The 246,300-nt window shown below is 33.5% G+C and overlaps 1 protein-coding gene and 1 pseudogene across 1 annotated transcript; both read right to left on the bottom strand.

The window, feature by feature from the left end:
• Positions 1-13,399: 13,399 nt before the first annotated feature.
• LOC145276658 (protein CFDP2-like) lies at positions 13,400-187,701 on the bottom strand. The gene is made up of 3 exons (XM_080127848.1): positions 187,668-187,701; positions 185,577-185,594; positions 13,400-14,103 (listed from the first exon to the last, which is right to left on the bottom strand). Exons 1-3 carry the CDS (start codon positions 187,699-187,701, stop codon positions 13,400-13,402), a joined length of 756 nt encoding a protein of 251 aa, XP_079983974.1.
• A 20,277-nt stretch (positions 187,702-207,978) lies between these two features.
• LOC145277352 (5S ribosomal RNA) lies at positions 207,979-208,095 on the bottom strand (annotated as a pseudogene).
• Positions 208,096-246,300: the final 38,205 nt, after the last annotated feature.

Below are 246,300 nucleotides of genomic sequence, written 5' to 3'. Positions count from 1 at the left end.
CCTTTTCTTTTTATCCTAAATTTAACTCGTTAATAAGAAAAAAAATAAAATAAAATGGTGAGGCACACCCAGGCTTGAACACGGAATCATTCGTTCTGTATTCAAATGCTCTACAACTGAGCCACATCTCCAGATGACAATAAATCTGGGTTTTTTTAAAGAAATGATTTGCTGAGATTTTATTATTCCCCTTGGCTGGTGTAACATGAACTATTTCCAAGTAAAAAATTTTTTTATATCTATAAGAAAGAAAGATTATTTTTAACATTTTTTTTTCGATTTTCGATACATAAAAGAATTTCTGTACAAAACATATCTAAGATCACTACCAGACATATAGATTAGCTTTGTGTGAAATTTGGAAAAAGATAGGTTCAGCCATTTCAGAACCGATGAGAAAGGAACTCATACACTTACGCACACACACACACATGTACACACATACACACAAAGTGAATTTTATGTAAGAGTAGCGACATATAGATATAATGCTTGCTTTTTTTCCTCCTTTGACGAAAAGCATTTGGCTTCGAAATATCATAGCCTCAAGCGGTTTCTCTCTTATTCCCTTTTCTGTAACTGTTATTGACTTTATAATGTAATAAAGTTTCTATGTAACTTTACTCTTTATCTTTTAAACTATTCTATTGTTTGCTCCTCCTAACTAGGTAGAGCTGTTTTTATCTAGATACGATTGCCTTAGTGAAAATTTATTTTTCAGCTTAATTTTATTACTATATATACTAGCAGGGAGACTCGATGTTGTCCTGGATTGAATGATGATCAATGAATATTCCATACTCCTATATTTTTATTGTCATTGAAATGCATGAAATCGCCCGGGAAGAAACTTCACATGCCTCCATGCAGTAACAGTTTAAAATATATGTTATCCTAGGTTGCACTCGAGAGGACCTACTGTTTCTTTTATAAAATTATTTTATATAAATTTCTTTCCAGTTAACAAAAAAAAAATTAAGAAATTTATGTGCGGTCTTTGAGACTATAGACCACGTAACACGTAAATTTTTAAGTCTAATAAAATTCTTTGCAGTTAGTGAAAAATGATTAAAAAATTTACATACAGAGTTTGAACCTACAGACCACATCATGCAAAAGAAAAGCATGCTATCAACTTACCCACAGTAGAATTTACACAGCCTGTGGTTCTATCATTGTTGCTAAGCAACGACATGGAAAAAATGGCTTTACCGATGAGAGATAAATTAAAATAACGGTTTTGATTATTAATTATTGGTAATTATCGAGGGTATTCTGAGACAAAAGTTAACATGTTTCTCAGACCAGCAAAATCAACATGCCTCACTTCTAGATCTATTTCTGACTACAGTTCCTGCTGATTGCATAACAAATTCCTACAGCCAAATCGGGAATGCTGATCACACTGTGATAATGGCAAAAATCGCCCTAAATTATCAACCCAAAACTAAAGACCCACTGCTCAAAACAACAAGGTATTACAAAAAGGCTGACGGGGAAGTCATCAGGGATCTCATTAGAGATGCCCCATGGGGAAATATCTTTTCTCTTCCAGATGAACAGTGCACAAATGAGACCACTGAATGGGTCAGAGCTGCAGTTGAAGCACATGTTCCCACACAGAAATTCTATAGCAAGCCACACTCTCCCCAATGGTTTACTTCTACTTGTGTAGCTGCCATTGCTCAAAGGCAGCATGCGTACTGCAGATTCAACCGACATAAGTCCAGTTCAAACAAACAGAAGTATATAGAAGCTAGAAGTAATTGTACAAGAGAAATAGCGACAACTAAGAAACCACCACAAAACACATCAAAGTACAGAAATTAGGAACCCATGATTTTTGTAAAATCTACAGCAGTGTAGTAAATAATGGACAGTGAATGATTCTGCCACTATCAAACAATCATGAAGTTGTTTGCACGGCAACCAAGAACATGCTTGCCTGTCAGTTTGCCTCAAACTCCACATTGGACCCGACAGGCCACTCTCTCCCTGACTTTCCTTTGTGAACAGACGCCACACTAGATGAGCTGAAAATCATCCCTTCTCAGGTACATAGTATCATAAAAAACCTAGACACCTCAAAAGCATGTGGATCTGATCTCATCCCGACTGTGCTATTAACAAAATGCTCCACTGAGGTTGCTCCAGTTCTCTCCAAACTTTACAACAAATGCCTTAACGAATCTTCCGTCCTGACTGCTGGAAAACAGTTTCTGTAGCATCAGTTTTCAAGAATTCTGGCGAAAGAACTGACCAATTAAATTATCGTCCCATTAGCCTCCATCCACTTTTTGCCAAAATATTTGAGTCCATAATTAATCAAGCTCTAGTCCATCACCTTACAGCTGCTAAACTCTTGACCGACAATCAATATGGATTTAGGTAAGCCCATTCCACAGCAGATATCCTAACCGTAATCTTTGAACATATATACCGTTCACTGGATAAAACAGGGGAGGGTAGAGTGGTAGCCCTCGATATATCTTAAGCTTTTGATAGGGTATGGCATGATGGTCTTCTAAGGAAAATTAGATCATATGGTATCACTGGAAGAATACACAATATAATTAAATCCTTCTTAAGTAAGAAAAAATCCAGGTTGTCCTCGACAGTCGTACATCTAAACAATATAATACAAATGTGGGAGTACCTCAGGGGTCTATCCTTGGACCTTTATTATTCCTGTTATTCATAAATGACCTCCCTGATAAAATTGTTTCTGAGATGGGTATATTTGCTGATGACACCACTCTCTATAGCAGACACGAAGGGAGAAAACCGAATGAACACATATCTAAGGAAGACCTCGAATCTGAAGTGGAATGGGGTCACATTCAATGCTGCCAAGACTAAGCTTGTTTCCTTCAATAACTACAAGAAACCTTCTCTACTACCAATACCAATGGCCAAAGACACATTACCTGAAAGCTCTTCCTTTAAACTCCTCGGCCTAGCGTTTACAAGGAACATGAACTGGAATAGATACATTGAAAGCATTGCCAAGGCTGCTGCAAAGAAGATGGGCTCTCTAGAAAATTACTTACCCTTGAAAGTATCTTATACCTCTATAAGGCCACCATTCGCCCATGTACGGAGTACTGTTGTCACATTTGGGCTGGTGCATTTGCTACTGGTTTTTCACTCCTGGACAGGGTTCAAAAGAGAGTCGCCAACCTGATAGATCTTGAACTGTCATCTAGGCTTCAGCCTCTGTCCCATTGACGAAATGTTACATCTCTCTGCCTGTTCTACAAGTACTTTAATGATGAATGCTCAGACGAACTACAAGCACTTGTACCCCCTCGACATGAATATTCCTGACAAACCCAACAAGCAGCTAAATCCCACCCCTTCACAGTGAGATCCCTAGGTGTAAGATGTACTGACATGCAGAAGTTTAAGTGTAATGTGGACAAACATCTTGCTACTCATCTCCCTTCATAATATCCCTGCAACTTATAGTCCCCTACTTCAAAGTGGCACTGTGCCTTGCTTGGATGAAAATTGAATAAAAAAAAAATTATGATCACTCCCAGACTTACACACTAAAGTTATGTGAATTTTAAAGAAAATCTGTTCAGCCGTTTCAGAGTCTATAAGGAACGAACTCATACAAACAAAGTTGCATTTATATATATATATATATATATATATATATATATATATATATATATATATATATATATATACTCAGAATTTTTAATTATCTATAAATATTAATCGTATTAAACTGAAACATTCTAAGGAGACAGATTATCCCATTTCTGCTTGACTCTCCCTTCGTATCCATTCTTGTTACACATATTCTTCTCTGGCACAAACTCAACAATGCACAACCAATACTCTCACCTCCCTTTCAGAATATTATTTGTTACCTCTAAAATGTACAACCCGTTATATTTCCTTAAATTTGGATACATGACCACCCTTTTCTCTCTTTTTTTGCCACCGAGACGTTAAACGGTAAAATGTGAATTATGGGCCATACCTGAATGGGGATTTGTGTAGTGAAGTCTTGGTTAACTTCTGCAGTTTAGGGATCGTACTGAATCAATGAGGTTCAGAAACTTATTCTTAACATAGGGAGGGGCTCTGCTAACTACTATGCACTTTTTCCTAACAATTCAAGAAACAAAAGATTACATAAAACTTGAATTTTATTTGAAAATTCCAAATGTAGATAATAAACCCTGAGATGTACATCTCGGCTGTATTATATATCGATACTCTACGGTTGATTGGGATAACTTCTGAACATTTATACCAGATATACCTCTACACCATGTTCAAAAAGAACGTGGCGTCTATAGTATCAGTTCTGGCTGAATTGTTAATTGTCGGTATAGATCGCTTCATACCTTCCAAGATATACCAACAAAAGTCCAACAGCCCTCAGAATGTGCCGCTGCCATTGCACACAGAAATCACTATTTCTATTGCTTTTACTCTGATAGATGTTGTGAAACTAAAGCCACTCTTAGGTCTCCCAGAAATCATTGTAAAAAAGTAATAAAGAATGCAAGTAATTCTATGCTCTGTACATTAAGTTTCAAGTAGCTGAGATGCAGTTAGGCTCCCACCAGTTTTGGCAAATAACAAACAGTCATGAACAGAATTGTGTCCTTTATGCCAATGAACCCGAGGTAATTTTGTGAGCATCTGACAAGAGGAAACTCTTTATCCCAACCAATGAACCCGAGGTAATTTTGTGAGCATCTGACAAGAGAAAACTCTTTATCCCAACCAATGAACCCGAGGTAATTTTGTGAGCATCTGACAAGAGGAAACTCTTTATCCCAACCAATGAACCCGAGGTAATTTTGTGAGCATCTGACAAGAGGAAACTCTTTATCCCAACCAATGAACCCGAGGTAATTTTGTGAGCATCTGACAAGAGGAAACTCTTTATCCCAACCAATGAACCCGAGGTAATTTTGTGAGCATCTGACAAGAGGAAACTCTTTATCCCAACCAATGAACCCGAGGTAATTTTGTGAGCATCTGACAAGAGGAAACTCTTTATCCCAACCAATGAACCCGAGGTAATTTTGTGAGCATCTGACAAGAGGAAACTCTTTATCCCAACCAATGAACCCGAGGTAATTTTGTGGGCATCTGACAAGAGGAAACTCTTTATCCCAACCAATGAACCCGAGGTAATTTTGTGAGCATCTGACAAGAGGAAACTCTTTATCCCAACCAATGAACCCGAGGTAATTTTGTGAGCATCTGACAAGAGGAAACTCTTTATCCTAACCAATGAACCCGAGGTAATTTTGTGAGCATCTGACAAGAGGAAACTCTTTATCCCAACCAATGAACCCGAGGTAATTTTGTGAGCATCTGACAAGAGGAAACTCTTTATCCCAACCAATGAACCCGAGGTAATTTTGTGAGCATCTGACAAGAGGAAACTCTTTATCCCAACCAATGAACCCGAGGTAATTTTGTGAGCATCTGACAAGAGGAAACTCTTTATCCCAACCAATGAACCCGAGGTAATTTTGTGAGCATCTGACAAGAGGAAACTCTTTATCCCAACCAATGAACCCGAGGTAATTTTGTGAGCATCTGACAAGAGGAAACTCTTTATCCCAACCAATGAACCCGAGGTAATTTTGTGAGCATCTGACAAGAGGAAACTCTTTATCCCAACCAATGAACCCGAGGTAATTTTGTGAGCATCTGACAAGAGGAAACTCTTTATCCCAACCAATGAACCCGAGGTAATTTTGTGAGCATCTGACAAGAGGAAACTCTTTATCCCAACCAATGAACCCGAGGTAATTTTGTGAGCATCTGACAAGAGGAAACTCTTTATCCCAACCAATGAACCCGAGGTAATTTTGTGAGCATCTGACAAGAGGAAACTCTTTATCCCAACCAATGAACCCGAGGTAATTTTGTGAGCATCTGACAAGAGGAAACTCTTTATCCCAACCAATGAACCCGAGGTAATTTTGTGAGCATCTGACAAGAGGAAACTCTTTATCCCAACCAATGAACCCGAGGTAATTTTGTGAGCATCTGACAAGAGGAAACTCTTTATCCCAACCAATGAACCCGAGGTAATTTTGTGAGCATCTGACAAGAGGAAACTCTTTATCCCAACCAATGAACCCGAGGTAATTTTGTGAGCATCTGACAAGAGGAAACTCTTTATCCCAACCAATGAACCCGAGGTAATTTTGTGAGCATCTGACAAGAGGAAACTCTTTATCCCAACCAATGAACCCGAGGTAATTTTGTGAGCATCTGACAAGAGGAAACTCTTTATCCCAACCAATGAACCCGAGGTAATTTTGTGAGCATCTGACAAGAGGAAACTCTTTATCCCAACCAATGAACCCGAGGTAATTTTGTGAGCATCTGACAAGAGGAAACTCTTTATCCCAACCAATGAACCCGAGGTAATTTTGTGAGCATCTGACAATAGGAAACTCTTTATCCCAACCAATGAACCCGAGGTAATTTTGTGAGCATCTGACAAGAGGAAACTCTTTATCCCAACCAATGAACTCGAGGTAATTTTGTGAGCATCTGACAAGAGGAAACTCTTTATCCCAACCAATGGACCCGAGGCAATTTTGTGAGCATCTGACAATAGTAAACTCTTTATCCCAACCAATGGACCCGAGATAATTTTGTGAGCATCTGACAAGAGGAAACTCTTTGACAAAAACTTTGCATCAAATTCTTTTTGCTATCAGACCCCCCTCCATATTTCCTCCTGTGACTAAAAACCCACTATGCGACTTATAAATATCTGTATGTCATGTTGCCAAGCTTATAAATAAACTTGGATTCCAGTAAAGCAATTGGCCAGTCATAGTGTTCAAAAAGCTTCAACCTCCCATACTTACAAAACTGTTTAAACCTTACCTTATGGAGAAATACTTCCCAACACTTTGAAAACTTCATCAGACTGCCCGGTATTTAACAATTCTGGAGATCAGTCATCTCTCAGTAGAGACCAATCAGTATGTCATGAATAAATTGCTGGAATTTGTGATAAACAGAGAATTGGTTAAACACCTCAGCAAAAATAACATGTTCAGTGACATGCAATATGGTTTCGGTTCTGCTAAATCTACACCTGATATACCAACTGTTATATCACACAGGATTAGTGAATCTCGACGGCTTTTGATAGAGTATGGTATAAAGGTCTACTTCACAAGATCGCCAGCTATGGAATAGCTGGAAATGTCTTCTTAATTAAATCCTTTCTCTCTGATCGGATTATAAGAGTAGTCGTTGATGGACAGAAATCAGAAACTCATTGTATTAATGCTAGCGTCCCTCAGGGTTCCATCCTTGGCTCAACTCTCTTCCTGATCTTCATAAATGATCTCCCAAATCACATTCTTAGATCATTTGTAAACATTTGTAAACATTTATGCAGACGACACCACAATCTATGGCAATACTTTCAAAGCCAGCAATGATCAAAACCTTTCTGATTCCTTTTCTTCTGGTCTTGAGAACGTGGTGCACTAGGAAACAAGTAGTTGGTTTATTTTGATGCATAGAAAACAAAGCTTCTCTTTTTTTCATCATAAACGCTCTGACCTCCATCACGTCCCAATTGAAATGAATGGCTCTCATCTTGGGGAAGTTCCATGTCTTGACAAGCTTCTGGAACTGACCTTCACTTTTGATCTGAAATGGAACACATATATCAAATCTGTTGTCAAGATCGATGGAAAAATCATTGGATCACTGTACCACTCCAGTAGGTATCTCACTGCCGATGCAATCCTCTACCTGCATAAGACCCAGGTACATCCTAAAATAGAGTACTGTTGCCACATTTGACCTTCGAAACTTAGTAGGTGATACCATTTTCAGTTCCCTGCACCTCTTTCCCACAGAAGAGACGTTGTGAACCTGTCTCTGTTCTATTATTATTTTCATGGCATATGCTCGACTGAACTCCAATCTATGGTTTCCCTTTGCCAAACTTTCACAGAAGGCATTCGACTGGCTACAATCACTATTAATGATTTCCCCTCTCAATATATGCCTAAATCTAAATGCAAATTCCATGAACAAAGCTTCTTTCTCAGAACTGCCCACCTCTGGAATTGTTCCACTGGCCCGCTTCCCAGTTGAATACAGTACGGTAGCTTTCAAGTCCAATATAAACAAGTTCTTGTTGAGCTGTCTTCATGAATAATCGAATTCTACCCTATTTATACTATTAATGATTACTACACTACCACCTTACATTCATTAACACTTATCCTCTAGTGGCCTTCGGGCTTTGATAAGTAAAAAAAGAAATCCAAAATCATCACGTTTCATAAACTTCACAAGTACTTAATTAACTAAATGTTCTATTAATTATTGCTTTATTTTAATATCTTCATTTTTCCTTGCTCTTGACATATCAAATGCCACAAGATTTCCAGCTACGGTATAGCTGGAAATGTCTTCTCAATTATTAAATCATTTCTCTCAGATAGGTTCATAAGAGTAGTGGTCGATGGGCAGAAATCAGCTCACAGTATTAATGCTGGATTCTCTCAGGGGTCAATCCTAAGCCCAACTCTCTTCCTGATCTGCATCAATGATCTTCTAAATCACATCCTAAGATCATTTGTAGACATTTATGCTGACGACACTTCCATCTATGGCAACATTTCAAAGGTCGGAAATGACCAAGATCCCTCTGATTCTTTCTACTCCGATCTGGAGCATATGGTACAATAGGAGAAAGAGGTGGCTGGTTAGTTTTAATGGATCTAAAACCAAGCTTCTATCTTTACATCATCAACACTCTGATCCTAGTCTGACATTAGTTGAAATGAATGGCTCTCGTCTTGGGGAGGCTCCATGTTTTGACATGTTCCTGATCTGAAATAGAACACGTATATCAAATCTCCTGCCAAGGTCAATGGAAAATGGTGGGATCATTCTACTGCTTCAGTAGATATTTCACTGCTGATGCAATTCTCTTCCTATATAAGAGCCAAGTACTTTCAAGGATAGAGTACTTTTGCCACATCTGGGTAGGAGCTGACAGAGTTCAAAACAGACTTTGTAACCTAGTGGGGATGCTTTTTCTCTTCCCGTCAATCACTTTCCCATAGAAGAGACGTTGTGAGCCTATCTCTGCTTTATCATTATTTTCATGGCAAGTGCTCGTCTGAGCTTCAATCTATGGTCCTCCCTGGCCTGACTTTCACGAAAAACACTTGTCTAGTTGAAACCACTATCAATAATTTCCCCCACTCTTTATCTGTGCCTAAACCTAGACGTAGGTTCCATGAACAAAGCTTCTTTCTTAGAACTGCACGCCTGTGGAACTCTGTTCCATTTGCTTGCTTTCCAACTGACTACAATATGGTCGTCTTCAAGTCCAACATAAACAAGTTCTTTATGAGCCGTCCCCTTAAGTAATCCAATTTACCAAATTTCCACTACTAACGATTTCTACAATATTTTTCCATTGATGACTGTATACTCATTAACCCTTATCCTTGAGTGGCTTCCGGGCTTTGATAAGTCGTGACTCCATTGTAAAAAAACAAACAAAAAAAAAACATTATACTGTTTACCAGGGATGTTAAAATGCAGAAGTACCAAAAAAATATTTGTCTTATATATAATTAATTTAATTAGCAGTACCCGTGGAAATTCCAAGGTAGTTGAAAATTTTTAAAAACACATTATGAATAAAATGAATAAAAAATAAAATAAACGAATAATGATGAATTTAAAACAATTTGGATTCACCAAATGATCTCATAACGTCTCCATTTAAAATTTGTATATGTTGGTACAGTCAGGAAAACAGTGAGCAGGAAGGGGGTTTCAAAAGGCGAACAGTATTAGGAAGAAAACTATTCAAATAGAAATCCTTCCAGCATCTAGGTACCTCTATATTGAGAAGGTATAATTTTGCTCCATTGTATGAGGTTAGTTGGAAGTATTTACATTGAGGGGGGCACTGGTGCAGCAAGTTCGTCAGAACACATTCCATGAAAATACTTATAAAACAAACACAAGGAAGGAACATTGTGACGATGGGACAGATGTTGGAGCTTTGTATATAGTAGGAACCAATTAGATTAAGTATTCTTTTTATGGATACTGTCTAAGAGGAAGTGTGCTGTAGCCCAGGTATGGCAACATTATTCCCTGCATGGGCGAATAGCATCTTTTAATTCGTTTGTATGAATGAATATGAAGATTTTTTTCCACTTAACAGATTCAGTATCAAAATGTGTAAAACTGCTGATAACATGAAAAGCAATGCTCCTTGTGTAAACAAATAGAGCTTAGGCGTTTGGACAATGTTTAAACTTTGTAATTTCGCATACCATCTCAGCAGCAGCCAAATAAGGTAACAGTGAAAAGTGCTGACTGTTGCCTACGCAGTTGAGTTTCAATCCTGGCTTGAGGTAGTTGCTAGTCTAGCCACACTGATAAGTTGCACCGTATGTAGATAACACACACACACGCACACACACACACACACATATATATATATTTGCACAGCTTTTACCAAATAAACAAATAGAGCATTGTGGGAGTGGCAGTCAATGTTAATGTAAAGCATTGTTAGATATCATTGTCAGCAGTGCCTGTCCCAGTGGCCTGATGAATAGAGCTATTGGCTATCAACTTGATGGTTGTTAGTTCTGTCCTAAGCTTGGAATGAGTGCTGGTCAAGCAACTCTAAAGAGCTGTGATACAATGAATCATTCTGTCTGTGGATAACTATATATATAGGAGTGATTCTGTGAGCGTCTGTGTGTGTGTGTGTGTGAAAAATTGGCTCTATCAAATTACTGTGCCAATTTTTCATCTACAGATTTAAAACTTGATATATAAGGGATTTGGAATTGTAACAAATTCGAATTCGTTTTCAGCCGGTAAAAATAGCTGCTAAGGGGTCAAAATTAAAAAATGGAACTTGCCATGCGTTAAACGACTTAAAGTGATTACAACTTAAAGAGGACTCGTCGTCGTGTTCGTCCTTCAAAATCGAAGATGACCATGACATCAGTGAGTAGAAATATTGTTTTTGTGCTTCCGGAGATAACATGTAAGGTCGATCCGGGCATGGAAGGCTCTCCCACAAGTTGGACAGTGATGAGCAGGTGTTGTGGGGAAAGAGCTTGTTGCTCTGGCTTTGCGGGTTGCACGCTTCTATTCTGTTTTGAGGTTTCTTCTCTCTTCAGCTGTTTCAGCTCCTTTGTTGATGAGGTGACGCCAGTGAGGTCTGTCTGATGCAAGCGATTCCCAGGACTCGGTACTGATGCTAAAGTATTTAAGGGAGGCTTTAAGGTTGTCCTTAAGGCGTTTTCTTGGTGCTCCAACTGAATGCTTGCCTTGGCACAGCTCGCCATACAGGAGTTGTTTTGGGATTCTTTCATCTGGCATGCGGGAGACGTGACCTGCCCATCTCAGTTGGGTCTTTTGAATGGTAGATGTTATGCTAGGAAGGGTAACACTTTTCAGGACTTCTGTATCAGGGACTTTGTCTTGCCATCTGATATTGAAAAGATTTCGAAGACATCTCAGGTGGAAGTGGTTCAACGTTTTTTCGTGCCTTCTGTAGGTAGTTCAGGTTTCTGAGCCATAGAGCAATGTGGTGGGGACAACTGCTCTGTAAACCTTCAGCTTGGTGTCAATGCTGATTCCCCTCCTTTCCCAGACTTTGCTTCTGAGTCTCCCGAATGCACTGCTTACCTTGGCGATTCTGTTGTTGATTTTGAGATTGATTGTGGCTGTCCGAGATAGAGTGCTGCCCAAATAGGTGAAGGTCTCAACCGCTTGAAGGTTTTGTCCCTTGACTGAGATACTTGGCTCATGATAGATTTCTGGGAGCTGGTTGGAACATAACTTCGGTCTTCTTGGTGCTAATTGTGAAACCAAAGTTGTCACAGGCTGCGGAGAATTTGTTCATCTGCTCTTGCATTTCTCGCTCGTTGCTGGCATTGAGGGCACAGTCATCAGCAAAAAGAAAGTCACTCAGCACTGCTTCCTTCACCTTTGTCAAAGCCTGCAGTCTCCTTGGGTTAAACAGCTTTCCATCTGTTCTGAATTTAATGTTGCTGCCTGGTGATTGGTTGCTGAAAGCGTCAAATAGTATTGCAGAGAACATCAAGCTGAACAGTGTAGGGGCAAGGACATAGCCCTGTTTAACTCCATTTGTTACCAAAAAGCCTCCGAGGGTTCACCGTCATCAAGGCCGCGCCTCATCATGCCTTCATGGAATTGATGAACTACTGTGATGAAAGTACTTGGACAACCGAATTTCTTCATTATTTTCAACAGACTATCCCGACTGTGTCAAATGCCTTGGTCAAGTCGATAAAGGTTGTGTAAAGGTCTCAGTGGTGTTCGAAGCATTTCTGTTGAAGCTGACGGGTGGCAAAGATCATATCAGTGGTTCCCCGACCGGCACGGAAACCACATTGACTCTCCGGCAGGAGTCCCTGTTCCAGGTGACCAAGTAAGTGGTTAAGGAGGATGCGAGCCAAGATCTTTCCTGCTATGGACAGGAGAGAGATACCTCGGTGGTTATCGCAGGATTGGCGATTTCCTTTTCGCTTATAGATGTGAACGATTGTGGCATCTTTAAACTCTAGTGGTAGTTGTCCCTTCTTCCACATGATCTGATACAAGCAGGTCAGCTGCTCCCACAAGGCTGAACCACCGGACTTGTAAACCTCAGCTGGGATAGCATCTTGACCTGGAGCTTTTCCACTGGTTGACTGCTGAATGGCTTTGCTGACCTCTTCAATTGATGGGGAGGGGGATGTCGATGGGGATTTGGGGGAGACGTTCAATTGCTATATCATTGATGGCTCCAGGGCGATTGAGCACTTTGTTGAAATGGTCAGCCCATTTGTTGAGGATCTCCTTCTTTCTCGTGAGTAGAGTTGAGCCGTCGGCACTGAGCAGAGGAGAGGATGCCAAAGACTGTGGTCTGTAAACTGCCTTTAGTGCATCGTAAAATTTCTTTGTATCGTGTTTGTCTGCATAGCCTTGGATTTCATCTGCCTTGGCACTGAGCCAGGAATCCTGCATTGAACGCAGCTTGGATTGGACTTTGTTGCGCATGTTAGAGAAGGCAGTTTTCTTCGTCATACAAACTGGGTCATTTTGATGCGCTCTTAGCAGGCGGTGTTTTTCCTGCAACAAGTTGTGGATCTCAGGATCATTCTCGTCAAACCAGTCCTGGCGGTGTTTGGTGGCGGGACCTAGAACGCCAAGAACAGCAGAGTGAACAACATCTCTGAAGGATGTCCAGCTCTCTTCAACGCTGTTGTGATTGAGATTGAAGTTAGCAAGTTTACTATGTATGCTGCTCTGGAATTCCTCTGCTGTTTTAGGACATTTCAATTTGGCTGTGTTGAGCCTCTTGGCTGTTTTTTTACCCTGAGGCCTTCTCTTTGGTTGGATGAAGAAGTTGAATTTGGAGATGATGAGGCGGTGGTCGGTCCAACGCTTTGGTCAGTCTCATGTCCTGTCTGCCCTTGACTTTGGTAATGACATAGTCAATTTGATGCCAGTGCCGAGAGCGTAGATGCGTCCATATGGTTTTATTGCGATTTGGGAGGCAGAACATAGTGTTTGTGATGTTGAGATCATGTGATGCACAGGTTCTAAGGAGGAGTCTGTTGCTATTGCATTTACCTACTCCATGCTTTCCAGTGATGTTGTGCCAGGCTTGATGATCTGTACAGACACATGCATTGAAGTCGCCAAGAATTATAAGCTTCTCTGACTGAGGGACTGAGGAAATGAGAGAGTCCAGCTCTTCATAAAACTTGTCTTTGACCTCATCAGGATTAGTCATCATTGGGGCATAGGCGCTGACCAGCATAACACAAGTATAGCGTCCAAGAGGTAACTGCATTTTCATTAGTCTGTTGTTGATATCTTCAGGAATGCTTGCTAGTTTTGGTATGTGAGTTGTTTTGATAGCAAAACCCACACCAGCTTCACGCCGCTCCTCAGCACTGCGCCCATACCAGAAGAAGGTGTAGCCTCCACCAGTTTTGGTCAGTTGGCCGTTGTCTCCAAAACGAGTCTCACTTAGGGCAATGTCAATATTGTAGCGAGCAAGCTCACGAGCTACAAGCGCTGTTCGTCTTTCAGGTCGATTTGCTTTTGCATTGTCGAGCAGGGTTCAGACATTCCACGATGCTAGAGTAAGCACCTTTGTTTTCTTTTTTCTTTTGTTTCGACCGCTTAAGGGGGATCCCCGCCAGCTGTGGTATGCTGGCCAGGGTTTGGTGAAGCAGGCTATTTTTAGGGCACCTTTTCTAGCCTCATCCTCATTCTACAGAGGCGAGCAGAGCGATCCTAAAGAGGGCTGTTCTGTCAATCAGGAGGCTGCCGGACCCACTACTGCCTCAGTCCAGTGAGGAACGATCACATGTCCTGAGTCGCCTATGTGTAGGTTCACAGCTACAGCTTCCAGTGTATCCACACCTACTGCTTCGCCGTTTCCCTGTCGCCCCAGGACTTGAGGTCAACAAAAAGTTGATGTCATGACTTGCGCTTGACTTGGATTAAAGTGAGGGAGACTTATGCAAGATCAGCCTCACTCTCTCTTCCTGAGACGCCGGTTCCAGTGGCAGGACTGTGTCAAGACAGCTGAGAACGAATCGGGATGCAGGAGTTGTCAGAAGGAGACTGGTCTGTCTTCCTACTGCCTTAGGGGCTCCACTTTCCCAAGACAACCACAAGATAGTGGAACTATTTGACCCATAGCTGAGGGTTGGTTCATGAGTCACCAGGGCATATCAATACGACAGTGGGCCTGCATGTCACATGTCTGGAGGCCAACCTCCTCCGAGTCCTTATAGTTTCGCCTGAGGCCGCAGCGTGCTCAGTTTCCATGTTTCGGTGCGTTTCCATGTTTCGGTGCGTGGAACTATGTAGTGACATAGGGCTTGCAGATAGAGAGGCTGTATACTGGCAGAGAGAGACTTCTGCATTCGGCTCCTTTTTCACATAAATGCTAACCAGCGGTGTTAGCTGAGAGCGAGAGATGATAAGCACATCTACTACTACGACTACAACTACACACTAGACGCATCACACCGCCATTTGAAACACAAGAGGACTACACATGCGCAAATACACATTTAAACATCTAACTGCATTAATTTTTAAAGTGTTGATATTCTTCTGTCCTTAGCTTATATGGTAGCAAATACTGCTGGAGAGTTAAATATTTTGGTTTCGATTCTAGTTGATGGCACCTAAGTCATATTTTTTTAACTTTGAAAATCACTATATATTGAATTGGCTCTATAATAATAAATACGAAATCTGCATGAATCAAAATATTTTACGACTGGGCAACGCCGGGTGGCATGTTAGCATATATGGTCTAAAAAGAACTTTGTACTTTATTAAAGAAAAATGCAGTATAAATTTCTGGGAATACTAAGTTCAATATATTACAAACTTAGCAATTGCATAAGACGAGGTAATGCTGGAAAATTCATTATCATAAAAGTGATTTTACTATATAACAATGACAAATAAACGAAACGTTAACTTCAATATTGAAATAGAAAACGGAAATCGTCAACTGTTTACTATGTAGCTGTTTCAGAAATTTAAAAACAAAGCAGCTGTTAAAATTTATTGCTCTCTAGTGGAAAATATGACTTCTCCAATAAAAAATGTAGGCAGAATCCAGTTACTATTTCACACACACACACACACACACACACACACACACACACACACACACACACACACACACACACACACCGGCGTTGTCCACTCGTAAAATACACATAAATATTGTATATTAATACAACTGATATATGTGCATGCGAGTATTATGCTTTTTCTAAACAAACCCCTTCTTATAAGTAAAAAAAACTACTGTGAGTCAAGTACGATAACTATTAGACCAGCTTGACACGATCTTTACAAACTGTTTTCAAACTCACTTAGTCTTAATATAAAGAAACTGTCATGTTTCATGGCAGCGCATGCGCATTCCTAAAACAATTGACAAACAGATAAAAATCCGATAACTCCCAAGCAATAATTTTTCAATTCTAACCCATTAGCAGCATATTTTTCCGGATGAAAACAGATTTTAAAAAATTTCCACATGTCTGAATACCCTATATACCAAATTTCAAGTTTGTAGATTAAAAATTCGTTGAGTATGGTTGAGAAGTGTCCTCACACACACACATTCTCACTTTTATAATTCCAGGTTAAGAATATTCAAAGATAAAAACAAATCAATTTTAACGTGGTTTATATAATAGTGCTCAATAATATATAAAGCAAAGGTATACTTTAAAAAATATTTGTTTTAGTATAAATAAAAGTATATATAAATAAAAGTATATATAAATAAAAGTATATATGCTAAAGGGAAACTAAACTGCATAAGGCAATGAATGAGATAGACCATGGACAATGAAGGTAGAAGTAATTTGGGTTTTTAACAAAAAACTGCATGAAAAAAAATTGAAAATATGAATCAGAAAATTATCGAACCTTTGTGAAATGTTCAGTATTTATGAAATTGCTGGTTAACTTCACACTATTTGTTACTTGAATACTTGAAACCAAACTTTTAAATAATAAACATTTCATTCGTTAGTGTCTTGTAAACAGGAAAGAAAAACTGTCACATTTATTCATATTAATAATCATAAAACATTAATATTTTGATAATTTCGATACAAATTTATTTATCTTTTAAATAAGACCGTGATGAAATCAATTCGCCTAAGCGATGGTACGTTTGATCTTTTTTAACTCTTTTTTTTTACAAGGTAGTCACCACTTATCAAGGCCTGGAAGCCACTCGGGGATAAGGGTTATTGTGTGTACAGTACGTTAGTGTTGGAGATTTGATAAAGTGGCTTACTTAAGGAGCGGTTCATCAGTAATTTGTTCACATTGGACTTGAAGATATCCAGGTTGTAGTCAGGTGGGAAACAGGCAACCGGAACAGAGTTCCACAGGCGTGCACTTATAAGAATGAAGCTTTGTTCATATAAACTTATTGAAAATCAAGTCAGTTCCCCCAAGATTGGAAAGGAACATTTGAATACAAATGCAAAACGTTTGTCCACAAGATCCACAGTCATTGAATTAAAAAACAATAAAAAAGAAAATGTTGGCATTGCTAACGGAAGGAAAGAAGGGAGGGGAAAAGAGAGTAAGCAAGCTGTCACATTCTCTGCTTTATCTATGAACTCTTCTGGCTTATACCTCATCGGTATATTTTTCTTTCTAGTTAATGATGTTAATTTAATTTAGATTATCTCCCCTCAACATTAATGAACAAATTGTTTCTCATGTTTTACTAATTTACCGTTTTTATTAAATCAATTTAATCAATTTCGGTAAAACTTGCGAAGAACGCTCTGTTTTACGGTTGTTTTAAAAATGGAGCGGAAATTTAAATTTGGTTTCGTTTTAATCTTTTTTTTTTTCTTTTTTTTTTTCAAATTGCGCATGCGCCCAACGTCACATTCGACATGTCAACTTTTATAGGTTTTCGGGTATGCTGACAAGGTTGGGGGTGTCTATTCCAAAAGCCGTTCTTAACATGGGGAGGTTGGGGGTGTCTATTCCGAAAGTCAATTAAAAAAAAAAAAAAAAACAGATTAAAACGGTAGGAAATTTCCGTTCCATTTTTAAAACAACCGTAAAACAGATCGTTCTCTGCAAATTTTACCCGAATTTCTATTAAGATCAGACAAATATCTGATTTTTGCATTTCTGCATTTTAGCATACCCGGCAAAACAATACGATGGCTTGAACGCCATTACTTGTTTTCATTTTAGGAGAGTTCCTTACACAACAAGAGAGAACGAATATTTTAAAACAACATAAAATACCTGATTAATAATTAATAGAACTTTAATCAATTAGGTATTTGTGCAGCTTACGGACCGTGGCATATTTTAGATAGGATATTCAAGTTAAGTTCAATTTTGATGTTTTCATGATTATTAAATTGTGAGGTTACTGTACAGGAGAGTTAATGAAGCTCCCTTTCCCATGTTAAGAGTGGTTTCTAAATAATAACTGTGTTATTTCAGCACAGTCTGTAAACTGCAGAAGTACCTAATTTACTAAATGTGTAGCAGTGTCTACTGAACTTCGGGGTTATATGGGATGTGATTCCTGCACTTGTTGGGCCATTTTGGGCATTGCCAAGACCTATGCCGACAATTAATATAAATTGTTTATACGTGTTACGTTATAACGAAGGAAGAAACATCAAATATATTTAACAAACGGTGTTGAGCATGTGCGTTCTTGGATCGTTTGAGTACACCGGCTGGAGAAATCTGGAGTAATCTGATTTAGAAAACCAGGTCACTATTTATATAAGTTTGGGAAATTTGATATAGTCTTATTAAATTTTGGGTTTAAAACGATTTTCATTGATTGGAAAATATTTGACTAAGTCGTTCCTGTGAAAACTTCACTTGCTTTGAAAGTGAAGATGAGAGCGTATCCCAAACAAAGTGAGAAAAAGTAAGAGGGTGGCTATTCAATCCAGTCGTATTTTGGCATTCATTCGAATCACATTTTAAATCTTTGCAAATGTTCTATTCCATTTGTTTCTTCAATGGATTAAAAAATAACAAATTTTCAAATAATTATTGTTTTAAAATTTTTATTAAAGAAACTGCCATCACTTGTCACGTATAGAACTCTTCTAAAATAAGGTAATTTCCGGTCCTTAACGATGTTTAATACAGTTTAAGATTTTGACCAAACTCTTAGTTAACTATCTGCAACTTGTTTTGCATCGCCCCATAAGTCTCAAACAGACTTGTGCTGTTAAAGGCTAGACAGAATAATTTGCACATTACTTTGCCAGGTGGTTGCCTATGCCGTGCTTGTAATGAGTAGTACCCAGATTAGAATTGTCGACATCGAAATAAGACAGTGTGAACATGTGGCAAAGGCCATAACCAACTGGCACAAGTCAGTTGTCTTATTTTGAAGTCAGTTCTCTTATTTTCGGGTACTTGAAGAGGAATACTTCTTCAGGGTCCTGTTGATTGGACAGATGGGCCATGCAAAATACTTAGCGTCTTGTTTGGTCCTGATCCCCAGTTGGAGAAAAATTGGTCGGTAGTGGTGAAAGCGGTCAAGACCGTAGCTCATCTGTGGTCTTTTAGAAATTTTCCTTTGAAGGGAAGGGCGGAGGTGTGTAATTCACACATTTTTCCGCTCTTTCTTTACCGATTTTCAGTACTTCCACTCCCAAGGACCATGTTGCTTGAGTTAGTGCGGGCATTAATTTAGTTCCCGTGGCAAGATAAACATAATCCGTGATTTCTCAGGGGGTCTGTTATCTACATCCGTTTTAACGTGGTCTTGGTACGCCAATGTTATATAATAACACGAGCGTATGGAAGCAAGGAGAACAAACGAAGTAATTCAGTTCAAACCTTTATTGAGGGTCAAGATGAATTGGTATACACGGTCTACTAGGCGTCAGGAAGGCCGGAATAGGGATCCAAGAGTTGTGGTAGGTTGGAGTCCTCTGGTGGTAGGCCTCAGTGAACAAACAGTGATAGGTGACTAAGCACTTTTGAATTAACTGCTGTCGCCGAGAGGGGAGCTGCTGAAGAGAGGTGGAGTCATCTGGTGGTAGGCCTCAGGGAACAAACAGTGATAGGTGACCAAGCACTTTTGAATCAACTGCTGTCGCCGAGAGGGGAGCTGCCGCTGCTGCTGGAAAGAGTTGAGGGGAACGGCTGTGGCTGCTGCTGCTGGAAAGAGCTGAGGGGAACGACTGTGGCTGCTGCTGCTGCAAAGAGTTGAGGGGATCGGCTGTGGCTGCTGCTGCTGGAAAGAGCTGAGAGGAACGGCTGTGGCTCCTGCTGCTGCTGGAAAGAGCTGAGGGGAACGGCTGTGGCTGCTGCTAGAAAGAGCTGAGGGGAACGGCTGTGCTGCTGCTGGAAAGAGCTGAGGGGAACGGCTGTGGCTGCTGCTGCTGGAAAGGGCTGAAGAGAACTGGCGTGGCTGCTGCTGCTGATACCGTCAGCGTGGCGATCCGCTCTGGTTGGCAATCTGCCGGTAACTGACTTTTTTCTCTGACGGTCGGCTTATTTATACAGCGAGCGCGGACGTAGTAGGGGACATAGCGGCTCCGAGGCAAAAATGGCTGTCGTATTTTTTATTTGTGTTAGTTTTCCGTAATTAACCACACATCAGGGATTCGCATATTTGGAGGTATATTCAGTTGTATATATCCCATCAAAGCTGTAAACATTGCGAATCAGCTTATGTAGGAATTACGTCGCGACCGTACTCCGTGACCTAAGTATTTATGTTTGAAGTGCATGTGAGATGGGTTGTCAGGTGTATTATTAATATTTCTACTCCTAATTTAGTTGATGCCGTTAATGTTTTCCACCCGGATGATTTTCGGGTTATGTTGTGGATGTGGGTGTGGGAGTGGATGTGTTTTGACACCCCGATGTGTGTTTAATACGGCTCTGAACATTTTGCCGACAAACAACATTTGTCTTTGCGCCGCCATTGTTGTTCCATAGTTCCTCCTCGTCCCGTGCTTCGTTTATGTAACTGTGTGGGGATCTTGCGATATAACAGCCAAGCATTAACATCCATCGGCATACGCTTCGTCTAATCTACATAGACCGAATCTTGTGAGAGAAACGGTGGCCTCTATAAAGTAGACATTAAGAAAGCCTTTCCGGTTTTAAAAAGTGTGAGGGGAATCACAAACGTCGATTAGTCTTGAAGTTCTTGCTACGGGTGAAAGAAAGCCTTTCTGATATCCGAGTGGGAGAAAGTTATCGGTCGCACTTTCTTTTACTGTACCATCGTGCACTTATTGTGTGAGTTAATTGGAGGCTACACAGTTCGTACGTTGAACGGACAGTTCTTTGTTCTGAAGCCTTTTTCAGCCTGCTGCAATCGGGCACCGAGCATGAAAAAGGAGACGCTATGTGTTTCGTTGCTTACTAGAGGTTATGAGATATGATGTGATGTGGTCTATGTGAAATAATGAAGTTTATGGGGATGATATCTTCACTGCCCCTCAGCTGGTTTCCATTTTCAAACAGCATCTTAAAATGCATATCAATTTGGAGAAGGTGAAACTCTCCCCGGCAAGTTTCAGCGACAGATGGGTGAAAGTTTTGCGTTTGTGTCGTGTGAATGGAACTGATTTTGAGTGGTACTTGAATGTTCGTTAGACAGAGGATATTGGGTAGATGAAACGAACACTGACCGATTTTTGATCTAGTCAGGACTAGAGTACGTTATTTCCTTGTTTTTATTTTCATTTTTAACTTAGCTGGTATATGTATGATGCCATAGTGGTAGGTGCTCCGACAAACTACAAGCCACTGTACCCCTTTGACGTAAAAAAAAACCTCGACAAGCAGCAAAATCCCACCCCCATAAAGTAGAGATCCGCAGATATAAGAAAGCCTTTTACTCTAATAGTTTTTTCCCAGGACTGCTAGACTTTGGAATTCCCTTCAGGATTCCTGCTTTCTTTACCGTACTGACATGCAGAAGTTCAAGTGTGATGTAAACAGGCATCTTGCTGCTCAACTCCCTACATAGTACTCCTGCAAATTATGTCCCAGATATTAGCTCCCTTCATCAAAGTGGCACTGTCCCCTAATTGAGGACGGGAATGGTAATTATAATTCGCATTCCCGTCCCCAATTAGGGGACAGATTTGCTCTTTTATAAGAGATGTGGGCCTATTTACTTACTTTCAAAGCGGTCATTTGAAATAAAGTTTTTTGCGGAGTGCCTGCATCCATTTATTGAACTGACAAAACTATTTATCTGTCACATTCTCTAGTTCTTATATCAATAACCATTTTTGTCATTGTAAATATTTCATTTTTGTTGTATATAAACTTTTTTTTTTCTCACACTCTCCACATTGTCATTTTGGATTTTCAGTAGGTTATTTTGGTGATTGTGACTAGTTAAGTTAAGAATACGTTAGTTAATTCCAGCGTCCCTCCCACTCTTTATTTGGCTTTGTGCCACATTTCATGTGTGTAAAATAATTTTATGAAAAAATATTGGAACTCTTCTAAAAAGAAAACAAGTAATGGCGTTTGAATCATGTTAACGCTTCGCCGGGAATACTAAAATGTAAAAGTGCTCTGAATTTTTAATGGATATTTTTTCAATCAGAACTATTAATTTTTCTTTCTTTTTTTTTTCTTTTTTTGTTAAGAAAACACATTTTCATTTTCATTGCCCGTCCCTACAATTATTATGATTACAACAAAATACACACTAAGTAAATTCACACATGAAAAGAATCAGAGGAAACAATCAAAGAAATTTACAATTTGGCGCCTTTCGGTATGTGCGTTTATCATTTGTTTGTGTGCTGATAACAAAAAAAAAGTGTTTTATGAATGACGTCACAACAGTTTATGCATAATTTGTTCACGGTTTCTTTGACTTTTACGAAACGGTATAACTTATTCTTCAAATAATTCTTTAAACACTGTTTTCAACACAGAACCTTTGAAATGGTAAGTTTAATTCACAGATTCCTTTTTATTTGAATATATCAGTCGTAACGTTTGGTACTAGTGCAAGTGCACTTATTAATCCGTGCATAAATAATAACCTTATTATTTAGAAAGCCATTCTTAATATGGAGAAGGGAGGGTGTTTTGTACCTATTCTGTACTTTAACCTTACAATTTAATAAAAACAGATATCATAAAACTTTAAACTTGAAAATACTATTTATAAAATAGCGTGGGTCAATAAGTTCACTAGCACCTAATCTTTTAATAGATTCTGTGTATGCTTGTATATACACTCGTCCAAGAAAAACAATAAAAAATAATAAAACAAAATTTAAAAAATTGATGTACATACTCGTGACGGAAAGAAATATTGTACACCAAAAATCAAGTAAATTGATCGATATATTATTTAACTGGAATTCATTATTGAGATGAGTATTATTTATGACTTTATTGCGAACTATTATCCTTATCTTTCTTAGTAGTTGTTTCACGACGTTTCGCGGTTAACCACCTGATGAAGGCCAGAGGAATAGTTGGCCGAAACGTCGTAAAATTAAAAGATGAGGATAATAACCTGATGAAGTAGATATAAAGAAGTTATAAAGAAAACAATTTGGGTACTTGTACAGTAAACTGACATTAAAAAAATGAAAATATCGAAAAAAGGTTATATTGTACGTATCCGTTTTGGACTGAATATCTTCGAAAAGAATTTCACTTAATTTGATCGAGTAGTTTTTTTACAACGTTTTTATGAGAGCGCGTTGAAGTCAGCCATTATGGAAATTTTTAAGACGCCACGGGAAGATAACTCAATGTAAAGCGCCAAGACTCCCTCCCCATCTTTATTACTAGCTTTTCTTCCTAAAAATCGAACCTTTTGCTCGGTATCATAACAAATTGTTTTTTCGCTGTAAAAAAAAAAAAAAAAAAAATACCTGATGAAATTAAGTGAATTTTTTTTTTTTTTTTTTCGAACTTCGTTCCATAACGGATACGTACTAGATAACCTTTTTTCGATTTTTCATTTTTTAATGTCTTGATTAAACTGTACAAATACTTAATTTTCTACTTGATGAATTTTTGTAATTTTTGGATATATTAGTAAGTGAAACTTGTCGAGAGCGCTTTGTTCTGGGCTTGTTTTGAAAATGGAACGGAAATTTAGATCTCGTTCTGTTTTAATTTTTTTTAATTGCGCATGCGCCAATACAATCGAAAGAATAAAATTCAACAATCGTACTTTTCATTAGTGTTGGGACGATTAATCGGAATCGGAAAAATCAACAAATTTGGGAGAATCGCTATCGGAATCTGCAAAATTGGTGCCTATTTTCCGATGCCAAAACGATTCTTTTGGCTTTTTAAAAATTTTATTTTGTTTAAATCAAAATCTTCCATTGTTGGCAGTAATAATAAAATGATATATAGTTATTGATTTTAAAATACCAGTAAAGCTAAAATCGATAGATTATCCTCCACAAGTGTAATTTTACGTTTAGAAAAAGATCATTTTTTTTGTTTGTTTGTTTTTTTTTTTATAGAAATCGAGGAAAATAAAACTCTACAGTTAAATATTTAGAGATTTATAATGAATCGGAATCGGGAATTTAAGTACGGAATCGGTAATTGTATCGGAATCGGGAAAAATGTTAGAATCGTCCCATCACTACTTTTTATATATAAAAAACGAAAATAAAATTTTATTAACAAAAACGGTGCTAGTGCACTTACTGATCCGGGCTATTTTTTAAATCGTATTTCTAAGTTTAATCAAAGTTTTATATGTTTTTTAGGTCGACCTAGACGAGAGTACCCAAAATGGCCGACCAGGACTGAGATATGACACGTGACCGGATGTAATGGAAGAAATATCTCATGTATTTAATTTAAGCCGTCGTTTCGTATCTTACAACATCGTATCTTACAACATATACAACAAATACTTTATTGTAACTTTTTCTTTAATAATCTATATTTAATAAATATTTATATAAAATTATCAGAATTGAAAAAAAAGCCAAGCTGGCAACCCTGATAGGCACTTGAATGTACTTTGGCAACACGGCTCTAGTAAATTCAAGTGCCTATCAGGGTTGACAGCTTGGTTTCTTTTTCAATTTTGGCTTCAAATTTGGCTTTTTTCTGATAATTTTATATAAATATTTATAAATTATTAAAGATTAAAGAAAAAGTTACAATAAAGTATTTGTTGTATATGTTGTAAGATACGATGTTGTAAGATACGAAACGACGGCTTAAATTAAATACATGAGATATTTCTTCCATTACATCCGGTCAAGTGTCATATCTCAGTCCTGGTCGGCCATTTTGGGTACTCTCGTCTAGGTCGACCGTTTTTTATTCAATTATAGGGTTAAAGTATAGAATAGGCACAAAACACCCGCCCCTCTCCATGTTAAGAATGCCTTTTTTAAATAATAACGTTATTATTTCAGCACGGATCAATAAATGCACTAGTACCACAAAAACAAAATAAGGTACTCACGCAGAGAGTGATCCGTGCTAAAATAATAACGTTATTATTTTAAAAGCCATTCTTAACATGGGGGGGGAGGGTGTTTTGTAACTATTCTATACTTTAACCTTACAATGTAATAAAAAAATCATAAAACTTTAATTAAACTTGGAAATACGATTTAAAAAATAGCGCGGATCACTCTCTGCATTAGCACCCAAAATAATTTAATTGTTAAACGAAAACAGTCAATTTGATAATTTTTTTTTTACATTATTTTCTTACATGAAGTTCAACTCGCCATTCGCATTCGAAATGTCCATGTCGACGTATATAGGTTTTCGAGTATGCTGACTACTAAGAACGGCTTTAGGAATAAACACTCCCAACCTTGTCAGCATTCCCGAACACCTATAAAAGTTGACATTTCAAATGTGAACGGAGAGTTTGCGATTTTGTTGGCGTATGCGCAATTAAAAAAAAAAAAAAAAAAAAGATTAAAACGAAACGAAATTTAAATTTCCGTTCCATTTTCTAAACAACCCCAAAACAGATCGCTCTCGACAAGTTTTACCTTTTCGGTATTTTTGTTTTTTTCATGGGATTATGAACTTTTTGTCTTCTTTATTGTTACAGCTTTAATGATTAGTAGTCTTTACTTAAAAATCGGTACTCATACACTTATTGATCCGTGCTGAAATAATAAGGTTATTATTTAAAAAGCCATTCTTAACATGGGGAGGGGAGGGTGTTTTGTACCTACCTTACAATTGAATAAAAAAAAAACATATAATAAAACTTTAATTAAACTTGGAAATACGATTTAAAATATAGCGCGGGTCACTCTCTACATTAGCACCAATTTTTGTGTGTGTGCGTGTTACATACGAAGTTTTTAATGCTTTTAATTGATCTAAAAACTTAAGTTTTCATGAGCGGTTTACAAAAATGTTTTTATGTTTCTCGTTCTTTTTTTCGTTCTTCTTTCGTTCAATTATAGAACTGATGTTGTTTAACAGATGCTTCTGCAGTTTACTTAACCGTTTTTCTGTAAGTAAGGCACCGACATTTACCGAGTAGAATACCGTTTAACATTTCACAAAAAATATGTTTACATTAGGGAGAGGGCGGGGTGTTGTAGCGTAAGGTAATATTTATCATAATTTAATATCTTATGCGGATAATGTTATGTTTGGTTAACATTAGAAAGCATTATTGACATTGTATCAAACTAAAAGTATGGCGTTTAGAATATTTATTTTAGAAAGAACAAAACTGCTTACCATTGTCTTAATATCCAAATAAAAAATATACAACTTACATTCATAAGCAGCATATTTAAAGGCTCTTTTTTTTTTAAATAATTGTTTTAAAATAATAAAAGGTACTTATGCACTTATGTTACCCTTCTGAAATAATAACTTTATTTAGAAAACCATTCTTAACATGGGAAGGAGGTAAGAGTGTTTTGTAATTTTCCTGTACTATAAAAAAATTAGAGTTGCCTCCCTTTTCATCTTATCTCCTTTCCTTACACTTTAAATAAGGCTCTGTCTCCTTGGCCAATCACGGCAACATATTACACTTTAAATAAGGCCCTGTCTCCTTGGCCAATCACGGCAACATATTACACTTTAAATAAGGCCCTGTCTCATTGGCCAATCACGGCAACATATTACACTTTAAATAAGGCCCTGTCTCATTGGCCAATCACGGCAACATATTACACTTTAAATAAGGCCCTGTCTCATTGGCCGAAGGTGCTGTCATCGACCAATCACGGCAACATATTAATTAAGCGGAACTAGAGTTCCCTTTAAACTCTCTCTTTCGTTCGAACCTCAGTGGAGAAAAGAAGTTTTATTCCATCACTCTTCTTCCTAACTTGAATGGAGCCGTCAAACTGAAGACGTTAAAATAAGAACTTTTTGGACTTCTTAAAAAGTCGCAAACGCAATTGTTTTGCAACCTGCTTATTTTATATTTGTAGTTATTTGAAGTTAAATACACTTTTATTGTTCTCCGACTAGTATATTCGTATTTCTTTTTCGTCTGAGTCTTAAGTGTCTGGTCGAAACACAACAGTACTTTCACCTGTGTCGGGTTTTTAGCCGACCAAATGGAGTGGGGCGGTTTAGACGATTCGATGTACCAAAACCCCAACTCGACGTGAAAGGGAAAAATAATGACATCGTCTTTTGGGTAAACATCTGAGAGTTGCAACGAATTGCTTCGTTGTTTACAACCACAACTTGTAATTGTAACAAAAAATAAAACCGTCAGTGATCGAACGAACAAACTAAAACTGAAAAACTCATTAACTATGGATCGTAAACCATGGCCAAATAGGTACTTCTGCATTTATCAACCCGCGATTTCCACGAAGTTACTCGGGTGTGTCCGGCAGATGACGAGAAGAACGGGAAACGGTCGACAAGTTGTTTTCTGGATATTAAGACATTTTTCCAATGTATGAATTTAAGTATTCGTTGCCATTCTTAACATGGGGAGGGAGGGTGGTACCAATTTGTGTTTTTTTTGGGGGGGGGGGTAATAAGGCTCGCCCGGATGTTCCCCGTTATTCCTGTCATCTGCCGAGCAGCACACCCCAGTAACTTTGTTAAATTCGCAGGTCGATAAATGCAGAAGCGCTGGAACTTCTACACTATCAGAACGAAATTTTGTAGTCGATAAATGGAGTTTTCAGATTACAAACAAACAAACAAACAAACAATGGTTTCTACTGACTTTTTTTTTATCAATTCTAATATATTACACAATGTTAGCTTCTAAATTATGCGGTCGAAATTACCTGAATATTATTGAATTATTAAAAAAAAAAACTTTAATCGTGTAAGCGGGTGAAAAATTGCGGTCATCTAGTTTTTTTACAAAATAAATCGAAACGGAAAATTACCTCCCCTTTAAAATTACCTCCCCTTTAAAATTACCTCCCCTTTAAAATTACTTCCCTGTGTCTTACATAAGAAACTACAATCGTTTTCTTCAAATTCTATTTTTTATTTTTTTAATAAATATTTTTCTATGCTATCGATTTTCGTAATTTTGGGATCAGCCAATCAAAATGTGACAACAAATGCGATAGGCGTATAAGAAGCCGAGCAGACGGCTTTTGATAAATTGGAAGAAAAGGAAAAAATAACAACTTTTTCAGTTATTAATCTGGAATCATGGAGCAGAACACGGCAATTAATCTAACTTTGCTAGACAAGTTAGTACAGACGCGAGAGCAAGTCGTAGAATACTGTCAAAAGAACAAATTGATAACATCTGGAATGAACATAAAAAAAACTAGAGAGAATGTGAGGTGGACCCGGAACATATCGTTAGTAATTGAACGAACTAACCCTAACCCTCCCAAACCCCCTTTAGTTTTTAATCACGCGAGAATATATATATATATATATATATATATATATATATATATATATATATATATATATACTAGCAAAAGTACCTGTCATTGACTGGGTTCAAAAACAGCCTACAGAAAATGGACTCTGATTTATGAAAGTATGATAGGTTATGAAAAGGAAGGGTTGTAAAAAGATAGCTTCGAATTTGGGGGGTATCAAAACAAAAGCAAAATATGATAGTAAAAATAAAATAGATAAACCCCATAATTTATTATACCATACCTGTTCACAGTGAAACACTTATCACAATATTCTGTGGATCTATATTAAAAAACCTTGTTAAACTTTGTGACATATTTCCATTCTATGGAGGTCAGGCGCGAACGAACACCCCATGATTTTATTATACCATATTTCTTCAAACTGAAACATAATTATCAAAGTATACTTACGCAGATAGATATGAAAAGTCTTTATTACAGTGTGTGCCTATTTCCATTCTATGGAGGCCAGGCGCAAACGCAGACACCACAATTTTATTATACCATCCCTATTTAAGTTAAAACATACTTATTAAAGTATTATTATGTACATCTATATCAAAAACACTTGTAAACGTTTTTTTTTAATTTTTAATTTTTTTTATTTCTATACTTTGTGGACCAGGCGCGTACGCAGACCCCATAATTTTAATGAATCATCATTATGCCAGATCAAACATACCCATTCCTGTGTCTCGATACATCTTCTATCATTATATGTGATCAGTTTTCTATAATAGTCAACCATATAAGAGCCTATTCATGACCAGACACACATACAGACGTTCAGCTTATATATATATATATATATATATATATATATATATATATATATATATGATTACTTTATTTAATCACATAAATTAATATACGAATATATAATTTTATGCGTTGATCTTTCCGTATTTACTTCAACAGTGCTCAACATAGGTAGAGCTAGGTAGTAAGTTATGAAAATATATATGACAATTAAGCTACACAGAATACTTCGCGTTTCATTCTCGTGAAAATTCGTCATAAGCCTGACGAATTCTCACCAGAATTAAACGCGAAATATTCTGTGTAGCTTAATTGCCATATATATTTTCATAACTTATACATACACACACACACACAAAAGTAACCCATGAAACTTACATTAGGTCTTTTTATATTTTCTTTCATTGTTTTTCCATTTTTTATGGTAATTCGTATCCGATGAATGTCGTTATTTTCTCTTTCCTAGCGTTTTTAAGATTTTCTCTGTGGTGCTCGGTGTATTCCGGTGGTTTACCTCAAATCCGAGCAAACACTTACAGAAACCGGTTTGTAAGATGCAATACAACTTTAACTGAATTTTTATTTATTTACAATTAATCGAATTGTTATTCAAAGAAAAAAAAGTTTATGCTATTAAATAAAAAAAAACTTGCAATACATAATTTAGTACATATTTTGTTAGCTTCTAGGGTGATATTGCTTAATAGACGCCCAAACATTTGCATGCGTGACGTAAGCATGACGTAAGCAGTTGCGACTACAAAAAGAACGCCGATTAAAAACACGTGACGTATCTCATCGGATATTTCACAAAGCTCCTTCCAATATTAAGAATGGCTTTCTAACAAAGCGTCCCTACTAATGTTAAGAATAGCTTTCTAAATAATGACGTTATTATTTCAGCACGATTCGTAAACTATACAAGTACAACCAAAACATCAATCATGGATTCAGATCGTTCGGCAAAACTCATGACTGTTTTGTCGTAAGTGTTCATTGAAATTCGTCGTTGATGACTTAACTACTGACATTTTCTAGATTGTCGATTAAGCAATTGTATCGCATACAGTTTTTGTAAGAAAAGAACAAAAAAAACTGCTATATCAACGTATCTATAATATCTGTTTTGATAAATCCATGGGATTCCTAGAGTTTGAAAACATTTAAATATTATTTGAATCGAATGTTTGTTCTTGAAGTAAAAGCAGTTTATGCAAAATTGCATTGTTGCAACAATGAGTTCCGCACAAATGAAGCCGCATATTTTGATGGCTGAAAAGGGAAAAGGTTAGGGTGGTGTATGGTACAGAACAGGAGGATTACTTGGGGTGTTTAAGGTGGTGTGGGTTCTTGGGAAGAGAAAGAATATTTTTATGTCTTATTTTTTGGTTGGATGAAATCGAGTAGTGGTAGGAAAGGTGGGATACATCGTGAACCCAAACAAATGAGAAATATTGAATTTGAACTTGAATTCAGACTGCGTACAGATTGGAAGCCATACATGAGATAGATATAGATTTGCACCTATAGCAAAAATGTGGTTAACAAGTTACGGATTTGTAAGTGCAAGGCAAATACACATATATCTGTATGGAAGGAAGAGCTATACGTGCGTGCGTATGTGTCAAACGTGTGCTAGCATGTAAAACATATTAAAAACCGAATATGATTTTATACACAATATTTATTGCATATATTTTTACATGGGTGAGTTCGTATCGTTATACAGTGTGTCCGTAAAGTTACTATACAGTCTTATTGTTTTATTGTATTATATTTGTATTAATAATTAATATATTACAGGGTGTCTGTATAGTAACTTGTAAGACTGTATAGTAACTTTACGGACACCCTGTATATCTATACTCCTATAAATTTGTCTTTGTGTGTGTGTATTGATATTCATATTAAAATCTCTTTTTTCTATTTATTTAAAAAGAAAATGCAACTTTGTTATATATGGGTCGTGGAACTGCATTCATCTGCAAAAGATCTAGCTAATTTGTATAGTCTTTTAAACATTCATTTTAATTAATTCCCTATTAGTTTTTTCGGTTTTCTCATGGGATGATCATTTTTAGTTTACTAATACATGTAATTATATTCATGCAGATATTCTATATGATATATGCTTGCGTAATATTTGCGTAAAAAATTTAGAACTAACACAAACCTCTTCTATATACATTTATTTATGCGTATATATGTTTGTTTAAAAAAGAATTCGGCTACCAAACTCCTGTCAGTTTTTGGTCTAAACATGAAACTTCATATATAGGGTATGATAACCCATGCAAAACTTTATATTTGTGTTTTAGCCGGAGAAAATCAGTGCAAACGTGTGAAAATTAAAAAAAATGGAATTTACCAGGTGGAGGTCGAACGACGGCGTTACGAACATGCATGCGTAACGTAATAGCTATTGGTTAATGTTTTCACTTTTAGCTTTGCAGCAAGCATGTTTTCATAGCTCAGACATTGACATCAAAGGAAAAAGTAGATTTTAAGCTAAACGCTTTGGTTTCGATTCTCGGTGGTGGTGGTGGTGGTGGTGGTGGTGGTGCACAAGTCATTCTTTTTGAACTTTTAAAATCATTAGTATATACTGTGTCCAATGTAATATAGATATCTGCATTAGATACGAAATCTGCATTAATCAAAATATCATATTTAAGCGTATTTTACGACTGGGCAATGCCGGGCGGCCTGCTAGCATATATATATATATATATATATATATATATATATATATATATATATACTTACTAGCAGTTCACCCGCCGTTGCCTAGTCGTAAAATACGAATAAATATATTTTGGTGCATGCAGATTTCTTATTATAGACAATTTTCTATTGATTTTTATCCAATATATTACCATGACTTTTCAAAAATATACGACTAGGGTACCAAGTGCTCGTATCGAAACCAGAACGCTCGGCGCTCCAGCCGTAGTCGTTATGCATCTCTCCAGCTTCGTTACTGGCTGAGCAATCAACGGATGGATACGATAGGTTAAAAATTAAACTCTTGCGACATGAATATTTAATTGTGCACATGCGCAAGAGTAACGGTATATTAGTAAATATTTAGAGAGAAGTTTGGCAGAAACTTTTTGCACACACATACGCACACACACTAATAAGGGCGCATTTATATATATATATATATATTAATTTATGTGATTAAATGAAGTAATCGTATATATATATATATATATATATATATATATATATATATATATATATAATTTTATGCGTAAATTTGTCAGTATTTACTTCCACATTGCTCAATACATAGATAGAGCTAAGTAGTAAATTATGAAAATATATATGGCAATTACCATATATAACACATTTCCGTGTACTATGAACGTGTACGTCTTCATCTTAAATTCTACGCAATGGTGCAGAATGTAGAAACTATGCACAAATAGAAGTAAGCATAATAGTTAAATGAAACTAATCATCTATAATATACTATAAAAAAAATTCATTGACATTTCTGAATTTTTGAGATGAGGATTGATTATTTGGATTATTTGGACTCATCGGACTACTGTTCTCATCTTAAGTGTATTTTCACAAGGTTTCGGTCGATCTACCCTCCGACCTTCTTCAGGTGTATCTTGTCGAACTCGGGGAATGTTTCTGTCGAACTCGGGAATTTGGACGGAATGTTAGGTGAAACCTTTTACTTACTTCACGGGGGTAGCATGCTCTTGCTCTAGGTGTCCTAAGTAATTCACGATAGTATGTTTCGGTTGCCCACACTGAAGATTGAACCTTCAACCTTCAGGAGAATATCACTTTTTACAATGATTTTCCCAAGAACTCTAACCACTGCACCACGCGTTCAACCACTGCATATTTGACTATGCTTTCATTCGACAATTTATAAACCGTGACATATCTTGCTATCTAATTTAGAATCGTACATGTTTAGACTATGCAAGTAATTTTATCCGTTACATTGAATAGTGTGAATGCTTTTTCGATGTTTCTATTGTTTGTCTTTCATAACCTATATATCTGTAAAAGTGAGAATGTGTGTGTGAGGACACTTCTCAACCTATATACTCAACGAATTTTTTATGCACAGACTTGAAATTTGGTATATAGGATATTCAGACATATGGAAAACTTTTTAAGCGATTTTCATCCGGAAAAAAGGGTGCTTAGGGGTAAAAATTGAAAAAAATTGGTACGAGTCATCTGATTTTTATCTGTGTGTTAACTTTTTCTGCATGAATCTTTCACATGATAGATTATGTTAAGAATAAGTAGGTTTGAAAACACTTATTAAAGATCATATCTAGCTGGCTTAATGGTTATTGTACTTGACTCTCAGCTCGAGTATTTTTTTCTTTTTTACTTAAAAGAAGTGAACTTTTTTTTTTACATAGGCATCACCACTTATCAAGGCCTAGAGGCCACTCAAGGATAAGGGTTGAAGAGTGTACAGTAGACATTGGACAATATAGTAATCATTAGTAATGAAAATTTGGTAAATTTGATAACTTATATAGAACGGCTCATCAAGAACTTATTTACGTTAGACTTGAACACAACCATATTGTAGTCAGCCGGAAAGCAGGAAAACGGAAGACAATTCCACAGGCGTGCAGTTCTCAGAAAAAAGCTTTGTTCATGGAATCTACATAATACTCGTATGCACATGACCCAGTTTCTTTCCGTCTTATTTTTTTTTAACTATATTAGGTACAATATAACAATCAGTAGAGTATTGGCTCTAATAATAATAAATATAAATGCGAAATTTGCATAAATTAAATATCATTTTTATGCATTTTTTCACGACCAGGCTACGTCGGAGGCATGTGCTTTTGGTTTTTACATCTTGTTTCTTCTTTTTACTCTTATTTACTACGAATAAGCCACTTTTCCACTTGGGTGTAATGTAAGTTTCTGCCTACAGGGGTACTATGTGGGGAGTTTAGCAGCGAGGTATCTGTTTGCATTACATTTAAATTATTCACGGTAGACACATGAAAAAAAAACAGGGAGGAAATCACAAATCTAGCATTAAAGAATTTTCTATCATCTAGGGGCATCTGTAGTGAAGGGGTAAGATTTTGCTGCTTGTCAGGTTATCTGGGTTTACGTTCATGCTGTACAAGTGCTATGCATTCGTTAGAGCACATTACTTGTAAAACATGCACAGGGATGCAACACTGTACATGTTCAATATGTGAGCCGGGATATAAAATATTCTATTCTATATTCTGTCGTTATTATGCATACAATTTGAGCCGCATTACAAATAAGAAGTTTGTGTTTCTGTCCGTCAGTACTGAAAGTAGGTCCCATTTTTATTATTTTCAACACAGAAGAGTATTAAGAGTTCATCGCTGTCAGATTTCTTCTCTAGGGTTCCCGCAAAATAAATCTATGTTCTCTCAGTAATCTGTTCATATCCTAAATATAGAACAAGAATTAAAATCTGTTATTAGTATAATATACGTTGCTTATCCTTTATAATTTTCAACTGTACTAAAATGTGTTAGTCATACTTTTTATCTTGGCCTTTCGTTCTCATGATGCATACGTTTGGAATAAGTGATAATAAATGAGCTGGGAATTAAAATAATGTTTATTCTAGCAATGTTATCTGCTATTATGCATAGAATTTGAGCTGTATTAAAATAATATATTTGTATGTTACATTTATGTAACGCATGCTATGCTGTTTAGTATATATTATGTAGTACATTTTATATCATGCAATGCATGTTACGTTGTGTTATGTAATGCATGTTATGTAGTATGTTGTGTTATAGTATGTTGTGTTATAGTATGTTGTGTTATGTAATGCATGTTATGTAGTATGTTGTGTTATAGTATGTTGTGTTATGTAATGCATGTTATGTAGTATGTTGTGTTATAGTATGTTGTGTTATGTAATGCATGTTATGTAGTATGTTGTGTTATAGTATGTTGTGTTATAGTATGTTGTGTTATGTAATGTATGTTGTGTTAGGTTATAGTATGTTGTGTTTTATGTTTTTGTGTGTCAGTATTGAAAGTAGGTCATTTTTTTTAATTGTTTTCCACACTTTTCTGAAAGAGAGGGAGGATTAAATAAAAAAGTGGGCATGGAACTGCATAATGACACTTTACTACCTTATTTTCTTAATGGAAAATTATCAAACATTTTTAAATATATATTTTTTAATTAAACATTCGTTTTAGTGAATAATTCAAGAAATGTTATTTTAAAGATTATAGTTGTAGATATTTTTTTCTTATCATACGCATTACATTTTATACATATAAGTATGTGTATCTGTATGTGTCCGTATTCTGCAATTTTTCACTTTGCTTTTTTTTTTCACATATTCTTTTCATGAAATGCGTGACAACCTCTTACAAATTTTCCCAGGTGGTTTTCTAAAAGACATTAAAAATTGAATGAAATATACGAATAAAGAAAATAAAAAAATGAATCAATTAATTCATTTTTATTTCACATTCAGAAAAAAAAAGTTTTTAAAAAAATAAAAGCAAAAACTTCATATTTCATTACTGGATTTTTTTTAGTTATTTTTTTTCCGCCACCTTCCATACCAACTCCGTGGCTAACAATTTTTCGCATTCAGCAAAAAGAAAATATTGTATAAATTTGAGGTAATTGCAAAGATATGATTTTGGGTGCATCTTCTATTAAAATTTATAATTGATTCTTAAGAGAAGAAATAAATAAAAAAGTGTTTTTTTTTTAATCGAAAAGTTGTCTGTTTTATATTGTTGCCATGGTAACGTCATATTTCTCCTCACTTCAACGCTCCCCACCTTACATCTTTGCCCTAAAATCAAAAAGTTTTATGAATTTTAGCCGCGATTATCAAGAATTATTAAAATAAATTATTTTACTTTTTTACCATCAGGTATTTTTTCTTCATTTTATACTGCAACCGAACACAAAACATAACAAACTGAATATAATCTCATAGGGATGATTGTATATGAGCGTCGGCACTTATACAGAGAGGCCAAATGGGCCATGGCCTACACAGAATTGTGTCTCGCCTTTAGATTGGCATCACAGTTATATGCAATAACATGTTTTTTTACAAAAGGATTATGTTGGGTCTGTATCAATAACAACACGAACGCAGAAAGTAAAGGTAAAACAAATATATTAAGACGAAAATAAAATACATATTTACAAAGGTGCAGTTGTACTGCAGTTGGAAGATTGACTGGCAGAGGGCGTGTTAAAGTATTTCATGGAGCAACCGGAACATGTGTTTTGCCTATCCGGCGTTCGAACACAGCTCTCCGGTCTTGCTGACTTGATACCTTTATCTATATCTTTTCACTCACGTATGCTAATTAGTGGGCGTCTCCACAACAGATTATCACATATCAAGGCCCGAAGGGCACTAGAGGATAAGAGTTAATGCGTGTATTGTAGTGTAGTAATCGTTTGTTTGGTATAATCAGATTATTTACGATGCCGGTTCAATAAGAACTTGTTTACAAGAATATTGTAGTCAGCTGGAAAGCACACAAGCGGAACAGAGTTCCACAGACAGGCAGTTCTAGGAAAGAAGCTTTGTTGATGGAATCCACGTTTAGGTTTAGACACAGATAGATAGTAGGGGGAAATTCATTGATAAGTTTTAGTCTAGACGAGTGTGTTTTGGCAAGGGGGGGGAAGCATGGATTGAAGCTCAGTCGAACACTTGTCATACAGTTGTAATGTAACTTCCTTAAAACTTGAATGAAAAACGAGTTCAAATTTTAGTTTATATTTTTATCTACACAGTGGTGTGACGACTGCGATTTATTTCATTTATTTTGTTTTCTGTTTGTTTTATTAATTTATTCATTTTATTTATTTATCTTTTCCTTACATACGTCACCACTTATCAATGTCCGGAGGTCACTTAAGGATAAAGGTCAAAGAGTGTACAGTAGTCAATGGGACAATATCGTAGTACTTGTTAGTAGTGGAAACTTGGTAAATTGGATTACTTAAGGGGACAGCTCATCAAGAACTTGTTCACATTGGACTTGAAGACGACCATATTGTAGTCAGCTGGAAAGCAGGCAAACGGAAGAGAATTTCACAGGCGGGCAGTTCTAAGAGAGAAGCTTTGTTCATGGAATCTTTGTTTAGGATTATTCACAAATAAAGAGTGTGGGAATTTATTGGTAATGTTTTCAGCTAGACGGGTGTTTCTTGTGAAAGTTTGGCGAGGGGAGAACCATAAATTGGAGCTCAGACGAGCACTTACCATGAAAATAACGATACAGCAGAGACAGCCCCCTAACATCTCTTCTATGAGAAAGAGCTAGCAGAGAAGAGAAAAGGGCATCAACTACTAGGCTATGAAGTCTATTTTGAACTCTGTCAAGGCAGGATAATGTCTTTCTAGCAGCTCCTGCCCAGATGTGGACATCCTTCGACGTACCTAGCTCTTACATAGGTAGAGAACTGCATCAGCAGTGAGATATCTACTGAATCGATAGAAGGATCCCACCATTTTTCCAGCGACCTTGGCAACAGATTTGATGTATATGTTCCATTTCATATCAGGAGTAAACGTCAAGCCCAGAAGCTTGTCAAAACATGGAGCATTCCGAAGATGAGTCATTCATTTCAATTGATGCCAGATGGGGATTAGAGCGTTGGTGATGTAAAAATAGAAGCTTGGTTTTAGATGCATTAAAAGTAACAAGCCACCTCTTTCCCCATTGTACCACGTGCTCAAGTTCAGGAATCAGAATCAGAGAGAACATGGTCATTTACAGCCTTTGATGTGCTGCCATAGATAGTAGTGTCTGTAGCATAAATGTCTACGAATGATCTAAGGATGTGATTTGGAAGATCATTTATGTAGATTAGGAAGAGAGTCGAGCACAGGATAGACTCTTGAGGAACCCTAGCAGTAATACTGTGAGCTTCTGATTTCTGCCCATCAACCACTACTCTTATGAACCTATCAGAGAGAAATAATTTAATAATTAAAAAGACATTTCCAGCTATACCGTAGCTGGAGATCTTGTGAAGTAGACCTTTATGCCATACCCTATCAAAGGCTTTTGATATGTTAAGAGCAACTGCCCTAGAAAGGAAGCCTCCATCAAGAGATTCGCTAATCCTATGAGATATAACCGTAAGCTCATCTGCTGTAAATCTAGCAGAACAGTAACCATATTGCATGTCACTAAGAAGGTTATTTTTGCTGAGGTAGTTGACTACTACTCTATTTAACAGATTCCAGCAACTTACTCATGACACACGGGAGACATTGGTCTGTACTGAGAGGGAGAGACCGATCACCTGAATTCCTTAATACAGGGTATACTGATGAGATTTTTTAGGGTGTTGGGAAGAAGTTCTCTTTAAGATAACGCTTAAACAGTTTTGTAAATATGGGAGCCAGTTCTGGTTGAAGCTTTTTCAGCACTATAATAGGAATACCGTCAGGGCCAGTTACTTTACTGAAATCAAGGTTTTGATTAGCTTGCCAACATCACTCACAGATATTTATATGTTGCATAGCGTGTTTTCTGACACGGGAAGAAATGCTGAGGGTTGGCGGCCTTGAGCACATAGAGTAGAATTAGCTGCAAAGTTCTTGGCAAATAGTTTGGCTTTGATGCTGACAAGATTACCTCAGGTCCATTGATGATAGTTGGAATAGAGCTCAGGATCGTGTTTGTTATTTGCCAAAACAGGTTGGCACCAAGCCACTGTTCAGGTACTTTTAACTTGATGGACTGAGCATCCAACTCTCTTGCATTCTTTATTACTCTTTTACAGTGGTCACTGGCAGTCCTGAAAGCGGCTTTATTTTCAGTACATCTATTACATTGGAAGCAATGGAAAAAGTGATTTTCTGTGTGCAATGGCAGCAACACATTCTGGAGAGAACCACGGCTGGTTGTTACTTTTGCTGAAATTTTTTTGAGGGTATGAAACGGTCTATACCTACAATTAACAATTTCGTCAGGTCTGATACTATAGAGCACAGATCCTTTTTAAACATGGAATGCAGAGGTAGATCTGATATAGATGTATGGAAGCTATCCCAGTCGCCATAGAGTAGCGATATACTGTACAATGGAGAGATACATCTGAGGACATTACATTTGGTTTTTATCTTAACTGATACAACAGAGTGGTCAGAAGATCCTAGTAGAGACAGGACGGAAGGTGAACATAGCTCAGCGCAAGTTGTGAGAAAAAGGTCTAGGATACTTGCACGCTGGCCATCAGTGTCGGGCACATGGGTGGGCTCGTGAACAATCTGCATGAGGTCATAAGAAATGAGAAAATCGTGACAGAACCTTCCATCGCCTTCGGTCTTGTTTGAGTGAATTAACCATTTCACATTGTGAACATTGAAGTCTCCACAAACATGAATTTTAGCTGAAGGATGAGCATACAGGATGGTGTCAATTTTCTCAGATATGCTTTTAAAGATAGTAACTTCGCTGTTGTGGAGGTGATAGAGAGTAAATATAAACGCAGTAGTGTAAGCAAATGCAACCTGGAAGCACATATAGGGTCATTTAGGATCTGCTCTGGAGATGTCCCTACTACATGGAAAGCCATCTTTAATGTAGGCACATATTCCATTCCCATGGTGATCTTGGGGGCCAGATTTGGAAGTTAAGTTAGAGTATCCCTTAATTACGAACATATCCAGAGGAATGGTCGGCCAATGCCAGTTTTGCTTAGGAATAATAGATCTGGTTTAGTCTCCTGCAATTGTTTGGTTGGTTGTTTTTGTTTTACGGCATATCAAACCTTTTCAGGTTATTTAATGCTGAATCCAGTGATTTTGAAGAACAATTTTTTAATAGAGTATATTTGTTGTTTTTTTATGTCGGTTTCTATTGAACCCATAGTTGGGACCCTAACCAGTACTACCACTCCGGGTCAGAGTGGACCTGGATGCAATGGCAATTAAAGTGTGGCTCCACACTCCCCAAAGCCTGCAAGCTGGGGCCTCACTATCGGATATAGTTTAAGGTCATATCCAGGACCGTCCTGCAATTGGGTTTCAACCTCTGGAAAGTTGGAATGTAGACCCCTGATGTTGGAGAAGGAGACATGGTAGTAGGTCTCTACGTTGGAAGTTATAGATCTGGGTTTAATCATGTATTTTTCATGGAAACTTTTCATGATGAAGTTTTGGGATTTGTTGAATAGGTTGACAGACTTGCTTAGAGCAGGGAAGAGAGGGAAAGTAAGAGAAAACAAGAAACGAAGAAATATATTTTTTTTTGTAGCACATGATGAGGTAAAGCCGCAACAATTACCCACTAATATGGCATCTAGAAGCTCCACCAAACACTAATGTATGGTCCAGAATCCATTCACCAAATGGCAATACAGCAGCGCCAGTACTTTGCACCTTGTGGGAATTGAAACTCCCAGCCTAACTCGATTGTTGCCCTTTAACACTGATAACCAGAGAGCGACACAGCCACGTCACTTCCTGTTTCTTATATCTCTCCCTCTTTTCCTGGTCTAGGATATGACCTTAAACTATATCCAGTGGTGAGGCCCCAGCTTGTGGGCTTTGGGGAGTGTGGAGCCACCCTTTAATTATCATTGCTCCCAGGTCCACTCTGACCCGGAGTGGTAGTACCTGTTAGGGTCCCAACTATGGGTTAAATAGAAACTGATTTGAAAACAACAAATATATTCTATTAAAAAGTTTTTCTTCAAAATCGTTGGATTCAGCATTAAATAACCTGGAAAGGGTTGATATGCCGTAAAACAAAAACAACCAACCAACCCTGTTTTCTGCTGAACTCTCGACCAGTCAAGATGTGACAGAGCCTACTCCTGACTAACCCATCAGCTTCAACCGCAAGAAACGTTACTTCTTTCTCAACAAACTCTTATTCAGAACGAACTCTTATTCTTACTATCTATATCCTCATTAGTCTCATTTCTCTGTCAACAACAACCTGCTGATAGGACAGTCTCCTTAGTAATTAATCCAAGGTGCGGGTCCCTGACTATCAAGCGGATAACCTCAGCTCAGATAAAACGTTTACCTCCAGCACCCTTACTAGTGACATGGCCACAAGGATAGACATAGAAATAGAAATTTTCCGACATCTTTGGCGGCTGTTCACGCAAAATACTGCCAACCTAGAATACAGCTTTTTCTTTTCTCTTTGTCAGAAAAATCACTCATTAAAAATGAAGACTGAGGAACAAATAAGAAGTGAGAGTAACGGTAGCTGCCAATAATGCATCCACAATGCATTGTCTACTCTCATTAAAAAAAAGAATTATGATAATATTAAGTATTGTACTTATATTAGTTCAATTGACGTCTTAAAGTGAAAATATGGTGATAGGTTCCCTCTCACTAACTGCAAATAAATAGAATTGTCGAATCTATGCTATATTTAAAATCAACTTGGTAGATATACTTAGTACATTCATGGGTCAGAAAATCTATTATGATATAAAATATAAACAAAAAAATATATAAATTAAAAACTGAAATAGTAGTTAATATTAATATTTGCATTTAATAAAAAATAAATAAAATAAATATCGCAACAACTTCCATCTTCAATGCAAACTATTAATCAACATGATCATCTAAATGTATAATTCTTATTTCTAGCCTTTCCACGAATGCAGAGTTAGACATGAACTCTGTTTGTAACGTAGGGAAATCCAACCCCCAAACGAGTTATACTGGATTGAAACAAAAATTTAAATTTCCTCAGTCTAAAAGGATTTCTCATTCCATGATCGAGGACAGAAAATAAATGTAGGAACTAGAAACTTGACCTTGAGTTTTATTTTTTGCTGTCTCGTAACTCTCACTTCTCTTATTTTTTCCTTTAGTTCTCATGTTCCATGAATAATGTTTTTGACAAAGGAGAAAGAATTGCTGTTTTTTTAAGTCAGAATCTATCCACCAAACACTTATCATGGCTACTTTTTGAATTTATATATACATTTACCTATCAGGTGGGTTCATGCCTTATCTGGAGCAGTTCCATAAAAAGGTGTAGTCTCAGAACAAAAACTAAACTTTCCTCTAAGCCAAAAGGCCAAGAAACTATAAATGTGAGTGTGGACTATTTTAACATCATTAATTAACTAGTGAAACTTATGGATATTTAACGGTTGCTTTCTTTTTCTGTCTACTGCTAAAATTATATGTGTGTGTAAGATCTGATAATATTTAACTTGTTTTTTTTTTCTTTCTTTTGTAAAAATAGGTTTCATTGTCAGTTAAAAATTATTTAAATAAACGAATATAAATTTTAAATTATTTATTGAAACTTACACATATTTAAATATTAAAAAAATCTTTTGTCTTGCTGTAAAATTAATTGTGAATGACAAAATTAAATTTTGGAACAATTCATTTTAAAATGTTGGGTTTTTTTTTTTTTTCACTTTAGCAGTTTAATTTTTATTTACTTTTTTTCATCATTGGGGATCAGACGATCTTATATTTTTAAAGGGGTGTGAATGGCACTAATCTTTATACAAACGTAATTAATTTTACTATTTATGGCCGACAAATAACAGCACGACAAAAGCACAGCACTTGCTCTTGCTGATTTGCTATCCATGAAATATTTAGGCACAACAAATGGCTGCTGTTTTATTTTATTTATTTCGTTAAAAATTTTTGTAAAAAAAAAAATAAACAAGATTTTTGTTTTTTTTTCAAACTTGGGAGGGATATCTTTTGTAAATACGAGTCAAACATGAAAAGAAATGTTCCCTTAAGAAAAAATATTTAAGTTTTTTAAATCGTAACTTTGGGTTTCTTTTTATATTAACCTAGCGTTGCCCGGATGTTTGGAGGTGTGTGTTGAGCAAAAAAAAAAAAAAAAGAAAGAAAGAAAAAGTGGTAATAGGCAGGCAGGTTCGAATCTGTACTGTGAAGGAGGAAAAGAATGTGAAAAAAAAACGTGCCGTCTTTGCTGTTGTGTTCCTCGCCAAATCGGAAGTGGCGAAGGTTTAAATTAAGGCTAGTCAATCGAAAAGAGGGGATGACGTCCGAAACTATCAGCAAAAAAAGCGACCTCTCCTTGTAGAAAAGTGCCCAGTTGAGTGTGACGGAATTAATCTTTTTAGTCAATTTTTCGATATTTGTCATCCGAGGATTCGCGTTTAAAAACGATACTGATCTCGTGAAAATCCGTTGCCTCTGTTGAAAGTTTTAGGCAGACATACAAACATACATACATGCATTTAAACAGACAGGTGAAATTTATATTATATATGTTTACCAACAAATTATAAAGAAAAGTAAATATATCAACAAATTATGTAAATCCCACAAATCTCATCTTGTCAGTCTGATAAAAAAAACACACCGGTCTGTCCAAAATTAAAATCAGCTGCTTCTTGTTCTGGACATAAGACTCCCATGTTGCTTGAATGACGTGCTTAAATATCATGCGAATAAATAATCAGCAAGAACAGTTGTCTTATCTTGTCATATATTTGTGGTGCCTTAATTTGCCGTACATAATTATTAAAGTCCTTTTTTTCTATAAAATAAAATAACGAACTACCTTGCACATAATTTTATAGAGATTATTGTATATTGCAAATTATATGTAGGGGAGGGTCAAATGGGGATTATGAATTCCACAAAATTGTCTACCCTACAACCCACACTTATGTGCGCTATGCCATGGTGCATGATAATACAGAATCATAGTCGATATATACTTTAAGAATCTTAAATTAAAAAGTTGATAATATTATTAGTTAATATATGTTTCTCTGGTCAGGTCTTTCTTTCAAATCTTTCCTTATCACTTGCTCGCATGATTTTCTTAGCTCTTTCCTGCCAACTGATCCTAATGCTTCCATAGTAGATGTAGAATAGTTGTGGTAGCAGGGTTAGTTGACCGAAAATGAAAAATTGACAGGCGGTGATTAGGAAAGATTTGAGAGAAAGAGTTGTAGAGAACTGTCCAGGGATAGATTAGTTTGGAAATCAGTTCCTAAAAGTCGTCCAACATATGCCAACATGTAAAAAGGACGTTGAACAGAATATAATGATGTGAAATTTTGAGGCACATGAGTTTTTTTTACTTAACGTTCAGATATGGAGTTGTTTCCAGATAGTAAACAACAAATTCAAATATAATTCTTCTGAGTTATCTATTAAAATTTACAAATTTTTTTTCTCGTTTCTGATGAAGCAAATAGGGGGCGTTTAAATGAGCTGAAAAATAATTTCCATAAAATTTTATTATAAAATATTCTATTCTATTTGCAAACCAAATTTGAGCGTAATGGATATTGGGCATTGTCAAGTCGAGAGAGTTAGTACTTTATAAAGTATTAACTCTGCGGACCTGACAATGCCCAATATCCATTATGTTCAAATTTGGTTTGCAAATTTGAATATAATGGATATTTTCTATAATCATACTGTCTAGATTTCATATCTGAAAGTAAATAAGGACTGATATATACTAGTAGGATAACCCGGCGTTGTCCAGGATCAATGAATGTTTCCATATTTTCCTATATTTCCCATATTTTTATTGTCCTTGAAATCAATGAAATAGCCCATTTTCAATCAAATTGATTGATTGCCTGCTCTAATTGGGGACACATCGTGATTCACCTGGAGAAAGCTTCACATGTCGTCTGTCAGAGTGATACTGTCCAATATACGTTGCATTTCATTAAATATGTTGCCTTGAAGTAATTGTATTTATTTATTATTTGTCCTTTGGGATTATTATTGTTATATGTGTCAGTATTGTTACACATAGATATATAATAACATGTCAAAATATATATTTATTATATTTTTATAATCAAATCTCGAGGGTATTATTCTTGTGATTTCGATAGAAAAAATTGACCTGGGAGAAATTTTAGCTTAGAAAATTAGATCAGGAAGATAATAGAAGTTATTTGTGGATCAACATTAATATTATAAATAGCAACTTCATGGATGGATGTGTGTGTGTGTGTGTGTATATATATATATATATATATATATATATATATAGATGTATATATATATATATAGAGAGAGAGAGAGAGAGATCATTCTGGAAACCATTTATACAGAAGCTTTTAACTCTAGGCTCCACTCGCTTGAAAGAACATGTGTTGAATATGAGCCATTCATTTCTCCAAAATAATTGTTGAAAGACTGGACAAACTAATCAGAAATCATCTGTCCATAGTTTTAGGCTATAAAATTTCAACACAGAAAAATCATATTAGAACTTAAATGTCTAGCCGCAATACACAAATTAACAAATAAGCATATTGTATACTTGAGAAATGTGTGAATCCGATAAGCAAAATAAAAGCTTTTTTTTTTTTCAGATTTGTTTTTATAGTTCACTGTTCAGATAATGTCATTATCAGATGTGATTTTTAACAATGGATTGTGTGTTTAAGTTTCTCAAGGGTTCGAGAATGAAACTGAATTTCATATTTATTCATAATCTAATGAAGTCTTCCTTGATCGTTGTGGCAATTTAATGAGCTTATTCTTACGTACATAATATATTGTTATCTATGTAATATAAAGAATTTCACATGATAAATTGTAAGCAGTAGCTTCGAGGGGGCCATTGTTCTTTGTTATATAAAAGTCAATTGGCAATATGAATAGTGGCCAACTTAAACTTAATTTAATCAATTAATGCTTATTTCCAGCACTTGTATGGAAAAGAATTGGTTCTATAATTAAATTAGTTTTAAAAACAGAATTATAATCCTGGGCTACGCTGGTTGACCATTTATCATATTTTATATTTATTTTCTCAAACAAAATCAAACATCTTTTTATGTTTCGGAAGATTGATAATTCATATTATTTGGATTTTTCGAACTATTGTTCTCATCTTGAATTTTATTTCATAACGTTTCGGTCGATGTAACTTTCGACCTTCTTCAGGTGTATTGCAAGAAGCCATGGTGTTGTAGACAAAGTATTTGGTAAAATTCAGTTGTAAAAGTTACACTCTTTTGGGGGTTGAAGGTTCAATCTTCAATGCAGGCAACACTCAAAATACTAGTGTTGGGATGATTTATCGGAATCGGAAAAATTTGTGCACATTTTCCAATGTCAAAACAATTCCTATTAGTGTCTTTTTTTTTAATTTGATTTTGTTTAAAAAAAACACCTTTTACTGCTGGTAATAATAAAATACTAAACACTTATTGATTTTCAACTACCAATAAAATTAACATTTATCGATCTTCTTCCACAAGTGTATTTTTACGTTTGATTTAGATATTTATAAGAAATCAGAATCGGGAATTGTGTTAAAATCGTCCCATCATTACAAAATACAACTGCAAGTTACTACCCAGTTATGGCTAACAGAATGGAAGCACACTACTTTTTAATTTTTTTTTTTTTTTTACATGGGTGTCACCACTTATCAAGGCCACTCGAGGATACGGATTAAAGAGTGTACAGTAGTCAATTGAACAATATAATAATCGATAGTAATGGAAATTCGGTCAATTTTTTAACAAGTGGAACGACTCATCAAAAACTTGTTTATGTTGGACTTGAAGACAACCATATTATAGTCAGTTGGAAAGCAGGAAAATGGAAGACAGTACCATAGGCATGCAGTTCTAAGAAAGAAGCTTTGTTCATGGAATCTACGTTTAGGTTTAGGCACAGGTAAAGAGTGCAGGGGAATTATTGATAGTGTTTTCAGCAAGACAAGTGTTTCTTGTGAAAGTTTGGCGATGGGGGGACCATACATTGAAGCTCAGTCGAGCACTTGCCATGAAAATAACGATAAAACAAACTCGCAACATCTCTTCTGTGAGAAGAGGTTGTAGGGAAATGAAAAGGACTTCTCCTACGAGGCTACAAAGTCTATTTTGAACTCTATCAAGACAGGATAAGTCCTTTCTGGCAGCTTCTGCCTAGATTTGGCAACAGTACTCCATCCTTATACGTACCTGGCTTTTATATAGATAGAGAATAGCATCAGCAGTGAGATATCTACTGGATCGATAGAGGGATCCCATCATTTTTCCAGCGTCCTTGGCAACAGATTTGATGTATGTATTCCATTTCAGATCAGGAGTAAGGGTCAAGCCCAGAAGCTTGTCAAAACATGAGGCCTCTTCAAGACAAGAGCCATTCATTTCAGTTGATGCCAGATGAGGATCAGCGTGTTGATGATGTAAAGATAAAACCTTGATTTTAGATGCATTAAAAGTAACCAGCCACTTCTTTCCCCATTGTACCACGTGCTCAAGATCAGAGGACAGAGAATGTTTATGGTCTTAGATGTGCTACCATAGATAGTAGTGTCATCAGCATAAATGTCTACGAATGATGTAAGGATGTGATTTGGAAGATCATTAATGTAAATCAGGAAGAGAGTTGGGCCTAGGATGGACCCTAGAGGAACCCTAGCATTAATACTGTGAGCTTCTGATTTCTGCCCATCAACCACTACTCTTATTAACCTATCAGAGAGAAATAATTTAATAATTAAAAAGACATTTCCAGTTATTCCATAGCTGGAGATCTTGTGAAGTAAACCTTTATGCCATAACCTATTAAAGGCCTTTGATATGTTGAGCAGTTGCCCTAGAAAGGTTGCCTCTGTTGAGAGATTCGCTAATCCTATGAGATATAACTGTAAGCACATCTGCTGTAGATCTAGCAGAACGAAATCATATTGTGTCACTAAGAAGGTTGTTTTCGCTGAGATGGTTGATTATTTCTCTATTTAATGCAGATTCCAACAACTTACTCATGATGCAGAGGAGATTTATTGGTCTGTACTGAGAGGGAGATGACCAATCACCTGAATTCTTAAGTACAGGGCATACTGATGAGATTTTCCAGGATGATGGGAAAGCAATTCTCCTTAAGATAACGTTTAAACAATTTTGTAAGTATGGGTGCTAGTTCTGGTTGAAGTTTTTTGAGTACTATAATTGGAATACCGTCAGGGCCAGTTGCTTTACTGGAATCAAGGCTTTTGATTAGCTTGGCAACATCACATACAGATAGTTGTATATCACATAGCATGTTTTCTTATACAGGAGGAAATATTGGGGGTTGGTAGCCTTGGTCGCAAAGGGTAAAAATTGCTGCAAAGTTATTGGCAAAGAGTTTGGCTTTGTCAGATGCTGATGAGTCAGGTCCATTGATGACAGGTGGGATAGAGCATATTGCTATTTGCCAAAACTGGTGGGAACCAAGCCGCTGTTCAGCTACTTTGGATTTAACAGACTGAGCATATAGCTCTCTTGCATTCTTTATTTCTTTTTTACAGTAGTTGCTGGCAGTCCTAAAAGTGGCTTTAGTTTCAATACATCTATTACGTTGGAAGCAATGGAAAAAGTGATTTCTGTGCACAATGGTAGCAGCATATTCTGGAGAGAATCACAGCTGGCTGTTAGGTTTTTGCTGGAACTTCTGTGGATTAAATAACGGGTTTTGTTTGAAATTCTGTGCAGTTCAGTTTCAATTCGACAAAAAAGGCTTTCAAGTTTGACAAAATACAGGGAGGTGAAAAAGGAAGCCTCTACCAAGAGATTTGCTAATCCTATGAGATATAACCGTAAGCACATCTACTGTGGATCTAGCAGAACGAAAACCATATTGCATGCCACTAAGAAGGTTATTTTTGCTGAGATGATTATTTCTCTATTTAACACAGATTCCAACAACTTATGACACACAGAAGACTGATTGGTTTGTTTTGAGATGAAGATGAGCGATCAACTGAATTCTTAAATATAGGGCATACTGATGAGGTTTTACCAATGTGTTGGGAAGCAATTCTCCTTAAGACAACGCTTAAACAGCTTATAAGTATGGAAGCTAATTTTGATTGAATTTTTTTCAACACTTCTGATTGGTTCGTTCTTACTACTCCTGGTTATATAATCGGCCAATCTTTGGAATCTTACACAATCTTACACCATCAGTGTGCATCATTCATTTGGTGTTCTGGTGCCATTGGTGTTGCAGGTTAGTCGCATTTCCAAGCTCGACAATCAGTCTAACAGAAACTGGGTTATTTTGTGACCTTTCAGCTGTCTGGCTGAGGCAAATGTTCTTGGTAGCCCTAGGAGGTCCACCCTCCCAGGTGTTGCCACTCAGCTTTCAGGTAGAATAAGTTTATCGTTTACTGCCAGAGGCGCTCCTACCTAGAAATACCGACGGGGCTGTTTAGGCAATTTTTGCTAAACCAAAGTGCTTCTACTTTAGGGGTGCTGGCTTGAACACTCCACCTACCATGCTGTGATGGGAAGCACGTTGAACACCTACCTTAATATTATGGCAAAATAGTGTAACAGTCAGATTTCAAGTTAATTCAACTTCACACAAGACAGTGGTTATTCACTTATGTACATGTGGTATCAATCACAAGGTTAATCTTTTACATATTGGTTTTGAAAAAAATGGTTTATTAATCTCGACTCTTATATCCAAAGAAACTCTGTGTGCTTGGGAGTTTGTTTCCTATGGATTTTAAAACAGTTGGGCTGATATTTTTTTTAAATTTTACATGAAGGTACTTGATGTGTCTGGGAATGTTTTTACATAGATTTTGTATCTGAATGCACCTGATAAGTCTCGAAAATCAATAATCAAAAAAAATCTGACTAAAGTAAAAAGTCCGATTTTAATCAAAGTTAACAATTTTATGCAATTTGACATCACATTTGAGAAGTTTTTTCACCGCACAAGTAGAAAGGCCCAGCCTATAAAATCAAGTATTGGTTCTTTGAGAAGACAGGAACCTTTGTACGTTTAACTTTAATTCAAGTGATTATGTAAAAATAATTTAATAAAATGAACAGTTGGTTCTTTGATAAGACAGGGGCGCGTTCGAAATAATTGTTTTTGTTTAATGCATAATTGAACCATGATACTTGACTTTTGTACTTTAAACTTTAATTAAAGCCATTATTTACAGATAATTTTATATAATGAACAGTAGATTCTCTTCAGTCCAATATAGACTACAATGTCCTGTGGACTAAGTCCTTGCACTGAGGCATGTGAAACTTCTTCCTGGTACACTGCAGGAGGGGGGGGGTCCTTAACTAGAGCAGGCAATCAATCGATTTGATTAAAAAATGCGTGCTTTCACAGATTAAGATGATAATAAATATATGAGAGAGTAAAACATGTGTTGATCTTTATTCAATCCGGACAACGTCAGGTCTCCCTAATAATTTTAATTTCATCTGTGTTCAAATACTTCTTGCTTAAAAAGAATCGACTTGATTTTCGACAAATTGCAATTTCACATTTAATGGTAAATATATTTATAGCAAAATTACCGAAATGTTTATCTGATATAAATAACATAAAGAATGTGTTTTGTGTTTGATAAAATGTTAAATTAATCTATCAAGTATGAAGGTCGTTCCAAAAGTAAGTCCTCCTATTTTTAACTCAACAAATCAAAACGCTGACGTGCTGTGAAGATGGGATCAGTACCATTAAAATGAGCGACCTATTGCACTCCAGAATTTATTTTTCTACATAGTCACCACCATTCTCAGTGCACTTTTGCATGAATGATGTTGTAAAAGTCTGGAGCGCACTTTATCACTCACATCCCTGTTGCCACTCTGAAATTGACAAACCCATCTCCTGTGTTAAAATCAACTACATCAGCTTTGTAAATGTTTAGCAGGTGCTGATGAATGTTGATTGGTTCAATTTTTTCTGCATGGAAATTCAATTATGCATCTCTGCTTCTGACACACGTTCCTAACAGGGATTGTTTTCTTAGTCTCACAGTAATAAGAAATAATAATTGTAATAATAGAAAACTACTACTACTGCTAATAATTATAATATAACTAAAAAAAGCTGAAGAATGGTAGAAAAAATACTGTTAGTGAAAATATTAGGCGGTTAAAGACCTATAAAAGAACGGTCCATAAAAAGAATCCCATCATTTGAGACCCCTAGCGCCACTCTGCGAATTTTAGTTTTGGAAGAAATAGTTTGAAAATATGGAGACAGACAGACAGACATAGTGAGTTTTATGAATTAGATATGTATTTAAAGACAAAATGTGGGATCTGCATCACAACTAGTAATTGATTGAGGAAATAGGTTCAAATATTGACTGATTATGGAAAAGTACACATTTGCAGAGTATAAGAAGTAAAAAAAAAAAAAAAAATTTTAAACATACAATTTAGTACAGGTGAATATTTATTTATTAGCCCAAATATTATCTATATATATAAGTGAAAGTGTCTGTGTGTGTCTGTGTACATTTCTCTACGCAATAACTCCGTCAATTTTAAGCCTACAGATTCGAAATTTGATATACAGGGTACTGAGATTTGGAAAAATCGATCTGATTGGTTTTCGGGCAGAAATCTGGCTGTTAAGGGATCAAAGTTCAATGATTTGATCTTTGAGAACTCTACCAAACTCCTCCGACAATTTTGGGTCTACACACTTGGAATTTTAGATATAGATTCCTTGGACATCGATCTAACTTAATAACTTCATTTGAGCCCAAAACAATAAATTTTAAGGGGTCATAATAGGGGCCAAAGTTAAAAAAAATTGACCTCTGCGGTCTCTTCCAAATTACTCAGACAATTTCTGGTCTAAATATTTGAAATTTTACATAAATAATATTCAGAGATAGGGCAAGATTTTTCATCAGTTTGGGTCAAAAATTTTTAGTTACCAATATATTAATGTATGTATGTATGTCTGTTTGAATGTCTACCTTAAACTTTCAATAGAGGCGACGGATTTTACCAAGATCAGTATCGTTTTAAAGTTTGACCTTTCATACGACAAATATCGAAAAATTGGCTAAAAACATTAATATCTTCCCCTTCAACTAGGCACTTTTCTACAGGGGGGGGCACTTTTTTCGCTGATATTTTTTAAAGTTATCCTCTCCTTTAGATTGTCTAGCCTTAATTTTAAAAAAATGTTGCTTCCGGTTTGGCGGTGGGCGTAACAGCATAAACATTAGGTTTTACCCCGTTCTTTTCCTCCTTTGCAGTACGGGTTCGAGTCTGCCTTCCTACTACCACTTTTTTTTTTTTTTTTTTTTTTGCTCAACATACACATCCAAACACCCGGGCAAGGCCGGGCTGAAATGCTAGCATATTGACTCGTTTTTTTTGTTTTTTTTTTTTTTGTTTTTTTCTTGTGTGTGTGTGTCGGTAAAATTTGGCTCAGTAGCAAGAATGTAGAAAGAATGTTCTGTAAAGAATTTCAGTTTTGCTTTTTCTAAAGAGAATGAAAAACAGAAGTGAAGCAATAAAAAAGAGGGAAGAAGATACGTTTGAGGCAACAATCACAAAGAAAATAACCAAAAAGTAATCTGTTTACTTAAACACTTATCAGCACACACGGTAGAAAGGGACGAGTGATTAGCTGTAGGTGTCACAGAACCCTTTTTTATGTGTCCTTTGCTTTTATGGTGCCTAGAATCTGATCATAGACATTAGTAGAAGAGTGATAAGATATGAAGTATTTTGAGTTCATGCCTGAAGATTGTTACGAATACAAGATAAAATAATTTTCTGATGTTTTCTTTGAAGCAGACTGGCTTGTGGAAAGTCCAAGATCAAAAGGGATCATGGGACACTTGAGGGCAAGGAAGCAGTTTGTGCCGTATGCTGCCTGAGTAAAGAAAGAAAAAAGGTAGCGAGTTGGACAATGTTTTTCTGACAAACGGTCAAGATCACATAATGAAACGCGAGTGAAATTGATAAAATGAACGCAAAAGATTTTGGATTTTAAGAATCAAAGAATCCAAAACTGGACAAAGATTTCAAGTTGGGGATTCAGAATTGTTATTTGTCTTTTGGCAGAAATATTTTGTTTCGTTTAAGCATTTCTATCAGTGAATTTATCCGTCGGTGCTGAACGTGAAAGAGTATTTCTTTATTCATATTATTTGGATTCTTTGGACTACTGTTCTCATCTTAACGTTTCGCTGGATGCAACCCCCTGATCTTCTTCAGGTGTATCTTGTCAAACTTAGGAATGTTTCTGTTGAACTCTGGAGTATGCATGGAATTTCAAACAGATCTCTTTATTTACTTCACGGGTGTAGCATGCTCTTGTTCCGTCAGCCATGACTGGATAGATGTCCTAAGTAATTCGAAGGGACCCGTGGTACAGTGGTTAAAGTACTTGGAAAAATTTAATTTAGTTATATTCTACTAAAGGTTGAAGGTTCAATCCTCAGTGTGGACGACTGAAAAATACAATTGTGAATTACTTAGGACCAGTATCCAGTTATGGCTGACGGAACGAGAACATGCTAACCAGTGAAGTAAATAAAGGGGTCTGTTCGAAATTCTGTGTAGATTCCGTAGTTCAGCAGAAACATTCCAGAGTTCAACAAGATACACATGAAGAAGGTCGGTGGTTTCATCGACCAAAACGTTATGAAAATGAGCTTCAAGATGAGATCAGTAGTCCAAAGAATCAAAATAATACAAATTACTAATCCTCATCTTAAAAATTCAGAAACGTAGCATTTCTTTAGTTTGATATTGCTTTAGCATTCTTCAGATGAAGGGTGATAATTTTTAATATTTGGATTATTCGGACTACTTTTCTAATCTTGCACACTATTCTCGCAGCAGTTTGGTGAGGTAACCGGCAACATTCTTCAGATGTCTTTTTCAAATTCTGGCAATGTTTTTGTCGAATTCTGGCAATCTTTTTCATCGACCTCTGGCAATCCTTTTGTCAAACTCTGGTAATCTTTTCATCGAACTCTGGCAATGTTCATGTAATTTCGAATGAAACTTTTCATTTAATTCACCGAGGTAGCATGTTCTTGTTCCGTGAGCCATGACCAGTTCACATTTGTGTTCACATATCTATCCGTCAGCCTATTACACTTAAGTAAATCACAGTTGTATTCTTAGTATTCTTGTTACCTATAAGATTAGCGGATCTTTCACATGCATGTATCCTGTTTTAGTTTTTCAGATGAGGATAATTTTTATTATGGTTATTCAAACTGCTGTTCTAATCTGGGATGTTATTCTCACAATGTTTCAGGCGATGTAACATCCAACCATTTTCAGCTGCATCTTGTCAAACTCTGAAACTTTGTAAAACTGAACCATTTCTTTAAACCACAGGGTCGATTGTTGTTGTTCCATCAACCATGACCTGGTAAAAGTCTTAAACAAATATAATAAAAATCAGCTTAAAATTATATTCGGTTATGACCAATGGAACAAAAACAATTTACTTCTATGAATTTAACCAGGAATTTCGTCTGATAAGACAGAAGGTCAGAGGTTACATCCGCAAAAACATGATTGTAGATGTGGCCACACATCTACCCGTCATCTGATTACACTAAAGATAAAAACAGCATTTCATCAGAAAACATGAACATAAATATATATTCATATTCCAAATATCAATTTTCTATCTTAAATATAATTTTTTACACGACGCAAAGTTCTGTTAATAGCTCAATAATGTACAACTAGAGCTATAAACACTTTTAATTTTCTAATCGCTTTTAAGCACAGGAAATAAAAACCCGTTATGTCACTTGAAAGATTCTTTTATCGTTGAATAAAAGGTATTTAGTTATTTCCCACTACAAGAACTGTGACACCAGGGTCGGGAAGTGGGATTGAGAAGTCAGCGCCCCCTCCCCACCCCAAGCAGAAGCACTCTAATCTGCAAAAAGTGCCTGGGCAGCTCTGTCGGCATTCCTAAGTAGGGGTACCTCAGGCGATTAGCAATAAACTATCCCTTTCTCAAAGAGAGAAGGCAAAGCCTGGGAGTGTGGACCTCCTAGAACTGCACAGAACCAGTATTATACCGCAATCAACAGGGACCTGGTCATTACGGGAATGGTCTAATCTCTGTTGATTTTAAGGGCTAAGGATAAAAATACTCCCTAGCTATTGTTGAATAAGAGCAAATAACTGCTTCCATCAAAACTGATATACATACGGTTCACCATACATATAGTTCTTATTTTCTTATTTGGCCCATCATCAATGTTCAGATGTGCATAAAAATAAGAACATAAACAAAAGGCAGCTTCCCCTTAGAATAATCTTGTTGCAATCTGTCCTTTCATATTTACAATTAGTATTAGATTTTTTTTAACCCATAATTTTTTCTTGTTATTTGATTCGATGTGAGTGTACATACGAGGTGCATTCAATAAGTTTTCAGTCTTTTTTGTAAAGGCACTTCGAATTGTTGTAGACTCTTGAAAATTCAGTGTGTTATTGCTATACTACTTATGAGATGACTGACCAATTTTTATGCTTTCAGATTCAAAGGAAAAACTACAACAGGAATTGGAATACACCCTACTAAAGCTTAATTGTCACAGGTGGTGAATTTCAAAAATGCAATCTGGACGTGAGGAGACTTTAGAAGAACGATATGCAATAAAATTCTGTTTTAAAATTGGCAAAAATGCTACAGAAATGCATGAAACTGCTTTTGGGCCATCTTGCATGGATCAAACATCAGGTCTTGAGTGGCATAAGAGATTCAAGGAAGGCAGGGAGTCCATGAAGGATGATGAGAAGGGTGGTAGGAGTAAGGAAGTCAGAACACCAGAGTTGATTGGCCAAATAAAGAATTTCATTGATAAAGATTGTCGTGCGTATATAGAAACAAAAGTGCACAGTTTGATGTCAGTGTAGAACCTGTACACAGTTATTCACAAGAAACTTCAGATTTGTGCGAAGGTTGTCCCAAGTATGCTCAGAGAAGATCAGAAAGAAAGACGTTGTCATGAGACAAATGGGCATCAAGACGGTTCTTCACTCTCTCTATAGTCCAGACCTTGCTCCCTATGACTTTTGGTTATTCTCTAAGCTCAATGAAAACCTCTAAGGTTTTCATTGAGATAATTGAGGAGATGAAAGAGGCTGTGACGAAGGTCCTTAACAAGTTTACACAAGAAGAGTTCCATCAGGCTTCCAGAAGTTGTTGAAATGATACAACAAATGCATTGCAGCCTGAAGAGATTACTTTGAAGGGGACTAGAGTTTCATGTGTGTGCTATCAATAAAATGCCTGTACAAAAAAAAGTCTGGAAACTTATTGAAAGCACCTTTGCCATTTATGTTCTGATGTTGGCTCGACTAAGAAAAATAGAAACTACTGTAGCAAAATGTAGTAGGCCAAAATCAGGAACAAAGATAAGAAATAGTCAGTTTCGTCCTGCACCGCCCACCTCTAGAAGAGAGGGATTTCTTGGCTGTAATGATTGTAGAGAAAGAAGGAGACAGAAAAAAAAAAAAGGCAGAAGAAAACTCGCTTCTTGCAGATTTGTGATTCGTCATAAAGAACAATCCAACTGCCAGAACTACCTACGCACAATCTGCAAAACACTCCCTGACTGCTTCCCAGCGTCCTGTCTTTATATATTTGCATAATCGTGCGAGAGCACATTCTGCGAGAATTGCATCGGGGTCAAAGCCAATAAAAACCCATGGATGCCATCTTGGAACTCTCTTCCGCTTGGCCCGCAACACAACAACAGACATATCCGAGGTAAGCTCTTTATTTCCCCTCATTTAGGTGATTGCCAATTCCGCTACAACTACATATTTTTTATGCATCTATACTAAACTTAAAACAAAATATCTCCAAAAGATTAAAAAGTCTCACTTGAAATATCTCGTTTATTTCATGTGGCTTGTAAACAGAATGTAATCTATCAAATATTCAAAAACATTAAGAATTTAGTGCACAATGATTTTTACCAAAACTTCCATCTACATCCATCCCCCCCACCTTGCTAAACTTTCACAAAAAAAAACGCTCATCTAGCTACAACCACTATCAACAATTTCCCCCACTCTCTATCTGTGTCTAAATCTAAATGCAAATTCCATAAACAAAACTTCTTTCCTAGAACTGCCCGCCTGTAGAACTCTGTTCCACTGACCTGCTTTGAAACTGACTGCAATATGGTCGTCTTCAAGTTCAATGTAAACAAGTTCTTCTTGAACCGCCCACCCCCTAAATAATCCATTTCCATCACTTACTATTAATACACTGTTGTGTTAGTGACTACCATACACTCATTAACCATTATCCTCGAGTGGCTTTCAGGCCTTGAAAAGTGGTGACTCAAATGTAAAAAAAACAAAAAAAAACAGATTCGGCATTAAATAGGTAGATTAGAGTTGGTATGCTGTTAAACAAAACAAGAAAAATTATTACTAATTTGAATCATTCGAATTACTAGTCTCGTCTTGGATATTATTCTCACTACGCTTCGGCTGATGTAACCTCCAATCTTCTTCAGGTGTATCTTGTCGACAAGATACACCTGAAGAAGGTCGGAAATTATATTGGCCGAAACGTTGTGAGAATAGCATCCAAGATGAGAACAATTGTTTGAATAATTTAAATAATTGATCTTCCTCTCCAAAATTCCGAAATAAAATCCAAACTTATTTTGCAATGCCATTAATGGTTAATATGCGGTAAAACAATCAAGACTTGCAATATTGTCGGGAAACGTATGAATAAATCCTCTCCAGTAAATGCTCAAATAGCAAAGTGTGTGTAAATCATCACATACAATGAACTATTTAAAAATTGCTATTATATGTCAGCATTAAATCGCACACATATCAAAGTAAACAGTAGATACACAGAGCTGTTCGAATCATTTAATATGGAAAAGCTTAAATTGTTTGAATAAATCTAAATTAACGGATGGATCTAAACAATGAAAGTCACTCTCTTCATCTTATTGAGCTTTTTTTGTATTTGTCTTTTAACAGATAATTTAATTAGGCGAATTAGGCGGACTTGCCTTATTCTTTTTTAAAAAAATTAATTTTACACACACACACACACACACACACACACACACACACACACACACACACATATATATAATATATATATATATATAATAGCAGGCTACCCTAGCTTAAATATGTTATTTCAATTCATACAGATTACGTATTTATTATTATAGAGACAATTCTCTACTGATTATTATATTGAACCTAATATATAGTAGTGAGACCAAAGCTAAAAATATAGATATATGAGCTGGGTGCCATCAGCTTAGAATCGAAACCAAAGCATGCAACTATATATATATATATATATATATATATATATATATATATATAGTGTTATAATGGAATAATTCCAGGAGGAAATCTGGGTATGAGAGCTCAATGTGGTAAACAGAGCAATAACATAAAAATATAACACGGAAATTACATAATTGTCGATGTAATAATTTATTTCAACCTTATGGTATTTTCAAGCATCTAAACTAGACAATTACATTTTGGATACTCTACCATACACTCATTAACCATTAAGAGTATCAAAAATGTAATTGTCTAGTTTAGATGCTTGAAAATACCATAAGGTTGAAATAAATTATTGCATCGACAATCATGTAATTTCCGTGTTATATTTATATATATATATATATATATATATATATATATATATATATACTCATCCACATACAGTACTGTTTTGCTGTTTCACAGCTTATATATATTATGTAAAGGTTGCCTTTAGAGGCGGCTATATTTAACTTAAAATAAATTGCAGAGAAATATTTTTATTATACAAATATGTGGTTTATTCCAAAGATTAAATTTTAGCATTCATAATTTAAACTAGCAGGGATACCCGACGTTTCCTAGGATAAAATGGGGATCAACCAATGCTCCATAATTCCATTACTTTTATTGTCATCGAAATCGGTGAAAGTACTCATTTTTTAAAAATCAAATCAATTAGTTACTCGCTCTAATCCAGGACACACTGCGATACCACCAGGATGAAACTCTACATGCCTCTTCACAGTGACCTAGTCCACAATAAATTATAGTCGACATTGCACTTGTAGAGAATCTGTTAATTTTATAAAATAATTTATATTTAATAGCTGGAAATAAAGTTTAAAATGCAAAATTTAAGTATCATGGTGCAATTGTGCTCTAAACAGAAACATTTATTTCAAATGCGCCCCTGTTTTATCAAAGAACCTACTGTTGTTTATATTTCCTTGTGATTTTAGGCTGTATAAGGATGTTAACTTTCGTCAAGATCAGATTGTTCCTACTTTGATCGGATTTTGTCGATTATCGATACTTATTGGAGGCATTCCAATACAAAACCTAAAAACACTCCCAGATATATAAAGTACATTTGTGTAAAATTTAACAAAATCGGCTCAGTCCAAAAGAAACGAACAACAAATAGTCAATTTCGGGCATATGACTCGCGTGTATAAGGCATAATCTAGACGTTCAATTTTCACAAACTTAACGCTGTAATTTTGCAATAATGCATCAGGTATTGTTTTTCGAGAGTCTATTGTGTCTGGTTGATTAACGTAGATATGGGACTTCATGCCACAGATGAATCCATGACTGATGGAAACTTAAGCGCAAAACATTGAACTAAGCAGACACACACATATGTGTGAAGTCAATAAATGTTCCATTCAGTGGTCCATTTTTCAGAGCTCAAAATTGGAAGTAGTATCATAGCATAAGATGGACTTGCACCATTGATGCTAATGCCATTACATGTAGTTGTAATAGACCAATAGATGAGTCATAAACTCGCTCATAGGCACTAAAATGTATACATTCGTGTCATATATGTACATGAGCAGATATATTTTATTAGTCTTTTATTTTCTTATGTTTATTAAGGTTTTATTTTTATAGTTTTAACCAAAAGAAAAGGAACTTTGAGAATTTTTTTACTCCGTCTATAGAACTTATTAGGGATGCTTTTCAGCATTCCACAAAATAATGCTCATCCTATGTGTTCTTCTCCTCATCACAACCAATCATTTATTGATGAGTAAATAAACGAGGAACCTTAGTTTCTAATATTCGTTTAGTTGTTTGATTATTTTTTTTTTTTTTAAATATTATTTTGGTTTTAAAACCACACCCATCCCAAAGTATCTCAAAGTATTAAACGTTATTTCCCATGCTTAGGATGCTTTCCTTTTTCATGTTTTATTTATTTTATTTTTATTTATTTATTTTTTGCTGACCTAAAATTCTTCATTGTTTTATTTATAACAAGCACCTGCTTCCTTAGTTTGATCACTTTTTAATCGTGCATTCTTAAACATATTTTTTAGACAATTTCCTCATCAGTTTTAACAAGCAGGTGTCTATTATATTTATCCAATTTATTTAGACTCGATGGAAATCCCATGTGTGACATTATGTGGGTTTTTCAACAAGAAAGAAGGGATTTGATGAACCTATATTTTAATGCTTGAACGATTAATCGGGATCAGAAAAATGTGTGTCTAATTTCCGATGCTCGAAACGATTCTTTTTAATTGTTTGTTTTTATTTAAAACTTAATTTTCCATGGATCGTACTCTTAATAAAATGACGACTATTTCGTTTTATTTTAAACTACCAGTAATGACTAAAATCTATAGATCACACCCATTAACCGACTATCCAAGTGTATTTTAAAAAATTATATGGTTCTGAATATTATAGATGAGCATTGATTATTTGAGTTCGACAAGATACATGTGAAAAAGGTCGGAGATTACATCGACCAAACCGTTGTGCAAATAGCATTCAAGATGAGAATGGTAGTCCGACAAATTCAAATAATTACATGAGCTTTTATTGTTATCCAAAAGTAGACATGAAAAGCAATAACTCAATAACTAGTAGCTTTAAAAGAATCCGATTCTGTAATTATAATCAGAATCGGGAATTTTGAACAGAATCGGTAATTGTATCGGAATCGGAAAAAAAATATTGAAATCATCTTTAGTATATCTATTATTATATAAAAGGAACTTTGTATGTGTGTAAGTTCGTTCCCTATGGACTCGGAAACGGCTGAATCTATTCTTTAAAAATTTCTCATGGAGGTACTTGATGTGTCTAGTAGTGTTCTTCCGTGGGTTTTGTATCGGAATGCATCTGATAAGTATCGAAAATCGATAATCGAAAAATTAAATTAAAGAAGGAAATCCTATTTTGACCAAAGTTAACACTTTGATACAATCTAACATCACAAGTGAATCTGAGAAGTTTTATCACCGCACAAGCAGAAAGGTTGAGCCTATAAAATCGACTGTAGATTCTTTTGTATGATAGAGGCTCGTTCGAAAGGAATATTTCTTTTTAGAGCACAATTGGACCATGATACTTGACGTTCGCATTTTAAACTTTAAGTGAAGCCATTATTTACAGATAATTTTATAAAATCAACAGTAGGTTCTCTACAGTGCAATGTAAACTACAATTTATTGTGAATTAAGTCACTGTGGGGAGGCATGTGAAGCTTCCTCTTAGTACTCCTGGGTCCTAACTAGAGAAAGTAAATTGATTTAATAAAAAAAATTGGCAATTTCACTGATTTCGATGACAATAAAAATATAGGACGGTGGAACATTTGTTGATCCTCATGGTCACTTTTTAATTGTGCATTCGTTTAAAATAGTTTTTAGACAATTTCCTCGTCAATTTTAATAAGCAGGTGTCTATTATATTTATCCAAGACTTGATGGAAATTTTAGATGCAAAATTATGTGGGTTTTTAACGGAAGAAGGGATTTGACAGACACATGTATTTATGCTGAAACGATTAATCAGAATCATAAAAATGTGTGTCTAATTACCGATGCCCAAAACGATTCTTTTAATTATTTGTTATTATTCAAAACTTAATTTTCCATGCATGGTACTTATGATAAAATGATGAATATCGTTTCGTTTAATTTTATTGCATGATTCCAAGTTATAGATCAGTCTCCTCAAAGTGTATTGTTTTTATGTTTGCAAAAATACATGCCCACATATGATAGGGTTATGAATTTTTCAGATGTGGATTGATTATTTGAGTTCGATAAGATACACCTAAAGAAGGAGCAAGGTTACATCGACCGAAACGTGCAAATAACACTCAAGATGAGAACAACAGTCTGAAGAATCCAAATAGTACACATTGTACATGGATTTTTATTGTTAATCTGAAAATTGAAAAAAAAAAGCAACAACTTTATAACTATTTAGAGATTTTAAAAGAATCAGAATCTGTAATTGTATCAGAATCTGGAATTTAAAAGAGAAGCTTTTATGTGAGGGTTTCTCGTTTGTAGATCACCTTACTGCTTCTCTTCAGACTACACCATGGTCGTCTTTAAATCTAATGTCATCAGATTCTTAAGTCTTCAAGCTTGATCCATCCCTTGTATTATTGGATCTACTGTTTTTATCTTGAGTATTATTTTCACAACGTTTCGTCCGATGTAACTTCCAACCTTTTTTGTATCTATCTCGGTGTGGATAATACTCAGTGATACTCAGACTATAATTGCAAATTACTTAGGACTTTTATTCAGTCATGGCGGCAGAACGAGAGCATGCTACTCCCATGGATTAAATAAAGGGTTCCATTTGAAATTCCATGCAGATGCCCGATTTTGACGGAAAGATTTCAGATTTCAACAAAATGCACCTGAAGAAGGTCGAAGGTTACAGATGATAGTAAAACAGGGATCAACTTACTATGAAGGTCCTAATGGACAACTGTGTACAAAATCAACTAAATGCATTAGAGAATGATCTCTTTTTTTTTTTTTTCAGAAAGTAAACTCTCCACTCTATCGAAGATGTTCAACTGAGCTCCAATCTTTGATTGTTCTCTGTAAGATATTCTTTGCAAGAACTCTGCTTACTATCTCAATGGCATCTCCTTTTCTTCCATGTGTCTAGTGTCTAAAAGAACTTCTGTGAACAGAGCTTTTTTGCTCCCTATCCAGAATTGGAGTTCAAACCTGGCTTCGAAACCAATTTTTACCCCTTAGCAACCTTTTATTTCTAGATGAAAACCGATTAAAAAGTTTTCCACATTTCTAAATATCCTATATACCAAATTTCAATTCTGTAGAACAAAAATTTGTTGAGTATATAGGTTGAGAAGTGTCCTCACACACACATTCTCACTTTTATAGATATAAAATCTTAGTAACTATCAATTGTTTTAGGCCCTGTCGGTGGGGCATTAGAATACGCCGACTGCCCCCCTGCAGAGGGTAAAAGTCCCTCAATGGGGGTCCTTAATATGACCTTAAACTATATCCGATGGTTAGGCCCCAGCTTGTGGGCTTTGGGGAGTGTGGAACCGCCCTTTAATTACCATTGCTCCCAGGTCCACTCTGACCTGGAGTGGTAGTACCTGCTAGGGTCCCAACTATGGGTTAAATAGAAACCGACGTGAAAACAACAAATATATTCTATTAAAAAAATTTTGTTCAAAATCTTTGGATTCGGCATTAAATAACCCGAAAAAGGTTGATATGCTGTAAAACAAAAACAACCAACCAACCAAATCATTCACCCGTTCATTTGTTTGCACTTTTCGCAATAACCATGCCTTGGATTTTTTTTTTTTTTTTGTTTATTTTGGACAAACATTTATACTAGTGAAAGTCAATTTTTCACTCATGGAGGAGGACCTCACATGCTCGGCTTGTTTGTAATTTTATTTTCCTCTTAGACATCAATTCAGTTATTAATTTTCCTTATTGATGTAATGAATATGAATAAATTCGAGTTCCTTCACACAAGAATATGATTGGTTGGTGTAAGCCATGAATATGGACGAGTATAGCAGCCTGGGAGATATATTCAAAGATAGACTGAAAGCCTAAAACTTGAGCATATTACCAGCTATGACTATGAGCAACTAATCATTAAGGCGACTTTTTAGATTGTATTATTTGATTAGTTAGCCAACACCACTCATCTACTTCAACCAAATATATTCCTTTCCTGTACTGGTCCTGGACATGACCTTAAACTATATCCAGTGGTGAGGCCCCAGCTTGCGGGCTCTGGGGAGTGTGGAGCCACCCTTTAATTACCATTGCTCCCAGGTCCACTCTGACCCGGAGTGGTAGTACCTGTTAGGGTCCCAACTATGGGTTAAATAGAAACCGACTTGAAAACAACAAATATATTCTATTAAAAAAATTTTTCTTCAAAATCTTTGGATTCGGCATTAAATAACCTGAAAAGGGTTGATATGCCGTAAAACAAAAACAACCAATAACCAATCAATTGTTTTAAAACTGTTTAATAGGAAGCTTTATTCTTCAAATCGTTGAAATCTTGTTTTTCTTGGCAGCATTTAGCCAACAGAACTTTGAATTGATTTCCTTCTAAAGTTAAAGATTTCAATTAATGACAAAAACAGATGGAACGGAACTGACCCTTGTAAATAACACGCTCATATTAGATGCCAAACTTACATATTTGAAACTCTTTTCCAATATGCCATTCTACCGAGTGTGTTGTTTCTAAATTCTCTTAAAATGTCAATTCTTACGAAAAACATTGGACCAATTCTTATGGAATTTACAACTTTGCGGAGTTTCATTTGATAAGAGGTAACAATTCACTGGAGGAACCTTTTGCAGAACTTTTGCAGAACTTTTGCAGAACTATTAGAATTTATTATTAATAAAAAAATGTACTTAAAAATGGGCAGAAAGAATTGTATGAATGAAGATTTAAAAAAATAAATAAATTCAGAACATTTATTGAATTACTAGCCGGCCGCCTGGCGTTGCCCGGTCTTAAAATACGCATAAATATTATATTTTAATCAATGCAGAATTCTTATTTATTTTGAACAGAAATACCGTAGGGTAGTAAACGTAACTTCAAATTCCTAAAAAAAAAAATGAAATAAAAAAGAAAGAAACTGAGACATGTACATGCGAGTATCATGTTTTTTTCTAAATAGTTCACTTCTTGTCAGTAAAAAAATACTCAAGCTGAGATCGAAACCAAAACCTAAAGACAGTGAGTCAAGTACGATAACCATTAGGCCAGTTTGCCACGTCTTTAAAATTGTTTTCAAACCTACTTTTTCTTAACATAAGAAATCTGTCATGTGAACGATTCACATATGTGCTTTCGTAAAACAGTTAACAGATAAAAATTCGCTGACCCCCCCCCACGTACCAATTTTTCAATTTTGAGCCCTTAGCAGCCCTTTAGTCTGGATAAAAACCAATGAAAAAGTTTTACAAATGTCTGAATACTCTATATACCAAATTTCAATTCTGTAGATCAAAAATTCGTTGAGTACATAGATTGATAATTGTCCTCACACACAGACATATTCACTTATATATATACTAGCAGTTAAGCCTGGCTTTGCTCGGGCCTTATGTACTGTTCATAACTTTATGTGCATATATGTATGTATATATATATATATATATATATATATATATATTAAAAAGTTTGACTCATGTTCAGGTAACCTATATTTAAAATTTCAAGTGTTTAGGTCCAAAACTGCCGGAGGAGTTTCGTAGAGTCTGCAAAGGTCAAATCTTTTGAGCTTTGACCCCTTGGCAGCCAAATTGTTGGCCCAAAACCGATTGCCCTATGTTTGAATATACGTTATGTAAAATTTCAAATGTTTAGACCAAAAATTGTCTGAGTGATTTGGTCGAGACCGCAGAGGTAAAATATTTTAAAAAATTGATCCCAATTTTGACGCCTTAACATTTATTGTTTTGGGCTCAAATCAAATTAAGAAGTTTGATCCATGTCCAAGTAACCTACATCTAAACTTTCACGTGTTTAGATCCAAAATTGGCGGAGAAGTTTGGTAGATTTTTGGAAGGTCAAATCATTGAACTTTGCCCCCTTGACAGCCAAATTTCTGGCTGAAAACTGATTAAAAAGATTTTTCCAAATATCAATACTCTTTATGTCAAATCTCGAGTCTGTAGATTGAAAATTGACAAAGTAGTTTGGTAGAGAAATGTGCACATACACAGACAGACAATTTCACTTTCATATATATATATATATATATATATATATATATATATATATATATATATATAGGTTGTGGTCTAAGTAATGCTGTTTGTTTAATTATTGATTTTCGGTTATTCTTCATTTTTCCTAATTAAATATTAATTCAAAAGTAAAAAAATATGTTGCATTATAAGTTAAATGTTGGATGTTTGACAGATCGATTTCATAGGTGTAGTCAAATCAAAGTCAGGTCAATTCATGGAAACAACTATCGCTGAATAAAACTCCCTTGAGTGTGGCTACAGTGCACTGCATTTGACGTGATCACAACTGGTTATATAATAAAAACCCGAAATCGATATTTGAATTGATTGATCATTTGGCCTTCAAGAAGAATCAACCGATCAAATTCCTGTGCATGTATTTCCCCCTTAACAATCAACTTGCCTGACAAGAAAGATATATTTTCATATTTCAGTGTGTCATCCATTTTTAAGTACATAAGAAATTCAACACTCCTGCTTTTTTCACTCCTATTCTATCTCGTTTGACGTCATTTCTTCTAGCTAATATTCCTAATGAAACAATGCCCCCCAAAGGCTAGCTATCTTGCCCCTCCCCATCTGACCGCATATTCTTTTTGCATTACTATTTCTATACTTGTTCTCTTGAAATTCGTCTTTGTTTACATAGTACCATCTTTCTTTATACTCTATTTCATCCCAAACAATGTGTACTGACACTTGGACGTAATCGGAGTACTATGTGATACCATGTCTAACAGGAGACTGTGGGGAGTTGCGCAATGAGGTGTCTGCTTACATTGCATTTAAACTTCTGCATATAAGTACAGTCAGAGAAGCAGGAAACGGGAAGGAAATTTCAAAGTCTAGCAATCCGAGGGAAGAAACTATTAGAGTAGGCTTTCCAGCATCTAGAGACATTAATCGTGAAGGGATGGGATTTTGCTGCATGGCAGATTAGTTTGGAGTATTTACGTCAGGGAGGCACAAGTGTTATGAGTTTATCAGAGACTATTTTATTAAAATGCTTGTAAAACAGGCATAGGGATGAAACAGTGTGGCGATGGGACAGAGTTTGGAGCTTGTTTAATAGTGTGTGATCTATTAGACTTGACATTTTTTTATTGTTGTTTTTTTAGATCTTGTCTTAGAGTTAGTCTAGTGAATGTGGTAACAATACTTCATGCTTGGGTGAATTGTGGCTTTGTAAAAATATTAGTATGCTCTCTTGTGCAAGTAATTTTCTAGCATTTTATTTTTTTGCGATAACCTTGGAAATATCCTCAATGGATTTGTTCCAATTCATGTTGTCTGTGAATGTTAAGTTGAAGAATTTGAAGGATAAGGATAAGCTTTCAGATAGGATGTTATTTGTGATGCTAATCAGTGGTTGAAAATAGTTTTTGTAGTGCAAACATTTTCTGTACAAATTTAAACCATATATTCAGCTGATGTAGGCTTAATATTTAGCAGGTTAATGTTTTAAAACAAATAAAGTAATCTGAAAGCAATTGACCAATGACATGGCGCGACAACATTGGATGTAAATTCATCTCCGGTTTCATGGCACCATCTTATCGAAGAAATTATTTATTATTTATCTGTCTGTCGATCTATCAATATATCTATGTGTATTATCGATATATCGATCTGTCTATTTATCTTTCTATCCAGTGATGTTGTTAAAATAGTTTATCTTGGAAGTTATTTATTGTTTAGAGATGTTTAATAAACTTTTCAAAACTATAAATTGGACAAGTTGCACCGGAAGAGTGTCTGATAGCTGACCTGGAAGGGCATGGTTTTCACGTGATCAGGTTAGCTGGACATTAGAGTGAAGTTGGAATTTGGATATAAAGAAGAGCGGATGGGTTAATGGTTGTCTCCCCACCCTTGGGAGGGAGATGACGTGTCTCCAAATTGGAGGTTAGAATAAACCACAAGTAAAGATCCTTACTGTCCATTCTTCTGCGTTCAACACCTGGAAAGTGAATAAAAACTAATATAAAACCAATCATCGCGTTGGAGTGAAATGCATTCGCTCAAACAAGTTTCCAGCTTTCATCTAAGAAAAGATGAAACCCAGATGGACTACAAGATCAAAGACGCAGTTGAAAAAGGTATGTCGAATACATGTATGCCACACACACACACACACACACACACACACACACACACACACACACACACACATATATGAACATTTAGATTATCACGGAAAGAACTCAAATGGTCACAAATATAACTAGGGTTCAGATAGTGAAGAGCCACTATAGACATTAGTAAACATGACACGTACTCAGACTCAACCCCACTATATAACAATAGAACCTATTCTTTATGAAGCCTTTGTTTACAAAATATACGTCTAAAAAAGAGCTTGGTAAATCAACCGTAAACAAAACATACGTTTTTGCTATGTGAATTTTTAAGAATTTTGAAGAATACGATCTTTAACCGAAATGGTTAGATCCAATGGTAAATGGGTCAAAACGGGTTGATATGCTGCAAAGACAAAGCAAGCAGCTTGAATCCAATTGACCAATGAAATGCAGACACGTCATTGGATTTATGTTCTCTCCATCTTGAAATTCAACTCTGGGTTGATTCATGCAAAAGTCGATGTTTCTGGGTAGGGCTTCCCATCATAGCTAGACTGTACAGAGTTCAATGATTATTGCATTTCAGTTCTTAACAGTTTGTTATTATTGTCATTTATAGATAATTGTTAATATCCAATCGTTGAAGGATAAGTCTGGAACTGCAGCATATTATCTTTCGTAAATTGATTCCCTCGTTTCTCAAAGGCAACCAGTTAGATGAAGACATCGGAAGAGTGCATTGTTTACACTGGCCAATGAATGCAAAGTATACAAAAACCAATCATATACATATTGAGCAGAAAGAGAGGCTGTACCAATAAAACAGTAATCATTATTTCTTTTTTTTTCTTTCTAGCCAAAGTATAACCAGAATGTTCCGAATCTATGATCAATTGTCTCTTCATCCTCACCTCCCCTCCCCTCTTGCTCACAAATACCCTGACATGATCGGGCAAATAGATATTGATGACTTGAGATCTATGGGAATCCAACTTGTTGATCTGTTCGACCTTGTGTCACATTAAACACTATCAATACACGTCAAATGGACATTTATCGGACTTTGACTGCTCCTCGTTCCTTTATATTACCTTTTTCATTTTATTTTTCCTTCATTGTCCATTCCGTCTGTGAACCGTCACCAAACATGTTATTCTATTTGACTCTGGTTAGTCAGTAGAGTGCTAGTCCATTGGTTGGCTTAGCATGACATTTGAGCTCTTTGCTTCTTCCTTAAAAATCACTGAACGTAGAACTCGGCTCAAAACGATGAACCTTAGTCATTTTTTGTAATTTCTGATTCACGGATTGCTTCTTTTTCTTTTATTCGTGTTTTAATCTCAAGTTCTTGGTTCCAAAACTTTTCTGGAGTTTTCAGGTAAGCGATTTAGTTTTATTTTGATTTTAGATTTGTAATTAATAGATTTAACTACGCTTTTTTCTTTTGTAAACATTTATTTTTATATTTAATGGATTTCATAAATCGTACTTTTACGTTTTAATCAATTTATTTTCTAATTGATAAATTTTAAAAGAAGAACTTTTTTGCAATTAAGAGCAAGCAAATGTTTCTTTTGAAGCAGTTTATTTCTTTTATTTAATGAAGTAAACAATTAGTTAAGTTTGAAGCAGTTCATTTTTTTTACTTGATAGACTTAACAAATCCTTTTTTAACCAATGTAAATATATTTAGTTCTTAGCAAACGCAATCTTTAAGAAATACAATGCATTACTTTTGAATGTTGAGATGAATATTTCATAGATAATTTTCAAATTTGAGCTTGAGAAAGTGATTTCTTTTGTTACTTGCACTGAACTTTTGTAAAAAAAAAAATTTTTTACACGTTTTTAAAATGACTTATATTTAATATGATTGTATGCCCCAATAATGCTTGACATTTGTAGTATATAAGTGGAATTATTGAAATAAATTGTAACATCTGACTGATTTGCATATTGTGATGGCGGCCATCTTGAATTGATAATCGGGTTAACAATCCGCTAATGGAAAACTCATTTTCTCATTTCACTTTCTTAGTCCTAACTATCTTTTTGTTAATTAACTTTATCCTTGCTATAGCCTTATGTCGGAAAATACCGTTTTTAACATAAATTTTTATACACTTGATTCTAATCCTCCTACATTTTCTGGAAAGTTCTATCATTAGTTTTTCTGAGACCGGGGTTGGTTTATATTTTACTTATTCGAATAATTTAACAAAATGTAATATTTTTTTAATTGACTTCTAATATTTCTGTGTTCATTTACGAATAATTTGTATTTAGAAATCATAAGGTTGGGATCTGAATCGAAACTAATGTTATCATCCTATTAAAAAATTCCCTACAAAAATCGATCGGAATTTATTGTCTTTATAATAGTTACTTAATATTTATTTAAAAAACGTTTTTATGTATTCATTTAGTAAGCAAATGTATGAACGGAGAAATTCTCTTATTAAAAATAAATATTGTTTTATCTAAATGTGAATATATACTTCGCAAGTCATTGATATAAATAAAGCGAATTTAGAATTAAATTATCAAAATTTAACTTAGCTTAAAAAATCTTTTTCGTAAAAACATAGTCTTGGAAGTTTATTAAAACTTTTAAAACTATAAAAAAAAATGTCCTTCGTTGTAAAATTTTGTCAATAAGTCAATTAATTTCCTGCAGCGCTGAATCATTTTACTTACCGTAACAAACAATAGTACCAATGTTCTTAAAGAGATCATCTGTTGTTTTCCATGAATGAGTGTTTCGAGAATTTAAAAACAAAACAGTATATTAAATCATAAATTATATATATATATAATATATTTGTAGTCATCGACATACAGTCCTTTTTCGTTGTATCACAACTCATCAGTGCCGCTAGACTAGTATCTCTCCCAAGCCAAGGATTGATCCTAGAACCATCGTGTTGACTCTCAGCAGTTCTCCCACTCGACCATGGAAGCGACGCCCGTAAATAACTCGTCGGAATGTCTATTTAAATATTAAATATATATATATATATATATATATATATATATATATATATATATATATATATATATATATATTAAATACATATATATATATGCATATATATATATATATATATATATATATAATTAAAAAATAATACAGCAAAAATAGAAATAAAATCTAATAAAATTGAAGTATTGAAGAATATCAGAAACATTCGTACTATGAGTTTCTACTTCAACAAAGAGGAACAGCACGTGGCAGTTTTTATATAATCTCCGTTGCAGTCTATTACGAGAAGCTGAGGAGAGTCCACAAAGGACAGTCACATGCTATTCCTCCTCATCGGATTCAAAATCAACGACATCAATGTTATTCTATAAATATTTTGAAGTTTTCTTTATAATGGAGAACACTATCGGAGTTTTCCTTCGGTCATAGTACAAAGAACAAAATCTCATATCAAAGTGACCTTGTTTTTCTGAAGAACGGCAACTACCAAACTACTCCGTCAATTATTGTTCTTCAGACTTGAAATTTGACATATAGGAGATTTGAACCCGTGAAAAAAAGAGTTCGATTTGGTTTTTAGTCAGTAAAAATAGTTGCTAAGAAGTCAAAATTAAAAAATATATAAAATATGCATATATAAAATATAAAAGTGTACCTTCTATGCATGCACAAATATACATTTATACATTAATGTCGGTGGATTTTTAGTTTTAATATCCATCTGACGGTGGGTCAGATTTTAAAGAATAAAACTAAGGAACTACATATTTTGGTTTCGATTCTAGTTGATGGGACCTAAGTGAATTTTTTTTTTTTTTTTACCTTTTGAAATCACAACAATATATTGGGTACAATATAATAACAAATAGAGTATTGCCGCTATAATAATAAATACGAAATGTGTATAAATTACAATATAATATTTAAGCATATTTTACAACAAAGTCACGCCGGGCGAGTCCAATATTGGGTACAATATAATAATCAATAGAAAATTGGCTCTATTAATAATAATAAATATGAAATCCATATTAATTAAAATATCATATTTAAGCATATTTTACGACCGGGCAACGCCGGGCGGCCTACTAGTATGCGATGGAAATTATACATCACATCATCTGTGGTAGCATCAATATCAGGGCATGCTTAGGTGAACTCAAAAACAAAACATTTCTCTTCATCATATTTAAGTGTAGACATTAAAGCATTTTCTTCATAATCTTTATCTACAAAAAATAACATTTCTATGTAGCACAACAATGAAATCTTTCTAACATTCACGAGCAATATGAACTGGAACAAATACATAGAGGATATTGCAAAGACTGCTGCAAAGAAGGGGATTCCCTCTATCAGGCTAGAAGACTACTCACACCTGAGGCTATCCTGTACCTCTACAAAGTCGCTATTCGCATTCGCTCATACATGGAGTATTGTTGCCACATCTGGTCTACCACTAGTCTCTCCCTCTTGAATAGCATCCAAAACAATCTCTAATCTAAATGGTCCCACTTTGCCATCGCTGCAATGTTGCATTTTTGTGCCTGTTTTACAAATATTTTAATGGAATGTGATCTCATGAACTTGTTGCACTCGACGTACATATCCCCAACAAACCCGCTTAGCAACAAAATCACACCCCTTCACTCTTGAGTTCTCTGAATGCCAGAAAGCTTTCTACTCTAATAGTTTTTCCCCCTCAAACAGGTAGACCTTGGAATTCCCTTCCTACTACCTGCTTCCCCAACTGTAATGATATGCAGAAGTTTAAATGTAATGTAAACCAACATCTTATTAATAGCCCCTTACATCCAAGTAGCGATATGCCTTGTTTGGGGGGTGAACATGAGTAAAAAAAAAAAAAAAAGTGAGATTGTCCTCACACTCAACTAATTTTTTTTATCTATAGACTTGAAATTTGGTATATAGAATATTCACAAACGTGGAAAACTTTCTAATCTGTTTTCATCCATAAAAATGGCAGCTAAGAGGCCAAAATTGAAAAGTTGCTACGTGCGCTGTGATCGGATTTTTTTTTTTTTTTTTTTTTCAACTGTTTTACAAATATGCATGCGCGGCCGTTAAACATGACAGCTTTTTTTTCTGTTAGAAATTAGTACATTGGAAAACATTTCAAGATCGTGTCAAGCAGGTCTAATGGTCATCGTACCTGATTCACTGTCATTAAGTTTTGGTTTCAATCTCAACCCGAGTATTTTTTTTTATTTATTTACAAGAGGCGAACAGTTTAGAAAAAACATAATACTCGCATACACATGTCTAAGTTTCTGTATTAAAATATAATATTTTTGCATATTTTACGATTGGGCAACACCAGGCGGTCTGCTATTAGTTTGATGCAAAATGTCGTTTTTGACGTTCAGTTTAATGTCAAAGAACGACTTTATTTTTGCAGCAACCTAATAGTACTAAATAAATGAATAAATAATTGTTATAGGATATAATAACCGAACAGTTTATATTGATTTAGTTGTTTTTTTAAAGATAGCAACTAACTTCTTTGCCAACTGTTATCATTAATCTTTAAGGATAAACTTGAAATGGCGGTGAGGGAATTCGTTTTACTTGGTTTCTTCAAACCATTGTTCTAATCTTGAGTGTTATTTTCACAATGTTCGGTCGATGTAAACCCCGACTTTTTTTTAAAACGTATTTTCTCAAACTCGAGAATCTGAACAGAATTCCAAACGGAATCCTTTATTTAATCCATGATTGGATAGAAGTACTAAGTAATTCATAATTGTATTTTGATTGGATTAAGTCTAACATCCAACCTTCAGAAGAGTGTAACATAAAACTGAATTTTACCAAGTACTTTATCCACTACGCCACGGGTCCTTGCAATTAATTTTGGGAGTCTCAAAGCTGCTTTTGTTTTTAGAAGTACAGCCTTGCTACATGTCACTATTTATTATTAAAGATTTTTAAGATACATACAATTTATTTTTGAAATATAATTCCAACAACTAATGAATATGAAAAGAAAGTATGATGCATATAACTTTATTTAAGATTCAACATAAGCACTTTCGTTCTTCACTAGCTTTTCAAGTCAACCAGGAATCGTGTCAACTGATTTCACTTTTGTGGAATGGTAGCCATAACTTCACGTATTCGCCCTTCAAGTTCTTATAATTTTTTGGGTTTTGTTGAGTAAAGTTGCTCTTTTAGCGAACCCCCAGAGAAAAGTCACAGGACGTTATGTAAGGACTTCTAGCGGGCTATTTGTACAAATTGCAACGACCCATCCATCTTTCAGGGAACTGGGCATTCAGCCATTCACGAACTACAATAGCAAAGTGTGAAGGTACCTCACTATGTTAAGAGATGAAATTTGGCCAGTTATTAGCGCTTGGGACAACATTGAAGTTTTGATTTTTATGCAAGATGGAGTTCCTCCACAAGAGTGAATACGTAAAGTTATGATTGCTAGTCCGCAAGAGTTTTTTGTGAAATCAGTTGATGCGATTCTTGGTCGACCTGAAAAGCTGGTGGCGAAGGAAGGCGCCTATATTGAATATTAAATAAGAGTCCATGCAGTATACATTTTTCTCGTATTCCTTAACTATAAATTATATTTCAAACATAAATTGCATGTATTTTAAAATAGAGAGTTACTTTTCAATCACTATATATATATATATATATATATATATATACAGTGCCCCGCAAAAGTTTACAGTACAAATTTGAAACTGTCAGTTTTTTGTATTTCTAGCTTCTTAATGGTAATAAACCTTTTTATAAACATAGAAAATGTATTGAAAGTAAAATAGGGACAGTGGGGAAAATAAAAAAATAATTTAACACAACGCGAAAAGAAAACTCTATAATTTGCAATGCAAAAGTTTACAACACATTTACAAAATAATATCTAGTATTTTGTAGCATAATCATTATTGTTGATTACAGCATGCAAACGTTTTGAGTTATCTCCTACGAACTTCTTACATGTGTCTTGTATTATTTTATTCCATTCTTCCACATAAATTCTCTCCAATTCTCGCAGATTTGAAGGTTCTCTTCTGTGAACCCGTAATTCTTTATAGGGTTGAGATCGAGAGAGTGACTAAACCACTTTAAAACATTCACTTTATTTGAATTAAACCAATTTTGTATGAGTTTCGCAGTGTGTTTGGGATCGTTATCATGTTGAAAGATCCAGTCTGATTTCAATTTGAGCAACTTCACACTTTCTTTGTTTTTGTCCCAGATACTCCTATAACGTGCGCCATTCATTTTTCCTTTTATTATTTCCACGTTTACCACACTTCCTGCACTAAAACAACCCCAGATCATAATGGATCCTCGTCCAAATTGTACTGTTGGAATGGTGTTTTTTTGTTGCTATTCAGTACCTTTTTTTCTCCAAACTTTTTTTTTTTGTTTTTGGAATGCCAAACAAGTCAATTTTTCAAGTCGTTATGCCAAAACTCTAGAGGCTTGCTTGCATACTCATTTGTAAAATCAAGCCTAGCACGAACATGCTTTGGCTTAAGAAGGAGAATTTTCCTTGCTGATCTAGAAATTCTAGAGATGTCTTTAAGATGAAGGGTTTTACTGATTGTATCCTTGCTAACTTTAATTTCAGTTTTCTAAGTCCTTCTGCAGCTCTCCAAGAGTAATTCTAGGCGAATTCATAACCTTCCTTGTTAATAACCTTTCAGCACGTTTGGTTATTTTTCGAGGACGACCTGATCTGGTCAAAGGAAGGGTTGATTTGTGAGACTTCCAGTGCCGAATTATTGTTCCAACAGAATTCAATGGAACCATCAACTGTTTGGATATTGTTCTATATCCCAATCCACTTTGATGAAGACGTACAATTCGTTTTCTGAGCTCTTGACCAATCTGTTTATTCTTTCCCATGATGTGGTTGCTTACAATACGGTTATTAGATAAAGAATGACGAAATACTTTTACTAATTGCTTACTTCGATGTCTATTTGTTGTGGGGCTCAGTTGGGTCCACAAGAACGACACGAGAAAACATGTAGTAGGTGGTTTACAAGTGTATTAAGGAAAGGTACAAGGATATAGAGAAAGATAAAGAGAATAGTAGTAGTTGCAGGTATCAGTAAGATCTCGCTCCCCAAAGTACAATAATCGTTGAGATCTCGCTCCACCGTACCAGCCTTAGGAGCTGATTATATAGGATCTGGATGAGTCCATTATGGGGTAAGATCCGGTCTCACAATACTAATGCATATTCCTGAACATTTTAGAAGCTTCTAAGCATTTTACCATGATAAACCGTCATAAAATTATTGAGAAATCTAATGAATTTGATATGTTTTGCAAACTTTTGCTTTGAGTTTTCTCTTCGCGTTGTGTTAAATTATTATTTTTTATTTTTCCCACTGTTCTTACTTTCAATACATTTTCCATGTTTAGTTTCATTACCATTTGGAAGCTAGAAATACAAAAACTGACGGTTTCAAATGTGTATTGTAAACTTTTGCGAGGCACTTTATATATATTGGTTTTCTGTTGTGTTAAATTCTATACTAGGCTGGTTTAGAAGGTAATCGTTGCCCAGCATATGCGCTGCTTCTTTGAGTCGTCTTACTCAACACTGAAGATGAGAAAAGTAGTTTGAATAATCCAAATAATGTAAATTATCAATCCTCATCTCAAAAATGCAGAAACATAATATCATGGAAGTTTTATCTTGAATACTATAATCACAGACTCTGTAAACCTTCTTATCTCACTTAATTCAGACATTTCAAATGTTTTTTTTTATTAGTTTGATGAACTGTTTTGAGCAACGGTTTTATTGATAAAAAATGTTGGTATCTGTGTTTTACAGCATATCAACTCTTTTGTGCTAGCTTCATACCGAAATCCATTGTCTATATCCATAACCGAAATAATTTCTAGATTCATGCATTTCCATACATCATGAATAGATAACTGAATGCAATAGATTCAACATAGTTGATCCCATATTTAGCTACAATATGTATTCATCTAATCACATCTCTGTCTCTCTCTCTCTCATATATTTATACAAAAGTAGGTTTATAATATCAATGTCAGGAAGAGAAAAAATACTTTATAGGTTCGTATATCTTATATATATATATATATATATATATATATATATATATATATATATCCACTTATCTTGTGCTTCGTTTTTTAAAATTAAATATGTTTTTAACTCTTTTTCAAGATGTCTTTTAACATGTTTTATTAATCATTTGTTCATATTATAAGCTCTATTTCCTTTTCGGTTTTATTGAGCTTTTACATCTGGTTGAGATTACTTTACTTGTAAATATTAACTCTTTAATATTTATAATATATTTTAAGTTTACCATTTTGATTACCTTGGTAAACTTATTGTAATTTTTTTATTTTTATTTTTTTATTTTATATATATATATATATATATATATATATATATATTAAGAACCTACTTTTTTAATTTAAAACGTACTTAATATACTCGGTTATGAATATGCGAGCAACTTCATGAAGGTTAACTAATTTGCATATTCCTTTAAAAAACAATCGTTCATTGATTAAGTATTCATTATTCACGGTTTTTCTTATTAGATGATTGGTTTCATTTAACTATTACACTTACTTCTTTTTATGCATATATCGTGCACAATTGCATAGAATTTCTACCAAACTCCTTTCTGAATATTTGGTCTACAGATTTGAAACTTAATATATAGAGTATTCGGACCTCGAGAACACTTTCGATTTTTTTAGCCTGTAAAATTAACTGTTAAGAGATCAAAATTGAAAAAAACAGTTTACCTTGGTAGGAGTCGATCTACTATCTTTTGAGCATGTATGCATATCCATTTTTAGCTTTAGTCGCTTCACTTTTAGCCTTTTTTATTCATCTGGCGATAGCTTAAACAGTAACAATGAAAGCTAAAGCACTAAATAACGACTATGGCTGCAATACTGAATGTTTTGGTTTCGATTCCAGTTGATGGCATTGAAATCCCTTTTTTTTTTTACTTTTGAAATCTGTACTGTATATATATATGTATATATATTGGGTACAATATAATGATCGATTGAAAACTAACTCTATAATAATAAACACGAAATCTGCATAAAGTAAAATATATTTAAGTGTATTTTACAACCGAGCAACGCCAGGCGGCCTGTAGTTTAATATATAAAAGGCACAATGTTTGTCTGTCGCTCTCCATATTTTTCAACTTTATCTCTTCGAAACTAGTGGCGCTAGGGGTCTCAAATGATTGGATTTTTATGGACCGTTCTTTTTATGGGTCTTTAGCTGGTTAAGATAGTTTTAAGGGGTCGAAAATGGGTCAATATTGAAAAAATCGTTATGCATTTTAGTTTATTTTTAATTTTTAAACGGTTCCTATGCGTGTCACGTTAGTACAGTGGTAACGTCACCAGCTTTGAATGCTACAGATTTGCTTTTGGTTTCGATTCTAGCTGATAACACCCAAATACTTTTTTTTTTACTTTTGAAATCACGACTCTGTAATAGTATATACGAAATCTGAACAAATTAAAATATCATATTAAGTATATTTTACGATTGGCCAAAATCAGGTGCCCCCACCACTAGTATATCTATATATCTATAAAAGTGATAATGTGTGCGTTTGTGTGTATATACTCAACGAATTTTAGATCTACAGAATTGAAATTTGGTATATAGGATATTCAGACATGTGGAAAACTTTTTAATCAGTTTTCATCCAGTAAAAAAGGCTGCTAAGAGGTCAAAATTGAAAAATTGGTACTTGCAGGTCATCAGATTTTTATTTGTCAACTGTTTCAAGACTGCGCATGGGAGGATCATTCACATTATGTTATGAATAAATAGGTTTAAAAACACTTCTAAACGCTTATGTCAAGCTGGCCTAATGGTTATCATACTTTATTCACTGTCTTTAGGTTATAATTTCGATCTCAGCTCGATTAAATTTTTTTACTTACAAAAAGTGAACTACAATACTCACATGCACAGGTCTCAATTTCATTCCATTTTTTTTTTACTTCATTTTATTTAAAGGAATTTAATTTTACGTTTAAAATCTGGCAACGCCGGGTACATCTGCTAGTATATCTGTAAAAGTGAGAATCTGTGTGTGAGAAGACAACTCTCAACCTATATACTCAACAAATTTTTGATCTACAGACTTGTAATTTGGTATAAAGAACATTCAGACATGTAGAAAATTTTTTAATCGGTTTCATCCAGAAAAAAAGGCTACTAAGAGGTAAAAATTGAAAAATTGGTACCTTGGGGATCATTGGATTTTTATCTGTTCGTTGTTTCACGACTACGCATGGGCAATTCGTTCACATGACAGTTTCCTTATGTTAATAATAAGTAGGTTTGAAAACACTTTAATGAATGTTGCAAGGTTTCGATTTCAACTCGAGTATCTTTTTTTACTAACAAGGAGTGAACTCTTTAGAAAAAAAACAATACTCGCATGCACGTGTCTCAGTTTTATTCTATTTTTGTTTTTACTTCATTTTTTTTTTTTTTTTAAGGAATTTAATGTTACGTTTAATACCGGGTAACGCCGGGTACGTCTGCTAGTATATATATATAATTGGATCATAAACATCAGAAACACCCTACGTGGATTGATGTATGTTTCGACGATGTTAATCGTCTCGTCAAGAGTTCAATAATGGCCTGACGAAACGATTAATATGATAGAAACGTCAATTAATTTGAATAGAATTTTTCTGATAATTATGTAATTTCACTTATAATAGCTCTACGTATGTATTAAGCCCTTCTGAAAAATACTTGTTTTTATTTTAGTTCAATATATTTAAACTTATTTAATTCAAATTATATGTAAACATTTTTATTATTATTGCATGACAATAATAAAAATATGGTTCATGTGATGAAAAGACACACAATTTTGATGCATTTTATTTGTTATACATATTAGAATATCATTCCAAGACGATTAAAATTCTCCGAAATGAACAATTTTGCATGACTTTTATATCGCTTTACAAAGATAAAAATCAAGATGCAATGCACCTAAACATTGTGTTTCGAATCCTTATTCTAATTTTTATGATTTAGATTCTAAAAAATGTCTTGCGTTTAAAGTTGACGCTTAGAGGGGGTCTTTAAAATAAATTTAACAAAATCTTGCTTCAAATCTATATATAATAAAGTAGCACTGGACCGATCATGAATAAACCTGGCATAATGATAGTCTTCGACATTTTCAAGGTCAAGGTCAAAGATTACGTCATATTTAGTGTGACTCTTCATAAACTCCTCCACCTACGTCATCATCCTGGGGGCCTGCCATCATGGTGCTGGTCAATTTCTTTGTGAATTTGAGTCAGATCACCCTCCTCCACCCCCATCCCTCAACCAATGAAACAAATGTTAACCATTTTGATTCTTTGTAATTGTTTAAATTTTTATGTGTACCAATATGTGTAAACTTTGATATAATTTATTTGCTTTAAAGTTCATAATTGGATTTCAGTCACTTCACAGGGTTGTTAAAAATTTTTAACATCTTAAGCAATAGTTACTCTTACAACATTCACTTACTGCAATGATGCCCGCGAAGTGGGTACCTGAGCGTACAGCAAAGTCCCGCACGAAGTGCAAGTATCTTTAGTAGTTATTGGATAAAATTCAATGCAAATCTGAAATATTTTAATGTTTAAGCAAAAACCCTTTAAAATACTCAAAAGAAGTTGATATTTTAAAAAAATTATTAATTGATGTTTAATACTTATTGTTAAATTTCACAAATATATGACGTGTAAATTTTCACAAAGGATTTCCGTCCCCTTTTTACCTGTTTAGCATGAAACTAAAACTAAATATGGCCCAGATTTTGACCCCCTTTCACCTATCAGCTGTGTTCTGAAATTCATAATGATCAGTTAATTAGTTTAAGAACGAGTCCTGTACACACACACACACACACACACACACACACATATATATAAATTCAATATGGCGTAATGGAAAAATATAAAGGTAACCAGACTCTCTTCCAATTTTCGGATTTTTACCATGTCAAATCACATTTTAATTCCTTTTGACGGACTGATTTTTGCTATTTCTTCCAATGAGTTAAGGGCAAAATAGATTCACTAATTGATATAATAATTAAGTGATTGATTTTGCGCTACGAAACCGATACTGTCAAGAATTGCATAAATCAACTGATTTAAAGGAATAAACTATAAGATGGTCAACATCATGAATTTTGGAATATAAATTTTTGTTATTTATTCTATATATTGCTCTGTAATCACATTGAGCTTCTTATATAAGGATTGATATATAATAAGAAAATATATTTCTACAGAAATATATATATATATATATAATCATCGTGACCAGCAGTAATTATCATTTCCTACACTGATGATTGTGTCAGCATGAACACCAGTGCCTGTAAGTACAAAAAACATATTTATTGAAAAAATATTATAGTATAGACCTTTTCAAGAAAATCCAAATTGAGCCCTATTCGGTGAAATGAGAAGAAAACATGCATCATTTCAAATATCCTGTTTGCTTGAATACTCTTCTCACCATTTAGTTGGCTTTATTGTCTGTGTTCGAGTCTCACGGCCAGCAGTAATTATCATTTCTTACACTGATGATTGTGTAAACATGAAACAAGTGTCTGTAAGGATAAAAAATTATTAATATTTATTGAAAAAATATTCACTATGTTTTTTTCTGTGCATGATTATTTAAAGGGCAACTTGGTGAACACTTACAAATTAAATAAAAATGATCTTTTATAAAGATATATTAATTAGTTAAACTTCAAAAATGCTTATTAATAAAACATGAAATGGTATCATTGTTGTGTATGCTGGTAATCTCAACTAATATCATAGATAATTGTGTACGCTCCGGAATAGTTCATTGTAAGAGAGGTGTTAGACACGTTTGTCTCTCAAATGTTTTTTTTTTTCACTGGAAATTAATATCCTTTTCTTTTCTTCTTTTCTCAGGATTTTGATACTTTTTTAAACGTCTTCGTCCGTCCATAGCCAAATACGTAGAAATTCTTATGAAATTACATAAGAGACATTCCCATATAAACATAATCTTCAAAAAAAAAATCCTTTAAGTGTTTATTTTCTTCAGGTATATTTTGGCAATTTCAGAAATCAGCAATGGAACCCTTTATTTAATTCACGGGGTAGCAAGCTCTTGCTCTGCCAGCCATGATCGGGTACACGTACTATTGTATTTTAGTGTCGCCTGTGCTGAGGATTAAACCTTCAACCTCCAGTAATGGCGTGGTGGATAAAGTACTTGGTAAATTTCAGTTGCAAGCTACACACTTCTGGAGGTTGAAGGTTCAGTTCTCAGTGTGAGCGATACTCGCAATACAATTGCAAATTAATTAGAAGTTCTAGTCAGTCATGGCGGACGGAACAAGATGTTGCTAACCTCCTGAATTAAATAAACGAATTCAACAGAAAGATTCCCTTAGAACTGAATTTCACTTGGAACTTCATCCGTTATTCCATGTGTCCTACATCTAAAGAATGGCAGAAGTTACATCAGTAGTCTGAATAATACAAATTTAAAATTCGAAAAAAATTACTTGAAAAATGCATTTTATGTACAAGGTGGATCGACAAAGTTGTCCCCCTAAAGAAAACAACACTGTAGCTTTATTTTAACACTTTTATTGCAAAAATCAATTCTGGTAACTTATGTAGTAGAGCTGATATCTATTCAATGTAGCTGCCTTCAGCCTCAATCACCACCTCGATACAGGTCCAGAACTGGGAGCGTGCCTTCTTTACAAGCGCTGGCGGGAGCTCAGAAAATACTCAGCAGATGGCAGGGATCAGGCTGGTTTTGGTGTTGTGGGAGGTTATGCTGGTGATGTTTTTGATATATGGCCAAACGAAGTAATCTAATGGATTCAGGAGGGGACCAGTGAGAGAAGGATACAAAGTCGTTCCATTTCTTCTGAAGTCAAGCCTGAGTCTCTTTGAACGTGAGCTGGTGCCGAGTCTTACTGCCACACCCAGGATCTGCCAGCAGCCACCTGATTGAACCAGTGGATCGCCACACCCTTCAGCACATCCAGGTACACTTTGGTGTTGACTTTCAAGCTAACTTCGACGATGTAAGATCGCATGATGTGACTCTCACTTCAAACCACACCAAAAACATGGCCGGAAATTTTATTGAGCTGTGCCCTCAAGCGAACCATCCGGATTTGCATTTTGAGGGTGCTGGCAATGGTCCTGTTATAATATGAATCGGGAGAGAGCATGAGTGTACAGCATCGTATCTCCAATATCTCTGAACATTGTGTCACTTTCAAACCTGATAGAAGGCTCCTATCGCTCTTGGGATTTGTACACAACTGGCCAACTAGTGGATGGGCTGCAACAGAAAAAGAAAACCGGTTTTCATCAAACGGAACTGGACCAGATCGTCTTTTCTAGGGCGACAATTCTATCGTTCCCCCTTGTATAATTATATGTAAATATTTATTATGCAACATGCTAAATAAGCGTTTTATTACTAAACCACTTTTCGGTTATCAATACACACACACACACACACACATACATACATATATATATATAATGTAAGGATTAATAGTTATAACCATTCTCCGTGGATAAAAGCACTTCCCAAGGCTCAAATATAGTATTAAGGATCTATTCTTTCTTTGTGTTTCTTGATGCCCATGCCTTGATAGCCCAATTTTTCTTCTTTAGAAAATCTTAAATGTTCCAACCGTCGGCATTCTTTGGCAAAAGTGGATTAAGGGTCAACTCTATTTCTCTTTTCATGCGCTGAATGTAGCTCCTTCGCATTTTATCTATAGCGTTCGTGCCTTTTGAAGTCGACTTTCAAATGAAAGTGAAGCTTTACTAAACTCTTGTAAGTTGGATGAATTAGAACCGAGGCCTACCAGAAATACAGTACATTTATATTAAACTAAACCAGTATTTCTCTTACTGTCCCTGTATGCATGCATATATATATATATATATATATATATATATATATATATATATGTGTGTGTGTGTGTGTTTTGATCTATCTGAAGAACGGTCTTTACAAAACTCCTCTGTCAATTACTTTGGTTTACAGACTTGAAACTTGATATGTAGTGGATTTTAACCAGTGGAACAAATTCGATGTGATTTTTTAGCTTGTAAAAATAGTTGCTAAGGGAGCAAAATTGAAAAACATGTAACTTGGCAGGTGTAAGTCGACTAAACGTGTTATTTCTATCTATTACAGTAGAACCCCAGGATACGGCATTTAAAATTAGTAATAAAATACAGTAAATTATATAATACACAACTATATAATCAAATAAGATCATAAATAACACTATAAGACAGGGCAAATACCATAACCACGGTTTGGGAAAACATTGTATTCCATATCGTAATCTGGAAAAACCGTATACTAGGACCAGTATATTTCAGGGTTCTATAATATATATATATATATATATATATATATATATATATATATATATATATAACATCCAGACAGATTGGGTACAGTATAATAATCAACAGAGATTTACCTCCATAATAATAAATAATAAATTCAAAATCATATCATATTTAAGTGTATTTTATGATCGGGTAATGCCAGGCAGCCTGCTACAATATATATATATATATATACTAGCAGGGAGACCCGATGTTACCTAGGATTTAATGATGATTAACAAATTTTTCATAATCTTATATTTTTGTTTTCACTGGTATAAATGAAATCGCCCATTTTTCAATCGATTGATTGCCTGCCCTTGTTGGGGATCAATCATGGTGCACCAACAGGTGACTTATCCACAATACATTGTATTTCACCTTGCACTGTAGAGAACCTACTCTTGATTTTATAAAACTATTTTTATATATAATGGCTTGAATTAAGCTTTAAAATGCAAAAGTCAAGTATCATGATTCAATTGTGCTCTAAACAGAAACATTCGTTTCAAACACGCTCTGTCATATCAAAGAGCATATTGTTGATTTTATATGCCGAAATTTTCTGCTTATGTTGTAATAAAACTATTCAAATGCACTTGTCGTGTTAGGCTGTGTAAGGTATTAACCTTATTCCAAATCGCCTGTTCTTTCTTTCATCGGATTTTTTCGATTATCAATAGTAATCAAAAACATTACGATACGAAACCTATCTAACAACACTGTCAGATACATAAAGTATATTTGTGTGAAATTTCATTAAAAACTGCCCAGACGTTTCAAAATCCATAGGGAACGAACTCACAAACACAAATACAAAGTTCCTTTTATATAATAGTAGAATATAGATAGATTAGTTTTGAAAAAAATATATATGGCAATTAAGCTGAACTGAAGTTTTTGCATTTCATCCTTCGTCAGGCTATCACATGGAAACAAAATTATTGCCTGTTTCTATGCAATAGCCTGACGAATTCTCACAAGGATAAAATATGCAAAACGCTGTGTAGTTTAATTAATGTATATACTTCCATATCTTATTACGTAGCTCTACTTACATATTGAACACTGTTGAAGTAAATGTACAATCAGATCAGGCTGGCTTCCTGACTAAAAATGCACCAAACATTGATGTTATTGTTGAGATAATTCCTGGGAGGATGGGATCATAACAACATTACAGTTACTACATTACCATCCGTCTTAAATTTTGCATCAACAGATAGTACAGTCGTTTCTAATAGTTAACTGGATTGAGCATTAAATGATATTAATGATACAGTTTCGATTTCAAACACACACCAAATCTTCATTAGTAATAGCATAGTTTCCATTTCAAACACATACCACATCTCCATTAGTAATAGCATAGTTTCGATTTCAAACACATACCAAATCTCAATTAGTAATAGCATAGTTTTGATTTCAAACACATACCAAATCTTCATTATTAATAGCATAGTTTCGATTTCAAACACATACAAAATTTCCATTAGTAATAGCATAGTTTCGATTTCAAACACATACCACATCTCCATTAGTAATAGCATAGTTTCGATTTCAAACACATACCACATCTCCATTAGTAATAGCATAGTTTCGATTTCAAACACATACCAAATCTTCATTATTAATAGCATAGTTTCGATTTAAAACACATACCAAATCTTCATTATTAATAGCATAGTTTCGATTTCAAACACATACAAAATTTCCATTAGTAATAGCATAGTTTCGATTTAAAACACATACCAAATCTCCATTAGTAATAGCATAGTTTCGATTTCAAACACATACCACATCTCCATTAGTAATAGCATAGTTTCGATTTCAAACACATACCACATCTCCATTAGTAATAGCATAGTTTCGATTTCAAACACATACCACATCTTCATTAGTAATAGCATAGTTTCGATTTCAAACACATACCAAATCTCTATTAGTAATAGCATACTTTCGATTTCAAACACATACAAAGTCTTTATCAATAATGAATTTTCCCAAAGTGCAGCCTCCATACTTTCTGTAATCTGGCGCTGCCACTGCTTTTAGCTGATGATGATGATTGTCTCCAACTCTGCGATAGTAAACAACTCATTTATTATGGTTAAGGCTCTCAAAATTCATACTAGAATTGTCTGCAAGGAAACATCAGTTGTAAATAAGACTCTTCTGGAGGTCGAAGGTTCAATTTCCAGTGTGGGTGATATTACGAATAGAATTGTGAATTAAGACTTCTGCCCGATCATGGCTAACGGAATAAAAGTGTAGATTAAATAAAATGTTCTGTTCGAAATTGAAATTCTGTGTAGATCCTTGATTTTGACAATACCCCTGAAGAAGGTCGAATGTTACATTGGCTGAAACGTTGTGCTAATAAAAGTCCAGATGAGAAGTGTAGTTCAACTAATCCAAATAATGCAAACATTTATTTTTAATGAAATGTAATGAAATGAAAGTTTGGTTTTCTTGCCTAATTTGTGTAATGCCATTTTTGGCAAGTGCCCTCACACAATGCTTTGGAAACGGTAGGATTAGTTCCAGTGAGTTTGGTAATTGTGCCACTCGAACAACGCGATTCAAGTCAAGAGAGTATACAATCTGGCCATGTTTGGTATTCCAAGAGACCGAACTTTTTTCTGCTATTTTTTTTTTCTTTCCTTATTTTTATTGCTTTCCAGAATTCATAAAACGCACGCAAAGAAATTACTTTTTCGGACCTAAAAATAGACGTTGTCGAACATATGACAATCTCCAGAGCAGATGAGTGTTGTTAAAGAAATCTTTTCTTTTCTCTCACTTTTTTTATATGATAAAATGAGTTAAGCAGAAAAAAATATTCTTGTCTAATATTTTTATAGAAGTCTCCTAGATTTTATAGGATATGAATTTGGAATTGAATGATTTTTATTGGAAAAGTTTTGAGTTGCGTAGAACATGTAAATGTAATTTATAGCAAATGGGTTGTTGATTTAGTAGACTACTTCAAAAACAAAATACATTTATTCACTCGTGTGTGTGTGTGTGTGTGTGTGTGTGCTACAGGACATCGGTACCGTCGGTTTCACGTCCAAATGAAGGGTACTTATAGTTGGTCGCCTATTTCGGACTCTTTTCAGTGTTTCTGTTTATATCTGTCTCTGATGTCGATGGAGATTGAAGAGAGGTCGACATAAGCGACCAGATATTGATTTGATTTGAAACCGACAATACCAATGTTGTTCTGATTTTTTGTAACACATATATAAATAAATAACACGCCCTTATTTAAAAAAATTTCTAAATAATCGCGCACTCCATCGGAGTTCTTTCCCACTATATATATATATATATATATATATATATATATATATATATATATATATATATATATATAATTCTTGGTTCGTTAGTTATTCATAAAACGATATTTATACATTGCCAATTTAATTGAAATTTTCAGACAGTCTATCATTAGAGTCGAGAAATAATTTTATGTTATTAAAATAAATTAAAATTGCAAATTATAAAATTAAATGTAATAAAAATATTTTTCGTAAGTTGATTCTGCGAGACTCTTCTCGGTTTTACTTCCGGCAAGTATAAAAAAAACATCCCCTATTTTAAAAATTTTAATTCATTTGTTTATCTTAAGGCTTTTCATCCACCAAGTATTACGTTTTAATTGTTTAGTTTCTTTCACGGCATCTAACAACATCTCGAATTCCAAGAATCACTCTTTTTTTAATTTAAATACATTTTGTTTGTTATTTACATAAATACTTGCAAAAAAAATACACAAAAATGTTTGTTTCACCTTTCCTAAACTATAAAAAAATAAGAAAGTTGCTGCTTCATTTTTACGACTTTCCCCAGCGTATTATAAACATCCTAACCTCTCCATATTAAAAACGGTTTTCGGATTAACCGCCCCTCCCAATCTCAAAAGTCGTTCTTAACATGGGGAGGTTGGGAGGGGGTGTTTATTCCGAAAGCCGTTTTTAACATGGGGAGGTTGGGGTGTTTATAATAGGCTGAGGCAAGTCATAAAAATTAACGAAGTCCCTATTATTTATTGCAAAAAACTGCTTAAAATTTATTTATTTGACAAAAAATTGCATTTTCCACAAACATTTAATAAGAAATACAAATGAACGGTAGGTTCTAGATTTTTTTTTTTTCGGTTGATGTTTCTACGTTTAAAATTTTACTTTACTTTTCCTAGCGTTAAGCCGAGCCGAACGCTGAGAAAATATTACACAATACTTTAATTTAATTCATTGTGGATTTATTCAAACAGTCCTTTGGAAAATAAATATTTAAAATAAAGTGGCGCTTATGCACTTATGTTACCGTGCCATTTTTTAAAATAGTATTTTCACGTTAAATTAATGTTTTACAATATCTTTTTGTTTATTAAATTTTTAGGTGAAAGTACAGATAACCCGGCCGGTTTCTAATGTGTGGAACATCTAGCTCCCGAAAAAAAGGATACTCTGGATAGTAACAAAAACAAAAATTGCTTCAGTCTCGAAGGATTTCTCCTCTACTGATCGATCAATAAACTGTTTTTCTCCTTCACTCTTTCTTCCTCTCTAAATATCTCTCTCCATCCATCTCTCCCTCTCCCTTTCAATCTATCTTTCTCTCTATATCACCCTCTCTATCTCTCTTTGAGCCCCTTTCTCTCTCCAACTCCCTCTATCTCTCTCTCCCTTCTCTCCTTTCCTCTGTCCTGCTCCCTCTCTGCTTCTACCTCTCCCCCTCTCTCTGTCTATCTCTCAATCCCTTTATCTCTGTCTATCTCCTTCTTTATTTCACTCTCACTTTCTCTTTTCTATCTATATATCTTCCTCTCTATCTGTCCATCTCTAATCCCTCATCCTATTTTAGTCTCCTAACTAAATTACAGTGAATAAGGCATTGTCAAAACCTGGATAAATCCTATTTTAGTCACCTAATTTACTTACTGTGAGAATAGAAGTTGTTTGGAAATTACTGCTACTTTGAACAGCACCAGGAGTAACTGGTAAAACCTTTCGAATAAAATTGATTTTGGCAGCCATTCGGTGACAAAATGACATAGCCTTAGACCTTGCTGCATACAGAATACCTGCAACCTTGCTACTAAGTAGAAGAATTATTTATTCTACTTTGAAACATTCAATTTTTCAAAAATCTCATGTTCGACATCTCCAAAACATTCAGTTTGGGGAAAAATATTGCAGAAATACAAACTTATTGTTTGGGATGAATGCACAATGGTATGCAAAAAATCACTTGAGGCTTTTGGTCGATCCTTGCAGGATTTGCATGGTAATGTCAGACCATTTGGGCAAGCAGTAATATTGCTTGCAGGAGATTTCAGACAAATGTTACCTGCAATTCCCCAATCAACACCAGCAGATGAAATAAATGCTTGCTTCAAATACTCTACTTTTGGGTGCCATGTGAAGACATTAAACTATGCGTGTCCAGTTGCAGACTGCTCGATCCGCTCAGAAATTTTTGCATCACTTGTGGGAAATTGGGCATGGAAAAGTGCCGGCTGATCCGAGTTAAGGGCGAAATTCTTTGACTCTTAACTTCTGTAATTTTATAACATCAAAAGAAGAGTTGGTTAAAAAGGTTTTGCAGATATTCAAATTAATTATACGAATTCCACTTGACTGAGTGAATGAGCTATTCTTGCAGCTCAATGCAAAGACCTCCATGAACTTAACAACGTAAAATTCCAAGTGAGGTAGTCAAATATAAATCTATCAACACTGTTGTGGAAGCAGATAAAATGGTTAATTATCCAACAGCTATATTTGCCAGGGATGCCACCGTATGTACTGCAACTGAAAATTGGTGTACTAATTATCATGTTGTGAAATATAAACCAATCCAAGATTTGCAATGGCACATGGCGTGCAGTAAAAAAATTAACAAATAATATCATAGAAATAACAATTTTGTATATGTCCTTTTACAGGTGAATATATCTTCATTCCACACATTCCTATAATTCCACCAGATAAACCATTACACTTTAGGAAATTGCACTTTCAAATTTTATTGTCGTTTGCAATAACCATCAACAAAGCTCAGGGAACAATCTTTACAATTATGTGACTTACAGGTACACACTGACTGTTTTTTCACATGGACAATTTATGTTACGTATTCAAGAGTCACCAAACTAGAAAATCTCTACATCAGCTAAGGAAATGGAACAACAAAAACTGTGTACCCATACGAAATGGGAAATTAAACCTATAAGAAACATGCATTTTATCATTTTGGAACTTTTTCCATTGCATCAATTTGAGTCATAGCAACGCATGGCAGGGTACAGCGAGTATATATATATATATATATATATATATCACAAACACCGTCTCTTACAATTCATTTCTGAGTATTTATTAGAACTTATTAATTTCTCATTTGTGTCAGTTCTAAATTTAAAATAAAATAGGCACTATTTTCATAGAAATGTTAATCTCATGTTATTCTGTCCAAAAAACAAATTCTTTTGTGCTATCCAAAAAAAAAAAAAAAAAATCATTATCAAAACAAATTTGTTGGATTATATTTCTAATTCCGTTGAATTTTCATAGGTCCTGTTAGTTTGGATTATTTCGTCTGGAGTGTCACTCTGATAACGTTTCAGCCGATGTAAGCTCTGATCTTCTTCAGATGTATCTTGTCGAACTCTTAAATCAGTATAGAATTTCAAACGAAACCATTTATCTAATCCACAGGGTAGCATGTTCTCGTTCTTTCAGCTATGATTGGGTAGAAATTAGTTTTGGGACGATTAATCGGAATCGGGAATTTGAACTTTTGGGGGAATCGGTATCGGAATCAGAAAAATTATAGTCTTATTTTCGATTCCAAACCAATTCTTTAAAATTTTAAAATAAGAAATGAAACAAGCACATTTTTTTTTTTGTTAGAAGTTGTTCCTTTACAACATAAGACTGGGTTATAAATCTCATTTACAGATTTAACATTTATTAGCACAGTTTAATTTATTTCATTTATTGATCATTTATAACTTTCCCATTGCCTTTGTAATCGTTTAGCATCTATTCATTACAATGTCTACGTGCCCTCATCTGAAGGAGTACATATGATTATTAACAAGTTTTAAATGCTCTGGGCGTGGAGGGGGCTAAATTTCGTTGGAGCCAGCTGTACATTGAGGTGATTGTCATAGGGTTCTTGTGAAATAATTAAAGTTTTATGACACCTTTTATGACACAAGTAAATGGTCAGACTCTCCAAACTCAATTTAATTTGTTTTTATTAGTTTTTATTGTAAGCAAAGTAAATATTTTAGAGTTCACATGTCTATTCAATATCACAGATTTTAAAAGCTTTTTCCACCTATTTGATTAATGGCCATATGGTGTCTATTAGAGACTTCGCACTTTATTATCAAAGATTTAACATGCTTGGCATTTCTTTTCTAGTGCTGATTTTGTGTGATTGCTACATCCTTTGAAATATTTCATGTTTCCTTATATTTTGTTTGGTTTTGGCACAAGTGAAAATATAAATGAAAATCTCACAAGTTTACCAAAACTTTGAAAGAGCAAACATTGAGAAGTTTGTTAACTTAAAAAAAACTTTCATTTACATTTAAATACCCAAAACATATGAGATTCTACTTTTTAGACGATAATGTGTGAACACACAGAAACATTATTTTAGAATTTAGAATGGGGGTTCAGTTGTGCATACAAATATAATGTAAACTCATCCCATTTCGGTACATTATAATTTTTTAAGCAGTTAAATAATTTTTACCACTAATTCTAAGGCCAATCAGCAAAATCATAAAATCACATGCAATTTCTATATTTCTCGTATTGCCATTCGTACTTAGGGTTAGTAGTAGGAAAGGAGCGTGGGTTTTATGACTTTTAACAGTACTATATATTAATACGATAGCGTGTGTTATTTATTTTGTGTGTTCGATTACATTCGAGTGACTATTGTTTAATTATGGATTCCCATTTCTTATAATAAATAATTTTACCAAGAATTCTTCTCAAGTTTTGATTTCGATTATAGCTGATGGCACTGAAGTCATTTATTTTCTTATAAATAATTTTACCAAGTATTCTTCATAAGTTTTGATTTCGGTTTAAATTATAGCTGATGATACTGAAGTCATCTATTTTTTCTTTTTTTTTTTGGTGCCCGGAAAACTCGTTCATTTTTATTCTAGGTAGGAAAACTGGTCCTTTATTTAATAAATATCGATTGAAAACACATTTTATGATTTGTCTTGAAGGAGATATTGTTTTTAAAGACGACTATATTTTTTTAATATTAAAAAAAAATTTTTTAACTCTTGTTTTAAAAAAATAAACTTGATCACGGAGTCAGGACACGAACAACGAAACCATATATTTATTTTAAAAATACTTTAGTTTTAACACTTTTTGTGTTATTATTACGAAACAAAAATAAAAGAAAGAAAAAAAATTACGTATTATCAAACAAAGCAATTATTTTATTTAGAAGAATTAATTTAGTTTAAACAATTTTTGCTGCATATATATATATATATATATATATATATATATATATATATATATATATATGTGTGTGTGTATGTGTGTGTGTGTGGGCGCGGAGGAAACTAGGACGCTGATTAGCTTACTAAAAATTCAATAGCATGTGCGTATATAAAAACGCGCGATAACCACAACTGACGAATTCTCACGAGAATTAAACGCGGAATATTTTGTGGAGCTTAATTGCCATATATATATATATATATATATATATATATATATATATATATATATATTGTTCCGTTTGTGGCTCAAGTTATTCTTATTATTTGAATTCTTCGAACTACTGTTCTCATTTTAAGAGTTATTTTCATAAAGTTTCGGTCTATGTAAACGACCTTCTTCAGGTGTATCTTGTTGAGCTCTGGAATTTTTCTGTCTAACTCAGTAATTTGCACGGAATTCCGGACAGAACTCTTTATTTAATCCACAAAGGTAGCATACTATCCCTATATTCCAAATAATTTACGATTGTATTTTGAGTATACTAGCACTGACGATTGAACCTTCAGCCTCCAGAAGAGTGTAACTTTACAACTGAATTTTATACATGTACTTTATCACAAGTCATTGCAGACAATTCTAGTATTAATTTTTGTAGCCTTAAACCTATTTTGTTTCTACAATCTTTTTGCTTACTTTCTAGTTGAGAACAAAAATCTGAAAATTCCAAATAATACGAATAATCAATCCTCATCTCAAAAGTTCAGAACCGTGTGTCTCAGGTTATATGAATATTATATGCGTACATAAGAATGCACTTTAGGCATAATGCTATTTTCTTACCTTTCGAGAGCGTGTACTTTTAACTGCCCTTATTTCCCCATGCTCGTCTCTCGGGTTTTAAAAAAAAATCGCTTTCCTGACCCAATCATACAATTATTCTTCTGTTTGTGAGCGACGTGTTTCAAATCTTTGGGGGACTCGTCGATATTTTGTTTTGCAAATTCGAACAAGTAAAATTTTCACAACAAACTAACGTTGTCAATCAGTCGGCGGATTAAGTTAATGAATAAGTCACAAGGAAAATAATTCGCCTCCATTTTGTTTTTTTATCTGCCATTTTACCTTCATTGCCAGATTGAGTCTCTTGGAAGTAAATACTTTGTTTTGTTTCGTCAACATTCTTTTACTTAAATTTATGTCTTTCTTTCTTTCACAATTACTTATAAAAACTTATCAATATAAATATTTTATATATATATATATATATATATATATATATATATATATATATATATATATATATACTAGCAAAAGTACCCGTCGTTGACTGGGTTCAAAAACAGCCAACAGAAAATGGACTCTGATTTATGAAAGTACTAGCGAGGGGTACCCGGCGTTGCCCGGGTATTTTTCGGGGTATGTGAAAAAACCCCGAAAATGTGAAAAAAAAAGCAAAAAAAAAAACAGGTGCCCATGAAAAAAAAACAAAGCCTTCACGACGCGCAGTTGGAAAATAGTAAAGTGTTTAAAAAAAAACAGGTGCGCGTTTTTGATTGACGTGACGGCGATAGGTATTCAGCAGTAAGCATTTTGTGCGGGACAGTTTTGAATGAGGTGAATAAATCGGTTTGTTTGTTTTTAAAAACCCGCTTCCTGTTTATTAGGAGGAGCGAATCTGATATGACAAAGTCGACATTGAACAAACGTTACTTAGCTCTCTTGAGACCACTGGCTCTCGATCTGTGATATTAGAGTCGAGTTTCGCTTTTTTTATATACCGAAAACCGAATGTAACGCGTGCCGATGCGGGAAATGTGGAATAATTAACGTTTGAAAGTCAATAAAATTAAATAGACAGGCGAGCTCCGTGAGTAACTCTAAGATATTACAATTTATAGATGATATAAAAAGTTTTAAGAAGTTGTGAACCGAGCAAGCGCTTCTCTGAAAGAAGCCTTTTGTGGACATCGAGGAAAAGCGTACATACATACATACATACATTTTCGATTTTATATATATAGATGATAGGTTATGAAAAGGAAGGGTTATAAATTTGGGTTGAATTTAGGGGTATCAAAACCAAAGCAAAATATGATGAAAGTAAAAATAGATAAACCCCATAATTTATTATACCATACCTGTTCACACTGAAACACTATTACAAGATTCTGTGGATCTATATGAAAAAACCTTGTTAAACTTATTGACATATTTCCATTCTATGGAGGTCAGGTACGAACGAACACCCCATAATTTTATTATACCATATTTCTTTAAACTGAAACATAATTGTCAAAGTATACTTACGCAGATAGATGTGAAAAGTCTTTATTAAAGTTTGTGCCTATTCCCATTCTATGGAGGCCAGGCGCGAACGCAAACCCCACAATTTTATTAGACCATCCCTATTTAAGTTAAAACATACTTATCAAAGTATTCTTATGTACATCTATATCAAAAACACTTATAAACGTTTTTTTTTTAATTTTTAAATTTTTTGTTTCCATACTTTGTGGACCAGGCGCGAATGCAGACCCCACAATCTTAATGAACCATTGTTCTACCAGATCAAACATACCCATTCCTGTGTCTCGATACATCTTCTATCATTATATGTAATCAGATTTTAAAATAGTCAGCCATATAGGAGCCTATTCGTGACCAGACACACATACACACACACAGCTTATATATATATATATATATATATATATATATATATATATATATATATATATATATATATACACACACCCACACACACATTTCTTTATTTTTATCGGACGTTTTGAATGTAAGATATTTCGGAAATTTTATGTAAGAAATGTCTGTTTCCAACGAACGCATTCTTATATTTGCAATTCTTCAGGGACAAATGAATAAGTCTCCTCACTCTTTAACACTTTTCAAGGTTTATAACGTTACACACGCGTTAACATGTTTACTCCGTCGCAAGGAAACCAAGAAAACGAGTCAAACTCGGCTCCCTTTTTCTTCGTGAAACCATAGACTTTATTTACATACATTTACTTACAGGTCTTTTCCTGTCGCTTTCGGCATACGTGCGCAACACACCTCTCTCTGTCCGCCTCCCACGTGACCCTCTGTTTGCACACGTTCTTTTTTTTTTAAACCTTTTTTCCCCCTGCACTGGTCATTTGCATACAGCATTGCATCAGCACTTTGTTACATGTCTGGCACAAGACACCAGCACTAAACACCTCTCGTGTATAAAATAGAATTAGTATTAGTATGATAAATTTCCATCTTAGGTAGAACAGAATTTTCCAATTAGAATTTGTGGTGTGGTCCTTACTTTGGTAGAGGCCGCTTTTGGAACAACGATAGTGACTTACGGTATTGCTAAGAACCACACTGACAATAAATGTACACTGGGTATAAATGTTATGTTTTAGTGGAGGAATAAAATGAAGGATAGATATACGGGCATGCATGCATGCATAGGAAAATGTAAACAAATGCAATGTTAAAAAGATATATAAGGGTCACCATTTAGCGAGTGTTAACTAAAAACATGAACAGAGTTTTGTAGATAAAAAAATTGAGATCAACAAAATTTTTTTACCTAAAAGTTTATAAATGTAAAAAATTATTATTAATTAGTAAACGTTCATCGACCAAATGTAACATTGTCTTTACATGTAAACACGAATATGCAGAGGCAAGCGTAAAGGCATAAAAAAGAAAAGAAATTCGATGCAGCTTTTTTCTAGTTGAAATAAAAGGCATTTATTAAGGGTACTCTCAAACAATGCGTCGCATATTGTTTTAAAAGCCTCTTAGTTTGCCATGTAATAGACAAAACTCTGCCGTGTCGAACACTTGTTTTAAGTCTCTCATGCCGCCAAGTGGTCACACGTCTATCTTACACCAGCACGCCCTGCTGGCACTGACGTCAGCTCACACACTGGCAAGGTCATTTGCAAATGTGTCATCTGGCTGCTGCTGCTGCTGCTAAATACACATTAGCACTATGTTACACAGACACGTGTTTAATAAAGAAAGTTAAATAAATAATTACAAGTCAAAATGTTCATAGTAAGAATGATATGCGTATGTAAGTAATAAACATGTGTGGCACTGTGTGTGTATTAGTTTACCTTGCTCTTGCTAGTGCATATATAACTGAGTAGCAATTCGTTTCTGTTAGCCTGGCTGTCACTAATATGTGAAAATATGTGTGTGAGATGAAGAAGGCTTGTATGCGAGTCATTTGGGTTCTTTATGCCTTGATCTCCCCCCAGTCAAAGTGTTTGTAAAAAATACATTCTTGGGATCTTATTTGATGCAGCCGACCGGTGAAATTTCTGTCTGGCTTTTGGCTGTTTGCTTCTACGTTTGTGTCGACATAGACTTATTATTTTCGTGGTTTGAAACACTTTTTATTGGTTGAAAATACCTTGAATTAACACGTTCATGTAAAAACTTACTTGCGTTTGGGAGTGACAAAAAGAGCGAATCCAAACGAGGCAGGGAAAGAAAGAGCGTAGCAATTTGAGGCATTTGTTTTTAGAAACAGAATCACTTTGTCACAGACAGGAAGCCGGGAATCTTACGTGGCTAAATCAGAAGGGATCATTCTTCTTTTAAACTTAATAAGCAGAGAGAGAGAGAGAGAGAGAGAGAGAGAGAGAGAGAGAGAGAGAGAGAGAGAGAGAGAAACAGTGAGTTTATATAACTGTTGCCACCTCACTGTTATATACATGTATGGTGTGGAGGAAGAATAAAACCTCAAATAGGTTTGTTTGTTGATATTACTTTAACGTTTCTAAAAGCTGTTATCAGAAAGAAGACAATGACGGATAGCACGGAAGGTGGAAATCTCATCACTGCTTTGTTATAGACTGAAGTGCTAGCTTATCTTATAGTCGTAAAGGACCTTCATTCACTTCAGTATATAATATCCCCACTGGAGACTTGCATAATATCCTCAGTGTGAATCTCGGTCATTGATGATGAATGGTTTCTAATGTTTTGTGATCAGACAAATTCGATTAGCCTGTTCTACCTTGGAAATGATGGACACACTGTGAAAATTGAATGCTACACTCACCACACATTCTTGAAGACTTATAGAAATCATCATCAGTAGGTGAAGGTGACGGTGGCTAAGTGGTTAATGAGACTGTCTGACAACCTGGGTGTGCTAAGTTCGAATCCAGTTTGTTCCACTGAAACATTTTCACTTAGGGGATGTTTGCAACTTTACTGTGGTACCTGATGTCTTTCTGGAGAGAATTCTAACTCGAAAGATATCCAATGCCAACAAAAATCATAAAAAAATTAATGAATGATGCTTAATAACAACAATCGGGACAGTTAAAGCAAATGTGACGATTAGTTTGATATGAGTAACTTCAATCATCTCTCTCTCATTCTCTTATAATCATTTCTGTGTAAAATATATGAACAATACGCATTTATTGCTTCTTCACAACTAAGGTGATCACAAACTAACCATGTGTCTTCAGGTTGTTCTCAACCTAGGCTTGCTCGTTGTTTTACCTAAGGTCGTTAAAGTTCATGTTTATTATCTTTTTTATAGCATCTGATATTCAGCACTACATATTTTAGAACAAGGTCCATCTAACATATAAAGTTACCTTGTTGGATTTTACACGATGGACCTAAAGAGCAATGCATCTGACATGTAAGCATTTTATTCTGATTAGCCAGTCAATTATGTCAGTTTATCTGTTTCTATTATTTGCTATTGAAAATTAAAATTCCAATTAATTTCATTGATTACACATCATATCCGTCCCGGCATTTAACTAATAACTAATAACAATTAATAACTACATTTTATTTCAGTTTTTAATTTATGTATTTCTGTTTTATTAAATGCTAGCTTTTTTCTTGTCCATAAATGTTTATTTATCTACCAAATTGAGTGCAAAAATAGATTACGAAATTGTACTCATGTTTAGTTCGTTAGAGGGGAATCTATCACCATACTTTCCCTTAAACACATCTGTTGGACTTTTATTAAGTAGAATACTTAATAATTTTTTTTTTTTAATGGAGAGTAGAAAACGCATTGTGGATGCGTTATCGGCAGCTCCTGTTACTCTCGCTTCTCCTTATTTGTCCCTCAGTCCTCATTTTTTAATGAGTGACTTTCTGACAAAGGGAGAAGAAAAGGCTGTTTTCTAGATTGGCAGTATTTTGCGCGAACAGTTGGTAGAGATGGCGGAGATTTTCTGTTTCTATGTCTATCCTTGTAGCCATGTCACTAGTAAGGGTGCTGGAGGTAAACGTTTTATCTGGGCTGACATTATCCGCCTGATAGTCAGGGACCTGAACCTTGGATTAACCACTAAGGAGGCTGTCCTATCAGCAGGTGCAAAGTACTGGGGCTGCTGTATTGCCATTTGGTGAATGGATTCTGGACCATGCAGTAGCTTCTGGTGAGGCCTCTCGATGCCATATTAGTGGGTAATTGTTACGGCTTTACCTTATCATGAGCTACAAAAAAAAAACTTTGTTTCTTTTTCTCTCTTAGTTTCCCCTCTCTGTCCTGCTCTAAGTAAATCTGACGACCTAGTCCACAAATTCCAAAATATCATCATGACAAGTTTCAAGAAAAAACCCGGTTCTCCAACTTCCAACGTAGACCCCTACTACCATGTCTCCTTCTCCAACATCAGGGGTCTACGTTCTAACCTTCCAGAGGTTGAAACCCAATTACAGGAGACTAAACCAGACCTTTTATTTTTAAACGAAACTGGCATTGGACAGGCTATTTCCCTAGAAGAGTTCGCAATTGAAGGATACTCTAACTTAACTTCTAAATCTGACCCCCAAGATCGCCATGGGCATGGAATATGTGCCTATATTAAAGATGGCTTTCCATGTGGTAGGGACATCTCCAGGGAAGATCCTAACTTACCCTATATGTGCTTCCGGGTTGCTTTAGCTCACATTACTGCATTTATATTTACTCTTTATCGCCCCCCACAACAGCGGAGGTACTATCTTTAAAAGCATATCTGAGAAAATTGACCAAGTCCTATCTGCTTATCCTTCAGCTAACATTCACGTATGTGGAGACTTCAATGTTCACAATGTCGAATGGTTGACCCACTCAAACAAGACCGATGATGAGGCTAGGTTCTGTCATGATTTCTCCATTGCCTATGACCTCACTCAGATTGTTCATGAACCCACCCGTGTGCCCGACAATGACGGCCAGTATGCGAACCTACTAGACCTTTTTCTCACAACTTGCCCTGAACTATGTTCAGTTTCTGTTCTGTCTCCTCTTGGATCTTCTGACCACTCTGTTGTATCAATTAAGATAAAAATGAAATGTAATAAGTCCCCAGACGTACCTCTCCATCGTACAGTATATCGATACACTAAGGCTGACTGGGATAGCTTCTGTACATTTATATCGGATCTTCCTCTGCGTTCCATGTTTAAAAAGGATGTGTCCTCTATAGTATCAGACCTGACCGAATGGTTAATTGTAGGTATAGACCGTTTCATACCCTCGAAAAAGTTCCAGCAAAAATCTTACAGCCAGCCATGGTTCTCTCCAGAATGTGCTGCTGCCATTGTGCACAGAAATCACTTTTTCCACTGCTTCCAACATAATAGATGTATGGAAACTAATGTTGCTTTTAGAACTGCCAGCAACTATTGTAAGAAAGTAATAAAGAACGCAAGAGAGTTGTATGCTCAATCCGTTAAGTCCAAAGTAGCTGAGCAGCGGCTTGGTTCCCACCAGTTTTGGCAAATAGCAAACAGAATCCTGAATAGAAGCGTGTGCTCTATCCCAACTATCATCAATGGACTTGAGGTAATCTCGTCAGCATCACACAAAGCCAAACTCTTTGGCAAGAACTTAGCAGCTAATTCTACCCTTTGTGACCAAGGCCGCCAACCCCCAATATTTCCTCCTGTATCAGAAAATACGCTATGTGATATATGTATATCTGTACGTGATGTTGCCAAGCTAATCAAAAACTTTGATTCCAGTAAAGCAACTGGCCCTGACGGTATTCCAATTATAGTACTCAAAAAACTTCAACCTGAATTAGCGCCCATACTTGCAAAACTATTTAAACGTTGTCTTAAGGAGAATAGTTTCCCATCACCCTGGAAGACCTCATCAGTATGCCCTGTATTTAAGAATTCAGGTGATCGCTCATCCCCCTCTCAGTACAGGCCAATAAGTCTCCTGTGCGTCATGAGTAAGTTGCTAGAATCTGTGTTAAATACAGAAGTAATCAACCATCTCAGCAAAAATAACCTTCTTAGTGACACTCAATATGGTTTCCGTTCTGCTAGATCTACAGCAGATGTGCTTACAGTTATATCGCATAGGATTAGCAAATCTCTTGATGGAGGCTACTTTTCTAGAGCAATTGCTCTTGACATATCTATGGCTTTTGATAGGGTATGGCATAAAGGTTTACTTCACAAGATCTCTAGCTATGGTATAGCTGGAAATGTCTTCTCAGTTATTAAATCATTTCTTTCTGATAGGTTCATCAGAGTAGTAGTTGAGGGGCAAAAATCAGAAGCTCACAGTATTAATGCTGGTGTCCCTCAGGGGTCCATCCTGGGCCCAACTCTTTTCCTGATTTACATTAATGATCTTCCAAATCACATCCTTACATCATTTGTAGACATTTATGCTGACGATACTACCATTTATGGTAGCACATCTAAGACAGTAAACGACTAAGTTCTCTCCAATTCTCTCTCCTCTGATCTTGAGCATGTAGTACAATGGGGAAAGGAGTGGCTGGTTACTTTTAATGCATCTAAAACCAAGCTTCTCTCTTTACATCATCAACATTCTGATCCACATCTGGCATCAATTGAAATGAATGGCTCTCATCTTCAGGCGGCCTCAAGTTTTGACAAGCTTCTGGGCTTGACCTTTACTCCTGATCTCAAATGGAACACGTACATCAAATCTGTTGCCAAGGCCGCTGGAAAAATGGTGGGATCTTTCTATCGATCCGGTAGATATCTCACTGCTGATGCAATTCTCTATCTATATAAGAGCCAGGTACGTCCAAGGATGGAATACTGTTGCCACATCTGGACAGGAGCTCCTAGAAAGGACTTGTCCTGCCTTGATAGAGTTCAAAATAGACTTCGTAGCCTCGTAGGAGATGTCCTTTTCTCTTCCCTGCAACCTCTATCTCACAGAAGAGATGTTGCGAGTTTGTCTCTGATGTATCGTTACTTTCATGGAAAGTGTTCGATTGAGCTTCAATCTATGGTCCCCCCTCGCCAAACTTTCACAAGAAACACTCGTCTAGCTGAAAACACTATCAATAATTTCCCCCACTCTTTATCTGTGCCTAAACCTAAACGTAGATTCCATGAACAAAGCTTCTTTCTTAGAACTGCACGCCTGTGGAATTGTCTTCTGTTTTCCTGCTTTCTGGCTGACTACAATATGGTTGTGTTCCAGTCTAACGTAAATAAGTTCTTGATGAGCCGTACCATATAAGTTATCAAATTTACCGAATTTTCATTACTAATGATTACTATATTGTCCAATTTCTACTGTACACTCTTTAACCCTTATCCTTGAGTGGCCTCTTGGCCTTGATAATGTGGTGATTTCTGTGTAAAAAAAACAAAAAAACTAAGTAACATACTAACATTTTAACGCAAATAGGTCACAAACAAGTACATAACGCAAAAACTGTCCAATAAAAAGCCATTTAACTGGCTTTAAAATTCTTAGCAGATCTTTATGCATTAAAAGATTGAAAGTTGTAGAAGCTGTTTTTTTTTATTTTTGTTTTTTTTTTATAAGAGAGTCACCACTTGTCAAAGCCTAAAAGCCATTCAAGGTGGTGGGTAAGGCAACACAGTAATTATCCATAGTGGTGGAAATTGGGCAGAGTTTAATTTTTACCGTTTAGAAAACGTTGTAAGAACTCTTTTCTTTGATTTGTTTTCATTTTCTGAGTCGCTACTAAGTAAAATGGATGATAGCGGCCTGTTCTAAACAGTAAAAGATCGATTCATGTCACTGAAACCATGGCCCGTCTCTGAAATATATAATATGTAGTTATTAAGAAATCATTTGTGTGTGTACGTATTCATCATCAACAGATAATTTGTTTGTTTGCTTGTTATCAGCAGATAGCTGCTTCAGTATATCACGACTCATCAGTTTGGCTAGATATAGCAAATGTTTTCATGCTAAGTTTCGAATGAAAACATCTTATGTCCAGCTTTGATTAGTAGTGTAGTAGTGTTTACCTTATGCCGGCGCCAATGAAGTAAGAAAACTTACAGTACCCGATGTTACTTATAATTTAGAGAATACTATTCTGAATGGAAGTGCAATGCTTTATGCTTAGTAGAACATATATATATATATATATATATATATATATATATATTATGTAAGCCCCTTTAAGAAACGAGTTTCTTATCATTGAGCACTTTCAGTTGAATTAAATTGGTCAATTCAGCTCTTATGCATAGATCATCATATAATGATTAGATTACTCTGACTGACGTAAAAAAACATTTTAAAAATAAAAATGTTTAATTTTACCGTTATTTCACGTGGTTAATGGTATTAATACTATCAGATTCGTTGTCAGCGACCTCAATAAAAAAACAAATTAGAGTGGTCGGTGTTCTGTAGTAGCGTATCTGGATATTTACCTTCTTTTTTTTTCTTGTTTTAAAAAATATAGCATTAATACAGTAAGTTAGGTAAACTGACTTTTTCGTTTAAAAATGGAATTATTTCCCTTTCGTTATTAACTTTTTTTTTTAATTTTTGTTTTTTAATAAATATTTTGTGGGGTTTGTATTACTGTACACATAGATTCGAAAAAGTTGTCCAAAAAGAAATATATAACAAATAAATGTTATCAAAGGCAAGATAAGTTACTTTTCTACCAAACTGGATATATTTTTCGTGTTTTTATTCAATGTAACATATAAATGTTTTCAGCTCGAAAACCATACAGTGTTTACCGATGTATTGGAACATTCAAGATGTCGTCTGATTCTCTCTTTAACACGGTAAGTGTGGGAAAAGATGTTATAAATAAAAACCCGGATAAAATATTGTTAAAACCTCACTCAATATATGTTACCGTGACATAGGTTGACATATATTCGGCGGGTTTTTAATAGTATTTTGTATAGTTTTTTTATTTATAACACCTTTTTCCATACTTACGGTGTTAAAGAGAGTGTGAGACGCCATCTTGAATTTTCGAATGCATCGGTAAACACTGTATGTTTTTCGAGCTGAATAAATATGTTACATTGAATAAAAACACGAAAAATATATCCAGTTTGGCAGAAAAGTAACTTATCTTGCCTTTGATAACATTTATTTGTTATATATTTGTTTTTTGACAACTTTTTCGAATCTATGTGTACAGTAATACAAACACCCATTTTGTGTTTTATATACATAAAGTACAATTGTTAAATGTTACTGTTTTGATTATATTCGTTTGGGGGGGGCACAATTAAAAAATTAAGAAAGATTAAAATGAAGCAAAATTTAAGTTTCCGTTCCATTTTTACAACAACCGTAAAACAGTGCATACTCAGCAAGTTTTATCGTAATTTATAAGCATATTGAAACACTAAATCAACATTTTATTTATTGTTTTGCATAATTAATGATGGAAGTCTTTTTCTTTTTATTTTCTTAACATCTGTTAAAAAAAAATAATTTGTACATTCTCTTGAAAAAAGAATCAAACTTTTCTCTACTTTCACATGTGTTCCATTTTAACAAACTGAGCCACAGCAACGCGTGGCAGGGTACAGCTAGTATATATATATATATATATATATATATATATATATATATATATATATATATATATATATATATATATATATAGTATTGAATTTTGAAAAAAAATTTTGAATTCGTATATATATATGAATTCAAAAACCATTTGTAAACTTGGAAAAATGTTTTTGAATTCGTGTATATATATATATATATATATATATACGAATTCAAAAACAAAAAATGTTTTTGAATTCAAAAACATCTTTCTGAGTTTACAAATTCAATACTTTGTAAACATAAAGCTAGTACAAATATTAATAGGACAATCCTAACTAGATGACAAAAGCTCAATATTCGAGATTGACTGATATAAGAACTTCAGTTTTAACTCTGTCAATTTATTGCAATTTATTATTTGACAAGGAATACAAGTTTACAACTTAAACTTTTCGTTCGAGATTGGCTCTTATCCTCAGAGGAAATAGTTAGCAAAATAATATTCATACGCAAGCAATAATTTTGCTGGTTATCACAGGAATTATAAATTCTTTGTCAGAAGAGAGTTTAAATTTTTTATATATTAGTGATGACTTTAGATCATCTAATGTTTTTTCAGGGAGAGGAAATAGCATTAAAAACTTTTATAAACTATATTCCAGTCATAATTTAGATAAAATTAAAATTATAGTAAAAACCAATGTTTCGATATTTTAATTATTGCTATAAAATCTATAAAGGAAGCATTTAATTTAAAAATAGAATTCTAGCATTGCATGAAAAAGAGTGGAATCAAGTCTTTGCTATATTTGTCTATTTATTACCTCCCTTTCCATTTTTATTGCTTTAGAGCTTGCTGTTCGCGTCAGTGATGGTTACAATAGGAAGAGCCATTATATAATTAAAGAGTAATGTATATTTCACTCGCTGATGCGAATGGTAAAAAATAGATTTAATTCTATCAAAATCTGAAACATTTTCTTCAGTTCATCAGTATTCCAAATTTATATGAATTCAATTCAAAATGGCTTTTTTTTTCTTTCAAATGTAATAAAATAATATTTTTTAATTGTTTACGAAGTATTGCTATTTGTTAATTCTGTCACTTACTAGAAACTGTAACACTTCGGTAGTTTTAAAATAAAAAAAGATTGTTACTTACTGTAAGAATGAAGAAGAAAATAAAGTTTTGAAACGTGTGGACTTATTACAATTTGTTCCTTCTCTCCCTTGCTAGAAACAGTAACACTGCTGTGGTTTAAAATATACAGTAGAATTAAATGTTGCCAACTGTAAGAAGGGAGAAAAAAATGAAGTGTTACCAGTTTCGAAATGACCATAGGTGATTTGGTTACAATATTAAATCACTCCTTTTTGAGCGTGAAAACAAAGGAGAATAATACTCAAAAATCGTTTCACAAAATTCCATTAAATGGTAAAATCTGTAATATCAATAATTACCAATTCATGCATACGTTAAAACATAGACATGCACACAGTTTACATTTTTTTTAAATGGCACTTTAAACATAAATTTTAAGTGGCTTAGTTTTATGTAAAATTCCTCGAATATCATGTTTTTTTCTTCTTTTCTAAAACGGCAAACAGTTGTATCTCTATCAAAATCTATCTTCAAGTCCAATGTTAACAAATTGCTAATGAAACGCGTCCTTAATTAAACACTTCATCAAATCTCCACACTAACGTAATGTACTTGCAATAACCCTTATCCCTGAGTGGCTTCCGGGCCTTGATAAGTGGTGATCACTGTGTAAAAAAAAAAAAAAAAAATTATTTATGAAGATCATCATGTAAAAAAAATCTGTCTGAAATTGAGAAACTTCTATGTTTTATTTGAAATGGATGTTATGGAGTTTGTGTAAATGGTGATATTCAGATATGAGGAGGAAATAAATGGATATAGACAATTTTATGGAGGAATAACACTAGAAATAATTTATTGTACAATTTTACAACTGAAAATACTATAAATATATGACAATTACTTGACTGTCATGAAACCGATTTCAGTAGCATACACCATTTTGAATTTCCCTCTATTATGTCATCTAGTTTATGCAGGGGCAGATAATCCAGTCAAAATTCCTATCCTCAGATCAATTACTGCTTCAAAATGTGTTTTGACAAGATTAATTATAGGCTATCTAGATGGATCTATTTTATCTAACATTTACTTAGTCGAGCTAGAGCTGCAGTAAACGATGGAGGAAATGGGTAATTCTATGTAGAGAAAAACTAATAACTGTGACACATTTCGTTGCTCTACTGCTATGAGAAGTGGGTTAAGAATATCACTGATCGAAAGGCCCAATTTATGAAATAATTCCCAAATTAAAGTTATTATCACATTATTTTGATGTGGTAAAAATATTTTCGTTCTTTTATTAAAGATTTATAATCAAAATAGACTTCCTGCGACCCGTTGGGTCAGTATATGTTATAGCTAGCTATGAAATAGTGAGTATACAGAATTAATATATCAAAGTTCAAGTTAATATACAGAATTAATGTACACAAAAATTGAATACACACACGTGCAAAGAAAAACATGGCGACCATAGAAAACAATACGCAAATGTCGTGCACATGCAAAAATTGAATACACGCACATGAAAACCAACATGGCGACCTGCAAAAACAATACAGAATACATTGGATAATAATGGTCCTAAAATCATTGCCCTTAAATTAAATAAAAAATCTATTATATAAGAGGGGAGTAAGCTGTTTAAAAAAATTGAAAAAAAAAACGAAAAGAAAAGAAATACAAGGAAAGAGTGTGTCTTGTACAGGTCCACCCTGGTTTCGCGCGCGCGCACGCGCGTGTGTGTGTGTGTGTGTGTGCGTGTGTGTGTGTGTGTGTTAACGGCCTTAAAAATATCAGGAAATAATAAACTAAGTAATATTTTATGGTGAGACCTTTCCAAAGCAAATCATTAAAAAAAATGAACCCCCCGCCCACACACACACGTTTTGAAGTGTTTCTATGTATTTTAAAAATGTTTGGAACTTATGACCCCACCCTCATCCCATTTCCCTTTTTTGCCCCCACCCACTCCACCGAACTTGAAAAAATGCTCGCGATTACATATCTTGCTATGTCGCCAGGAAGTGGTATCTCATTTTACGTTAAATTTATAGAGGAAAGTGATCACGCAGGTTAAAATGTTAAATTCTAATTATTTTTTAAAAGCCCTTCTACGTTGAAACATATTAGCCAAAAAAAAAAAATAAAATAGATTTTGATTTATTTTTAGGAGATAAACTACGCTGGGTTGGGTCATAAAAAACTCAAATATTTTTTTAAATATGTAAATTGATCAAGTAGTTTTTTTTTTTCATTAGAAAAACATATTTGCTTTGTTTTTTGTTTAAAAACAATTCCAACTTGCAATGAAAAATACAAATAAAAATAATCGTAAATAAATAATTTTGGACGTGAAAAACATACTTTTTTTTTAATCAAGTTCTAGTTTTAATCATGCACAGCTTGGCCAAACAAAATATTAAAAAAAGAATATGTTGGTGCATCTGAACAATCGGCACCCCCCTTATAATTTTTCTTTTTCGTCTTTTTTTCAACTATTTCTGTAGACTACCAGATTATCAAACAAAATTGAAAAAAATAATCAATATTTAAACATTTGGAAGGGAGTTCAGTTTCGCATACAGTAAATCGATCAGCCATTTTCAGAAGCGATTTACGGACCCAGATTTGACGTTGACTCCTTCAGCCCTCTCTCCACCATTTTTTTTTTTTTATTATTTAAAAAATTTTTTTTTGAGATTTTTCACTTTGAGAAAAGTTTGGTCTTCCCCGCCCCCGTTGGTTATTAGCTTTTATTTAGTCTACCTGTTGGCCCTTAAAGGGTATAATAAAATTCTTCAAAATAAAAAGTGATTTTGAAATTATATTGTCTTTTATTGTCTTGAGAAAACATTTTTTTTAATGATGAGTAAAAAAAAAATAAAACTCAGAGAGCCTCCAGAGCACTACTGTAAGCACTAATAAAAATTAAGGAGGGCCTACTAAAAGCACTGTTAATATCAAGTTTCTATCTCCCCCTCCTTGAAGAGAAAATATTTTTTAAGTAAGGTCTGAAAAAAATAAATCGTCAGAATCCACAGGAGCATTATGAAAAGCAATAATTATGGTTATCAATATGATTATAGTTATATATTTATATTTAAATCGGTTTTTTTTTTAACTCAACGGGGTTAAATTACATTTATTCGTAAGAAAACACGTCAAAATAAATTAAAGCAAAAAAAATATTGTTGACCTTGTGTATGCTTTGAATAGCAGCAGTGGCTTTTAATATCGGGGTCCTGGATATGACCTTAAACTATATCCGATGGTGAGGCCCCAGCTTGCGGGCTTTGGGGAGTGTGGAGCCACCCTTTAATTATCATTGCTCCCAGGTCCACTCTGACCCGTAGTGGTAGTACCTGTTAGGGTCCCAAATATAGGTTCACTAGAAACCGACTTGAGAAAAAAATTATTAAAAACTTTTTCTTCAAAATAACTAGATTCGGCATTAAATATCCTGAAAAGGGTTGATATGCCGTACAACAACCAATCAATCCAATCTATTTAATATCGGACTAAAGACAGGGCGGCCATAAAATAGGTAAGCAGACAAATTTTTGAAACCGGAAGTCACAAAGCGGATGGACGATTTAAACGCCCAAGCAAGCTGATCAAAGCAAGCAAACGTCAAGTAAGTTTTATAATTATATAGATAAATCGAAATATTTTCGTTGCAAAGTTATGTTTGAAAAATTATCTGCAAACATTTCACATTTCTTCATATCAAATATTTAAAAAAAAAAAAAAAGAAATTTTTCCATGTTAGTAAATCGCTGAAAGATTTCCAGGTAAATCAATTTATAGTTCATTAGTTCTACTCTACTTATTTTCGAATAAAAAATGTGAGGGGTGGTAAGAATAAATCAGTCTTCTCTCCAATTTCCAACATTGTTGTTGCAATAGTTTTATACCGTTCATCGTAACATTGATTTTCAATATACTGAAATAAGCCTAGATGTTCACATTGTAAAATATCAAACAGTTTTCCAGCATTTGATAATATCGCATAATAGCATTTTTTTAATGGAAATCGCTCTGGAGATGCCTATTAACCTTAGTCTGGGAAAAAAAACAAGGCTGTAGGTAGAAGGAAAACAGTATGCTGAAAGAGAGTTTCACAAGTTTGTAGTTCTTGGAAAAAAGAGTTGAAATATGAAGCTACATTACAATAATGGATCAAAACGGCGAATTGCTGAAGACCACTAAACCAACGAGTCAAACAAGCTGGAATAAAAGAAGCAGGGAATATATCAATCAATTCTGAAAAACATGCGTTATAATAATATTTATAGAAAAGACTGAGACTAGAACTGAATTAATGTGATTTATAGGCGTTTATGTAATTTCTTAATATTTAACATTTCTTGGACAATTATTCGGATAAGAATAACAATAAATTTCGAACATTTATTAAATCTTTCAAAAAGAAAGATATACAATAATATATTTTAATATTCAATTGCAGATAGGGAAATAATGTTCTTAACTTCTTTACTAACTCCGTGTTTGAGAGGTAAAGGCGAACTTTAATGGAATATTCAGAATGAGGTATTAGAACAGCGAATTGCTGAAGACCACTAGACCAACGGATCAAAAGCTGGAACAAAGGAAGCAGGAAATAGACCAGACAATTCTGAAGAACACGTCCTATAATAGAGTTTATAAAAAAAAGACTGAGATTAGTGACATCACGTCTGTAAAAGGGCGGTTGCAGAGAAGAGAAATTAGACACATTTCTGCACTTATCAATAATCCTCAAATGGGACACAGACCCAACAGCCCAAATATGACAACAGGACTCCATACATGGTTTGATAGTAGATTTATAAAGATAAAAAAAACAGCCTCAAATGGGAGAAAGTGCTTGGAACGATAGAAAGAACCGGTTTTAAGAGAAATAGAAAGATAAATGAATTTAACATAGGAACTCCCCCCCCCCAAAAAAAAAATTGATGAGAAAAAAAAGACAATGAAGGTTCAGAGTCGCTTGATGGATTGTATTTTCATCTCGAGTATAAACTTCAATTTATCATGTGAATATTTTAGAATTGACATGGTCCTTTTCTATAACACTATATTGTGTTGCTCCATGATAGCAAAAACGAATTGCATACTCTCTCTCTGAAAAGCTTTATCACATGATTGAGAACAGAACTTCATGCCAGGGGATCATTGTTTCGTTTTGTTAACGTACATGTCGATTACCAGTTTGTATTGAATTGCTTGTTAAATACAATTTAAGTGTGCCATTTTTGCACAGAGATTTTGCCATCCTCACAAATACGGCGCTGGTTATTTCCAAATGGTTATCTGTTATTCAACATGCTCAACATCGGTAAACTTTGGCGATCTAATGAGAATTCCTGTGTCGATGTGATTGTAAAATTACAAAATGCGACCTTTCTCTCTTTATCATAAGAGGAAAATTTGTTAAAGGTGGCTAGTGACGTGGTTCGAACATGTGACTATGGGTTATGTATACTCATGAAGCGCGAAACTAATTGGAGTTAGTTGAAGCTGAGAGTTGGGATGCAAACACTTAATGGCTTACTTGTCAATTTTCTTGCCAATTGTTGCTACCCAACAATAATAGAATACAATAATAGAAGTCTATTATTGTACCTAACGGAATAAATCTATTCTATATTTTCTATCTGTATATTATTTTCCATTCGATGATACAACAAATCTGGTGACAAGAGATTCTAATGAAATTCACTAGAGACGGCCAACAGATCTACCGTTCTAAACTTTCTGTGAAATGCAAACAGATCTAGCGGTGAGAGATTTGATCTAAAATTCGCCACCGATTGCGAACAGATTCGAATCAACTACGAAGTGAAAACAGATTTGAAGACAAAGTAAAACTTATTTTTGGTGAAAATGAAAGACCTCAGTTGTATGGCTGAACTTTTTTGTAAAAAAAAAAGAAAACAAATTCAATGAAAATACGACTAACAGCGATTCGAAAAAAAAAATATATACTTAAGTATATTACTAAAAAAAGAAATCAATGCAGGCAATTCAAACACATTCTCCCAAGATTCAACATATTCAATAGGCGAATTTATTTTCAAACCGATAAAAAGGTTATTTCCGAAGGTAAGAAGAAATCTTTTAAAAAATATTATGAAAACTGGTCCAATTTCTATTAAAAAAATTTGGAACCACAGAATACGAAAAATACGCAAACTACCGAGGTAACCAAGTGAAGTATCCTTCCATATTATAGAAATATTGACTGCTTTGAACCACAAAACTCGTTGCTTAAAACTCGCTGGGAATGTGTAATTTGACGAAACAAGACGGAGAAGACTATATTACTCTCGCAAGTATGGTTAACAAATACTGCGAGAAATTTCGGTTAAAACTCCAGATATGTTTAAATGCTTAATCTTTATTCAAAGATTGACTGCACCTGAATCTGAAGAGAATTGTTAACTAAACTTGAACAGAACCAGAAAATCACACTTCAAAATTTAACGAAAGACAGTAAACAAATTGTAAGTTTTAAATATGAGAACAGACAAAATGGACACACGGGATATTTAAAAAATTCATGCGATTAAAAAGAAGTGAAAGAAAAGCAATTTTGATTTCAAATTTAATCCATGTTATGGATGTGAAGAATTACATCTTGAAAAAGATTGTCTGTTCAAGCACAACTTTTTGCTTATGGAATAAAAAGGCATATATTTTCACATTTCAGGTATGAGGTAAAAAAATAAAATTAAAAAAAAAGGAAAATATGGTTCAATGCATCAATGTCAAAGAAAATGTTATGCTGTTACTTTTCCGTGCCTTCCGGTAGACTATTTAAATGATCGATTATTATGATTAAATTATCATAGTCGATTATTGGTAAAAGTATAATTGTTAGATAGAAAAATGTTATTGGTGTGAAAAATTGTTAAGTTGAAATATTTACATTTAATAGTTCTCAAGAATGTTAACTTAATGTTAATTTGATGGATGGAATTTAAGCTAACCATAATATAAACAAAAATACGTGACAAAAACCCAGCAAGGATTTTTAGACTACGATGACGTAATAGAAAAGATAGATTTTGAGACATAGAGTTTTAGTTACGAAGGAGATCAGTTCGACACACAATGCCTTAGCAGACGAACAGAGTTTTTTGATAGGACGCCCGTAGAAATCAGAACGGAGCAACTTAGCAAAACGTTGGAAATAAATGAGAGAATAATGCACTTAGAGAATCCTTCCAGAAGGAATATTAACTGCGTTCATATCTTTTAAAAACATATTAACGATGATATGACATTATAAAAAAATCTCCCTCTGGTTAACAATGTAAGCTCCCCTTCTTTTTTTGAATTTCGAATGTCTTTTTCCGTTTCTGCAATAGAACAGCTTCACACTTTTCACATAAAAAAAATCAAATATTTTTACAGGTGTTTTTGTTTTCGTAATTTTATTCACCCAGAGGAAGTCTTGAAATAAAGACGAAACGTTGATGAACACATAACTCGGTTTGTTCCTTTTTATTTCTCTCTCTCTCTCTCTCTCCTTATATATATATATATATATATATATATATATATAGAGAGAGAGAGAGAGAGAGAGATGACACAAATATATATGCTCGTTATAGATCCTCCCCCAGAAATTCAGTATCTAAAAAAATATCTGGACATATATGCAAATAAGAGGAAAATAAATAAATATGTAAAAAAAAATTAAATGCGCAGTTTTTTAATAATGCAAAAACATAGAAGTGGGCGTGTGCAAGAAAAAGAAATAAATTAATGAATGAAATTTTAAATGCATACATTATGAAAAAATTACACAAAATTTAATCGGAAACACTTGACTTATTTAACGTACCTTTAGATTCGGTTAGCTACAAAATTAATTCAAAACTACAAATTCTAAAAATTAGATAAAAAAATAAATACCCAGTGATTTTCTTTTTCGGAATGTCTAAGAAAGTTAAGGCAGAATTTGAGGTGAAAGAAAATGGATATCAGTTTTTTTGCCCACAAAGGTAAGTTCTATACGTGCCAGAAGACAAGGAATTCGAAAAAATTAGAGACAATGTAAAATGAAATAATTGACAATAGCCCGTGGCTACACTGGTATACATTAAAAAAATGACAAAATAAGAATATGGGCAGACTCTTCAACTGGCCTAAACAATTGCTTAAAGATGTAAATCATCCTATCTGCAAAAGTATTTTTGCTAATTTAAATGAAAGACAATGTTTTTTTTTTTTAAATTAGACTTGTCATAAGCATATCTACTGATATCAGAAGACAAATGTGTAGAATTGCTAATCATAAAGTGTTGAATAAAATACCTTGACTTTGCTACTGCATACCTTCATGACGACAAGCATATTTTGGAAATATTCAAAAAATAAAGAAATATTAAGCTTATAAAAGTGTAGTTTCTAACAAAAATAAAATATAATTAATGAAAACAGCAGAAGACTGAATCAAAATCGAGCGTAAGCAATTAAAAATCAGTAATTTTTATAAACGCTACATTCCAAATCAAATGTATTAAGGGTTCAAGTAAACCAGCTTCTAAAAGGACATGAAATTTAATTGGTCAGATGAATGGCAAAAAGCATCTACAAAATTAATAACTGTGCTAACCTCAGACTTAACACTAACACGCTTTAACACTAAAAATCAATTGTATATAATGAAAAAGCAATTATGATATAAGAATTGTACTATTACATTTGGATATGATAAAAGAATTACCAGTCACACTGGGGGAGCTTAGATTCAAGGCTAAATGGGATAAATTTATTACGCAAACTAAAAAAGATTTAATATGAGAAAAATAAAGTATGCAAAGTAATATTAATCTATGGTCTCATCAGTTGCAATAACCAAGAAAGTGCTAAAATAGGTCCATCCTGAAATGAATAAAAACATGCACAGAGTGTGGTTTAGTGGCGAAATGATTACAAAATTGAATTCGTTAAATTCATGACCTGTGATGGATAAAGATTGGTTACTGTTACACATTGATTGTGCTGGGTCAATAAGAAGAGTTTGCTATTTCTTGATGGTAGACAGTTTCATGAATAGCCTGAAGTAGTAAGATGCAAAAATCCAATTACAAATTTTACAATTAATACATCACAAGAGATGTTTGAAAGATTTGAGGTGCCAAAAACAGTCGTTTTAGACAATGCCACACAATCCTCTTCTAAGGAATTAGAAAATTTCTGCAAATTGCTAGTAATAAAGCATTTAAGACTACATCTAGTACCGCTTACGTACGGGGGTCGATCGGTACTCCTTATATTCAGGAGGATAGATACAAGGTCAGATGGGATTTGGAAAACCCAGCGCTCTAGGTTAAGTGCACTATGACTTACAGCGTTTCTAGTAGAGAGAAAAAGTACAGCCTAGGAGGGTTAATTTTCTAAGAGTGAACAGGACCATACTTCAGGCTGACAGCAACAAAGCCACTGTCAGACTGATTGTTGAAGACGTATCTTCGACTGGTACTAACAACATAACAAAACATCTAAAAGGGTCGAATGAAAAAATAGCTGAAACTCTGATGGCAATAACCAAAATGACGAATTCAGTCTGAAAGTTGTAAATTATAGGATGGAATATTCACATATTTATCATAATAAAGTATAATTCTTATCTGTTTGGTTATTTAATAGAAATATACAAAAGGTAGAATATTTCACAAATTAATTTTCCTACAGAAAACGAACTTACATATATTTTATTCCAGCATGATTTCTATATATACTATTTATCAAAAAAAAAAGTCTACGTTCAATGAGTAACCTTATTTGCACATTACATTAAAGAACATCTATTTTAATAATTAGCTCGAAGGTATTAATTGGTTTTTGTAATTGAGTCGTTTTACTTGTTCTGTTTGGAATATTATTTAAGGTTGATTTATTTAATTGATTTTTAATTTAATTTATATTTTATTTAATATATTTTCGATTATTAATAGTTGACAACAGTTGCGTTTGAAACCAAAAGTAAGCTTATTTATTTAAGCTATAAGAGTTACTTTATGTTTGATTTTCATAGACGAAGATGGACGTATTATATGCTTCCGTATATCCAACATGTGGTCACCTTTCGTAAGAAGTTTGTATCTGAAGTGGTATGTGACTAAACTCTCCATCCAGTAATATGTTTCGGCCAGGCAATGCTGGATATATACAGCTAGTATATATATATATATATATATATATATATATATATATATATATATATATATATATATATACATAACACATTTCACTCAGCGCTTCTAACGGATATAAATAAAAAAACTACCCATATATATATATATATAATATATATATATATATAATTCCATTTTCACCCCTAACAAGGCACCACAGTGCCACCTTAATGTAGGGGGCTACTATCAGGGCCATAAATTGCAGGGATACTATGTAGGGAGTTGAGCAGTGAGATGTCCTTCCACATTACACTTGAACTTCTGTATGTGAGCACCGTTGGAAAAACAGGAACCCGGAAGGGAGTTCCAAAGTCTAGCAGTTCTGGGGAAGAAACAATTAGAGTAGAAGGCTTTCTTACATCTAGGGATCTCTACTGTGTAGGGGTGGGATTTTGCTGTTTGTCGGAGGTATTTACGTCGAAGGGGTACAAGGGCTTGTAGTTCGTCAGAGCATTCACCATTAAAATACTTGTAGAACAGGCAGAAGGATGCAATACTTCGTCGATGGGACAGATGTTGAAGCTTTATTGTTTTCTGCAAGAATGAAACATAGATGCTTCTATGTAGTATAATTGCAGGGCATACATTTTCATACTACGGCTATGCTCTGCTTATGTATTGAGCACTGTTAAAGTAAATGCTGAATATATAATATAATATATATATATATATATATATATATATACACACACACAAAATGTTACACCACATTATAATGTTCATATGCATGAAATAGTAACTATACATATATATAAAGTTATACTGTAATATATATGTTCATGTTATACATGCGTATATATATATATATATATATATATATGTGTGTGTGTGTATATATATATAGTTTGTGTGTGCAGTGAATCAGAGATGCAATTATATTTCAGTCATTTTTAAACATCAAAAAGATAATGTATAGCTGAAAAATATTATTAGCAAATGTGTAAATATTGGCCAAGAGCCATCCTGTTAGATATAAAAATAATTTCATGTCTGCATATCTGAAGTGATCGTTTTAATGTAGACCCATTTATAAAGACAAAGACACACAGACACAAACACGTTTCTTGTATTTGTGTAAATAAATTCTATATTTATAGTTCTCTAGAAACTCGTTAAAAAGACACCAAAACGCATGAGTGTGTATATTAATATGTATGTGTATATATATATATATATATATATATATATATATATATATATATATATATATATTAGTACTCTATGCATATTTTTGTTCATTTGGACTGACAATTAATCCTATTGTGTTTATATAATAGTGCTCAATAACAAGTATATTTATGTCACTAACGTGACTAACAGGTATTGCCCTGGGCAAAACTGTAGAATAGCTATTATATCTCTCCCTCTCTACCTCCTCTTTCTTTTTTTGTACAGATTATTACTGGACATACAAACACACACACATAACTTAAGTCGGCATAAGGGAAAAATAACTCTGTACAAATAATCACTTACTTCACTTTAGATAATTAGATTAAAAGATGTGGATACGTCTTAATAACATTAAATGACCATTTGACCTCCAAATAATTAGTCTTTTTCCTAAATTTTAGATATTATTTTTCGCATTTATGCCAATTAAAAAAATATCAACTTTGTTTGGGTTTGTTATGTATTTTATAAGTTTTAGCTGGAAATACAAAGAGATATTTATCCTTTATATGATAGATGCATTTTTATTTATCAGGCAAGGATTCACAATAAAATTTTATCATAAATGACTGATGAGGTTTACAAAAATAACCAAGAACCTAACGTGAATGGTGTAAGGAGATAGCTACATAGTCCTAATGATGTAATCCAAAACTAACAATAAAATAAAAAGAAGTTAAATTTTGGAGCCTAGTGCTACCAAATCGGGTTTTTTGAAGATACTGATCTAAAATTCGCCTAATATTGATATAGCTTTTTTTCGTTTTCTTTACAAACACCAAACATTTTTTGCAAAGTGAAAACAATAGTTATTTTTCTCTTCAAAACAACCAAACCAAACACCATGAATAAATATTCGAAGATATAAACAATTGGAAGCGTAAAAGATATTTCCAAAACTATTGGATTCGGTATTTAATAACCTGAAAAATGTTGGTATGCAGTAAAACAAGACAATCAAAACAAGAATTTTCCGTATTTAAGAAAATTTCCAAAATTTATTTTGGAAATTTTCTTAAATACGGAAAATTCTTGCAACATGGTGGATACATTTTAGTTTGAACATTGATCATTACTAACCAGCATAGTATTATCACTGTTGACTAAAGAAAGAGTTAATGATGCATATTGTATGGAGAGAAATGATAGGAGAATGATACGATGCTTGTGTAATGTGAGTTTTAAAGGCTGGCTTATATTTAATTGATTGATTCCTTTTGTATGAATAAGATGATTCTTTTGTTGGCATTTGTTTTCCAGATATCTTTCTAGTTAGAATAATTTCTAGAAAGATATTAAGTACTTACAAAAGGAACTACTGGAAGGTTTCCAACATCCTAACAGAAAATGTTTCTGTGGAAGGAACTGGATTCGAACTTAGCTGGCAATTTGACGGACGAGCAGCGTAAATTGGTTTTAGAACAATACTATGGACTTCTTCTTGGGGTGAACTGTTAAGGATAAGGTTCTAGCATTTAGGCTATGCACTGTCGAAAACATGAGTCAGCTCATTTTGGAGGCTTGTCAGGAAATTGATGCCAATAAAGACCTTTGTTCCAGAGTGTGTATGAGTGTTCGTTCTCGGTTAGAGGAGTGTGTGAAAGCTGACGGCAAACAATTTGATTACCTAAGAGATTCGGACCTTTTTATTATATCTGTTTCTTAATACGTAATAATGCAATATTCATTTGTTTGTATAATAAATGCAGTGTGTAACGTATTTGTTTTCTCTTTTGTTATTACTGTATACCTACTTCTGCAGAGAGAGAGAGAGAGAGAGAGGGGGAGATAAAACCACAATAAAATTATTCTCTTCTTTCGAAGAATGGTTGTTCTCAATGTAATTTTCTTCGTTTTTTTAAGTGTTACTACTATAAAAAGACGAATATTCTTAAATAATAATAAAAAAAACTTAATTTTTCATAAAAGTAAGATGCGCAAAGACAGATTTATTTTACTTACTGAGCAATATATTATATTGAAGGAATAAACTTATTTCTAACATACTATCCAATAAAGATTGCAATATATTTTATTACAATTCAACTGAAATATTTTATTTGCGGCAATTATTTATTTATTGGATCACAAATCCTCTTTTTCAATTTCGCTGGAAAAATGTTGCATTTAGTTATTTATATATAATTTAATAATTTATTAAAGATAATCATTTTTTCCTTCATCATTTGATTTAATTTTGGCAGTGTTTTTACGAGATGTTAGTTTCGGATTGAATAAGAACCTTCTCCGACCAATCAACTTTATGCCTATATAATTACTCGTATCCAGACTTCCTCATTATCCTTTAACAGTTCACAAATGTACTTAAGAAATATGTTTGTTTGAAGTAGCTGAGTGGTTTTGGCTACATATTTAAGTAATAATTTAGTAATAATTTAATAAGTCGCTTTACTGAACGGTGTTCATGGCTGGAGTTAATATATCTTTAAGTGTGAGGCTTTCGGTGTATCTTGTGACGTCTCTCCCCAGGCAGTATTTATGGCATAACCAACCAATCATATTCTTGTGAGAAGTAACCTGGATGCCTGTTTCACTCGCTGCCTTTAACATTTTTGCAACAATGCCTGACAATTTTGCAAACTTATCCTTCTTTCTCTTACAGCTTCGTAAGCCTGTCTCTACTCTATCGTTATTTTCATGGCAAGTGCTTGTCTGAGCTTCAATCGATGATCCTCCTTGCCAGATTTTCACAAAAACCATTGTCTAGCTACAACGACCATCAATAGTTTTCTCCCACTCTCTATCTGTGCCTAAATCTAAACACAAATTCCATGAACAAAGTTTCTTTCCTAGAACCACCCGCCTGTGCTACTGTTTCATTAGCCTGCATTCTCAGCTGACTACAATATGGTCGTCTTCAAGTCACATGTAAACAAGTTCTTGTTGAGCCTCTGCTCTAAATCCATTTCTGCCCTATTTCCACCACTAACTATTAATATGCTGTTGTTTCAGTGACTACCATACACTCATTAAACCTTATCCTCGAGTGGACTTCAGATCTTGATAAATAGTGACTCCTATGTAAAAGAAAATGCTATTTCTTTTGCAAACCTTGTGACTGGAACAAATATTCTTGTTCTCATAAAATTCGGTATTCAACAATCTCATATTATTTCCAAGTATCCCTCTAATACTGTTTGTTGCTAAAATCCCATAGTAACTCATATCTGCTAATTTAGAAAAATGTGAACGATTATTACAGAAATCTGCTCTTGTATGATTCCCAATCAGTTAATCTCGAAATATACTGTTATAAAAGTAGTACACAGTGATTCTGTCTGCAAGAGAAGTACTTGGGTTTGACAGAGGATTATTTCCTCCAAGATCCTTTGTGGCATTTGTAATAAAAACAAGATCTTCTGATCGGATTAAATATAAAAATTGATGAATTCGAATGAAATTAGTTAGTTTCGCCAAATACAGACCAACGTATGGCGAAAATAAATAAATAAAAAAACAATTTTCATATCATTTTGATTAGATGACTATTCTGGTCAATAGTACAAGGAATAATATCAGTCTGCTTTATATATCTATACTAGTAGGGTTACCTGGCATTGCTCGGGACCATACAAAACAATGAGAAAAATGAAGTTAATTTTGAACATGCTTATTATTCTTTGGACAGAGGGATTTTTGATGTCTATATATCATTTGCTATCTCGAGTAAAAGAATATTTTACCTACCCTAGGACGGGTATCACGCAACATATATATGAAATAATTATACCTTCCCTAGAATAGGAAATTTACAGCATGTATATGAAATAAGTTTTCCTTTCCTAGGACGAGTAATGTACAATATATATTTAAATTAATTTTACCTACCCTTGGACGGGTAATGTAAATACATTACAATATATATGAATAATTTCTCTTCCCCCCAAGGCCGCCATAAATTTAAGAAAAATGAAGTCATAATTAGAAGATGAATCATAAAGATTTCCAAATGAATACTTTGTCTTGATTAGTGATTAGGCAACCCTTGCTTCACAGTAAAATTCGTCATTACTGTGTTTCTTATCCCACCACAACCACCACCAATACTATAATTTTAAGCGAAAGTATGTCATTCCTGGAAGATGACTCAAAGGATTTCCCAGATTAATGCATAAAGACATTGACACGGTTAGTGATTCTGCAACCTTTGCTTCTACATGATTTTCAATGATGCTGTGTTTCTTTTCTCTCCTCACAACCAATACTATAATTTTAAGAGAAATAATATAATTTCCGGAAGATGACTCAGCAAATTCTTAAAATTAACGCATAAATAAATTGTAAAGATTAGAGTTCTGCAACCTTCGCTTCAACATAAATTTCAATGATGCTGTGTTTCTTTTCACTTGCCATAATAACAGTTTATCTTCCCACTTATATATAAAATGCACGTTGTGTGTGTGTGTGCGAGAGTTTGTTCTTTATGGACTCCAAAACAACTGAGCTGATTTTTAAAAATTGCATACAAATGTATCTTATGTATCTAGGAATGTTCTTAGATTTGTGTCGGAATGCTTCTGATAAGTTTCGAAAATCGATCATCGAAAAAAAATCCGATTGAAGGAACTGTACGATTTTGACCAAAGTTAATACCCCAATACAGCCTAATATCACAAGTGCATTTGAGAAGTGTTATCATCGCACAAGCAGTAGGACCTGCCTATTAAATCAACAGTAGATCCTTTTATAAGACAGCGAGGCATTAGAAATGAATGCTTCTATTTAGAGCACAATTGAATCGCAATATTCGAGCTTTGCATTTTAAACTTTAATTCAAGGCATTACATAAAAATATTTTTAAAAAATCAACAGTAGATTCTCTACGATGCAAAGTGGATTAAGTCACTGTGGGGATACATGTGCAGATTCCTCCGCAGTGGGTCATTGACCGGAGCAGACAATCGATTTGATTGAAAAAAAAGGGTCGAGTTCACCGATTTTGATGACAATAAAAGTATTGGAAGTGTGGAACATTTATTGATCCTCATTCCAACCCGGGCAACGTCAGGTCTCCATGCTAGTTATATATATATGTGTGTGTGTGTGTGTGTGTAGAAATAACGTGATAAAGCAAAAAGCGTAATAGTACGGGAGAAAATTAATACAAAAACATGTTTATATTGATTCGATAGTTTGTAGTGATTAAGAAACTGATTCATAGAATATTTATTTTGCTAAAATAAATTTATTTATATCATCTTAAATTATTTAAAAATACTCTGTTCGTAGCCGAAACAATTACTTTTTTTCAAGAAACTGAGTTGAAATACATTTTTAGTGCATAGAATGTGGTGAAAGAAAAACCGACGATGTAGAATCAAATATCAACTTGTCAGATTCAAGGATATCTCTGCTTACTTCAGCATTGCCTCCATTTATCTTGAATTTCTTCCTAGCATAAGACTTCAACACATGAAGTGCAGTTGAAGACTGTGCAAACTTTGCTTCACTACAAACCTGTTATTAGAGAGCACCCTTAATAATCATGAGTTGTCTCTACAGACATTAGAAACCTATGTACGTATATGTATATGGTAAGAAAGTTACATTTTGCAATTTACAATTTACGTTTATTTTTCGAACAAAGGATACAAAATAGAGATAATAATTTCCTTATTTTATGAATCTTCAAAGAATGGCTCTTATCCTCAGAGGAAAAAAACAAAATGATTTTTATATAGATTAGCTATATTTTTTCTGGTTAGCATGTTGTTTGAAAATTTCAAAGTTTGAGAGGAGTAATGTTTTAAAAAAAATATAGATATGTATATATCAAAATAGGATATTCAGCTTGAGGTCCATGTATGACGGTGTACTTAGACCATAAAACAATACCCACCCAATGGGGTTGGCTGAAAAATCGATTGAAATCCGTAACTCCATTGGTAGTTGTCGGTAAATCCAATGGTAGAATGTTTATCCACATGCAAGTGAAATTCTGATCGTATATTTCTTGGTAAAGGTCATATAGCGAAGAATATTATGGTTTGAAAAGTAAAAAGATTTTAGTTTTAAATTAAAATGGTAAATTTGGCAATTATTATCGTGAGCAGAATAGTATTCGGTGAGGATTCTTCCATGGCCTGCAAATAAAAAATTTGTAAAATTTAACTTTCTTTCCTATGCTATATCTCAAATATTCTTTCTTTTCATCTTGATTTTCCTCTAAATTTTAGTATTATTATTTATATATATTTTTTTTTCGAATTATTCAATTTGTTAGTTTTAAACCTTAAATCTTAAATTATATATGAAGTTGTGTAATCGTTATTGACATCGACTGTGCTCACGGTATTCGTTTGTGAAAATATCTTTCTTTCATTAATATTTTTGAGAAAGTTTGGAATTTCTCACTTCTCTCGGCTATAAGTAAAATAATAGGGTAGACCAGACTCTCCAGTCATGAGTAAAACAACTCATAAAAAAACTAATACTACACCTGCGAATTAGTAGGTTTTATCACATGGTGGTTATAGTGCACATGTATAGTTTTTATATAGCTGATATAAAGAATGGATCATGTTGTATGTAATTTACAATCCAATTAAAAAGAAAATTATTTGTAAGGGTCATTTTGTATATAGAGTCAAGTGTAGCTAGTTTCTTTTTTTTTTCTAATTTGAGTAAAGATCAAGTATTTCCTAGGTTTGATAAAAAAAAAAGAAAAAAAAGTCCTTCTCTATCTAGAATGGTTCAAATCAATTTCAATTATTTTGAATGAAACAATGAATGACTAAATCTAAAGATTTTAAAGCAATTATTTTTATAACAAATTAAATTACTGCAACCAGGTTTATCATGTAAATATTATTAATATTATTGTTGAAATTATGGTAATAATGGCTATAGAAATTACCATATACACTTGTGAACAAAAAAAATGGGCCAAACAAATTTTATACATTTTATTGCACTAAAAGCTATATTGAACAAAGAATAATTGAACAAGGAAACTTAAATAAGACTAATAACACAGAAGAAGACATTTCCTTTAATAAATGCTCAGGATGAAATCGCATTCCCTTTTGATTTCTTCATAAGATCAATCCTTTTAGACATGCTCTTAACCAAAGTGGAACACTGTGAAGAGGAGATGCTATTCCATTCGCTTTGCACAGCTTCCTACAGTTTGTCATTGTTAAAAAAAAGTTCTTCCGGTCAATGCACGAAATATTATGGACCAAATATTATCGATTAAGTTTAAATCAGGGCTTTGACCTGACCAAAATATCACAGCAATTGAATTATCAGAAAACCATTTTTTTGTGACTTTAACAGTGTGTGCATGTTATCATGTTGAAAAATAATGTTCTGGGATATTCCCAGCTTCTGGATACTTGGTAACAATCCTGTTTCTAACATTCGAATGTATTCCTTTGCAGTGATTGACTGCTCACATCTAATAAGTTCTTCAACTTCTTCAAGTTCTTCATACCATTATCCTTCCATTCCCGTGTTTAACTGTCGTTTTTATGCAACTTGGCGAAAATCATGCTCCAGTTCTTCGATAACACCGTTCAGGAGCATCGGGAGTATCACTAATAAGACAAAATCTTGATTCTAATTAACCGGAAAACATTCCTGAACCAATGAGTATCTTTCCTGCCAAAACACGAGAAACATCGCTTTTTATCATTGATGTTCTTCTTAGGTAAAAATGGCTTCTTTGCACACCTTTTAGAGGAAAATCCTATTTCTTTCATTCGTCTAGATATTGTATATCAAGAAAGAGAATTTCAATCCCCTATTTTGAATTCTTTGCTATGGTCAACATAAGTTTTCTTTCGATCCTTCAAAACAGTTAATTTAAGACTGTGGTCGTCCTTCAAAGTGGATGCTCTAGGGCGACCAGATCCAGATTTCCCTTTGACCAATTCGCTTCACTACAGAAAGAGATGTTTTCACATTTTCTTTTCTTAAAATATAAAAAATCTGCTTGTAAGTCATTTTGGACTGCCTTAATCCTGCAATTCGGTTTTTTATATCCTCGCCAAAATGCGGTCCTACCATATTTAGGATTAATTTTTCCACTTATTATTATATGATATAATAATAATGATCTACAAAATAGGAAATTTCAATTAAAATTAACAAAAATTCTTGGAAAAATATTGAAAAATCGATTTCTTCTTTCTTTCACTCTTGGCCCATTATTTTTTGCTCATGAGTGTATTTTAGACATAAAATTATGAGGCGAGTACGTACTTGGAAAAAAAAAAGCAACTATTTAAGATATTTGGTTTGAAATTATATTGCATTTTCGCAATAATCTAACCGCATACACAACTTCCAGATATTCAGATTTGATTCAAGATTATGTAGAATTGAAAAACGTTGGACATGTTTGGCTGATTATGTTGTTTGGCATAAAAGAATAATTTTTAATTCGTTTTAGAATCGTGTTCGAAATGAATAGAAGGTGGAACCTTTATAGTAATGTATATATTATAAAAGTGAGAATGTGTGTGCAAGAACACTTCTCAACCTATATACTCAAAAAATTTTAAATCTACAAACTTGAAATTTAGTATATATAGCTAATCAGATGAATGGAAAATATTTTAATAGATTTTCATTCCGAAAAGGGGCTTCTAGGGGGCAAAATGGAAAACTTGGTACGTGGGAGTCGGCAGATTTTTCTATGTTTGCTGTTTCACGATTGTGCATGCATGAAAGATTCACATTACGGATTCTTTACATTAAATATAAGTCGGTTTAAAAACACTTTTTAAAGAGTGTGTCACGCTGGCCGAGTGATTATCGTATTTGGCTAAATATCTTTAGGTTTTCGTTTCGATCTCAGCTCAAGTATTTTTTTGTTACTAATCAGAAGTGAACTGCTTTTTTTTTTAAAACATAATATTAGCATGCATATGTCTCAGTTTTTTTCCGTTATTATTTTTACTTCATTTTTTTTTAAGGAATTTAACGTTACGTTTGATACCTACGGTATTTCTGTTTATAATGAATTCTGCATTAATTAAAATGTAATATTTATGCATATTTTACGACCGAGCAACGCCGGGCAGCCTGCTAGTCAACGATAAACATTATTTTATAAGAAATCTTGTACTATGGTTCTACCTTTCTATAACTCCAGAAGGTATCTCACTCCTGGTGCAATCTTCTACCTGCATAAGAGCCAAGTACATCTTAAGATAGTCCTGTTGAACACATGTTGGGATGTGCTGCTCAGAGCATGCTTTCGTGCTTTGATAGAATACAAAACTGACTTCGAAATCTAGTGGGTGATGTCCCTTTTCTCCTCCCTATTACCTCTTTCTCGCAGAAAAAAATGTTGCTAGTCTTTCTCTTTTCATTGGAGGTACTCAACTGAGGTCCAATCCATGCCCCCCTCCATGTGAGACATTTACAATGAAAACTCATCTAGTTATGACTATCAATATTTTCTTTCTCTCTCTCTCTCTCTCTCTCTCTCGCACTACCGAAAACTAAACGAACATTCTATTAAGAAGTTTCTTTCCTAAAACTGCTTGTCTTTGGAACACAATGCTGTATGTTGCTTCTCAGCTGACTACAACATGGTTGTTTTCAAGTCCAATCTAAATAAATTCTTGTTGAGCTACCCTCTTAAATAATCAAATTCTACCCAACCACTTCCACCATTACCAATCATCATGATGTCGTGTCAATGTCTATCCAACAAACTCATTTAACCTTTAGCCTCGAGTGGCATTTAGGTCTTGATAAATGGTAACACCTTAGTAAATAAAAAATGTACATTAAATTAAAAAAACAAAGTTGTTGCTTAATAAATTGGTAGTTAAGCAAAAACGGATAATATTTATAGTATTTGTGGTATCAAAGTAAATATACCAATACGAAAATGTGGACCAAGTTTATATTTAGCACTCAATTCTGCTACCACTGAAAGGAATGCGTTTAACAAGACTCTATATTAGAACTCCCTCACAGATGCCATCTCTTTTTAAAAGTAATCAAACGATAAAAGATGTTGAAAATTACTTTGTCAGTGAATATGTTGAGTTACGAGGTGTCTTTAAGTTTTCAGACATTTTTCGTATAGGCACTTTTATTGATAGTGCACACATGTGACCCTAGTCTTCTACGAAGTAATCTCCTCCAGCTGAAATGCACTTGCACTACTGTTCCAACAACTTCTGGAGGCTCCATGGAAGTCCTCTTTCATCTTCTATATTGTCTGATAACAAGTCTCTAACCTTTTCCCTGAGCTTAGAGAATAACCAAAATTCACAGGGAGCAAGGGTTGGACTATAGAGAGGGTGAGGAACTGTCTTGATGCCTATCTTGGTCAAATAGTCTGTGACAAGGATGGAGTCGTGGACTGCACCCTTAGGACAAACTTTGCACAAATCTTCCACATCTTCAGTTCCTCACAAATAATTGTGTGTACAGTTCCCACACTGACATCAAACTGTGCACTTATTGTCTCTATAGACACACGACGGTCCTTATCTATTAAATTCTTTATCTGGCCAATCAACTCTGGTGTTCTGACTTCCTTACTTCTCTCACACCTCTCATCATCCTTCACAGACTCCGTGCCTTCCATGAATCTATGCCACTTAAAAATTGATACTCGTTTCATGGAAGATGGTCGAAAAGCAGTCAGAAGGATTCCATGCGTTTCTGTGGCATTTTTTCCACGTTTAAAACAAAATTTCTTGCATACCGTTCTTCTAAAATGTCCTCACGTCCAGATTACATTTTTGAAATTCACCAGCTGTGACAATCAGGCTTTTGTAGAGTGTATTCCAATTCCTGCTGTAGCTGTTCATTTGAATCTAAAATCATAAAAATTGGTTAGTCATCTTATAAAATATATAGAAATAACATACTGAATTTTCAAGAGTTTACAACAATTTTAAATGCTTGTACAAAAAAGTCTGGAAACTTATTGAAGGCACCTCGTAGGATCTATCGGATTTATGGTGGTCATTTATACCCTAATAATGTTCAAAAAGATATGAACTCATAGTTCTATGGATTCGTATGGATTAAACAGCAACGTGTGTTCAATGTATCGTTTACAATAGATGATGTATTCTGATTATGTCACAGTGTATTCTGACTGTGAAATCGTTTAAATTTGTAATTCCTGTGAAAAACATGTCAAAGTTGATTTATTCAATAATCTATATATTAGTACCTTTAACGTAAGTATGTACGTGTGTCACGGTTTGCAGGTTATAAATTATTCTATCAGCGTATCTATATATTAATTTAATGTTCGCTGTATATTGTCAACTTCTATCCTCCTTTTGAATAAATCAGCGAAAATGCAATGTAAAAAAATTAAAAAAAAAAAAAAAAATGATGCCACTTTTGTGCCGTACGTGAAACTAAAATATACATTCTTGGTCTTCTGGCCAGGATACAAGTGTAGTATCTGTTCTGTCTGAAGATGGTATAATGATATCGTGGAGTTTGCGCAAGACGTCCATATAATGGAAATATCTCACAGACTCTTATAACGATATTGGAGATAAACCGTAATAACCAGATATATTCTGACATTACATTAACCAGATTACTTAAATACTTTTACAGTTTTAATAAAAGGGCTACAATAATATTGTAGGGTTATCATTCATGCTGAACATCTACCGAATGTACAGCAGCAAAATATTACATATGAAAGATGTTGCTGTGGAATTTCCACAGATCCTGATAGTATAGATAATTAGCTTTGTTTACCTGCCTCTGATGTTAACCTGTAACCTGAGACGGTGGTATGATTTGGTAGATGTTTCCTAGTTGTTGACTATTATTATGTCTGGTCTCATTGCTTGAATAAGTTTGTTAATGTGTACCTTCATATACCAGAGGATTTTGCACATTTTATTTTCCAATGCTATTTCCAATTTGCATGAACAACATTTGTCTGCATATTCAAAGTGCATTTGCATTGTTTCCAGTGGATTGATTTCCGTTCTTTTATATTCTTTTGGGGCTAGTTAACTGCATTCACTTATTATGTAATTTACCGTTTCGTCTCTTTTTCCATAGAGTATACATTTACTGATTTCCTTGGATTTTATCTTTTTTTGCTTCGATAATATTTATTCTAATCTTATTGTTTTGTGCAGGTGTCAGTAGCGATTCTATTTTCTATTATTTAAGTGTATTTATTGTAGTTGTGTCAGCGGGGGAGAATATTCATGCATCACTTCTCTGGCTAGCCATAAATAACGTCCATGTATCTGATTTTATTCCCATTTTCTGTTTTCAGTTTCACTGTTTTGATGTATTGTTCTTTTTAGTGCCGCCTCTCGCAGTGGTGATCAGTTTTTTTAAATTTTAGGTTATATATTTTTCTAGTTCTTATTTTTCTGTCATCCATACTTACATACTCTTCCTTATTCACTTTTTACGTCAAATCGATTAGTATCATCTTTTAGTGCATAATCATTAGTTTCCTAGTATTGTGGTCCAGAATTCTCTTCCTCCTCTTCTCTTTTCTCCTTCTTGTTCCGTTTCTTCTATCTCTCATCTTTCTAACTCTTCACCTCCCTTCTTCTCCTTCTCCTCTTTTTGTTTTACTTGGAAGTCACCACTTATCAATAGGGCTGTGACAACAGAATATTCTTTTCATTCTTTTGACTCTCGAATAGATATTCGACACAGTTAAACACACTTAATTAACTGAGAACTACATCCGTCTATATAAAAACATATACGATATTAACGGATATATACTCAAGAGTCAAAACAATGTAAAGAATATTCTGTTGTCGCAGCCCTACTTATCAAGGCCCGAAGGTAACTCGAGGATACTGAATGAATGTAAGGTGGTAATGTAGTAATCGTTAATGGTGTAAATTAGATATAATTTTAATTATCTATGGGGAAGGCTCAACAGGAACTTGTTTACATTGGATTTGAAGGCTACCATGTGATATTCAACGGGGAAGCAGGCTAGAGGAACAGTGTTCCATAGGCGGGCAGTTCTGGGAAAAGAGATTTGTTCATGGAATCTGCGTTTAGATTTAGACACAGTTAGAAAATGGGGGAAATCGTATGTAGTGGTTATTCTTCTTTTCCTCTCTTTCTGTTTTCCTCTCTTTCTGTTTTCCTTCTTTTTTTTCTCCTACAATTTTCTATCTTTAACTTTTTCTTCTGTATTTTATAACGTGACATAAATATATTTTAGGTTATTTATTTTTCTAGTTTTTTTTGCATCATTCACACTTCTCTATTTACTAGTCCTCTTCCTCATTCACTTATGAAGAGTTGATCAGTATCATTCTTTGGTGCATGGTCATTAGCTTCCTAGTCTTCTGGTCCAGAATTGTCCTTTCCTTCTTTCATTCTCTTTCTCCTTCTGTTTAATTGTACTCCTCCTTCATCTGCTTATTTTTCTTCTCTATTTTTATACTTCCGCTTCTTTTCCTTCTCATCTTTCTTCTTTTTTCTCTTTCTTCTCCTCCTCCTCCTCCTCCCTCCCCATTCTCCTTTCTCTACAATTTTCGTGGTATAAACAAAATAATGAAGCAGAATTTGTATTTCTTATATTCACCATTTATTTTTTTTTATTCTGCCATTTCTTTTTCCTCGTTTTCATATTTCCAAAATGGCCAAATATTTTTGTTTATGACTCCATGTCACACCACTGCTTAATTCATTCATGCAGTTGAAAAATTCTGGCCATTGGCAGTTTTAAAGAGAAATGCTTTAAACAAATTCAGGAAAAAGATATATACGTATAGATCTAAACTATTTTTGGCAACTTTTAGTTGAGTGAGGTCCAAAAAATCCTGATGGCACCAACACAACAATGAAACAGTTTAAGGTGAGGTGGAGCGCGCAATTATTATTGGGTGGCGGAGAAATAGCACAAAAGAGCAAAAACAAACAATAGGATTTTTTTTTATCTTTCTAAACTACAGATGTAATTACATTTTTCTTTCTCTGCTTCAAATATTAAAGCACATAATTTCTAGGTCATCAACCTTTTTTCTTCATTTCTTTTTCGTGGAGGAGTGTGGTGTTTTAAAATGTATTTTTAAATTTCGATTGAGTTCGATCATAAATAGGTGTTTTAATGTGTTATTTCACAATGTTTTTAATCATTCCATTTTGCATGGAGATGGTTATAAGGTTGCATATATATATATATATATATATATATATATATATATATATATATATATATATATATACAACCTTATAATCATCTCCATAATATGTATATGTATATACAATATGTATGTATGCAAATGTATATATATATGCATATGTATATACAATGTATGTATCTATATGTATATACAGTATATGCATCTATATGTATATACAATGTATGTATCTATATGTATATACAATATATGTATTTATATGTACATACAGTATATGAATCTATATGTATATATACAATATATGTATCTATATGTACATATAGTATATGAATCTGTATGTATATACAGTATATGTATCTATATGTAGATACAGTATATGTATCTATATGCATATACAATATATGTATACATATGTATATGCAATATGTATATTTTCATATGTATATTTATATACAATATATGTATATATATGTATATGTACATGCAATATATATATGTATGTATATGTATATACAATATGTATATGCAATATGTAAATGTATATACAATATGGATATATATGTGTATATGTATATACACTATGGATATATATATATATATATATATATATATATATATATGTATATATACAATATGGATATGTATATATACAATATGGATATGTATATATACAATATGGATATGTATATATACAATATGGATATGTATATATACAATATGGATATGTATATATACAATATGGATATATATATACAATATGGATATATATATACAATATGGATATATATATATATACAATATGGATATATATATATATACTATATGGATATATATGTGTATATGTATATACAATATGGATATATATGTATATACTATATGGATATATATGTGTATATGTATATACAATATAGATATATATGTATATACAATATGGATATATATGTATATACAATATGGATATATATGTATATACAATATGGATATATATGTATATACAATATGGATATATATATATATATATATATATATATATATACAATATGGATATATACATGGATATACAATATGAATATGGATATATATACACATATACGCCTTATGCATATATATGCAATATGAATATATATACAATATGAATATATATACAATATGAATATATATACCATATGTATATATACAATATGTATATATATATACAATATGAATATATGTACAATATGAATATATATACAATATGAATATATGTACAATATGTATATATATACAATATGTATATATATATACAATATGTATATTTTTTTTTTTACATAGGCATCACCACATTATCAAGGCCAAGAGGCCACTCAAGGATAAGGGTTAAAGAGTGTACAGTAGAAATTGGACAATATAGTAATCATTAGTGATGAAAATTTGGTAAATTTGATAACTTATATGGAACGGCTCATCAAGAACTTATTTACTTTAGACTTGAACACAACCATATTGTAGTCAGCCGGAAAGCAGGAAAACGGAAGACAATTCCACAGGCGTGCAGTTCTAAGAAAGAAGCTTTGTTCATGGAATCTACGTTTAGGTTTAGGCACAGATAAAGAGTGGGGGAAATTATTGATAGTGTTTACAGCTAGACGAGTGTTTCTTGTGAAAGTTTGGCGGGGGGGACCATAGATTGAAGCTCAGTCGAACACTTTCCATGAAAATAACGATACATCAGAGACAAACTCGCAACATCTCTTCTGTGAGATAGAGGTTGCAGCGAAGAGAAAAGGACATCTCCTACGAAGCTACGAAGTCTATTTTGAACTCTATCAAGGCAGGACAAGTCCTTTCTAGCAGCTCCTGCCCAGATGTGGCAACACTATTCCATCTTTGGACGTACCTGGCTCTTATATAGATAGAGAATATCATCAGCAGTGAGATATTTACCGGATCGATAGAAAGATCCCACCATTTTTCCAGCGGCCTTGGCAACAGATTTGATGTACGTGTTCCATTTAAGATCAGGAGTAATAGTCAAGCCCAGAAGCTTGTCAAAACTTGAGGCCTCCTGAAGATGAGAGCCATTCATTTCAATTGATGCCAAATGTGGATTAGAATGTTGATGATGTAAAGAGAGAAGCTTGGTTTTAGATGCATTAAAAGTAACCAGCAACTCCTTTCCCCATTGTACTACGTTCTCAAGATCAGAGGAGAGAGAATTGGAGAGAACTTGGTCGTTTACTGTCTTAGATGTGCAACCATAAATGGTAGTGTCGTCAGCATAAATGTCTACAAATGATGTAAGGATGTGATTTGGAAGATCATTAATGTAGATCAGGAAAAGAGTTGGGCCCAGGATGGACCCCTGAGGGACACCGGCATTAATACTGTGAGCTTCTGATTTTTGCCCCTCAACTACTACTCTTATGAATCTATCAGAAAGAAATGATTTAATAATTGAGAAGACATTTCCAGCTATACCATAACTAGCGATCTTATGAAGTAAACCTTTATGCCATACCCTATCAAAGGCTTTAGATATGTCAAGAGCAATTGCCCTAAAAAGATTGCCACCGTCGAGAGATTTGCTAATCCTATGAGATATAACTGTAAGCACATCGGCTGTAGATCTAGCAGAACGGAAACCATATTGAGTGTCACTAAGAAGGTTATTTTTGTTGAGATGGTTGATTACTTTTGTATTTAACACAGATTCTAGCAACTTACTCATGACGCACAGGAGACTTATTGGCATGTACTGAGAGGGGGATGAGCGATCACCTGAATTCTTAAATACAGGGCATACTGATGAGATTTTCCAGGGAGATGACAAACTATTCTCCTTAAGACAACGTTTAAACAATTTTGTAAGTATGGGCGCTAGTTCAGGTTGAAGTTTTTTGAGTACTATAATTGGAATACCGTCAGGGCCAGTTGCTTTACTGGAATCAAGGTTTTTGATTAGCTTGGCAACATCACGTACAGATATACGTATATCACATAGCGTGTTTTCTGATACAGGAGGAAATATTGGGGGTTGGCGGCCTTGGTCGCAAAGGGTAGAATTAGCTGCAAAGTTCTTGACAAAGAGTTTGGCTTTGTCTGATGCTGACGAGATTACCTCAGGTCCATTGATAATAGTTGGGATGGAGCGCACGCTTCTGTTCAGGATTCTGTTTGCTATTTGCCAAAACTGGTGGGAACCAAGCCGCTGTTCAGCTACTTTGGACTTAACAGATTGAGCATACAACTCTCTTGCGTTCCTTATTACTTTCTTACAATGATTGCTGGCAGTCCTGAAAACGGCTTTAGTTTCCATACATCTATTACGTTTGAAGCAGTGGAAAAAGTGATTTCTGTGCGCAATGGCAGCAGCACATTCTGGAGAGAACCATGGCTGGCTGTTAGGTTTTTGCTGAAACTTTTTAGAGGGTATGAAATGGTCAATACCTACAATTAACCATTCAGTCAGGTCTAATACTATAGAGGACACATCCTTTTTAAACATGGAATGCAGAGGTAGATCAGATATAAATGTACGGAAGCTATCCCAGTCAGCCTTAGTGTATCGATATACTGTACAATGGAGAGGTACGTCTGGGGACTTATTACATTTCATTTTTATCTTAACTGATACAACAGAGTGGTCGGAAGATCCAAGAGGCGACAGAACAGAAACTGAACATAGTTCAGGGCAAGTTGTGAGAAAAAGGTCTAGTAGTTTTGCATACTGGCCGTCATTGTCGGGCACACGGGTGGGTTCCTGAACAATCTGAGTGAGGTCATAGGCAATGGAGAAATCATGACAGAACCTCCCCTCATCATCGGTCTTGTTTGAGTGGGTCAACCATTCGACGTTGTGAACATTGAAGTCACCACATACGTGAATGTTAGCTGAAGGATAAGCAGATAGGACTTGGTCAATTTTCTCAGATATGCTTTGAAAGATAGTAACTCCGCTGTTGTGGGGGCGATAGAGAGTAAATATAAATGCAGTAGTGTGAGCTAAAGCAACCCGGAAGCACATATAGGGTAAGTTAGGATCTTCCCTGGAGATGTCCCTCCCACATGGAAAGCTATCTTTTATATAGGCACATATTCCATGCCCATGGCAATCTTGGGGGTCAGATTTAGAAGTTAAGTTAGAGTATCCTGTAATTGCATACTCTTCTAGGGAAATAGTCTGTCCAATGCCAGTTTCACTTAAAAATAAAAGGTCTGGTTTAGTCTCCTGTAATTGGGTTTCAACCTCTGGAAGGTTAGAACGTAGACCCCTGATGTTGGAGAAGGAGACATGGTAGTAGGGGTCTACGTTGGAAGTTGGAGAACCAGGTTTAATCGTGTATTTTTTCTTGAAACTTGTCATGATTAAATTTTGGAATTTGTTGACTAGGTCGTCAGATTTACTTAGAGCAGGACAGAGAGGGGAAACTAAGAGAGAAAAAGAAACGAAGAATTTTTTTTTTTTTGTAGCTAATGATAAGGTAAAGCCGTAACAATTACCCACTAGTATGGCATCGAGAGGCCCCACCAGAAGCTACTGCATGGTCCAGATTCCATTCACCAAATGGCAATACAGCAGCCCCAGTACTTTGCACCTGCTGATAGGACAGCCTCCCTTAGTGGTTAATCCAAGGTTCGGGTCCCTGACTATCAGGCGGATAACGTCAGCCCAGACAAAACGTTTACCTCCAGCACCCTTACTAGTGACATGGCTACAAGGATAGACATAGAAACAGAAAATTTCCACCAACTCTGCCAACTGTTCGCGCAAAATACTGCCAACCTAGAAAACAGCTTTTTCTACTCCTTTTGTCAGAAAAATCACTCATTAAAAAATGAGGACTGAGGGACAAATAAGAAGAAGCGAGAGTAACAGGAGCTGCCGATAACGCATGCACAATGCGTTTTCTACACTCCATTAAAAAAAAAAAAAAAAAAAAAAAAAAAAAAACTATTAAGTATTGTACTAGAGTCTAACAGACGTGTTTAAGGGAAAGTATGGTGATAGATTCCCATCTCACAAACTAAAAATGAGTACAATAATGTAATCTATTTATTTATGGACGAGAAAAAAAGCTAGCATTTAATACAACAGAAATACATAAATTAAATACTGAAATAAAATGTAGTTATTAATATTTGAATGTAAAAATAAAAAGTGCGAATTAGTATAGGAATCACTTATCTCAAAGACACTTCCGTCTCCAAACTGCAAACTAGTGAAGAATTTAACTTTGAATAGCGTTCAGAAGATTTTTTTTTTTTAAATAAACCGTTAAAAGAAAAGTGTGATTTTATTCTGAACTTAAACTAGTCACGTTTTAATAGAGTTACGATATAAAAGAAAAGCGGATGCGGGGGGGGGGGGTTCTTCCGAAGTTTGTTGGTGAGGTTATAAGTAATTGCAAGATAAGATGGAAGCCAGAAATTAGGGGTATATATATATATATATGTATATATATACGATATGTATATATATACAATATGTATATGTATACAATATGTATATGTATACAATATGTATATATATACAATATGTATATATATATGTGTGTGTGTATATGTGTATATATACAATACATATATTTATGGGTGTATATATACAATACATATATATATGTGTATATATATACAATATGCATATATATACTATATGTTTATATATGTATATATACAATATGTATATATATGTATATATACAATATGAACATATATGTATATATACAATATGTATATATATGTATATATACAATATGTATATATATGTATATGTATATATACAATATGTATATATATGTATATACACAATATGTATATATATATGTATATATACAATATGTATATATATGTATATATACAATATGTATATATATGTACATATACAATATGTATATATGTGTATATATACAATATGTATATATGTGTATATATACAATATGTATATATGTGTGTATATATACAATATGTATATATGTGTATATATACAATATGTATATATGTGTATATATACAATATGTATATAAATGTATATAAATGTATATATACAATATGTATATAAATGTATATATACAATATGTATATATGTGTATATATACAATATGTATATATATGAATATACACAATATGTATATATATATGAATATATACAATATGTATATATATGAATATATACTATATGTATATATATGTATATATACAATATATATATATGTATATATACAATATATATATATGTATATATGCAATATGTATATATATGTATATATGCAATATGTATATATATGTATATATACAATATGTGTATATATATACAATATGTATATATATGTATATATACAATATGTATATATATGTATATATATACAATATGTATATTTATATATACAATATGTATATATATGTATATATATACAATATGTACATGTATATATACAATATGTATATATATGTATATATACAATATGTATATATATGTATATATACAATATGTATATATATGTATATATACAATATGTATATATATGTATACATACAATATGTATATATATGTATATATACAATATGTATATATATGTATATATATAGCCAGTAGAGTTTAGTTTCCTAGAAGTACATCCAATGAAACAACATGTGTCTACAAAAATAGTGCTCAATGAGTGAACAGAGCAGGTGTATGATTTTATTTATACTAACATTAATGGCTACATATGTGCATACATGTTTCTGTAATCACCCACGTTGGGGGATTACGTCTTCAAGCCAAGAATAACCGTCGTGGGTGATTAGCGATACATGTATGCACATATGTAGCCATTAATGTTTGTATAAATAAAATTTATATATATGTATATATACAATATGTATATATACAATATGTATATATATGTATATATACAATATGTATATATATGTATATATACAATATGTATATATACAATATGTATATATATGTATATATACAATATGTATACAATACATACATACATACAATATGTATATATACCATATGTATATATATGTATATATACAATATGTATATATATGTATATATACAATATGTATATATACAATATGTATATATATGTATATATACAATATATATATACAATATGTATATATAGGTATATATACAATATGTATATATATACAATATGTATATATATGTATATATACAATATGTATATATATGTATATATACAATATGTATATATACAATATGTATATATATATGTATATATACAATATGTATATATATGTATATATACAATATGTATATATACAATATGTATATATATGTATATATACAATATGTATATATACAATATTTGTATATATGTATATATACAATATGTATATATACAATATTTGTATATATGTATATATAAAATATGTGTATATATGTATATATATAAAATATGTGTATATATATGTATATATACAACATGTATATATACGTATATATACAATATGTGTATATATACGTATATATATACAATATGTATATGTATGTATATATAGTAGGTATATGTATATATATATATTGTATGTGCATGTATATATATATAGTATGTGTATGTATATATATAGTATGTATATGTATGTATATATAAAGTATGTATGTATGTATATATATACAATATGTATATGTATGTATATATATACAGTATGTATATATATATATGTATACATACAATATGTATATGTATGTATATATATATGTATATATATACAATACGTATATATATGTATATATATACAATATATATATGTATATATACTATATGTATATATATATGTATATATACTATATGTATATATATGTATATATACTATATCTATATATATGTATATATACAATATGTATATATATGTATATATATACAATATGTATATATACAATATGTATATATGTATTTTTATACAATATGTATATATATGTATTTATATACAATATGTATATATGTATATATGTATATATATATACAGTATGTATATATATGTATTTATATACAATATGTATATATGTATATATATAAAATATGTATAAATATACAATATGTATATATATGTATATATATGTATGTATATATACAATATGTATATATATGTATGTATATACAATATGTATATATGTATATATAAAATATGTATATATATATACAATATGTATATATATATATACAGTATGTATATATATGTATTTATATACAATTTGTATATATGTATATATATAAAATATGTATATATATACAATATGTATATATATGTATATACATGTATATATACAATATGTATATATATGTATATATACAATATGTATATATATATGTATATATAAAATATGTATATATAGGTATATATACAATATGTATATATATGTATATATACAAGATGTATATATATGTATATATATACGACATGTATAAATATGTATATATAAAATATGTATATATATACAAAATGTATATATATGTATATATACAAGATGTATATATATGTATATATACAATATGTGTATATATATACAATATGTATATATATGTATATATATACAATATGTATATATATGTATATATATATATGTATATATATACATATATATACATAATGTATATGTATATATATGTATATCTATATACAATATGTATATATATATGCATATTAATACAATATGTATATATACACAATATGTATATATACACAATATGTATATATATACAATATGTATATTAATACAATATGTATATATATATATACAATATGTATATATATACAATATATATATATGTATATATATATAAAATATGTGTATGAATATATACAATATGTATATATATACAATATATATATATGTATATATATATAAAATATGTGTATGAATATATACAATATGTGTATAGATATACAATATGTATATATTTTACAATATGTATATATATACAATATGTATGTATATATATACAATATGTATATATTCAGTAATGTGATTGATAATTTAAAATTCAAATTAGAATTAAATTAAAATCTGTTACACAAGAAGGAACAACAACATAGTCAATTATTTGTACGATCGTTTCGGAAAACAATGCTTTTATTGTGGTAGACATTAAGCCGTGACAATAACTTTTACATATAATATTAAAAAAAAAATGAAAAGTTTCCTCATCAGCAAAAGTATTGGGAAGGGTTTTTAATATATATAAAATACACCATAAATAAACCTAGCATTAAAAGTATGGCAGATGTATCTTTTAATTCTTCGCCTTTTGAAATCAGCAACATGTATATATATATATATATATACAACATGTATATATATACAACATGTATATATACACAACATGTATGTATATACAACATGTATATATATACAACAAGTATATATATACGACATGTATATATATATATAAATATATATATATATATATATATACAATATGTATATATATATATATATATATATATATATATATATATATATATATATATATATATATATATATATATATATTTGTACGATCGTTTCGGAAAATAATGCTTTTATTGTGGTAGACATTAATCCGTGACAATAATATTTGCATATAATATTTAAAAAAAAAGAAAAAAAGAAAAGTTTTGGGAAGGGTTTTTAATATATGTAAAAACCCCATAAATAAACCTAGCATTAAAAGTAAGGCAGATGTATCTTTTAATTCTTCGCCTTTTGAAAACAGCAATTCAGGTCAAAGTATTCATATTGATGTTTATTGTAGCTTTTCAACTTATGAAATGATAAATATATATATACAATTTGTATATATATATATACAACATGTATATATATACAATTTGTATATATATACAACATGTATATATATATATATATATATATATATATATATATATACAACAAGTATATATATATACAACAAGTATATATATATACAACATGTATATATATATATACAATATTTATATATATATATATATATATATATATATATATATATATATATATATACAATATGTATATAATCAAACATATAGGAGTCCATTCGTGACCAGACACACACACAGACGGTCAGCTTTATATTATATATATATATATATATCTATAATATAAAGCTTAATGCGTGTGTGTGTGTGTATGTATGTGTGTGTGTGTGGTCACAAATAGGCTCTTATATGGTTGTCTATTTTAAAAAAACTGATTACATATAATGATAGAAGATGTATCGGGACAAAGGAATGTGTATGTTTGATCTGGTAGAACGGTGGTTCATTAAAATTGTGGGGTCTGCATTCGCGCCTGGTCCATAAAGTATGGAAATAAAAAAATTAAAAATTAAAAAAAAAAACGTTTACAAGTGTTTTTATATAGAAGTACATAAGAATACTTTGATAAGTATGTTTTAACTTAAATAGGGATGGTATAATAAAATTGTGGGGTCTGCGTTCGCGCCTGGCCTCCATAGAGTGTAAATAGGCACAAACTTTAATAAAGACTTTTCATATCTATCTCTGTAAGTATACTGTGATAATTATGTTTCAGTTTGAAGAAATATGGTATAATAAAGTTATGTGGTGTTCGTTTTTTTAATATAGATCCACAGAATAGTGTGATAAGTGTTTCAGTGTGAACAGGTATGGTATAATAACTTATGGGGCTTATCTATTTTATTTTTACTTTCATCATATTTGCTTTGGTTTTGATACCCCCAAATTGGAAGCTATCTCTTTTCAACCCTTCCTGTTTATAACCTGTCATACATTCATAAATCATTGTCCATTTTCTGTAGGCTGCTTTTGAACCCAGTCAACGACAGGTACTTTTGCTGGTATATATATATACATATAAACAGAACAGTAAAGTAGAAATTTACAAAAAGTTATATATATAAGAAAAATTTTTTAATTCTGCATATAAGGAAAAAGTAGAAATTTTATTATTTGACAAAGAATACTCAATTAAAAATTAAGAAATCCTTAAACCATGTAGTTTCAAAGTATGCCTACCTCTCATCAGAGGAAAGATAATAGCACAGTATAATGATGAAATGCTATTTAAAGCATAAAATGAAACTGCAAAATATAGATACTAACATCTGCATAAAAGAAAAATTTTTTGGAATTCCATAGCATATGGAGTGGCTATAGCAACAAAGAGTTCTGGAATATCAAATAGATAAGGAGAGTCAATGGAAATCCGCAGGTTTAAATTCTTATTTTGTAACATCCAGATGCAAACCAAAGACAGGTAAATCCGATGAGGTAAGTTGAAATCCAAGGTAGAGAAAATCTAAAAATGTTTGGAGTACAGTTTAATAACAGGAAGGAAATATATTCTAAAAATAGTATATTCCTCTCAAAATCATAGTTATTCTGGAATAAGAAAATACAAAAGCAGGAGTCCCAGTTCCAATCAAACAGATACCCTTCTTGTAAATGAGTTAAAGACGAAATGAAGAAACAGGAAAGAACTATACTGATTTTTGCGCGTTGAACATGAAAGAGATTGGTGAAAGTCGGCTGGAAATACAGGTTTCTATTTACAATGCCTGACCAAAATCGATACAAGCTTTAGACTAAAAAACTAATTCAGATGTTAAAGTCAAATAAACCGAATTTAAATTAAAATCTACTACATCAGACAAGGGGCGTGCAATAAGTAATGCCCCATAGCAGTAGAGCAACGAAACTTGGCACAGTTATTAGTCTTTCTCTACATAGGAACCACCCAGAGTTATGCCATTTCTCCCATCGTTTGATGCAGCTCTGGAGACCGTTTTTGTAGAACACCCCAGGTTGGTCTTCCAACCACGACGTGACTTCAGAAATCAAGGCTGCATCATCTGGGAAACGCTTTCCTTTCAAAAACAACTTCTTGGTTGGGAAGAGGTGAAAGTCAGAGGGTGCAAGGTCAGGAAAGTAGGGAGAATGGAGGAGAATTTCATAACCACATGCCCGTACTTCTGATCTGGCGACATGCGAGTTGTGGACCGGAGTGTTGTCCTGCAGGAGGAGGGTACCTTTGCTGATCTTGCCCTGCCTCTTGATTTTGATAGCTTCTCTTCATTTCCTTAAAAGTGAAGCATAATAGGCTCCTGTAATCGTGGTACCCTTTGTCAGGAAATCTGTCATCACTACTCCGTCTTGGTCCCAGAATACTATGAACATGACCTTGCCAGTGGAGAGCTGCACCCTTGCCTTCTTTGAAGGTGGTGAGTCCAAGTGCTTCCACTGCATTGACTGGGCTTTGGTCTCTGGATCATAGTGATGGACCCAGGTTTCATCCTGTGTAATCAGTCTTTTGAAAAACTTTTACTCATTTTCTTGGGACATCTCCAAATTCATCCTGGACCCAGTTTTCATCCTGTGTAATCAATCTTGTAAAATTAGTTAAAAAATAAAAGTTCATACATATGTTATTTAAAAACACTCAGTAAACATTTAGATAGGAATTATAACATATAAACGTAGAAATTATTAGGAACAATTTGTGGAATAGTATTGTTATATACAAATAAGCAAATAAATAATTTTTAATAAAATCAAAGCAATAATTGATAATAAAAAAGAATGCGAAAATAAAATGAGAATGATATAAAAAATAATTATACAGAATCAAAATCCTAAAAGGTTACGAAAAAAAAAAAAAAACGATAAGGATATTAAACTACTACTAGGGAATAATTTATTCTCAAAGATATTACTTGGTATTTCAAGGTAAGTGAATCTAAAGAGATTTATAGGTGTATTACTGTACTAGTTGCATAAAACTGGGACCGAAAAAAGAAATTGATTTAAGGGGAAAGAAAATGAGAATTGGATTATATCTTATATGGATTAGAAGAGGAAGAGATATTCGATAAAAAAAATTGGAAAACAATATATAGCTTTAAAGCTTAAGTTGTTAAAAGATACGAAAAAAACAGCAATATATATATATATATATATATATATATATATATATATATATAAATAAATTTATTTTCTTATATTTAAGTTCTCCATTTTTTAATAATTGAGCTTTTTCGTCTGGTTTGGATTGTTTATAGAAATATTTCTAATATTTACATCACGTGTTAACTTTATTCTCATACGAGGCGTATAGCCCTTATATATATATAAATATAAATAATATGCATAAACGATAACGAGGAATTTGAAAAAAAACAATAGATATCTTATATATCCAACGGAGTTAGGATTAAAATAGGAACTTGGAGGAACTCGAGCTACATTTCTGGATTTAGATATAAAAATTGAGGATGGAATTTTTGCTTGTAAAATATTTGATAAAAGAAACTATTTCCCCTTTAAAATAGTTCGTATGCCGCACAAAAATAATTCCTGTCCTATATATTTATGTTTTATGGAACCATTACGTCTGAGTTTTTGAGAATAGCTCGCGTTACTTTAAAATTAATAGATTTTATGCCTCCAGTTTCTAGCTTAGTAATAATGATGATAAAACAAGGTGGGGATAAAACTAAAATATTAAAACAGTTAAATAAAGCATTTGTTCGTCATTCTGATGATTTTGAATCGTTTGAAATTAACCAGAATATATTAATAAAGGAAATCCAAACTATATTAGTAATGTAGAAAATATATTATTAAAAAAGAAATGTATATATATATATATATTTTAACTTTTATATATTTTTATTAAATAAATAAGAATGTAAATATATAACGTACTAATAATAATAGGGGTGATAAGTAGTCAAATGGATTAATCCTAATCTTATGAATACAACACTGATTAATTAAAAAATATATATCCATTTTGACTTTGGAGACAAGGACGAATATCACAGATAAGGAAGACATTTTTTAAAACATGAATAGGTTAGCCACATTAATCATGACTAGGTAACTAGATCCAATATGTGGAACATTTTGGTCCCCGGCCAAAGGAGGATGGACCTGTAAATTCACCCTTGTGCGTTCATGCATTAGTCTGTTCGCACTTTTCTCAATAATTAGATCTTGGAATTTTTTGAAATTTTGCACAAACATTAAACATGATATGAGTAAAAAGTAACAGAATAGATTTTTTTGGAAAACTTCGGTTGCCCCCCCCCCTCCCTACTAAAGGGTGCCTTTCGGGTTAAAATGGCTAAAATTGACACTTGTGGTTATTAAAAAAATTGATGCCTTGGATTTTTATAAAACTTTCTGAAAAATTATAACTAACTGATTTCTATATAATTTTGTTTGCCTATATTTCGCGATAACTCTTGGGTGTGCCGTGCCCCAAGAGCTCTTTTAGGGCTAATAAAAACACTCCATTTTGGGGACTATTTTACCATGTTTGTCCAAAATTTTCTGTGTAAATCTATTTAGCAGTTTTGCATGGTTCTGAGCTCAAATTTAAATATGCTAAGGCCTTGGGAACTTTTGGGCTAAATAAGGGGGATGGTGGAATTAGTTATTTCTTTTTTTGCATGGTGCAGAACTCAAACTTATATATGTTAAGGCTTAAAACTGCACTATTTGTTCATTTTCACCAGAATTTGACGTCCCCTGGGGACTTTTGAGGTTAAATGGGGGAGTGGGGCAAATGCTGAACTTGGTCATTTTTTTTTATGCCTCGTTCACTGTGCACTCACGGGAGACCATGCATGCTTCACTTGTTTGTTCTTGTGATTAAGGGAGGTGGTGTTTAATCAACACTGCTGGCGAGCCATGATTTAATATATTGTTTTGTTTTTAAGTCCCCGAAACAGTGATGATCCTTTGAATTAACATTAAGACTATTGTGAATTCGAGAGAGCAAGTTGCTGCACTGATGATAAAAAAATATTAAATAGGGGTTTTTTGTAGTTTTAAAGGTTAAAAAACTTCTAAGACTCTCTCTCTCTCTCTCTCTCTCTCTCTCTCTCTCTCTATATATATATATATATATATATATATATATATATATATATATATATCGTCTTAGAAGTTTTTTAACCTTTAAAACTACATAAAAACCATTGTAGTTTTAAAGGTTAAAAACTTCTAAGATATATATATATATATATATATAGTCTTAAAAGTATTTTAACATTTAAAACTACATAAAAAACCTATTTAATATATATATATATATATATATATATATATATATATATATATTCTAGAAATGTAAGCCATGTTTAGTTTCTGAACAGTTTCCGATAGTTCGTTGTTCTACAAAATTGCTACTGAAAGGTTTAATATTTATGGAGTAATTCTGGTTTCTGATTGGTTGGTAGCAGAACGTAAATTAATTCGATTCGTCAGTTCCTAGCAGCATCGTTTATAAATAGAATCTCCTGACTGTGCAGAATCATACCCCATTATATTCTCACTACCCTGTATATCAAATTTCGAGTCTGTAGACTTAAAATTGACAGAGGTATTGCGTAGGGAAATGTACACACACACACACACACACACGTTCACTTTTATAGATATACTAGCATTTCAGCCTTGTGTTGCCCGGGTGTTTCGATGTGTATGTTGAGCAAAAAAAAAACAGTGGTAGTAGGAAGGCAACCTCGAACTTGTACCGCTAAAGGAGGAAAAGAACAGGAAAAAACGTGAAGTCGTTGTGGTTACGACCACCGCCAAACCTGAAGTGACTTATGTTTAAATTAAGGCTAGACACTCGAAAAGAGAGGATAACTTTAAAAAATATCGGCGAAAAAAAGAAAAAAAAAGAAAAGTGCCTAGTTTAAGGTGAAGATATCAATGTTTTTAGCCAATTTTTCGATATTTGTTGTCTGAAAGGTCAAACTTTAAAACGATACTGATCTTAGTAAAATCCGTCGCCTCTGTCAAAAGTTTTAGGCAGACATGCAAACATACATACATACATACATACATACATTTATATATTGGTAACTAAACTTTTTCGACCCAAACCGATGAAAAAGCTTGCCCTATCTCTGAATACCCTTTATGTAAAATTTCAAATGTTTAAACCAGAAAGTGTCTGAGTAATTTGGTAGAGACCGCAGAGGTCAATTTTTTTTTAACTTTGGCCCCTATTATGACCCCTTAACATTTATTGCTTTTGGTCAAATCAAGTTATTAAGTTAGATCCATGTCCGAGGAATCTATATCTAAAATTTCAAGTGTTTAGACCCAAAATTCTCGGAGGAATTTGGTAGAATTCTCAAAGGCCAAATCGTTGAACTTTGACGCCAAATTTCTGGCTGAAAACCGATCACAAAGATTTTCCCAAATCTCAGTACCTTGCATATCAAATTTCGAGTCTGTAGACTTAAAATTAACAAAGTTAGGGAAATGTACACAGACAGACACACAGACAGACACACAGATACACAGACACGTTCACTTTTATAGATATACTAGCAATTCCGCCCGGCTTTGCTCGGGCCATATGTACTATTTATAAGCTTGTGTGCATATATATATATATATATTAAAAAAGTGTGAATATGTAAAGTAATGCCTTTCTCTATAATAGTCTTCCTTAACTACCATAGAGAAAAGACAGACAGACATTTTCACTTTTAAAGATATGTAGATAGATAGATAGATAGATAGATAGATAGATAGATTATCTATTTATCTATCTATCTACATATATATCTTTAAAAGTGAAATATGCAATATATAGTAATGATTTAAAAAGTATAAAAAAGACTCATGCGCCACCACCGAGAATCGAAACCAAAATGTTCAGTTCATAATTTATTTTGCCTCTACCGTCAATGACTGGGCTATTGAACATGTTTACTGCAAGGCTAAAAATTACAACATGAACCAATAGCTACTAAGTTATGCATTCGTAATGCCTGCGTTCAACCTTCACCTGGCAAATTTCCTTTTTTTTTAATTTTTACACTTTTGCACCGATTTTTCCGGGCTAAAACCGAAATATAAAGTTTTACATGGATTCAAATACCTTATATATGAAGTTTCATGTCTGTAGACCCAAAACTCTAGGAGGAGTTTGGTAAGCAAAATTTGTTAAACAAAAATATCCCCCACTCTTTATCTGTGCCTAAATCAAAACGCGGATTCCATGAACAAAGCTTCTTTCTTAGAACTGCACGCCTGTGGAACTCTGTTCCGTCTGCCTGCTTCCCACCGGACTACAACTTGGATGTATTCAAGTCCAATGTTAACAAATTCCTAATGAACCGCCCCCTTAAGTAAACACTTCATCAAATCTCCACACTAACGTAATGTACTTGCAATAACCCTTATCCCTGAGTGGCTTCCGGGCCTTGATAAGTGGTGATCACTGTGTAAAAAAAAAAAAAAATATATATATATATATATATATATATATATATATATATATATACGTATACATAAATATATATGGAAACAATTTTGTGTTTCCTATAAACTTTTTACGCAAATATTATGTAAGTATACATCATGTAGAATATCTGCATGAATATAATTACACGTAATAGTTAACTAAAGATGATTATCCCATTAGAAAACCGAATAAACTAATAAGGAATTAATAAAAATGAATATTTAAAAGAATATGCAAATTAGCTAGATCTTTTGCTAGTGAATGCAATTCCACAACCCATATATTAGAAAATTGTATTTTCTTTTTAAATAAATAGAAAAGAGGGTTTTTAATATGAATATCAATACACACAAAAGAAACACGAATTCATAGGAGTATAGATATAGATAGATAGATATATCGAATGAGCCAAAAGTAGGTGGACAATGTTATAAATCTGTGGCAGAGGCATTCTTGTCATGAGAGAGGCCGACTATGGCCAACCATCTGGTCTCAACAAAAATGGTCCGGGTTACCTGTACTCTTGAAAGAAAAGCAGATCAAGTTAAGTTACATTTGTTTTAGTTTTTGCTGAATATTGTGGAGATAGGTAACCATGACCATTTTTATTGACGCCGGATTGTTGACCACAGTTGGCCTCTCTCATGAGTACCACTTCTACAAGTAGGAAGGTTTACAACATTGACCACCTACTTTTGGCTCACTCTATAATATATATATTAGTATTCAGTAACGTTTTATTTTTATTGGTCTCCCGACAAAGGAGAGATTGGACCTAATAATTCACTCCTATTTGTCCACTCATTTAGTCGCACTTTTCTGAATAACCGTGCCTTGGATTTTTAAAAATATTTTGCACAAACATTAGTCATGGGGAAGTAAATTTTTGTCAAAACGGGTTTTACAGGATAATTTGGTTGGCCCCTCACCCCGGGAAGCATTATATGGGTAAAATTGCCACCAAATTGTTAATCCATTCATTTGTTTGCAGTTTTCTCAATAACCTTGGATTTTAAAAAAAATTTTGAACAAACATTAGTCATGGTGAAAGTAAATTTTTCACTCCTGAAGGTTGACCCCACATGCTCAGTTTGTTTCAATTCTTGAATTCTAATGGCACTATGTCGTTTAAAAAACAAATTGACTCACCCCATGCTATAAACGCTATACACACGTTGAATACCAATGGCAACTTTTTTCATGCGAAATAGAACAAAAACATTAATTTCACATAACAATATATTTTCAGATATTGTACTGATATTTTATTTCTTTAAATCAATCAGATATATACTAGACATTTTGCCAGTTTTTCACGGGTAATATTTAAATCCCGTTAACTTAGAATGAGTGTTTTATGCATAATTTATGGTTGAATTTGTGCTTATTTTGCATTAAATATTATCCATTGTTAATCCTCATGTGCATCGAACGGATACCAAAATACTTAGTTCGCTGCACTTCATTACAAAGTCCATACAAAATTTCGGAGAGATTGGTCTAGTAGCTTCCGAAAACGGGTGGAACGAACAGACAGACTAAAAGAAATATATATAGATTATACAGTAGATCACAAAATTTGAAGTCGATGACGCAGTTTCAAAATTCATATAAATAACTATTTTTTAATTGCTACATGTCTACACGCTGTTGTCCGGGAGACTTTCCTTTACTTTTTGTTACCCTATCAGTTAGTAATTAAATTATTAATTGAACTAAATTATTATAAAACTAAAAACTGTAAAACGAACTAACCAACACTTTAAATGTTTATTTATTTTTAATTTATTGTTGTTAAACTGTTATTATGATCATTATACTCAGTTTAACATCTGTTTTGCATGTTTTGGGCAGCTTTTAGAAATTGATTTCCAAACCAACCACATTGTTATTTTTTCCCTTTACTCACAAATCAATCATTATCTCCCACCTCTGTTTTCCTTGACCTCCTCCTGTCAACTTTCTCCGCTACCTCAAATGTTCTACATCCACTAAGCCAAGCACTTTCATCCATTTTTTTATCTGTGAGCAAACCAACAAAGTCTCCTGTTTTGTACACATATAATTATACTGACCAGTAATTTCTCACATGAAATATTAAAAAAAATGAAACGCGGATCTCTCTGGCAAAGGGATTAAATAAATGTTGTCATTGATTAAAACAACGTTGCAACTTTTATGAAGGAAGCCAACTAATGGTTCATCAATATTAATGTTAATATTTATTGACAATTTCCCTTTTTGCTTTGGTCCTGGATATGACCTTAAACTATATCCAGTGGTGAGGCCCCAGCTTGTGGGCTTTGGAGAATGTGGAGCCACCCTTTAATTGTCATTGCTTCCTGGTCCACTCTGACCCGGAGTGGTAGTACCTGTTAGGGTCTCAACTATGGGTTAAATAGAAACCGATTTGAAAACAACAAATATATTCTATTAAAAAAATGTTCTTCCCAATCTTTGGATTCGGCATTAAATAACCTGAAAAGGGTTGATATGCCGTAAAACAAAACCAACCAACCAATCTTTTTGCTTAACCGTGGTTATTCATCAATTGATTTAATAGAAATTAAATCCAAGTTTTGAACAGAGACAAGGATTAGTCTAATCTATGACAAATTATGTCGATTAACCAATTAAAACGCCTTTCACATAAAATATCTAAGAAGCATATCGTGTTCCATATGGAAATATAGAGGATTTAATTTGCAATTCGTATTTCAAACGAAATGATTGCTTTTCACATTGAAATTAGATTTCTTAAAATGTCCAACTGTGATGACGTAGAAATCTGGTCATAGTTAATGTTACTTTTTTGGGGTTTCTGGTTCGCAGCGATATGACGGCAACAAGCAGTATACTTTAATTTTTGGAACAAAGAAGCAAAATTAAATTTAGTATCTTTTATGCATGTAAATTAATTTAGTATTTGGATTATCTTTTTTATTTATTCATTAATCTTCGGAAATTTTCTTCTTTCTTGGAGTTTTTTAAGGTCAATTCTTGAGAAATCAAAAAAAATGTCACTGGGATCCGGCTATTAACCGTTCTCTTCGAGTGGCTTTTTACCATGATAATTTGTTACTTTTTGATGATTTTTAAAAATGAATATTAGTAATCAGCTTTTAGCAAATCACATTACGTTTACCATAAATCAAAGTAAAAGTTATGTGTGAATGTTGGAAGAGAAATATTCAGTTGTCTAATATTAACAACACTGTCATATTCTCCACTTCCTATCTACAACAGCTTCCCTCTTATTTCTGGTTATCCCGTAGAGACCTTATATAGCAGGAAAGATGGGCTTATGCAAAACTATTTTCTTTTTAGGAAGTAATTTTATCCAAATATTCTTCTAATCTACATTCTATTCCTCTTTGTCTGTCTCTTCCTATTTTTCTCACAAACTACTGGTCCAATCTGCCTGAAATTTATATGGATCTTTGCTGTAATAAGGTGCATCAAACTAAATATTATGGTATCCATTTGATGCAGAGTCAGTAATTAATCGAGATTGGTATTTGACACCACACTCTATAACAGGCACGAAAGGAAAACAAATAAACACATATCTAAAAAAATGGCAAAAACACTAGAGAATGACCTCCAATTTGTAGTGAAATGGGGATAAAAATGGATGGTCACATTCAATGCTGCCAAGACTAAACTTGTTTCCTTCAATAATTACAAGAAACCTTCTCTACCACCAAGAGCAATGGCCAATGACTCTTTATCTTAAAGTACATCTTTTAAACTCCTTGGCCTAACGTTCACAGGAAACATGAGTTGGAACAATTACATTGAAAGCATTGCCAGGACCACTGCGAAGAAGGTAGGCTCTCTCTACCGTGTTAGAAAACTACTAACACCCGAAAGTATCCTGTACTTCTATAAGGCTACCATTCGCCCATGTATGGAGTATTGTTGTCATATTTGGGCTGGTGCATCTGCCACTAGTTTCTTGCTTCTAGACAAGTTTCAAAAGAGAGTTGCCAATCTGATAGGTCCTAAACTATCATCTAAGCTTCAGCCTCTGTTCCATAGACGAAATGTTGCATCCCTGTGCCTGTTCTACAAGTATTTAAATGGTGAATGCTCTGATGAACTGCAAGCACTTGTGCCCCCACGACATAAACATCCTCGACAAACCCGACAGGCAGCTAAATCCCACCCCCACACAGTAGAAATCTCTAGATATAAAAGAGCTTTCTACTCCAGTAGTTTCTTCCCCAAAACCGTTAGACTTTGGAATTTCCTTCCGGGTCTCTGCTTCCCCAACTGTACTGACATACTACACCAAAGTGGCAATGTGCCTTGATTGGAGTGAAAATTTAATAAAAAATTTTTTTTTTAATTTACTGCAAAATTGAGCACAAATTGAACCATATTCAACCATCTATTTGACATAAAGCATTAATTCTAAGCTGTAACTTTTTCCCTCGTTTAAATATTCCCCGTTTTATATCTTTTATATATATTTTTTTAATTAGGTATTCTATTTAAACATTCTGGAAATGTTATTCTTTTTATCGTATAGCGAATGGATTGTATGAATAATCTCCCCCCTCCCCATCCCTATTCCAAAAGCTACAAAAAATGATCCCCCACAAACAACAATCTGTACTACAGCTCTAGAGGATCTCATCTTTGCTACTATAACAGCTACTAATACTCTGACGCTAACATCCATCAACACCGTAGTATCCTTCCCATCTCCTGTACCAAATGGATAAAAGTACTTCATAGATATCCAAACAGTTTCCCCCCTCTCCGGGAACATAATCTCCTTCCGCTCCTTCTCTGTCCACCCAAATCTGACCGCTCCATTGTTTTTCATCTCCTGGCTCCTTACCATTTCCATGCCATTCCTTGCCTAGCATTGCCAAATTTCTGCCGGGTCATTGTAAATCCCATCCGCCATCCATACCAAACCGATTTTAGTAGCTACCAGTGTCTGACAGAATCCAAGGCAACTCTATTACTGGATGGCAAAGTGGACTCCCTCTGACTTTTTCATGGAAAATATCCAAAAATTTATCTTTAGAAGTAAAATACATGAACGTTGTACAAACACAAACATACACACAGACAGACAGACACACACACACACACACACACACACACGTTCGCAAATCTTAAAATTGCAATGGTAATTATATGTACTAGCAAATATATCTGCCCTACGGCTGTGAATGTTTAAAAGCCTTTGTATTTTATACTAATGAACATCCTCCATCAAACATGACTGGAAAAATTATGCTTTGCCAGTGTTCAGACACGTTATTTATCTACACATTAATTAAAAATGGAACTTTTGAAGAGCTAAGAAGTCAACGTTTCACCCACTTTTGCAAGAGCTTTACCAAGAGAGGAAAAAGCTAAAAGTGGCACATAACAAGAGGATCTGTAATATGGGGAATATATATTGTGATAGATATAGGTATAATAGACTTAACATTTATGTAGAAAAGGAAAGTATACAGAGGGTGAAATGTCAGGTTCTTAGAATTTTCATTTCAATCTTTTTATCATATCTACACCTACACACGCACACAAATACAGACATACACATATACACACACACACATGCGCGCGCGTGTGTGTGTGTGTGTGTGTGTGTGTGTGTGTGTGTGTGTGTGTGTGTGTGTGTGTGTATGACTCGAGTTTCGAACCCAGTTTTAATATGTTCTAATGATGAGCCATAGGTGGGCAAAACTCGAGTCAAGTATTTATGATCTGTGGCTTTCATGGTTTGTGTGAGCTGCGCTGTAGTTTGATTGTAGAAATAATTATATATCATCTCACATTAAAAAAATTCTAATATAAATACAGTAAAACTCCTTTAATTTGAACTTCCTCTAAAGTTGGACTTCCTCTCATTTCGAAGTCTTCTAAACTTGAACTGTCTCGTCATTGAAAATGTATTAGCATATTTGATGCGGAGTTGCAGTAAAACTGTTTGCATGTTTTAATCAGATATTGCGCAGAAATGTTAACATTGGTACTATGTAATTAATGTAGATTAGCTATTTATAATTAATTTACACTAACTGTGATTTTTTTTTTTTTTTCAAATTGCTATATTTAAAATAGTGTAAAACGACCCAGCACAATGGGTCTAGAAAAAATTCTTGGAACCAAACGGTTACCGACCAACCACGCTGTTCTTAAATCACTTAATGCAAACGATGTTGAAATGTGGGTTCAACAAGATGAGGAAACTACTGATCAATATCCTGAAGGAAGTAATGGTGATGAAAATAGCGACAGCTCCCATTCTCTTGACCCTAATGTAAATAACCAAGAATACTTATAGGATGATGCAGAAAAGTCTATGGAGACGGTTATAAAATTTCTAGAAAAAAGTCCTTACTTTAGTGACAACTATATTTTGCAAGCAATGTCACTCCGAAGAAATATAATCATAAAGAAGCTATAGAACCAAGAAATTGTAGATTTTCAAGATTGCTTACGGAATGCAATGGCAGCTCAATCACTGAAAATAGAATCTGCAATGAGACTCATTCAATGAATAACTAAAAAAATTTTTTTTTTTACATAAATGTATGATTTCTGTAGATGATATCTTAGGTAATAAATACCTAACAAGTAAGAGTAGATTTAATTTATTTTCAATGTTTTTGTTCCTGATAATAATATTTAACAATTCTTACTTGCAATATATTATAAACTCATCTTAATATATACTTGAAGTATCATATAGCAATGAATTTCATTTACTATTTCTTAATTCTTAGAAAATTAAAGTTAACTGCAGCACATTTTTTTATCACGAAACTTGAACAGCATCCTCTAACTTGAACGAAGCGGATGTTCAAATTATAGGAGTTATACTGTATATGTATGTGTGTGTGCCTATGTAAAATACACACACACCTACATATACGCATATATATATATATATATATATATATATATATATATATTTATATAGTGAATAAATGACAAAAGACTATATTCCAAAGTCAATGATGTTGATCATCTTATAATTTATTCCTTTAATTCAGTTGACATTTACAATTCTTGACAGTATCTGTTTCGTAGCACAAAATCAATCACTTAATTATTATATCAATTAGTGAATCTATTGTACCCTTAACTCATCAGAAGAAATAGCAACAATCAATCCGTTAAAAGGAAATAAAGTTCGTTTTGACATGATTAAAATCCGAAAATTGGAAGAGAAGCTGCAAATACCTTATAATATGTTTTTATCACGCCATTTTGAATTTTAGAAATAAAGTCACTAAACTAAACTAACCATACTAACATGTTCTATTAATTTATGAATATTCTGCCAAAATGTTTTATATAATAATTAGTACATTTATTAGTTCTAATGACTACTACTACTACTAATAATAATATATTAATAATAAACGTAATTATAGGTTAAGAATTAACTAGTATTAAAAAATTATAATTGGAATAGTAATAAACTTAATTATAACAGCTAAGTGAAATGAATTATGTATGGTTTCAATTCCAAATAATAAATAAAATATATATAACCGTAAATGGTAAACTGTTTTATTTTTTTAATTTCGTATATGCAAACTTGTATAATAGTTTATAATTATTGATATAATTTCCATAAGTATGCATACATTAATTAGAGCAAAACTGCCTGTGGATGATTTTTGCCTGACTTCATATTTGCTTTTATCTTTTGAAATGATTTTTATGTTTGCGGGTGAGAAAAATTTTTACTTGCTAATTTTTGCATCACAGGGTGGAAGTACATATGTTTATTGATTTATTTATTGACATGCAAATAAACACATTGGTCTTTATGATAGAGTGAAGGATTATTTTCTTGTAATACTATAGATCAGGGGTTCCCAAACTTCAGGACACTATGGAGGCCCTGAGCAGTGCAAAGGCTTTTCACAGAGCACTAACAAGATAATTTCTAAAATAAATATGAAAAAACATTAATTTTAAATTTTAGCACTAATGATAATATTTACAACCATTTTTTTTTTGTTTTTGATTAATCAAAAATGTTGCATTTTTAAAAATTTATTTTCTTTTTCATGAACCATCCTGAAACTCTTTGCACCTGTAGTTATGTACTATATCTATTTCCAGTAAAAAAAGGTAAAAAAATTAAATGTCTGCAGCCATTTAATTTTTCCATATAAAGCATTTGACCTACTTTAAGAAAGGGCTTCTGGAGTCCCTCAGCCTCACTCACGGAGCCCCAGGGCTCCGTGGAAACCCTGCTAGAGATTATATGTCTGTCTGTAACCGAAACTATGCCATAATCTGTGTCATCATCTCCTCAACATTTTAAAATCTTATTTCACATGATCTCATAAATCGTCAATCATGCATAATGATTATATTATTTACGCCATTGACATTTTTCATTCGAAATTCAATTTATTTATCAATCGTAGCTCAAGGAATGAACGATCAGTGCTCGATTGAGCTCCAATTTCCAGTTCCCCTGTATAAAACTTTCACAAGAACTCGTTCACGCCTGTGAAGAAATTTCCTTTCTCCTTCGGTGTATCTAAAGCCAAACAAAAATTCCAAAATTTCTAATCGGTAGAGCACATTACCAAGGAAATGATTCCTTGTAGACTACAACATGGTTCTCTTTAAGTCTAATGCCAGCAGATCGTTGCCAAATGGTCCTGTTAAACAATCAAACTTTTCCTATTATATCCATTGTTTCTAGCTATCTTATAATATCTATCATCCAATTGATAATCTTATTAAATTGTATTCTCGAGTGGCTTTTAGACTTGACAGATGAGGACTTAATATAAAATTATTAACGTAGTATCATTTTAAAACTTATTTTACAAAATAAGTTACAAATATTTAAAATTTCTAATTGTTTGAATTCTAATGAATACTCAAAATAATTTTGTGGATAGATCAATAAAAATCAACAAAACAAAACAAAGCAATAAAATCAATAAAACGAAAAAATCAATAAAACGAAATATGTATTGATTTCTGTTAGATGAAACAGAAAGATGAAAAAAAATAGCGGGAGAGGGGGTGCCCGGCTTTGCCCGATCATAAAATATGCTTAAATATGATATTTTAATTTGTCCAGATATTTTATATATTATTATAGTCGTGATTTCAAAAATAAAAAAAAGTATATGGGTGCCATCAGCTGGAATCGAAACCGAAAGTTAACATGTAGTATTCAAAGCTAATGATTTCCACTTTACCAACGTATCAGGCATATGAACTGATTAAAAATAAACTAAGATGAATGTACAAAATGTATAACGATTTTTTTCAATTTTGACTCATTAAAAACTATTTTAACCGGCTAAAAACCCATAAAAAAGAGGCCCGTAAAAAATCCAATGAGTTGAGGCTCCTAGCACCGTTGTGTGCCTTTTAGTTTCGGAGGAGATAGAGTTTGAAAATATGGAGACAGACAGACAGACAGACATATAACCTTTTATATATTAGATTAAAAGGAAAGTAACCTTTTCCCTTTGGTTATCACTATTGTCTTAAGAAAATAACACAACAACTTTATTTTAAAAGCTGCTGATACATGGTGGTGTCAATGTACATTGTGTGGTCCACTCTTTGATACTGTCAGTATGGCAGGGTGACCCTGTTGCCCAAGATTGGGTAGATGCTATCCTGATTATGTTGTACAAAGGAAAGGGTACAAGGTCTGATTATGGAAATTATCGAGGTATCTCGCTGCTGACTGCGGTTGGAAAGGTATTTGCACGGCTCTTGCTAAACCGATTGGAAAAGTATATATGTTCCTGATATCCTTCCAGAATCCCAGTCTGGTTTTAGAGGTGGACGAGGAACCGTGGATATGGTGTTTTCTGCTAGACAGCTTTTGGAAAAATGTATTGATCAGCGTATGCCTCTTTGCCAGGTGTTTGTGAACTTAACCAAGGTGTTTGACACAGTCAACTGTGAGGCTCTCTGGAAAGTGCTGGAAAAATTTGGCTGTACACCTGCTTTTACAGACAAGTTCAAGCAACTTCATCATAGTATGAAAGGTCCTGTCAACTTCAACGGTCGGCTTTCGGAAGAATTCCCCATTGATAATGGTGTGAATCAGGGTGATATAGCACCAACATTATTTTTGCTCAATCTTACTGCTGGTTCCGTGATTGTAACATGGGTGTTTATATTAGATTCCGAACGACTTGAAAGAGGTTCAACCTCAGAAGATTCCAAGCCAAAACACTTGTTAGTGATGGACTTGTTAGGGGACTGTTGTATGCTGAAGATGCTGACCTGATAACACACTCCCCAGTAGATATGCAACTTATACCTGCTTTGGACTAAAATCATGTACACTTCCACTCCTGATGATCTGTATGTGGAACTTGATATCTTAATCTGTGGAAAGCTTCTTGAAGTTGTAAAAAATTTTGTCTACCTTGGGAGTACCTTATCAAATGATGGCACTCTTGATGTGGAAATAAGACAGAGAATCAGGAAGGCATCAGATGATTTTGGAAGGTTACAAGATAGAGTTTGGTCTGACGGTTATCTTACTCTGACAAATAAAATTTCAATATATCAAGTTCTTCAGAGGTCCATCCTGGGCCCAACTCTCTTCCTGCCCTACATCAATGATCTTCCAAATCACATCCTTACATCATTCGTAGACATTTATGCTGATGACACTACCATCTATGGTAGCACATCTAAGACCGTAAATGACCAAGTTCTCTGATCTTGAGCAATGGGGAAAAAAGTGGCTGGTTCCTTTTAATGCATCTAAGACCAAGCTTCTATCTTTACATCATACAAACTCTGATCCCCATCTGGCATCAATTGAAATGAATGGCTTTCGTCTTGGTAAGGCCTCATGTTTTGACAAGCTTCTGGGCTTGACCTTTACTCCTGATCTGAAATGGAACACATACATCAAATCCGTTGCCAACGCCACTGGAAAAATGGTTGGATCCTTCTATCGATCCAGTAGATGTCTCACTGCTGATGCAATTCTCTATCTATATAAGAGCCAGGTATGTCCAAGGATGGAGTAATGCTGCCACCTCTGGGCAGGAGCTGCTAGAAAGGACTTATCCTGCCTTGATAGAGTTCAAAATAGACTTCGTAGCCTCATAGGAGATGCCCTTTTTTCTTCCCTTCAACCTCTATCTCACAGAAGAGATGTAGTGAGTTTGTCTTTGCTTTATCATTATTTTCATAGCAAGTGCTCGACTGAGCTTCAATCTATAGTCCCTTCTGGCCAAACTTTCACAAGAAAACACTCATCTAGCTGAAAACAATATCAATATTTCCCCCCCACACTTTATCTGTGCCTAAACCTAAACGTAGATTCCATGAACAAAGCTGTCTTTCGTTTTCCTGCTTTCCAGCTGACTACAATATGGTTATCTTAAAGTCCAACATAGACAAGTTCTTGATTGGCCGCTCCACTTAAGGTAACAAATTTTCTGGATTTCCATTACTAACGATTACTATGTTGTGCAATTGACTACTGTACACTCTTTAACCCTTATCCTCGAGTGGCCTCTGAGCCTTGATAAGTGGGGATGCCTATGTAAAAAAAAATAATTATTCTGCCTTTAACTCATCAGAAAAAAATCAGTTATCAATTTTAAAAGAAAATAAAGGCATATGGGCATGCTTACGAAATCTGAAAATTAGAAGAGAAGTTGCAATTACCTGTTTTTGTTTCATTTCATTACGCCATCTTGTGCTACAAAACAGATCCTATCAAGAATTATGCATGTCACCTTACTTAAAGGGAATAAATGGTAAGATGGTCAACATCTTGAAATTTGGAATATATTTGTAATTTATTTGTTGTATATATATATATATATTGATGCAATGAATATGATTACATCTGAGTTCCTCCTCACAAGAATATGATTGGCGGGATAAACCAAAAATACCTGCTAGTACAGCAGCATTATACAGACATCAAAAGGTATGCTGAAAGCCTCAAGCTTAAGTATATAACAACTCCAACCACGAACACATGTTCAGTAAGACGATTAACTAGATTATTTTTTATTTGTTTTATGTATTGCATTTTCACCCCAAATAAGTCACAGGGCCATCTTGATGGAGGGGGGTACTATCTGGGACATAATTGGCAGGGATACTATGTCGGGAGTTTGGCAGCGACATGTCTGTTTACATTACACTTGAACTTCTGCATATCAGTACAGTCAGGGAAGCAGGAACGCGGAAGGGAATTCCAAATCTTGCAGTCATATATCATTTTTATCTACAGGGTGGTCAAAAAGTCAGGTAACATTTTAAAGAAAAACGATATTAGCAATACACGTATATTTAAGTATCATACATTGAAATATAAAATGAAACAAACATGAAATATGTTTATTTTGTTAATTGTTGTCCATTTCTCTATCAATCGCTGGAAGCGATTAACCACTGATTGTGTAACACGTGTAATCATGTCAGCTGATATCCGCGCAATTTCCTCTTCAATAAATAAATTTAAAGACGCTATTGTATCAGGCTTCTTGCCATAAACGCTATCCTTTACATAGCCCCAAAGCCAGAAATCAGGAGGGCTAGTTTATATATTACACTCAAATATTTAAACAAATAATATTAAACGAATAGAGATTATAATGGATCATATTGTTTTTTCTACCTTTAACATGTTACCTGACTTTTTGACCACCCTGTATTTGTAAACTGTTTCACGAATGCGCATGGGTGAATCTTTCCCATGACAGATTACCTATGTTCAGGATAAACATGTTGCAAAACACCTTAAAGATCGTATCAAGCTGGCCCAATTATTATCATACTAAACTCTCTTTAACTGTCTTTAGGTTTTGGTTTCGATCTCAGTTCGAGTATACACGTGTCTTAGTTTCTTTTTGTTTATTATTGCTTTACTTCATTTTCTTTCTTAATGAATTTAACGCTACGTTTAATACCTATGGTAATTTCTGTTTATAATAAATAAGAAGTCTGCATTATGTGTATTTTACGACCGGGCAACGCTGGGTGGTCTGCTAGTTTGTGTGTGTATATATATATATATATATATATATATATATATATATATATATATATATATATATATATATATACGTTTTATTTTTTATTACCGTATCTTTCTGTTAAGTTACATTATTGTTTCGGCTACATGGCCGTTTTTTTTGGGGCCGTCTGTAGCGTCCTCAGACTTTTACAGTTTACGTTTCTGTAAAAGTCTGAGGACGCTACAGACGGCAAAAAAAAAACGGCCATATAGCCGAAACAATAATGTAACTTAACAGAAAGATACGGTAATAAAAAACATATTTGCTCTACAGCAGTATTGAGCACTTTCTTCAGTTTTTATTAATTACCTTCTCCACTATATATATATAAAGATTGCTATTCACTTGATTATATACGATTGTGATGATATGGTAATGGCTGTGCTTGCGCATTTTAAATTTCTGGGCAAATAGCAAATAAAGTTTGGGCTTATATTTAGCATTCATGAATTGCTTCAACTGTAGAAATTAATTGGATAAATAAATATCTTTGCAGAGAAAATTAAAGTGAAACATTTTGGAAATTTTATTTCGTTGCATTAGCATTGCTGGTACATTGAGTTCATTAGTGAAATGATACGGAAACTGGCTCACGACTCCTGAATATCCTCCATCGTTTCCCATTCACACTTGAACGTAGATTTACACATACACGAGAAAGTAAATAAAAATAGACTTAATCTGATGCATCAATCCATTTTTATTGGGATCGTCATTAAAAACAAGAAAAGATTAAGAACGTAATCAAGGTTAGCAAATACATTTATAGTTGGCTTGTTGATAGGTTTCGATGGAATAGAATTCATTCCGATGGAATATGATTTAAGGATTTATGAATGGAACCTCCTATGAGGATGTCGTGATATGCATGGAGATAAATAACTATTAGTAAAACAAAAACGATAAAAGTTTCCCCAGTTGAGGTTGCGCCTTTATTGGTTTACGAATATGAGTACTGATGATGGACCAAAAAAAAAAAAAAAACGGGTGGACATTATAATTGTCTTGATGGCGGACCAAAAACTCGTTTACTCTGTATGGAAAGTAAAGATGATTTCTTGATGATCTGGGTCCTGGATATGACCTTAAACAATATCCAGTGGGGAGGCCCCAGCTTGCGGGCTTTGGGGAGTGTGAAGCCACCCTTTAATTGCCATTGCTCCCAGGACCACTCTGACCCGGAGTGGTAGTACCTGTTAGGGTCCCAACTATGAGTTAAATAGAAGCTGACTTGAAAACAACAAATATATTCTATTAAAAAAATTTTCTTCGAAATCTTTGGATTCGGCATTAAATAACCTGAAAAGGGTTGATATGCCGTAAAACAAAAACAACCAACCAACTTAATGATCTTATAAGTTTTTTGTTGTTTCTTTACTTGGCTTTTTATACTTATTTTTCTATATTTATTTTTATTCGTTTATCTATATATATAAATTCGTATTCATGTCTGTTTGTTTGTTTTTTGGGGTTTTTTTTTTACATAGGTATCATCACTTATCAAGGCCCAGGGGCCACTCGAGGATAAGGGTTAAAAAGTGTACAGTAGTCAATTGCACAATATAGTAATCGTTAGTAATGGAAATTCAGAAAATTTTTACCTTAAGTGGAGCGGCTAATCAAGAACTTGTTTACGTTGGACTTTAAGACAACCATATTGTAGTCAGCTGGAAAGCAGGAAAACGAAAGACAGTTCCACAGGCGTGCAGTTCTAAGAAAGAAGCTTTGTTCATAGAATCTACGTTTAGGTTTAGGCACAGATAAAGAGTGGGGGGAATTATTGATAGTGTTTTCAGATAGACAAGTGTTACTTGTGAACGTTTGGCGAGTGGGGACCATAGATTGAAGCTCAGTCGAGCACTTGCCATGAAAATAACGATAAAGCAAAGGCAAACTCGCTACATCTCTTCTGTGAGAAAGAGGTTCTTTAAACGACTATACAGAATCTTTGAGCATTCCGGGAATTGAACCACCCCATCAAAAAGAAACAAGTCGAAAAATTTCTTTTATTTGCGAAAAAAAAAATGCCAGTGAAAATAGTGCCTTTACAAAAAAAAAACAAAGCAAAAACAAGACAATAAAAGGAAATATTATTATTTCTACAAAGTCGTTTGCAAATTAGCTTTTCCCTTTATTTACGTTTCGGGTTGGAGTCTGCCTACACGGCTATTTTTTTTTTTTTTTTTTTTGCGGTCGCTCCGGCACTCGCTGCTATTTTTATTGAAACAAAAGTTGTTTTGATTCATTTATTTTTTATTTTATTTTTTGTTTTTTGGCGGGGGGTGGGGGTTCAGCGCACGAGCAAAAAAAAAAAGGTGCTCAATATCTGGAGAATAGCTTCTTCTCTTTGTATCCATTCTGCCGAAGTATCTGGTGGGGAGGGTATCATGTACTTCTTTTTGGAGGCGATTACATTTACGTGTTTTATCACTTTTTGTTATTTTTTATATTTTTGTTGGTGTATCGGCGTTGCCACGAGGAAAATGATTAATATTCTTAGTATAGCAGGTTGGTTCCAAACGGACCTTCACGTCGACCCGGGCATCGCCGGGTACCCATGCTAGTATTTAATAATTTTGTACTTACACTTTTATTTTTTTTATAATTTGATACTTTTTTTATACTTTGTAGTTTTTTTTTGTTTATTTTTACACAGTGATCACCATTTATCAAGGCCCGGAAGCCACTCAGGGATAAGGGTTATTGCAAGTACATCACGTTAGTGAGGAGATTTTATGAAGTGTTTAATTAGGGGGCGGTTCATTAGGAATTTGTTAACATTAGACTTGAAGACATCCAAGTTGTAGTCCGGAGGGAAGCAGGCAGACGGAACAGAGTTCCACAGGCATGCAGTTCTAAGAAAGAAGCTTTGCTCATGAAATCCGCGTTTTGATTTAGGCACAGATATAGAGTGGGGAAAATTTTTCACAGTGGATTCAGCTAGACGGGTGTTTTTCGTGAAAGATTGGCGAGGGGGGACCAGGGATTGGAGTTCAGACGAGCACCTGCCATGAAAATAACGATAAAACAAGGATAGGCTCGCAACGTCTCTTCTGTGGGAGAGGGGTTGCAGGGTAGAGAAAAGGGTATCCCCCACTAAACCACGAAGTCTATTTTGTACTCTGTCAAGGCATGATAGGCTGTTTTTGGCAGCTCCTGCCCAGATATGGCAACAGTATTCCATCCTTGGACGTACTTGGCTTTTATATAGATAGAGAATTGCATCAGTAGTGAGATATCTTCTGGAGCGGTAGAAGGATCCCACCATCTTTCCTGCGACCTTGGCAACAGACTTGATGTACGTGTTCCATTTCAGATCAGGAGTTTTATTCTACCATTTGTTTATGCTTTATCTTATTTATATTTTTCATATTTTATTTTTTTATATTTTATTCTATTAATATATTAATTATTTCTAATAATTTATACTTCATTTAAATACTAAGTTGTATTCCGATAGCCTCACTAAAATATACGGACCTAGCATAAGTCCCCTATTTCATATTTAAATGAAGTATAAATTATTCCTATTAATTTATACTTCATTTAAATACTAAGTTATAATTCCGATAGTCTCACTAAATTATACGGATCTAGCATGTCCCTATTTCAAGTGAACTCCTTCCATAGTTATAGCCCATGACTACATATGATTAAATAGACATCCACTTTCAATCACTTCTCCTGTATCCTTCCCGATAGTTTAGATGCGCATAGGCAAACATATATTAAACCCACCATGGTATACACCTACGTTCATTTTAGAATAAAAGCTATATCCTTCCTCTATCGCATGAACACAGCAGTTCTCTCATTTCCCTCCACTAACAGTCTACATATATTACCATTCTCCCCTCACGCACAATTTCGCTCCTAATGTGGCTATCAGGAGACGTCGCATCCCTAATATGTAACCTAGCATCCTCTCTCCTATTCTGATGAGAAGCATTAGGCTTTGAAATACCATGGAATAAATAATTTTACTTAGCCTACACCGTACATTGATGTATCATCCTTATTGAATAAACGAATAAATTTATATGCATTTGTATATATTTTTATATTATCGTTTTCTTATTTTCTTGATATATATATATATATATATATATATATATATATATATATATAAATATCTTATTAAAATTTGTTATATATATATATATATATATATATATATATATATATATATATATATATATATATATATAAGCAGGCTCCTTCAGTCAATGTTGCTTAACTTCGTTGATCTGATGAGAACTGGTGTGTCAACGCGATTATGCCGTATGCATTATATATATTTATTTATTTAAGATTTGTTTTATATATATATATATATATAAGATTTGTTTTAAATATTTCAAATTTGTTATATATATATATACACTAGCATGAGTATGCGGCATTACCCGGGTCGACATGTAGTTCCGTTTGGAATACACCAGCTATACTAAGGATATTGGTTACTTTTTTTTTTAATTTCTTTTGGTGGTGTTAGTGCATGTTTTCCTACCTCATCTAAGTATCATTAATCAAAAATAAAAATTCATTAAGATTAAATATGTAATCGATAATATCGATTGGTAATACTTTTAAAGAATATGTTAATGTCGAAAGAGAATTAAATTTTGACATTATATTTGATAGTAAATAAACCACAAAATTATAAAGCAGAGATTAGCTTTAAATTATATATTAGATGAGCATTATTTTGAATTCCAATGTGCATCTTTTAGATATTTTTTCCAAATATTCTCGAAATCGCTCGAATATCCAGATCGAACCTTAACTGGGAGCATGCAACTTTCACAGTGACCAGTTTTATCATGGCAATCAATTTGTACATATTGTTGCAAGCAGTAGCGTATTCAACATCAATATATATATATATATATTTAGTAATGTGATTGATAATTATATATTATATATCTAAATTATAACGAGCACTTTTTCTTTCCTGTATTTTAATTAAACTAGTAATTTCACTATTACATTAAAATACACTCTGCTCTTTAGACTATTGATATAATCTCCTTTAAATTATATATATATATATATATATATATATATATATATATATATATATATATATATATATATTTAATAATTCGATCTTTGCTAAAATCAAGCCATGCTGATGACTGTTAGTTAACAAGAATCATGCGTCCATGGATAATTTTCATGGATAACGCCCATCAAAATAGATGACTTAATGCATGCATTTACATGCAAGGCAGCAACAACTTTATTACTTGGGAAAACGAATTTAAATACAACGATGGCGTTTCCACGCTATTACTATCGCTAATAAAAAAAATCAATGACAACATTTAACATTTTGTTTGAATATACATGTATAATATATACGATAATGTATATATATATATATATATATATATATAAATATATGGTGTGAGTGTATATATATATATATATATATATATATATATATATATATATATATATATATATATATATATATATATATATAGGTATGGTCACCCCTTAATTCACGAAAAAGGATGAATCACCCCTTTCAAAAATTAAACAAAGGAGAGTGAAATAAAGATCAGCCGAACTTGTGTCTGAAAAAGCCCAACCATTGGCTAATGAAAAAAAGGCACGGAAATAACAAAAATATGATTGGGTAGTTAGCAAATATAACACCATGTGTATACATAGAAACATCCGGCTGATTAGTTCCATACATTATGACCTGCTGAATTCTTACAAGGATGAAAAACAGGAAATTCTGTGTAGCTTAATTTCCATATATATTTTCATAACTTATATATATATATCAATTTACCAAATCATTTAAGTTATTCTACACAAAATAAAACCATTGCCAAACATGCCATATTTATCCAAGAGCTTTGAGAGTTAAATGTAGCTATAAGTATTTATGAAATTCAGATTGAGGCTCAGCCGTGCTTATCTTCCATATTAAACCACCTATGCCTTATCTATTCATGAGATTTGCAAAACTGGGGGATGGTGAGAATGATGACAAAGTTGCTGGTTATCTATAAAGTCTGTTGTCAAACCATGTTGAGCCACGTTGCATCACCCAAGGCGAGAGATAACTAGATCGGATATTGATGCTGCTGCTGCAGCAGATGACATGGCTGTTGACTGGACACTCCAATCCCATGATCCTTTGCAAGTTCATTTAGATTTAGGATAAGTTGTAATAATGTTCACAGCCGTACTGTCAAAATGTCATACTTTAAATAAATTTGTATTAAAAAGAGAAACGGAAACAAATTGCCTAATTTGACGCGGACACTTTGTATATGTGAAATATTCTTGGACTTTTGCAAATGCTGTAATGTTTAGTTTTATTTTTTATTTTTTTTAATCGTTCATAATTTGTGCATTCATTCTTTTGTTTAGGACTGTTATTCTCATCTTCATAGTTGTTGTTTAAAAAATGGTACTTGTACAGTTTAATGAAGGCATTAAAAAAATGAAAATATCGAAAAAAGGTTATAATGTACGTATCCGTTTTGAACTGAAGATCTCAAAAAAATTTTTTACTTAATTTGATCGAGTAGTTTTTTTGTTTGTTTCTTTTTACAGCGGAAAAAAAACACGTTTTCATGACAGCACATTGAAGGCAGACATTTTTGAATTTTTGTTTAGATTTTTAGAACACGCCACGGGGAGATAACTCAGTTTAAAACGCCAATACTCTTTCCCCATCTTTAATACTAGCTTTCCTTCATAAAAATCGAACCTTTTACTCCGTAATTGTTTTTTTGCTGTAAAAAAAAACTACTAAATGAAATTAAGTGAAATTTTTTTTTCAGAGAACTTCGTTACATAACGTATGCGTACAATATAAACTTTTTTCGATATTTTAATTTTTTTAATGTCTTGATTAAAGTGTACAAGTACCAAAAAGATAGTCATTCGGTACAGACCCGACAATGGAAGACCAGATAAGAACACAAACTTGGTTTTATAAAACCATAAAACCCAACCCTGATCAACCTTTCGGGGCTCGTGGCGTAATCGATAAAAGCATTGAATTTCTACAGTTTCAGGTGAGCATTGTCACACGGCTATATATTACATTACATATTTACTTAAAGGTATCATTTTTTAATAAGAAGAATATGCTTCATGCCTTTTCTTTCTTCAAGAGTTCTATCTTCGCTGCTGAGCTCCGTGATGAAACATGAAATAACCAACACCATAACGTATTGAGACATCTGTTCTTCCTTCTTTTCTAAAACAACAGAACAACACTTTATATTTTTAAAATATAAATTTATTTCAGTTGTCTCAAATGGTCTTCACAAAGAGTTTGCATTTCGTATCTATATGCTTATTATTTACAGCCTCACTTTCTGGCTTGAAGTACGTCTGTTCCTTTCCGTGACCAAACTCAAACTTTTCGACTCTAAACTTGCCGACGTCTTGATCTCAGTTCCGTTACGTCATCATTAAAAAGCATACGTCTCTCGACGTGCAACCTTTCCACGTATGTCTACCAGAAGGTCATTTTGTTTATATTTAACTAAGCTAATTTATGTAAACATCTTCAGCTAAAACCCATTGCTACACTTTATTCTATAAACAATAAATAACTCCCGATATAAACTATTTTAACAATATGATTGAATAGATAATTAATAGATAGACAGATAGGTCGATAATAACTAATTAACTTTTAACAATGTTAATTATTCAACACTCTAACTAATCAGAGAAGCACACAATTGTTTACAAGATAGTGCTACTAATTGTCTGACTCTTTGATGTATATTCTGCAATTTAAGGATTTGAAGTGGAAAAATACTAAAGAATTATCCACAGATATGCGAGATAAAATTATTGAACGTCATAAACGAGGATAAAGTTATCAAAAAATTAGCAAAGAAATAAATCTAGCATTAGCTACAGTCGGAAATATCATATGAAAGTATAAAAAGTATGACGACCGTACAGCAAACGTTTCAGGAAATTGAAGACCGAGAAAATTCAATTAGAGTACTTCAAGGCGGATCAGCAGAAATGTAGAAAAAATCTCTTCATTACTCGTTCTGAAATTAAAACTGATCTTAAGGGTTCTGGAATTAGAGTAAATAAGGATACCATTAGCAGAGTTCTATATCGTATACGTCTTCATTCAAGAAGAAAATTACTTTAACTGAAAACTAAACAAGTCAAATATCGATTAAAGTTTCTCAAAAATAGTGAAAAGAAAAATATGTAGTTTTTGAAAACGGTAACTTGATCAGATGAAACTAAAGTCAAACTTCGGTAGGAATACAACGACAAGTGTTTGGTGAAAAAAGATGGCACTGCCTTCAACAAGTGCAATACCATCCCCACAGGTGTGGTTTGAGTGTACTTCAATTATGATATGGGGATGATTTTCATTCAAGGTCACTGGTGAGTTACAAGTTATCCATGCTAGAATATATGGTAGCATCTACAGAAAGATTCGAGAGAAGAATCTTCAGAAATCTGCAACTTGTTTAGGACATGGTCGGAATTTCGTTCTTCAACATGATAATGATCCCAAACATACTGCAAAGCAATGGTTTGAAAATAATGGCATTAGTATCCTCAATTGACCAAGTTAGTTTCCTAACTTGTGTGAAATACTTTGAAGGTTAAAGTTCATAATTGGAATTCACAAAATACCAAGCAATTAAAGGAATTATGCAAAGAAGAATAAGGGGTAAAGTAACGACGGATCAATGCGAAAAATTTGTGGCCAACAACAGAAAGCAATTGGAAACAGTGGAACAAAACAGAGGCTACGCAACAAAATATTAAATTGTTGTATTCAATACTTTTGCATAGGGTAATTTTAAATGTTGATGAAAAAATGGATTCAACCATGAGTTTTTAATTTTCCTTCCACGTACAACTAAAACAACTTTAAGAGATATTACTTAACAAATATCAGACAAAATGATGAACATAAACTAGAGTTATACCAAAAACTAACATATATCCAATATTTACACACACACACACACACACACACACACACACACACACACACACACACACACACACACACATATATATATAAATATAAAGTTGAACGTGTGTGTGTCTGGTCATTAATAGGCTTCTATATGGTTGACTATTTTAAAAAACTGGTTACATATAATGATAGAAGATGTATCGAGGATCAGGAATGAGTATGTTTGAACACGGCAGAACGGTGTTTTTGGGGTTTTTTTACACAGTGATCACCACTTATCAAGGCCCGGAAGCCACTCAGGGATAAGGGTTATTGCAAGTACATTACGTTAGTGTGGAGATTTGATGAAGTGTTTACTTAAGGGGGCGGTTCATTAGGAATTTGTTAACATTGGACTTGAACACCTCCAAGTTGTAGTCCGGTGGGAAGCAGGCAGACGGAACAGAGTTCCACAGGCGTGCAGTTCTAAGAAAGAAGCTTTGTTCATGGAATCCACGTTTTGATTTAGGCACAGATAAAGAGTGGGGGAAATTTTTCACAGTGGATTCGGTTAGACGGGTGTTTTTCGTGAAAGATTGGCGAGGGGGGACCAGAGATTGGAGTTCAGACGAGCACCTGCCATGGAAATAACGATAAAACAAGGATAGGCTCGCAACGTCTGTTCTGTGGGAGAGAGGTTGCAGGGTAGAGAAAAGGGCATCCCCCACTAAGCCACGAAGTCTATTTTGTACTCTGTCAAGGCAGGATAGGCTGTTTTTTGCAGCTCCTGCTCAGATATGGCAACAGTATTCCATCCTTGGACGTACTTGGCTTTTATATAGATAGAGAATTGCATCAGTAGTGAGATATCTTCTGGAGCGGTAGAAGGATCCCACCATCTTTCCAGCGACCTTGGCAACAGACTTGATGTACGTGTTCCATTTCAGATCAGGAGTAAAGGTCAAACCCAGAAGCTTGTCAAAACACGGAGCCTCACCCAGACGAGAGCCATCCATCACAATTGATGCCAGATGGGGATCAGAGCGTTGATGATCTAAGGATAGGAGTTTGGTTCATAAAAATTGTGGGGTCTGTGTTCGCGCCTGGCCTCCCAAAGTATGGAAATAAAAAATGAAAAAAAAAAACGTTTACAAGTGTTTTGATACAGATGTACATAAGAATACTTTGATAAGTATGTTTCAACTTAAATAGAGATGGTATAATAAAATTGTGGGGTCTTCGTTCGCGCCTGTACTCCATGGAAATATGGCACAAACTCTAACAAAGACTTTTCATATCTATTTGCGTAAGTATATTTGATAATTATGTTTCAGTTTGAAGAAATATGGTATAATAAAATTATTGGTTGTTACTGTTACCACGTCTTCCACCCCGGCTTGTTTTTTCTCATCGTTTGTTAAAATGTGAGTCACGTCGGTGTGAAGAACGACCCTAATAAACCTCGCTAGATTCGTTTTCTTTCTCAACATACGTGATAACATCTTTCTCCTTTACCACAACAGGTGTTGAGTTCATAGATGATGCGTCAGAAGGCTGTCTGTGCATAATCTTTTTTTATCTGTCCTGAAAACGTTAACTCGCCGAGGGAACCACTCTTTAATGCCCAGAAAGCAAGTACAGTTCGGGGGGGGGGTGAAAGAACATTAGAATCTTTCAACAGCGACATATCGGCCAAAGTTTATAAGCAATGTGTTAGGCTGTCCCCCCCCCCGTATCCTTTGTGTGTCATGAGTAAGCTGCTGGAATCTGTGTTCAACCATTTCAGCAAAAATAACCTTCTTAGTGACGTGCAATATGGTTTCCGTTCTGCTAGATCTACAGCAGACGTGCTTACATTTATATCTCATAGGATTAGCAAAACTCTCGCCGGAGGCTTCCTCTCTAGGATAATTGCTCTTGACATATCAAAGTCCTTTTGTAAGTATATTATTTTAATTGGAAATCATTATTGAGATGAGTATTATTTATTAATTTCATTTATTGCAGACTATTATCCTTATTTTTCTTCGTTGTTTCACGACGTTTTAGCTAACTATTCATCTGACCGTTGACAGGTAGCAATCGTGACAGGATGCCTTCCGTAGTTGTTGTCATTTCACCACATTTTTGGCCAAGTAAGCCTCTGGTCAGCTTTGGGTAGGATCGAAACCGCTATCTTCAGAAATTTCTCACCTGGAACCATAGATATTCAACATCTCTATCTATATCGTTGAATCCCTATGGTTTCAGGTGAGAATGGAAAGCAGTAATTGCAGTGGATGCAGTTAGGAGATTCGGAGTTCCTATCCCATCATGGCCTTTGATAAGGTATGGCATAAATGTCTGCTTCACAAGATCTCCAGCTACGGTATAGCTGGAAATGTCTTCTCAATTATTAAATCATTTCTCCCTGATAGGTTCATAAGTGTAGTGATTGATGGGCAGAAATCAGAAGCTCTCACTATTAATGCTGGAGTTCATCAGGGGTCCATCTCTTTCTGATCTACATCAATGATCTTCCAAGTCACATACTTACATCACTCGTAAACATTTATGCTGACAACACTACAATCTATGGTAGCACATCAAAGACCGTAAACGACCAAGTTCTTTCTGATTCTCTCTCCTCTGATCTTGAGCACATCATACAATGGGGAAAGAGGTGGCTGGTTACTTTTAATGCATCTAAGATCAAGCTTCTATCTTTACATCATCAACGCTCTGATCCCCATCTGGCATCAATTGAAATGAATGGCTTTCGTCTTGGGGAGGCCTCATGTTTTGACAAGCTTCTGGGCTTGACCTTTACTCCTGATCTGAAATGGAACACATATATCAAATTCATTGCCAAGGTCTCTGGAAAAATGGTGGGATCCTTCTACCGCCCCAGAAGATATCTCACTCCTGATGCAATTCTCTACCTATATAAAAGCCAGGTACAGCCAACAATGGGGTACTGTTGCTACATCTGGGCAGAGCTGCTAGAAACATCCTATCCTGCTTTGACAGAGTTCAGAATAGACTTCGTAGCTTAGCGGGGGATACCCTTTTCTCTTCCTTGCCACCTCATTCCCACAGAAGAGACATTGCGAGCTTGTCTCTGCTTTATCATTATTTTCATGGCAAGTGCTCATCTGAGCTTCAATTTATGGTCTCCCCTAGCCAAACTTTCATGAAAAACACTCGTCTAGTCAAAACCACTATCAATAATTTCCCACAATCTTTATCTGTGCGTAAACCTAAATGTAGATTCCATGAACAAGCTTCTTTCTTAGAACTGCACGCCTGTGGAACTCTCGTCCTTTGACCTGCTTTTCAGCTGACTACAATCTGATTGTCTTCAAGTCCATCGTAAACAAGTTCTTGATGAACCGTCTCCCTAAGTAATCCAATTTACAAAATTCCCACTACTTATGTTTACTAAACTATAATCACATTGACTAATGTATACCCATTAACCCTTATCCTTGAGTTGCTTCCGGGCCTTGATAAGTGGTGAAAAAAAAAGCTAAAAATGCCGACTGGTTTAAGTCTTCTAAAAATAATGTTTCCAATTTTTCGTATAATCTCGTCATTCCATCTTTAGAGTTTAGTGTTACAACATCTAATTCCAAAACAGCTTCTCTGGGTTTTCCTTCCAAAGAGAGAAACAATGTTGGGGCGCGTTTCGTAGGCATCTTCCATATTTGTATCTCCTTCTTCCATATGCTGTATTTGTCCTTAATCAAGACGGGCGGTGGAATGAATTTCGAAGCCATAGCTTTGTTTTGCTCTGCTACCAATGTTAATTGAAAAATCAAGGACTATTAAAGAAGAATAAAAACACGCGAAATGACGAACTTCGACATCGGATATGGAGAGAATATCTTTTATTCATGCCCCTTCTAGCTATATCTATTTACAGTAATGGTGGCTATCCAACCTCCAGCTGGAAGCTGCTTAACCGGCTGGAAGAGTCTTCAGGGGAGATTACTCGCATGGATTAACAGTTCTTCCCCTCTTTTCTCTTTTTTCAATTAAGTTTCATATAATTTGCAATAAATAAATAAAGAGGGAGGTCATTTACATTATACAGATGGTTCCTTAGTTTGGATATGAAAACAAGAATCTTAAATGATGGCACTCTTTTCTTTGGAATCGGCAATTTGTACATAAGAGATCTCTGCAACTTCCTTTCTGTCAATCATTTTTCTCAAAACAACCCTCTCTATGCAGAACTTCCGGCTGGAAGCTGCTTCATCGCTCGGGAGCGGGAGAGTCTTCAGGGAAGATTACTCGCATGGATTAACAATATATTTTTTCAAAACTTATTATATATATATATATATATATATATATATATATATATATATATAGTAATTATTTTTAATATTTATAGGCACTAGTGTTTCATCCTTTTAGGAATCATCAGTGCAGGGAGTTATGATTACAGCCGATCGGGAGATTTGAATCTGACCATGAAGCCATCTCTTAAACCATTAGCAAGGAACAAACTACACGGCCAACGTAAATCGCAAGAAATACAGTTGAAATTACCATTTATATTAATGTCTAGACAGCTAGAGTGATTTTATGATTATAACATGATTTGTCCATGGGATCTTAAGTGAGGAAGGAACACACACACACACACACACACACACACACAAAGTGACTTATATATGCTGGTTAAACATCTACAAAACTTCATTGGTGACACGTACGTCGAGCTTGGTCTGACACAAAACTGAAACTAGTGATATTCACATACATTTCCATTCTAAATAGCTAGTTAATACAAATGAAGATTTGAATATCAAGAATTTGAAAAATGAACGCTTTCAACAAGATTTTCCAATAATTAAGTTGAAAAAGGTTCACATACCATAAAATAAAACAGTCTGTTTTCTAGAGACCGTGGATACCCTATAAATAGGATGAGGACTTTAAAGTGAAAAATAATTGTCATTTAAAGCAACTTTGTAAGAAAAAAAAGTATAACTATTCCATCAATAATGATAATGTTTCTTTAATTTTTTTTTAAATTAGAAGTTTGAAAAAAAATATTTCAAAATTAATGCCCGTCTTTTCATATGACATTTATAATGTGTGATTTTTTAATTGGGTGTAGAAAATGGATCTCTGGCTTACTTTCAGCAGCCTCATAACTCTCACTGTCCTTCTTTTATCCTTTAGTCCTCGCATTCCATGAGCGATGTTTCTGACAAGGGAGAGGGTTGCTGTTTTCTGGTTAGCAATCTTATCGTTGCAAGTGGTATTTTTTATATCCTTACATAAATTGGCTTCATGCCTTGTCGGGAGTGATTTTCATTAAAACAGTTCAGATGTGCTGAGAGAAAATAAAGAATTAGAATTATTTTTTTGAAGAAATAAAATTATCGAATTAATTGAAACCATTTTTTTAAGAAATAAAATTATCGAATTAATTGAAAACATTTTTTTAAGAAATAAAATCATCGAATTAATTAAAAACATTTTTTAAGAAATAAAATTATCGAATTAATTGAAAACATTTTTTAAGAAATAAAATTATCGAATTAATTGAAAACATTTTTCGATTTTGAAAGCTAAATCGATCAATTTACTAAAGATGGACAATTTAAAAAAGAAATTTTTACAAGAAAGTCACTATGTATCAAGTCTAAAGGCTTCTCGAGGATAAGGGTTATCAAGAATAAAAACACCCAATAGTAGTAGTAGTATCATATGGGTTAGACCTCTATACCACTATTTTTTAGCCAGTCTGAGAAATTGTCTTCTGATAGATGGGCTGTAGCATAGCCTCCTTCCAGTTGGGTGACTGGACAGTGTAGGATCAGGTAGTTTATGTCCTGGACGGCTTCCTTGCACTTTGGGCAGATTGGGAAATGTATTTGTCTCCATCTATGCTTGATATTTGTTTACTGTAGTCCTGCAGTGTCTTGTTCTGATCCAGTTTGCGGTTAACCACTGCTTCCTACTATTTGTAGCAAACCCTGGAAGGCCCAAAGTTGGGTCTTCAATGATGTCCCATCCTTTGGGAGTATTATTTCTCCATTCCTCCTTTTATGTCTCAACTTGATCGAAATTTTGGATTTTTGAGTTGTAGAAGTGCTTTTGGGACTTGAGTCTGGAGATATCTGAGGCATCTTTTAAAATTTGTTGGATTGAGAAGTCCCTGGTGTCCTCTTAGACGTTTTGAATCTATTTTTGAGTTACCGCTTTCCTCCTTAAGTGGAGTGGTGCGATTACAATTGCTACTGGTAGCCATTGTGTTGAGGTTGACGTCAGATATCCTTAGGTAATATGCATGGTTTCTCAGAGTTTTTTTTGTCAATTGTAATAATAATAATAAGAGTTAATAAGATGGCTAGATTGTCATAATAATCGAATACCCATTCAAAAGAACAGCCGACCCAGCAAACGGCAATCAATTATGATGGGGATAAAAGGACATGGGAGAAGATTGGTAATAGTCAACTTTCTATGCTTCATCAGTATTGTTTCTGTGTACCCAGAAAACCGTAGATGGCTTAACAATTAGCAGAATTTATTCTTTCCTTTTCTGAATATCTGTAAAGGTTGTCCCACTCTGCACGATTTTTTTTTTAAATAAAATTCTTATCAAATCAATGAGTGAATGTGGTATTTTGGTGATAGTGTCTAGCATAGAGTAAGTCCAACAGTTTTTGACAAAATTGGAAGACCATCGACACCTTACAAAAAAACAAGTAGAAAATAAACGATTCGGGCTTCATACCTAAGGTAAAGTGTTGTATTACCAGATACCAAATGTTGTATTGTCAGGTTTATATATCACCATGTCTAGTGTATATAAAGTATTTCTGTTTCTGTAATCGATGCTCATGTATCGTCTAGTGGTTAGAATTATAAAAGATAATTACTTTTCTTTGTATTTGTACTTGTCGATCTGTTACCTGTATATTTAATAGCCTTTTTATGCAAGTGTTTTCACATATTCATGATGATAACGAACAGTGTTTAACAATGAAGGAATAAACCCTCGTTTTCTTGACACCTTATTCATTGTCTCACTCTCCTTTGGCAGAAGCCATCCTTTTCTGAATTGAACACCCAAAACGCCGAGTTATCATTTCTCAATGTTATTTCCAAAATGTTCCTTAGATGGTTCGTAGACGCTTCTTTTGGACTCAGAGACAACTCCTGTCCACTTGCTAACCCAGTCTAGCTAATTACAACTCGTCTCCTCGACTTCCCGTTCCTAATTCTGGTTTTTCCTAGCTTACGTGTCTCTAACGTCGGCTAGAATGGACAACCTTGTTTGTCACATATGCCACATTGTTGTTTAAATTCCAAACTAGCCTTGTTTATGCTTTTCCTCTATTCCTAATATTTTTCCTTGAGCCAAAATTCGCCAGTTAAATATTTTAACAAAAATGTTTTAACTAACGCTTTTCTGAATATCTTTTTAATCTAAACAATTTAACAATTATTTATTGAGATTGTCGGACTGACTTTCTCATTTTGGTTGTTATAGTCACAACGTTTCGGCCGTTTTGTCCTCCGGCCTTCATCAGGTGTTTTGTATCGAACTGGGGAACCGTTTGTTAGGAGTCTCGAACCCAACCCTTTATTATTATTATGGGGGTACCGTGTTCGGACTCCAGCTAGGCTCTGGGACATAGTTGCTGATTCTCTGTTTTGAATGTTACTTTTCACTGCCTTCGTTCATGATTGAACTCAGCACCTTTGAGTAACTGTAAACTTTGATACAATGTCTAGGACCACTCGGCCATATGTCAACAATTCTTAGTTGGTTTTTGTTAATGTTAAACCTATGTTGTTAATCAAGGTTTTCTCTCTCTATTAGAGGTGTCCAAATTGCATTCAGCTCTATGCTTGGTTTGCTCAGTAGGTTGTTATGTCCGAGCATGTGAGCTGTTTCTTTAAGTTTTCTCACTTTCCAGTGGGTCTCTCTGTTTATTATTTTTACTTCATTCCATAGGGGGCGATGGTCTCCCCCTCTCCATCCAGACATGGTTGGCTATACCCGATTTTTCCATCTCCCCTTTAGTTACTGCTTTTCGGTGTTCTTCCACTCTTACTTTAAGGGGGCGGCATGTTTCACCCTTGTAAACCTTTCTGCAACTGCATGGGATGGAGTATATGCAGTTTTTGGTCATGTTCTCCTCCATGCGGGGCTTCACTCGCACCAGATGTCGTCTGAGTGTTGACTCACTCTTGAATACCGTCCTACTGTTGTAGGGGGCACATATTCTCTGAATCTTTTTGGAGATGCCTCGTATGTACGGTAGGCAGACCTTTGGTGGTATCTGGGTTTCATTCTCCTCTCTTATACTATTAATGGGTCTGGTGATAGTATGCTATCGGGGTAGTTGTTACGATAGAGGGTATTCTTCAACCTGACCATTTCTTGGTGGTATGTAATGGTGTCGCTACTTATTGTCTAAATTGTATATAAAGTAACATTCAAAACAGAGAATCAGCAACTATGTCCCAGAGCCTAGCTGGAGTCCGAACACGGTACCCCCGTAACAATAATAATAAAGGTTGGGTTCGAGACTCCTAACAAACGGTTCCCCAGTTTGATACAAAACACCTGATGAAGGCTGGAGGGCAAAACGGCCGAAACGTTGTGACTATAACAACCAAGATGAGGAAGTCAGTCCGACAATCTCAATAAATGAAAACACCTCATCTCAAAAATACAGACAAATTTAACAATTAATCATAATAGCACTGCCTGCCTCAACATAACACTGATACTACGCTGTGATCATAACCAAAGAGCCACCACATAACAAAAGGATGAACTTTACAATTATTGTTTTTGTTTAAAAAAAAAACTTGTGGGTGTATATTTTTTGTTTAAATAAAATCAGTATGAATTATCTTTATCATACATGGTAGGTTTCGAATTTAAGATAGAGGTCCTTCATATTCAATTATGTGGAATCCTGTCCAACATGGTGGGCACGTTTCTCTTTTGCCAAGTAGTTTGTGTTTTTCTGCCTAAGGGGAGTAACCTACTGGTGTTCTTTGCAAACTACGTCATTCTTCCTTATTCCTTACAAAAAGAAGAGAAACAGGGTGAAAAGGAATGCAGGGAAAAGGCTAGACAAGAAAATTGAAAGTATATGCCTGTATTCCGTTGAAATTCGAACAAAACAACAGTAGGGAGGTAAGGCCTGGGAGGGTAGACAAGAAAATTGAAAGTATATGCCTATATTCCGCTGAAGTTTGAGAGCAATGTGAAATAAATATTTAGAAGTCGTATATATATATATATATATATATATATATATATATATATATATATATAAACTACGAAATGTTTGTTCCCCAAACCACTTTGCATTTCATTGTGACTTTGCATTTCAGAGGAGATGCACTTTAAAACATGAAGACAGACAAACACGCAAACATAGGGAGTTGTATATATATAACTCACTATGTCATAGCAGCGCAAAGCGGGTTAAATTATTCCTTTTTTGTGGGTCATTGTTTTATATATATGTAAGCTGGTAAAAATAGTTGCTGAGGGATCAAAATTAAGAAGAAATTTGAATGCGGAAGAATTAGTTCTATAATAATAAATACGAAATCTGCATAAGCTAAAATATCATATGAAAGCGTATTTTATGATCGAGGAACGCTATGCACCTTGCTAGTAGAAAGGTATAAGAGAAATAATGTTGAGAAAAAAATTAGACTGAAAGTTTGTTTTGGAAGAAGAATTTTCGAGTCTGATTTAATTAAAGGCTTTTTGATGAGGAAAGATAAATTCACGAGTTTGTCTATTCATTCACCTTGTCGATTGTGTTTTGCTAAAACACAACAAATTAAGAGGCCAGAAGCGGTTTCATAATTTTCAATCATTTTTATTTTTTTTTAATATTATTCGAACATTTTGTAGTTTGAAAAAAAAAATTAATCAGCCCCGGTCTTCAAATTAAAAAAATATATTAATGAACTTCAAATGTAACAATTTTTTTTTTTTTATAAAAAATTAATAATTGTAAGAAAAAAAAAAATTGAAGAAATAAGGTAGTTTTCGTATGGATAAAAATTCTCATCATTATGATTTGCGTCATCTCATTTTTTTTTTTTTAACAACCAAATGTTTCTTTGGCTAATATAATTATCAGCATCCATCTTGTGGCTCCGGAAGCGTCACTATGGAAAACACGGATATGGTGTAGTGAAAGGTAAAATCTATTGAAAAACAGAATGTACAAAGAGCAACAGTCGTAGCACATATTCGCCAAGATGACGTACTACAAAGTACACAGATAGATATTTGCCTCTCTCCCACAGAAAGAGGATGTGATACAAGATCGGAAGGTGGGAAAATGAGTCAGTGCTCCTAAAGAATGAACATATCGGCCTTGCAAAAATATGCCTAACTAGCCCCGTTGGTATTCCTCAGAGAGGGCGCCTCAGACAACAAACAATAAACTTGCTCCTCCTGAAAGCTGGGAGGCTAGGCCTGGGAGGTTTCACTTCCTAGGACTATACATAACATTTTGCATCAGTCCGACAGCAAAAAGACCATCAAAATGGCCCAGTTTCTGTCGGACCGATTGTCGAGGTTGGAACGCCAATTTACATGTACTACAAAAAAATTATACTGAACACCCTCCGAGCCATGCCTCTCATTTATTTCTACAGTTAGGAAGAATCCATCTTTAGTGCATGGGTGAGTCCCCACAATACATCTATAGTCCACTCCTCTTTCATCACGGTAGGAGCGATAATAACAATCAAGAGTTGTGCTATGTCATCCGGAATTTCAGTTTCTGACACGATACCACATAAAAAACACGTTCCCCACCAGGTAGTACTTAGCTGCAACGTCATTATCAGGACTCTGGTGAAATCTAAGAGGAATCTGCATCAAGATCCATAATCCTTTAGTCATCTCTGCCTTGGCTTGTGGCAAGCAAAGACGTGTTGGGCGCAGGAATACAAATGAATGGAGTGAGACTAGTAACGTTGTTTCTGTGTCATTCCTTTGTGTATTCTGGGCCAAAGGAAAGTCTGAATTTATCAAGCACTTGTTTCGAGAATCCATCTTTATTGCTGCGAAACCTGGCTGATGAGAGCTGTGGATCTAGAGGTGTTCGACCTATATTGCCTCCACCAAATTTTGCAGGTCCCCTGGCACTATCTCGTTTCCAATACCCAAATCGAGATACAATACAGAATTATCCCTCTCAACAAAACGCTTTTAAAGAGGAAACCTTGCTTGCTTAATCATGCTGCATGCCACAACCCAGGATAATTTATTCATGAAGCAATAGTTTCAGAACCACTCCAAAGTTGGCAAAAACTTCCGGGAAGCCAGCTGAAGATGAGGTTACATACCATCAACGCCAATGTCGAAGCTCCTTTCCACAGGTCTATAATCAAAGTGTAGAATCTGTTTTGATGCTGCACTACACTGTGTTGGTCTCGATTAATGAAGGAGAAATCCTTCATGACTGATACATTTTCTATTTTTGTTACTAACCTGTGCCGCTTTTTGGGAAGCTAGTTTCCCCCACATTAAAAACCGACCTTGTGTCTAACTCTGCCCTCGTGGGGAGGCAAGTAAACTTTGTATAATGTTCGCCGTTGGTGCCAGGGCTGGCTTTTCATCACTATCATGTCTACTGCAGATCGTCGTTTGTTGTCTGTGTTAATGCGGGGCGAGCTGAATAAACCTATCCAGGTGAATGTCACCTTCGCATCAAGTCAGGTCTAGGCGTGGCTTTTGTAATTATCAGCCTCTCCACTAAAAATCACATGACCAGCTTACATTATAGGTGAAATCAAGGGATTCATAAAACGAGTCCTTAAGTGACTGTAATTTATTTTCTGAAATATCAAAAATTATTTACATTTGGACACATGCAATTAAAAGATAGTATTTTTTGCTGGGAAAATACTGTTGTTGAAAGTGTATTTCATTACTAATTGACACGTGCTTTTAATTTTTAACTAAAAATGCACTCGTTTTCAAATAATTTGTAAATAAGAATTTTTTACAATCTTTTTTCTTGATAATATGCAAAACAATGTTGAATTATTCATCTTTTAACTTATATTTTCTTATAAGCATCTAATTAAAAAAACAAAGTGAATTTTTAGCCAGAAAGTTGAAAATTAATATTTGCTTTTAACTTTTTTAATAATTTTTACAAGAGATTTTTTCTGTCTGTTCTCTTTAAAAACTTTTCACAATATTTTTCATATAGTTTGTAAAGATCTTTAGTTTTCGACATCGGGAGTCAATAAACCTAGCAAATGTTTAGTCTTGAACATTAATGCTTTAACTTGGTTCCTGGCTTTCCCGTCCCGCTCATCACAAAATTTGCTTTTCTTATTAAAAAAAATGTGATCAATTTATGTTATTTTTTGAATGACATCTTTGTTCCATGAAATACAAACGAATCATGATGGAATTTAATTCCATTTAATCATTTTTGCATAAAAAGATTGTTTCGAGTTTATTATTTCTGTGTGAGAGTTTTTTGTATGATGATATTGTGGTTAGAAGCTATTTCGGCGATGATCAATGCTGGCTTGACTGCAGGTCCCGGGTTTTGGCACCAGAATATTCCTGAGGATAGTTGACATGATCTTGGGTGCCGAATTCAACCTGAACCCCACTCGCGTAAGGCAGTAGGTTTTCCTGTTGATGGCCGTTCTTTAACCAACTAAAGGGAAAGTAAGACCGGTCCTGGATTTCCGAGAGCTGAACCAACAGATTCACCAGTCCACCTCTTCTCCTTCAACTTATTAAAGGCCTCGAAAGGCCCCTCTGCAAAAGCTTTGATCAGTCGACCCTTGATGGCGTCTGCGTCACCCTGTTCTTGCTCGCTGAGCTCCAAATAGAGGGCCAGCGCGTCCCCTTCTAGAAACAGTGGTATTACTGCGGCCACACCGTCCAACTTTTGAATCCTTGCCACAAGGTCCACGCCACCACATCACCGTCGCCATTAAAAGGCTTAATCATGTTGCTTAAGCCAGCGTTGGCCATCGCCGAAATAGCTTCTAACCACAAATATTTTCACAAAGTAATTTTTATTCTCGATCAAATGTATAAGTCCAAAAAAGATATTAAAAAAAAAAGTGTAAACTAAAACTGTGTATATATTTATTTCTAAATAGTTTTGAACTTTTTGCATCAACATAGTTTTATAATACTTACAAAATTCGGTTTTTATTTAGAATTCGACTTAAATAAAAAAAATATTGAAAAACCCCTGTGATTTATGTACTCATCACGGAACAAATGATCTCATATTCCCAAAATCACGTAGATTGATCAAGTAGTTTTTTTTTGTCCAAGAAAATCAAAATTAACTCTATTAAATGAAACAAACAGTTCTACTTATTTTGAATGCAAACAAAATCTCGGTAGTTGAATTGAGGTGTCCGTCCTTGCGTTTTAATATATTGAAAAAAACATGGCTCTCTGGTATTGCTCGTCTTAAAATTTGATTTTCTTATTAAAAACCGTGATCAATTTATGTTATTTTTTGAATGACACCTTCTTTCCTTGTAATACAAACGAATCATAATGATTTGTTTGTATGTTTTTGTATTTTGTAAAAGTCGAATTCTAAATAAAACCCTAAAATTCATCCTCTCTTTGACTTGGCGCATTTCCTTGCTATGACCTCAATGTCAGCCATCTTGATTCAACCCTGGGAATAATTCTGTTTCACAGATTTGGGTTATCATGACACGCACTCAATGTAACCCTTGTCAAACACTATACTAGCTGACATAATCGCCATTGACACATGGTCCTTAATATGTAATATGTTATAATACTCAATGTGATAACTTTTTTTTTTTTAAATATAACAGAGTTGGGACATATTTTACAGTTACACCCACCCCTCGGGATCAAACATTACATTGTGCTTCATGCTTTCATGTTTTCAAATGTTTCCCTGGTATTATAAATTTGTAATTTTATTTTATTTTTCTAGATATAAACAACAGGTTTCTGCATCTGTTAATTATGGTTTAAATTTTTATAAAATCATATACAAAACAAAATACAGTTTGGATAGGTATACTCATTCTTCATTGAGACCTATTAAACAATGCAAATCAATCAATCAATCAATCAGAAAAATTAAAAAAAAACAAAGAAAACTGTGAAAAATAGAGCTCTGCACGGCTGCAGTTATAGGATCATGACAATGTTTTAATTTTCTGAGATACTTTTTTGAGAATTTGTTTAAATTTGTGAATTTTAATCTGGTTGAAATCTCATTACAATCGAGAAAGTGAGAAAGCAGATAGCAAATCAGACAACCACCTCAAATTTACCCGTCTGGAATTAATACAGAAATAAATCCTCCTGAATAAAAAATTTTAGCTGTGTATTTTATTCTTCTTTCAGTTATCAAAAGTTATCATTTTTTTAATGAAAAATTGATTTATTGGCATAGTAATCTTATGATTTTAAATGAATATCTACGAAGCTACCATTCGTCCATGCATGGAATATTGTTGCCACATCTGGGCTGGTGCATCTACCATTTGTCTCTTTCTCTTATTGTCTAAAAAAGACTTCCCAATCTCATAGGTCCCACACTATCATTCAAACTGCTGCCTTTTTCCCATCACTGCAATGTTGCATCCCTGTGCCCGTTTTAAAAGTATTTTAATAGAGTGTATTCTGACGTACTCGTAGTACTTGTGTCACCACAACATAAATACCCTCGACTAACCAGACAAACAGCAGAATCCCACCCTTTATGGTAGATGTCTCTAGATATGGAAAATCCTTCTATTCTAATAGTTTCTTCCCTCGAACTGCTAGACTTTGTTTCCTACTTCCCTGACTGTGCTAACTTGCAGAAATTAAAATGTAACGTGAATAGACATCTTGTTTCTCAACTACCTACACAGTGCTCCAGTATAACATGGTCCGAACTTGTAACCACTTACCTGCAAGTGGCAATGTGACTGAAGTGAATAAGAATTTTAAAAAAATTATTTTAATAATGTATTTAGATAACTAGTATGAACACTGACGAAGCATAATTTTTCCATCATTTGGACAAGTACTAATATAGATAAGATTGCAGCTTAAACGTTTTAGTTTTATAAACTTGTACAAGTCTATTTTATTTATTTGCCGACTGTCATCCTCATCTTCACAGTTATTGTTTCACGACGTTTCGGCCAACTATTCCTCTGGCCTTCATTAAGTAATTAATCATGACGCGGTAGCAATGCTGAATCTCTTAACGGAATTCTCAGTAATTACTGTCTTCTATTCACCACGTTTTGGCCAACTAATCTTTTTACTGGATACATTTTCATATTATTTAATTATTGGGATTCTTTGAGATGAGTAATATGTATATTTATTTGTCATCCTCATCTTCACAGTTGTTGTTTCATGACATTTCGGCCAACTATTTCTATAATCTTTGTCAGGTGGTTAACAACGATGGGATAGGAATGCTGAGTTTCTTAACTGTATCCTCAGTAATTACTGCCTTCCATAGTTGTTGTTGTCTCACCACGTTTCGACCAACTACTCCTCTTTGGGTAGGATTGAAACCGCTATCTACAGACAATGCTCACCTGAAACCGTAGAGATTCAACACCTCTATCCACTGCGCCATGGGCTCCAAAGAGCGACCAAGGTTGGATTTTGTGGTCTTATAGATTTCATTCTTATCTGGTCTTCCATCATTGTACTGAATTGTATATTATATTTTTTTTATTGTTGGAATCCTTTGAGATGGATAATTTGCATATTTTATTTATTTGCGGACTGCTATCCTCATTTTTATAATTGTTGTTTCACGACCATCTGATGAAGGCCAGAGGAATAGTTGGCCGAAACGTCATGAAAAAACTATGAAGATGAGGATAAATAAATAAAATAGACTTGTACAAGTTCATAAAACTAAAACGTTTAAACTGCAATGTTATCTATACGAATACTAGTCCAAATGATGGAAAAAATTATGCTTCGTCAGTGTTCATACTTGCTATCTAAATACATTATTAAAATATTTTTTTTTTTTAATTTTTATTCACTCCAAACAGTCATATTGCCACTTGTAGGTAAGCGGTTACTATTTGGGTTGAAGTCCAGAAGGATAGTTGGTCGTAACGTTGTAAAACAACAACAGTCGTGAAACAACAAAGATGAGGATAACAGTCGGCAAATAAATAAAATATACAAATTACTCATCTCAAAGGCTTCCAACAATAAAAAATGTTGTAAAAGTCTATCTCTACATTATCCGTTTTTGGAAAGCACAGTTATATCCCTATATACTGACCCGATATGCGGCAAAACCACATTTACGCACCAGTCCTCTTTAGAGCATTGATGTTAAGCAACAGTGAGCCTGATCAGTATCAGATGAGTGACCATTTGAAAATACTAGGCGCTGTATGTAGGAGGATGTCAACACTTCTCTGCGCGAACTGCAAAAACCTAACATCGTCATCTTACTTGATGGGGGATATACACCCAACTGGGAATCGTTTGTGAATTTGATATTCCCATGACACTTTTGCCTTCGGAGTAAGCCAGTTTAACCTAGAGTGAGTGCTGTTATATTCTTTCTCTGTTCTTCAATATTATATGTTTAGAAGTTTAATATCAACGAATTTTTTTTTTAATCTTGGACAAAAAATATTTCTTTCAGAATATATCTCCAAGCAATTTGCTTCCGGATTATTTCCTATTTTCATCAATTGAATTCCATATTCTCTACATAAGAACTGAAAACCTTGTCAAGGCGCGTGCGCGCACACGCACGAACGTATTCCTCTATTAGTGATATACACTGAAGTAGGGAGTTATTTCATTATATTTTTCAACACTTTCCATCATTAGGATTTCTTTTGGATTGCCAATAGGCTATAAAACTTAGCTGTTTTCATCATTGTTTTTTATTTGGCTTTTTAAAATGTTTTTAGGTTGTTTTTTTTATTAGTTTTTTTTTTCACTTTGTAAACCCAGTGTCCATCATCCAGACGCATTGGTCACGCATTTCATTTATGACTTACCCCAGGGGGCTTGTTTTTGAAGGATTTCCGACATTTTCATTGTCTTTATTTACATTCTGCTCTACTTCATTCCGTGTTTTCTCTTGTTACACTTTAGTTTGGAGGCTATTTGTTGAAAATAGAGTGCGGAGAGGGGGGGGTGAGAAGAAGAAGAAGAAGTTCAATATTGTACAAGCAATATGAGAAACAATTGGCAAGAGATAATATTTAAGAAATCGCTATAACCCTACCCCTAACCCTAACCCTAACCCCTTGAACAAAAGTCATCAATAAAAACTTGTTTGCTTCATTAGATAACTATTTCGTATTATTTGGATCATTCGAACTACTGTCCTCATCTTGAGTGTTATTTTTTAAACCTTTCAGCCGATGCAACCTTTGACCTTCTCCAGGTGGATCTTGTCAAACTCTAGGATCTTTCTTTTAAACTCTGGAGTCTGCACAGAAATTCAAACAGAACCTTTTATTTCATCCATGCGTGTATTATGTTCTCATTCCTTCAGCCATGACCGGGTAGACGTCCAAAGTAATCGCATTCTGAGTATCGTCCAACATATACTACACTTTGTTCTAGCCAAAGGGCTAATTAAAAGAGAAGTTATATACTTAATTTTAACTGATCTAGATAAACATAAAATAGGTGTATTTTTTCCTCTCGACACCAAAATTAAGTCTATGCCATTTTTAAAATGGCATTTTCCCCTGTTGATTGCAATATATTAGTTCTGCGCAGTTCTAGGAGGTTTAATTTCCCAGGCTTTCCTTCTCTCTTTCAGAAGGGGTTAGTTTATTGCTAATCGCCTGTGTCAGCCCTGCTGAGGAATGCCGACAGGACTGCCCAGTTACTTTTTTCAGGTCAGAGTGTTCTTCTGTAGTACTGGCTCTTCAATCTCACTTTTCAATCCTTGTATCACATCTTCTGCTATGGGAGAGAAATAAATACCATTACTAAAACAGGAAAAATGGTATTTTAATTTTTATACTAATGAGTCACCATGTATCAAGGCCAAAAGTCACTTGAGACTGTTAGATGATAACCAAACGCTGAGCTCCCTGGCTAGTTAACATTGAAGGGAAAATCATTTTTTCAGTTATAGGATGCTTATGCAGCAGAGTTAAATTTTTTTCTTGACCTTTACTTCTGTTCTGAGATGGAACATGTACATCAAATCCGTTGCCAGGTCTGCTGGGAAAATGGTTGGATTGCTCTACCGTTCCAGTAGATATCTCACTGCTGATGCAATTCTCTACATATATAAAAGCCAAGTTCGTCCAATGATGAAGTACAGTTGCCATATCTGGGCAAGAGCTGCTAGAAACAGCTTATCCTGCCTTGACAGTTCAAAATAGACTTCATAGCTTAGTGGAGGATGCCCTTCTCTCTTCCCTGGAACCTCCTTTCCACAGAATTGACGTCACGAGCCTGTTTCTGCTTTATCGTTATTTTCATAGCAAGTGCTCGTCTGAGCTTCAATCTATGGTCCCCCTGGCCTGACTTTCACGAGAAACACTCATCTAGCTGAAACCATTATTAATTTATCCCACTCTTTATCTGTGCCGAAACCTAAACGTAGATTCCATGAACAAAATTTTTTCTTAGAACTGCACGCCTGTGGAACTCTATTCCGCTTTTCAGCTTTCCAACTGACTACAATATGATTGTCTTCAAATCCAAAGTGAACAAATTGTTGATGAGCCATCCCCTTAGGTAATCGAATTTACCAAATTTTCACTACTAACGATGATTGACATGTTCCCCGTGACCACTCATTAAGCCTTATCCTCGAGTGGCCTCCGGACCTTGATAAGTGGTGACTCCTTTGTAAAATAAAACAAAAAAACTTGACATATCAAAATTAGTAAAATTTCTAAAAATTATAAAAAATGAATAAAAGCTGTGTTAGAAATTATTTTTTACAAAAAAAAGCATAGATATTAGCAGTTCACAAATTCCCATTTTAAAATGGAGAATTACAGTTTTGTTAAAATCAAAGATTGTAGTTACCTCCCTGGATTTTTAGACCTCTTCAAAATCAACAAATCCAATAAAACTTTATAATTCGATAAATTTTATTTTTACTTTTAATTATTTTTCTACTTAATCATTTTCGTAATTTTTAAAATTCTTTACATATTTTGATACAAGTACTACCAATTTTTTTTACTTAAAATGCATTTATTTAATATCCCATTATACTGTACAAGCACCGGTTTTAGTAATGCATTTAGACTCTTGTGCCAGTTCCAATACTCAGTTTACCTGTTATATATATATATATATATATATATATATATATATATATATATATATATATGATGAAAATAATGGAAATAGTATTCCGACAAAATAGAGAAACGTTGATGAACACATAATACGGTTTGTTCCCTTATATATATATATATATATATATATATATATATATATATATATATATATATATATATATAGTAAATTATAAAATATACATGGCGATTAAGCTACACTGAATATTTCGCGTTTCATACACTCTAGGACTCTTCAGGCTTATGCGCATAAGCCTGAAGAATCCTAGAGTGGATGAAACGCAGAATATTCAGTGTAGCTTAATCGCCATATATATTTTAAAACTTACCTACGTATTGAGCTCTTTTGAAGTAAATACTTAAAGTTTACGCTTAAATTTATACTTTCGTATATTAATTTTATGTGAATAAATGAAGTAGTTATATATATATATATATATATATATATATATATATATATATATATATATATATATATATTGTGTTATCGAGGTCGTGCTAGAACGAGGACGGACTTTTTACTTTTACTTCTAAGGAAAAAAAGAGACTAATAAACCTTGAGAACTTTTTCTGTCTAGGGATTTTTTTTTTAATCCGAAATAATTAGAAAGAAAAAAAGAAAAACATTCTTGTTTTCGCATTTAAAAGTGCATTCTAAAGCAGTTTATCTGTTTATTCCATAATTTTCCAATTCAAGATGCTTTTGCTTGCTGGCACCTTTTTTTTTCTCAATTTCATATCTATATATCTATGAAAGTGTGTGTGTGTGTGTGTGTGTGTACATTTCCCTACGCAATAACTCTTTCAATTTTCAGTCTACAGACTCGAAATTTGATATACAGGGTACTAAGATTTGGGAAAATCTATGTGATCGGTTTGCGGACAGAAATTTGGCTGTTGAGGAGTCAAAGTTCAACGATTTGACCTTTGATAACTCTACCAAACTCCTCCGACAATTTTGAGTCTAAACACTTGAAATTTTAGATATAGGTTCCTTGAACATGGATCTAACTTAATAACTTAATTTGAGCCCAAAACAATAAATGTTAAGGGGTCATAATAAGGATCAAAGTTAAAAAAAATTGACCATTATTTTTTTTTTTGCTCATCATGCACCTCCAAACATCCGGGCAACGCCGGGCACCCATGCTAGTATATATATATATATATATATATATATATATATATATATATATATATATATATATATATATAAGGGATAAGAACAAGGGTCTAAAGAGCAGAGTATATTTTAATGTATTAGTACATTCATTAATACAATTAAAATAAAAGAAAAGAAAACGGTGTTCGTTGTAATGTAGATATATAATAAGCTCGATAGGAATATATATCCTAGAGCTATTTTAATATTAAGTAAGATGATTGATAATTTAAAATTAAAAATTAAAAATCTGTTTCATAAGGTAGAACAAAACAATTGATTTTGTTTGTTCTTCCTTATGAAACCGATTTTTAATTTTAATTATAATTCTCTATTTTGTCGGAATACTATTTCCATTATTTTCATCATATATATATATATATATATATATATATATATATATATATATATATATATATATATTATTATTATTATTATTATTATTATTATTATTATTAACAGTTAGAAATGTTAGGATCATTTAATTTCATGTGGATCGGATGATTCTATTGTTCATATTGATTTCACTGATATCTTTCCAGTGAAAAATCTGTGTAGAAAGATCTCAGGTGGGACCACGTGAAGGTTACTAACATACTAAGTGAAAGTACTTCTGTGGAACAAACTGAATTCGAACTTAGTACACCCAGTTGGTCAGTCCATATCGTTAACCACTTAGCTACCGTCACCTTCTTTAGATCTAATTGTTACATGATAAGGGCTGTCCCCTTTTCATGTAAGTATAAAAATAGAGAGATTAGTTAAAATGAAAATGAAATAGCAATAGACGAAATTCGAACCTCGTAATTTAGGTTTAGAAATAGATTACGTGTGAGAATTTAAAAATGTAAAACAAACAATTGTTTAGAATATAGATAAAATATTTCAAGAAAAGAATGTACACTGTCAAGTTTGTTATGAAATTTTAAATTGAAAGAATGCAGCTTATAAGATAATGTTTTTAACATATTGGAAAAATAGGTTACTGAGTATAGGAAAAGTTTTGGACACGCATGTCCAGAACACGTGAAAGAAGGCACATGTTTTAACATGTGTATGACGTCACGGAAAATAGAAAGTTCTAAGGATAGAGAAAACTTTAGAGTAAAAGAATTCAGTCAGTGAAAAACGGAGAGAGGGTCTGGGCGCGTCTAGAAGCGAGACGATCACTTTTAAAATTAATATGTGAAGCTTTGAATTCTTGATGATAGAAATCACGGCCGGTCGTGTGAAGAATAAACCATCATGTGTTTTTTGTAAAACGTCGTCTTATGATTCTTACAAAAAGGTAAAGTGAAATTGTATTATATATTTGTGTTATAAAATGTCTTTATATACACGTCTCGACATCTCATATTACAATGTGAATCTACATCAGCATGTCTACACAATGTCTGAACAGTGAACACTATCTCATCATTCTAAGAGCTTTCTTCTTCCATAAACACAATTAAGGAATGAACATTTAATATATAAGAATTATAACACGAACAATCTCTCTAAGTCTCTTACAATAAAATGAACAATCTCTTTCTCTCTGAGTCTTACAACATCATATGTAATAAAACTCTCTTCTAAGACTGTGCTTGTAATAAGACTCTTTCTAAGCATCACGTATAATAAGACTCTCTCTTTTAATGAAACCCCTATATGTAACATAATGACCTCAGAAGAAGATTCAATCTGAATAGTGTAGGGAAATTTGTGCGGAACAGGAGACACCATTAGTATGGTTAGATTGAAAAACAGAAAATAGATATGGGTTATGGATTAGTATATGTAGAACAGTTGAGATAGCAGGGTCAGTTGGAAGACGTAGGCCAAGGAAAATATGGAAGTAAATAATGAGCCACCATCATTTCCGCAAAGTAGATCGTAGATAGAGAGACACGTGTTTCATCTCTATTATATAAAGTCACTTTGTGTGTGATTTCCTTCATCGTAAGTTTCGAAATGGCTGAGCTTATCTTTTGAAAATTTCACACAAAGCTAATTTATATGTCTGGCAGTGTTCTTAGATATGTTCTGTACAGAAATTCATCCGATAAGTATCAGAAATCGAAAAAATACGATCTTAAAAATAGCTTTTCTCACTTTAGGAAAAAAAAAAGAATAACTTTTACAGGGGAATATTTTACGTCACACCGATCAAGGGATAAAACTTCAGCAAATCATTTCTTCTTTAAAACCAGATTTATTATAGTGTAGAGATATAGCTTAGTGTTGGAGCATTCGACTACAGATCGAATAATCCCCTGTTCAATCCCGAGTGTAACTCACCATTTTATTCAAGCTTTTCCATAATTAATGAGTTCAATTGAAGATAAAAGATGTACTATTTAAAATCGCCACAATTCATTTCTTCATTTGCATATTTTAAAACTAAATATTAATCAGAAGTGACTTTTCTAGGGTATTCATTGTCAAGCTCGAATATCAGCTGACATTATATTGTAAACAAACACAGACAGAATTTGATGAACGACTTTATAATTATTATTCAAAATTTTTTTTTTTTTTTTTTTTTTTTTTTTTTGCAAATTAGTCCACCGGGCAAATTATACCTCGTGTTAAATAATAATTAATAGAGGACTGATTCTGTAGTAATTCATACACAATTTGCATAAATTAAAATATCATGTTTAAGCGAATTGTACGACTGGGCAACGGCAGGCTGCCAGCTTGTATTAATATAGATGAAAGCAAGCTAATAATCAATATTTTTAAAGAATTACACTCATTACGTTTATGAGACAGAGATGGTGTGACTAGAATGTTTGCTCTATTAAAGAATTAAAGACGATTTGAGATGAAAACCATTTAGTCTTTAAGTAGGAACATAATAGGATAAGAAAGTAAAGGCTTAAGAAGTTTAATTCTTTGAGCGACAGCAATTACGCTAATCAGGACATCCATATACATTACATACAATCGTCTTGCTTTTCGGGCTGGCTTTTCGTTTGTAGATTATTTATTTTTGTAACTATTGGGTCACCACTCGTTAAAATCAAGAGCCAATTGAGGATAAAGGCTAATGAGATTGAATGATTGTTGATCAAAAGATGAAGTGGCCTTTTGGCTAGAAGCAAAGTGTAGTATATGTTTTGATAAGACACTTCACCTTTTCTGACATCAGAGAAATTCTTCTAGATTGAGGCAATTTTTTTTTTCTATCCAGAGTGGCCCTATTTGAAGAGCTGGATTTTCCCCCACATTAAAAACCGACCTTGTGTCTAACTGCCCTCGTGGGGAGGCAAGTAAATAGGAACACTATGGAAGTAATAAAATTGATCAATATAATTAACTAAATTTGATTACTTATAAGCAACGTTTATGGGAATTATTGTTGACATTAGATTATAAGACACCTATGTTATAATCTGTAAAGAAGCAACACTGTGTTAATGCATTTCATTGATAAAGTTAGGAATTCTGTCTGCTGCAGATGGATACCGACTAGCTCTAAGCCCTCCCCCCCCCCACAAAAGGAGCCAGCTCTTGATCATAGGTGGGATCCTAGTAGCTGAGCTCTTCTTCCATTTAGGCCTTTACTTCAGATTAACGGGAGATTGGACAAGCCCATTCTGAGAGAATATTTGGTCATGCTAAGCTCTAGTATCTACACGTTCATTCCAAACCGTATTCTTCAATCTGATTTTTCCAAAAATCAAAAACCTTATTTCTCTTTTTTATTTTTTCCAAGTAAAGACTAGAAGATAGTAGCAGACGGGCAATCATGTTGAGAACAACAAGGAGTACCAAAGGCAAGGAGTAATGTTTTTAAATATAAATGTCTTCAAAAAGTATCGTTTTTTTTTTTTCTGGGAGTAATTGTTTTCTTGGAGTTATACTTTTATGCTCTCTGTAAAATTCCCTCCAAAGAGTAAAGGTTTCTGAAAAAAAATAAAAATAAAATAACTATCTGACCTATAGAATTGAATTTGACACCTTTGTTCGGTATTAAATAATTCATAGATAGATTGATAAGCAGTAAAATAAAGCATTTCAAGTGATGAAGGGCAGTGCAAAAACAAATAGCAAGTCAGACAACTGCGCCAAACTTATCCCATCTGAAATGAATTTGGAAATAAATCCACCATTCAAACCTACTTATTCTTAACATAAGGAATCTGTTTCATGTGAACCGTTCACGCATGTGAATTCGTGAAACAGTTAACAAACAGATAAAAATCAGATAATAACCATGTACCAATTTTTCAATTTTGACCTTTAGCAGCCTTTTTTCCGGATGAGAAATGATAAAAAAATTTTCCACGTCCGAATATTCTATATACTAAATTTCAAGTCTGTAGATAAAAAATTCGTTGAGTATATAGGTTGAGAACATCCACGCACATTTTCAGTTTTATACACACATTATATTAAAGATTTTTTAATTAACGTTTGTTTCATGAAAGTATTTTTTTCTATATTTTAATCACAGAAAATGTTAAAACTTCCTACTGTTTTTTGCATTGTGTTTGCAAAATCCATTTTAATGGGTTTAATTAGCCGTAATTTAAACATTCTGTTAAACAGCTCTTAATAAGATGTTCTCATTCTTTCTAACTGTATCTTATTTGACCATCCATTCATATTTTGTACAATTTCTATCACTCTCACGTTCCTCTCTCTTTCTCACACACACACACACACGTTATGAAATAGAAGATTGGAATAGTTTATTATAAACAGTAAAGAATATCATCGCACGTGTTAATACTATTAAACCCAATTCATAAGTTTTCTTTTTTGTTCATATGTATTTACAGCTGAACAAATATACTTGTTTTATTTCGATTATTCAGACTATTGTTCTAATCTTGAGTATTAATCTCACAATATTTCAGTCGATATAACATCCTACCTTCTTTGGGTGTATCATTTCGAACTCAAGGATCTTTCTGTTGAACACGAGAGTCTGCACAGAATTTTGAATGGACCACTTTATTTCATCTATGAAGGGCAGCATACGCTCGTTCTATCAACCATCGCCGAGTAGAAGTTGTTAAGTAATTCATAATTGTATTCTTAATATCGCCTGCACTATATATTGAACGTTCAACCCCCAGAAGAGTGTTGCTTAGAACTGAACGAAACGTTGTGAAAATACTAGCGCACAAGTCCATGTATTTGGTGACTTCAATGTCTACCACAGTAATTGGCTTGCATTCTCTACTTACACAGACGCAGCTGGTAGTGTGCACGACGCTCTACTGAGTTTAACCCTCTCTTTCTACAGGATGGCTTGCCACTTCGCGTTTCTCTATTGCATTCCCCCTTTCCTTCCACGCGCGTAGTCGTCAACGGCCTAATGAACACGTGTACACCCAAGACTTTCATTTTTCAACAGAAAATAAACGACATGTTTATTTTATTCCAGCATTTGAGTTCTTTGTTTCCTTCATTCAATTCGTTTCATTATATTTTCTTGTAGCGAGTTAGGGTATTTCATATCCTGGTCCACAACATGAGTAGCATAACACATAGCTTCTCTATATCACATTACGTATCACAGACGGTTATGTTTCCGTCACGTTTCCCAAATCAGCAAGAGCAACATGCTTCACTACTAGATCTGTGTCTGACTACAGTTCCCAATGATGCTGGTCATGCTGTGATAATGGTAGAAATCGCTCTAAATTCTCGCCCCAAAACTGAAGAGCCATGTCTCAAAACAAACAAAGTGGCACTGTGCCTTGTTTGGGGTGAAAATGAAATACATTTTTTTTTAAATAGCACTCAAGATAAGAACAGTAGTCTTAAAAGTAAAAAAAGAATCCAAATTATCAATTCTCATCTCCAAAATTTCCCCCAAATTAAATAAGGTAGGTGCAAATATAATAATATAAATATTTTGTTCAACAGAAAGATTCCTTGAAGATGCACTTGAAGAAGGTCGGAGGTTACATTGGCTGAAACGTTGTGAAAATAGCACTCAAGATAAGAATAGTTGTCCGAATTATACAAATTATCAGTTCTCACCTAAAAATTTCAGAAACAAAATAGATTTGCATGTAGATATAACTAAACACACACACACACACACACATACACATACACATATCCGTACTCATAAAATAAATATCATGTTTATGTGTGTATGCATGCATTTATATATGTGCATGTGTATGCATGTACGCATACATTTATCTTCCAACTAATCTAAGTATGTATTGAACTTTCACCCAATCAGTTCTTCCATAACTCATCTCGTGTTTTAATTCTTTGCTGTTTTTCCTTTTTTTTTAAGATTTCTTTTAATTCTTTAAGTAAATACATCTAAACTTTGAACTCTTCTGCAGAGATGGAGAGATAGGGCGTCTCTTGAAAGATAAACACGCAGTTTGGCTGCCAGGAAGAGACCAAGTTACATTTGAAATTGTAAAATAAAAGGAAAAAAAGATTTGAAAAGAAAAAGGCACAAATGATAAGAAACATCATGAAAGGAGAGGTAAAACAAAGGGGAGGTAATAAAGGGTGGTGGAGAATTTGAGGAAGGAAAAAAGAGAGGAAAAATTGAAGCGAAGGGGAGAAGACTATTAACATCTCTCTCGCATTTGCACACAATTTCGAGAAGAGAGGATATAGAAAAAAAAAAACCTGAGGAGGAAGAGAGAGAGAGAGAGATGAAAAAGAAAATTAAAAAGAAAGGAAGAGAAAAAGAGAGAAAAAGAAGGAGAAGAAGAAAAATAATATAACAGGAAGAAGAAAATAAGGAAAGCGAAAAGAGAAGATGAAAGAAAAAAGAGAAAAGTGAAAAGTGAAAGGGAGAAAAAAAAGGAGATAGAAAAGTTAAAATCAACAGTTGAACAAATTTAAGAAGAAACGTAGGTGTTTGCTTAGTATCATGGATACGCTTGCAGACAATGGAATCATTTATGCTGGTTCCAATCCTATCAAAATTATCATGGTTGTTTATGCATTAATATTGCTGGGAAAGGTATGCACTCCAAGTTTCCCCCTCGGCTTTGACCAAAATAATGAATTGTCTTCAACTAATTGTATAGAAGTTTCTTTACTTTTTCAGGAATTCATACGGGTATTTCCTGTTTGGTGTAATGAATAAGCTAATACTAAGGATGAACTTAGACTGAATTTAACAAGCTTCACTTGTAAATAGCACAGGTCTATAAATTGGATTCCTGAAAAAGAGGAATATTTTAACTTTGGTTACTTGTGTATAAAAGAATGACGTGTAATTGTGTTGTTTTTATGGGAGAATTTTGTCGTATATATTATTAATTACTAGCAGGACCTGTGGAAATTCCACAGAATGTAAATATACTAAGTTAACAAATATGTAGAGAGATAGAAATTTCCAGATTGGTTTCTGGAGGTACACTTAATCCACTGGGAGAGATGCACCCTCAGTCTTCGTTTAGATATGCATCTATATTGTGATGTTATAGTAGACTCTATATATATATTCACCGTCTTCCCCTTCATTCATTTCTCTAACTACTCCCTATCTCTGTATTCCTCCTTTTTTCACTCTCTATCTCGTCGTTCTCTCTCTCTCTCTCTCGCTCTTTTTTATTTACCCGATTCTATTCCTCTCTGCATATTGTTCTACTATGAATACAGAATACATTGTGATGTCATAAAACCTTCTTTTTCTGTTCCTCCTACTTCTCACTTTCGCTTTTCTCTTTCTTTCTCTTTTCATTTACTCTTTTTCTCTCCCTCTTTACCTCTCTTTCTCTCTTTACTTCGCCCTTTCTCTCTTTACCTCGCCCTTCTCTTTACCTCTTTTCTCCCTTTCTCCTCTTTCTTTCTCCTGCTCTTTCTCTCTCGCCTCTCTTTCCCTCCCTTCCCTCTTTTCTCCTCCCCTTCCTTCTCCTCTTTCTCTCTCCCTCTCTCTACTCTCCTTCCCTCTTTCTTTCTCCCCTCTTTTCTTCTTCTTCGTCTTTCTTCCTCCTCCCTCTATCCTTCCCCCTACCTCTTTCCATTATTTACTCTTCCACCCACTTTTCTGTTTTCTCTCTTAATTAATTACAATATTCCCTTCCTCTCACCACTTCTCTAATCATTGGCTCTTTATGCATTGTATTCTCTCCCACCATCTAAAACCATCATATTCAAGCGAAGTGTGCATGGTGATAATCAATCACTCAATCGATCCACAAGTGTTAGAAGTATGTTATTGACTTTTTAGTGAAGTTAGTAGTCAGTTCTCAATTGTCTGCAAAATGAGTTATAAAGAACACAGGAAAGCCGGTTTCTAACCAATGCTTGAATGTTCCATTATGTTCAGATGGGCAAGTCTATTCTCTGGGTTCTGATTGGCTGCTAGTCCATGAGTAGATGCTCTATTAAGAAAAATTTTGCTTCAAATTTCTTGTGAAGTAATGCTCATATAGGGATTGTCGCCTTCTTTCTACTCTACAGTCGGATGCATATATCATTTTATACATGTACATAAATAATAGGAATGTATTACGTTTTTGAATTTTTGAGATAAGGATTGGTTATTCGTATTATTTGGATTAATCGGACTACTGTTCTCATCTTGAGTGTGATTTTCACAACGTTTCAGTCGATGTAACCTCCAAGCTTCTTCAGGTGTATCTTGTCGAGCTCGGAAATGTTTTTGTCAAACTCAGGAATTTGGATGGAATTTCGAACAGAACTCTTTATTTACCTCACAGGGGTAGCGTGCTTTTGTTCTGTTAGCCATGACTGGACAAAAGTCCTAAGTAATTTGCAATTGTATTTTTCAGTCGTTCACACTGAATATTTATTGATTTAAAACTTCAAGTAAGACTAACCACGAGTATGTTTTTACGTTTGAGAAAATATAGGCACATTTAAGATGTGTTTTTACCATAATTGGAACAAAATAACACTTTTATGGTTAAATATTTAGAGCTTTATAAAGAATCGGAATCGGGAATTTAGTACGGAATCGTTAATTGTATCGGAATCGGGAAAAATATTGGAATCGTCCCATCACTAATATATATATATATATATATATATATATGTATATGTATATATATATATATATATATATGGACTTATATGTAATATACTGAGTTCGTGTAATTCAGTAAATTTTCATATACCAATAGGTTTTAAGCCAAAAAAGGTTGACTTCAAACGATATAATGCTTGAAATTGTCGAACTGGGCATTGAAACAATTGAACCTTCAACCTTCAGAAGAATATCACTTTTTACAATTGATTTTTCCAAGTACTCTAATCACTGCACCACGGGTCCTTTTGAATTACTTAGGACCTCTCTCCAGTCATGGCTGACGGAACAAGAGCACGTTACCCTTGTGAAGTAAATAAAGAGTTCCGCTCGAAATGCAAATATATTGTTTTTAAACTGAAATAAAACTTCCAGCCGTCGAAGAAAAAGAAATATGATAAAAGTGAATAATAAGAAAAGAAAATATTTAAAAGTTGTATTAATTCTCTTTTATCAAGATATTTTGTATCATCTTGGAAGTTATCCTGATATTATCACACATATATGTGTGTGCATATTTATATACGTATTAATGGATTCTCTTGTTGAATTCCGATGCATGAAGTTCAGGCAATTAAGTTGTCCGGAAATCCACATAGATAATTTGTTTACCATGGTGAAGGCTGTTGTAGAACCATCGACACTTCAGTCAGTGCAAATGACTTCCTTAAGTAGACAGTACACATCAGGTTTTATATCAAAATTTTCTTTTTCATAGATGTTTCGATAACGACTGGAGGTGCATCTCTTCCAGTGTTTTTAAATGCGCCCCAAATACTAACCTGGAAATTTCTACGTCCTGGTACAATACATACAGCGCATAGTATTCCCAAATGGTCACTCAATTGGCACTAGCCAGGCTCATCATTACTTAACCTCGGTAATCTAACGAGAACTGGTGTGTCAACATGATTATGCTGTATATATATATATATATATATATATATATATATATATATATATATATATCATTCAACCACGGTAGTGGTTGAATATATGCTTAAGTCCGAAATTGAATGAATCGAGACACATTCAAACTCCCACCACTAATTCCGTTCGCAACCAAATTTCAAACAGGTTATATAGTTGGATAGAACACCTCATTAGCTACATTTTGAAAAAAAAAAATTCGAAAATTGGTTCAGTAGAAAAAAAGTTACAACAAAATATGTGGGTTCACAAACAGGAGAGTAAGTACATAAGTGACTAACGCTTTTTTTTATTTTGCATAACTTTTTTGTATATAAATATTTTTTTACTGCGATTTTGCCAATATGACATGTTAGCGTAACGGTTAGAGTACCTGGGGTTGGTGGAAAGATTTTAGGTTCAATCTCGTGTATCGTTTTTTTTTATAATTAAAAAAACGAACTTTTTTTTTAATCACTAATTTTTTTTTAACTCTCCTTATGATTTTATAGCAAAAAATGGTGAATTTATCGATTTAAAATATTAGTGAATTCTATGATATACATATTCTTTGAATGAACTCAAATTTTTCGTTATCACATTTGATGAAAAATGTAGTCCCATTTTGGCAATGCGTCTGACCAATGATGCTTTTGAACCCGCGACCAGCACTGCGATGTCATCAGCATCAGCCTGGGCATAAATATTCCTATTTTTAAACTCCTTTAAAAGAGGATTCAGCATACAGTTCCATAGTAAAGGTGATAAAATCCCACTTTGGGGGTTTCATTTAACTACTTCCCTTTTAACAGTTGCCCTCAGTAGTTCTACTTGAACTGTTCTGTGCCTCACCATATACTCAATCCATCGGATGAGAACTGGTGGCACATTGAGTTCTCGTAGCGACTTGAACATACTACTGAAGGGTATGTTGTCAAAAGCTCCAACGATATCTAAAAAGACACCAAGTGCCATCTTCTTTTTTGTTAGTTTACGCTCTATACAGATCACGAATTCATGAACCGCAGTCTCGGTAGAGACCCTGGCTCGGAACTACTGTGATTGAATGATAAATATTGCATAAATGTGTGTTTGAGAGCTAATTTTTTTTGACAATCATTAATAAATATTATAAATCTATATATTAATACAATAGCAATGCCTGGAAAAATCATGGATTACATGGAAAAATGTTTGTTTATTGTTGAGTTAGAAAAAATTAAATGATCCTAATTATGATATAATAAAATTATTAATTTTTATGTAAATTATAAAATTATTAATTCCATCTACTAACTAACTAACTAACTAATGAATTAATTTTATTCAAACAATTTTCACTACATAAATATATGCAAATAATAGGGGGGGTAATAAGTTCAATCCAGCGAATGACACCCTTTCTAACTCAACAATAAACAACAACATATGCAAATAATAAATAAAATATTTATCAATATTCAAATTTTATTTTTAGCTGCAATATTTTAAGTCTAAAAAATTCTTATTTTTTACTTTACTAGAATATCTTGTTCTTTACTTTTCCAGGTTGAATTTCTTGTCCTTTACTTTTCCAGGTTTAATAAAATCTTAAGAATATTACTTTTCATGCGCGCATTTTTCCATATAATATATATATATATATATATATATATATATATATATATATATATATATATATATATATATATGTGTTGTGATGATTAATCGGAATCAGAAAAATCGGAGCTTTTTAGGGTATCAGAATCGGTATCGAAATCGGAAAAATTTGAGCCTATTTTCTGATGCCAAAACCGATTCCTTAAATTATCTTTTTTATTTGATTTTGGTTTAAGAAACATTTTCCACTGCTTGTAGTAATAGTAAAATAATAAATATTTATTGATTTAGAAAAAAAGACTAACCACAAGTATGTTTTTACATTTGAGAAAATATAGGCACATTTAAGATGAGTTTTTACGGTAATTTGAACAAAATAACACTTTTCTGGTTAAATATTTAGAGCTTTATAAAGAATCGGAATTGGGAATTTAGTATGGAATCATTAATTGTACTGGAATCGGAAAAAATATTGGAATCGTCCCATCACTAATATATATCTCTGTGATATAGGAGGAGTATAGTTTTTATTATATAATGCTGGTAGGTATATAATATATCTGTCATAGTGGGTTTAATGTATGCGGAGAGTATAGGATAAGTTATTGAAAGTTCTCATGTACAGAACACGTCTGATTGATATATATATATATATATATATATATATATATATATATATATATATATATATATATATATATATATATATATATACTCTTATTAAATAAATGAATAAGTCTGTATATATTAGTATACAGTTTTTATACCTTCAGCTTCTCTCTTTATTGACTAATATATATAGGTCAATCATTTACTTGAAACGTACTGGGTTTGTATATACCAATCGTTATGGATTAAAAAATCTTTCTCATAAATAAAGTTTTTTTATAATGAGAATGATCTATTTTTTATATAACTTTTGTAAATTTTGAAAACAGTCTAAGCTCAATGAATGCCTTTTTATTGGGTTCCAGAATATATATAGTGCAGTATAATAATTTTCCAAGTTCCAAATATTAAGTTTTCTCAGTTGGTCATTTATTACTTTTCAAAAGGTATCCATTACAATATTGTTTCGTATTGCAAAAATTATGTTATTGCTACATATTTAGTCACGTATTCTTCAAATGTTTACCTTAGAACACTTATAAAACACTATTTTTTAATTGAGAAGGAACGGCAGAATGTGTCGGTTACATGAACCATGTAAGTTGTCCAAAATGGTGTTTTATACATTTTTTAAGGTAAACATTTGAAAATACGTGACTAAATATGCAGCAATAACATAATTTTGCAAACTTGTTAGTCGCTATATAAAACAATATTGTAATGGATAATTTATGAAAAGAAATATTTAACCAACTGAGAAAACTTGATATTTGGACTTGGAGAATTATTGTACTATATATATATATATATATATATATATATATATATATATATATATATTATTATTATTATTATTATTATTATTATTATTTTTAAAATGTAATTACATTTTAAAAATTATATATATATATATATATACATATATACAGCTCCCCATGTGGGGGGTACCAAATTGGTTAAAAAAGGGAAACTTATTCCCAATTCGCATTTAGGTAAAAATGCACTTTCGTAAATGATTGAATTCATTCAAAACATATCGCTAAAACCAAAACAAAAACAACAACTATATATATATATATATATATATATATATATATATATATATATATATAATGTGTATGAGTGAGACAATACGTGGAAGAAATATACAAACTGAAGTTCATTTGTTTCTTTTTGTTCTTTGTTTTTATTTTTGTAATTATGCTAAAAACGGTTTCTCTTACATTTCTGAAATCATTAGTTTTGTAAAGTGAAATTTTACTTGCAAATAAAGTTATATGCATTCATTACAAAAAAGTTATATTTTTCTTGGTGTTTAACACTATATCGAACTAAACTAGTGAGAAATGTATTCTTTTATATTTTGAAAATAGTAACTAAAACATAAAACTGCTAAAAAAACAAAAAGAAATAATGAATTGCATTTAGAAATAAACATAAGAAAAACCGAATGTTCTCTAGGTTCATAGAAAACCGGAAATCATCCAAGAAAAACGTCTTGGATAAGTAAATTTAATTTCAGTAAAAGAAGGCAAATATTGAAATTTTAACAAAAAAAAAATGTCCAGAATACATTAATATTAAAAATAATCAGGAAAATGTTGAGTGTTCAAAATTTTGTAGATGATGACAAATATAAATTGAGCAAGAGAAGGGAGAGTAAAAGTTGTTTATTAGAAAAAATTGGTGAAGTTAAGATAATTTATAATTTAAGAAAAAAGCCGGTGATCAATTCAGCCTTTTCTAAGTATGTAGCATTAAGAAGAATAGAAAATCATGGAGGGAAGTGATATTATGTTTGGAGATAGAAATGTCAGGTGGGTTGCTGACTGGAAAAATAGTGGATACATCTAGGTTGGATGTAGTGTTTCAACATAGCATTGATAATAGTATTGCATTGGGGGAGTAAGGTTTCGCATCACAAATGTAATTAATCAACAATGTATTCGCTCTTGTTTTCTATAACTTTTTCCCAATATTCAACAAGATTTTTTTATAGAAGAATTCAAAAACCAAAAAAAAAATAAATGAAATAAAAGCAAAAAGATGTCGAATGTGTTAATTTTTCTTGAAAGTCCGTTTTAATAATGCAAAAATAAACATAACTTTAATTGTCTTAAAAAATAGAAACACCAAATTCATTCCAAATACTCCTCTATTAAATTAAGGAATGATTTGGTGTCAGGTGGATTAAACCATAATATCCTTATTCTTCTAGTGATGATCCTTTTTGTTTTAGGTCTTATTATGCAGTAATGGTCGTTTGTATTCGCTTTTTTTTCTTGGTTTATTAATCTTCTAATGCCACACTTTACTACAACACAAAAGCTTAAAAAATGAATTCTCAACGCAACTGTGATTGTGATATGTAAAAATATTGTAAATTTTACAAAAATATAATTATTGCTTTTTTTTTCTTTTTTTTTTAGTTAGAAAACACTTCTCTGGTAAGTAATTAACTTTCAACATTTCATACAACCACATTTTTATGTATATCTCATTTCAAGTAAATAAAAAAATAGTTTCTAATATAAGGTTCTGCATAATTGTCCTTATATGTCCGGATTGTGTTGTTTCATTGATTATAATTCATATCCTAAAATTTTTTTCTCATTTTTTAATTTCAATTTACAAATTTTCAAAACCTGTGTTTTAAAACCTAAATTTTTGAGATGATGATTGAAAAATTGCATTGTTTTGCTCATTCAGACTATTGTTCTCACCGTGAATGTCATTCATGCAATACTTTGTCAGATGTAACTTTGCACATTCTTCAGATGTATCTTATCAAATTCGAGAATCTGCAAAAAATTTTAAACAGAATTCCTTCATTTAACCCACAGGAGTAGCATGCTCTTGTTTTATCAGCCATGACTTGGTAGAACTCTTAATTCGCAACTGTATGCCTGGTATCGCCCACAATGAGGGGTGAACCTTCAACCTCAAGAAGAGTGTCATTTATAAATGAACTTCTACTTTATCCTTTACACCACGGGTTCTTGGAGACATTTTGCAAATAAGACAAAAACTGAGAACAGTTATCCAAATAACTTAAATAACCCGTTTTATTTTTAGAAAGTTTTCTGTAATACTAAATCCGCTCCTTTCAGCTGTTGGTGGGATTCTTTTTCCAATAAAGGTCTTTCTTATCTCAGTTTCTTTTGTTTGTTTTTAATACAGAAGAAATATTCTTGTTAATGCATAATGGGTTTCATCGTACAATTAGTATGGAATATAGTAAAAACATCAGCAGAAGACTAGTGGCAGTACCATCATGATCACTGAAGAATGTTGTTTCGGTGTTGTTGTCTTGATGGGCATTCTGGCTGCATTAGCATGCCTGCCCCCATATATACGCAGCAAACTTGCATATTTCGCCTCAGCTGACGTCATAAGAACAAGGTTCTTCTTTCATGCCATTTCCGTGTAGATTAATCACTTTCTAACGTAACATATAAGTCAGTTTTGCAACGTTTTTCTTTATCACGCCTTTATCTATCTTCTGTACTGTAATCCTCTGGAATGTCAGAGGGAGGCTAACAGGTACTATACTTTGCCCAATTAAAGAGTAGTGTTACAGATATTGCTGGCGACTATGCGATAGGCAAAGTGGATTTTAAGTCCCACCTGATCTATTGCATTCATTTACATTGTAATATAGAATGACTGACCGTTTAATACAATTATTTAAAGTGCTCTTGCCCTTGGTTCACCGGGTATATTTGCTAGGTAGTTTTTGAAATTCATTTTCATAAATAGGGTTCGTACAGACTTGAAAAGTCCTTGAATTTTTTTAACTTTGCTTTGAAAAGCCTTATTTTTATTATTACCTTGAAAATATGAAAAATGTTTGGAAAATTTCTTGAAAAGACCTTGAAAATTGTATTATATCCAGTAAAAATTTGTGGCGAAATATCAAAAATAAAATTAAAATAAATACTATTAAATTATTTTTTAAAAATACCATTAAATATTTTTTAAATATTGAAAATAAAATAGAAATACATTGTTCTGAAGTTGCATAGTATTGTGGATACAACAGTTACGTCCCTTTATCACAAAACTACCCAAGGTAGTTTTGTGATAAAGATTCAAATCTTTTATGATTTAATTTGCGGGGGGGGGGGCACAAAGCGGAAGGATTAACGGCGGCCGCTATAAATAAAATTACTCCCCCTCGCCCGCTTTAAAAAAATACTTTGCTTTTGCAGAGAGGATTCTCTAATGGCGTATCTCCCCCTCCCCCCCCCCAAAAAAAAAATTGTGATAATTTAAAATTAGGCTAAAAATAAAATAGATAAAATGGCAGCCATCTTGGTTGGAAATTAAAAGTCGTAAAGAGAGTTAATATTTGAAATGGAATAAAAAGCATTTAAAAGTAGTTGAAAGCAACAAAAATGGTTGCAAAGTAACTTTTATTGGCTATGGTAACATTTATTTGTTGTATATTTGATTTTTTACCAAATTTTTCGAATCGATGGGGATTCTAAAACAAACCCTAAATTTTGTTTTTGAAAAGTTCTTGAAAATGGACATTGGAAATCTGTACAAACCCTAACCAGTCTACTTGCTTCTTTAATTACTGAAATGATAGCGATCTTCCTAAGATTCCGATTTCTTTTCATGTCACATATAAGACCTTCCATCCATCCATAGCCCTTGAGCCCCTGGAGGGGTATAAACCATCTACAACTTTTTGTAGATGTTTTTGTAGCGAGGAGTTCTTTTTACAGGGTGAGGGTGCTGCCACCACGCCCAACCCTCCCAGAAGGTACATACAGCACCTAGCCTTCCCAAATGGTCACCCATCTGGTACTGGCCAGGCTCAACGTTGCTTAACTTCGGTGATCTGGTGAGAACCGGTGTGTCAACATGATTGTGCCGTACTTATAAGACCTTGGTATTTCGTTATCTTTTTCCTCTCTATTAAAGTAAGCATTATTGGAGACAATACTTCTACTAAGGTTGCTTCTTTCTGTTTCTTGTTTCAGTTCACTATGTCAGGTTTTATGGCTCCATTTCTTTTAGGTACATAGCTGTAGGGATTGTATAGTCAGACCAGATTGCACACTATCACGAGCATACCCATGGCAGCTTTTTAAGCCTTACTACTTCTGTGCTGTCTCATGACAAATTGGAAATGAGTTTGTTTTTTTTGTGATGCTATCAGTAGAAGAACCTTTTAAAGAACCAACAAAGTCTTTTTTTGAGGGAGGGGGGTTATTTCATCAGAGTTTATCCTTCGAAATAGATTGCCATATGTTGTGATACGCTTTTTATCATGCCTTTATCTTCCACTTTCTCTGGTTAAAAAAGATTGTGCACTGGCATGAGTATTCTCATGATAGTTTTCTAAGCCTTACTACTTCCATGTTGGCTCATGATAAATTGGAAAACATTTTATTTGTGAGCCCATCAATAAAAGATTGCCTTACAGAGGAAACAGACTCTCTCCATCCAGTTCGGTTTTTCAACAAAACTCCTCTTTTCCTTGGTGTATTGATTTCACTACGGTTGAGGACAGCCATTAACTCTCTGTACGGTATTCCTCCGGAGTACTAGGGGGAGGTTACCAAGTGTTTGTTCCAGGGTGTCTTCTTGAACTGTGTAAGGCAGACGCTTCATCTTTATGAGGTATTATACAGACGTGCTTCCCTAAATATATACAGCACTTGGTAATCCCAAATGGTCACCCATATGATACTGGCCAGGCTCATCACTTAACTTCTAATGAGATCCGGTGTGTCAATGTGATTACCATGCCTAATCTAGGAGAAGGTTCATCCAATTTATTAAACCTTGTGCCAGACCAAGTTTTATTTAGAGATAAATGCACACACAAATTTAGCAGATATATAGCAGTATTAGCGATTACAGGCGACTATAAAAGCAAGGGCAGCTCGTAGTTTATGGTTTTGAGTTTGTGTTTGGTTTATAAGCTTGATGTTCGCATTCAACTTCTCTTCTGACTTGGCCAATCAGAAGCCACCTTCCAGGCGAGCTGAGTACGTGATAGAAGTTAATACCACGTGACCTACTTTCTTTTTCCGGCTAGGAGTCTAAACCGAGCTGACTTGGCCACGGCACTGCTTTCAACCCTAATCTTCTTTCTTAATGTGCAACAAAAATGTGGACTTGCTATAACACATACACACATGCATACCTTCATAGCCCTGACTTTAATGCCGGTGTACGGTACGCATTCTCCAGAAATGAAAACTTTCCTATTTCTTAGAAACAAGACATTCATCATTTCTTTAGAAATTAGCCCTTTTCGATTTCCTACTTAAAAAATAAAGGATTTTGGGTGTCATGAGTTAGAATCGAAACCAAAACTGTAGCAATTTAAGCTGGTGACGTTACCACTGTACCAATGTGACACACATATAAACCGATTAAAAATTAAAAAGAAAGTGCGATGAATGTACAAAATATTAAACTTTTTTTTTCAATATTTACCCATTTTTAATTCCTAAAAAAAAATTTAAACCCCAAAAATCAATTTTAACTCATAAAAGCAATTTTAACCCCTAAAAAATTTTAACCAGCTAAAGACACATAAAAGAAGGACCCGTAAAAAACTCCAATAATTTGAGGCCCTCTGGGACTTTTAGTTTCGGAGTAGATAGGGTTTGAAAATATGGAGACAGACAAACAGAGAGACCGATAGACCGACAGAAAAACCGACAGACAGAAAGATATTTATAGAAACAAGACATTCATCATTTCTTTCGATTCCCTACAAGATTGGCATTAATTAACCATTTTGTCTTTGTCCATAGCTGCAGACTTATTACATTACTAACATTTTTCTCTTTTTCATTCCTTTTTTAATAACACGTTGAAGAAGAAGATTAATAATAAAAAAAAAATTTTATGTTAGAATGAGACTTTATTTTAACAAACAAAAGACCATAAAGAAAATCAAGAGATAATTAAGCAAATGTTTTCTGATTATAGCAGTCTTTGCTATTCTACAGGTTTTCATCTCATGGAAAATATGGATCATGATCTGTAGATTTCAGCCATTAACTTTTGCTCATACAAAATATAAACTCTTAAAAATAATATGAAATTATTTATTAGTTCATGTCCTAATTAATTAAGTGCATTATAAACAAATACAATCAAGAAATGGAGTGAAAAGACATATGTGTTTTTGACCAAAGGCAAATGCCTTGAATCATTAGCGCAAGTGGGATTTTAAAAGTTCAACTATATTTAGCAATTTTCCTTTCTGATCTATTATGACAATATTTTAGCAAAAAGAAATGCTGTTTTTTTAGGTAAGTTATTTCTTACAGTAATAGAAATTAAGACTTTAAACATTAATCTTTTATGATCAACATAAACCAGTCATAATATTTGAAAATGCTTTAATACAGTTTTATCATGTGACGCTAATTCTAGCATCGCAGAATTTAACTTGTTGACGTTTTTCTCTGAAAACGTGTGAAAACGTTTTCTCGGTATCTGACTAACTTCACACGCCCATTCTATAGGTACTTTTTGAAATTCTCTTTTTTTTCTCTCCGGCTTTTTTGTTCATTTGCTTTTCCACTTGATGATGATTCTACAACGAATCGAAAATGTTCAGAATACATATTGAACTTAAGATAAGTTTTTATTTTAACAGACAAAAGACCATAAAGAAAATCAAGAGATAATTAAGCAAATGTTTTCTGATTATAGCAGTCTTTGCTTATATATATATATATATATATATATATATATATATATATATATATATATATATATATATATATATTCGTCCGTGCACTCAGAATTTGTAGCCCACATTATATGAAACATTTCGAATGCATTACAAATTTACTCTAAACATTGCAGTATTTCGCATTAAATGAAGAGAAAAAAACTTTATATTTTGTTCCAGAAGCAATGAATAAAATTCTTCTACATTAAACATTTCTCTGATAAAAAACCCATCTTTTACTTGAAGGTGATAAACTTTTATCCTTGAGTTGCTTTTTCGCCTAGATTCACGGTGACATATTAATGCATAAAAACATTAAATAAAAAATTGACAATACTAAATAAACTAGGAATTCCAGCAACGGTAACTATATTACCAACCATAAAACAAACACTAAAAACAACACAATATTTTGCTAAAGCACTCACATCTAGAGCATAAATATATACTGCCCCATGCACTAATAGTAATCAAATATATATATTGGTGAAACCCAATGCGAATTAAAGAAAAGGCTCGATGAACATAAAAGAATCATAAAAGATAGAAATTCTGTGACTACATTTATGCCATAGATTAAAAGATGATTATATTTTTAACTTTAAACAAGCTTTACCCATTAAATCCGTTTTAAATAAATTTCCTTGAAGACTTCTTGAAACAGCACTTATTATAAACTCTGACACAATAAAGTAACAACTTCTACAATTTATCTTTTTCATTCAGTAAAGTTATTCTAAGTTAAGTAAAAGTAAATTAACATTCAGGTTAACTATTTTTACAGCATACTCCCGAGAAAAAAAAAAACTTTGCATATAACATTGATAATTAAAAAATATATATATATTCAGTCCGTTTCATAGCTATATCCTGTGTTTCAAATTTTAATATCTGTTTTTCATCAAATCAGTCATCTTGAGAAAGTCTTTGAACATCACTAAACATCAATGAATATGTGAACAATTTTCCATTTATTTTTGTATATACACAGAGAATTTGAGATAAATTTTATGTCTTGAAAAGTAAAAAAAAAACATATTTTGGCTAATAATTGATGTAATCTCAAAAATTCAGTGCGCATCTTTTAAATGCTAATCATAACAGTTCATTGTATGAGTAATAGATGTCAGCATTTCCTGTAAACATCTTTTTTAATTTTTTGGGAGGAGACAGGTGTAACGTAGTTATGTAGATATAACGTATTTTGGGGTGTGGCATGAGTGTGACGTCGCACACTGAAATGCATATCGAGAGATTAGGATTGGAAGTAAAAGAAGAGTGTGGGGTATATGGTTAGAGAAAAAAGACACAAAAAACAAAAACGTACCGGGCGTATCTGCATCTCTCTTTGGGAAAGAAGAAGGAAAGGATGGCTAGTTCATTTATATACACGAAGCGCATCTTGGGAAGGCAGGGCATGTGGGAGAAGCTATTTTTTTCCCTGTCTCTTCCTTTTTTTTTTCTAGATAGGAGGATATAAAAGCTGGGAAAAATTCCCTGGGGGGGGCAAAAAGAAAAGAGTCGTGAACATCTTTTCTTGAAAAGTATTTCGTGTTGCAGACGTTCAGATTGTGCGGTGTAACATTGGTGGTGAGAGGCCCGGTGTGGTCGATTGGAAAAGAAGAGGGCAGAAACGTGCTGTTGTCTAGCAAGTGACTCACTCCTTCCCAAACCCCAGAACTGAATCCTGATTGTAACCTTAGAAGCTATTTCGGCGTGTCAAGCAGATTAACATGGCTGACTGGAGACTGAACACTCAGATGTTGAGACCCTTCACTGGAGAGGGTGACCTAATTAAATGGCTGGAAAAATAAAAGATGGTGGCAAGGTTGCAAAAAATCGAAGACATGGTAACCCTGCTGCCACTCTATTTAGAGGGGAAAGCCCTCACTATTTACCAGCAGATGCGCGATGAAGATAAGGCAGACCTTGTCTCAGCGGAGCAAAGACTGAAATTGGCTTTCGCTGAGAGTCCATTTGAAGCACTCGGCAAGCTTGCAAGTTTAAGGTGGACTGGTGAGTCTGTTGACCTCTTTGCTGCAGAGATGAGGAGACTTGCAGGATTGGCTGGTTATGTGGGGAGGAGCCTGGAGATGATGGTAAAGCTATATCGAGATAACGGCTTCCCAGAAGAAATCTCCGCGAACATGCTGAGAATCACTGAGATCAATACGATGGAAGTGGACGATCTCTTGGTCCATGCCAGAGTCCTAGTCAAGAATGTCAAGGGCCCAATCGTGGCTGCAGCTGTGAGTGGAAATAAGTGCATGAGGTTCCACTTGAATGACAAGAGACAGGCAGCGAGGTGACAGGAGGGGAGACCTGCCATCAAGTGCTTCCGGTGCTAGGGTCCTCACCTGCTCAAGAACTGCAAAGAGCCGAGACCGGGGGTCACCTGCTACCGATGTGGACGAGTGGGGCACATTAGCCACTATTGAGTTGCTTCACGGGACCAGGGAAACGAGTGAAGGGAAGCCATTGCACCAGTGGTTCCCCCTTCTATGTGGAAATGGCGCACAATAAAACGTTGCCTCAGTTACCGGTACTAGTCAATGGGAAGAGAGCCATGGCCCTTGTTGACACAGGCTGCACTACAACGTTGGTAACAAAGAATGTTGCTAGATCATGGAGCGGAGCCAGGAATATTAAGACCGTGGATGGCAGGGAGGTGAAATGCCTAGGAGAGACAACAGCGGAAGTACTGGTGCAAGGTGTGCCTATTGGACTACGAGCCCTGGTGTTGAATCGTCTGGTTGGTGATGTTGATGTGGTTTTAGGTGTAAGTGCGATCAACCAACTGAGGGGGGCGCTACACTGAGAGGGGGCCAAGTAACTTTCGGATGCCTCGGCACAGTAGGAATGGCAGGAGTGGAAGGTGATAGAAATATCAGAACGCAGAAACCAGAGGCTTGCTGCATCGAGGACAAGGATTTCCTGGCGAGGTTCGATGGTGAGAGGTGGACGGTGGAATGGAAATGGATCTCCGGGCCTCCGGAAGTACGAAACAAAGTAAGCTGCTACGAGAAAACACTGCGAGGAGAAATAAGAAAAGGATTCAAGGAAGAAGTGAAGAGGTGGATAGAAGAGGGAATTCTGAAACTGTGGACAGGGAAGAAAAAGGAGTGCTACCATTACTGGCGGTTGTTCAACCCACAAAGAATAAAGTTAGACCGGTACTGGATTTCAGAGAATTAAACAGATACATAGCCTGCCACACTGGAAAGGGGATTGATGCATGTGAAGAGGTGATGAGGAAATGGAGGAGGATGAAGCAGGCCACTAAAATTGTCGACCTGAAATCGACTTATCTCCAGATCCATGTAGATGAAAAAGTCTGGCAACATCAATTCGTCCTGTAGAGGACTGGATATATAAATCCTAATCCCGTTACAAAAAAAAAATAATGAAACGAATGGAATGAAGGAAACAAAGACTCAATTGCTGGAATAGATAAACGTGTCGTTTATTTACTGTTGAAAGAATTAATGTTTTAGATATAACATGTGTTCATGTCCGCACCGGTGTAACCATCGTTTGTTGCAGGATTGGTATTATAGAAGGAAAAAGGAAATGTGTGTTCATCTCAAGTTCGGGTCACTGTCGTTTGTTCGCGCGTGGGAAGAGAAGTGAGTAATGTAATGGAACGAGAAATGGCAGTCCATCGTGTAGACAAAGAAAGGATAGAGGGTTGACATCAGTTAAACTGTGCGCCATGTTAGCCGTCAGCTATGCGGTGGTGTTCTCCGGCACAAATAGTAGATAGAGAGAAAGAGTGAGAATGAGAAAAAGTCAATCCAGGCCATGGAGAGAGAAAGCGTATAAAGTGTGCATACGGTCTGATAGCTTTTTGTCCCACATAGTAGCAAGTGGTGTGAGGTACGCACGTGCGCGCGCCTGCCGGAATGGCGGTGGCTGGTGCGCCGACCAACCACCTCGGAAAGGCAGGTCAGGAAAAGGGCTGGAAACAGCTTGTCTCTTCCTTTTATAGTCGTTTCCGCTGGTCTTTTGCGCATGTATGGATTTCCTTTGAAAGGGGAAGTGACGTTGTCCATGCGTGCGTGTATGTGAGTACATGTGTGTATATACACGTGAATGTGAGTGTATGTACGCGAACGTGAATATATGTACGTGTGTGGACGTGGGCATGTATGTTTGTGTGCGCGTATGTATATGACAAGCAATATAGCTTGAAATGTGAACATGTGTTTTTGTGTGAGACTAGAAAAGGCTTGCGCAGTCCGGTACAAGGGGAAGATGTATTGCCTGACAAGGTTAGGCTTTGGGCTGAGCTCAGCCCCCAAAATTATAACTGCTGTGCTGAAGACGGTGCTAAGTAAAGACTATAGCGGACAAGGCCACTAGTTCATACATTGACGACATTCTCGTGGAGGAAGCAGAGATGACAGCGGAGAAAGTGAGAGGCCATGTCGCGAGGTATGGGTTGACTGCAAAACCGGCAGAGTCCCTGGATGGAGGAGTGGTGTTGGGGTTGAAACTATGCCGAGATGGCAAAGGAAGCCTTGTCTTTAGATGAGAGAATGTAATACCTGAAATCGGAACCGACCTGACAAAACGAGAACATCTTCTCTTGAAAAGTATTTCGTATTTCAGACGTTCAAATTGTGCAGTTTGACATTGGTGGCGAGAGGCCAGGTGTGGTCGATTGGAAAAGAAGAGGGCAGAAACGTGCTGTTGTCGAGCAAGTGACTCAATCCTTCCCGAACCCCAGAACCTGATTGTAACCCTAGAAAGAGAAGAAAAAGAAGTGTGACGATTGGTAAGTTACCAATATCAAAAATATTATAAAGTACATCAATCGGTGTTTCTTATGTAGTTACATCATCCTTAGGGAATTGGTTAATATATATATATATATATATCTGTATATATTAAAGGCAAAACGTGTGTGACCATTTCGTGTATGTCTCGCAAAAGCTTCTTTTGCACACGCTCCAGGGGTCGTTACTATCGCTTAAAACTGTTTATATAGGTCCTATATCATAATATCTAGGATTTGGGAACGCGGGTCGTCTCTAGATTTATTTACGCAGACTTTTATGAGATTCACGCCATTTCGCTCTGTCCCCCATTTGTCCTGCATTTTAGTATAAATACAGTGAAATTAAATTAAAACATTGTGGTCTCGGCTTTCGCACTGCTTTCCCCCCTTCCCACCATCATCTGGGGGGAAGTGAAAACTAAAAATAACGATCCCGCGATGACCTCATTTAGTGTCTTCCTGTCAATCAAACATCTTTTACTAGCTTTATAAGCCTTAACTTAACACGCTAATCAATTACTCTCACTCATGGTCGAGACAGTTAAGTAGTTGGCTTTGGTTTCCACCTCCGCGTCAAGGCTTCCGGGTTCAATCCCTCTTCCCGAACAAAACTATGTTTTTTTTTATTACTTCGCTTATTCTTTAGTTTACCCCTCCCCCATACACAGGTTTATTTATGCCATTTTTTTTGGTTTTGGTTTTTTTTTTTTTGTTATCGTCTTTTTATAATATTTAAGCAGGGTTATTAATTACCCCCCCCCCCATACACACACCTACAAACACCCGGGCAACGCCGGGTACCTCCCCCCCCTGCTAGTATATATATATATATATATATATATATTCAATTTTAATGTAATTATTACCATTTATTAAATAAATTCTCATTTATTCAATAAATTTTCACTTATTTCATAATTTTTCATTTATTCAATAAATTGTTTTTCAAATAATTCTAGTTTTCACATTTTAATTTTAAAAAAAACTGGAATTGTGATGCAACTAAAGTTTAGTCCAAATCAACACACACCCACACACACAATCACTTTTTAAAATATGTTTCTATTAAAAGACGTTTCTATAGATATTTTTTCCGGCAACATATTAAAAGGACATAAAATAAGTAGGCCTCCAGAGTTCTACTGAAGCCATCCCTTTCATTCACACCCTCTTGAAAGTTTGTGATTGGATATTATGCAGGCTCTGATTATATGGATTAAAAAAAAAATAACGTATATAGGAGAACAATTTCTGAGTTGTCGCTTGATTTATTACCTCTTTACCGTGACTGCATTCCACGCTGCAAACTTGAAGGAATCAGCCATTTTAAATGGGCACAAAAAACACTGCACTCTTTTATAAGATTAACTACCAACAGTAGACATGCCTCTAATCAAGTTTGCAATCTTGAAAAATTCTTTATGCTGAGATCCACGTCTGAACGTTGTTACTGTCTCTTATAAGGTTGTGTGAGCATACATTAAAAAAAAACGAAAGAGTTCCTTTATTTAATAAATTTGTTGACATGAGTTGTCTCCACTTTGTTTTAACGAGACTTTCTATATATCTATTTTTTCGCTGTGTTTAATTGTTTTTGTCATTAACTCTTTTTCTCTCCCATTGCTTTGCACTTGAAACTTGTGACATCACTTTCAAACAGTCCTGTGTCCATTATCTGCTTGAATAAAATTAATTAATGGAACCATGTCAAAGATGCCATCTTGTTAGGTATTTTTTAAAATTTTATTTTTTTACTATTCATTTTTGGTTGTTTTGGGGTGTGATTGTTTGTTTGTTTTTTTTTGGGGGGGGGATTTGTAATCAGAAGTTTGATTGACTTTTTTGTTTTTTATTTAACTCCTTTGGTAGGCAAGTTTGTTTTTTTTTAAGATTGGAGGTGAAGCTTGAATTCGTGCCCAATCGCGACTTAGATTGCATTATAGCTAGGAAGAAAAAGAGAAATAGGTTGAAGAAGAATGGAATATGAGGACACCAGAAAGAGAAAGAATAAAGTAAAACTACATGGAATGGGCGAAGGAAAGAGAGAAGAGATAATGGAAAGAAGATTGGGAAAAATAAGGAAGAAAACTGGAAAGTTAATGATTGCAAATGAATAGAAAAATACAGAAAATGGTAAGCGGAGGAGGAGGGACTCAAGGAAGAAGGAATAAATGAGGAGGAGTTTTACATAAAGAAAGTTGGTTCGTTGTTTTTCTTTTACGGCATATTAACCCTTTTCAGGCTATTTACTTCCGAATCCAGTGACTTTGAAGAACAATTTTTTTAATAGAATATATAACAGGTACTAACAATCCGGGTCTGAGTGGACCTGAGAGCAGTGGCAATTAAAGGGTGCCTCCACACTCCCTAAAGCCCGCAAGCATGGGTCTCATCATCGGATATAGTTTAAGGTCATATCCAGGACCCATAAAGAAAGACGAGGAAGAGATGAAGGTGTTGATGAAGAAGAAAGTCATAGTGCCTATGAAAAAAAGAATAAGGTAGTATAACAAAGAAAAATGAAGAGATGACGAAGAATAAGGCTGTTTTGTTTTACGGCATATCAACCCTTTTCGGGTTGTTTAATGCCGAATCAATAATGCTTCAAGTTGTTTATATTTGCAAAGATTTATTCATGGTGTTTGGTTTGATTGTTTCGTGTTATGGCATATCAACCCTTTTTTGATTCAGTTATTTTGGTAAGTCTTATGTTTCAGGTCTTTAAATATTTATTCATAGTGTTTGGTTTGGTTGTTTTGTATGGCAAATATTTTGCTTTTGGCTTTGCAGAATATGATTGCGTTTAATAAAGGGAAAAAAAAACGATAACGTCAATGTTTGGTGCAATTTAAGTCAGGAAGCCAGTATCTTCAGACAGCCTAACTTGGCAGCACCAGGAAGAATAAGGAAGAAAAGGATATGACGAAGATGGGGAAAAAGATGGTGATAAAGGAAAAAACTGAGGATGTAAATGTGATAAAAGATGAGGAGAAAATTTTTTTTTAAATCGACTTAGCAATCTAGAGATGGTTAATCTCTCCTCCTTCCTTCAGCCTCTTTCACACAGATGTTGCTAGCCGCTCTCTACTGTATCGTTATGTTCATAATAGATGTTCGACTGAGCTTCAACCCTATAAGACATTCACAGCAAGAACACGCCTATCTATAGCAACAGCAAAGAGCTTGACTTTCTCTTTCACTTAATCGAAAATCAAACGAATCTTCCATTAATAAATTTTCTTTCCAAGAATATCCCATCTGTGGAACATGAGACTGCTTCCCAACCTATTACAACATGGTTGTCTTCAAGTCTAATACAAACACTCGATGAGTCCCCCTTTTGGATGATCAATTCATCTTCTCACCATCCTACCTATTTTATCGTCTCTCATGGTTGTAATTATAATCATGCAGTCGCTTAAGAGCTCTGTAACATTTTTCTTAGAGTGTCTCCAGGCCTTGATGAGCGGTGATCCACTGGTGATAAATAAAAGGAAAATGATACAATAATAAAATAATTTTAAAAATTTGCGTATGGTGAAAAAGGGAAGAAAAAAAGAAAACGATATTTATATGAAAATCGCTCGAGACAAGACATGAAGCCACTTGAGATAGGAAGGTAAAAAACATACAATTTCAAGGTAAAACACTAGCAAAAGAAAAAATTTACATGGATGCATTCCAACCCAGAAAATAGCAATTTTGTCCACTTTGTCAGAAACATAGATCATAGAATGAAAAACTTAGAATTTGGTTTTTAAAAAAGTCCGCCCCCCCCCCCGCAAAGTCACACGCTTTCCGAAACTATTTCTTATAAGGAAAACCTTCATTCATTCCAAAATTCTCCTGTGGTGAATCGCCTCTCTGAACTGGAAATAGTTTTAAAGTTAAGCATGATAGATCTATGATAATGCTGTTTCAAAATTAAGCATGATAGACCAGTGTACTATTTTAAAATTTATCATGATAAACCAATGAAGTACTATTTAAAAGCATAGCATGATAAAACAATGAAGTACTATTTAAAAACTTAGAATGTTCATTGTTCTATCATGCTATTTTAAAATTAAGCATAATAAACTATATTTCAAAATTTAGAATGATAGACCAATATACTGCTATTTCAGAATTTAACATGATGGATCAATGGAATTCTATTTAAAAATTAAGTATCATAAACCAATGACGTGCTATTTCAAAATTTAGCATGATAGACCAATAGAATGCTATTTCAAAATTTAACATGATAGACCAATAGAATGCTATTTAAAAATTTAACATGATAGACCAATAGAATGCTATTCCAAAATTTATCATGATAGACCAATAGAATGCTATTTCAAAATTTAGAATGATAGACAAATAGAATGTTATTTGAAAATTTAACATCAGAGACCAATAGAATGCTATTTCAAAATTTAGCATGATAGACCAATGGAATGCTATTTAAAAATTTAGCAGGATAGACCAATAGAATGCTATTTCAAAATTTAACATGATAGACCAATAGAATGCTATTTAACAATTTAGCATGATAGACTAATAGAATGTTATTTCAAAATTTTACATGATAGATAAATAGAATGTTATTTAAAAATTTAGCATGATATACTAATAGAATGTTATTTACACATTTAACATGATAGACCAATCCAATGCTATTTCAAAATTTAGCATGATATACTAATAGAATGTTATTTACACCTTTAACATGATAGACCAATAGAATGCTATTTAAAAATCAAGCATAATAGACCAATAAAATGGCATTTCAAAATTTAGCATGATAGAGTAATAGAATGCTATTTTAAAACTTAGCATGTGGACAAGCTAAATGCTATTTTACAGTGTAGCATCATGGACCAACGGAATGCTATCTAAAAATTTAGCATGATAGACCAATGAAATATTATTTTAAAATGTAGCATGATTGACCAACGGAATGCTATTTCAAAATTTAACATGAAAGACAAATAGAATGCTATTTAAAAATAAAGCATGACAGACCAATCGAATGCTATTTCAAAATTTAGCATGATAGACTAATAGAATGCTACTTAAAAACTTAGCATGATGGACAAACGGAATGCTATTTAAAATTTAGCATCATGGACCAACGGAATGCTATCTAAAAATTTAGCATGATAGACCAATGAAATACTATTTTAAAATGTAGCATGATTGACCAACGGAAGGCTATTTCAAAATTTTACATGATAGACCTATAGAATGCTATTTCAAAATTTAGCATGATAGACTAATAGAATTTTATTTCCAAATTTAGCATGATAGACCAATAGAATGTTATTTACAAATTCAACATGATAGACGAATAGAATGCTATTTAAAATTTAACATGATAGACCAATATAATGATATTTCAAAATTTAGCATGATAGACCAATAGAATGCTATTTCAAAATTTAGAATGATAGACAAACCAATAGAATGTTATTTGAAAATATTACATGATAGACCTATAGAATGCTATTTCAATATTTCGCATGATAGACTAATAGAATGTTAAAAATTTAACATGAGAGACCAATAGAATGCTATTTTAAAATTAAACATGATGGACCAATAGAATGTTATTTGAAAATTTAGCATGATAGACCAATAGGATGCTATTTCAAAATTTAACATGATAGACGAATAAAATTCTATTTATACATTTAGCATTATAGACCAATAAAATACTATATAAAAATGTAGCATGATAGACCAATAGAATGTCATTTCAAAATTTAACAGGATAGACCAACATCATGCTTTTTCAAAATTTAGCATGATAGACGAATAGAATGTTATTTCAAAATTTAGCATGAAAGACCAATAGAATGCTATTTAGAAATTTAGCATGATAGACTAATAGAATATTATTTCAAAATTAAACATGATAGACCAATATAATGCTATTTCAAAATTTAACATGATAGACCAAAAGAATGCCATTTCAAAATTTAGCATGATAGACAAAAAGGATGCTATTAAAAAATTTTCCATGATAGATTAATATAATGTTATTTAAAAATTTAACATGAAAGACCAAACGAATGCTATTGCGAAATAAAGCATGATACACCAATAAAATGCCATTTACAAATTTAGCATGATATACCAATAGAATGATATTAAAAAAATTACAAAATTTAACATGATAGACCAATATAATGCTATTTCAAGATTTAGCATGATAGACCAATAGTATTCTATTTCAAGATTTAACATGATGGACCATTAGAATGATATTTCAAAATTAAGCATGATGGACCAATAGAATGCTATTTCAAAATTTAGCATGATAGAATAATAGAATATTATTTCAAAATTTAACATGATAAACTAATAGATTGGTGCTTCAAAATTAAACATGATAGACCAATATAATTCCAGTTAAAAATTAAACCTGATAGACCACTAGAATGCTATTTCAAAATTTAGCATGAAAGACCAATAGAATGCTATTTCAAAATTTAACAAGATCGACTAATAGAATGCTATTTAAAAATTAAGCATTAAAAACTAATAGAATGCTATTTCAAAATGTAGCATGATAGACCAATGGAATGCTATTTCAAAATTTAGCATGATAGACCAATTGAACTTTATTTCAAGATTTATCCTGATAGACTAATATAATGTTATTTCAAAATTAAACATGATAGACCAACAGAATGCTATTTAAAAATTTATTATCATAGACCAATTGAATGCTATTTGAAAATGTAGAATGTAAATAACAATAGAATGCTATTTCAAAATTTAACATGACAGACCAATAGATTGCTATTTCAAAATTTAGCATGATAAACCAATAGAATGCTATTTCAAAATTTAGCATGATAAACCAATAGAATGCTATTTAAAAATTTTATATTATAGACCAAAATAATGCTATTTCAAAAGTTAGCATGATAGACCAATCGAATGATATTTCCAAATATTACATGATAGACCAATAGAAGGCAATTTCAAAATTTAGCATGATAGACATATAGAATGCCATTTAAAAATTAAACCTGATAGACCAATAGAATACTATTTCAAGATGAAACATGATAGACCACTAGAATGCTATTCAAAAACGTAGCATGATTGACCAATCGAATGCTATTTCAAAAGTATAGATTGTAGACCAATAGAATGCTATTTAAAAATTTAACATGATAGACCAATAGAATACTATTGCAAAATTTAACATGATACACCAATAGAATGCTATTTCAAAATTTAGAATGATAGACAAACAAATGGAATGTTATTTGAAAATTTAACATGAGAGACCAATAGAATGCTATTTAAAAATTTAGCATGATAGACCAATAGAATGCTATTTAAAAATTTAGCAGGATAGACCAATAGAATGCTATTTTGAAATTTAACATGATAGAACAATAGAATGCTATTTAACAATTTAGCATGATAGCCTAATAGAATGCTATTTCAAAATTTTACATGATAGATAAATAGAATGCTATTTAAAAATTTAGCATGATATACTAATAGCATGTTAGTTACACATTTAACACGATAGACCAATCCAATGCTATTTAAAAATTTAGCATGATATACTAATAGAATGTTATTTACACATTTAACATGATAGACCAATAGAATGCTATTTTAAAATCAAGCATCATAGACCAATAAAATGCTATTTCAAAATTTAGCATGATAGACTAATAGAATGCTATATTAAAACTTAGCATGATGGACAAACGGAATGCTATTTTAAAATTTAGCATCATGGACCAACGGAATGCTATCTAAAAATTTAGCATGATAGACCAATGAAATACTATGTTAAAATGTAGCATGATTAAGCAACGGAAGGCTATTTCAAAATTAAACATGATAGACCTATAGAATGCTATTTAAAAATCAAGCATGAAAGACCAATAAAATGCTATTTCAAAATTTAGCATGATAGACAACAGAATGTTATTTACAAATTCAACATGATAGACCAATCGAATGCTATTTAAAATTTAACATTATAGACCAATATAATGATATTTAAAAATTTAGCATGATCGACCAATAGAATGCTATTTCAAAATTTAGAATGATAGACAAACCAATAGAATGTCATTTGAAAATATTACATGATAGACCTATAGAATGCTATTTCAAAATTTAGCATGATAGACCAATAAAATGCTATTTAAACATTTGGCATGATAGACCAATAGAATGCTATTAAAAATGTAGCATGATAGACCAATAGAATGTTATTTAAAAATTTAACATAATAGACCAATCGAATGCTATTTCGAAATTTAGCATCATAGACCAATAGAATGCTATTTTAAAATTAAGCATGATAGACCTATAGAACGCTACTTCTAAATTTAGCATGATAGTCCAATCGAATGCTATTTCGAAATTTTGTATGATTAACCAATATAATGCTATTTCAAAATGTAACATGATAGACTAATAGAATGTTATTTCACAATTTAGCATGGTAGACCAATAGAATGCTATTTCAACATTTAGCATGATAGACCAATGTAATGCTATTTTAAAATTAAACATGATAGACCAATAGAATGCTATTAACAAAATTATACATGATTAAAAATAGAATGCTATATAAAAATTTGGCATGATAAACTAATAAAATGTTATTTACAAATTTAACATGATAGACCAATCGAATGCTATTTCAAAATTTAACATGATAGATAAATAGAATGCTATTCCAAAATGAGGCATGATAGAACAATAGCATTCTATTTAAAAATTTGGCATGATATACATTTAGAATGCTATTTAAGAATTTAGCATAATGGATTAATATGTTATTTCAAAATTTAACGTGATAGACCAATATAATGCTATTAAAAAATTTAACATTATAGACAAATAGAATGCTATTTAAAAATTTGCATGATATACTAACAGAATGTTATTTCAAAATTTAACATGCTAGACCAATATAATGCTACGTGAAAATGTAACAATATAGACCAATAGAATGCTTTTTCAAAATTAAGCATGATAGAATAATAGAGTCCTATTTAAAAATTAAACATGATAGACCAATATAATGCTATTTCAAAATTTAGCATGATAGACCAATAGAATGTTATTTCAAAATTTTGCAAGATAGACGAATATAATGTTATTTCAAAATTTAACATGGTAGACCAATAGAATGCTATTTTAAAATTTAACATGATAGACGAATAGAATGCTATCTCAAAATTTAGCATAATAGTCCAATATAATGCTATGTAAAAATTAAGCATGATAGACTAATAGAATTGTTGTGGCCTTATTTTAGGGGTTCACAATATCAAACAGGAGAGTCTGTAAAATCGTGTCAACGATTAGGCTGGCATGGAATCTCTGATTAGAGAGTCCAAAATGGCTGCCTTTCACAGCGATGAGAGAGTCCATGTGAAGACAGGAATAGGGGTGTCAGTTACCCCAGAACAAGAATGCTATTTTAAAATTTAACATGATAGATAAATAGAATGCTATTTCAAAATTTAGCATGATATACTAATGGAATGCTATTTAAAAATTTAGCATGGTAGATTAATATAATGCTATTTCAAAATTTAACATGATAGACCAATATAATGCTATTTCAAAATCAAGCATGATAGACTAATAGAATGTTATTTCAAAATTTAACATGATAGATTAATAGAATGTTATTTGAAAATTTAACATGATAGACCAATAGGATGCTATTTCAAAATTTAACATGATAGACCAATATAATGCTATTTCAAAATCAAGCATGATAGACTAATAGAATGTTATTTCAAAATTTAACATGATAGATTAATAGAATGTTATTTGAAAATTTAACATGATAGACCAATAGGATGCTATTTCAAAATTTAACATAATAGACGAATAGAATGCTATTCATACATTCAGCATTATAGACCAATAAAAGGCTATATAAAAATGTAGCATGATAGACTAATAGAATGTCATTTCAAAATTAAGCATGATAGATTAATAGAATGCTATTCGAAAATTAAGCATGATAGACTAATAGAATGCTATATCAAAATTTACCATGATCGACCAATAGAATGCTTTTTCAAGATTTAACATGATAGAGCAATAGAATGCTATTTGAAAATTTAGAATTATAGACCAATAGAAGTCTATTTCAAAATATAACATGATAGACCAATATAATGCTATTTCACAATTTAGCATGAGGAGAAAAATAGAATGCTTTTTAAACATTTAGCATGATAGACTAATAGAATGATATTTACAAATTTAACATGATAGACCAATGTAAGACTATTTCAAAATTAAACATGATAGACGAATAGAATGCTATTTACAAAATTTAGCATGATAGACTAATGGAATATTATTTCAAAATTTAGCATGATAGACTAATGGAATATTATTTCAAAATTTAGCATGATAGACTAATGGAATATTATTTCAAAATTTAGCATGATAGACTAATGGAATATTATTTCAAAATTTAGCATGATAGACTAATGGAATATTATTTCAAAATTTAGCATGATAGACTAATGGAATATTATTTCAAAATTTAGCATGATAGACTAATGGAATATTATTTCAAAATTTAGCATGATAGACTAATGGAATATTATTTCAAAATTTAGCATGATAGACTAATGGAATATTATTTCAAAATTTAGCACGATAGACTAATGGAATATTATTTCAAAATTTAGCACGATAGACTAATGGAATATTATTTCAAAATTTATCATGATAGACTAATGGAATATTATTTCAAAATTTAGCATGATAGACTAATGGAATATTATTTCAAAATTTAGCATGATAGACTAATGGAATATTATTTCAAAATTTAGCATGATAGACCAATAAAATGCTATTTAAACATTTGGCATGATAGACCAATAGAATGCTATTAAAAATGTAGCATGATAGACCAATAGAATGTTATTTAAAAATTTAACATAATAGACCAATCGAATGCTATTTCGAAATTTAGCATCATAGACCAATAGAATGCTATTTTAAAATTAAGCATGATAGACCTATAGAACGCTACTTCTAAATTTAGCATGATAGTCCAATCGAATGCTATTTCGAAATTTTGTATGATTAACCAATATAATGCTATTTCAAAATGTAACATGATAGACTAATAGAATGTTATTTCACAATTTAGCATGGTAGACCAATAGAATGCTATTTCAACATTTAGCATGATAGACCAATGTAATGCTATTTTAAAATTAAACATGATAGACCAATAGAATGCTATTAACAAAATTATACATGATTAAAAATAGAATGCTATATAAAAATTTGGCATGATAAACTAATAAAATGTTATTTACAAATTTAACATGATAGACCAATCGAATGCTATTTCAAAATTTGCATGATAGATAAATAGAATGCTATTCCAAAATGAGGCATGATAGAACAATAGCATTCTATTTAAAAATTTGGCATGATATACATTTAGAATGCTATTTAAGAATTTAGCATAATGGATTAATATGTTATTTCAAAATTTAACGTGATAGACCAATATAATGCTATTAAAAAATTTAACATTATAGACCAATAGAATGCTATTTAAAAATTTAGCATGATATACTAACAGAATGTTATTTCAAAATTTAACATGCTAGACCAATATAATGCTACGTGAAAATGTAACAATATAGACCAATAGAATGCTTTTTCAAAATTAAGCATGATAGAATAATAGAGTCCTATTTAAAAATTAAACATGATAGACCAATATAATGCTATTTCAAAATTTAGCATGATAGACCAATAGAATGTTATTTCAAAATTTTGCAAGATAGACGAATATAATGTTATTTCAAAATTTAACATGGTAGACCAATAGAATGCTATTTTAAAATTTAACATGATAGACGAATAGAATGCTATCTCAAAATTTAGCATAATAGTCCAATATAATGCTATGTAAAAATTAAGCATGATAGACTAATAGAATTGTTGTGGCCTTATTTTAGGGGTTCACAATATCAAACAGGAGAGTCTGTAAAATCATGTCAACGATTAGGCTGGCATGGAATCTCTGATTAGAGAGTCCAAAATGGCTGCCTTTCACAGCGATGGGAGAGTCCATGTGAAGACAGGAATAGGGGTGTCAGTTACCCCAGAACAAGAATGCTATTTTAAAATTTAACATGATAGATAAATAGAATGCTATTTCAAAATTTAGCATGATATACCAATGGAATGCTATTTAAAAATTTAGCATGGTAGATTAATATAATGCTATTTCAAAATTTAACATGATAGACCAATATAATGCTATTTCAAAATCAAGCATGATAGACTAATAGAATGTTATTTCAAAATTTAACATGATAGATTAATAGAATGTTATTTGAAAATTTAACATGATAGACCAATAGGATGCTATTTCAAAATTTAACATGATAGACCAATATAATGCTATTTCAAAATCAAGCATGATAGACTAATAGAATGTTATTTCAAAATTTAACATGATAGATTAATAGAATGTTATTTGAAAATTTAACATGATAGACCAATAGGATGCTATTTCAAAATTTAACATGATAGACGAATAGAATGCTATTCATACATTCAGCATTATAGACCAATAAAAAGCTATATAAAAATGTAGCATGATAGACTAATAGAATGTCATTTCAAAATTAAGCATGATAGATTAATAGAATGCTATTCGAAAATTAAGCATGATAGACTAATAGAATGCTATTTCAAAATTTACCATGATCGACCAATAGAATGCTTTTTCAAGATTTAACATGATAGAGCAATAGAATGCTATTTGAAAATTTAGAATTATAGACCAATAGAAGTCTATTTCAAAATATAACATGATAGACCAATATAATGCTATTTCACAATTTAGCATGAGGAGAAAAATAGAATGCTTTTTAAACATTTAGCATGATAGACTAATAGAATGATATTTACAAATTTAACATGATAGACCAATGTAAGACTATTTCAAAATTAAACATGATAGACGAATAGAATGCTATTTACAAAATTTAGCATGATAGACTAATGGAATATTATTTCAAAATTTAGCATGATAGACTAATGGAATATTATTTCAAAATTTAGCATGATAGACTAATGGAATATTATTTCAAAATTTAGCATGATAGACTAATGGAATATTATTTCAAAATTTAGCATGATAGACTAATGGAATATTATTTCAAAATTTAGCATGATAGACTAATGGAATATTATTTCAAAATTTAGCATGATAGACTAATGGAATATTATTTCAAAATTTAACATGATAGACCAATCGAATGCTATTTCAAAATGTAACATGATAAACTAATAGATTGGTGCTTCAAAATTAAACATGATAGACCAATATAATACCATTTAAAAATTTAACCTGATAGACCAATAGAATGCAATTTCAAAATTTAGCATGAAAGACCAATAGAATGCTATTTCAAAATTTAACAAGATCGACTAATAGAATGCTATTTAAAAATTAAGCATTAAAGACTAATAGAATGCTATTTCACAATGTAGCATGATAGACCAATGGAATGCTATTTCAAAATTTAGCATGATAGACCAATTGAACTTTATTTCAAGATTTATCCTGATAGACTAATATAATGTTATTTCAAAATTTAACATGATAGACCAACAGAATGCTATTTAAAAATTTATTATCATAGACCAATTGAATGCTATTTGAAAATGTAGAATGTAAATAACAATAGAATGCTATTTCAAAATTTAACATGACAGACCAATAGAATGGTATTTCAAAATTTAGCATGATAAACCAATAGAATGCTATTTCAAAATTTTACATGATAGAACAAAAGAATGCTATTTCAAAATTTAGCATGATAGACCAATCGAATGCTATTTCAAAATTTAACATGATAGACCAATAGAATGCAAGTTCAAAATTTAGCATTGTAGACCTATAGAATGCTATTGCAAAATTAAACATGATAGACCAATAGAATACTATTTCAAGATGAAACATGATAGACCAATCGAATGCTATTTAAAAACGTAGCATGATTGAACAATCGAATGCTATTTCAAAATTTAACATGATAGACCAATAGAATGCTATTTAAAAATTTAACACCATAGACCAATAGAATGCTATTGCAAAATTTAACATGATAGACCAATAGAAATTTCAAAATTTGCATGATAGATCAATAGAATGCTATTTCAAAATTTAGCATGATAGACAAATATAATGCTATTTTAAAATTTAACATGATAGACCAATGTAAGACTTTTTTAAAATTTAACGATAGACCAATCGAATGCTGTTGTAAAATTTTACATTATAGACTATAGAATGCTATTTCTATTTATAGACTATAGAATGCTATTTCAAAATTTAACATTATAGACCAATAGAATGCTATTTAAAAATTTAACATGATAGATCAATCGAATGCTATTTCAAACTTTAGCAGAAAAACAATGGAGATGTTATTTCAAATTTAAGCCTGATACACCCAAGGAAATGCTATTTTTAGCTTAAGCCTGATAGCCAAATGAACATGCTATTTTTAGCTGAAGCCTGATACACTCAAGGAGATGCTATTTTTAGCTTAAGCCTGATAGACAAATGAACTTGCTATTTTTAATTTGTACATTACTGACTTAAGAAAAGACTCTTTATAACGTGACTAATTGGCAGATGGATAGAGCCTCCTCTGTGGATGCTTTGGTGCATATGAAATAAATGTCTCACTTCATTCCGTACGATCAGCAAACTTCTACATGGCAGACAGTGCTTCTCGGAAATGTAGATATGCATTTGAAAATAACCAAGAAAAGGTAAAAATTAAAAGAAAGGAAGGAGAAACCAGTAATTTTAATTAAAAAAAAAGAAAAAAAATGTCCAGAAAAGGAAGAACTGAACGCACATTTTATCTAAACAAATTTGTCTCTTTTCAATTTCATAGCTGAGTTATGCTCAATTGATATTGCTCATAGATTTCTTGCGAAACGAAACATATAAAAAACCAAACAATAATAATAAAGTTCAAATTAGAAACAGATTGAATGAATATCGGCTGTTTTATAACGTTTTAAATCCTATAAAATGAAAATTTATAAACTTGCTGGTAATCATAACATTTTATGAATCTTCATAAAATTTGTCATTTTTCTTTTCTTTTTTTTTCTTTGTTTCGTCTTCTCTTACAGCGGCCATTACGAAGTGCTGATTGACTGACATGGTTATAAATCAAATTGAACTCTTCAGTAAAAAAGATTTGAAACTTAAAATACACCAACAATACTATTTGACTTGATCATTTTTGCCCTTGTTTAGTTTCAATTTCAGTTATCTTTATTAACATGTCATGTGGTAATTCAACTAATAATAACTGTGCAGAACATCGTGATTAGAACTTACCACATTAAAGCTAAAATAGATATAACACAGGAAAACAGTATATGTAAACTCTGTGGACAAAGAGAGGAAACGATAAACCACATAAGTGAATGCAGCAAATTAACCCCAAAAGAATATAAGGACAGGCACGACTGCATGGGGAAAGCAGTGTACTGAGAGTTCTGTAAAATGACTGCACTTTAAGCATGTGAAAAAAATGATACAGTCACAAACTGGAGACAGTGCTGGAAAATGTAGAACACAAATTCCTCTGGAACATGGAAATACAAACAGATAAACTCATCCAGACATCATGCCAACTTGTAGATGTTATCGTTCCAGCAGATTATAGAGTAACGATTAAAGACAGAAAAATGAAGCAAATTCACATAACTTGTCAATAAACTGAAGGAGTATGGAACATAAAGAAAGTCAATATAATACCAGTAATTGTAAGAGCATCAGGAACAGTCCCAAGAAACCTATAAAAAGACTAAGAGAAATTGGAATCAAAGGGAAGACTGAAGCTCCGCAGCAAACGGTAATGATAAAAGCAGCTGGAATCTTAAGGAAAATCATCGAATGCGGCAACCAAGCTACATAAACTGTGAACACTAGCCAGTAACACGGAAACTACACCGGGAATGAAGCAACTGAAGAAAACTGAAACTGCAAGACACCCAATCTTATGTTAAAAAAATAATAAATGATAAAATAGATCAATAAAAAATATATAAATTAAAATAAAGGTAGCAGTTTCAGCTGATACCACATAAGATAGTTGTGAAGGATCAAGAAAGATGAAAAGACTGAGGAAAGAGAGCACTAACGAAACCTCCAGCTTATTATTATTATTATTATTATTATTATTATTATTATTATTATTATTTATTTATTTTTTTTTTAAATTACATTTTCACCCCAAGCAAGGCACATTGCCACTTTGGTGTAGGGGGCTACTATCAGGGGCAACAATTACTGGGGTACAATGTTGGGATTTGGGCAGCAAGATGTCGGTTCACGTTACACTTGAACTTCTGCATGTCAGTACAGTTGGGGAAGCAGTGGCCTGGAATGGAATTCCAGAGTTTAGCGGTTCTGGGGAAGAAACTACTGGAATAGAAAAATCTTTTACATCTAGGGATCTCTACAGTGTTGGGGTGGGATTTAGCAGCCTGTCGGGTTTGTCGATGGTGTCTACGTCGTGGGGGCACAAGTGTCTGCAGTTCACCAGAGCATTCAGCATTCACCACCATTATTATTGTTATTACTATTATTACTATCATTATTATTATTGTTATTATTATTATTGTTATTACTATTATTATTATTATTGTTATTATTATTACTATTATTATTATACTATTATTATTATTACTATTATTATTATTATTGTTATTACTACTATTATTATTACTATTATTATTACTATTATTATTATTATTGTTATTACTATTATTATTATTAGTTAACTTACCACATGTCATGTTAATAAAGATATCTGAAATCAACGCTAAACAATGGCAAAATAATTAAATAGTATTGTTGGTGCATTTTACTTTCAAATCTTTTTCATTGAAGAGTTCAATTTGATTTATAGTCATATCAGTACAAAGAGAACTGGGATCTTGAAAAGTCTTATTAACACCAAAATCCTAGTAAAGACCAATGGTTACTGCCAATAAGAAATCAATGACAAGTGGCTGTTGTAATAACGCAAATTCATTTGCAAAGGTTATCAAAAGAGGTGAAGAGTATTAAAAATCTGGGTATACTTGTTGTCATCCAGATTCCAGGGAACATTACCGATTATTATCAGTCAGTAATTTCTGATAAATACCTGTGTGAAAACCCCTAGTGAGTGCACAATAATAAAACAAAAGAAAGGCATTAAATGAAGAAAGTCACTATAATAACAATAATTGTAGAAGAATCACTGGGAACTGACCCCCAAAAATCTAGAAAAAGACTAGGAAAAATTGGAATCAATGGAACGATGAAGATCACACAATGAACTTAAATTTCAAGGAAAACACTCGAATAATGAACTGCATAAAATATGGACATTATAATGATATATTATTATTTTAATAATACAAGCATCAAATTTAAATAGAAATAAAACAAACACATAAAATATAATATGAGGCCAATAAAACTGAAACTGACCTAAAACCTCAAATAAACTCCCTCGGCAAAAATACACACCTATGTGGTAGATAACTAGTCTCGGCTTGTACCACACAAAATTGATGTGAAAGACCAAGAAGCATTGATAATCTGGGGAGAGAAAGTACAAACCAGACCTCCACTGGAAGGGTGCAGGGAGAATTGGAACTTTGAGGAGGCTTATTGCCATCCAGATCGGTCGTTTCCAGCGAGAGATCAATGGTAAACGGCTCTTACAACAGTTATCAAACGAGACAGTGCTGAAAATCTAGGGAGACTTGTCACTCAGGCTCCAAGTAACACCAGTGATTATTGTCAGTGAGTAATCATTGATAACAACTTGGGTGAAAACTCCTAGTGAGTAAATAATAATATCTGTTAATTTTTTTTACCAACCAGCAACTTCATCAGTATGGTCTGTTCACTTACACGATCAACTTCAATCCTCTTTATCTACCCATCTCTCTGCAATAAAAATACCAACATCATCCATCAGTTCCAATCGAAAACAAATTTATATCTTGCATTCTTACCCCCAACCATTCTAACAAATTTATCTCCCCAACGAGTTTTAGATAATGCAGATTTCAGATTAGACCAATAATCGCCTCCTCAGCGTAAATACTCCCAACCAACCCGACAAGCAGCAAAATACCACCCCTACACTGTGGAGAGACCCCGATGCTGGACAGCCTTCTACTCAAATATTTTCTTCCTTCAAGCTGCTAGACTTTGGAATTCTCTCTAGAGTCCCTGCTTCTCCAACTTTACTAACATGCAGAAGTTAAAGTGCAGCGTTAACAGACATCTTGCTGCACAACTCTCTACGTAGTATCTGTGAAAATTTTGTCCAGTATTTATAGCCTGGTAAATCAAATGAAGACTTACGATTAAAAAGTTGATTTTTAGGAGAATATCACATTTAAAATTGTTGCGGTTTTTTATGATGTTAAGACGTTTATTTTCCGATGTTTGGCTCTATATATTACATCGTCAGCATTTTGAATATTTTTGTTTACAAGTAAAAAAAAACAAAAAAACAAGTCCATCCGTTCTCGTTTTCGAAAACAAATCAACCCGGTTTTTCTTTCGATTTTCTAAAATTTTATTTGAGAAGGGTGAGGAATCGCCAATAGAGAGCACCGTCCGCACAAGGAAAGTTTTTTTTTATTTTTACTTTTTATAGATAGATTTTTATTTCTCGCTTTTGTTTAGGAAAGGGAGGATTCAAATCTTTTTTTTGTTGTTGTTGTTTTTTTTTTTTGTTTTTGTTTTTTTTGCTCATTTATAATTTGATTTGGAGTCTTCATTTGATTTACCAGGCCACAAATACCTTTTATTCCAAATATTAACCCTTTACATCTAAGTGGCACTTTGCCTTGTTTGGGGTGAAAAATAAAGCAATTAAAGAAAAAGAACAATAGTAAATAACAGTGGTGATAACTAGGGGCGTGACAACAGCATATTCTTTTCATTGTTTTGACACTCGAGGATATATCGGACACAGTTAATCAACCGAGAACGACATCACTCCTATATAAAACCATACAAGATATCAACGGATACACAGGTGAGAGTTAAAACAGTGAAAAGAATATGCTGTTGTCCTAGCTCTAGTGATAACACAAAGTGATTTACAACAGTTATCGAAAGACAAAGAGAGTGCTGGAAATCTGGGATCACTTGTCACTTAGATTCTAGGTTTACAACAATATCTAAAAAATGAAACAGAAGCTTCCAATATTTGAATAATTTTAATATTGGAAGCTTATGTGAAACGGCTGTTGAATAGCTTGAAAATTAACAGGCTGTCTTTAGAAGTCATTTCCTTATTTGAGGCTGAATTTTTGACGCCTACATAATGTGGTGATGGGGACTAGTGCTTTTGACAAGACACTATTTCATGAATCGCTCTATAAACTTTTAGTATCTATTCTTCAGATGCTGCACTTCCATTTCTTGTTCTCTTTCGGTGGAGGAGAAATCCTTCACGACTGAGACAATTTTTATTTTTGTACCTTTTCTCCACGTTAAAAAACGACCCTGGTGTCTAACTCTGTCCCGTGGGGAGGCATAGTAAATAGGTATAATCAAGGCTAAAGGGTGCTTCCACTTGTCCTTTTAGTTTATTTATTTTTATTTTAATTTGATTTTAAAAAAGGGCCATAAGGACTGCAGATCAAGAAGAGAGAATAACCCATTGGTGAAGTGCAAGAAGTGTACGACAATAGAGATGGATGAGAACTCAAATGAGAAGAAAGTATGTATGATGAAGTTATTGACGTTGCAAGGAAGTTTTGTGTAGAGTTGAATGTAATAATCAAAGAAGAAAGCACCTGCGTGTGTGTGTGTCGTGCGGTCATACAACTTACCTTCGGATGGGATCTGAGAGAAAGAGAAATTAAAGATGGCAGCCATGGATTTATAAGGTGTAGTCTTGTGGACTCTCACAAGATCTAATCTTCCACTGCACATGTATGCAAATGGAATGGGGTGATTTTTCTAATAAAATGCCGGTTGGCAGAGGCAGTGAGGAGAACACGTGCTAGAAGGTGAGAGAGAAAGTTTTCAGTGACGAATTGTAGCTGAACTTTTGCGTATTGTATTTATTTTATTTTGTTTTGTTGTTTACCAGGCCATTTAACTGCATTTTGTTACCTTGGTTGGTTGGTTGTTTTTGTTTTACGGCATATCAACCCTTTTTGGGTTATTTAATGCCGAATCCAAAGATTTTGAAGAAAAATTTTTTTAATAGAATATATTTGTTGTTTTCATGTCGGTTTCTATTTAACCCATAGTTGGGACCCTAACAGGTACTACCACTCCGGGTCAGAGTGGACCTGGGAGCAATGGTAATTAAAGAGTGGCTCCACACTCCCCAAAGCCCACAAGCTGCGGCCTCACCACTGGATATAGTTTAAGGTCATATCCAGGACCCCCATTGAGGGACTTTTACCCTCTGCAGGGGGGCAGTCGGCATATTCTAATGCCCCACCGACAGGACCTTTGTTACCTTGGTGAAGCACAGGATGGAACATGTGCTAGTGTGACTGCAGGAGATAATAGCGGATGGAATAAGTTCAGGGAACTTCGTCCATAACTAACTAGCAAAGTGTTACCACTATTAATCACGGGAAGAGTCAATCACGCATTTGTCTAGAAGTGAAACCTATCTAGTGAGGGTTGAAGACATATTTTGCATGAAGAGAAATGATATGAGAATGATACGATAGATGTGTAATATGCGTCTTAGATTTGATTACTTCCATAGGAAGATTACATCTGGATAACATAGTGAGAGATTTTCCTCTACAAAACAACTAAACCAAACCAAACCAAACACCATGAAAAAATATTTTAGGATATAAAGAACTTTATGCATAAAATCTTTTATCAAAACGAGTGGATTTGGCATTGAATAATTCGAATAGGGTTGATATGCTGTAAAACAACCGAACCAATGGGTTGTTTAATATCTATATTTTTTTAGTCTTTTTTATTTTTAATTTTCTTATCATTTTGTCTCAACTGGAGATGGGCATCCTACCAGATACCAAACATTCACCTGCTATCTCATATGACATTCCAACCAAAAGATGGTTTTAAGATTCTAACTGTCCCTTGAAGTGCAATTGTTTGTATCTCTCTTGCACTTGGTTCACGCGGTATATTTGCCAAGTAGTTTTTTTTATTCATTTTCATGAGTCCAGTTGATCCTATAATTACTGGAATAATCGAGATCTTCCTAAGATTCCAATTTCTTTTCATGTCATACATAAGACCTTAGTGTTTCATTATCTGATCCCTCGTAGCACTGTTTAACCCAGCATCGTTGAGGACATTAATTGCTACTAACGTTGCTTCTATCTCCTTGTTGTCCCGCATCATTATCAGGTTTAATAGCACCGTTTTCTTGGTACATAGCTGTATGAATTGTATAAAGTCATAGTGAATGGTATATGACTTATTTCCAACTGTTCTTTTATGTGTACCCACGACTTGCTGCTACATTATGCATTCAATGTTTTTACAGATGGTCCGTGGAGATATTTGCACACTCCATCGTCTTTCATTGTATAGTAGCGATCCCCAAGTAGAACCTTACAACTGGATGTCAGGTTAATTAGTTTAGGAGTAAATCCTGTACATAGCAATGTATAAACATATACACATATCTAACTTTATAGATAGATTCTTTAACATTGAAAGACATAAGATGCGGAGCACATGATGGTTGGCAATTTCTTGCCTTACATTTTTCAGATATTTGACTGTAAATCTCCAAATTTAAATTGACATACACTTTATCATTGATATTCAACATTCTGCCCATATAAATCTACCAACTAATATTACTATCTCTCGCTCTCTATCTCTCTCTCTCTCTCTCTCTATATATATATATATATATATATATATATATATATATATATATATATGTATTAGTGTTGGGATGATTAATCGGAATCGGGATTCAGAAAAATCGGGGCTTTTTGGGGAATCGGTATCGGCATCGGAAAAATTTGAGCCTATTTTCTGATGCCAAAACGGATTCCTTAAATTATCTTTTTTATATGATTTTGGTTTAAAAAACATCTTCCACTGCTTGTAGTAAAAATAAAATAATAAATATTTATTGATTTAGAATTTCAGTAAAACTAAAATCTCTAGATCACCCCCTTCACAAGTGTGTTTTTACATTTGAGAAAATATATGCACATTCAAGATGTGCTTTTACGGTAATCAGGACAAAAAAAACACTTTTATAGCAAAATATTTAGAGAATTGGAATCAGGAATTTAGTACGGATTCGTGAAAAATATTGGAATCATCCCATCACTAATATATAACGATTGTTGTGTCCCCAACTGGCATTTATAGATGTTAATTTTCTCTTAATTTGCATGTTAATTGCTGGCGGCCCAGGGATAGCATCCTAGCAAATGAAGTCAAAGGTGTCTTTGTAGCTGACTTTGAATCGTTCGATTAGCAATATTTATCATTTCCTGCACTGATGATTTCGAGAGCATGAACCACTAGTGTCTGTAGGTATAAAAATATATAATAATATTATAATTATTAATATTAATAAATAAAGCCAATTTAAAATTATTAAAGTTGAGTAAAAAAGGCAATCAATTAGGTTTATGTATCGTTCATAGCTTCCGTTCATTAGAGCAGGGTTTTCCAAACTTCAGGACACCATGGCTCCCCTGAGCAGGACAAAATATTTCACAGAGCACTAAGAAGATAATTTCTAAAATAAAACATTAATTACAAATTTAAACACATATGTTCATTAGTTGTTCCTTTCGCGATTTCTCCGGAAGACCTTTCTTAAAGAGGTCCAAATTATTTATATGGAAAAATTAAATGACTGCAGATATTTAATTATTGATATTTTTTTACTGAAAAGAGAGGATATATAACTACAGGTGTAAAGAGATTCAGGATTGTTCATGAAAAAGTAAATAGAAAATAAATTCACTTTGGGTAACTCTGCATTAGAGCATTCTCTGATCGCTGTATTATAGTGCCCGCATTTAGCATTTATAGGTGTTAAATTTCCCTTAATTCTCATGTTAATTGATGACGGCCCAAGGGTAATATCCTAGCAAATGAAGGTAAAGGAGACTATGGCTGGGTTCAAATCTCTTGACTGGAAATAATTATCACTTCCAGCACTGATGATTGCGAAAACATGAAATACTAGTGTCTGTAGGGATAAAAATAATTTCATTCCAGAAATTGTACATAATAATTTTGTGTACGATCGTTTCTGAGATATGAATGTTTCACATATATCAAGTGTCTTCTTCAGCACAGGAAATAGAAACCAAGTTCGAAGTAAATACAGAATCATGTCTATGGTGCAAATCGAATTTATAACGCATCGAGATAACGTTCTTTTACAACAAAATCAAGGGTGAAAATTGAAAAAAAAAATACCCTCCTCTAAAAAATTGAAGTAACTTTTTTTTTTTAACATGATGTACCGCCTACCGTTTCCCATGATTTTATTTGGATTCATTTTTGTTTATTATTATTATTATTTTTTTTAATTTATTTTTTTAAAATTAAATTTTCACTCCAAACAAGGCACAGTGCCACTTTGATATAGGGGGCTACTGTCGGGGACATAAGTTGCAGGGGTATTATGAAGGGAGATGAGTAGCAAGATGTCTGTTCACATTACATTTGAACTTCTACAGTTGGGAAAGCAGAATCCTGGAAGGAAGTTCCAAAGTTTAAAAGTTCTGGAGAAGAAACTATTGGAGTAGAAGACCTTCTTACATCTAGGGATCTCTATAGTGAAGGGGTGGGATTTAGCAGCTTGTCAGGTTTGTCAGGGGTGTTCACGTCAAGGGGGGTACAAGTGCTTGTAGTTCGTCAGAGCATTCACCATTAAAATGCTTGTAGAACAGGCAGAGGGATGCAACATTTCATCGATGGGACAGAGGCTGAAGCCTAGATGAAAGTTCAGGACGTATCAGGTTGGCAACTCTCTTTTGAACCCTGTCAAGGAGTGAGATACAAGTAGCAGATGCACCAGGCCAAATGTGACAACAATACTCGATACATGGGCGAATGGTGGCCTTATAAAGGTACAGGATACTTTCAGGCGTAAGTAGTTTTCTAACATGTTAGAGAGAGCCCAACCTTTTCGCAGCAGTCTTGGCAATGCTCTCTGTATTTATTCCAGTTCATGTTTTCTTGTAAACTTTCAGATTCAGTTTTCATTTCACTTTTTTGTATTCTGAGTAATTTGTCAAAGTCCTCCAGTAGTCCAACACTAACTGCAGTCATATAATCCCGAGCAACACCGAGTCTGGTCAGCGAGTGAATTAAAAAGAACGTGAAGGTAAGGAGATAAGAAGAACGAAAAGCGATTATCGCAAAGAACAGGAAGAGAGTTTCATAAGATTGTGATTCTTGGGGGAAAAAGCTGCTGGAATAGGAAGATGTATTACAATGATGGATCAGAACAGCGAAATGATGGAAACCACTAGACCAACAAGTTAAACAAGCTGGACCAAAGGAAGCAGGGAATATAACAGATAACAGACAATCCTGAAAATCACGCGCCATAATAGTATTTATAGAAAAGACTGAGACTAGCAGCATCACGTCTGTGAGAGAAAAGTTGCAGTGAAGAAGAAAGGATGAGTTCAATTAAATCACGGATACGTTTCTGCATCTTAACAAAAACCCTTAAATGGGACAAAGATTCACCAGCCAAAATAATAATATTCTTATTTAATTAATATATTTTATTTACTTTTTTCAACTCTTCATTTTCTTTGTTTTTCCTCTATTTTCCTTCATCTTTGGCACCTTCACACATTTTAAAATCTTAAAAAAAAAAAAAAATTATCCTTTGTGGGATTTCCTGCATTGATTAATTTTTTCTCTTTTTTTTTCAACTGTTTTTTACTTTTTTCGTTTTTTTTTTTCTTCTTTCCTCATTTTATCTGTCTTTTCTATCTCCTTTTCCTATTTTCATTTTTTTACTGGCTGTCTTAAAATACTGACTTCCTGGTCAAAAATGCATTGATGTTATTGTTTTCTTTCTCTTTGCAAAACTCAATCATGTTCTGTAACGTTTTAAACATACAAAATTATCCTTTTAAAACACAACCAAATCAAACTATGAATAAATATTTAAAGATATAAAGTACTTGAAGCATAATTTAAAAAAAATTACTAAATCCGGTGTTAAATAACCCGTAAAGGGTTGATATATGCCGGAAAAAGCAAATCAAGCAAACCAAACCAAACACCATGAATAAATATTTGAAGATATAAACAACTTCAATGTCACTGGAAAACAAAATACAATCGAACTAAACTTTTTCAATTGTTGTTCCTTTTTTCTCTATTATTTTTTTTCTTTTATTATCTCTTTCTTTTCTCTTTACTCTTTTTTTATTTCGTTGTCTTACCTTTTCTCTTTCTTTTTTATCCTTTCCTTTTTATTTTTATCTTTTCTTTTAATCTTTTTTATCCTTTCCTTTTTATTTTTATTTTTTATCCTTTCCTTTTTATTTTTCGTTGTCTTACCTTTTCTCTTTCTTTTTCTCCTTGTTTTTCCTTTCCTTTCTGTCATCTTTTTCCTCTTGCTTTTCGTTTTAAAAAAATAATTTTTTTATTTCTCATTTTCTGCTCTTTTATTTATTTATTTATTCATTTATTCGGTGACCTTATTTGACATTCATTTTGTATTTCTTTTAAAACTTGACCTAAGTATTTTAACTTAACTATTTTTGCTCTGTTAATTTTCTACAGTTTATTCTTGTTATTTCTCTGACATTTTCTTTCATTGTATTTTACAAAAAAAAATGGATTATTCTTAGTCGAGGTTTAGTCAATCTAAAGTGTTTATTTGTTAGCCGTTTTCTGTTTTAAATAACGACGAAAGACGAATATTGAAAAAAAAAAAATGAAATTTATAATTCCCATATTTTTTATCCCCTACATTTTTATAATAAAATATTTTATTTTTTCATTTCCCATTTTCATATTCATTTGTTAGACATATTTTTCTTTATTCCGCCATTTTTTGCCCGCATCTTGTGACTTTATCACAATTTTTATACTCATTCTACTTTTTTAAACAATATATTTTTCTAAGTAATTCATATACCATTTTTTTGTTTTAATGTTTCTTCTGTTCATTGTGATATTTTTTTTCATACTTATTGTTTTTATTCTTTTATAAATTTATCTCTCATCCCCTCGATCATGTTTCATCGTTTTTATATTCTTTAAAATGTTTTTTTTTTCTTCTATATAATCCCTGTGTTCTTGGAGGGATTTCTGCAATTGTAACGGCATCAACCGCCATGGTGCACTTCTACTGTACATCTTACCATTCTTTGCATTGTCCCCTCAGAAGCCTTCCTCGTCTTGTTTCTACATTCTTAGTAGAAGATATGACATATGTCATAGCCTGACATGCACCCCCATCGGACAGGTTGACAACAACACATCAAAATGACAATATCATTCATCACTCTTAAAAAAGGAATAAACTTAAGTTTTGTCAGTTTTTCTTTTGTAATTCGTTTTTTTTTTTTTTTTTTTTTTTTAAGATTCTTTGGTTTGTTTTGAAATAAACTTTTTATAATTTTTATTTTTATAGTTTTTTTTTTAAGCATATTTACCTCCCTTTTCTATCTTGGCCTTCTTTATTTCATTTGTATTGTTTCCTTCTTTCAAATATTTTGAACCATTTTCTTTACTTTTTTTTTTTAAATACGTTCTCTTATACTTTCAGTATATATTTTGGTGAACGTATTTTTAGAAAATTTATTCTTTTCATTTTTCTTTCATTTTTTATTATTTATTCATTAAAATTTTAATATTTTCTTTTAAATTTTACTATTTCGTTAATTTTGCTTTAAATAATTTTAAAGTTTCGGTTTTACCTTTTTCACCCCAAGCAAGGCATATGACAACTTGGTTAGGGGCTAATATTTTGGATCATGTCTAAAAGGAAATTGTGGGAAGTTGAGCAGTAAGATGTCTGTTTACACTACATCCAAACTTCTGCATCTGAGTAAAGTCAAGGATTTTTTAAATTTTTATTTATTTATTTTCTTTACAAGGTGATCACCACTTACCAAGGCCCGGAAGCAACTCAGGGATAAGGGTTATTGTAAGTACAGTACGTTAGTATGAAGATTTAATAAAGTGTCTACTTAAGGGGGCGGTTCATCAGGAATTTGTTTACGTTGGACTTGAAGACATCCAGGTTGTAGTCAGGTGGGAAGCAGGCAGACGGAACAGAGTTCCACAGGCGTGCAGTTCTAAGAAAGAAGCTTTGTTCATGGAATCTACGTTTTGATTTAGGCATAGGTATAGAGTGGTGAAAGTTTTTGGCAGTGGATTCAGCTAGACGGGTGTTTTTCGTAAAAGATTGGCGAGGGGGACCAGGGATTGGAGTTCAGAAGAGCACCTGCCATGGAAATAGCGATAAAACAAAGATAGGCTTGCAACGTCTCTTCTGTGGGAGAGAGGTTGCAGGGAAGAGAAGAGGGCATCCCCCACTAAGCCACGAAGTCTATTTTGCACTTTGTCAAGACAGGATAGGCTGTTTAAATTCCAAATTATGTATCACTTCTTTTAAGTTATTTATTTAAACATTAAAATTTTACTATTTCTTTAATTTTCTTACTTTTTTATAATAATTTTAAACGTTTTAGTTTTAGATTTTCAGATGCATTAATTTTTTTTGTAAAAAAACATAAGAGGGGCGATCCTGACGTTGGGCGAGTCCATCCGTCGGGGGATAAAGGAACCAACATGAGTGAAGAAGCACTGAAGCAATAAGCATAGACAATAGTATTATGGTAAAGGGGTAGGAGGTGGTTTAAAACCTATGAAAGAGGTTCTTCCATCCCTCCCGCGTTCGGGGCTACTAACCGGGCTGCTTGATTTGCTCCAGCAAGCATTTTTCATACTTTTGTTAATGGACCCGTTTGGGGGATCGCTAAAAGAGTATTTTCGTAACATTAAAAGAGTATATTCGTAACATTCTTTTCTCTCTAACTTTGTTTCAAATATTTCATTTTCTCTTTTTCTTTTGTAAAAACGATTTTGATGCGCTTTTTATTCTAAACATTTCATTTTTAACATTTATTTATTTTAATCTATTAATATTTTTCGATTTTTAAAACTTTCATTTTTATTTTTATCTTTTCTTTTTATTTTATATTTTATTTTTCTTTCTTTTAATCCTCAAAACGAGCAGTAACTACGAGACGTTTTCCCGGGAGTCATTAGGGTGCTTATTCAAAGTAGCACTTGTGGCAACATTTACGATTGAAGAAAATATCTGTATGATGTACGTACCAGTCACGGGATGAAGTTCCAAAAATCACGTAATTTGATCAAGTAGGTTTATTTTAATTAGACACCGCCAAAAAATGGCTGAAAAATCAAGTTGTTGTTTGTTAAAACGAAATTACATTTATTAAAATCCATTATTTCTGAGTAACTTTTTTTCCCAGAAAGATAAAACCCTGAATTTTATCATATAGAAAACAGAATAATGTAAAACTTTTCCTACTATTTTTAATTAAATTTTAAATGTTAAATTTCCACAAAAAGTTAACAATTGACATTTTTTGTCTTGCACAAAAAACGTCCATAAATATTTAAAAAAAAAAAAAAAAAAAAGGTTTTCGAAATAATTAATTTATTTGTTGTCTAAGATTTAGGGTGATTTTCTATGAGAATATGCAAAAATATTATAATATAAGTACCTGGATTTCAAATAATTCCACTTATTTATATAGGCAATAAGTTACTTCGCGTCGATCTAGACAATGTTTACGTTTGTACTTGATAAAAAGCAAACTATGGAAGACCAAATAGGCCAAAAAAACTTATTTTTCAGTGACGAAAATTTCAATGCATTATTAACGCTGAGGCTGGCCAGTACCAGATGGGTGACCATTTGTATGAGTTTGGTTTTTAATGTATATGTGTGTGGGGGCCAGGCTCCCCAAAATGGAGGCGGGGGAAGCAATTTAAACCAGAATAAAAAAAAAATTATTATTATTATTATTTTTTTTTTTTACACAGTGATCACCACTTATCAAGGCCCGGAAGCAACTCAGGGATAAGGGTTATTGCAAGTACATTACGTTAGTGTGGAGATTTGATGAAGTGTTTAATTAAGGGGGCGGTTCATTAGGAATTTGTTAACATTGGACTGGAAGACATCCAAGTTGTAGTCCGGTGGGAAGCAGGCAGACGGAACAGAGTTCCACAGGCGTGCAGTTCTAAGAAAGAAGCTTTGTTCATGGAATCCGCGTTTTGATTTAGGCACAGATATAGAGTGGGGGAAAATTTTCACAGTGGATTCAGCTAGACGGGTGTTTTTCGTGAAAGATTGGCAAGGGGGGGACCAGAGATTGGAGTTCAGAAGAGCACCTGCCATGGAATTAACGATAAAACAAGGAAAGGCTCGCAACGTCTCTTCTGTGGGAGAGAGGTTGCAGGGTAGAGGAAAGGGCATCCCCCACTAAGCCACGAAGTCTATTTTGTACTCTGTCAAGGCAAGATAGGCTGTTTTTAGCAGCTCCTGCCCAGATATAGCAACAGTATTCCATCCTTGGACGTACTTGGCTTTTATATAGATATAGAATTGCATCAGTAGTGAGATATCTTCTGGAGCGGTAGAAGGATCCCACCATCTTTCCAGCGACCTTGGCAACAGACTTGATGTACGTGTTCCATTTCAGATCAGGAGTAAAGGTCAAACCCAGAAGATTGTCAAAACACAGGGCCTCACCCAGACGAGAGCCATCCATCACAATTGATGCCAGCTGGGGATCAGAGCGTTGATGATGTAAGGATAGGAGTTTGGTTTTGGATGCATTAAAGGTAACCAGCCACATCTTCCCCCACTGAACCACGCGCTCGAGATCAGAGGAGAGAGAATCAGAGAGATCTTTGTCATTTACAGCCTTTGATGTGTTGCCGTAGATGGTCGTGTCATCAGCATAGATGTCAACGAATGATTTAAGTATGTGTTTAGGGAGGTCATTGATGTAGATCAGGAAGAGAGTTGGGCCCAGGATTGACCCCTGAGGGACTCCAGCATTTATATTGCAGGCCTCCGATTTTTGTCCATCTACCACTACTCTTATGAGCCTATCGGAGAGAAATGATTTAATGATTGAGAAAACATTTCCAGTTATACCGTAGCTGGAAATCTTGTGAAGTAGACCCTTATGCCATACCTTATCGAAGGCCTTTGATATGTCAAGAGCAATTGCCCTAGAAAGGAAGCCTTTGTCAAGAGATTCACTAATCCTGTGGGATATAACCATCAGCACATCTGCGGTAGATCTTGCAGAGCGGAAACCATATTGTGTGTCACTAAGAAGGTTATTCCTGCTGAGGTGGTTGACTATTTCTCTATTTAATATGGATTCCAGCAACTTACTCATTACACACAGGAGACTTATTGGTCTGTACTGAGAGGGAGATGACTTATCACCTGAATTCTTAAATACAGGGCAAACTGATGAGGT

The sequence above is a fragment of the Euprymna scolopes genome, chromosome 5 (assembly GCF_053919585.1).
Source record: "Euprymna scolopes isolate OS-2025 chromosome 5, ASM5391958v1, whole genome shotgun sequence".
Lineage (NCBI taxonomy): Eukaryota > Metazoa > Mollusca > Cephalopoda > Sepiida > Sepiolidae > Euprymna > Euprymna scolopes.
The sequence above is the reverse complement of the archived record's forward strand: the minus strand, read 5'-3'. Positions and strand labels throughout refer to the sequence as shown.

Coding starts and splice junctions, on each gene's coding strand:
- LOC145276658 (XM_080127848.1), bottom strand. CDS start 187,701: ATGTCGGAAATCCTTCAAAAACAAGCCCCCTGGG.